The 288358-nt window shown below is 42.1% G+C and overlaps 3 protein-coding genes across 3 annotated transcripts in view; 2 read left to right on the top strand and 1 right to left on the bottom strand.

Moving 5' to 3' along the window:
- The window catches only part of p2ry8 (P2Y receptor family member 8), a 6583-nt gene extending 3326 nt beyond the window's left edge, over positions 1-3257 (bottom strand). The window contains exon 1 of the mRNA XM_035750356.1: positions 3193-3257. The gene's annotated coding sequence lies outside the window, so the exon portion shown is untranslated. The remainder of the gene's footprint in view (positions 1-3192) is intronic.
- Positions 3258-26886: 23629 nt separating this feature from the next.
- LOC118367203 (fas apoptotic inhibitory molecule 1-like) lies at positions 26887-39670 on the top strand. The gene is made up of 5 exons (XM_035750354.2): positions 26887-27099; positions 27410-27559; positions 27959-28187; positions 33050-33099; positions 37115-39670. Exons 2-5 carry the CDS (start codon positions 27446-27448, stop codon positions 37262-37264), a joined length of 543 nt encoding a protein of 180 aa, XP_035606247.1. The 5' UTR covers positions 26887-27099; positions 27410-27445; the 3' UTR covers positions 37265-39670.
- A 6496-nt stretch (positions 39671-46166) lies between these two features.
- On the top strand, positions 46167-284603 carry LOC118367563 (dynein axonemal heavy chain 7-like). Its single transcript, XM_052493948.1, is given in 68 exon segments — positions 46167-46519; positions 57262-57333; positions 57574-57676; positions 58119-58299; positions 58445-58535; positions 58650-58830; positions 59007-59079; positions 59392-59517; positions 59689-59808; positions 61808-61991; positions 62143-62322; positions 62520-62792; positions 63290-63417; positions 65894-65972; positions 73443-73667; positions 74945-75091; positions 75454-75774; positions 80807-81174; positions 91215-91401; positions 109809-110002; positions 119053-119251; positions 120708-120848; positions 121312-121524; positions 121667-121776; positions 122072-122240; positions 125413-125515; positions 126054-126181; positions 126444-126656; positions 128023-128121; positions 128460-128708; positions 138830-138979; positions 140586-140768; positions 145768-145944; positions 150327-150458; positions 154056-154277; positions 155264-155461; positions 158493-158648; positions 158851-159019; positions 159356-159482; positions 163377-163596; positions 166973-167431; positions 167518-167685; positions 168028-168273; positions 180124-180353; positions 180701-181031; positions 181523-181869; positions 182077-182257; positions 188167-188352; positions 189251-189414; positions 193020-193054; positions 193057-193173; positions 195026-195216; positions 203809-203942; positions 204331-204666; positions 224738-224864; positions 226952-227146; positions 228319-228411; positions 228556-228732; positions 229622-229783; positions 238173-238373; positions 238541-238702; positions 247406-247588; positions 254214-254351; positions 256940-257170; positions 264327-264479; positions 272180-272357; positions 273082-273185; positions 283566-284603. Coding segments are annotated over 68 exon segments (12039 nt in total). The 5' UTR covers positions 46167-46507; the 3' UTR covers positions 283773-284603.
- Positions 284604-288358: the final 3755 nt, after the last annotated feature.

Below are 288358 nucleotides of genomic sequence, written 5' to 3'. Positions count from 1 at the left end.
GGTGTAACTGAGTCAGGTTTGTAGGCTTCCGTGCTCGCCCACACTTTTTCAGTTCTGCCCTCAACATTTCTATATGATTTAGGTCAGGGCTTTGTGATGGCCACTCCAATACCTTGACTTTGTTGTCCTTAAGTAATTTTGCCACAGCTTTGGAAGTATGCTTGGGGTAATTGTCCATTTGGAAGAACCATTTGCGACCAAGCTTTAACTTCCTGACTGATGTCTTGAGATGTTGCTTCAATGTAGCCACATAATTTTATTCCCTCATGATGCCATCTATTTTGTGAAGTGCACCAGTCCCTCCTGCAGCAAAGCACCCCCACAACATGATGCTGCCACCCCCGTGCTTCACGGTTGGGATGGTGTTCTTCTGCTTGCAAGCCTCCCCCTTTTTCCTCCAAACATAACGATGGTCTTTATGGCCAAACTGTTCTATTTTTGTTTCATCAGACCTGAGGACATTTCTCCAAAAAGTATGACCTTTGTCCCATGTGCAGTTGCAAACCATAGTCTGGCTTTTTTATGGCGGGAGTAGTGGCTTCTTCCTTGCTGAGCGGCCTTTCAGGTTATGTCGATATAGGACTCGTTTTACTGTGGATATAGATACTTTTGTACCTTTTTCCTCCAGCATCTTCACAAGGTTCTGGGATTGATTTTCACTTTTCACACCAAAGTACGTTCATCTCTAGGAGAAAGAACGCGTCTCTTTCCTGAGCAGGATGATGGCTGCCTGGTCCCATGGTGTTTATACTTGCGTACTATTGTTTGTACAGATGAACTTGGTACCTTCAGGCGTTAGGAAATTGCTCCCAAGGATGAATCAGACTTGTGGAGGGCTACACTTTTTTGTCTGTTTGTGGGATAACCACAAACAAAATCGGTGAATGCAGATTCTTCTGAAGCTGAGAAAAATGTGTGGGCATGCGGAAAGACTCTGACTTTCTGTAAATGGCAGTCAAAGAGAAGAACGATAAATGTTGTCCACCAAACGCTTATTTAGGCCAGGGTTTCCCAAACTCTGTCCTGTGCACCCCCCCAACACAGCTGATTCAAATAATAAAAGCTTGATGATGAGTTCGTTATTTGAATCAGCTGTGTAATGCCAGTGCTAAAACCAAAATGTGCACACAAGGGGTGCCCCAGGACAGAGTTTGGCAAACTCTGATTTAGACCCAATCACGATCTCTTCAGAGCAAGTTATTACATATAGTCCCATTTTAACATTCTCTATGAAATGAGCTTTTTTAAGTTATGTATGATTACATGCAGTAAGCTTTAAAATTATAGACGAATGTCCGTTTGAATGTGGTAAAAAGTCATAAAATTTTGATGATGGCAGTATGATAAACAAAAGAAAATATACATTTACAACTAATTGTTGAAATGTTTATGTTTGCTTTTTTAAAGTATTATTATTACATTTGCAATATGTAACTTTTTTGGTGACCTGACCAAATTCACATAAAAATGTGAGTTATAGAACTGTCATTCTTATTGAAAGCAAGTCTAAGAAGTGGTAGATCTGTTCTATGTGCTCTATTTTTATGCTTCCAGTTCTTATTTTTTAATTTTGTGTCTTTTACTTTCAGTTTTGTACAACCAGTTTCAAACCTTTAAAAATACAATATTTTTATGTATATAAAATATATTTCACAGTGGTTTAGATGGTACAGTGATTCTCTACTCCATCTATTGCTTATTTTATCACATAAACTGAAATAAGGCAAACCTTTCAAATGATAGCAACCAGGAAATGGGGGAGCGATTTCTGCATATTGCACCTTTAAAGGACCAAAATAACCCAAAGTCTCTAAATGTATAAGTAGTTGCAAACATGCAAATTAAGCCTAAAATGGAATGAATGTATGTATGTATGTATGTATGTATGTATGTATGTATGTATGTATGTATGTATGTATGTATGTATGTATGTATGTATGTATGTATGTGTGTGTGTGTGTGTGTGTGTATGTATGTATGTATGTATGTATGTAATGTATGCATGTGACTGCATACAGTTTGTTTCTTCATTGAAGTGCATTACTATTTAAACTTCTCTTACTGAAAGCCAATATTAGGCTATACCATCGATAAGTTGAAATATCATCACATCTAGAACAGCCTTCCACCCGAAAGTCAATTCTGAATGAAAAAAAGTATTAAAGGGGACAGTTAAAAACTAAGCCTGTGCTAATAGTCCTCTGGAACCACATTAATTCTGGGAAATAACATAACTGAGAATCTCTTGTAATACCAGTCCTGTGCAAATAGGGCTTTAGGCAACAACAACTATTGTGTATGATGAACTGTACCATGTATTATAGGTGTTAGTATAAAAATATTGTCTATAAAATCAGTTTTTTTTGCAGTGTGATATTTTTCTATTCTTGTGGTGACAATAATGTGTTTTTGGCTCTGGACTGAACTTCCCATTGTAAAATATTACAACACTAGCACACACCACAAGGACTAAATACACTTTCACCCAAACATATTGAGGGTGTTAATAACCACATACCAAATGTGACTGTGTCTGCTGGCGCTTTCTATATACTATAGAACACATTTCCAGTGTTGTACAAAATATGAAATTCCAGAAGTGCATGAAATTCCAACAGTGTATCTTGGCTCTTGTACAGTAAATTCCCCTCCATGTGCAAGTGAAGTGGCACACTAACCTTATATTATTTAACCAAAACACAAGCTTTGCCAAAAGTAAATAGCACAGGTACTGTATGCATCTAAACAGAATTCCTTCATTCTAACTTCAAATATAGAACGTAATATATCTGAACATTATCCCCCTTTCTGAGACAAGGTACTCTGAATTGAAACAAAGAACAATGACATATTTTAGGCTAAATCTTTATCAATCTCGAATTCAGATTTTGGACATTAACAGTTCAAATTGAAGTATCTTTGTATTAAGGGCTCCCAGGTGGCGCAGCGGTCTAAGGCACTGCATCTCAGTGTTAGAGGCGTCACTACAGACATGAATCCAGGCTGTATCACAACCGGTCGTGAATGGGAGTCCCATAGGGCGACACACAGTTGGCCCAGCGTCGTCCGGGTTTGGCCAGTGTAGGCCGTCATTTCAAATAAGAATTTGTTCTTAACTGACTTGCCTAGTTAAATAAAGGTTACAATTAAAAATGTAAAAAGTATAAAGCAAAGAGACAGAGCAGTACTTACCTCTGTGAATACACAGACTTGATTCAGAGAGGGGCGGTTGGGGGATGGATGCATTGTACTGTAGCAGGTCAGGAAACGGGTGCACGTTACTGTCGAATAAGGGAAGTGCGTCATGTCTTCATATCCAACTGCCATAGGCAGGCAAAACTAGTAAACAAGGTGTAATAATGTATGTGCACTCTGTTTCTGTTTGGTATTTGCTTTCCTTTTACTAGGTAAGTTGATTCAGGATACATTCTCATTTACAACAACTACCTGGAAAAAAAGTGTGCGTGTGCAATAATTAAATTCGCTCTTGCACGCCTTGTATACAATGCCATTTATTTTTTATAGGACTCATTTTAATGCCAAAAGGTTACGTCCACAACACTTAGTGCACTGTGTTCATAACAGATTGTAGTTTTGGGAACAGAAAACTGTATTGAGATCAGGCTTATCTCTATGAGAAAATCAGAATGTCGGCCCAGTTCCATATCCAGACGCCTCACAAGTCCTCAAATGGCAGCTTCATTAAATAGTACCCGCAAAACACCAGTCTCAACGTCAACATTGAAGAGGTGACTCGGGGATGCTGGCCTTCTAGGCAGAGTTCCTCTGTCCAGTGTCTGTGTTCTTTTGCCCATCTTCATTTTTATTTTTATTAGCCAGTCTGAGATATGGATTTTTCCTTACTCTGCCTAGAAAGCCAGCATCCCGGAGTCGCCTCTTCACTGTTAATGTTGAGACTGGTGTTTTGCGGGTACTATTTAATGAAGCTGCCAGTTGGGGACTTGTGAAGTGTCTGTTTCTCAAACTAGACACTCATGTACTTGTCCTCTAGCTCAGTTGTGCACCGGAGCCTCCCACTCCTGTTTCTATTCTGGTTAGAGACAGTTTGCGCTGTTCTGTGAAGGGAGTAGTAAATTGCGTTGTATTTTATCTTCAGTTTCTTTGCAATTTCTCCCATGGAATAGCCTTCATTTCTCAGAACAAGAATAGACTGATGAGTTTCAGAAGAAAGCTCTTTTGAGCCTGTAATCGAACCCATAAATGTTGATGCTCCAGATACTCAACTAGTCTAAGTAAGGCCAGTTTTATTGCTTCTTTAATCAGAACAACAGTTTTCTGCTGTGGTAACATAATTGCAAAATGGTTTTCTAATAAATTAGCCTTTTAAAATGATAAACTTGGATTAGCTAACACAACGTGCCATTAGAACACAGGAGTGATGATAATGGGCCTCTGTACCCCTATGTAGATATTCCTTAAAAATACCTGCCATTTCCATCTACAATAGTCATTTACAACTTTAACACAGTCTACACTGTATTTCTGATCAATTTGATGTTATTTTAAAGGTACAAAAATGAGCTTTTCTTTCACAAACAAGGACATTTCTAAGTGACTCCAAACTTTTGAATGGTAGAGTATGTGTGTAGAGTTTGTGTTTGCGAATGCTGTGTATGTGTGTCTCTTCACAGTCCACGCTGTTCCATAAGGTGCAGTTTTAGCAGTTTTTTAAAATAAATTCTGATTTTACTGCTTGACTGAGTTACATGATGTGGAATAGCGTTCCATGTAGTCATGGCTCTATGTCATACTGTGTGTTTCCTGTAGTCTGTTCTGAACTGTGAAGAGACCTTTGGTGGCATGTCTTGTGGTGTAGGTATGGGTGTCTGAGCTGTGCGGTAGTTGCTTAAACAGGCACCTCTGTGATTTCAACATGTCAATAACTCTCACAAAGACAAGCAGTGATGCAATCTATCAATTGGGTGGAGGCCGGCCTGTGGTGACTGTTTAACAGTCTCGTGGCCTGGAGATAGAATCTATTTATCAGTCTCATGTGTCCAAGCGTTGACACAACTGTACTGTCACCGCCTTCTAGATGGTAGCGGGGTGAACACACCTCCAGCCTGTCAATGATTTAACCCAGCAATAGACCAGTGAGCAACAAACCCATCCTCACAACATCAATGCTAGCCAAGATATTTAGAAATAATGTCACTATATATTTTACAAACAATTATATTTACAGTATATAAAATAATAATATAATAACAAGTAGTACAAATAATACGTAATAATGTAATAAACATTATTACAATATAGAGTTAAAAAGTAAGGTTGCTCTCATTCTAAAGATGCCGATATTTTGCAGAGTTAAATTAACTATGTATGAGTAGACAGCTGCACACATGTACTTTCCCAGTTACAGTGAGGTATGTAATTGATGACTAGCATGACTTTATACACACGGGCACAGCACACAGGTCTAAACATTGAACTGGAGGAGTGGATAAAAACACTATGAATGAAAAGAGAACCATGTAGAAATCTTAGGAGAACAGAGATTTACTTAACACATTATAAAAAATATTTACCAAACATCTTAAAGTTGTAATGAAAGGTCACTCTTCTTGTGTTGTCACAATAACCCCATGATTATAGGATACAGTAAAAGCTGAACTCTTGCTATCAACAGGAAGACAGCCCATGCCTGCCCATGAGCAGGCATCTCGTGAATCTGGTGAACAACAATGAAGAAAGCACACTGTTCTCTGTTCCCACTTCAGTCTCATAACATCACATTTCACAGTCGTAAGCAGTTAGCTAGATCTTGCTCGCCAACTCTCCACACACAGATTACATATCTGACACGTCTGTGAAGAAGGTCATTCCACAAAAAGAGTGCCTTTTGTGTATGTCTAAGATTGTGTGTGCATTTTGATAAAACACTGATGAAACACTCAAAGCACTGTTCTTAGATTGTGTGTGCATTTTGTTGAAACACTGATGAAACACTCAAAGCACTGTTTTCTTAAAAAATATATATATATAAAATTCTCTGAAAATGTCAAACTTCTGGGAAATGTTTTATCCATTGAACCACAAGATTTTCACAATAAAAAATAAAAAAGTCAAATCATAAAATGTATAGTCAAATCATAGAGTAAAAGCAGGTAAGCTGGTAAGCTACTCTTTCGGACATTTTCTATTTCCTCTCCCTGTGGCACACAACAAGCTTCAATGGTTGATTTAAGATGAAACTGTCAACCCTTTCACAGTCCACACTCACTCACTTTTATATACATTTCTCTTAATTTTAACTCTTGAGATGGGATGTTTGTTATGAAGTTGAACATGTGTTCTTTATGAAACAATGTTACAATTCATTAAATAAATTGTTATTTTGGGCAAAATTACACTACCCAAAAGGCACACTATTCGCAGAATGACCCAGGAGCAACGTATCACCAAATGGATATGGCCCAAATATAGCAAAAGAGACAGAGCAGTACTTAAGTCTGAGAATACACATACTCGATTCAGAGAAGGGCGGTTGGGGGATGGATGCATTGGTACTGTAGAGGGTCAGAAATAGTTGCAATTTACTGTAGAAAATGGGAGGTGCGTAATATCTTCATATCCAACTATTTTGCCACCATAACACTAATAAACAAGGTGTACATAGTGCAATCTGTTTGTGTTTGGTATTTGCATTTCCTTTATTAGGTAAATTGATTGAGTACACGTTCTCCTTTATAATAACGACCTAGAAAAAATGGCGGACGACAACATTGCAAATCCCTAACATTTGGGCAGCTATTGTCTAAATATTTCTTATTATATGTGTATATACAGTAAAACACTTCCCCAAAGTGTAGTTAAATATGCTGAGTTAGGACTTCTCCATTAACAAACAAATATTAATGACAAGCTAGCTTGAAGTCTAACTTCTTCCCAGAGAGGTAGATAGAGCCCTGCATTTGAGCCCTTATGGCGACAAAGACAGAGAAAGAAGAATCTACAGATCTCATTGGGTTGGACAAAGTTGAAATTGGGAGATCCACACATGTGCACATCAATACATGAACATGCATATTCACATACAGTTGAAGTCGGACATTTACATACACCTTGGCCAACTACATTTAAACTCAGTTTTTCACAATTCCTGACATTTAATCCGAGTAAAAATTCCCTGTTTTAGGTCAGTTAGGATCACCACTTTATTTTAAGAATGTGAAATGTCAGAATAATAGTAGAGATAATTATTTATTTCAGCCTTTATTTCTTTCATCACATTCCCAGTGGGTCAGGAGTTTACATACACTCAATTAGTATTTGGTAGCTTTGCCTTTAAATTGTTTGACTTTAAATAGTTTGACAAATGTTTTGGGTAGTCTTCCACAAGCTTCCCACAATAAGTTGGGTGAATTTTGGCCCATTCCTCCTGACAGAGCTGGTGTAAATGGGTCAGGTTTGTAGGCCTCCGTGCACGCCCACATTTTTTCAGTTCTGCCCACAAAATGTCTATAGGATTGAGGTCAGGGCTTGGTGATGGCCACTCCAATACCTTGACTTTGTTGTCCTTAAGCCATTTTGCCACAACTTTGGAAGTATGCTTGGGGTGACTGTCCATTTGGAAGACCCATTTGCGACCAAGCTGTAACTTCCTGACTGATGTCTTGAGATGTTGCTTCAATATATCCACATAATTTTCCTACCTCATGATGCCATCTATTTTGTGAAGTGCACCAGCCCCTCCTGCAGCAAAGCACCCCCACAACATGATAATGCCACCCCTGTGCTTCATGGTTGTGATGGTGTTCTTCGGCTTGCAAGCCTCCCCCTTTTCCTCCAAACATAGCGATGGTCATTATGGCCAATCAGTTCTATTTTTGTTTCATCAGACCAGAGGACAGTTCTCCAAAAAGTACGATCTTTGTCCCCATGTGCAGTTGCAAACTGTAGTCTGGCTTTTTTTATGGCAGTTTTGGAGCAGTGGCTTCTTCCTGGCTGAGCGACCTTTAAGGTTATGTCTATACAGGACTCGTTTTATTGTGGATATAGATAATTTTGTACCTGTTTCTTCCAGCATCTTCACAAGGTCCTTTGCTGTTCTTCTGGGATTGATTTGCACTTTTCGCATCAAAGTACGTTCATCTCTAGGAGACAGAATGCGTCTCCTTCCTGAGCGGTATGACGGCTGTGTGGTCCCCAGGTGTTTACAACTTGCGTACTATTGTTTTGTACAGATGAACATGGTACCTTCAGGCGTTTGGAAATTGCTCCCAAGGTTGAACCAGACTTTTGGAGGTCTACAATTTATTTTCTGAGGTCTTGGCTAATTTCTTTTCATTTTCACATTTTCCCACTGAGTTTGAAGGTAGGCCTTGAAATACATCCACAGGTACACCTCCAATTGACACAAATTAGAAGCTTCTAAAGCCATGACATAATTTTCTGGAATTTTCCAAGCTGTTTAAAGGCACAGTCAATTTAGTGAAATAATCTGTCTGTAAACAATTGTTGGAAAAATTACTTGTGTCATGCACAAAGTAGATGTCCTAACCGACTTGCCAAAAGTATAGTTTCATAACAAGACATTTGTGGAGTGGTTGAAAAACAGGTTTTAATGACTCCAACCTAAGTGTATGTAAACTTCCGACTTCAACTGTACGTCCTACCATGCAGCTTTCACCTTTCTCACCACATCCTTTCACACCAGCAGCTTGTGAGTTCTTTAACCAAGCAACACCCCAGTGAGCAACAAACCCATCCTCACAACATCAACATCAGACACAATGCTAGACAAATGATTTAGAATTGTCACAATATATTATAACAAACAATCATATGTACAATGTGTAAAATAATAATGCAACAATAAGTAATATTAAAAAGTAATAATGTAATTATTATTACAATATACTGTAGATCCACACACTAAGGTTGCTCTCACTCTAAAGATGCCAGTATTTTGCAGAGTTAAATTAATTATGTATACATAGACAGCTGTGTACATGTACTTTCATAGTTACAGCGAGGCAAGTCATTAATGGCTAGCATGACTTTATAAACATGGCACACCTCACAGCTCTAAACATTAAACTGGAGGAGAGCAGAGATACGCTTAAGATAAACATTTTAAAAAATGTCAAGTTGTCATGAAAGGGCACGCCTCCTGTGTCATCACAATAACCCAATGATTAAAGGATACGGTAAAAGCTGAACACTTGCTAGTAACAGGAAGACAGCCCATGCCTGCTCATGACCAGACATCTCGTGAATCTGCTGAACAACAATGAAGAAGGCACACTGTTCTCTGTTCCCACTTCAGTCTCATAACATCACATTTCACAATTGTAAGCAGTTAGGTAAATCTTGCTCGCTGACTCTCCACACACAGATTACAGACCTGACTCACATCTGTGAAGAGGGTCATTCCACAAATAGAGTACCTTTTGTGTACCTCTGAGATGGGGTGTACATTTAGATGAAACAACTCAAAATTACAATAACACTGATTTCTTAAAAATAATTTGTTTTCTCTGAAAAAAATGGCACTTTTCGCACCAAAGTACTTTCATTCATAGGAGACGGAACGCGTCTCCTTCCTGAGCAGGATGACGGCTTCGTGGTCCCATGGTGTTTACTACTTGCAAAATATTGTTTGTACAGATGAATGTGGTACCTTCAGGCATTTGGAAATTGCTCCAGAGAATGAACCAGACTTGTGGAGGTCTACAATTATTTTTTTATGAGGTATTGGCTATTTGTTTGGATTTTCCCATGATGTTAAGCAAAGAGGCACTAAGTTTGAAGGTAGGCCTTGAAATACATCCACAGATACACCTCCAATTGACTCAAAGTATGTCAATTAGCCTATCAGAAGCTTCTAAAGCCATGACATCATTTTCTCGAATTATCCAAGCTGTTTAAAGGCACAGTCAACATAGTGTATGTAAACTTCTGACCAACTGGAATTGTTGGAACAATTACTTGTGTCATGCACAAAGTAGATGTCCCAACTGACATGCTAAAACTATAGTTTCTTAACAAGAAATGTGTGGAGTGGTTGAAAAATGAGTTTTAATGACTCCAACCTAAGTGTATGTTAACTTTCGACAACTGTAGATAAAGAACTGCAATTGAGCCCTTATGTTGATAAAGACAGATAATCTACAGATCTCATTGTATTGGATAACATTGAAATTAGGAGATAGGCACATACACACGTGTACGTCAATACATGAGCACGCATGAGTTCTTTATTCCTGTCTGCACAATGTACTGAGAACCCAGATAGCTGAATAGACGGAGAAAGAATATCCAGAGGCAGCCATGTTTCCATGAAACAGAGTATGTTTACAATCCCTTTTGTCTCTCTGGAAGGAGATCCTCGCCTTGAGCACGTCTACTTTATTATCTAGAGATTGAACATTACCTAGTGATATACTCGGAAGCGGTGGATGGAACACTGGAGTGATTACGTTACGAGAGAGAGACTTTACATTACAAGAGAGAGATGTCATCAGAGAGCACAACAGGACACTGCTTCACTCGGTATGTTTACATTAAAACATTTTTATTAAATCGATTTTAATCCCAACTAAAGTTTTGTTACTAAGGATTCCACAACGCGGTTAGCCTTTACGGCTGAGACTACAAGTTTGTGTTCCTTTTTCTTTTGGCGTCAATTCTGCGAGTGCTAGCTGGCAGTACTACAGACACCCGTCGTCGTCGTGGGAAAGACTCATTGTTATCTTCTCGTAAAACAACTGGTTGCAGTATAGAGCCAATCTGGATACCAATCAGATCCTGAGGGAAATAGACATACCAACAGCTTTAAGCTATGTATGGAGGAACAACATACTCCTTCGTGGAAAGATCTGACCACCTCACAAAATAACTTTAACCTGACAAAAAAAGAATAACAGATTAATCTACAGACACGGACGATTTACTTACCATTGAGGTAGATGCTAGTGCTCTGGCTGGAATCCATGCAACAGTGGAAAAGTTGTGTGAGGAGGTAGCAGGACTTGAGGGGGAGTTTGGAGTTCAGCCAGAGTGAAATTCTCAAGCTCCAAAGAGAAAACAAGGCACTCACAGCCAAGGTAAAAATACACGATTCCAACATGGATTGTCTACTCAGGGAAAACAGGGTGATGAAGGAGACGCTACTAGACATACAAAGTCATAGCATGCGTGAAAATATAATTTTTTCCCTGGTATTCCTGAGGATGCATCCAATAATCAAGAGGGCGCGATCAGAGAATTCATGAAATCCGCATTGAAACTTCCTATAGAGACTGTAAACAGGGTGGCTTTCCACCGAGTACACAGGCTTGGAGCTCGGAGAGACATGACCAAGGGTCCCCGACCGATCATCACCAAATTTGAACACTACCAACAAAAGAAGCTGATCAAAAGCAGAGGAAGGGAGCTTAAAAGGACCAAATTCGGTCTCAATAAACAATTTCCAAAGGAGATGAATGAACGTCTAAAGAGACTGTATAAGGTACAAAGACAACAAAGGATGGATGGTAGGCGTGCCTTTATCATAGATAGACAGCTTTTCTGAGACAGTTCCATAACACCGTGTCTGTACTAAATTCTACAGGGACTTCAGGTTACAAAAAAATAAGGTATGGGAACTGTTTAAAATATCTGAACATTATGGAGTGAATATGAACACAAACGTACTCAATTACATGCTTGCTTACACATACGGACTTATACACACACCTGATCTCGCTCTCTTTTCTCACTCTCTTTTCTCTCCCTATGTCGAGAACTGTTTTATAATTTAACGTGTTTATTGTTTGTCGCTTTTTAATGTATTTGTCTACAAGTTTATATATGTTTACAACAAGCAAGGGGAAGATATCAAAATATGGGCATTGGGGAATAATAACACATTGTACGGAATACATTTGTACTGTAGTGAAGCCGTCTCTAGAGTAATGCAAGGTCTCTCATGATCATGTGAAACGTCAATTGCTATGGAAATGCTGGGATGTGTTTTTCAATTAATGTTAAAGGTAATACGATATGGATTACAATTATGAGTATTAAGGCTATTCGCACACATAGACACTCAAACATGCAATTTGGCAGTTATTATCTATTTGGACATCACACACTATAGTCTTACTCTCATACAGACATCATACACACTCATTATATCATATCCAATATCATACACATCAACCTAGATTTGTTACACACATAATTTGTCTCAATTTTCTAACATCTGTGGCATTGGCTCACAGGCAAACAGGCAAGGGAATAAAAACAAATATTGCTAGAACCTATTTCTTGAATTCTAAATATCAGACATTTGAAAGCTCTAGTTTTGACCTTCATAATACTTCTGATGGCAGTAACTTTACAAGCACTAATTATGGTCAATTTAGACTGAGAATAGTATCTCGTTATAGTAAGGGGTGAAATAAGTACAGCTAGTTATAATTGTGACGGTCTGGCGGATTATAAAAAAAGATCCGTCTTTACATGGCTAAAAGAAAATGAATATAACATACTTGTCACGTTCTGACCTTTATTTCCTGTGTTTTGTATTTAGTTAGTATGGTCAGGGCGTGAGTTGGGTGGGCAGTCTATGTTTGTTTTTCTATGTTTTGGTTATTTCTATGTTTCGGCCTAGTATGGTTCTCAATCAGAGGCAGGTGTCATTAGTTGTCTCTGATTGAGAATCATACTTAGGTGGCCTGGGTTTCACTGTGTGTTTGTGGGTGATTGTTCCTGTCTCAGTGTGTGCACCAGATAGGACTGTTTTTGAGTTTTCACATTTCTTGTTTTTGTTAGTTTGTTCATGTGTACCTTAATGTATTAAAAAGTACCATGGACAATTACCACGCCGCGTATTGGTCCTCTGATCCGTTTCGCCTCTCCTCTTCGGAAGAAGAGGAGGAAAACCATTACAATACTGTTTACAGGAAACTCACTACATCCTTAGATGAAGTTGCGTGGGAAAAGGAATGGGGTGGTGAAATTATTTCCTGTCATGGACAAAGGAACTCAAAGGGTGTAATGATATTAATTAACAAAAATGTTGATCTGAAGGTGCAAATAATCAGGAATGATTCGCAAGGAAGGTGGATCCTTTTGAATATGAAAGTGGACGAAAGAGATTTGTCTCATTAATCAATATGGTCCAAATCTGGATGATCCACACTTCTTTGAAAACATTTATACCAATTTGTTAAACTTACAGGCAACAAATGATCTAATCATCTAACACAGTCTTAAGGAAATCACAAATATTAAGGACACATTAGAAATAGTGGATATTTGGAGTCTAAAAAACTCAGAAACAGTGAGATATACATGGAGGAGACATAATCAAGCTAGTCGTCTTGACTATTTTCTTGTCTCTTTCTCTCTTGCATCAAAAGGTCCAAAAAGTTTTAATAGGAGACAGAATGCGATCGGATCATCATCAAATTGGCATTCACATAACTCTTATAGATTTTCCATGTGGACAGGGATATTGGACATTTAATCCAAGTTTACTGGAGGACAACATATGTTTAACTTGTAAGTCGCTCTGGATAAGAGCGTCTGCTAAATGACTTAAATGTAAATGTTAAATGTAAACTAAGACAAAATAATTTATAACTGAATTTTTCCAGTATAATATAGGTTCATCAAATCCCCTTATTGTTTGGGATACATTTAAATGTACCTTCAGGGGTCATTCAATTCAATATTCATCAATAATAAAAAAGCAGTTTCTGGCTAAAGAAAATAAGTTAGAGGAAAAATAAAAAGAACTCGAGGAACTTATTCAAGAACGGTCTAATGTAATCTATTACAAAAATAAAGAAAACTGGATGGAATATGGAGAAAAATGCACAAAATTCTTCCTGAATCTCCAATACAGGAACGCTAACAAAAATAATTTGCAGAAACTCGTTACTGAAGATGGAGTCATCTATGATTCTCCGAATAATATTTTAATAGAGGAAACTAATTATTTTAGGCAGATGTTCTCTTATCCGTCTCATCCTCTCCCACTGAATGAAGATTACGGTAAGGCATTCTTTCCAAACAATATAAAAAAATTGAAAATTAACAAATGTACAGAAAGATCAGTGCGAAGGCCAAATTACAGAGGAGGAACTTTGAGGCTATTAACTCCTTTCAGTCTGGAAAAAAACCCAGGGCTTGATGGCATACCGGTAGAGGTATATCAAGTATTTTTTGATAAAATCTCCATTGTTAGATTGTTTTAACTACTCCCATAGAAATGGTAGTCTGTCAGGTACTCAGCAGGAAGGTCTGATTTCTCTATTATTAAAACAAGACTCAGATGGCAAATATAAAGACCTGGTCTATCTAAAAAACGTAAGTAAACTTCAATAATGTGATGCAAAAATACTAGCAAAATGCATAGCACTCAGAATTAAAATGGTTTTACGAGGTATTGTTCATCTTGATCAAACAGGTTTTTCATATGCACAATACATTGGAGATAATATACGACAACTACTAGAAATAATAGAACATAATGAAACACATAAGAAGCCAGGAATGGTATTTATAGCGGATTTTGAAAAGGCATTTGATAAAGTCAGACTGAATTTCGGTCATTCTCTTATAAAATGGGTAAAAATAAATGTATAGCAACCCCAGGTGTAAAATAGTAAATAACGGCTACTTCTCAGAGAGTTTTGAATTGTCAAGAGGAGTTAAACAAGGGTGTCTGCTGTCACCATATCTATTCGTTATGGCCATCAAAATGCTAACTATTAAAATCAGATCCAATAACAACGTCAGAGGATTAGAAATCCAAGGCTTAAAAACAAAGATGTCCATGTATGCCGATGACTCAAGTTTTATGTTAAGTCCGCAAGCTAGATCCCTGTAATGTCTCATTAAAGATCTAGATAACTTTTCTGTACTCTCTGGACTAAAACATAATTATGATAACTGTACAATATTACATATCGGATCCTTAAAAAATAGAACTTTTACATTACCTTGCAGCTTACCTATAAAATGGGCTGATGGTGAAGTAGACATACTCGGTATTCATATCACAAAAGATATAAATAACCTCTCCACAATGAATTTCAATAGAAAACTTGTAAAAGAGACAAGATCCTGCAACCACGGAGAGCTAAATACCTGTCTATTTATGGAAAAATTGCCCTTAGCCATATCTCAGTTTACTCACTTACTTATGGCACTGCCTACATTTTTCAAATCATATGAGCAAAAAATATTTTGCTTTATCTGGGATGCTAAACCAGACAAAATAAAACATGCCTATCTATAAAATGAATATGAATTGGGTGGGTTGAGATTATTAAATATAAAAAGCACTAAACCTCCCTCTAAAAGCTTCACTCATTCAACAGTTTTATTTCAACCCTAAATGGTTCTCAAGTAGATTAATAAGAAAAGCTCATCCATTGTTAAAAAATTGCCTTTTTGCAGATTGCCATGTCTCATTTCCGATTAATTGAAAATGATACTTTGAAAACAAGCATTACAGAGCTGGCTACAATTTCAATTTCATCCCACTGAAAAGATAGAACAAATATTACAACAAATATAATGGCTGAACTCAAATGACATAGCAGGGGTTGATAAAATACCTGTAGTTATGGGAAAGATGTTTGAAAATGGTATTTTGTTCTTAAATGATATTGTAAATTGCTATGGTAGAGTTATGTCCTTCATGGAGTTATCCGAATTGTACGGGAAGGTCTGCTCAATCCAAGAGTACAACCAATTGATTACAGCATTGCCCCAAAAATGGAGGAGGCGGGCGGCAGCGGGAGGAGGTAGGGAACTGGTCTGTCTGCCCAATTAAAGGATCAAAACTGGAGGATGAATAAAAATAGCATAAATAGGATGGTATACCAGTTTCATTTGAGGACCAGGATGTCGATAACTGTGCCATACAGATTGCAAAATAGTTGGAAAGAGATTTTTGATGTACCGAGTCCATGGTATAGGGTGTATGAGTTGATGTATAAAACAACGCAAGATTCAAGACTTCGTGCTTTTCAGCTAAAATTATTATATAGAATTCTTGCCACCAACAAAATGTTGATTATTTGGGGCATAAAATCATCGAAGCTATGCAGATTTTGTTGTGAGGATACAGAATCAATAGACCATTTATTTTGGTATTGTTCTCAGGTAGCATGTTTCTGGTCTCAGGTTCAGGAATGGCTGAAAATGCATAGCATTGATCTAAAATTGACCCTAGAAATATTACTGTTAGGAGATCTGGAGAGACCGGGTCAGTCAATTACTAATTAGTAAAAGTATTTATCTTCAACACGCAATCTGTAGATTAGATAGATTTAAATTGTACGTTAAACATCATAGCATAGTTGAAAGATATGTGTTGCTTAGAAACGCAAAGTGAGTGGCCAGCAGAGATAGATGGGATGGGCTGAGGGAAGCTGAGGGTTGGTATGTGGAATTGGAGACAAGTGGGAGTGGAGTTGCTGTGTGAGAGAGAGAATGATGGTCAAAAGATAAAGGGAAAAAAAATCTAAATAAAACATAATAAAAGTACATTTGAATGACACTAAGTGGCAGTGTTTTTACAACTAATGCTGGTTTGCCTGAGGCTGATGCCGTGCAGGTGTTTTTACACATGCATATACACACACTCTTCATTCAAATAAACATTGGGGAACTGTGGGGGGGATATTGGAGGGTTCGGGCTTCACAAGATTGTGATCATGAAAAAGGGAAACTATGACATTTTATATCACTATCACGCACCTTCACACATAAGGATGGCTCTGTTGCGGAAAGAAGGATACATGTTTGATAGTGACTTGATGCTGTATTGTTTGTCGTTCATGTTCTAATGTTACCCTTTCCTTGTGTTTTTTGTAATAAATAATTGTATATATATATACACAGGTATATACACACACACACACACGGAAGAGGTGGATGGTGTGCACACCTCCTTAGTCGGAGTAGAAGTCCACTCCGAATACCTCTTGCCAAAACTATAGTTTGTTAACAAGAAATTTGTGGAGTGGTTGAAAAAAACAAGTTTTAATGACTCTAACCTAAGTGTATGTAAACTTCCGACTTAAACTGTATATTATTTTTTTCAATGTTTTTTTTAATGATTATACAAATAAGACAGAACAGGTAGAGGGCAGCACACGGATCCCCTACCAAATCAAACCCACTCCAACCCCCCAATGCTCTAACAGAACCCCACCCCGAAACCAGACTTAAAGCAAGCATGAAATACAATGAGTAATATAATATATATATTTTTTAAATACAAAGTTATAAAACAAAAAGTTAAGAGTCAAAATAATGATACCAATTCTAAATTTGGGTTGGTTTACGGAGTTGTGAAATTAGCTGGGTCCATGTCTTCTACAAAGGATAGGAAAGGTTGCCAGGTATTATACAATGTAATTGCATATCTCCTAAATGAGTAGTGTATTTCTCTAGCTTGAGATGTTGCATATCTTCCTTTATCCAATGCTTAAAAGTAGGAGGAAACAGATCCTTCCACTCACATAGTATAAGACGTTGTGCTAGAAGAGTAGTAAATGCCAGCATGTTGCCCATAGAACTGTTTAGAGGGGCCTCCTGTGGTGCACTCTGAATAATGCCCAAAGAATATGGCTGCCTAAATATGGTTCCCAATCAGAGACAACGATAAACACCTGCCTCTGATTGAGAACCACTCTAGGCAACCATAGACTTACCTAGACAACTAAACTGAACACAACCCCATTAATCTAATAAACCCCTAGACAAGACAAAACACATAAATCACCCATATCACACCCTGGCCTAACCAAAATAATAAAGAAAACAAAGTTAACCAAGGCCAGGGCGTGACAGAAGCTTACTCTGCCAAGTTTCATCTGAAAGTTGTTCACCTAAATCCTCTTCCCATTGATTCTTTAGAGAGTTCTGGGAATCCAGATTGTGCAAGTTTAATAATGTATAGATCAAGCTTATGCCCCCTTTGATATAACAGTACACTTATATATAAAACATAGAATCTAGAAGGGATGTAGGTGGATGTGATGGTAAGTGGCTAGAGTATGCAGATACAAAACTACCCAATTGCTGGTATCTAAAGTAATGGGATCTAGGAATATTAAACTTTTTTATTAACTGTTCAAAATATGCAAAATCCATATCAATGTACAAGTCGTTCAGTGAAGAAATTCCTTTTCCGGACCAGATATGAAACGCCCGGACTAATAATGGAGAGAATGTACAGTATGGTTCTTTAATAATAATGGGGCAGAAGTTGAACATTCACTGAGCCCAAACGATCGCCTGAACAGTTTCCAGATATTTTGAGAATGTTTCACAATAAGGTTTTTAGTGTATTTGGAAACAGGCTCAACAGAGTAAGGCAGCTAAGGAGGTGGAGCCACACCATGGGGTCTCCAAGGTCAACCATTTTGGCCGTGTAATCTGGGATTTCTGTCAATATTGCATGATAGCATGATTCTTATATTAGCTGCCCAGTAATAATATTGAAAGTACATAAGTGCTAGACCACCCTGGGGACGAGATCTCTGCAATACGCTCTTACGTATCAGAGGGTTTTTCTTGTTCAAGATAAAAGCAGATATTAGTTTATCTATGGAGATTAAAAAAAAGGATTTTGTTAGAAAGATGGGAATACATTGAAATGAGTACAAAATTGAGTGGTCATGTGATAAGGAACTAGAATGTATCGGCCTGAACGTTACACTGTCTCCCCAAATGTCTTTTACCCTCATTGGAATGTATAGGCCACCTTCCACCAAAACTGTGTTTTTTGATCAGTTTAATACCATGCTTAGGGAATGTGATTTTGGGAAAGAGGTCATCTTAATGGGAGATTTTAACATTAATTATGAAGACAAGTGTTGTAGGAAAACCCTCAAACGGATCACTAATACCTTTGACCTTACACAACTAGTTAAAGGGCCAACCAGGGTGACTTGTTGCTCTAAAACACAGATTGATTTGGTGTTCAGTAATAAACCAGAGAGAGTGACTAAATCATTCAATATGGTTACTGGGCTGTCTGATACTGGGCTGTCTGACACTTATAGCCAGAAAGCTGTCTAAGAGCAGGTTTAACCTCTCTACTGTTAGAAAGCCGGATCAACTCAGAATACCTAAGAGTGAATTAAACTATTTTGAAAAAGCAATTAAGGGAATAAACTGGAATGATCTCTTGTCCTATACAGACGTGGAAGCTGATAGTCAGGTTTTTCTATCCACAATCCAGACTACAATAAATGGCTTCCTAAAGAAAATCAAATCCAAACCTGGCCAAAAGAGCACTCTTCCTTGGCTAAATGGAGAAATCTGGAAATTGATGAAAGAACGAGATTATGCTCTAAAAACAGCCTTAAAATCTAAATTAGAGCATGACAGACGTAGGTTTACCATGTTGAGAAATAAGGTGATAAAAGAAATCAGACAGGCCAAGGCAAACTTTTTTATTAACATAATTGGTGAAGCAAAGGGAAATTATAAATTGATATGGGAGAATCTAAAAAAGTTAACAGGGAAAGACCATAGTAACACTGCAAAAAGACTAGAAATCATGGTGAATAACACTCTAACACAGGATGCAGTTGAAATAGCAACAGCCTTCAATTCGTACTTTATTGACTCTGTCAGGTTACTGACACAGAACCCCTCCACTGATTTCTTGGGCTCAGTGCTAGTGAATGACACTCAACCTGTCTTCATCATAAGGGAGGTGTCTGAGTCAAAGGTGAACAAGGTGATTAGCTCACTAAAGAACTCTAAAGCCAAAGATGTGTTTGGGATGGACTCTACCTTTCTTAAAAACTACAAAGAGTCACTCATTGGCCCCATTACTAAGGTCACCAACACATCTATTGGTCTCGGTGTGTTTCCAAGGGTATGGAAGTCGGCCATAATAACGGCCATCTTTAAATCAGGCGACCCTGCTGACATGAGTAACTACAGGCCCATTAGTATACTACCTGTGGTGTCAAAGGTTGTTGAAAAGTGTGTAGCAGAACAACTGATTGCCCACCTCAACAACAGCCCCTTCACATTACACTCCATGCAGTTTGGCTTCAGAGCGAAACACTCCACAGAAACGGCCAACTGCTTTCTTCTGGAAAATGTGAAGTCCAAGATGGACAAAGGGGTGCTGTTGGGGCTGTGTTTCTGGACCTAAGGAAGGCTTTTGATACTGTTAACCATGAGATTCTCATCACAAAATTGTCCAAGTTCAACTTTTCCCCTGATGCCTTGAGATGGATGAAATCATACCTTGAAGGCAGAACTCAGTGTGTCAGAGTGAGCAATGAGCTGTCGCCCACTCGTAGCTATGATGTGGGCGTGCCCCAAGGGTCAATACTGGGGCCCCTCCTGTTCAGCCTGTACATTAATGATCTGCCTTCTGTCTGTACTGGGTCTGAAGTTCAAATGTATGCAGATGATACAGTGATACATGTGCATGCAAAGAGCAAACAACAAGCTGCACAAGAACTCACTATTGTAATGGTCCAGGTTACAAAGTGGCTCAGTGACTCGTGTTTGCATCTCAATGTGAAAAAAACTGTTTGCATGTTCTTCACAAAGAGGGCAACAGATGCTACTGAGCCAGATGTCTATGTGTCAGGGGAGAAGCTCCAGGTGGTATCCGATTTTAAGTACCTTGGCATCATACTTGATTCCAACCTCTCTTTTAAAAAGCATGTGAAAAAGGTAATTCAAATAACTAAATTCAATCTAGCTAATTTCCGATTTATACGAAATTGTTTGACTACAGAGGTAGCAAAACTGTACTTCAAATCTATTATACTCCCCCACTTAACATACTGCTTGACGAGTTGGGCCCAAGCTTGCTGTACAACATTAAAACCTATTCAGTCTGTCTACAAACAGGCTCTCAAAGTGCTTGATAGGAAGCCCAATAGCCATCATCATTGTCACATCCTTAGAAAACATGAGCTCTTGAGTTGGGAAAATCTTGTGCAATACACCGACGCATGTCTTGTATTCAAGATCCTTAATGGCCTGGCTCCCCCTCCACTCAATATTTTTGTTAAACAGAAAACCCAGACATATGGCAGCAGATCCACAAGGTCTGCCATGAGAGGTGACTGTATAGTTCCCCTAAGGAAAAGCACCTTTAGTAAATCTGCATTCTCTGTGAGAGCTTCCCATGTCTGGAATACACTGCCATCAGACACACATAACTGCACCACATATCACACTTTCACAAAATGCTTGAAGACATGGCTAAAGGTCAATCAGATTTGTGAACATGGTCCCTAGCTGTGTGTTGCCGCTTTCCATGTTGTCTGTTGTCTGTAGCTTGTGAGGTGTGGAAACACTTTGTTGCGTTTATGAATTTTGTCTTGCTGCTTTTTGTTCTATGTTGCTCTGTCTGTATGCTATGTCTTGCTTGTCCTATGTTGCTATGTTGCTATGTCTATGGTGCTATTGTCTATATTGTAATTGTTTTTAATAACCTGCCCAGGGACTGCGGTTGACAATTAGCTGGCTAAAACCGGCACTTTTACTGAAACGTTGATTAATGTGCACTGTCCCTGTAAAAATAAAATAAAATAAAATAAAATAAAATAAAAAAAATAAAAACTGCTGTGAGTCAGATCTGTACCAGACGGTGTATCTGTGTGTAGAGTACGTGAACAGGGAGTACAGGAGGGGACAAAGCACGCACCCCTGAGGGGGCGCAGCGTTGATGATCAGCGTGGCAGATTAATTGTTGCCCAACCTTACCACCTGGGGGCGGCCCATCAAGAAGTCCAGGATTCAGTTGCAGAGGGAGGTTTTTAGTCCCAGGGACCTTAGCTTAGTGATGAGCTTTGTGTGCACTATGGTGTTGAAAGCTGAGCTGTAGTCAATGAACAGCATTCTCACATAGGTGTTCCTTTTGTCCAGGTGGGAAAAGGCAGTGTGGAGTGCGATTGAGATTGTGTCATCTGTGGATCTGTTGGGGAAGAGTAAAGCGATTTGGAGTGGGTTTAGGGTTTCCGGGAATATGGTTTTGATGTGAGCCATGACCAGCCTTTCAAAGCACTTCATGGCTACCGATATGAGTGATACGGGGCGGTAGTCATTTAGGCAGATTACCTTTGCATTCTTGGGCTCAAGGACAATGGTGGTCTGCTTGAAACATGTGGGTATTACAGACTTGGTCGGGGAGAGGTTGAAAATGTCAGTGAAGACACTTACCAGTTGGTCCACGCATGCTCTGAGTACACGTCCTAGTAATCCGCTAGGCCCCGCCGCCTTGTGAATGTTGACCTGTTTAAAGGCCTTGCTCACGTCATCTACGAAGATCGTGAACACACAGTCGTCCGGAACAGCTGGTGTCTCATGCATGCTTCAGTGTTGCTTGCAACGAAACAAGCATAAAATAAATTTAGCTCATCTGGTAGGCTTTATCATGACTTTGAAAACTTTCTACTTATCATTAAACATATTCTAACTTACATGTACACAGTTGGAAACAGGCCATTTTATGCAAAGACAGTAACCTACATATGATTCAATTTTAATAGCCAGGCCTTACTTCCTGGCTACTATGACACATCTGGCAGTTCCTTCTCTTCCTAGCCTGTCACGTGGCATGGTTGCCATTGTAATATATCAGTTTTGGTTGCCAATATACATGCACATAGTACTTCAAATCACCCCAACTATCTCATACCCCAGTACACTGACAAGGTACTGGTAGGCCTTGTATATTGCCTCGTTATTGTTATTTCATTGTTATTTAATTGTGTTACTATTTTACCTATTTGCACATTTAACTGCATGGAAAAGGGATCATAAGTAAGCATTTTACGGTATGTTGATTTGATTTTGAAATGCACATCAAATAAAGTTTAATTTGATATTGGATCTTTAATTGATGATTGTATTAATATATAATAACCTCAGTCTATAAATCCTATTCCCCCTCAGGAGACTGAAACGATTTGGCATGGTTCCTCAGATCCTCAAAAGGTTCTACAGCTGCACTATTAAGAGCAGCTGTAGCAGCTGACTGGTTACATCACTGCCTAGTATGGCAACTGCTCGGCTTCCAACCGCAAAGCACGACAGAGGTTAGTGCAAACGGCCCAGTACATCACTGGGGCCAAGCTTCCTGCCATCCAGGACCTCTATACCAGGCGGTGTCAGAGGAAGACCCTAAAAATGGTTAAAGACTCCAGCCACCCTAGTCATAGAATGTTCTCTGTGCTACCGCACGGCAAGCGGTACCGGAGCGCCAAGTCGAGGTCCAAGAGTCTTCTAAAGAGCTTCTACCCCAAGCCATAAGACTCCTGAACACCTAATCAAATGGCTACCCAGACTATTTGCATTGTCCACCCCCCCCCCTCTCTTTTACACCGCTGCTACTCTCTGTTGTTATCATCTATGCATTGTCACTTTAATAACTCTCCCTACACGTACATATTACCTCAAATAACCGGTGTCACCGCACATTGACTCTGTACCGGTAACCCATCTGTATATAGTCCCGCTATTTTTTAATTACTTGTTACATTTATTTTTTTATCCTTATCCATATTTTTTTCAAATGTCACACTATCCAGGTCTATGCCCAAACAGTTTGAGCTTACTTTTAAAAATCCATCTCTCCAGAAATAAGTCCTTCACTCTTGCCGCTTGTTATAGACCCCACTCAGCTCCCAGCTGTACCCTGGACACCATATGTGAATTGATTGCCCCCCATCTATCGTCAGAGTTTGTACTGTTAGGTGACCTAAACTGGGATATGCTTAACATCCCAGCCATCCTACAATCTAAGCTAGATGCCCTCAATCTTACATAAATTATCAATGAACCTACCAGGTACAACCCCAAATCCATAAACATGGGCACCCTCATAGATATCATCCTGACCAACTTGCCCTCTAAATACACCTCTGCTATTTTCAACCGGGATCTCAGCGATCACTGCCTCATTACCTGCGTCCGTTATAGGTCCACGGTCAAACGACCACCCCTCAGCCCTGTCAAACGCTCCCTAAAACACTTCTGCGAGCAGGCCTTTCTAATCGACCTGGCCCGGGTATCCTAGAACGGTATTGACCTCATCCAGTCAGTAGAGGATGCCTGGTTGTTCTCTAAAAGTGCATTCCTCACCATCTTAAATAAGCATGTCCCTTTCAAAAATGTAGAACTAAGAACAGAAATAGCCCTTGGTTCACTCCAGACTTGACTGCACATGACAAGCAAAAAAACATCCTGTGGCGTACTGCACTAGCATCGAATAGTCCCCATGATATTAAACTTGTCAGGGAAGTCAGGAACCAATATACACAGTCACTTAGGAAAGCAAAGGCTAGCTTTTTCAAAACAGAGGCTAGCTTTTTCCAAACTCCCCAAATTTTAGGGACGCTGTAAAGTTCATGGAGAATAAGAGCACCTCCTCCCAGCTGCCCACTGAATTGAGGATGGGAAACACTGTCACCACCGATAAATCCACGATAATCAAGAATTTCAATAACCATTTCTCTATGGCTGGCCATTCTTTCCACCTGGCTACCCCAACCCCGGCCAACAGCTCTGCACCGCCCACAGTAACTGGCCCAAGCCCCCCCGCTTCTCCTTCACCATAATCCAGACAGCTGATGTTCTGATAGAGCTGCAAAATCTGGATCCCTACAAATCAGCTGGGCTAGACAATCTGGACTCTCTCTTTCTAAAATGATCTGCCGCCATTGTTGGACCCCTATTTACTAGTCTGTTCAACCTCTTTCGTATCGTCTGAGATTCCTAAAGATTGGAAAGAGGCCGCGGTCATCCCCCTATTCAAAGGGGGAGACACTCTAGACCCAAACTGTTACGGACCTGTATCTATCCTGCTTTGCCTTTATAAAGTCTTTGAAAGCCAAGTGAACAAACAGATCACCGACCATTTAGAATCCCACCGTAAAAACCATACAGACATTTTCCAGCCAAGGAGAGGTGTCACAAAAGTCAGAAATAGCGTTAAAATTAATCAGATCATCTTCATCTGGTGCCACTCCCAGGACTCAGTGTTACACAATAAATGTTTGTTTTGTTCGATAAAGTTCATCTTTATGTCCAAAAACCTCCTTTTTGTTTACGCGCTTTAGTTCAGTAATCCATATGCACAAAGCGTGGGCACAACATCCAGATGAAAAGTCAAAAAAGTTCAATTAAAGTTCGTAGAAACATGTCAACCAATGTTTCTAATCAATCCTTAGGGTGATTTAGTCATAAAGTTTCAATAATGTTTCAACCGGACAATACCGTTTTCATTAGAAAGGAAAGGGAACGAACGTCGCACTCATGGCCACGTGAGATAAACAACTCATGTTTTTCAGCTGAGCCACTTACTCTGAGTGCTCTTATTCTCCACCCTTGAACAATAGAAGCCTGAAACAACTTCTAAAGACTGTTGACATCTACTGGAAGCCTTAGGAAGTGCAATCTGACCCCACAGACACTGGATATTCGATAGGCATTCACTTGAAAACGACAAACCTCAGAATTCCCACTCCCTGGTTAGATTTTTCTCAGGTTTTCGCCTGCCATATGAGTTCCGCTATACTCACAGACATTATTTTAACAGTTTTGGAAACTTTAGAGTGTTTTCTATCCAAATATACGAATTATGCATATGCATATTCTAGCTTCTGGGCCTGAGTAACAGGCAGTTTACTTTGGGCACGCTTCTCATCCAAACTTCCCAATGCTGCCCCCTATCTTAAGCATATCCAATCCAAAATTAAATCTAGAATAGGCTTCCTATTTAGCAACAAATCCTTCTTCACTCATGCTGCCAAACATACCCTCATAAAACTGACTATCCTACTGATCCTTGACTTCGGCGATGTCATTTACAAAATAGCCTCCAACACTCTACTCAGCAAATTGGATACAGTCTATCACAGTGCCATCTGTTTTGTCACCAAAGCCCCATATACTACCCACCACTGCGACCTGTATGCTCTCATTGGCTGGTCCTCGCTTCATATTCCTCGCCAAACCCACTGGCTCCAGGTCATCTTTTAGTCTTTGCTAGTTAAAGCCCCGCCTTATCTCAGCTCACTGGTCACCATAGCAACACCCACCCGTAGCACACGCTACTCGCTAGCCAACACCTACTTTGGCCGCCTTTCCTTACAGTTCTCTGCTGCCAATAACTGGAACGAATTGCAAAAATAACTCAAGTTGGACACATATCTCCCTCACTAACTTTAAGCATCAGCTGACAGAGCAGCTTACCGATCTCTGCAGCTGTACACAGCCCATCTGTAAATAGCCCATCCAACCAACCATCTACCTACCTCATCCCATATGTTTTCCTGCTCTTTTGCACACCAGTATTTCTACTTGCACTTCCTCATCTGCACATCTATCACTCCAGTGTTAATTGTTAAATTGTAATTAAGTCGCCACTATGGCCTATTTATTGCCTTACCTCCTTACTTCATTTGCACACACTGTATACATATTTTCTATTGTGTTATTGACTGTACGTTAGTTTATCCCATGTGTAACTCTGTGCTGTTGGTTTTGTCGCACAGCTTTGCTTTATCTTGGCCAGGTCGCAGTTGTAAATGAGAACTTGTTCTCAACTGGCCTACCTGGTTAAATAAAGGTGAACTGAAAATAAAAACATTGTTGGTTTGGGGCTCTTAAGTAAGCTTTTCACTGTTGTATTGCATGTGACTAATACAATTTGATTTGAAATGTATTAACTAGGTTGGAGGCTGACTGGTCAAGCTCTGTTTGTATCATTAAACATATTCTGATTTACATGTACACAGTCGGAAATAGGCAATTTTATGCAGCGAGTAGCCTACATATAATTCCATTTTAAATTTGGCTCCCCAGTGCGGGCTTACATCCTGGCTATTTTGACGCATCTGGCAGTTTCTTCTCTTCCTAGCCTGTCACGTGGCATGGTTTCCATAGTAACGTATCAGTTTTGGTTGTTTTGATGCGTTGCTGGACTGAAGCGAACTGATGTCCTAGCGACAAACAAGCACTTTACGTGTAGATATAGCTAGCGAACTAGCTAAACTATTGTTATATGTTTACAGTAGGAAGCTTTCTAGCTAGTAAACCGTTCCTGAAACGTAGCTAGCAAGGTACTTAAAGGTAAGCCTAACGTTAGCTAGCGAGCTAGCTTTGGCTATCAGTGTCATGGTTAAGTTAGCTACGTTAGCTAACTAGCTAGCAAGCAGGCTCCTTAATAACTAATTTGTAACTAACAGTAACGTTAATCTAACTAAAGTTAGCTAGCTAAATTATATAATATGCTAAATGATCTCCAGGCTAACGTCACTGTGGTTACTCAAATTAACTAGCTAACGTAGCTAGGTCCTTCTCATAGATTTATTTCGGTCTGGCACCATGCTATGTCGTGACCCCTTTGAAAAGTTTAGTTAATCTTGTTTCAATGTTCTAGAGTTGGTGGCCAAAGCGGGCCAGCAAGGAGGTCAGAATGTCGGGCGACCTGGTAGGAGTGTGGGAAGTGGCCCTGAGCGATGGAGTCCATCGGATTGAGTTTGAACATGGCACAACCACGGGGAAAAGGATCATCTACATAGACGGAAAGGTAAAACTTGATAAATAATAGTTACGTTACACTTAACCCTATTTATTAGACAAGCAGACAAAACGTCAAGCATCAACAAACTCGGAGAATCTCTCCCACTCACTAAACTCACTCCCTCTCTCTGTTTGAGATTGAGTGGTAGCTTCTCTTGATCTCCCTCAATGGCAGTCACATTCAGAGAACCATTTAACATGTCAGTCTTTGCCATGTCGTGTGTGTGTGTGTGTATATATATATATATATATATATATATATATATTATATTTGCTTACAATTACTACTCGGGTACTGTCAAGTAAATGTAGGCATTTTGAATATAGGTCTAATATTATAACAGTATGACAGTAACATAGAATCACACTGAATTATTGGACCTCTTGCATTTGTCCCTTTGCCCAGGAAATTGTAAGAAGAGACTGGATGTTCAAGCTGGTGGGAAAGGAGACCTTCAATGTAGGAAGTGCGGCCACCAAAGCGACCATTAACATTGACGCAGTGAGCGGCTTTGCTTACGAATACACCCTGGAGATCAATGGAAAGAGCCTGAAAACGTACATGGAGAACCGCTCCAAAGTCACCAACACTTGGCTGCTGAACCTGGACGGCATCGACTGCAGGGTCGTCCTGGGTAAGATATGTGCCCTATGTGTCCATTTCCTCTCCCCAGCTTTTAATGTAAACATACAGTGTGTCAACCACTATAAGGGGAAACTGATATTGAACACTGCCTGTCTTTTTGAGCCATTGAGATTTATTTACAAAGTGCCAAAGATTGCTGTGGCAATATTTGTATTTTGTGGATGTTTGCAAAGCACCTCCCATAAAATATAAATTACATCAAATTACTCAAGTCTGAATGCTGATAGGCTATGTCAGCCACTCTGGAACTTCAAAGTGAAATAGATGGGTTCAAAATAAACTTCACTGTTTATAAAATGCCCCATGGTAATGTTAGGTCTGACTTGTCCTAACACAATGACAGGCAATGGTGCAAAAAAATTACATTTACATTTAAGTCATTTAGCAGACGCTCTTATCCAGAGCGACTTACAAATTGGTGCATTCACCTTATGACATCCAGTGGAACAGCCACTTTACAATAGTGCATCTAAATCTTTTAAGGGGGGGGGGGGTGAGAAGGATTACTTTATCCTATCCTAGGTATTCCTTAAAGAGGTGGGGTTTCAGGTGTCTCCGGAAGGTGGTGATTGACTCCGCTGTCCTGGCGTCGTGAGGGAGTTTGTTCCACCATTGGGGAGCCAGAGCAGCGAACAGTTTTGACTGGGCTGAGCGGGAACTGTACTTCCTCAGTGGTAGGGAGGCGAGCAGGCCAGAGGTGGATGAACGCAGTCAATGACCTTTTCACAAACCCATGTGTTCGGTTATTGGTTGTTGCATTTGTTAGTTTGAGGATATGGAACTGACAAATTACCATTGCATTAGCTAGGCTATAGTACCTTTGATGGTTCACTATTGAACAGAGTGGGCATGACTGTAAAAATATTCACTCCTAGTGTGGTTAGTATAGTGTTAGCCTATTTCTTTATGCTACGGCCCTTAAAACTTGCACACCTCGGCAATCAAAACAAAGACCACCAGAATACCAACACTTATCATCCACTGGTGGTATGTCATGGATGAGGCTGTTATTTTTATAGCCTCTAAACTCCACACCACCATCCTAGGGCTTATGGAAAACAGTAGGCCTTGTAACTGTTCCAGGCTGGGAAAGACAGGTAGCCCAGAGGTTAAAGAGATGGGCCAGTAACCAGAGGGTTTCCAGTTCCAATCCTAAGTCTGAGGGGGAAACCAAGAGCTGGCAAATGGAGATGCCATCACCTGCTGTTGTGCCCTTGAGCAAGGCACCTCTCACCTAAAACTCTGCGCTTCCGAGTGGCACAGCAGTCTAAGGCACTGCATCTCAGTGCTAGAGGCGTCAAAAAACAGACTCTGGTTCGATCCCGGGCTGTATCACAACTGGCTGTGATCGGGAGTCACATAGGGCGGCACACAATTGGCCCAGCGTCGTCCGGGTTAGGGGAGGGTTTGGCCGAGATAGGCCGTCATTGTAAAAAAAAAAAAAAGAAATGCTCCAGGTGCTCATTTCTAAGGCCAAATCCTTATTCTTCTTCTTCATTTGGCACTTTGCCACCTGCCCTCTACACCACTGCTCAGATAAGTTCAGATATCAGGTGATACTGTCCCCTTTTCTAAGAAATGGCTCAGATGGGTTGGCCGGTCTAGCAGTAATAACGCAGCCTCTGGCACGTCTACAGTGTCAGCATAGGTTCGAATCCGGCCTACTTTCCCCAATGTTATACTCTCACCATCTGTTTTAATAGAGTCTGAAAACACCTTTAAAAATACATCTATTTTACCATTGCGTGTAAAAATGTAAAAAACTGAAGACACCACGTCATTTTTGGACACATTTTATTGACACGGTAGCGCCACGGATACGGCAGCGTCACGCTCGCTTGCAAAATAGTGTAGAAGCAATTGCCTGACTGTAAACCATTTTAAGTGGCTAGCTAATCATCTTGGTAAACTGTGGGGGGAAACAATTCACTTATTTATCATTAATTAACCACTGCACATGCATTTGGTAACAAACACGACGCTGTCTCCAAAGTCAAGGTTTCTCCAGCAATATTTACTTGACGTTCTTTGACGTCTCCACTTTACAAGCTCAGGATCCACTTGTGTTGGTAGGCAGTTAATTGTATGTGTTCCTTGATTGTATTTGGCAACCCTGTCCCTGTATTCATAGAGAGAAGCAACTGGTTGGTGTGAAAATGGACGCGGTCGTTGACGCGGCTGATTTGTAGAGGCCCCCATCTTAGCGGTGTAGATCATTTTTATAATTTTTAGGCCAATTTCCTGCAATTTTACATATTTCTCCATGGAGCGGATATTTTTTTTCTGTTTTAAAATACATTTTTCTACAATTGTACACATTTTGACAGGCAGCTCAGAGAAACTTTCCTGCAATTCTATGCATTTTGTTATGGATAATTCTGTGTTCTTTTGCTCAAACAAAATAAATAATGCTAAATTTTATAATATTATTTTGGGAATTTTCTATTCTCCCTGACTGTCTAGCTTTTATATTGGTGATTGTAAGTTCTCAAAGACTATATTATAAAACATATATATATACAGTTGAAGTCGGAAGTTTATATACACTTAGGTTGGAGTCATTAAAACTCGTTTTTCAACCACTCCACAATTTCTTGTCAACAAACTATAGTTTTGGCAAGTCAGTTAGGACATCTACTTTGTGCATGTAATTTTTCAAACAATTGTTTACAGACAGATTATTTCACATATTATTCACTGTATCACAATTCCAGTGGGTCAGAAGTTTACATACACTAAGTTGACTGTGCCTTTTAAACAGCTTGGAGAATCCCAGAAAATAATGTAATGGCTTTAGAAGCTTCTGATAGGCTACTTGACATAATTTGAGTCAATTGGAGGTGTACCTGTGGAAGTATTTCAAGGCCTACCTTCAAACTCAGTGGCACTTTGCTTGACATCGTGGGAAAATCAAAAGTAATCTGCCAAGACCTTGTAGACCTCCACAAGTCTCGTTCATCATTGGGAGAAATTTCCAAATGCCTGAAGGTACCACGTTCATCTGTACAAACAATAGTAACCAATTATAAACACCATGGGACCACACAGCTGTCATACCGCTCAGGAAGGAGACGCTTTCTGTCTCCTAGAGATTAACGTATTTTGGTGCGAAAAGTGCAAATCAATCCCAGAACAACAGCAAAGGACCTTGTGAAGATGCTGGAGGAAACAGGTACAAAGCTACAGTAAAACGAGTCCTATAGCGACATAGCCTGAAAGGCTGCTCAGCAAGGAAGAAGCCACTGCTCCAAAACCGCCACAAAAAAGCCAGACTACAGTTTGCAACTGCACATGGGGACAAAGATCATACTATTTGGAGAAATGTCCTCTGGTCTGATGAAACAAAAATAGAACTGTTTGGCCATAATGACCATCGTTATGTTTGGAGGGAAAAGGGGGAGGCTTGCAAGCCGAAGGACACCATCCCAACCATAAAGCACGGGGTGGCAGGATCATGTCGTGGGGGTGCTTTGCTGCAGGAGGGACTGGTGCACTTTACAAAATAGATGGCATCATGAAGTTAAGCTTGGTCGCAAATGGGTCTTCCAAATGGACAATGACCCAAAGCATACTTCCAAAGTTGTGGCAAAATGGCTTAAGGACAACAATGTCAAGGTATTGGAGTGACCATCACAAAGCCCTGACCTCAATCCCATTGAAAATTTGTGGGCAGAACTGAAAAAGTGCGTGCGAGCAAGGAGGCCTACAAACCTGACTCGTTTACCCCAGCTCTTTTATTTATTTTTATTTTACCAGGCAAGTCAGTTAAGAATAAATTCTTATTTTCAATGACGGCCTAGGAACAGTGGGTTAACTGCCTGTTCAACCTTGTCAGCTCAGGGGTTTGAACTTGCAACCTTGCGGTTACTAGTCCAACGCTCTAACCACTAGGCTACCCTGCCGCCTCTGTCAGGAGGAATGGGCCAAAATTCACCCAACTTATTGTGGAAAGCTTGTGGAAGGCTGCCCGAAACATTTGACCCAAGTTTAACCATTTAAATGGCAATACTGCCAAATACTAATTGAGTGTATGTACATTTCTGACCCACTGGGAATGTGATGAAAGAAATTAAAGCATAAATAAATCATTCTCTCTACTATTATTCTGACATTTCACATTATCATAATAAAGTGGTGATTTAAGACAGGGAATTATTACTAGGATTAAATGTCAGGAATTATAAAAAACTGAGTTTAAATGTATTTGGCTAAGGTGTATGTTAACTTCTGACTTCAACTGTAGGTCATTATCTTTTCTACATACTTTATATCTGGTTTTAGTTGTTTCAGTTTACACTGAAAGGGCCCGCCCCACTGTTTGGATTTCGGTGACCCGAAAAAAACACTTAGGTGGACCAGCTACGAATTTCACTGGCATGAAAAGTCCATCACCCTTGCTCTCAGAAACAATTGAAGTGTTACGCACACTACCCTTAAGTCACATCTACTTTAAATGAACAGTTTAATTGAATGTGCTCTCTAAATAATTACATGAAAAATAACACTGAAGGAAAACACAAATTAATTTAGTTAGGCCTACTACCATAACCAACACAATGCCATCTCGATAAAGGATAGCAGGAGAGCATTTGAAAGAGACTGGAGAAGTCCAGGTTAATTTTCAGTCTATTGGTAATTTTGACTCACGCTCCTTTGAAATCACTCAAAAGCTTATCTGAACATAGCCTAAGAAAAATGCTTTACTTTGGCAGAAGCCAAGTCACAGCTATCTTAAAGGCATGTTCTCACGGTGATCATCAATCAGGAGTACAATATGTGCTGCTTACATTCTGTGTATCCTGAAGTATTTTATTGATGTTTGCCTAATATGTGTTATTTCTCTTTCCACAGAGAAAGACACTATGGATATTTGGTGTAATGGACAAAAAATGGAGACAGCGGTAAGCATCTTCCCTCCAATCATGCTGAGAATCACTTAGCAAAAAGATGAATAGTAAAACGCGGATGCCCCGTCTACCGGGCAATCTGTTTATTTCCTGTGTTTGAGGGGTGCAAAATCGACTTGTCACTTAAATCTTGCTGGATTGATTGCTTTTATTATAATCAAATTATATTTGTCACATGCGCCGGATACAACAGGTGTAGTAGACCTTACAGTGAAATGCTTACTTACAAGACCTTAACCAACAATGCAGTTGAGAAAATACGTTTTTTAATAAGTAAGAAATAATAACAAATAATTAAAGAGCAGCAGTAAATTAAAATAGCGGGGCTATATTACAGGGGGTACCGGTACAGAGTCAATGTGCGGGGGCATTGGTGTCGAGGTAACTGAGGTAATATGTACATGTATGAAGAGTTATTAAAGTGACTAAGCATAGATAATAACATAGAGTAGCAGCAGTGTAGAGGGAGGAGGGGTGGGCAGTGCAAATACACTGCGTGCACAATTTAGGCAAATTGTGTTCCTCAGGATTCATTTTATTGTTGAACAAACACAATGCTCTCAGTCAATCCAAAATGTTATTGAACCTCAAACCAGAATGTGTAACAAAGGAGAGGTGATTTTTGTCTTTCTCGGGGAATATATAAGTGTGCACAATTATTAGGCAACTATTAGTGTGCAGAATTAGGCAACTAAATTACAAAAATAATTTCTCCCAACTCATGTGTTTATTCAACATTTCAGTAAGTGTAACAAATAAGTAACACAAAATGGCAATTAAATAAAAATGTTGGCCCTTCAAAAATATTCAGTGACCTTCTTTTCAATAACTGCCATGAGCCTTCCAGTTTCTTGATCTGTTCACGATCAACTTTCGCTGAAGCAGCAACTACAGCCTCCCAAATGCTGTTCAAAGAGGTGTATTGTCTTCCCTCACTGTAAATCTCACATTTGAGAAGGGCCCACAAGTTCTCAATAGAATTTAAGTCAGGTGAGGAAGGGGGCCAGGCATCTTTGAGGCCCTTGCTGGCTAGCCAAGCAGTGGATACTTGGATGCATGTGATGGAGCATTGTCCTACATAAAGATCATGGCCTTCTTGAATGCTGAGGACTTATTCCTATACCACTGCTTGAAGAAGGTATCTTCCAGAAACTGGCAGTAAGTTTGGGAGTTGAGTTTCAGTCCATCTTCAACCCGAAAACGTCCAACTACCTCATCCTTAATGATAGCAGCCCATACCAGTACCCCTCCTTCACCTTGCTGGCGCCTGACTTGAAGTGGTGCCCTGTGTCCATTACTGATCCAGCCACGGGCCCATCCATCTGGTCCATCAAGAGTCACTCTCATTTCATCTGTCCATAAAACCTTTGAAAAATTGCCCAATCTTGATGCTTCAACTTGTGAATCTTATTCAGTGGTGGTCGTGTTTCTGCCATCTTGACCTTGGCCATGTCTCTGAGCACTTGACACCTTGTACTTCTGGAATATGGTGGCACTGGAGGATAATGGGTTCCTGGTGGCTTTGCATTTTTTGTGCCACAGCTGACGATTCGCAACAAAACTTTTGATTGTCCGGTGGTCACGCCTCAATAGTTTAGCTATTTAAAGAGTGCTTCATCTGCCCGAAAGGCATTTTAAAATGTTTGACTTTTCAGTGTCAATTAAATGAAGCTGCCTAATAATTATGCACAGCTTAATGTAAATGTTATCCAATTTCGCCACACAATCCCTCATTACACAAATACATATCACCTAAAAATAATTCCATTCAATAAGCATTCAAGTTTGTATAGTTTGGAGTTGGAAAATGTGCATAGAAATAAGAAATAAGATCACAATACTCATTTGATTAGCTTGGGGGAAGAAGCTGTTTAGAAGCCTCTTGGACCTAGACTTGGCGCTCTGGTACCGCTTGCCATGCGGTAGCAGAGAGGACAGTCTATGACTACTAGGGTGGCTGGAGTCTTTGACCATTTTTAGGGCCTTCCTCTGACACCGCCTGGTATAGATGTCCTGGATGGCAGGATGCTTGGCCCCGGTGATGTATTGGGCCGTACTCACTACCCTTTGTAGTGCCTTGCGGTTGGAGGCCGAGCAGTTGCCATACCAGGCAGTGATGCAACCCGTCAGGATGCTCTCGATGGTGCAGCTGTAAAACCGTTTGAGGATCTGAGGACCCACGCCAAATCTTTTCAGTCTCCTGAGGGGGAATAGGTTTTGTCATGTCCTCTTCACGACTGTCTTGGTGTGCTTGGACCCTGTTAGTTTGTTGGTGATGTGGACGCCAAGGAACTTGAAGCTCTCAACCTACAGGCCCGTCGATCAGAATGGGGGAGTGCTCGATCCTCCTTTTCCTGTAGTCCACAATCATCTCCTTTGTCTTGATCACGTTCAGGGAGAGGTTATTGTCCTTGCATCACATGGTCAGGTCTCTGACCTCCTCCCTATAGGCTATCTCATTGTCGTCAGTGATCAGGCCTACCACTGTTGTGTCAAACTTAATGATGGTGTTGGAGTCGTGCCTGGCTGTGCAGTCATGAGTGAACAGGGAGTACAGGAGGGAACTGAGCATGCACCCCTGAGGGGCCCCCGTGTTGAGGACCAGCGTGGCGGATATGTTGTTACCTACCCTTACCACCTGGGGGCGGCCCGGAAGTCCAGGATCCAGGAAGTCCAGGATCCAGTTGCAGAGGGAGGTGTTTAGTCCCAGGGTCCTTAGCTTAGTGATGAGCTTTGAGGGCACTATGGTGTTGAACGCTGAGCTGTAGTCAATGAACAGCATTCTCACATGGGTGTTCCTTTTGTCCAGGTGTGAAAGGGCAGTGTGGAGTGCAATAGAGATTGCATCATCTGTGGATCTGTTGGTGCGATATGCAAATTGGGTTGGGTCTAGGGTTTCTAGGATAATGGTGTTGATTATAACCATGACCAGCCTTTCAAAGCATTTCATGGTTACAGACGTGAGTGCTACGGGTCGGTAGTCATTTAGGCAGGTTACATTAGTGTTCTTGGGTACAGGGACTATGGTGGTCTGCTTGAAACATGTTGGTATTACAGACTCAGACAGGGAGAGGTTGAAAATGTCAGTGAAGACACTTGCCAGTTGGTCAAATGGCAGCTGCGACTCTTTCATACTCTTGTTCGTGCCTTTAGTATTTTCCCCATTAACGTTACAACCGCAGACATTTTTGTAATGTCCTGTCAAGCACATCCTGTCAAGGGCTCAATGGAATGCGTTGTTTTTCTGTTGCATCGATAAGAATGTTTAAGCTTTGTTGTAAATTTAACTCATCATCTCAACACTTACATCACAAGAAAAGAAAAAAGTTACCTTTTTTGATGGGTGTTCATTTTTTTGGAATTTAATTAAGTAATAATTTAATATAGTTGAAATGTTTACAAATTAATCTGCTGTTATGAAAGCAACTTCTGAAAATTAACACTTGGATTATAGTGATATTATGGCTGATCTCGCAAACAATGTAATGTATGTATCGATGTTATCTAAAGCCAAGTGTGTTGACTTTTAATCCAAGGGTATATTGATACATTTGTTGAATTATGTAACAGAAGGTGACAACAATGGTAATTAATGAGTCAGTCTAGACAGCACTGGTATATGCAGGTAATTTAGGCCTAGACAGTCATTTTTGGTGGTTGCAGCCCTGTTCCACACCTTTATGTTAATGTATTAATATATTAAATACACCCAGTGTATTAATGCAAATGAGGCACATATCATTTTGATTATTTTAACACAAAATATTTTTTTCAACACCTGATACCATTAGAAAATGTATGAGAGGATTCTAGGAAAAAAATTGAGGTTAACATTATTTGATTTTATAAAGAAGACGCAATAAAACAGGGAAATGCACCACTCCTAACCTCCTAGCCCACTTAAAATCAAACTGGCCCTCTATATCCCTCCATACACTCTTAATTTATGTATAATATTTACATTACATTAAACTTTACTGAAATCTGTTAATCTCTATCTCGTTCACAGGGGGAGTTTGTGGAAGACGGTACTGAGACACACTTCACTCTAAGCGACCATGACTGTTGCATTAAGGCCGTGAGCAGTGGAAAGAGGCGAGATGGCATTATCCACACTTTGCTTGTGGATGGCACAGAGATAGCTGAAACCACAGAGTGATTGTCTGTATAGGTGTTTTGAGCACTTTGTTGGAGTGAAGAAAGCCTTTTTCAAATCAGGGACAAAATAATAAACTGAACATTGGTGCTGTGTGATATTTCACTGTCAAGCTGGAGTCCATGAGGCACCTCTGCACAATGTCCATGATCTTAGATGGTTAACCACCAAAGATCATGGGCATCGTGCAGAGGTACCTCATGGGCTCCAGTTCTGTAGACATACAGTATTTTATATAATTTTATCTGGTAAATTGACATTATCACCAGTGAGTGAAAGGCAGGTTGCACAGTTGTGTCAAGAGGAGTAGTAATGTCAATTAAGTGTTTTTCCTAAATGGGAAAACATTTCTTCATTTTTAAGTTGATATTCCAGTCACTTTCCAGAAAGTGCACTGTGTATGAGGAATCATCCTTGTACTTGTAATTTACAAAACACACATCTGCTTCCCAAATGGCACCCTATTCCCATATGGGCCCTGGTCAAAAGTAGTGCACTATAAAAGGAATAAGGTGCCATTTGGGACACAGAACCTGTCCATGGGCCATGTAGCTCACTTATAATGCATTAATGTGCCAGTAATTTGCTTTTTTGTGTAGGCTGCAACATTCTAAAACAAATTAATTGTAATAACTGGAGTATAAAGTTTATAAACAGATCTGTCCCGTGCATAGTTGGTAACATCAATGGTATGTTTATGTTAATGATTATTTGATGTCAGCCCTTACAATTAATTAATTAATTGAGTTTAGGCAAGTTTGGTAGGTGATAAGTGTATGTAAATACAGTATATGAACTTGTTGGCCCAAATTCTAACAGTTGCAGATAAAGGAAAACCACACTGGGGTTCACTCAGAATTTTGATGCTGTATTGGAGGTGTTAACTGTTAAGAATGATTCATCTCAGTTAACCCAGAACTATAGTCTCGCATAATTGGTCAGATACTTGATTATGTTCTGGGTGTTTAGAGAATGAGGATCAAAACCGGAACGAAGAGCTTCACAATCTCACTTTGCAAGTTACGGGCAAGTCTATGGGCAAAATGTCCACTTTGCAAGTTACGGGAAAAAAAGTGCTAACATCTGCGAAATTGTGATTTGTCCAAAGCACCAGAACTAATGCTGCTCGTTATCCCATGCATCCCTTTGCATTTTGACAGATCTACGCTACCATGTATATTTATGTGGTCTGTCCAGGAGAGATGAAAAACTGACACTTGCCATTGGATATTGATGTGAAAATACACCTGTCCAAAGTATAACGTAAACCTGTCCATGTACCAGTTTTCCTATATCTGTGATTGATTGATTGATTTGGGGTCAATTCAATGGAACGGGACTTCTTTTGCTAGATTCTAGCCAGTGTCTGACATGAACAGAATAAACTGTGCTGTTACTCTCAGATTCTATTTATTTTATATCAAAAGAGCACTATATGTATTCAGGTATAGTTACTGCATTGTTTGTATTATGTACACTGCATGACCAAAAGTATGTGGACAGACACCTGCTTGTCAAACATCTCATTCCAGAATCATGGGCACATTAAGTTGGTCACCCCTTTGCTGCTATAACAGCCTCCTCTCTTCTGGGAAGGCTTTCCACTAGATGTTGGAACATTGCTGTGGGGACTTGCTTCCATTCAGCCACAAGAGCGTTAGTGAGGTCGGGCACTGATTAGGCCTGGCTTGCAGTCTTCGTTCCAATTCATCCCAAACGTGTTCGATGTGGTTGAGGTCAGGGCACTGTGCAGCCTAGTCAAGTTCTTCCACACCGATCTCGACAAACCATTTCTGTATGGACCTCCTTTTGTGCACGGGGGCATGGTGATCTTAGGCTTGTGTGTGGATGCTTGGCTATGGAAACACATTTCATGAAGCTCCCGACGAATAGGTCTTGTGCCGATGTTGCTTCGAGAGGCAGTTTAGAACTTGGTAGTGAGTGTTGCAACCGAGGACAGAATATTTTATGCGCTACACACTTTAGCACTCAGAGGTCCCGTTCTGTGAGCTTGTGTGGCCTGCTACTTTTCGGCTGAGCCTAGACTTTCCACTTCACAATAGCAGGGCAGAAATTTTAAAAACTGACTTGTTGGAAAGGTGCCATCCTATGACAGTCCCATGTTGAAAGTCAATGAGCTCTTCAGTAAGGCCATTCTACTGTCAATGTTTGTCTATGGAGAATGTTTGTCTATGGAGATTGCATGGCGGTGTCCTCGATTTTATATAGCTGTCAGCAAGGGATGTGGCTGAAATAGCCGAATCCACTCATTTGAAAGGGTGTCCATATACTTTTGTATATATAGTGTATATTTTGTTTTGTGTGTCAGGTGTTTCAACATGTTTATAATGTTTATATTTTGTTGAACTTGTCAGACATGACTTATTTGATTAAATCCATGTAATATCACTCAAAGTTGACCCTTATTGTCTTTGTCTAGAATGTTAAAACACCTTTCAGAATCAGTGTGACCTTGCCAACCTGTGTCACATGCTGTAGTCAACTGTGGTGGAACATGTAGCCAAGGCCTAGTTACCTAGATTAGACCCTGCAGAAAATGGATAGGTCTCTTGAAATGGTACATTATTACGTTATTTGTGAAGTGAAAGGTAAGAGATATATTTTTAATGAGAAGCCATTCTCTGGCAAGGTGTAAGGTTAGCAACCTAGGTAAAATGTTTTTTATATTGGATATTTTGTTGTTATTCAGTATTCTCTCATCAATAGCTATTGAACCAAGCCATTACTATGAAAATGATATATTCTGAATCAGGTAGGATGGAGAAACAGTCAAATTAATTTCTTTATTATGTTTTTTTGACCCAGATTTTAATCTTCAATGGCTCTTAAAACCTGTTATGACTAGATGTTCCGCTCGACAACATCCGGTGAAATTGCAGAGCGCGAAATTCAAATTAAATTATTACAAATATTTAACTTTCATAAAATCACAAGTCCAATACACCAAAATAAAGCTTAACATCTTGTTAATCCAGCCACCGTGTCAGATTTCAAAAAGGCTTTACGGCGAAAGCGAACCATGTGATTATCTGAGGACAGCACCCCATCATACTAACACATAAAATCATATTTCAACCAAGCAGGTGCGACACGAAAGTCAGAAATAACGATATAATTCATGCCTTACCTTTGAAGATCTTCTGTTGACACTCTAATATGTCCCAGAAACATCACAAATGGTAATTTTGTTCAATAAATTCCTTCTTTACATCCCCAAAATGTCCATTTATTTGGTGCATTTGATTCAGAAATACACTGCTTCCAACTCGCCCAACATGACTACAAATGGTCTAATAAGTTACCTGTAAACTTGGTCCAAACATTTCAAACAACTTTCCTAATCCAACTTTAGGTATTCTAAAACGTAAATAATCCCTCAAATTTAAGACGGAATATACTGTGTTCAATAGGGGATAAAATCAAAGTGGAGCGAGCTCTATGTCGTGCGCACCAAACAAAAGAGTCCACTTGGCTTGACACTTAGAAAGTACAGCTGTACTTCTTCATTTCTCAAAGGAAAAACATCAACCAATTTCTAAAGACTGTTGACATCTAGTGGAAGCCATAGGAACTGCAACCAGATGCCTCATAAATCTAGTTACCAATAGAAACCACAGTGACCTCAAAAAGAACATTTCCTGGATGGTTTGTCCTCGGGGTTTCGCCTGCCAAATAAGTTCTGCTATACTCACAGACATTATTTTAACAGTTTTAGAGTGTTTTCTATCCAAATATACCAATTATATGCATATCCTGTATGCTTCTGGGCCTGAGTAGCAGGCAGTTTACTTTGGGCACGCTTTTCATCCGGACGTGAAAATGCTGCCCCCTATCCCAAAGAGTTTTAAAGCGTCCATGACTATGAATACGCTATTTTCTGAATCAGGGGAGGACAACATTTTTGTTGTTGAAATGTGATTGTTCCTTATCTCTTTCTTTCTAGAAACAACACATGATCATGAACTCGCTGCTAGTTTCTAATTGTTACAAAGAATGAATGTATTGGCTACATTTATGAGAATAACATGCATTTGCTTACCTTTTCAAGCTTGAAGATGATACACTTATTTATCACTCAAAAAAAAGTGTGAATAGTGTGTGCACCACAAACATCTTTTCAGGGTGTTGAGGTATCCTCTTCCCAATGCAGCCTCTTCAAACACCATGGGTAGGGGAAGGGTATCCATCTGCAAAAGTGAAGTTTTGCTTTGAAGTCAAGTCATATTGTTTCTACCTTAGCTGTTGTGCTTACTAACAGTGACGCTACTATATTGCCCTACACATTGGTATTAAAAGACACGCAATGTCATCACCAAAAAAATAACTGTTTAAAATATTCAGCAATAATTTGTTTGCTATCACAAAACTTGGGATAAAATATGATAGCTAAGAGATAGCGATTAGCTAGCTAGCAAGTTAGACAGTCAGTGGCACTGACAGATTGAAATTGATATACATATACAAAAATAAACAAAACACGCAACATTTTTACTGAGTTACAATTCATATAAGGAAATCAGTCAATTGAAATAGATTCATTAGGCCTAAATCTATTGATTTCATATGACTGAATACAGATATGCATCTGTTGGTCACAGACTATACGTACATACCCCAACCAGAAGGATTACAGGCAACATTCGCACTGAGCTAAAGAGTAGAGCTGTGGCTCAAGAAGCGAGACTCTAACCTGGAAGCTTATAAGAAATCCAGCTTGACTGAATCGTACTACACTGGCTCCGATGCTCGTCGGATGTGGCAGGGCTTGCAAACTATTACAGACTACAAAGGTAAGCAAAGTCGAGAGCTGTCCAGTGACACGAGCCTACCAGACGAGCTAAATAACGTATATGCTCTCTTCGAGGCAAGTAACGGACGACTGTGTGATCACGCCCCCCGCCGCCAAAATGAGAAAATACCTTTAAACAGGTCAACATTCACAAGGCCGCAGGGCCAGACGGATTACCAGGACATGTACTCCGAGCAACTGGCAAGTGTCTTCACTGACATTTTTTTAACCTCTCCCTGTCTGAGTGTAATACCAACAAGCAGACCACCATAGTCACTGTGCACAAGAACACTAAGGTAACCTGCCTAAATGACTACCAACCCGTAGCACTCACGTCTGTAGCCATGAAATGCTTTGAAACGCTGGTCAGGGCTCACGACACCATTATCACAGAAACCCTAGACCCACTCCAATTTGCATACCGCACCAACAGATCCACAGATGATGCAATCTCTATTGCACTCCACACCTGGACTAAAGGAACACCTATGTGAGAATACTATTCATTGGCTACAGCTCAGCGTACAACACCGTAGTGCCCTCAAAGTTCTTCACTAAGCTAAGGACCCTGGAACTAAACACCTCCCTCTGCAACTGGATCCTGGACTTCTTGACGAGCCACCCCCCAAGTGGTAAGGGTAGGGAACAACATCCGCCACACTGATCCTTAACACGGGGGCCCCTCAGGGGAGTCATGTGAAATCCATAGATTAGGGCCTAATTTATTTCAATTGAACGATTTCCCCTACTGTAACTCAGTAGACATCTTTGAAATTGTTACGTGTTGCGTTTATATTTTTATTCAGTATCTTTATACAATACCTTTCATGGTATCGAGCGAGATTGGGTCTAAGCTTCGGGTATCGTTATGGGAATAGCTATTTAGGGTTGTTGCTGTTTTATCTCACACGCATTCATTCACTCACTCACTCACTCAGGGCAAACCTTTCCCTACAGCTGGCAGTAGCTAGCTGTAACGTCTTGCGAGTTCCATTTGGCCAACAAACGTACTTCAAAATGCTGATTTAATACATTTAATGACAAACCATGTAATTACTTAGGTAAACATATAAATGACGTCTTAACCAAGGTTCTGGGGAGTTGTTTGTAACTGGCTAGTTGGCGTGTAGTGGTGACGTCAGACCATCTGTTTAAGTAGCCAATAGAAAAAAAATCCTGTCTATCATGTTCATTGATTGGGTTAAGTTGAACCGTCACTCCAAAACTAGTGGACCAATGGAGACTCATTGTCTACACCTCCTTCTAAACCCCACCCTTCACTGAAAAAAGCAAAGACATGAATGGATTCAATATAACTGATTTTTGGGAAAGTTGAATTGAAAATTATTTTTGCGTAAAATTATTTGCTTGCAAGTTTTGGGGTTTTGCTTTTTATATGATTGTTTTTGTTTACAATTCTATACATTTAGCTTTCAATTGTTTGGTTTTTGACTTAAACATCCATTCTTTCCCCCTTCCTCGAAAATATCATGTTTACATTTTCAACTTTATATTTAATGTTTACAATTTATTTTATTTTAAATGTAATACATATGGTGTAAAATTGGCCACATATATATCGCTCCTGGATGCTCCGGCTCAAGTCAAGCGCCCTAGACCCGCAAACGTATTAAGCTAAACACACTGCTCAAAAAAATAAAGGGAACACTTAAACAACACAATGTATCTCCAAGTCAATCACACTTCTGTGAAATCAAACTGTCCACTTAGGAAGCAACACTGATTGACAATAAATGTCACATGCTGTTGTGCAAATGGAATAGACAACAGGTGTAAATTATAGGCAATTAGCAAGACACCCCCAATAAATGAGTGGTTCTGCAGGTGGGGACCACAGACCACTTCTCAGTTCCTATGCTTCCTGGCTGATGTTTTGGTCACTTTTGAATGCTGGTGGTGCTTTCACTCTAGTGGTAGCATAAGACGGAGTCTACAACCCACACAAGTGGCTCAGGTAGTGCAGCTCATCCAGGATGGCACATCAATGCGAACTGTGGCAAGAAGGTTTGCTGTGTCTGTCAGCGTAGTGTCCAGAGCATGGAGGCGCTACCAGGAGACAGGCCAGTACATCAGGAGATGTGGAGGAGGCCGTAGGAGGGCAATAACCTAGCAACAGGACCGCTACCTCCACCTTTGTGCAAGGAGGAGCACTGCCAGAGCCCTGCAAAATGACCTCCAGCAGGCCACAAATGTACATGTGTCTGCTCAAACGGTCAATAACAGACTCCATGAGGGTGTTATAAGGGCCCGATGTCCACAGGTGGGGGTTGTGCTTACAGCCCAACACCGTGCAGGACGTTTGGCATTTGCCAGAGAACACCAAGATTGGCAAATTCCACACTGGCGCCCTGTGCTCTTCACAGATGAAAGCAGGTTCACACTGAGCCCGTGACAGAGTCTGGAGACGCCGTGGAGAACGTTCTGCTGCCTGCAACATCCTCCAGCATGACCGGTTTGGCGGTGGGTCAGTCATGGTGTGGGGTGGCATTTCTTTGGGGGGCCGCACAGCCCTCCATGTGCTCGCCAAAGGTAGCCTGACTGCCATTAGGTACCGAGATGAGATCCTCAGACCCCTTGTGAGACCATATGCTGGTGCGGTTGGCCTTGGGTTCCTCCTAATGCAAGACAATGCTAGACCTCATGTGGCTGGACTGTGTCAGCAGTTCCTGCAAGAGGAAGGCATTGATGCAATGGACTGGCCCGTCCGTTCCCGCAGACCTGAATCCAATTGAGCACATCTGGGACATCATGTCTCGCTCCATCCACCATCTGTTGCACCACAGACTGTCCAGGAGTTGGCGGATGCTTTAGTCCAGGTCTGGGAGGAGATCCCTCATGAGACCATCCGCCACCTCATCAGGAGCATGCCCAGGCGTTGTAGGGAGGTCATACAGGCACGTGGAGGCCACACACACTACTTAGCCTCATTTTGACTTGTTTTAAGGACATTACATCAAAGTTGGATCAGCCTGTGGTGTGGTTTTCCACTTTAATTTTGAGTGTGACTCCAAATCCAGACCTCCATGGGTTGATGCATTTGATTTCCATTGATACATTTTGTGTGATTTTGTCGTCAGCACATTCAACTATGTAAAGAAAAAAGTATCTAATAAGAATATTTCATTCATTCATATCTAGGATGTGTTATTTTAGTTTTTTTTTTAGCATTGTATATACTTTTTTTGCTGGCGTTCGATAAGAACTCCCCCTTGTTCTGCCAACAACTTGAGCGCATCGCTCTCTTGCGGCAATGTTTGTAAACACAGAAAGGAGTCTATTGTTAGCTCTCCAAGAATAGGCTTGGAGAGCCTGTACTAGAAGCACTCAGGCTAAGGTTACACAAAGCAACTTTAACGCAATTTTAGTTGGTGACATCCTCTCAAGCAACTTTGTTGTTACATGAAGCAACTCAAACGCCATTAAAATGGCATGCAACTGGCAAACAAATTGAAGCTGCGTGTTTGAGGGTTCCAAACTCGCCCCATGTCATCTGTTGCATTACGTCGTGGTTTCACAAATTATTTGTTTATCCAACCGTTTGGTTATTGTAACAGAGATTTGTGTTCTCCTCGAAATTACATGTATTGACTGTTAAACCATGTACACAAATTTGCATACATCTTGTTTTTATTGGCTGTTGCTGCAACTAGTTGCACAGAGTTGAAAAGTTTCAATTGAATGCAACAAAGTTGCAGATGAGTTACTTATTAGTTGCAAGAGGGTGTTGGTGTTTCATGAAGCAATCAAGAAGCAACTAAAATAGAATGCAAGTTGCGTCCTGTATTGGCAGCCATACAATCAACCTCATTGGTTTAATTGGAATGGGCTGGCAGTCTACACTGTTCTTCAAGGAAATGCAATTTTCGGAAATTGTTAAAAGTAGTCCTTGTGCATAGAGTTGTATGGGTTGTGTAAATAAACAGTCATTCGTTTATGTTTTACATACATTTTAAAGTGAAACATCTGAGTCTCGCGTAATTCCGTTACTATGGAATTGCACTGAAGCCTTCTGTACAGGCATGGGCGTGGTTGAGAGGATGAGGCATGTCGCGTCGCTTCCTTAGCAACCAAAATGGCAAGTGGCAACAGCTCGCCGTCGAGAAATATACTTACTGGCTGATTTTAGCTATTAAAGAAACCAGATAACGCCACATTTGATGGGCAAACAATTGCTAGATACTTGTTAAAAAAATTGTTATTAGCAAGCTTTGTAAAGAAGGGACATGCAGGTTTCTTAGTTGTAGCGTTTTGCGAAAGTTGTGGTGACATTATTTTATGTGCTGCTGACGTTGCTACGTTACCTCCTCTAACGTTAGCTGACTTCGACCAGTTCTTGAAACGTTTACAAAGTTACATTTGTTTAAATAGCGCAGTAACTAGTATGTAGAGGTAAACATTTCTTTACATTCTTCAACATGGAAACTCAGGTAAGTTTGCTCTAACATGACCCACATAATGTTAGCTAAGTTACTAAAGTTGGTTGAGATGGAACCTGAACAGAAAAAGTTGTTTGAGACGGAAATCTAACATATCAATTATTCATTTATAGACAAACTGGAATTAAAGCCAGACTAAGTCAGTGGCACAGATGGAACTGTCCAAGTAGACACATCCAACTCCTTCAAATGTTGATATTTGTTTGTGTTGACAACCAAACATAATTAAAATTCACTAAGTATCTTTACATTTTAAATCAACCTGTGCTTGAAACCACGATGCCGTTTGTTTTGGGGGGTTGAATCCTGTGTTAAATTGAAACACTGAAATTGAAACACACATTGAAATAGCTTTTGATGACTTTGTAAATAGCATCAGGGTTGGGCCTGGTTATTAATTTGCTGCTCATGACTCAACAATCATCACATTGGTAATAGTCATTGGAAAATATCATAGCTAAGCAGGGCTGGGCTGGGCTTGGTTAAAACCATGTATGGGAGACCAAAAGGTAGCTTTAGATAGACACATTCTCCAGTTAGAAGTGCCTCCCAGCCTATTGTTTTTTTTTCTCTGATAGTTGAAGATCTGACGTTGTCTTAAAGGTATAAATTAAACATATTTTATACAAGGTTTGACTATGTTAAAATTTGGTTACCATGATGACATAATCCTGTGGTTGAAATTGAATCCTGAAAACAATTGACGTCTTCTGGCTAGGGGAGTTTAGTTAAGTGCACTAACATGCATCTCTTGCGGTACCGTTTTGGAGATATAAGGTCAGAACGTATCTTTCATATCAGCGAGAAATAGTTTTTGAAAATAAAAGGTCAAATTTACCTTTATAGAATTAGGGTTTCCACGGTCATATTTCAGAGTCGACTACCTATCCTAATGACATATCTGCAACTCTGAACAGCTGTGTGGAACCAGAAGACTTGTTGTCACTGAAAAATTCTGTCAGCGGCAACTGTGTTAAAACAGTTAAAACAGTGTAAGTGTATATTCTGCATTGTGAAATTATTTTCATGTGATGTCAAAGTAGAGACCTTTATATTTTTAGAACCGTACCGCATTATTCAATTCATTTTTAGATGTAAACTCAGCAAACAAAGAAACGTCCTCTCACTGTCAACTGCGTTTATTTTCAGCAAACTTAACATTTTTTACATTTATTTTATTTCACCTTTATTTAACCAGGTAGGCTAGTTGAGAACAAGTTCTCATTTGCAACTGCGACCTGGCCAAGATAAAGCATAGCAGTGTGAACAGACAACACAGAGTTACACATGGAGTAAACAATTAACAAGTCAATAACACAGTAGAAAAAAAAGGGGAGTCTATATACAATGTGTGCAAAGGGCATGAGGAGGTAGGCGATTAATTACAATTTTGCAGATTAACACTGGAGTGATAAATGATCAGATGATCATGTACGGGTAGAGATAGTGGTGTGCAAAAGAGCAGAAAAGTAAATAAATAAAAACTGTGGGGATGAGGTAGGTGAAAATGGGTGGGCTATTTACCAATAGACTATGTACAGCTGCAGCGATCGGTTAGCTGCTCAGATAGCTGATGTTTGAAGTTGGTGAGGGAGATAAAAGTCTCCAACTTCAGCGATTTTTGCAATTCGTTCCCGTCACAGGCAGCAGAGTAATGGAACGAAAGGCGTCCGAATGAGGTGTTGGCTTTAGGGATGATCAGTGAGATACACCTGCTGGAGCGCGTGCTACGGATGAGTGTTGCCATTGTGACCAGTGAACTGAGATAAGGCGGAGCTTTACCTAGCATGGCCTTGTAGATGACCTGGAGCCAGTGGGTCTGGCGACGAATATGTAGCGAGGGCCAGCCGACTAGAGCATACAAGTCGCAGTGGTGGGTGGTATAAGGTGCTTTAGTGACAAAACGGATGGCACTGTGATAAACTGCATCCAGTTTGCTGAGTAGAGTGTTGGAAGCAATTTTGTAGATGACATCGTCGAGGATCGGTAGGATAGTCAGTTTTACTAGGGTAAGCTTGGCAGCGTGAGTGAAGGAGGCTTTGTTGCGGAATAGAAAGCCGACTCTTGATTTGATTTTCGATTGGAGATGTTTGATATGAGTCTGGAAGGAGAGTTTGCAGTCTCGCCAGACACCTAGGTACTTATAGATGTCCACATATTCAAGGTCAGAACCATCCAGGGTGGTGATGCTAGTCGGGCATGCAGGTGCAGGCAGCGATCGGTTGAAAAGCATGCATTTGGTTTTACTAGCGTTTAAGAGCAGTTGGAGGCCACGGAAGGAGTGTTGTATGGCATTGAAGCTCGTTTGGAGGTTAGAGAGCACAGTGTCCAATGACGGGCCGAAAGTATATAGAATGGTGTCGTCTGCGTAGAGGTGGATCAGGGAATCGCCCGCAGCAAGAGCAACATCATTGATATATACAGAGAAAAGTGTCGGCCCGAGAATTGAACCCTGTGGCACCCCCATAGATACTGCCAGAGGACCGGACAGCATGCCCTCCGATTTGACACACTGAACTCTGTCTGCAAAGTAATTGGTGAACCAGGCAAGGCAGTCATTCGAAAAACCGAGGCTACTGAGTCTGCCGATAAGAATATGGTGATTGACAGAGTCGAAAGCCTTGGCAAGGTCGATGAAGACGGCTGCACAGTACTGTCTTTTATCGATGGCGGTTATGATATCGTTTAGTACCTTGAGTGTGGCTGAGGTGCACCCGTGACCGGCTCGGAAACCAGATTGCACAGCGGAGAAGGTACGGTGGGATTCAAGATGGTCAGTGACCTGTTTGTTGACTTGGCTTTCGAAGACCTTAGATAGGCAGGGCAGAATGGATATAGGTCTGTAACAGTTTGGGTCCAGGGTGTCTCCCCTTTGAAGAGGGGGATGACTGCGGCAGCTTTCAATCCTTGGGGATCTCAGACGATATGAAAGAGAGGTTGAACAGGCTGGTAATAGGGGTTGCGACAATGGCGGCGGATAGTTTCAGAAATAGAGGGTCCAGATTGTCAAGTCCAGCTGATTTATACGGGTCCAGGTTTTGCAGCTCTTTCAGAACATCTGCTATCTGGATTTGGGTAAAGGAGAACCCAGAGATGCTTGGGCGAGGAGCTGCGGGGGGCTGTTGGCCGAGGTAGGAGTAGCCAGGAGGAAGGCATGGCCAGCCGTTGAGAAATGCTTGTTGAAGTTTTCGATAATCATGGTGGTGACCTTGTTACCTAGCCTCAGTGCAGTGGGCAGCTGGGAGGAGGTGCTCTTGTTCTCCATGGACTTCAGTGTCCCAGAACTTTTTGGAGTTGGAGCTACAGGATGCAAACTTCTGCCTGAAGAAGCTGGCCTTAGCTTTCCTGACTGACTGTGCGTATTGGTTCCTGACTTCCCTGAACAGTTGCATATCGCGGGGACTATTCGATGCTATTGCAGTCCGCCACAGGATGTTTTTTGTGCTGGTCGAGGGCAGTCAGGTCTGGAGTGAACCAAGGGCTGTATCTGTTCTTAGTTCTGCATTTTTTGAATGGAGCATGCTTATCTAAAATGGTGAGGAAGTTACTTTTAAAGAATGACCAGGCATCCTCAACTGACGGGATGAGGTCAATGTCCTTCCAGGATACCCGGGCCAGGTCGATTAGAAAGGCATGTGTAAATATTTGTATGAACATAACAAGATTCAACAACTGAGACATAAACTGAACATGTTCCACAGACATGTGGCTAACATAAATAGAATAATGTGTCCCTGAACAAAGGGGGGGTCAAAATCAAAAGTAACAGTTAGTATCTGGTGTGGCCACCAGCTGTATTAAGTACTGCAGTGCATCTCCTCCTCATGGTCTGCATCATATTTGCCAGTTCTTGCTGTGAGATGTTACCCCACTCTTCCACCAAGGCACCTGCAAGTTCCCAGACATTTCAGAGGGGAATGGCACTAGCCTTCACCCTCCGATCCAACAGGTCCCAGACGTGCTCAATGGGAATGAGACCCGGGCTCATCGCTGGCCAAGGCAGAACACTGACATTCCTGTCTTGCATGAAAACACGCACAGAACGAGCAGTATGGCTGGTGGCATTGTCATGCGGGAGGGTCATGTCAGGATGAGCCTGTAGGAAGGGTACCACATGAGGGAGGAGGATGTCTTCCCTGTAACGCACAGCGTTGAGATCGCCTGCAATGACAACAAGCTCAATACGATGATGTAATGACACACCGCCCCAGACCATGACGGACCCTCCACCTCCAAATCGATCCCGTTCCAGAGTACATTGCGGAGAATCTGAGCACTGATGGAGGGATTGTGCATTCCTGGTGTATCGCAGGCAGTTGTTGTTGCCATCCTGTACCTGTCCCTCAGGTGTTATGTTTGGATGTACCGATCCTGTGCAGGTGTTGTTACACGTGGTTTGCCCCTGCGAGGACGATCAGCTGTCCATCCTGTCTCCCTGTAGCGCTGTTTTGGGCGTCTCACAGTATGGACATTGCAATTTATTGCCCTGGCCACATCTGCAGTCATCATACCTCCTTGCAGCATGCCTAAGGCACGTTCACGCAGTTGAGCAGGGACCCTGGGCATCTTTCTTTTGGTGTTTTTCAGAGTCAGTAGAAAGGTCTCTTTAGTTGTTCTAAGTTTTCATAACTGTTACTGTAATTGCCTACCGTCTGTAAGCTGACAGTGTCTTAACGACCGTTCCACAGGTGCCTGTTCATTAATTCTTTATGGTTCATTGAACAAGCATGGGAAACAGTGTTTCAATTGTTGAAACCCTTTACAATGAAGATCTGTGAAGTTATTTAGATTTTTACAAATTATCTCTGAAAGACAGGGTCCTGAAAAAGGGACGTGTCTTTTTTTGCTGAGTTTAGTATTTGGTTGTTTTGGCAGCCATAGCCAATTAGCCTCTAAACAGAACATGTATGGATGGTCCTTGGACTATAAGGAGTAACGTTAGGCTCTCTTTGTCCATTTCCAGCTAAGGAACAGCAGGACAGACTGTGGCTTAAAATACATTTTGAAGCTACATTATTTGTTTACAAAGATTGAAATTACAACAAAAACAAACATTTCGCATAATATTGTTATGTACCTTGGTACCTAGGCTGTAATTACATTCTTCAGCAATCAATGGATATACAGTCATTTGAAAAAGTAAATACACCCCCTGGAAAGTAATTATTATTTGTTTTTAACATATTTGGACACATGGATATTTGAGCTAAATTCCAAACACATTCATCGATAAAGGTAACCCAATTTAACAAATCACAAAAACAACAAAAAAATGTTGAAAATGTTATGCAATTAAAATAAACAAAAATGCAATTTCCTTATGTGGAAAAATGTAATAGACCCCTACCTTTACCATCACATAAAATGGCTAAAATTAGAATCAGGTGCACCAAAACAGGTGCAAATTATTAGGAAATCATTAGAGTAACTTAGTCTGGTTGGTTTTAACCATATGGGTATGTGATAACACATCATGCCACTATCAAAATACCTATCCGAGGCCCTTAGATTATTCATGCCCACGAGTCTGAGAGGAATTACAAATCCAGTTCCAAGTATTTCGAAGTACATCATTCCACTGTCCGATTGATCATCTACAAATGGAGAAAATTCCAGACCACTGGCAATCTACCTAGGACAGGTCGTCCCACCAAATTCAGCCTAATAGCTGACCGAAAGATGCTCATAGAAGTCTTAAAGAACCCCAGGGTAACATCAAGGGATCTACAGGCCTCTCTTGCCACAATCAATGTCGAAGTGCATGAGTCAACTGTCAGAAAGAGACTGAACAAACTTGGCCTACATGCGAGGTCAGGAAGGAAGAAGCCCCTGCTCTCAAAAAATAATATTAAGACACAACTGACATCTCCAGACAACACCTGGGTAAAGACCAAACTACTGGAACAATGTGATCTGGACAGGCGAAAACAAAACACTGCCTTTGAACAGAAGAACCTCATACCAACAGTAAAGTGTGGAGGCGGTGGCATTATGGTTTGGGGCTGCTTTGCTGCCTCAGAGCCTGGCCAACTTGCCATCATTTAGTCAACCATGAATTCCATATTGTACCAGAGAATTATTCAGGAGAATGTGAGGCCATCTGTCAAAAAGCTGAAGCTGAACCGTACGTGGATCTTGCAACAGGACAATGATCCAAAACACACAGCAAAACTAAAACAGAATGTCTCAAAGAGAAGAAATGTGGGGTTATGGAATGGCCGAGTCAAAGCCCAGATCTCAATCCTGTCAAAATGCTGTGGGTGGACTTGAAGCGGGCCGTGCATGCAAGAAAGCCCTCAAACATGACCCAATTGAATCAGTACTGTAAAGAAGAATGGGCAAAAATTCCTCCCAGTCGATGTAAAAGATTGATACAGTTACTAGAAACGGCTACATTAAGTTATTTCAGCCAAAGTGGGCAACACCAGCTATTGAAACTAGCAATGTACTTATTTTTTCTGCATTTCTTTTGATTTTCGTTTAATAAAGTATAATCTTTCATATATTCAGTGGTGCGAACAAGTATTTGATACACTGCCGATTTTGCAGGTCTGTAATTTTTTACCATAGGTACACTTCAACTGTGAGAGACGGAATCTAAAACAAAAATCCAGAAAATCACGTTGTATTATTTTAAAGTAATTAATTTGCATTTTATTGCATGACATACGTATTGGATCACCTACCAACCAGTAAGAATTCCGGCTCTCACAGACCTGCCAGTTTTTCTTTAAGAAGCCCTCCTGTTCTCCAATCATTAACCTGTATTAACTGCACCCGTTTGAACTCGTTACCTGTATAAAAGACACCTGTCCACACACTCAATCAAACTGACTCCAACCTCTCCACAATGGCCAAGACCAGAGAGCTGTGTAAGGACATCAGGGATAAAATTGTAGACCTGCACAAGGCTCGGATGGGCTACAGGACAATAGGCAAGCAGCTTGGTGAGAAGGCAACAACTGTTGCCGCAATTATTAGAAAATGGAAGAAGTTCAAGATGACGGTCAATCACGCTCTGTCTGGGGCTCCATGCAAGATCTCACCTCGTGGGGCATCAATGATCATGAGGAAGGTGAGGGATCAGCCCAGAACTACACGGCAGGACCTGGTCAATGACCTGAAGAGAGCTGGGACCAGTCTCAAAGAAAACCATTAGTAACACACTACGCCATCATGGATTAAAATTTTGCAGCGCATGCAAGGTCCCCCTGATCAAATCAGCGCATGTACAGGCCCATCTGAAGTTTGGGGATGCTTTTCTGCAAAGGGGACAGGACGACTGCACCATATTGAGGGGAGGATGGATGGGGCCATGTATCGCGAGATCTTGGCCAACAACCTCCTTCCCTCAGTAAGAGCATTGAAGATGGGTCGTGGCTGGGTCTTCCAGCATGACAACGACCCGAAACACACAGCCAGGGCAACTATAAGGAGTGGCTCCATAAGAAGCATCTCAAGGTCCTGGAGTGGCCTAGCCAGTCTCCAGACTTGAACCCAATAGAAAATCTTTGGAGGGAGCTCAAAGTCCGCATTGCCCAGCGACAACCCCGAAACCTGAAGGATCTGGAGAAGGTCTGTATGGAGGAGTGGGTCAAAAACCCTTCTGCAGTGTGTGCAAACCTGGTCAAGAACTACAGGAAACGTTTGATCTCTGTAATTGCAAACAAATGTTTCTGTACCAAATATTAAGGTCTGCTTTTCTGATGTATCAAATACTTATGTCATGCAATAAAATGAATGCAAATGAATTACTTATTAAAAATCATACAATGTGATTTTCTGGATTTTTGTTTTAGATTACGTTTCTCACATTTGAAGTGTACCTATGATAAAAATTACAGACCTCTACAAATCAAACCAAATCAAATTTTATTTGTCACATACACATGGTTTGTAAGTAGGAAACACTGCCGATTTAGCATATTATCAAATACTTGTTCTCCCTACTGTGCTAGTCAAACGTTTGGACACATCCAGGGTTTTTCTATATTTCTACTATTTAATACATTTTAGAATAATAGTGAAGACATCAACTATGGAATCATGTAGTAACCAAAAAAAGTGACACAACTAAATATATTTTAAATTCTTCAAAGCAGCCACCCTTTGCCTTGATTAGAGCTTTGCACACTCTCAACCAGCTTCAACTGGAATGCTTTTCCAACAGTCTTGAAGGAGTTCCCACATAATATGCTGAACACTTGTTGGCTGCTTTTCCTTTACTCTGCGGTCCAACTCATCCCAAACCATCTCAATTGGTTTGAGGTCGGGTGATTGTGTAGACCAGGTCATCTGATGCAGCACTCCAACACTCTCCTTCTTGGTCAAATAGCCCTTACACAGCCTGGGGGTGGGTTGGGTCATTGTCCTGTTGAAAAACAAATGATAGTCCCACTAAGCGCAAACCAAATGGGATGGCGTATCGCTGTAGAATGCTGTGGTAGCCATGCTGGTTAAGTGTGCCTTTAATTCTAAATAAATCACTGACAGCATCACCAGCAAAGCACCCCCACACCATCACACCTTCTCCATGCTTCACGGTGGGATCCACACCTGCGGAAATCATCCATTCACCTTCTCTGCATCTCACAAAGACACTGCGGTTGGAACCAAAAATCTAAAATTTGACAGATTTTCAGCTGTCTAAAGTGCATTACTCGTGTTTCTTGGCCCAAGCAAGTCTCTTCTTATTATTGGTGTCCTTTCATAGTGGTTTCTTTGCAGCAATTCGAGCATGAAGCATTCACGCAGTCTCCTCTGAACAGTTGATGTTGAGATGTATCTGTTACTTGAACTCTGTGAAGCATTTATTTTGGCTGCAATTTCTGAGGCTGGCAATGCTAATGAACTTATCCTCTGGAGCATAGGTACCTCTGGGTCTTCCTTTCCTGTGGTGGTCCTCATGAGAGCCAGTTTCATCATAGCGCCTAATGGTTTTTGTCACTGCACTTAAAGAAATGTTCAAAGTTCTTGAAATTTTCTGTATTGACTGACCTTAATTTCTTAAAGTAGTGATGGACTGTCATTTCTCTTCACTTATTTGAACTGTTCTTGCCATAATATGGACTTGGTCTTTTACCAAATAGGTTTATTTGGTAAAACAACACAACTGATTGGCTCAAACGCATTAAGAAGGAAAGAAATTCCACAAATGGACTTTTAACTGTTCAGACCTGTTAATTGAAATGCATTCTAGGTGACTAACTTATGAAGCTGGTTGAGAGATTGCCAAGAGTGTGCAAAGCTTTTTTGGTTACTACATGATTCTATATGTGTTATTTCGTAGTTTTGATGACTTCATTATTATTCTACAATGTCAAAAAAATCTTCCCATAAGGTCAAGCAAAGAGGCACTGAGTTTGAAGGTAGGCTGTGAACTACATCCACAGGTACACCTCCAATTGACTCAAATAATGTCAATTAGCCTACCAGAAGCTTCTAAAGCCATGACATCATTTTCTGGAATATTCCAAGCTGTTTAAAAGCACAGTCAATTTAGTGTATGTAAACTTCTGACCCACTGGAATTGTGATGCAGTGAATTACAAGTGAAATAATCTGTCTGTAAACAATTGTTGTAAAAATTACATGCACAAAGTAGATGTCCTCACCGACTTGCCAAAACTATAGTTTGCTAACAAGACACTTGTGGATTGGTTGATAAACAAATGTTAATGACTCCAACCTAAGTGTACGTAAACTCTCGACTTCAGCTGTGTATATATAGTGCTTTTGGAAAGTATTCAGACTCCTTGACTTTGTCCACATTTTGTTACATTACAGCCTTATTCTAAAATGTGTTAAAACAATTGTTAACATTTCATCAATCTATGCACTATACCCCATTATGACAAAGCAAAAACAGGTTTCAGACCCTTTCCTCAGTACTTTGTTGAAGAAACTTTGGCAGAGATTACAGTCTTTAGTCTTCTTGGGTATGACACTACAAGCTTCGCACGCCTGTATTTGGGAAGTCTCTCCCATTTTTCTCTGCAGATCCTCTCAAGCTTTGTCAGGTTGGATTGGGAGCGTCGCTGTACAGCTATTTTCAGGTCTGTCCAGAGATATTTGATCGGGTTCAAGTCCGGGCTATGGTTGGTACTCTCAAGGACATTCCGAGACATGTCCTGAAGCCACTCCTGCATTGTCTTAGCTGTGTGCTTAGGGTCGTTGTCCTGTTGGAAGGTGAACCTTCGCCCCCAGTCTGAGGTCCTGAGCACTCTGGAGCAGGTTTTCCTCAATGATCTCTCTCTACTTTTCTCTGTTCATCTAGCCCTCGATCCTGACTAGGCTCCCAGTCCCTGCCTCTGAAAAACATCCCCACAGTATGATGCTTCCCCCACCATGCTTCACCGTAGGGATGGTGCAAGGTTTCCTCCAGACGTGACGCTTTGCATTCAGGAAACCGAGTTCAATCTTGGTTTCATCAGACCAGAGAATCTTGTTTCTCATGGTCTGAGAGTCCTGTGCTCAATTTCAAGTCTCATAGCAAAGGGTCTGTATACTTATGTAAATAAGGGATTTCTGTTTCTATTTTTGAAGAACATGTTTTCACTTTGTCATTCTGGGCTATTGTGTATAGATTGATAGGGGAACATTTAATTTAATCAATTTTAGAAAAAGGATCTAACAAAATGTGGAAAAAGTCAAGGGGTCTGAATAATTTCCGATTGTTACTCAGTGACATTTGTCATGTTCAACGTTGTTCAATGTTCAACGTTCTCTTCACAGAAGTGTTTGCATAATAAGAAGCTGCCCAAGATCCCTGACAGTCCAAACCGCCTCCTACCACAACTTCCACAGGTACGCTGCCTAACATCAGTCTCCCAGGCTTTGGCAATTGCTAACCAGTAAGCCTATCTAACAGACGAGTTTGTCCAATATAGGCTAAGCATAATGTCTTGGTTTTGCTTCATAGAAAGTGTGGGTGGTGTAACTCAAATAACTAACCATCTAATTGTTACATTTCCAATTATTTTTGATTTATTAGTCCCATACTCTCTCGTTTTGCACTAAACTATTAATTTATATCTGTCTTCAAAGATCCGCTCCAAACCCCAGTGGCAGGAGACAGCTCCTGCCTTTGTCCTGCAGCCGCCAGTCAGAGGAGAGTCCCATGGCTTTGGGGCGGCAGTTAGACTGTCCAGTAAGTTATGTCCTCACTGATATAGGCTAGTAGCAAATAGGACATAGTTTCAACTTCGTTATAGTTTTTAAAACATAATTAACCAAAGGTGACTCAAATGGGGAACAGCATATATGTTGCAATCAATGAGTAGACATAGCTTCTTACAAAAACAACTATACTTGTTGAACATACACACACCCTCCACAAACTGTAAATTGAGTGGTAAAAAAATTATGGATTTTGTAACTGACTTCCCTCACCATGTTTTTTTCTTAGCCTCACATACTGTAACTGCGTGGAATATAATCCCTTCATCCCAATGCCCCATATGTTTCTTTGTGACCAATATGATAAAGTCCATCCACTGTATCTGTGTGGATAAGGCAATAATATGCTTTATAATCCCCCCTATAAGTGTCTTATGTGACCTATAATGACGTGTCTCCACTGTCCACTGTAGGAGATGTGCTGGGTGGAGGGTCGGGAACCAGGCGTTACCAGAGCCTGAGCAGAGGCCTGGAGGACTCCCAGAGCAGAGAGGCCGGCCTGTCATCAGAGTCCTCCAAACATCGCAGCAGTAGCCACACTCAGCCCAAAAAAGACCGGGAGCAGTTCCGCAGTGCCCTGGTCAGCATAATCCTGTGAGTCCAATCAAATAATCAATCAATCCATATATTGCCTATTCATCCCCTTCCATCCAAGCATCCACATACCGACTCACCCGACATTCGTTAGCACTTTTCAACATACAACATTCTCCTTTCACTAAATTACCCCCTGTTTCAGGCAGCATGAATCTGCCAGTGGCAAAACCATTTTGGAGGACAGTCAGCCCCCTACCTGTGGGTCCCCCACAGCTACAGAGAAGGATATCCTGGTAAGGGAAGGTGACATTTTGGTATATATTGTTAATTAATAGGTCAAAAAATGTATGTAGCAACTGTGGATTAGCTCTTTAATGTGTCTTATCTTTTTATGTCCACCTTGTCAGAGATATTACTATTACATTCGCAATGGGATCGACACAGAGCATGTGGCAGCCATGGAGGACTCCTGGCTGGAGAATGTTCTGGACCTGGTGCCCACTCACCTGAAGAGGCTGACTAGGACCATAGAGCTGCTATCAGACGAGATGAAGGAGGACTACCTGCTCAGTGTGAAGAAAGCCATCGGTACCTAACCCAACACAAATCCATCTGTGTTCTTTAAGTTATCATTAAGACATATCTGTCTGTAGACTGAGATTTTTCTCTAGATTCTGTTCTAAATGTGCATATCTATTATTAGTCTTTTGCTGCACAGTCTTGCTTTTTAATTAGTCATGTTGTTTTGTTGCCGCTGTTTGCAGTGGATTTCGTACTTCGGGACCCGAGGGAAAACGATGAAGACAAGGTCAAAGATGTTCCTCCTCACAGAGTTGAGTAAGTCCCATAAAATGGAGAGAATGTGACAATGTGTGCAGTACTTTGAAATACACTTGGTCCTATTACATGGACAGAAACCACATGGGCTCAGATTAATTGGCTATAGAAAAAAAGGAATGTTTCCTTAGTGTTTTGTTGCTCCCGAACTATTGTTTAATAAAGCAACATTTTGACCGTCATGGTCTTCAGTTACTTGACGAAGACCATGTTGGTTGAAATGTTCTAAGTAGCCTTTTTTGTCAAATTGTATTCCTCTTAAAAATATTAAACTTCTTCTTATCCTCTTTTCCTTGCTGTACATCATTTAAGAATGGAGGTGGTCCCTAAACCATGGAACAAATCATTCCTTCATGCCCAAAAGAGGATGAGAGATAAGTTGCATTCCATCAACCCCACTATGCTGTCAGTGCTGGACCTGTGGCATGTGTCTTTCAAGTGAGAACACTTCTATCATATCCTTCTATCCTATTCTTATAGTCTTATTTCTTTCTATAATTTTCTTCTCTTTCATGGTCCCAAGCCTTTATATTCAGTATTGCCATCTTTTCTGCTCTATGTCTGCCTCTCTTTTTCTTTAATCTCTCACCCCCTGCGTTCTCCTTGTAGGAAGATGCGTCTCATCGATGTTGAGGAGTTCCAGAACAGGCAGGAGTCTATGGAGCTCTCCATCTTCCAGCATCTAGTCACCAGACACATTGAGTGTGCCAAGGACATCCTCCTCAAAAAGTACGAGTACATGTAATAGAGTAGGTCCCCACTGGGCTAGAACCAGTGACCTGCATACTAACACTTTACACTTACATTTCCTGTCGCCCCACAAAAGCCATGTCCCTTGCTGAAAAAGGAAACAACTACTTCAGGTCTCAGGAGGATTGATGTCACTTGCAGGATGAATACTACTACTAGCAAGCGATTCCACATGGACTTTTGTTAGTTTCTGACAAACAATGAAAAACTAACAGACAAGTAGTCAAAGCTCAAACCATGTTTATTCACCCACTGGGTCAAAAGGCTGCAAAGACATGTTTACTCAAGCACATATATTTATACCCTCCTAGGCGGAGTCCACTCCTTGCAACTCTAGACAGCCAATGCATCTCTTTTGCTAGGCAAGACCTTAAGTGGTGACTGTTCCTTCTCACTTCATCTGACCTGACCTCGGCCCAAATCCTCACAACTTCTTAAATCATGGCTGTCCTACCTTATCTTTTACTGAAACCAGACGGTTACCATTTTCCTCTCCCTATAGGATCCTTGAGATTTAACAATAACATGTTCTAACAGAATGGAAACTCTCTGCACTCCTCCTTCCTCACTCAGTAACTTTCCATACACCTAGTTGTTATCCCTCCATTGACCTCAACATATACATTCATTATACAGCAAACAAATAAGTTCTAATTTTTAATATGGTAACATGAAAAAGCATATTTCATGCTATAATCCAACACTTGATACCAGTGGAGGCTGCTGAGGGAAGGACAGCTCATTATAATGGCTGGAACAGAGCAAATGGAATGGCATCATGGAAACCTTAGGTGTTTCTCAAAATGCATACTACCGTGCTCTGAGCACGCAAATTGGGGCATGGCAGGGTCAGAGTAACAATCAAGGTATGTGAAATGGAGCACGCATTCGAGAAGCGTACTTCGTTTGTAAACATTTTGAAGCATGCATCGATGCAAGCTTCAACGGAAAGTATGCAAAGAAATATGACGCAGCAAAGTAAAAAATGACGCACGATTTCTTTAAATCAATGGCGGACATTATATGAGCTGAAGCGATAATGAAATGCTGACTATTCACATGTCATATGTTGCCTGACCACACTATTTTATCTTGATACATGCTGTGTTAGTTTTGGCATGTTTACCTGCCTACGTACTATAGATCGCAAGGCCATGAGTCAATAGGGCTAACTGTCTAGTCCTTCTGTAGCTCAGTTGGTAGAGCATGGCGCTTGTAACGCCAGGGTAGTGGGTTCGATTCCCGGGACCACCCATACGTAGAATGTATGCACACATGACTGTAAGTCGCTTTGGATAAAAGCGTCTGCTAAATGGCATATATTATTATTATTATTACTGTTAGCTAGCTAGAAAGCCACAAAGAATTGTTAGGTAGCTACCCAAGAAGAATTGACATCTATCTTGCATAATATTTGTTTTTTTGTTCATTTTTACTTGTTAAACAACCTGACTAGATAGATTTTTATGATTCACATATAGCTAGCTGATAGTTTTGAAGTAAAACGGTTGCTTTGTGTATATCTTGTTTGGTCTATTGTTGCCATTGTCCTGGCTGGAAGAAGGTTCAGTGAATGGGGAGGTGAAACGTGAGGTAATACAGTAGGGGGAGTGCTTCTGAAATGTAATGTTTTATGCATTCTCCACACTCACATCCTCACAAGAACTTACACAAGAGAGCAACGTCGGAGATTACACTTGGAGCATGAGAGTGTGGAGCACAGTAGAATGCATATTGAGAAACACCCCATGTGTTTGATGTATTTGATACCATTCCACTTATTCCGCTCCAACCATTACCATGAGCCTGTCTTCCCCAATTAAGGTGCCACCAACCTCCTGTGCTTGATACAACCGAACACCTAAAAATAACTGTAGCAGGCTTCCGTGGTGGCATGTCAGTGAAAAGTAGCATCTTAGTCGGGCTGTTTCTTGTCTTCCATTTCTAACCTATACCCTAACTTTGTGCTTATGAACAGGTGGTTTCCCGAAGTTCAGCACATTTACTACCAGGGGAACAAACGCAAGCTGGTCCCCAGCAACACCAACGCAGCCAAACTGCAGTCCTTCTTCAACTGTGTGGCTGCCCTGATGGCCTCACAGCTCCAGAGTCTAGCACTGGAGTCCATCCAGGATTACACACACCTCATTTCCCAGGACCCGGTAACTACAATACACACACACACACACACACACACACACGCACACGCACACGCACACGCACACGCACACACACACACACACACACACACACACACACACACGCACGCTCAGTGTATGCCAGTCATTTTGATTTTGGGGTCCTATCTCCCAGTACTCGGTGAGGGCCTATGAGCACCCTGGCTTTGTCCTGCGTCTGATCCTGGATCAGAATGACATCAAGTTTGAGCCTGACTTCAAAGACTTTGAGGTCATCCTTCTCAACGTCTACGACATCATGCTGAAATCTATCAGCTTGGTGCCGCGCGTGGAGACCAAGCTCTACTCAGAATGGGTAATATATACGTGTGTGTGTGTGTGTGTTGGGATGACAGTGCCACTGTGTATCTCTTTGGCTTGAATTTGAGAAGTAGACATCCTACTGTGTTTGTGTGTCTGTCACTTACCCTCACAATTTACTGCACGAGTGTAAGACTTTAACACCCACCATATCACCTCATCCACCTTCCATCCTACAACACTCTTCCCAAGCCGGGCTGCCAGAGCGGGGGCACACTCAAGCCCATCATCCTCCCAGAGATCATGCAGGCCCAGCAGGAGGAGGTGAGGAGGGTAATCTGGGAGGAGAGCGCCGGGCCTCTGGACCATGTGCGACTCTACGACAAGTACGCTCCCCTGGTGTCCCAGCAGGCCCAGGATGACGTGGAGCAGTTCCTCCGCGAGCAGCATTCCTTCCCAGAGATCATGATAGAGGTCACCCGTTACCAACAGCTGGCAGATGAGATCCAGTACAGCTCCAGCAAGGTGTGGATCTAGTTTATACCGAATGCTACATTTTAGTCCATTTTAAAGATACCCCATGGAAGTTGAATTGCTCATTTTGGCCTCCCCCATCCCACCATACGCCTCTTTATTAACAGAGTTACGTAAAATAAGTACACCTACATTCAAAAGTAAATTAAACTAAGGAAGGTGAAACACATTTTATCTTTATTGAGGACATTTAGGCCTGGGAGATGATAAATATACAAAATGGGGATATACTCGATAGATACTGGGTGCCTGAGGGTATGGACTGTTTGGATTTGTTTGGAGGATATGCTTCACTGCAGTCATTTTGAGCAGTGATAGGCTATTGCAACCACTGTTGGTATTGCGCTTGATAAAGTGTTGCTAGGATTTAGGGATTACAACACTAGTTTCAAGCAGCATTGTTAACAAGCTTTGGCCATTCAAACATTGTTTGCAATAGAGATTTTTTTTTCATTGTCTTCTCTTCCCTGCCATATTGTGCACAACAGGTGGTGCGCCTGGGTATGTTTGAAGTGCACTGCCATGAACTGGTCCGTGCCCTGGTGAAGCGTGCCGAGGGACTGCGGCAACATCTGGTCACACATATGTTGGAAAACCACCAGGAAATGAACAAGAAGTGAGTCACTTTTCTACCATTCTCTCAGAATGAACCTTAGGTCTAAACAAAGCACACACAAAAATCATCCCTGTTGCCATTGCAGAAAGTGCTCTGTCAGAGTGAAGGTTCTCCTCAAGAAATACCTTGGGCATAAAAATACGTTCTGCAATCAAACTTCTCACTTTTGACTAGGGATGGGCGATATATCGGTGAACATATCGGAATCGGACAATATTAGCTAAAAATGCCATCATCGGTATCGGCCGATGTCTAGTTTAGCGCCTGATGTGAAAAACCGATGTCAAAGCTGATGTTCATACCTATATAACGAAGGTACGTGACGTAATGACGCCACGTAAAATGTTGCGCTATACGTGCAACACAGCATTCCTAACTAGCCCACAATGTCTGCTGTGAGGATCAAGCAGTCATTTGAAAGAGTAACAACATTTTAATGAGACAACTCAAAGGCGAAATCCATTATAGCCAAGATAATGGAATTCATTGCCCTTGACAATCAACCGTTCTCTGTTGTAGGTGATATTATTTCTTTCCGACTTGTCGAGCACCAGTTAACACTACCAAGTGCGCTATTATTCCGATGTTGTCCTACCGGAGTTACACAGTAATAGCGTCACAACATACATACTATGGAATGCCGTTTGGATCTTTGCGTGTCAAAAAAGATACAGTAGCACTGTCAAAGCTGTACAAAAAAGTCAGCAAACAAGCAAACTTCGGCCACGAATGATGTGTTTACAATACCGCGTTGGTGATAAAGCATAATGTGTTCGACCACAACTCCTGGGGTAGCTAGCTTTAGCTTGGTACCTAGCTAGCACCAATACAACCAGTCTGAAAACAATGACCAGTAAAAACTTGCAGTCATTTTCATTATTCTTAGCAATGATTTTGGAATCCTTGTGAGTAAGTATTAGCTGGGTTGCCACTTGTTGTTCGCCTATTGAAATTGAACTTCAGGTCATGAAAATAAATAGCTAGCCAGCTACTTAACCCTGTTGCCCAAAGCTAACGTTATAAGCAGCCAGCTAGCTTCATCTGGCTAGTGAGGCTTGACCAGACCGGGTTACGTGTTCGTAAGCTAGCCACAATAAGAATTAGGCACAATAGTAGAATTTTCGGTTTGCCTTCAAAATAAAAGTATGTCATTGACAGTGTTGCAAATGAATACAAATAGTAGAATTATGCCATACTTTTATGAAGGCTAACCGCAAAGTCCACTATTGTGGCTAATCCTTATTGTGGCTAGCTTCACATTAATCAAATAAGAATTGTATTATAAATTAGGGTTATTTTAGATGATGACACCTAGCTATATAGTCAACTGGTTAACTATAGCTACTGAAACAGATTATTTCGTTTTGCTATGTTTTTGAGGAAGAACATTGTTTGCATCCATGAGCTAGCTAGCTTTTTTTTAATGAGCAGCACTGTAGGTCCGCGAGACAACTTTAACAGCATCATAGCATACGTTTCGATGAATCGTTGTGACATATGAAATACGAGTGATAGTGTAATAACTACGTAAAAAATGTATGAATGCTTTAAATTATTATGTGACGTGCAGTCATATTCAGGTCCTGATTGGTCAACAAGCTTATTTGACACATCAAATAGTGTTAAATAGTATGTTAATTGACACGCAAAGACCCTAACTACGTTCCATAGAAATCCTGGTTGAGAATGAAATGACTGAACAAATGAACTAAGGAATCATCACAGCAAGTGAAATAAATAGGTTTTGATTATGTTTTACTGGTAATGGCGACATACCTAAATGCCAACAAAATAACTTTTTGGTGTGTGTGTGTGTGTGTAAACTTTATTTAACTAGGCAAGTCACTTAATAACAAATTCGTATTTACAATGACAGCCTACCCCCCGGCCAAACCGGGCGATGCTCGGCCAATTGTGGGCCGCCCTGTGGGACTCCCAATCACGGCCGGATGTGATACAGCCTGGATTCGAACTAGGGACTTTAGTGACGCCTCTCGCACTGAGATGCAGTGCCTTAGACCGCTGCGTCCATGTGTTTGTGTTAAAGCTTAAAAGGCCGCAAAAAATGTAAATTTTGTTTATCTGTATTTTTCTTTGGCAATGAAAATATCGGATATCGGTATCGGGCCAAAATGTCATATCAGTGCATCACTACTTTTGACCAATACCAAATAGAGCGCATGACCTTAGCTGACCCCACTTCGTGAACATGTTTTTTTTTTTTTTTTTTTTTTTTTTTTACAAAAACAAGTGTTATAGAGCTACATTATTGACCTTCAAATCCCAATACCATTCATAGCTCCCTGTAAAGTGCTATCATTCACTAGTCAGACTTTCATGCTCTGGCCTGGCTGTGCTGCCATGACTCTGAGTTCGCTCTAATATGGTCTGACTGCAGGCTCTGTAATGAATTACCAGATCGCATGTCTGTGTGTGTGTGTGTGTCCTGTGTGTGCCTGTGTGTGTGTGACTGCAGGCTCTGTGATGAATTTGAGAAGATCGCAGATAATGCACTGAGCACCCCTCCCAACACACAGGAACTGATGGAGCTCAAGGTAAGGTCCCCCGTTACACTCACTGCTGTAGTGTGTATCAAGAGTGATTCGAAACCCAGACATAAAATACCATGATTTGGGGCATTTCCAGACTGTAAACTATAGAACAGTCCTTTGGAGGAATGATTGTTGACAGATTTGACATTTGTATATTTTTTATTTATTTATTTTATTTCACCTTTATTTAACCAGGTAGGCAAGTTGAGAACAAGTTCTCATTTACAATTGCGACCTGGCAATCTAAAATAATAATCTAAAAATAATAATACCAAAATTACTGGAATCTTGAGTAATTTTGGTAATTAACAGAATATCTATAGCAATAGTTGCGGTAGATCGAACTCGACCAAAACAATGGAATTGCCATGGAAACACGTGGGGGAAAGGGTCGTGGGGGAAAGATCCTGAATCTCCTCATTGCCCCCCAGAAAAAGTAGCCTACATTTAGGCTATTGTTTATATGTGAATTTCACAGAGTAAAATGATTGTATGGATGTCAACCCCAACGCATGTTCATGTTCATGTCATCGTCACCAATCAACTGCATTATGGTTAAAAACGACTTTGACTACCACCAACGATTTCTGTATGCTAGCTATGCTAACCAGCTTATTGACAGGTTGATTGTTTAGCAATAAAAACAATGTGCACACAACCATGGGACACAACAGATGAGGTTGGCTTAGATTGTTGACAACAGGTAAGCTATATTTCATCTCCAATGTTTATTGAAAAGACAAATACATTTGCAGAATGACCACTCGTTGTTTCTCAAATACTTTGTTAGTTGTTGGTTAGCTAGCGAATTTTAGGCATATTAGCATTGACATGAAATCAGTCAAAACACCTCAAAACAAGACATGATCTCAATCGTGGACTACAGGAAAAGGAGGGTCGAACACGCCCCCATTCACATGGATGGGGTTGTAGTGGGGCGGGTCGAGAGTTTCAAGTTCCTTGGTGTCCACATCACCAACAAACTATCATGGTCTAAGGTTGTGAACAAGGCACGACAACATATTTTCTCCCTCAGGAGACTGAAAAGTTTTGGCATGGGTCTCCAGATCCTCAAAATGCACTATCAAGATAATCCTGACCCGTTGCATCACCGCCTGGTATGGCAACAGCTCGGCATCCAACCGTAAGGCGCTACACAGGGTAGTGTGTACGGCCCAGTACACCACTGGTGCCAAGCTTCCTGCCATCTAGGACCTATATATTAGGCGGTGTCAGAGGAAGGCCCAAAAAATGGTCAAAGACTCCAGTAACTCCAAGTCCTAGACTGTTCTCTCTGCTACTGCACGGCAAGCGGTACCGTAGCGCCAATTCTAGGTCCAAGAGGCTCCTGAACAGCTTCTATTCCCAAGACGTAAGAGTGCTGAACAATTATTCTAATGGCCACCCCCCACTATTTCCATTAATTTTTGTTTTTACACTGCTGCTACTCTCTGTTTATTAACTATGCTAAGGGATTGTAAAAGTAAGCATTTCACCTGTTGTATTCGGCGCATGTGACATAAAATGTGATTTGACTTGATTTGATTTAAAGATGACGCAAGCCACTTACGATTCCCCACATTACAGTTTCTTGTCATTCTTGCTAGGAATCTGGCCATACAGAATCACAACAACAGGCAGACTTCTGCCCCATGGAATGCGCACATTGTTTTCGTCACGTTGTCAGCCAACCCATTTATAGGAATGTTAGTTAGCATTTAGCAGACACTTCTTCTAAACCTGAAAAGGGACAACATCTAAATGTTTTGCACCGAAAACAGTCAAATACATACATCTTGAAGGATTTGACGAATATCCTCTTTGTTATATCAAATTGTTTGAATGTGCACCAATATGCTCAATGGGATGATCTGCGCTCCATTGACTCCTTTACTGCATCTACAGTTGAATTCGGAAATTTACATACACCTTTTCCAAATACATTTAAACTCAGTTTTTCACAATTCCTGACATTTAATCCTGGTAAGAATTCCCTGTTTTAGGTCAGTTAGGATCACCACTTTATTTTAAGAATGTGAAATAGTAGAGAGAATTATTTATTTCAGATTTTATTTCTTTCCTCACATTCCCAGTGGGTCAGAAGTTTACATACACTCAATTAGTATCTGGTAGCATTGTCTTCAAAATGTTTAACTTGGATGAAACGTTTCGGGTAGACTTCCACAAGCTTCCCAGCTCCTGACAGAGCTGGTGTAAGTGAGTCAGGTTTGTAGGCCTCCATGCTCGCACATGCTTTTTCAGTTCTGCACACACATTTTCTATGGGATTGAGGTCAGGGCTTTGTGATGGCCACTCCAATACCTTGACTTTGTTGTCCTTAAGTATGCTTGGGGTCATTGTCCATTTGGAAGACCCATTTACGACCAAGCTTTTAACTTGATGTCTTGAGATGTTGCTTCAATATATCCACATCATTTTCTTTCCTCATGATGCCATCTATTTTGTGAAGTGCACCAGTCCCTCCTGCAGCCAAGCACCCCCACAACATGATGCTGCCACCCCTGTGCTTCACGGTTGGGAGGGTATTCTTCGGCTTGCAAGCATCCCCCTTTTTCCTCCAAACATAACAATGTTCATTATGGCCAAACAGTTCTATATTTGTTTCATCAGACAGAAGACATTTCTCCAAAAAGTATGATCTTTGTCCCCATGTGCAGTTGCAAACCCTAGTCTGGCTTTTTTTGTGGCGGTTTTGGAGCAGTGGCTTCTTCTTTGCTGTGCAGCCTTTCAGGTTCAGGTTTTGAATGTTGATATAGGACTCGTTTTACTGTGGATATAGATACTTTTGTACCTATTTCCTCCAGCATCTTCACAAGGTTCTTTGCTGTTGTCCTGTGATTGATTTACACTTTTTGCACCAACGTACGTTCATCTCTAGGAGACAGAATGCGTTTCCTTCCTGAGGGATATGACGGCTGCGTGGTCCCATGGTGTTTATGCTTGCTTACTATTGTTTGTACAGATGAACATGGTATCTTCAGGCGTTTGGAAATTGCTCCCATGGATGAACCAGACTTGTGGAGGTCTACAATCTTTTTTCTGAGGTCTTGGCTGATTTCTTTTGATTTTCCTATGATGTCAAGCAAAGAGGCACTGAGTTTGAAGGTTGGCCTTGAAATACATCCACAGGTACACCTCCAATTGACTCAAATTATGTCAATTAGCCTATCAGAAGCTTCTAAAGCCATGACATAATTTTCTGGAATTTTCCAAGGCACAGTCAACTTAGTGTATGTAAACCTCTGACCCACTGGAATTGTGATACAGTGAATTATAATTGAAATAATCTGTGTAAACATTCTTTGGAAAAATGACTTGTGATATAATCACTCACACCTAACCGACTTGCCAAAACTATTGTTTGTTAACAAGAAATGTGTGGAGTTGTTGAAAAACGAGTTTTAATGTCTCTAACCTAAGTGTATGTAAACTTCCGACTTCAACTGCTTGTATCATATCTTTGGTAATTTATGATTGTATATACAGTCGTGGCCAAAAGTTTTTGACACATTAATTACTACAATGTTTTCTGCTTCAGTGTCTTTAGATATTTTTGTCAGATGTTATTGTGGAATACTGAAGTATAATTACAAGCATTTCATAAGTGTCAAAGGCTGCTATTGACAATTTCTTGAAGTTGATGCAAAGAGTCAATATTTGTATTGTTGACCCTTCTTTTTCAAGACCTCTGCAATCTGCCCTGGCATGCTGTCAATTAACTTCTGGGCCACATCCTGACTGACGGCAGCCCCTTCTTGCATAATCAATGCTTGGAGTTTTTCAGAATTTGTTGGTTTTTGTTTGTCCATCCTCCTTTTGAGGATTGACCACAAGATTTCAATGGGATTAAGGTCTGGGGAGTTTCCTGGCCATGGACCCAAAATATTGATGTTTTGTTCCCCGAGCCACTTAGTTATCACTTTTGCCTTATGGCAAGGTGCTCCATCATGCTGGAAAAGCCATTGTTCGTCACCAAACTGTTCCTGGATGGTTGGGAGAAGTTGCTCTCGGAGAATGTGTTGGTACCATTCTTTATTCATGGCTGTGTTCTTAGGCAAAATTGTGAGTGAGGCCACTCCCTTGGCTGAGAAGCAACCCCACAAATGAATGGTCTCAGGATGCTTTACTATTGGCATGACAGAGGACTGATGGTAGCGCTCACCTTGTCTTCTCTAGACAAGCTTTTTTTCCGGATGCTCCAAACAATCGGAAAGGGGATTTTTCAGAGAAAATGACAGTCCTCAGCAGTCCAATCCCTGTACCTTTTTCAGAATATCAGTCTGTCCCTGATGTTTTTCCTGGAGAGAAGTGGCTTCTTTGCAGCCCTTCTTGACACCAGGCCATCCTCCAAAAGTCTTCGCCTAACTGTGCGTGCAGATGTACTCATGCTGCCATTCCTGAGCAAGTTCTGTACTGGTGGTGCCCCGATCCCGCAGCTGAATGAACTTTAGGAGACGGTCCTGGTGCTTGCTGGACTTTCTTGGGCACCCTGAAGCCTTCTTCACAATAATTGAACCGCTCTCCTTGAAGTTTTTGATGATTCGATAATTGGTTGATTTAGGTGCAATCTTACTGGCAGCAATATCCTTGCCTGTGAAGCCCTTTTTGCACAAAGCAATGATGACGGCATGTGTTTCCTTGCAGGTAACCATGGTTTACAGAGGAAGAAAAATGATTCTAAGCACTACCCTCCTCTTGAAGCTTCCAGTCTGTTATTCAAACTCAATCAGCATGACAGTGTGATCTCCAGCCTTGTCCTCGTCAACACTCACACCTGTGTTAACGAGAGAATCACTGACATGATGTGTGGCAGGGCTGAAGTGCAGTGGAAATGTTTGTTGGGGATTCAGTTTATTTGCATGGCAAAGAGGGACTTTGCAATTGATCTGATCACTCTTCATAACATTCTGGAGTATATGCAAATTGCCATCATACAAACTGAGGCAGCAGACTTTGTTAAAATTAATATTTGTGTCATTCTCAAAACCTTTGGCCACGACTGTACGTATAATATGTATTTTCAATTGTAGTATGCATTGTTTATATATGTCTCCATATTGTTCATGAGTGTCTAGTAGAAGAGAGAGAAAATATCCTAATTGATGAAAAAAACATCTAATTAACAATGGCATAACCTCTGCGCCTCGTCCAACCTTTTACTTTTTTCACAACTGCCACTAGTTTGACACCAAAACATTGACAACAAATACATACTGACATAGTAAAACAAATGTGTAAAACAATGTGAACGATTTAAGCAACAAAATATTATGACCCCATCACTGAAAGAAAGGATAACAAGGTCCATAAGCATTATTTGAACAGAGTGCAGAATTCCAGGCACTAAATCAGACTGGTGGAATAAGAACATCAGTCATGATGTTCTCTTCTACACAGAAAGTCATACAAAATTATTGCCTGATGATTTTCAGAACTTCCTAATACCTTTCTGATGGATTTTAGTCATTTCAAACTAATCTTCCTTCATATTGAAATACGGCCAAAAGTACTGTCAGACTGATTTGTTAATAGACAATCATTGTCCCAATTAATAAAGTAAACATTGGCTGTTGATTACATCCCTTTTTTTACATGGTGTTTTATATTGAAATGGGGTCGCGGGACAAAAAGGTTTGGTAGCTCCTGCTCTACGGGGGCGTATCAAAGTTCCAGAGTTGGATCTCTGCTGATTTTAGAGTTAGGATCCAATTTGTTAACATTACCAACAGAGTAAATGGTTTCTCCACTAAAAAAATGAGAGAGGTGGTTCGCCACATTGTGGACTGGTTGTGCCACTATGTAAGAAAAAGAAGAGAAAAAAATACAATTTTTGTTGTCATCATATTTATTTGTTATCATACAAGGCAACATGTTTCTTTAGATTGCTAGAAATGGCAGTTACTGGTGTTCAAAAAAATATTGAGTCCAAAGGGGCACTGCCCACCTCCGGGCCTACCCCCGGCCATACTTAGCAGCACCACCTTCTTAAAAAATCACCCGCTGCTGGTGATTTGCAGGGTGTCCAGTGATACAAGTAAAAGGAGGGCTGTAATTGGTTTTATTGCCTTCTATGCCAATTTCTCCATATAAAATGGGCCATAACTTTAAAACTTGCTGATATCCCACTCTGAAACTTTGATATGCCAGTAGAGTTTATTTTGTTCAACAATATATTGAAAAATGTGCCAAATCAATAGACAAATATTTTCAATAATAGGGATGTTTACGTTTAACCGTTAATTGTTTAGACAGCAAAAATACATTTGACCGGTGATGCTTATCAGTATAGGTTAATTTGCATAATTTTGTGGAATTTTATTTTTCACACGCGCACAGCATACAGTCTAGTTTGAGGAGCGGAATAGCCTACCACCTGTCAGACAGTGAAAGTATCTCCTCAAAAAGCCTGTAGGCTATTGGAGTGAAACCTGGTGGCCACGATTAAAAATGAGCTATTTTTATTCAGAAATCTCTTCTCGTAAAGCACGCCTCCCATTCTCCTTTCGGATGCATAGGCTATAGCCTTCCTACCGTTGACTATCTGTTAGTCATCCAACAGTGCAGTGTTTAATTTGAACAGGATCCGGCACCTCTCAAATTTGACTTTGTTTGTTCCTGCACCCATTTGCCCAGATCCGGTACCTTTCGCAGCATGATTTATTAATTATTTCGCTATTCGCACTGTAGACATTCTAATAATAGCGATCAGCATTAAATAAAGTTGCCTCCTCGTTATTTCTCCCAACCACCAGAAAGACCATCATGTAAAAGCGTGGTGATCCTTCTATGTAATCATCCTATCCTGCCACACTGATTCCAGACCTACTCTCTTATTTGTACATAGAGGTTATGGGAAGTGCCAGTGGGGTAAGTAACTGATCTTGACACAGATCTTGGTAGTGGTGGTCAGCTAGTGAAGAGGTCCCTACGTAATCATGTCACGTAGCCTAGTCTAGTCGTCTCCCTAATGAATTTGAATCGTGGGAAAGCCAAGTCTAAAAATCCAGAGAAAGATGGTGAATCCAGAAGGCTACTTAACAGCTTCTACCCCCAAGCCATAAGACTGCTGAACAGTCTTTTTTTACACTGTTGCCACTCGCTGTTTTTTTACTGTGCATAGCATAGTCACTTTACCCCTACTTACATGTACAGTACCAGTGAAAAGTTTGGACACACCTTCTCATTCCAGGGTTTTTCTTTATTTTTTTCAAATTTTCTACCTTGTAGAATAAAAGTAAAGACATCAAAACTATAAAATAAAACATTTGGAATCATGTAGTAACCAAAAAAGTGTTGAACAAATCAACATTTATTTTATATTAGAGATTCTTCAAAGTAGCCACCCTTTGCCAGCCACATGCCAGCAAACACATCTGTAAATAAAGTAAGCATCACTATGACCTTCTAGTTTCCTATTCCCAGAATTTACCACATTCTATCCCACTTTACCAGGCGTTTGTGGACAAGGTGGAGGCCACGGAGATGCCCCTCCTGGAGACCAAGCTGTCAGAGTCCAAGACCCGTCTGTGTTTCCTAGTGGACTATGTCACCTTCTCCCCTCTGGACATGCGCCTCAACCGGCAGACCTTCCAGTGGCACACACGAATGCCCTCCATCTTCGAGGAGCACCGGCAGATCACCAGGGAGAAGACAGAGCAGTACCAGGGTGGCCTTAAGGTCAGTTTGACAGCAGAGGGAGGGAGAGTGAAAGTTAAAAAAACAAAAACATATTGGGTGTATTCATTAGTGCTCATTGTCGTAAAACACTGCAACTGAAAACAAAAATTAGTGTTTATTATTGGACCAGGTCTAGGTAGTCCCTCCCTGTTTCATTCTGTTTTCGTCAGTTTAGTGCCTGATGAACATGACCCTGATAATCTGTCTAAGCCACTCTTGAAAGTTAACAGTACACCAAAACCCTCACAATAACCTAAAACAACCAATTATCCTCCACCTCACATCAATGACATACAGTACTTTCTATTAAAATGACCTTGCAACAAAACTCCAGCATAAATCACTACAGATCACCATTAATTTAAAAAGTTGTCATGTCCAGACCATTTATTAACTCTATTTATTCAGGGTAGCCCAATTGAGACCACAGTCTCATTCCCAATGGTGCCCTGAGTACAAACATTGTCTCACAAACAGGAAGAAAAATGTACCTTACAAATAAAACCAGAAGAATATTAATAACCACAAGGCACAACCTCAACACCACAATGTCAACAAATAAACCACTACCATCAATCGAAACAACTGCAATCCTCTATTCATTCAACACCTGAGTCCTAAACTCCCCAAGTGGCACCAGGGAACAAGATGCAAGGAATTGAGTAGGTTATTCCAACAATGTCGGCACTAAAACTAAAGGAGGATTTACCTAAATTGGTCAAGACCCGAGGGACCTCAAGAGTTAACCAATCCTGCGAGCGGATTTGGTAGCTCATTCTTGTATCCGTTAGCAACGCAATAAGTAAATTGGAAGCTTGTGTAGAAGAGCTTTGTAAACAAAAAAATTATAATTAAGTGATCTTTGGGACTTTAATGAGGACCAGCAAACCTTTTGATACAGGATGCAGTGGTTAGTATTAAAACTGTAACCTGTGATAAAGCGAAGGGCACTACCGTAGACAGCATCCAAAGTTTTAAGAGTAGTGGCTGCTGCAAACTGGTAAATGGTGTCACCATAGTCAAGAACTGTCAGGAAAGTTGACTGTACAATCTGCTTCCTGCTATTTAGGGTGAGGCAAGATCTATGTAAGAAAAAAAAAGAAGACTTTAAATCTTTGCTTTTCAACTTGGTCAGTCATATATATTATGTTTAAACATTAAGTCTGTCAATCCATGCCCAGATATTTATAGGTGGGAACCCGATCGATGGGAGAACCATCCAATTAATAAACAATTATCTCCAAATGTGTATCTCTCCCACTGTATTTCCTCTTTAGCTGCGGTGTGAGAGGTTTGTGGAGGAGCTAGAGAGCTATGCCAAGCAGGCGGAGGAGTTTGTCACCTTCGGGGACCTGTCCGAGCTCAGCAAGTACCTGAAAAAGGCACAGACCCTTAACTCCAAACTGGACACCGCCATGGAGAAGGTGAGGAGGCTTGGGAACCTCAGCTTTTCGCCAGGGCTCTATGCAATTAGCATGCTTGCTGAAAGGGGTTGATCTGAAAATAACAGTGGACAATAAAATATTATTGTTCTTCTCTGAAATTACTGTAGAGGGCAGCAGAGACAGTGTAATAAAGTGATGATGTGTGTTTGTGTTTACATATGGTGTGCAGGTTCAGTATCTCCAATAACACACACCCTCATGTATTTAAAAAAAACTGTTTCACACTGAGTAATTTCTTTGACAATTAATTAATGATGGCTTTCTTATGTTACCACTGTAAATTGCCCATGGCCGTCCACTTTGCCTTGACAGCTCTGTCTCCACCTCCCTTCCCCCTACAGATCGAAGGCTTCAACCAGGAGGAAGAGGCCTTCAACTGGCCCGTGTCCCAGTACCCACAGCGCAAGAAGGTCCAGGACCGCCTGCTCCCCTTCCTCCGCCTCTACGAGACGGCTGCAGAGTTCCAGAACCAGCACCATAAATGGGTTCACGGGCCACTGTCCGCGGTCAACCCAGACAAGGTGGAGGGCGATGTGGGCAACTATTGGCGTGCCCTTTACAAGCTGGAAAAGGGTTTCGGGGATACGCCCAAGGCTCTGCACATTGCTAGCCGTGTTAAGGCTGAGGTGGAGGCCTTTAAGGAGCACATCCCCCTCGTACAGGTATGTAGCAATTGATTGAAAATCTTTGCACTTGAAAACTTAATCTAACACCTGCCTCAGACCACTCATAGAACAGCTAAGTGTGTTGTTAATGCTTTTTTTGCCCACCAGCGGCACTTAAACACAGAAGATCTCCTCTAAACTTATCCGTCTCACTGTGACCGCCGATAACTTCTGAACAAAGTTGACTACGATTACAAAGTTGCCAATGTCTTTGCAATTGATACAAACAAGCAATGTATAAAATTATGATTCAAATGAAAACCAAGGTGAGTGCATTCAAATATACACTGTGTACAAAATATTAGGAACACCGTTGAGCGTGAAAAACCCAGTAACGTTACAGTTCTTGAAAAACTCAAACCAGTGCACCTGGCACCTACTACCATACCCCGTTCAAAGGCAGCTCTGTTTATAAGCAACTTTACAGTATTTTTTTTTTGTATTGTTATTTCTTTCATCATTAGTGCCCCAGCACGTTTTTTGTGTGTTATGTGTTATTACATACAACTTGAAAGATCCTTTATTCATACCCCCAAGGCAATTGAACTTGTCCCAGAGGCTGCTCCAAGACGCCACCGGCGGAGAAGAGGTATTCAGAGTGAACTTCTAGTCTGACTCAAGAGGAATGCACACCATCCACCGCTTCCGAGTATATTACTCGCTAAGGTTCAATCTCTTAGCAATAAAGTATACCAGCTCAGGGTGAGGATCTCCTTCCATAGAGACATCAGGGACTGTAACATGCTCTTTTTCACGGAATCATGGCTCTCTCAGGATATACTGTCCCCGTCCATATAGCCAGCTGTGTTCTCAGCACATGCTGGCTATATCATGCAGATAAGAATGAACTCTCCAGGAAGAAGAAAGGTGGAGATCTATGTTTCATAATTAACTACTCATGGTGTGATTGTGGTAACGTACAGGAACTCAAGTCGTTTTGTTCACCCATCCTAGAATATCTCACAATCGAATGCTGACTGTATTACCTCTCAACTGAATTCTCTTCGGTTATCGTCACATCCATGTATATTCCTCCTCAAGCGGATACCACGATGGCCCTCAAGGAACTACACTTGACTTTGTGCAAACTGGAAACCGCATAACCTGAGGCTGCATTTATTGTAGCTGGGAACTTTAACAAATTAAATCTGAGGTAAACGCTGACGAGGTTCTATCAACACATTGCTTGTAGTACTCGCGCATCAACAACTCGACCAGTGTTACTCTCCCTTCCAGGGAGGCTACAAGGACCTCCTCCGTCATCTCTTCGGCAAATCAGATAACGACTCCATTCTCCCTTCCTATAGACAGAAACTCAAACAGGATGTTCCTGTGCTAAGGTCTATTCAATGCTGGTCTGACCAATCGTAATCCATGCTTCAAGATCGTTTTGCGTTTGCAAACGACACAACAGTAGTAGAACTGATTACCATCAATGACAAGACAGCCTACAGGGAGGTGAGGGCCCTGGCTGTGACATGGTGAGGTGCAGAGAAGAGACCAGACGAGGAATTAGTGGTTAAGGATAAACATAATACTTTACTGAGAAATGGTAACGGAAGGCTCACGGTAACACTGGGAAAACAACAAACACCAATTCTCAAACTCACTCAGGAGACCAACGCACACGGCACACAATTCAAGCTTAAGCAAAAATCAACAGAAAACACACCTCTTTTAGGGAAATCATATTGAGTAAATAGGACACACCTGACTGTCATTAATGTCTCTAGGATGGTCTCTGCTGCCCTCTGGTGACAGGTGGAGCCATGACACTGACGGAGTGGTGCCAGGTATATTATCTCTCCCTCAACATTAACAAAATTAAGGAGCTGATTGTGGACTTCAGGAGACAGCAGAGAGAGTACGCCCCAATCCATGCTTCAAGATTGTTTTGATCATGTGGACCGAGATATGTTCCGGGTTGCCTATGAGAATAACATTGACGTATACACTGACACACAGACTGAGTTCATCAGGAAGTGTATAGGGGATGTTGTTCCCACTGTGACTATTATAACCTACCCAAAACAAAAAACATGGATCGATGGCAGCATTCGTGGAAAACTCAAAGCACGAATAACTGAATTTAACCACGGCAAGGTGACTGGGAATATGGTTGAATACAAACACTGCAGTTATGCCCTCCATAAGGCAATCAAACAAGTACAGAGACAAAGTGGAGTTGCATATCAATGGCTCAGACACAAGACGTATATGACAGGGAGTCTAGAAAATCACAGATTACAAAGGGAAAACCAGCTACCAGCTAAAACCAGGACACTGACGTCTTGCTCCCTGACAAGCTAAACACCTTCTTCGCCTGCTTTGAGGATAACACAGTGCCATCGACGCGGGCTGCTCTCAAGGACTGTGGGCTCTCGTTCTCCGTTGTCAACATGAGTACGTCATTTAAGCATGTTATCCCTTGCAAGTTTTCTGACCCAGACAGCATCCTTAGCCGCGTCCTCAGAGCAGGTGCAGACTAGCTGGGTGGAGTGTTTACAGACATATTCAATCTCTCCCTATCCCAGTCTGTTGTGCCCACTTGCTTTAAGATGTCCACCATTACTCCTGTACCCACGAAAGCAAAGGTAACTGAACTAAATGACGAGCACCCCGTTGCACCCACTTCTATCTTCATTAATTGCTTTGCGAGGCTAGTTAAGAATCATATCACCTCAACCTTATCTAACACCTAGACCCACTTCAATTTGCATATCGTCTCAATAGATCCACTGATGAAGCAATTGCCTTCGTACTCCTCTATCCCATCTGGACAAGAGGACTAACCCTGCACCTTCGAGGCTGCTGCCCTATGTACATAGACATGGAATCACTTTAATAATAGAACACTGGTCACTTTAATACAGTTTACATAGCGTTATACTCATTTCATATGTATATACAGGGTTCTAGTCAATGCCACTCTATTAAACTACTGCTGTATATATACTATTCTATCCTACGTATTCTACAGATATACTAAACATTATATCCGCACACCGTCCATAATGTCTATACATCCCATCACACGCACATAGTGTCTTCAGAAAGTATTTCAGACCCTTTGACTTTTTCCACATTTTGTTATATTACAGCCTTATTCTAAAATGGACTTTAAAAAATCATCAGCAATCTACAAACAATACCCCATAATGACAAAGCAAAAACTGGTTTTTAGACATTTTTGCAAATGTATTTAACAAAAATAACTGATACTTTATTTACATTAGCATTCAGACCCTTTGCTATGAGACTCGAAATTGAGCTCCGGTGCATCCTGTTTCCATTGATCATCCTTTCTACAACTCGATTGGAGTCCACCTTTGGTAAATTCAATTGATTGGACATGATTTGGAAAGGCACACACCTGCCTATTTAAGGTCCCACAGTTACCAGTGCATGTAAGAGCAAAAACCAAGTCATGAGATCGAAAGAATTGTCCATAGAGCACCGAGACAGGATTGTGTCGAGCCACAGACCTGGGGAAGGGTACCAAAAGATGTCTGAAGCATTGAAGGTCCCGAAGAACACAGTGGCCTCCTTCATTCTTAAATGGAATGAGTTTGGAACCACCAATACTCTTACCAGTGTTGGCCGCCTGGCCAAACTGACCATCGGGGGAGAAGGGCCACCTTGACAGAGCTCTAGAGTTCCTTTTAGGAGATGGGAGAGTCTTCCAGAAGGACAACCATCTCCAAATTTGAGAGAGTGAACAGATGATCTCTGCATGTGTAGTTCCCACTGTGAAGCATGGAGAAGATGTGACCGTTGTGGGGTTCCTTTGCTGGTGACACTGACAGTGATTTATTTAGATTTCAAGGCACACTTAACCAGCATCTATACCACAGCATTCTGCAGTGATACGCCATCTCATCTGGTTTGCGCTTAGTGGGACTATCATTTGTTTTTCAACAGGACAATGACCCAACACACCTCCAGGCTGTTTAAGGGCTTATTTGACCAAGAAAGAGAATGATGGAGTGCTGCATCAGATGACATGTCCTCCACAATCACCCAACCTCAACCCAATTGAGATGGTTTGGGATGAGTTGAAAAAGCAGCCAACAAGTGCTCAGCATAACTCCTTCAAGACTGTTGGAAAAGCATTCCAGGTGAAGCTGGTTGAGAGAATTTCAAGAGTGTGCAAAACTGTCATCAAGGCAAAGCGTGGCTACTTTGAAGAATCTAAAATTTTAAATATATTTTGATTTGTTTAACACTTTTTAGGTTACAACATGATTCCAACATGATTCCATATGTGTTATTTCATAGTTTTGATCTCTACTATTATTTTACAATGTAGAAAAGTCCAAACTTTTGACTGTGTTTGTATATTTATTTTATTTAACCTTTATTTAACTAGGCAATTCAGTTATGAACACATTACCTGTCAAAGGGCAAAGGCCTCCTGCGGGGACGGGGGCTGGGATTAAAAAATAAATATATATAGGACAAAACACACATCATGATATATACACTCCGGACTCCGACATTGCTCATCCTAATATTTATATATTTTTTAAATATTTTACTTTTAGCCTAAGTTCCATCGCCATCGGGAAACAGGGCCCTTTCACATCACACCGACCCTCATGATTTATGCACTGATTTACTATTATTCTGTCTATTACTGACACTGGATTAATTGATTGTATTCATGTAGCACTTTCCACTAGATCTCAAACAACTTTTACCTTGTATTGCAGCGACCAACTCATGTCACCCACACTAGTCTTTTACAGCTAGTTCAAGAGTATAAGAATTACCATCATACATTTCCCAGTAATATGAGGATACAGTACACAATACAACAACCTGTTGCTGTGTAACCCTAGGTGCTGTGTAACCCAAGGCTCATTGACCCCACACTTAGCCAAGACACTGCATACTGGATGCTTCCCAAATGGCAACCTATTCCCTATGTAGTGCACTACTACTGTAGCTATGGGCTCTGGTCAATTCGGATGTAGGCACAATATATGACACAAGAGACTAACAATAAACCAAATCCCCTCCAACTAAGGTGCTGTGTAACCCGGGGCTACGTGACCGCCACTGGAACACCATGTCGGAGGTGGTGGGCTTCCCGCTGCGTCCAGCCGAGGAAGGTGCCTGCGTGGCCCGCTTCATTCCACTGCGCCTGGAGGCCCACCTTGCCAGCTTCGAGGGCGTCAGCGAAGCAGCCAGCAAGGAGCACTCGCTGGAAAAGGCCATGGAGAAGATGGCCCTGGAGTGGGGCGACATGGACTTTGCCCTGCTGCCCTACCGCGAGACTGGCACGTCCATCCTGTCATCGGTGGACGAAGTGCAGATGCTGCTGGACGACCACATTGTCAAGACGCAGACCATGCGGGGCTCGCCCTTCATCAAGCCCTTTGAGGCTGAGATCAGGTGAGAAGGGGCACGGTATAAAATTAGGTGAGCAGGTGAGGAGTTTAAATTACAGTTAAAAAATACTGTGCATTTTGTACAATATTCTCCAATTGAATCGTACACATATGGCAGTACACAGTACTTGTCTGGGTCATATTCATTTGGCACTAAACGGTAGAACATTTACTGAAACCGGAAATTTCAATAAGAAGTGCTTGTTTTTGTTTTCTGTATAATTGTTTATTTTTGGGGGGGATACTGTGTGCACACTGAATATTCTCCCAATTACCACCTTTATTGACAACGATGGAGAAATTAATACATTTGATTTTTAATATGAATAAAGGCCCTTCATAAACCCTGTGTCTTCTAGGAATATTTCAACCCACCCTCTTAGGTCGACCCGGGACACATGCGTCCCATCTAGACATCTGGAAATGCAAATGCGCTACGCTAAATGCTAATAGTACTCGTTAAAACTCAAACGTTCATTAAAACACACATGCAGGGTACTGAATTAAAGCTACACTCGTTGTGAATCCAGCCAACAAGTCAGATTTTTAAAATGCTTTTCGGCGAAAGCATGAGAAGCTATTATCTGATAGCATGCAACACCCCAAAAGACCCGCAGGGGACAAAATAATTAGCATAGTCGGCGCTACACAAAACGCAGAAATAAAACATAAAACATTCATTACCTTTGACGATCTTCTTTGTTGGCACTCCTAGATGTCCCATAAACATCACTATTGGGTCTTTTTTTTAATTAAATCGGTCCATATATAGCCTAGATATCGATCTATGAAGACTGTGTGATCAAGGAAAAAACAGCATTTTATAACGCAACGTCATTTTTTTAAATGAAAAAAGTCGACGATAAACTTTCACAAAACACTTCGAAATACTTTTGTAATGCAACTTTAGGTATTAGTAAACGTTAATAATCTATCAAATTGATCATGGGGCGATGTACATTCAATAGCTCCACGTTTTGAAATCATGTTCAGAAATTTCTACTCCAAAACATCCTGTCGGAGACCGGAAGAAATGGGCTGTCTCTTGTTCGTTTGACCAAGAAACAAAGCCCAGGCAATTGACAAGACTGGTGACATCGTGTGGAAGCTGTAGGAATTGCAATCTCGGCTCCAGGTAATTTGGTTTCCATTCAACAATACATGCAAGTGGCGCATTGATACTTTTTTCCAGTTTTCAGTGATCAGTTTTTCTTGCGCTTTTCGATGAAACACAGGCTCTGTTATAGTCACAGCCGTGATTTAACCAGTTTTAGAAACGTCAGAGTGTTTTCTGTCCACACATACTAATCATATGCATATACTATATTCCTGGCATGAGTAGTAGGACGCTGAAATGTTGAGCGATTTTTAACAGAATGTTCTAAAAAGTAGGGGGTAGGATTAACAGGTTAATCCCAACATTACTTCCAAGTTTCACCATCATTGTAAAGGCCTCGTTATTTTGCTGCTTTGGCAAAGTCATTTCTGAAGATTATTATTTATATTCATGTGATTAGTGATGTATTTACGTTTGTCCCTCATTTTAAGGCCAACCCCGTTAAGCAAACAATATACCCCTTTAAAATAATGGACCATTCCACCAAGTTAAATTATTCACACCAGGAGACATTGTTTGGGGCCTCTGAATAGCATAGAAGTCTTCTCTCTCTTTTTGGTCTGTTAATAATTGTTTTATCATCTTTGACTGAGATGCTCGAGCTCAACACGTCAAGCCTGTTCGCTCAATTCACTTTAGGAAACCTGGAATTTGATTAAACTTTCATTATGTGTGGAACATATGCATAATTACTAATTTCATGAATACCTTGTAGTCCCATGCTCTTCACCATATGAGGAGTAATGGCCGATTTTCACCTAAAACCTCAACCCTGTAAATCGTCAACCTTGTTAGAGGCCCAATGTTAACTTTATTAGTTTGATATTAAATGTGAGTTTATTTGTACAAGGGATACTTGATCAATGAGAACATTTTGGATTTATCTCAAACATGCTTTTAAATAATAGTTAGGTAGTTAGCTACATAAGTGTCCGTAACAGGGTTGACAGACAGTGTGGTACAAGTGCAGATAAAATGCTCTTAGTGTTTTTCCATAGGCTAAATATATCCTTCATGCAACTGAATGTTGAAAGAACAAATATTTGACAGTTAACTTCTTAAAAGTTTACATGCCCAAAATGCACCCATTTCGTGGAACAACCCAACTGTTGTCAAGGTCCTAACATACGCCATGACTTTTTGCACATTTTGTTATGTTAGTCTAAATTTTGATTTTGTGTCACTGGCCTACACACAGTACCCCATAATGTCAACGTGGAATTATGTTTTTAGAAAGGTTTACAAATTAAACTAAATGAAAAGCTTAAATGTTATGGCAAGCCTAAATAAGTTCAGGAGTAAACATTTGTTTAACAAGTCACATAATGGACTCAATAATAATGTTTAACATAATTTTTGAAAGACGTCCTCATCTCTGTACCCCACACATACAATTAGCTTTAAGGTCACTTAGTCGAGCAGTGCATTTCTAACACATATTCAACCACAAAGACCAGGGAGCTTTTCCAATGCCTAGCAAAGAAGGACATCTATTGGTAGATGGGTAAAAAAATAAAATAAAATCTTCCCAACTCAGTTGCAGGAGAGGAAGGAATCCACTCATGTATTTCACAATGAGGCCAATGGTGACATTAAAACAGTTACAGAGGTTAATGGCTGTGATAGGAGAGAACTGAGGATGGATCAATAACATTGTAGTTATTCTAACCTAAGTGACAAAGTGAAAAGAAGGAAGCTTGTACAGAATACAAATATTTCAAAACATGCATCCTGTTTGCAAAAGGAACTAAAGTTAAACTGCAAAAAGTGTGGTAAAGAAATTAACTTTATGCCCTGAATACAAAGTGTTATGTTTGGGGCAAATCCAACACCTCACTGAGTACCACACTTCATAATTTCCAGCATGGTAGTGGCTCCATCATGTTATGGGTATGCTTGTCATCAGCAAGGACCAGGAAGTTTTTTTAGGATAACAAGACGAGGAATAAGCACAGGCAAAATCCTAGAGGAAAACCTGGTTCTGTCTGCTTTCCAAAAGACACTGGGAGATAAATTCATCTTTCAGCAGGACAATAGCCTAAAACATAAGGCCAAATATACACTGGAGTTGCTTACCAAGACAACATTGAATGTTCCTGAGTGGCCTAGTTACAGTTTTGACTTAAATTGACTTACATCTATGGCATGACTGGAAAATGACTGTGTTGCAATGGTCAACAACCAACTTGACAGAGCTTGAAGAATTTTAAAATGAATAATGTGCAAATATTGTACAATCCAGGTGTACAAAGCTCTTAGAGACTTGCCTAGAAAGACTCGCTGTAATCGCTCCAAAAGGTGATTCTAACATATATTGTCTCATGGGTGTGAATACTTATGTAAGTTAGATATTTCTATATTTCACTTTCAATAAATGTGTTAACATGTTTTCACTTTGTCATTATGGGGTGTTGGTGCATGATGCGACTCGATTGATTATTTGAAAAAAAGTTGCATGAAAGGCATGAGCTCTTCTTTGTTTCTTGAACAGGCTGCACACACTTCATCAGTCTCTCATTCACAATTTGACAAGCACTTGATAATGCCTCTAATATCCCGGCAGCATCCCCCTAATGTGTCCGTAATGGTCCCTAAACAAATCCATGCCTTTAGTGGCCGTTGTACTCTTGGGCTGAATTTAATAATCAGAATTCCCTTCTCCCGGCTGCATGTTCCGAAGCACCTCTCACTCACATGGCTCTCTGAGATATATCTCAATTCTTATTAGCCAATGCCCGTCATTTGATCGGGTTCTTCTCACAGGCATCTATTTCAGCTCTGAAGTAGGCTACAAGTGAACACAGACACATCGGTGTCTGTCTTTCCGAGGCGCATATTGAAGATGCTAGAAGAACTGTCTACTTTTACTTTTTATCATCCAAAAAGACGAGTAGGCCTAATGAACAGCAAAAGCACTAGCCAAGTCAATCTACCATCCCCCATAGTACAATAATTGAACTATTCTATTCTGTGCGATAAATCAATATTCTAAACATTGTCTGGAACAGTTGTGGGTTGCGATAGATCCCAAATGAAGACAACCACTCTCATCAATTTTTTTTTTAAAGGAATGAGGCTTATGCAATAGATCAGAACATTTAGCTTAAAATGTTGATAAACTATTAGGCTATTTTTCACATTGTAAGCGCAGCAATGCCCACACGGGAGTAGACTATAAGCGGGAATGTTCCGAAATGCAATCAATTAACGGGAAAACACCATTCTCAAAAGTGACCACAAATGCGATTATGGATGTAATGCTTTATTATAAAGGTGCATTTTTATGCTGAAAATGATCTTCTTCAAGCTTGAAATTCACGCGCTGCCTGTGTATGCCAGTTAGGCAGGCTTTACAGCGGCTGTAAAGCAGATTAATGTGCTTAATTTTAATAAGTTATTTGGCCACTTGAGTTGTAATACAAACCTTATCAAAACATATAGGCCAATGGGCTAGGCTACATGAGGGGGTTTGAAAATGCTGCAAAAAAAGGCATGCACTGTTTCTTTGCTTACTGTGATAATATATAATTCAATATAATTCACAAATGATAGGCTAATATTGTCACTCATCAAACTATTCTTGATTTTATCTTGTCTTTACATATACTAAATAAATATGTATGAAATTAGTTTTGATTTAGAATGGACCATTATCATGCACCGGTCTCAGAACAGGGGGAAAAACTTGGAAGATTATTAGTTACCATGACTAAACGGTCACATAGAATTTGACTGCAGTCATGACTCATGACTGCTGGTGTGGCGGTAATACGGTCACTGTAACAGCACTAGGTATGAATACTTTACTGACTTTATTGTCCGTATGGGGACATTTTGTGGTAGTGTCATGTACACGTTTAAAGTGGCGTTTAAATACAGTAGAAACCAAATTGACAGTATAACAGTTATAGTACATACTAATAAAAAGAGGCTAGCCTGCTGGCCTTACTGAGTCAATAGAAACATTAGCCTGAGCTGTTTAGGAGGGATATCACACCTAGCACAAATTATTGTGTAGTTCCTGTGTTTCCTGCTGGGGGGTGCCCTATAGCTGCACCCAGAGGGGAGTAGCTCAAAGTCCGGGTACAGGGGGTGGCTTGTGTCTCAAATAATTTTGTGAGCTTTGCTGGGGGGCCCTGACCTTAAAGGTCTGTTTGACTCCCAATACCTTACTTGCTGTGATGATAATCCTTCTCAGCATATTTTTCTGACTGACAGTGGAATTGCCAAACCAACAAACAATTCAAAAAGTTAAAATACTCTCAATGAAAGATTTGTAAAACAGAGTCGGTATAGTAAAGTCAACATTAAAATATCCCAACTATTAGTATACAAGATGTACAGGAGTGGGCATAAAACACATCCGTGTGGGGAGCCTATGTTGGTAGTGCGTATGTCCGAGACGTGGGGACCCACCTTGACCTGCTGTGACCTCTGCCTCAGGAAGTCTAACAGCCACAAAACCAGCCCCCCCATCTACGAAGTCCCTTACATGCTGACTAGACCAGGCACGTGCATGCGCAATCGCACGCAAGTTGATTTTGTCCATTCACAACAGGACTGGTGGAATTATGTCACACGTGCAGCTAACAGACATATAGAAATGTCTGCTCTACCCAAAATTACAACCAACTAATTGCAGAATTACCACAAAAATGGAAGAGGCAATTGGAAGGGGGAACAAGTAAGGAACATGTCTGTCGGCCCTGCATTAAAGACCAAAAATGGTTAAGGAAAAATGTGATAAATAAAAATATATACAATTTTCATTTAAAGACCAAAACATGTACAGCTGTGTCATATAAATTGCAAAACAGTTGGGAAGAGATTTTCGATGGTTTATGAATTGACACGCAAAACGACACAGGATACAAAACTTCAAATTTTCCATTTAAAATTATTATAAAAATTCTTGCAACCAATAGAATGTAATGTATATAGGGGATACAATCTTCCCAGCTCTGCGTATTGTTTTGTGAGGAGGAAAGTCATTAGATCATTTATTTTGATACTGTCCATACTTAGCATGTTTTTGGTCACAGGTTCCAGGAATGCCTGAAGTCGGAAGTTTGCATACAGATAGGTTGGAGTCATTAAACTAGTTTTTCAACCACTCCACAAATGTCTTGTAAACGAACTAAAGTTTTGGCAAGTCGGTTAGGACATCTACTTCGAGCATGACACAAGTCATTTTTTCAACAATTGTTTACAGACAGATTATTTCACTTATAATTCACTGTATCAGAATTCCAGGGGGTCAGAAGTTTACATACACTAAGTTGACTGTGCCTTTAAACAGCTTAGAATATTCCAGAAAATGTCACGGCTTTAGAAGCTTATGATAAATTATGTCAATTAGCCTGAGTCAATTGGAGGTGTACCTGTGGATGTATTTCAAAGCCTACACTCAAACTCAGTACCTCTTTGCTTGACATCATGGGGAAATGAAAAGAAATTAGCCAAGACCTCAGATTTTTTTTTTGTCCTCCACAAGTCTGGTTCATCCTTGGGAACAATTTCCAAAAGCCTGAATGTACCACGTTCATCTGTACAAACAATAGTACGCAATTATTAACACCATGGGACCACGCAGCCGTCATACCGCTCAGGAAGGAGACGCGTTCTGTTTCCTAGAGATGAACGTACTTTGGTGCGAAAAATGCAAATCAATCCCAGAACAGCAGCAAAGGACCTTGTGAAGATGCTGGAGGAAACAGGTTCAAAGTTTCTATATCCACAGTAAAACGAGTCCTCTATCGACATAACCTGAAAGGCCGCTCAGCAAGGAAGAAGCCACTGCTCCAAAACCGCCACTAAAAAGCCAGACTACAGTTTGCAACTCCACATAGGGAAAAAGATCGTACTTTTTGGAGAAATGTCCTCTGGTCTGATGAAACAAAAATAGAACTGTTTGGCCATAATGACCATCGTTATGTTTGGAGGAAAAAGGGGGAGGCTTGCAAGCCAAAGAACCGTGAAGCATCATGTTGTTGGGGTACTTTGCTGCAGGAGGGACTGGTGCACTTCACAAAATAGATGGCATCATGAGGAAAATGGCTTAAGGACAACAAAGTCAAGGTATTGGAGTGGCCATCACAAAGCCCTGACCTCAATCCCATAGAAAATGTGTGTGCAGAACTGAAAAAGCGTGTGCGAGCATGGAGGCCTACAAACCTGACTCACTTACACCAGCTCTGTCAGGAGGAATGTGCCACAATTCACCAACTTATTGTGGGAAGCTTGTTGAAGGCTACCCAAAACATTTGACCCAAGTTAAACAATTTAAAGGCAATGCTACCAAATACTAAACTTCTGTCCCACTGGGAATGTGATGAAATAAATAAAAGTTGAAATTGAAATCATAAATCAAATTTTAGTTGGATTAAATGTCAGGACTTGTTGAAAACTGCATTTAAATGTATTTGACTTCAACTGTAAATGTCACAAGTCCTCAACTGGCAGCTTAATTAACTAGTACCCGCAAAACACCAGTCTCGACGTCAACAGTGAAGAGGCGACCCCGGGATACTGGCCTTCTAGAGTTGGGAAGAAAAAGCTATATCTCAGACTGGCCAATAAAAAGAAAAGATTAAGATGGGCAAAAGTACACAGACACTGGACAGAGATATTACTTTTTCTTTTCAACTCTGCCTAGAAGGCCAGCATCCCGGATTCGCCTATTCACTGTTGACGTTGAGACTGGTGTTTTGCGGGTACTATTTAATTAAGCTGCCAGTTGGGTACTGGTGAGGCGTCTGTTTCTCAAACTAGACACTCTAATGTACTTGTCCTCTTGCTCAGTTGTGCACCGGGTCCTCCCACTCCTCTTTCTATTCTGGTTAGAAACAGTGTGCTCTGTTCTGTGAAGGAAGTAGTACACAGCGTTGTACGAGATCTTCAGTTTCTTGGCAATTTCTCTCATTGAATAGCCTTGATTTCTCAGAACAAGAATAGACTGATGAGTTTCAGAAGAAAGGTATTTGTTTCTGGCCATTTTGAGCCTGTAATTGTACCCACAAATGCTGATGCTCCAGATACTCAACTAGTCTAAAGATGGCCAGTTTTATTGCTTCTTTAATCAGAACAAGTTTTCAGCTGTGCTAACATAATTGAAAAAGTGATTTCTAATGATCAATTAGCCTTTTAAAATAGTAAACTTGGATTAGCTAACACCTGGTGCCATTGGAACACAGGAGTGATGGTTGCCTATAATGGACCTCTTTATGCCTATATAGATATTCCATAAAACATCTGCCATTTCCATTTCCAGCTACAATAGTCATTTACAACATTAACAATGTCTGCACGGTATTTCTGATCAATTTGATGTTATTTTAATGGTCAAAAAAATTGCTTTTCTTTCACAAACAAGTACATTTCTGAACGACCCCAAACTTTTGAACGATAGTGTAAATGTATATTGGTATGTGTATGTATATGCATATATTTATCCCCAAAATATATGGGGGATTAGAAATTATGCAGACAATTACATTGATGGGAGCAACAATCTAACCGCAATATTAAAGCTGATCTACCCTCTTAAAAAAAAAGAACAGAGCTGCTGTCCTCAAATACCTCCCACATAGTACAGTCAAAACACCCTTGGAGATGAGTGATACTATTGTCGTTCCAGATCTGGACAGTTTTAACTGTAGGTTTCTCCCTCTCCAGGAGCTGACAGTAGGTTGGCTGGAGGTAGACAACATTGTGGTCTGATGTTTCTAGGAAGGTCTGGTGGTGGCAGGGAAATCATTTGGTATTGTGTCATTGCACAAATCAAGAGTCTTATTTTTCGTAGCGTGACATTTCACATACAGGTGGTACGTGCGCGGGACCTTGTGCAAAGTGCAGTTAAAATACCCTAAAATAAATTTGGGTGCGTCGGGGAAAATGGATTCCAGTGTTTTGTGACGGATTATAGATAATATTTGATGCCTTTGTTATATTAGCTTTTCGTTAAATATACACAACGGTAACAAACAATTGGGGGAACTCATGGGGCAGATAGTAGGGTTGCAGTGACTTAAAAGCAGTTCAATGTCAGAGGTACAGAGTCTCTCTCTTACCAGGATCGATTTACACCACTGGTCCCTGACAAGCAGGCAGGCGCCCCCTCCGTGATGTTTCCCTGTGATGGTCAGATCACGGTCCGCTCTGACCAGTGTGAACCCGGCCGGCCTCACTTCCCTGTCCAGGACTCTGTCATCCAGCCAAGTCTCAGTAAACACCAGCAAACAGGCCTCCCGGTATCCATGTTGCTGCTGACAGCGCATCCTCTTTCCACCTCAGTGACTGGGCATTGATCAGCAAGGTGGTGTGTAAGGGAAGTTTGTTCTTCATTTTTTAAAGTCTATGTCTGATTCCCCCGCGTTTTCTGCTTTTGCATTTGGGTTTGTAATCCACTCGCAGACAATAGGAGATTAGATGGGCCATTGGGATATCCATTGCATTTGTGTGTGAGTTGCATTGTTGTATGATCTCTTTACCGTGTTGGATTCCGCTGTGAGCAGTGTTTTCAAAACGTAATCCGTTTGTAGAGGGTATGTACACGATCAACAAGATCAGTCTAACACCCCGTCACTGTAAAGCACTCATTGACAGATGGTTTACAAACAAAGTGTAAAAACAACAAAGAACACCACACCAAACGTCACACACACTGCTGGATGCAACAGCCGTGCCCCCAGAGCCTTGACACAATGTACTTATGACACCTTCAAATGGACTAGATACATAACGTGCTTTAATTTCTAAACGGTAAAACAGATATGAAAATTACCCTCAAATAAAAGGTAACCTTCTGTACTTTCACCAAATATAAAACATTGGATCTCAAATCCCAAATAATTATTTGATACGGTGTGCCCTAATCAATATGACTCTGATGTATTCTTTAATTAATTCATCCATCCATCCATCCCCAGGGACTGGGAAGGCAAGCTTCTGCTTCTGCAGGAGATCCTGGACGAGTGGCTGAAGGTGCAGTCCACCTGGCTCTACCTAGAGCCCATATTCAGCTCCCCAGACATCATGGCCCAAATGCCAGAGGAGGGACGCCGCTTCACTGCCGTCGACAAGACCTGGAGGGACACCATGAAGCATGTCTCTCTGGTAAGTAGTAACAAACACACACTCATACATCAGTTATTAAAGGATTGAATTTATAGTGTTTTTCCAGTTGGCACATAATGTAAGGCGGGTAACTCAATGTAGACTACAGACATATGAATTCAGGGCCCTTGGTACCCTGATCTGTGCCTACATGGGTGTGGGTTTACCTGCTTTGGACTTTTGACTGTCTAAAGAACTAGAGCTATGTGATGGTGGCCTCGGATACAGCGTGTTTGTATATCAATTTGCCCAGGCAAAATATATGGACATTTCTGTGCATGTGCAGGATTTGACTTTTTAATTAGCTGAGTGCCGACTCCGCTGCCTGCGTAGCTGCTGTGCTGAGTGTTCCACTGCTGCTCCCCCTTCCTTTATCGCCTTTGTCTAGTCACTGGTGTAGCCTAAAAACTTCATGTTGTACACAAAACTGTTTAATAAACTATTGCATTCCCTCAATAGGCTATTATGCATAAGCACAATTTCCTACAAACTTCATGTTGTACACAAAACAGTTCTATTGCATTCCATGCTTCAGTAAGCATAAGCACAATTTCATGTTATTTTTCATTTAAAAAAGGAGGGGAGTAGGCTACTCGCAGTTATTTACATGTTGTACACAAAATACATTATCAACATGTTTGTACAAACGTTGTTGTCAGTATTGCGTTTGCAATAAGCATGACACAAACAGGCAGTCTAGCAATTTCATGTTCTTCTTAGCTGCTTAATTACGTACAGCTATGATATCGGCATATCGTGCCTTCAGAAATTATTCCAATCCCTCTACTTTTTCCACATTGTTTGTGTAACAAAGTGGGATTAAAATATATTTAATTTTCATTTTTTAACAGCAATCTACACAAAATACTTTGTCAAAGTGGAAGAAAAATGTGATTTTGATTTAGATTAGTATTCAACCCCCCTGAGTCAATACATGTTGTAATCGCTGTCAAAGGTGATTCTAACTGTAAATCCAGGTTTGCAAAGTTTAAGAGTTTTGCAAACCTGGATTGTACAATATTATTATTTTTACAATTCTTCAAGCTCTGTGAAGTTGGTTGTTGATCATTGCCTGACAGACATTTTCAAATCTTGCCATAGATTTTCATGCCGATTTAAGTCAAAACTGTGTCTGCGTTTAGCTCTATTCCTTTTAATATTATCCTAAAATCTCCAGTGTATATTTGGCCTTGTGTTTTAGGCGATTGTCCTGCTGAAAAGTGAATTTGTCTCCCATTGTGTGTTGGAAAGCAGACTGAACCAGGGTTTCCTCTACGATTTTGCCTGTGCTTAGCTCTATTCCTTTTCTTTTTATCCCAAAAAACTGCCTAGTCCTTACTAATGACAAGCATGCCCATAACATGATGCAGTCACCATCATGCTTGTATTCAAGACATGAAGTTCATTTATTTGCCACATTTTTTTATTTTTTACTTTTGTGCCTTAATGCAAACAGGATGCATGTTTTCAAATATGTTTTATTCTGTACAGGCTTCCTTCTTTTCACTCATTTAACTCAGTATTGTGGAGTAACTACAGTGTAATTCGTCCATCAGTTTTCTCCACAGCCATTTAACTCTAACTGGTTTAAAATCACCATTGGCCTAATTGTGAAATCCCTGAGTGGTTTCCTTCCTCTCCATCAACTGTGTTAGAAGGACGCCTGTATCTTTTTAGTGACTGGGTGTATTGATACACCATCCAAAGTGTAAGTAATTAATAGCTCATAAGGATATTCAGTTTTTGCTTTTTTTAATGTTTAGCCATCTACCAATAGGTGCCCTTCTTTGCTAGTCATTGGAAAACCTCCCTGGTCTTTGTCGTTGAATCTGTGCTTGAAATTCACTGCTCGACTCAGGGACCTTACAGATAATTGTATGTGTGTGGGAAAGAGATGGCGTAGTCATTCAAAATCATGTTAAACACCATTATTGCAGAGAATCCATGTAAATAGGGCTGTTGTGCTGACCATATTACCTCCACACCGGCGATCAACGCTCATGAAGGCAGTCAAATTCCACGTGACCGTTTAGTCATGGTAATTAGACTTCTCCAAGCTCTGATGCTGCTGATGGTCATTAGTAGCCTACCAAACTTGCTAACTGCCTGGTATAGGCTATGCAATTGCTCAAGAAAACAGAGTGATGGCCTCTACTAAAAAGTGGAGAATCAGCTTTCTATTGGCTAGACCTACTATATTTATTTTCAAATGTCCTAATATTAAGCACATTGCTTATCTTTACAACTGGAGTACAGCCTACCTGGCTGGCAAGACAATAAACCATGGGGAAATCATCCTTCATTCACTATTTAAGTGCATAGATTACATGTATTTTTCCCGCTGCCCCTGTTTTGCTACAGGTGCCTGATAATGGTCCATTCTAAATCAAAACACATTTCACACACATTATTTAGTATATGTAAAGACAATATTAAATCAAGAATAGTCTCACTTGTGAATGATATATTATCACTTGTGAATGATGCCTAGCATAAGAAACAATGCCTTTTTTCCCCAACTTTTTCAAATCATAGTCCCACACCTCATCTAGTCTAGCCCATAGACATAAATGTCTAGGTTTATATATGTCTAGGTTTGTATTACAACTAAAGTGACCAAATAGCTTCTTAACATTAAGCAAATTAATACACTTTACAATGGGTGTTGAGTCTAACTGGCATACATAAGCAGCGTGTGAGTTTCAAGTTTGGGGAAGATAATTTTCACCATAAAAACGTACCTTTATAATAAAAGCGTTACATGCATAATTGCAGCTCCGTTCACTTTTGATAATGGGGTTTTCTTCTATTGGAACATTTGCGCTTATAGCTTACTACCATGTGCGCTTATAATGTGAATAAACATCTTAAGAGAAACATTCTGATCTGTTCCGTCAGCCACATTGCGTAAAAAAGTTTTTTTTAATGCTAGTGGTTTTATTAATTTGGGATCTATCACATCCCACAACTGTCCCAGACTATGTTTTGAATACGTATTTCTCGCACAGAAAATAATAGGTCAAACTTTGTACCATGGAGGATAGTAGATTGACATAGGCTAGTGCTTTTGCTGTTTGTTAGACCTACTCATCTTGTTGGCTGACGAAAAGTAAAGGTGGACAGTTCTTCCAATATCTTCAATATGCACCTCGGAATTGGATACGGATGTGGGGAGTTGCTTCTCCAATGTGTCTGTCTTCATTTGTAGCCTGTGAGTAAGACCGGATCACTTGATGGAGTGCGCTGGCCCACACAAAGGAGATGCCGCTGTGAAATTCTAGGCATTAGAGTTGCATCATGCAGCCTTACAATGTATTAATAATCAAAACATAAAGCCCAATGTAGAACAACTGAAGTTACATTAAGAACTCTAAATTAAGCATATAGGAGTACCTTTTTCTTTGTTAACCGCCCATCACAGAATAGCTGCATGTGCACACTACCTCATTGTTTAGAGAAAATATCCCTATTTTATTAAGCTTTGTTAAATTGTATTCTTCATACTACAAAATAACGCCACAGAATTCTAAGCAAATCTTGTCAGCTAAATTAACTAGTGTAGCACACAGCCATTTGGCATAGACAGATCAGGGCAGATCAGGACAACTCAGAGTATGCTATTTTATTCATCTGAAATAGACTACATTTTCTTCATTTCATGCTTCTTTAGACTTGTCTAAAATAAATAAGGCATTTATTGTGAAGGTGTAGGCTATATTACATTTATTAGACTTTTTCAAATGTAGACGTGCCAAAGGTCAGCATCATTGGCTTGTAGGCTATGTGTGGATGCCAGGAGATGCTAAATGTGTTTATGTTAATTTTTATTTTATTTTTTATTTATTTCACCTTTATTTAACCAGGTAGGCTAGTTGAGAACACGTTCTCATTTACAACTGTGACCTGGCCAAGATAAAGCATAGCAGTGTGAACAGACAATACAGAGTTACACATGGAGTAAACAATTAACAAGTCAATAACACAGTAGAAAAAAAAGTAAAAAAAAGAGAGTCTAAATACATTGTGTGCAAAAGGCATGAGGCGAATAATTACAATTTTGCAGATTAACACTGGAGTGATAAATGATCAGATGGTCATGTACAGGTAGAGATACTGGTGTGCAAAAGAGCAGAAAAGTAAATAAATATAAACAGTATGGGGATGAGGTAGGTAAAATTGGGTGGGCTATTTACCGATAGACTATGTACAGCTGCAGCGATTGGTTAGCTGCTCAGATTAATGTGTGATCGACAGTTATTTGCTTGACAATCACCGGCTGATGAAGTTTCGTGGCATTCTCTCAACCAGCTTCACCTGGAATGCTTTTCCAACTATCTTGAAGGAGTTCCCACAAATGCTAAGCACTTGTTGGCTGCTTTTCCTCTGCGGTCCAACTCATCCCAAACCATCTCAATTGGGTTGAGGTCGGGTGATTGTGTAGACCAGGTCATCTGATGCAGCACTCCAACACTCTCCTTCTTGGTCAAATAGCCCTTACACAGCCTGGGGTGGGTTGGGTCATTGTCCTGTTGAAAAACAAATGATAGTCCCACTAAGCGCAAACCAGATGGGATGGCGTATCGCTGCAGTATGCTGTGGTAGCCATGCTGGTTAAGTGTGCCTTGAATTCTAAGTAAATCACCGACAGTGTCACCATTAAAGCACCCCCACACCACCTCCCCCATGCTCACGGTGGTAACTACCCATGTGGAGATCATCCGCTTACCTACTCTGCGTCTCACAAAGACACAGTGGTTGGACAGATGTCCATTGCTCGTGTATTTTGGTAATTTTTATTGGCCCAAGAAAGTCTCCTCTTCTTATTGGTGTCCTTTAGTAGTGGTTATTTTGCAGCAATTTGACCACGAAGGCCTGATTCATGCAGTCTCATCTGAACAGTTGATGTTGAGATATGTCTGTTACTTAAACTCTTCAAAGTATTTATTTGGGCTGCAATTTGAGGCTGGTAACTCTAATGAACTTATCCTCTGCAGCAGAAGTAACTCTGGGTCTTCCTTTCCTGTGGCGGTCTTCATGGGAGCCAGTTTCATAGCGCTTGATGGTTTTTGCGACTGCACTTTAAGGAACTTTCAGTGTGTCCTAAAGTAATGATTTACTGTCATTTCTCTTTGCTTATTTGAGCTGTTCTTGCCATAATTTGGACTTGGTCTTTTACCAAATAGGGTTATCTTGTGTATAACACATTAAGAAAGGAAAGAAATACACAAATGAACTTTTAACAAGGCACACCTGTTAATTGAAATGCATTCCAGGCTACCTCATGAAGCTGGTTGAGAGAATTCCAATAGTGTGCAAAGTTGTCATCAAGGCAAAGGGTGGCTACTATGAAGAATGTCAAATATGAAATATATTTTGTTTTGTTTAACACTTTTTTTTGGTTACTATATGATTCCATATGTGTTATTTCATAGTTTTGATGTCTTCACTATTATTCTACAAAGTAGAAAATAGTAGAAATAAAGAACAACCCTGGAATTTGTAGGTGTGTCCAAACTTTATACTGTATATGTAGGTAGGCGTATAATGACTATGCATAGATAATAAACAGCGATTAGCTGCAGCTTAAAAAAAGGGGGGGGGTTGTCAATGCAAATTATCCGGGTTGTAACGATTTTCTGGTGTCGAAGGAGAGGAGGACCAAAATACAGCGTGGTTATTTGTATAGATGAAAGATGAAAACACGAACAGTATACAAAAACAATAAACCTGAAAAAACCTAAACAGCCTATCTGGTGCAAACAGAGACAGGAACAATCACCCACAAACCCCAACACCAAACAGGCTACCTAAATATGGTTCCCAATCAGAGACAATGACTAACACCTGCCTCTGATTGAGAACCATATCAGGCCAAACACAGAAACAGACAAACTGGACACACAACATAGAATGCCCACTCAGATCACACCCTGACCAAATAAAACATAGAAACATACAAAGCAAACTATGGTCAGGGTATGACACGGGTAGCCATTTGATTAGCTGATTATTTGTAACCCTAACCTTAATTTTAAACCCAACCCCTAAGCTTTGTGCTCATGTGGACATGGTAAATGTCCATGCGAGGGATCATTTTCCTTATTTTACTAGCCATGCAGACTTTTGGTCCCCACATGGATAGAAGAACCAACACACACACACACACACACACACACACACACACACACACACACACACACACACACACACACACACACACACACACACACGGTCACACACAAACACGTACACCAGTAGCCCTTTCCTAGAGACTCTCGAAAGGGTAATTGGTGTCCCCAGCAGACCCGAAATGAGACACATCAATATCAGCCCAGCGTCCTCCAGAAACTCGGCTGGCTGCGCCATCAAATAGAAATTATGGATTTTGTCTGGAAAGAGCGGGCCAGGTGGAGTCTCATAGAAAATGAGGTTGCAAAGGGACAGAGGGCCTATAGTCTGTCTTAATGTATTTTTTTGTGGGATGTGTGGGTCCATGTGGTGTGATGTTATGTGTAGGCCTACTAGCAACTGTAAGATTAAGTAAGTAAGATTTCAAACCTTATTGTAAAAAAAATCCACCAAATATTGACTGAATTAGGCTGAAGCACATAAACAAACAAAACACTGACACAACATTCATTTTGGTAGGAATTTCTGTATTCAATTTGGTAGGAATGTATGTATTCAATTGAATTCTGTTCAATATTCATGTAATTTTCTGCTTTGAAACAACACATGCCAACATTTGAAATCCATGGCCTATTTTTGTGTTTTGTTGCTTGGATAAATGTTTTAGATTGAAAACGTTTGGCCCATTTGCATATACACAGGTGCTACCTTTTGTTGTTGTTTTTGCATGGTATTTACTCTATCCAACCTGCATCTTTCTAAGGTACCACCCCATTACAATCTCACGTTCTACTGTACCTGATCATGATGAATTTCACTCATATTCATGATTGTTTTTGTCAAATTCTCTGGGCATATAACATTATGTCAAGAATATGTTTATAAAACAGGTGGGTATACTTTTCCTAATATTAACACCCTTCTATAGAATATTCCAACACACAAATAGTTTACAATGTGTGCAAGATCAAAACCCTTATCTACGACATTTTGTTGTTCATTTTTGGAAGCTACTTGAGGTACTTGGTAAACATTTCAAATGAATGTATTAAACTGTATTAAGAAAAATCAACACACACTTGTGCAATGATCGCATTCTCCTCTGTCTCTTAAATCATCCCAGAATATTGTGTACACGGAAGTGAAGTAGGAAATTAACACCAGCCACTAGCCAAATGCTGGTACTGTAGATTTTGGCATTGGCTGGTAGAATGTCTATTCTTCACAGCCACATTGGCGGGTGGTCACACAAAGCATTTAGGAGCATTTTTACTTCAATAAATTCTAATTCCCAGATTTGAGTCTGTGTGTGTGCGCGTGTGTGCGTTTTATGTGATTTATTTGTATCTTCAACCACAGGGGTGCGCTCCAGATCCATGAAGCTCACACTAGCCTCATCCCGCAAGTCATTATTTACTCTCCACTTTAATGTGTCAATTAATGTGTCAGCTTGTCCTCAGATGCAGATGGGAGTGAAAATTGTTCATGTTTTCTTTCTTATGTTTTTTCACAGTCAGTATTTCTCCCAGTTAGGGGCGGGGGTGGGGTCATGTCCTGAACTAAAACAAGTCATGATTGAGCTGTCAGGTATGCCAAGCAGAGAGAAAGAGTGTGTCTGTGTCTGTCTGTGAAGTCCCTTCCTTCCGCCCCCCTCCTTCTCCTTCCTTCCTTCTCAAGGTAAAATGCTTTGACACCACACACTTGTAATGAGAGCATTACAACGGAGATGTGCATGGAGGAATGGAGGTGTAAATTGAGGAGGTTGATGAAGAGGTGGAGGAGAGGGGTGGGGTACTGTGTGCCTGTGTGTGTGTGGGGGACAAGGTTATAAATGACAATGTTTTTAGTTAAGGTACTGCATTACCACTCTTACTATACTATACTGTACTATAACTCTTGGTCGTGTCAATTCAACTCCCATGCTGAAGGATTTAATCTGTCTGGCCAATAAAGTCTACAATGACACATTAAACATACATTATGGCAATGTCATCCATAAATATTACCTTGGTGCGTTTAATCCCTGTCCAAGCGTTGCCTTTGAAATAGATGCAAATCAAAAACCACGTTCCATTGTTGACATTTTGAAGGGGACTTGCATGTCACACGTTCTTAACAGACGTTTGAGGGAAAAACGCATAAGAAAATGCGCTTTGTACAAGCAACAGTTTGAGTGTGCGTTGCTTTTCATAAATAGATCCAGTGACAATTACTGTATGTGGCAGCTTAAGTTAATTTCCACCCCACAAAAACATGGAAATAACGACTGGAAAGGGAAGATTCCTGAGGTGGGTGGGGCATGCGCATTGCTATGTGTACAGAGAGAAGGGGGATTTTCAGAGAAACGAACGTAGATAAAAAAAAAAAGTGCTTACACTCAGGAGAGGACCTATTCAGTGTCTCACTCCTCACAAAGCCTTTCTGTTCACAGACTAAATAGAAATGTCCCTTTCATTATCTTGTATTATACCAAGATATGTGCAAGAAAACTGAGTCTGATGTGAGAGCTGCCATTTTTCTGAATCCTACAATGGCTAAATCATCTGTCCTGAATAAGGAGCGAACAATTTAGCACAATCACCCAATTCAAACTCATCAAATCAGCTTTTTATTTCACTGTTTGCTTGCCAAATGAGGTTGATGATTTGATTTAGCCTGTTATCGTGAGTTGGTTACAGTAGCCGGAATGTCGCTAATAATGTAATCTCGAGAAGGGAGACTATCACCCGTAAAATCCAACAAAAAAGGGATTTAATCTTAGAAAATGCAGTCTCCCCTTTCTCGCATTAGGATCATCAAATGACAAATTTTCACGGTTACAAAAGGTGATTTAAAGAAGGCTTCGTGAGATGGGGTGCTTATTACCACTTCTTTATTACATGCTTTTAGAGTCAGTCTTCAGAAAAAGTTTATTTTGGAATGAGAGACATCATTAAAGTAAAATTTCCAGCCACTGCCTCAAATAAATCAATAGCAATCAGAGTAAGAGAAGAAAGGCAATTATTATCTCTTACTAGATGCTGTGTGGGTTCTATACTTTGTGGGAGGGCAGAAAGAGAGGATAAAATAATAAAAGCATGTTTTTAAATCCCCCCCATCCTCCATTATAACTCCCCTCCTTACTTCAAGAACTTAGACTTTTCCCGTGCAACCCTTAGAACAATGTGCGATACTAGATCAAATACATCACGTACTCTTCTATGCCTATTTTTTTCCATTTACATGGATAGGAATTGCCATGGATTTACATTTAGAACTCAATTAATAGTATCTCTGTGGGAATTGCTCTGTACTGTACAACTACTGTGTACATTACAAAAAGGCAAGACTAGAGTAATCTCTAAAGCCTTCAGCCGATAATGTGAATAATGTAGAATTCAAGTTCCATTAGGACTCCCTGTACTGTATTAACTTTGCTCTCTCATTTCATGAAGAAGGGGAGACTGCAGCTAGTTGGTCTACGGTATGTGGTTTAGTTGTAATTTAGTACACACAGAGATAGATATCCATTTTGGTGTTACGTGTTTGTTTAGAACTTTTATTAACACAGTTGATCATAGCAACAACAAAATGGTTTAGTCTCTCTTATCAGTAAAATGGATACATTTAAAACTTTTCCTTGTCGTTAAGAAGACACTTTATAACTCCAAGTTTAGTTATGAGTTATGTTTCTCTGCATTATCTCTGTCTGTGCTCTTCATATTATATCAGCACGGTAGTATCCCTCAGAGCCGTGATCATGCATTCCCCATCTAACCTTGGAAGATTAGATATACTTTAGGCCTTCCAGGGATGTCTAGAGCCAACATGTTAAATTAGTTGACAGCTGAGATCAGATCAGACCTGAATTGTACTGTGGGCCTCAAGACTTTTTAAAATCCTAGTTTTATGTTTGGCTGGAGGCTTGAATGAGGATATTGTAGTAAACTCAGAGCATGGATGCTATAAATATGGATGGAGACAAATTGCAGAATAACAACTTAACCTCTTAGGTCGACCCGACACGCAGGCGTCCCATCTAGACATCTGGAAATGCAAATGCGCTACGCTAAATGCTAATAGCACTCGTTAAAACTCAAACGTTCATTAAAACACACATGCAGGGTACTGAATTAAAGCTACACTCGTTGTGAATCCAGCCAACAAGTCAGATTTTTAAAATGCCTTTCGGGGAAAGCATGAGAAGCTATTATCTGATAGCATGCAACACCCCAAAAGACCCGCAGGGGACGTAAACAAAATAATTAGCATAGTCGGCGCTACACAAAACGCAGAAATAAAACATAAAACATTCATTACCTTTGGCCATCTTCTTTGTTGGCACTCCTAGATGTCCCATAAACATCACTATTGGGTATTTTTTTTCTCGATTAAATCGGTCCATATATATAGCCTAGATATCGATCTATGAAGACTGTGTGAGCAAGAAAAAAACAGCGTTTTATAACGCAACGTCATTTTTTATAATTAAAAAAGTTGACGATAAACTTTCACAAAACACTTCGAAATACTTTTGTAATGCAACTTTAGGTATTAGTAAACGTTAATAATCTATCAAATTGATCACGGGGCGATGTATATTCAATAGCTTCACGTCTTCAAATCATGTTCAGAAATTTCTACTCCAAAACAACCGGTCGGAGACCGGAAGAAATGGGCTGTCTCTTCTTCGTTTGACCAAGAAACAAAGCCTAGGCAATTGACAAGACTGGTGACATCGTGTGGAAGCTGTAGGAATTGCAATCTCGGCTCCAGGTAATGTGGTTTCCATTCAACAATACATTCAAGTGGCGCATTGATATATTTTCCCATTTTCAGTGATCAGATTTTCCTGCGCTTTTCGATGAAACGCACGTTCTGTTATAGTCACAGCCGTGATTTAACCAGTTTTAGAAACGTCTGAGTATTTTCTATCCACACATACTAATCATATGCATATACTATATTCCTGGCATGGTAGCAGGGCGCTGAAATGTTGCGCGATTTTTAACAGAATGTTCGAAAATGTAGGGGGTAGGATCAACAGGTTTTAAGACACACTGTGACTTTTGTGCAGGTCAATGCTAGATTTGCACTAAAGTTTACATTTCACAAGCATATCATAAGTAATGATTCGTCTCTAAGTGAATATGATACCGTAGAAGTGTGGCAAATAGAATAAGAATGACTCTATCACAGTCAGGGCCATATTCTGACATAAGACACCATGTAGCTGGGTAACTCAAATTGTTTACACACATCAGTGCCTGTATTCAAAAAGCGTCTTACTAGAAGTGCTGATCTACGATCAGGTCCCCCCTGTCATTATAATCCTTATTATGATCTAAAAGGCAAAACTGATCCTATATCAGCACTCCTATTCGGAGACTCTTAAAGCGGCAATCAGCAGTTGAAACAATGACAAAGCATTATCACCACCCCTGTTTATGTAAAAAGGGATGGGGCAGGAGAAATGTAACCACTCTCAAATGTATAGACATAGCTATGGATGCAAGGACTGACCATCCATCTCATCAAAATTATAGATAGTGAGAGATCCAACTGGTGTCTCTAAGTGGCCACACACGTCTCCAACTGTGCACAGTTATTAAGTAATTTCAATGCACTTTCATGACTTAATGAAAGCGTTTTCAACTATAAGGTGATATTTTGACCTCTCATAGATTTGCCATTGAGGAACTGAAGCAAGCACACTTGTAGTGTTTTGTTTGGAACATCCCCACCATCACACAATTACTGTTGTTGTTGTTGTTTACGCTATCCCAAAATGTTCAATTATAAATCACAATCTGGGTCAGATGGGCATCATTTGAAAGCTTATTCTATTGCCAACATGACTAGCTAAGTAATACATACAATCTTAGGATGTTTAGGCTTTCAAAAGTCACTTCAGACATGCAAATTGTAATTTTGGTATAGAAAAAATAGAATGGATTCATGAGTGCATTCATGCGCGTGTTCCGATGTTAATTTTCTTCACAATACAACAAACAGGCTCATTCTGTTCAGGACAACCCAGGGTATAACACGCCATCCTTGTAAATGTGGATGAAACAAAGCGATCATAAATGTTGATACTGTAAATGATGAGTTTTCACATATGGAAATGTGAGGTGCACATTTGAACTCAGGTGTGTGGTTTGTTTGTATGATATCAAAGCATGTATGATATCCTCTCGATTTACAGCATTTCCCTCACTCTGACAATTTTTTAAAAAAGTATCCCAAGTAATGAGAGGGATGGGTCATCTTCTTGATATGCGTGGTGCTCAAGTTTATAACGGCTGCAGTCAATACCCATACAGAGCTGTGAAGCAGGGAACCAGAGCTCTGACGTCATGTATACAGGAGCATGTTAATGTACATCCACTACGTTCCAATTTAGGTGCTTTTCAATTACAAAATCTGCCATTTTCAACCCATATCTGTGAGTGGAAAGGGGTACTACTATTCACATAACCATATTTGCAAGAGATCCCAATGCATTTCAGTGGCCATATACTTAAATGGGAGAAATTCAGGTCGCTACTTATTTTCAAGGGTGTAAGATAGAAACTTTAAAACTGCTGACCGGTCTGGAATAGGTTGCTTGTATACAGCTTTTTGATACCATCTATACTTTCTGAACAATGTTTTAAATGGGTATACTTGAAAAGAAAAAAGTCACATACACCAGATGAGTGGAGTGAAATGTGTTGTTTTACAGAGTCGGCCATAGAAGTACTGCGCCTCTGGAGCGAATTAGGGTTAGGTGCCTCAGTCAAGGGCGCATCAACAGATTTTTCACCTTGTCGGCTCGAGTATTCAAACCAGTGACCATTCAGTTACTGGCCCAACGCCCTAGCCGCTAGTCTACCTACCGCCTCAATCCCATTTGCATTCGCAACTGCTCTTGAACAGTTAAAGATACCAACACCAAAACAACTTTAACATGTGCAGACTGTCACTGGTACTGTTGCTCGAAAACACATTTTTGATGCTACTTGTACTATTCACACTACAACCATAGTTGCATGAATCCCAATGCATTTCGGGGATAGACTTGAATGGGACGAATTCTGTTTGCTACTAATGTGCAACCATTTAAGATAGAAACACCATTCAAACTAAGAAAATGTGCAGACTGGTCTCGATTGGTTTTTGAAACCATTTATACTTTTTGAACTATAACCATTTTTAAATGTGTATAAAAGCTCCATATGCTTCAATGGTACATTTTTTGGATTCACCACTGCTCTTGAACCATTTATGCTACAAACATGAAACCAACTTTGAAATGCTAAGACTGACTAAAATTAGATTGCTTGTCAAAAGCCTCTTGATACTATATATAATTTTGCAACTATAACTCCATAGACTTCAAAGGCAACATTTGGATACACACTGCTCTAGATCTGTTTCAGCTAAAAACACCACCCAAATGTTGACATGTGCAAACTGACTCGACTTAGATGGCTTCAACACAGCTTTTTACTACTATTCATACTTCATAAACTATAAAGCTGGTTGAATCCACATTCATTTCAATGGTGGAATGCAGGCTTCAACATTCTAAACTGAAATCCACTGGCACAAAACTTTCAATGTTTAAACGAGAGGATTTTTAGAACTTAAAAGCACATGATATGGCTTTTGATGATATAGTGATCTCTCTAGCCTAATATACTAGGCCACTATAATTCACTATAATAACTCCACACCTACAAACCACCATCAATTGACTTTTTGGTCCAGCCACTGACAGTTGGATACAAAAAATCAGATTTTCTACCAGCCAAAATATATTATTTTGCCATAATTACACCAAAAACAAAAACAGATGTGTGCTTTCTATTTTTCTAAAACAGGAAATATATTACTAGTAAGAAGTAATGGGGTATATTGCTTAATTTCATTTCATTTTTGTGACCTGTGTCTGGGTCTCCCAAGTGGCGCAGCGGTCTAAGGCGGCATTGCAGTGCTTGAGGTGTCACTACAGACCCGGGTTCGATCCCAGGCTGCGTCTGGCGCACAATTGGCCCAGCTTCGTCCAGGTTAGGGGAGAATTTGGCCGGGGGGCCAAATTCTAGCGACTCCTTGTGGAGGGCAGAGCACCTGCATGCCACGGCAGACAAAACAGTCTGACACATTGGTGCGGCTGGTTTCTCGTGTTAAAGTGGTCGGGTGTTAAGGAGCGCAACTTGGCGGGTCATGTTTCGGGGGACGTATAACTCGACCTTTGTCTCTCCCGAGCCTGTTGAGGAGTTGCATCGATAAGACAAGATTGTAATTGGATATGACAAAATTGGGGATTTTTTTTAACGTTTAGATACAAACAAACAACAAACATCAAGAATCAACAAAGTGCCACAAAAGATAGTGATATGGCATATTCATTATTACAGTTCACGGCTCTATTTTTTACAAGGACTAAATGATGTGCTCATTTAGAAGAACACAAATGTAGAAGAACACAAATAAATCTAGGACAGTGGTCCTCTTTTCTGAGTCACGGTCACTTTTTGAGTCAAAATGCAAGTCTACGACTCAGATTCTTTATTAAACATGACTTAACAAACGTAAGCAACATTAACCAATTAAAGACATTAACATTAACCAATTAAAGAGTTCTTTAGCAATGATGTTTGTGCAATAGGGTATGTCCTTGTTTTTTAAAAACATTTTTTTTGTCCCTTAAAATAACATAAAATTGATCAAAAATACAGTGTAGACATTAATAATATTGTAAATGACTATTGTAGGTGGAAACGGCAGATTTTTTTAATGGAATACAGTGGGGCAAAAAAGTATTTAGTCAGCCACAAATGTGCAAGTTCTCCCACTTAAAAAGATGAGAGAGGCCTGTAATTTTCATCACTTCAACTATGACAGACAAAATGAACAAAAAAATCCAGAAAATCACATTGTAGGATTTTGAATTAATTTATTTGCAAATTACGGTGGAAAATAAGTATTTGGTCAATAACAAAAGTTTATCTCAATACTTATATACCCTTTCTTGGCAATGACAGAGGTCAAACGTTTTCTGTAAGTCTTCACAAGGTTTTCACACAGTTGCTGGTATTTTGGCCCATTCCTCTATGCAGATCTCCTCTAGAGCAGTGATGTTTTGGGGCTGTTGCTAGGCAACACGGACTTTCAACTCCCTCCAAAGATTTTCTATGGGGTTGAGATTTGGAGACTGGCTAGGCCACTCCAGGACCTTGAAATGCTTCTTACGAAGCCACTCCTTCGTTGACCGGGCGCTGTGTTTGGGATCATTGTCATGCTGAAAGACCCAGCTACGTTTCATCTTCAATGCCCTTGCTGATGGAAGGAGGTTTTCACTCAAAATCTCACGATACATGGCCCCATTCATTCTTTCCTTTACACGGATCAGTCGTCCTGGTCCCTTTGCAGAAAAACAGCCCCAAAGCATGATGTTTCCACCCCCATGCTTCACAGTAGGTATGGTGTTCTTTGGATGCAACTCAGCATTCTTTGTCCTCCAAACACGACGAGTTGAGTTTTTACCAAAAAGTTATATTTTGGTTTCATCTGACCATATGACATTCTCCCAATCTTCTTCTGGATCATCCAAATGCTCTCTATAGCAAACTTCAGACGGGCCTGGACATTTCCTGGCTTAAGCAGGGGGACACGTCTGGCACTGCAGGATTTGAGTCCCTGGCGGCATAGTGTGTTACTGATGGTAGGCTTTGTTACTTTGGTCCCAGCTCTCTGCAGGTCAGTCAATAGATCTTGTGTGGAGCCCCAGATCGAGGGAGATTATCAGTGGTCATGTATGTCTTCCATTTCCTAATAATTGCTCCCACAGGTGATTTCTTCAAACCAAGCTGCTTACCTATTGCAGATTCAGTCTTCCCAGCCTGGTGCAGGTCTACAATTTAGTTTCTGGTGTCCTTTGACAGCTCTTTGGTCTTGGCCATAGTGGAGTTTGGAGTGTGTCTGTTTGAGGTTGTGGACAGGTGTCTTTTATACTGATAACAAGTTCAAACAGGTGCCATTAATACAGGTAACGGAGGAGGACAGAGGAGCCTCTTAAAGAAGAAGTTACAGGTCTGTGAGAGCCAGAAATCTTGCTTGTTTGTAGGTGACCAAATACTTATTTTCCACCATAATTTGCAAATAAATTAATTAAAAATCCTACAATGTCATTTTGTCTGTTATAGTTGAAGTGTACCTATGATGAAAATTACAGGCCTCTCATCTTTTTTAAGTGGGAGAACTTGCACAATTGGTGGCTAACTAGATACTTTTTTGCCCCACTGTATCTACATAGGCGTACAGAGACCCATTTTCAGCACCCATCACTCCTGTGTTCCAATAGCACATTGTGTTAGCTAATCTAAGTTTATAATTTTAAAAGGATAATTGATCATTAGAAAAACATTTTGCAATCATGTTAGTGCTGATTAAAGAAGCAATAAACCTGGCCTTCTTTAGACGAGTTGGGTATCTGGAGCATCAGCATTTATGGGTTCGTTTACAGGCTCAAAATGGCGAGACAGAGAGCTAGTAAGATTTCATTATTTATTTTTCAATTTTAATTTTCACCTACTTAGTTTAGCCTACTCAAACATCCGGCTCAAACAGAGATGCTATGTTACCTAGCTGGCTATTGCTATCCAACACTGTAACTCTTCCAAGTCAAGGTAAGCATGGTTTTATTAATTTATTGCCACCAGAACCAGCAGGTTTAACTGCTAAACTGCTTGCTAACTGTACACTGTACTGCATGATTGAAGCGGTGACATGGCTGTGTGTAGCGATTAGCGTTTATAATATGAAGGTATGGCGCTTCGAAAGTTTTTTTTGTCTGGTCATAGACAGCTGATGTGTTGTGCACTGAAGTGTACAAGCGAAGGGAAACGGTGAGAGGAGGAGAGCGCATAGATGTGAGAAGGAATTATACCACGATCTGGCTGCTATGAAAGTGAACTGTGTTTGTGTGTGATCAGGGGTGAATTCATTCCTCCGATTCTGTAGAAAACGTTTCTTAAACGGAACAAAACTGTTTGTTTGCAACTGTTGGACTAATAGATCAGATAGATGCAGGCAAGATTGTGGAAGATAGTATTGAATGTGTCAATGTCATTACACCTTGATTGCTCAAATGTATCTTGACCTGTGCACCTGCGTTGTAAACTTTCATTCATACGCTAATTTGTAGCAACCTCATGATGGGTATATGGAAATTATGAGTATCATGTAGTCGCCTAAACCTATCAGTGTTAGCATTGAGCTGTAATAGAAATTAGGCCATGCTCATAAAAATAAATTATCATCCTCCCTCATCTTAAATGGCACCGATCGCCACTGATCTCATAGTATCAACGTTGCTGTGCGTTTGAGGTTTCTTTTTGCAGTCTATGGTTCGAGGAAACTGCAGACACGGTGATCTGAGCTATCGGATTGGCCAGCGGTAGGTCCTATAAGTGAACTTGACTTGCTTTTCACATTAAATGGGAACACTTTGCCTTCCCGGCGCTAGGGCTGCTGAATAAAGTTCACTAACCACCAACAGCGGGAAAAACATTAAAGAAATAGGAACGCAAAGCTTTATCATTAGATTGCGATCGACTGGTTGGTGACCACTGATATAGGAGAACAATGAAAGTATAATGAGTGTTTTAATGATAGGAAATTACCAATATTTCATGAATATACATTTTTAGGAGTGATCCATGCTCAATTAAGCACAATCAATAGGTGAGATAAAAATGTTCAGCTGCCCCTTTAAGGGACGTGCCGTTACCGTGGTAAGTTGGACACTTGCTTGTCTGTGATGGAAAAAAACTCAGACGGCGATGTCTTCGTAGCAGCAGACAGTTGGAGCAAACAACTTAGTGTGTGAAGAAAACAATGTCTTGCCAAGAAACAGAATGACAAAGTCACACTTGTGGCCTGTTCCCAAATGCTCTGTGTGACCACCCGCCAACGTGCCTGGTGAAATAGATATTCTTACCCACCACGCCAAATTCTACCCACATTTGGTGGGTGGCGGGTGTTAATTTCCGACCCTGCAAACCACCCCGAAATGGGTCACTATAACTAACACAGCCTATGAAAACCGTATTACTACCATTAATACTACTATTTCACAACCATAAATACTTCAAGACTAGCAAGCACACCAAATTTACTTCAGTACATGTCCTTTTCTAGTTATTACTAATTTAAGTCCAAAAATTGATGTTGCAACTGCAGATTGCTCCTTTAAATACAGGTCAGACCCAGATGATTGGAAATATTCAATTTCCCTCTATTCCTGACAGGACAAGCACGTGCTGGCCGTGGTGGCCATCGACCAGATGCTGGAGAAGCTGAAGAAGTCAAATGAGTTCCTGGAGTTGATCCTGAAGGGCCTCAATGAATACTTGGAGAAGAAGCGCCTCTATTTTCCACGATTCTTCTTCCTGTCCAACGACGAGCTGCTGGAGATCCTGTCTGAAACCAAAGACCCCACAAGGTAAGAGCACTGGCATTAACCTTATACCCGTTCAGACCTGGGTTCAAATACTATTTGAAATAATTTTAAATACTTATTTGGGCTTGAATGAACTTGCCTAGCACAATGGAACCAATGGAATAGCCTTAAAATGGAAAACTCTGTCCATCTGGCACTCCAGGCAGGGTAAAGCAAATGCTAAAATGACTGTTACAGTCCTATCCGTGTGGGATTAACCCTGTTTCACGAGTGCGTTACACTGTAAATTATGCGTTGTATTGTAGCATTGATAGGTGGGTAAATGGAAGTAAACAGTATGATTTGTATTCCCTCCCGACTATGAGAAGTGCCCAAGCTTTGTAGCAATGTAAACTCTTTGTAAATCTATCCCTTTATGCCGTAAAAGTGGGTTATTTTTGTGGATAAAGTGTTTCTTGCCCAAGGTCCTAGAGTGTAACTCAACCGAGGCAGGCAATCACTAGCTTGATTGTGACACTGCTGAAATTAAATTGATTGCTCTTGAAAAAGCACAGCTCAAGCCTTTACTGTAAGACTTCAGGGACACACTAACCACTTGTTAGGAAGAAAATATAAACGCAACATGTAAACTGTTGGTCCCATGTTTTGTGAGCTAAAATTAAAGATCCTAGAAATGTTCCATATGCATAAAAAGCTAATTTCTTTCTAATGTTGTGCACAAATTTGTTTACATCCCTGTTAGTGAGCATTTCCTCTGCCAACATAATCCTCACATGACATGTGTGGCATATCAAGAAGCTGATTAAACAGCATGATCATTAAACAGGTGCACCTTGTGCTGGGAAAAATTAAAGGCTATTCTAAAGTGTGCAATTTTGTCACACAACACAATGCCACAGATGTTTGAGGGAAAGTTCAATTGGCATGCTGACTGCATTAATGTCCACCAGAGCTGTTACCAGAAAATGTCATGTTAATTTCTCCACCGTAAGCCGCCTCCAACATCCTTTTAGAGAATTTGGTAGTTTGTCCAACTGGCCTCACAACCGCAGACCGTGTTTAACCACGCCAGCCCAGGACCCCCACATCCGGCTTCACCTGTGGGAAAGTCTGAGACCAGCCACCCAGATAGCTGATGAAAGTGTGGGTTTGCACAATCTAAGATTTTCTCCACGTAACCGACTTCAGTGGGCAAATGCTCACATTTGACAGCCACTGGCATGCTGGAGAAGTAATCCCTGTTTCAACTGGACCGGGCAGATGGCAGATGGATTGTTTGGCGTCGTGTGGGCGAGCGGTTTGCTGATGTCAACGTTGTGAAGTAGGGCTGGGCAGTATACTGTATTTTACTATATACTGGTATTGATGCACATACCGGTTTGTGTTTTTACTTTACCTTCTATAACAGTATTTGATTGTTTGGTTTGTTGACTCCGCTACTTGAGTCATCCCTCTCTGCTCTCTCTCTCTCTCCATGCTGCTTTCCTCACAGACCTATTCCCACCCCCAGTCACTCAAGGAGCGGGTTTGTTGTTGCTTGACCACTAGACGCTTTCGTTCAGTTTCCATGGTCAATGCAGCACATGCAACAATGTTGATGACAACGATGTTGTTTCCACTTTGATCTTAATATAAATCCACAAGCATTTTATAATTGCAATATTAGTTTGTGTTTCTTACATCTGCAAACAGCTAGTTTGTATTTTCTTTGCAAGTTATGCTAACTCGTGTTAGCCCCTAATGCTAATCACTAGTTAACTGGCTAAAAGTACTGAGGCCTAAATCAGCATGTTGTTTGTGCAACAGTATCTTCTAAATCAAAGAGGAACAGGCGAAGCATGAATATGTTGGCTATATGAATAAAGTTTTAATGTAGCTAAAGATTATAGGGTCCCATAGGAAACACGGAACATCACTTTGGTTCCTAACCTGTCACAATAACTCCATTGCATTTTCATTTGTTGTCATGTCAAACAACACTGTATTCAAAGTGCCCACTTACTTATATTCTAACTATATAATTATAATAAACATTATATTTCCATGATTCCAAAAGTTTACCCAAGTGTTTTTTTAATCTAAATCACAATTGCAACATTTGGTTAAAATTAAGGCCTAGTATTTTTTGCCCATATCGTGGCAGTGTGAAAATGATCTCAAATGAGTGCAGGAAATGCAGAAATTGGTGGAAATGCAGGAAATTATTTTCGGTTGAAGTTGAATCGAACAGTATAAAACAATCCGAATGGTGAAAGACCCATTTAAATAATTTTGAATATATGTGTTGCCACCCTAGGGTCACGCACTACTCATAAAGAAAATGTAGAACTTTTATTAATCAAAAACATAAAATACCGCCAAATACCGTCATACCGTCCAAAATTAGAAAAATACCATGATATGACATTTTGGCCATATCGCCCAGCCCTATTGTGAAACATGTGCCACATGGTGAAGGTGGGGTGATGATATGGGTAAGCATAAGCTATGGACAACGAACACAATTGCATTTTATCTATGGAAATTTGAATGCACAGAGATACTGTGACCAGATCCTGAGATCCATTGTTGTGCCATTCATCCACCGCCATCACATGTTTGCATGATAATGCACGACCCCATGTCGCACGGATCTGTACACAATTCCTGGAAGCTGAAAATGTCCCAGGGTCTTTTATGGCCTGCATACTCACAAGTCATGTCAACCATTGATTATGTTTGGGATGCTTTAGATCGACGTGTATGACAGCGTGTTCCAGACCCGCCAATATCCAGCAACTTCACATAGCCATTAAAGAGGAGTGGGACAACATTCCACAGGCCATAATCAACAGCCTGATCAACTCCATGTGAAGGAGGCCAATGGTGGTCAGAACCGATACTGAATGGTTTTCTGATCTACACCCCTACCGTTTTTTTTTAAGGTTTCTGTGACCAATAGAAACATCTGTATTCCCTGTCATGTGAAATCCATAGATTAGGGCCTAATGAATTTATTTAATTTGACTGATTTCCTTATATGAACTGTAACTCAGTAAAATCTTTGAAATTGTTGCATGTTTGGTATATTCTTTAGTTCAGTGTATATTTCAGTATTTGTGTGGGTATGATCTTAGCTATATCAGTCATGGTATAGCTATCTGTCAGTTAGTTAGGTTAAGTGTAGGACATCACCTTTGGTTGCATTGTATATGTGATATCTTTCCATTTTTATTTCTCACAAGTGCTTTATAATGCTTAACTTGAAAGCACAACATTGCAGTAGTATTGAATATCAAAATAGTTTAACTAATAAAAAACATGAGAAATAAGAAACAAGACTGGAAGCTATGCTACAGGAAGCTATATCTCATTCCAAAATCCTGGGCATTAATATGGAGTTGGTCCCCCCTTTGCTGATATAACAGCCTCCACTCTTCCGGGAAGGCTTTCCTCTAGACGTTGGAACAAAAGCATTGGTGAGACTGGGCACTGATGTTGAGCGATTAGGCCTGGCTCACAATCGGCGTTCCAATTCATCAGTGTTCAGTGTTCGATGGGGTTGAGGTCAGGGCTCTGTGCAAGCCAGTCAAGTTCTTCCACACCGATCTCTACAAAACATTTCTGTTTCGACCTCGCTTTGTGCCCGGGGGCATTGTCATGCTGAAACAGGAAAGGGCCTTCCCCAAACTGTTGCCGCAAAGTTGGAAGCAAAGAATTGTCTAGAATGTCATTCTATGCTGTAGCATTAAGATTTCCCTTCAATGGAACTAAGGGGCCTAGCCCAAACCATGAAAAACAGCCTTTCCTCCTCCACCAAACTTTACAGTTGGCACTTTGCATTGGGACAGGTAGCGTTCTTCTGGTATCTGCCAAACCAAGATTCATCCGTCGGACTGACAGATGGTGAAGCGTGATTCATTACTCCAGAGAATGCGTTTCCACTGCTCCAGAGTCCAATGGCGGCGAGCTTTCCACCACTCCAGCCGACGCTTGGCATTGCGCATTGGTGAGCTTAGGCTTGTGTGTGGCTGCTCGGCCATGGAAACCCATTTCATGAAGCTCCCGACGAACAGTTATTATGCCGACGTTGCTTCCAGAGGCAGTTTGGAACTTGGTAGTGAGTGTTGCAACCAAGGACAGGCTATTTTTTACGCTTTACACGCTTCAGCATTCGGCGGTCTTGTTCTGTGAGCTTGTGTGGCCTACCACTTCGCGGCTGAGCCATTGTTGCTCCTAGATGTTTCCACTTCACAATAACAGCACTTACAGTTCACTGGGGCAGGTCTAGCAGGGCAGACATTTGACGAACTGACTTCTTGGAAAGGTGGCATGCTATGACTGTGCCACTTTGAAAGTCACTGAGCTCTTCAGTAAGGCTGTTCTGCTGTCCATGTTTGTCTATGGAGATTGCATGGCTGTGTGCTCAATTGTATACACCTTTCAGCAACGGTTGTGGCTGTAATAGCCGAATCCACTAATTTGAAGGGGTGGCTACACACTTTTGTTCATGTATTGTATATACAGGTTTTCCTCTAGGATTTTGCTTGTGCTTTGCTCTATTCTGTTTATTTTCATCCTAAAAAAAACTCCCTGGTCCTTGCCGATGACAAGCATACCCATAACATGATGCATCCACCACCATGCTTAAAAATATGAAGAGTGGTCCTCAGTGATGTGTTGAGTTGGATTTGCCCAAAACATAACGCATTTTATATTCTGAACATACATTTTTTTGCCACATTTTTGGCAGATTTACTTTAGTGCCTTATTGCAAACAGGATGCATGTTTTGGAATATTTGTATTCTATACAGGCTTCCTTCTTTTCACTCTGTCGTTTAGGTTAGTACAGCTTCTACCCCCGATAAGACTCCTGAACAGCTAATCAAATGCCCCCCACCCCACACCCCCTCTTTTAAGCTGCTGTTGCTGCTCTCTGTTTATTATGTTTCCATAGTCACTTGAATTTTACCTACATGTACATATTACCTCAATTACCTCAACTAACCTGTGCCCCCGCACATTGACTCTGTATCGGTAACCCCTGTATATAGCCTTGCTACTGTTATTTTACTGCTGCTAATGAAAGGCCTAATTAATTAATTATTAATTTATTATACTTATCTATTTTTTACTCAACACTTATTTTTATTATAGCTGCATTGTTAGTTAAGTAAGCATTTTACTGTAAGGTCTTTCTTTACCTGTTGTATTCGGCACATGTGACAAATTTGATTTGATTTATTGTGGAGTAAGTACAATGTTGTTGATCCATCCTCAGTTTTCTCCTATCACAGCCATTACTCTCTAACTGTTTTAATGTCAATATTGGCCTCATTGTGACACAAAATGACACAAAATATAAATGTAATCCATTTCAAATTTAGGCTGTAACACAACAAAATGTGCAACAAGTCATGGAGTATGAATACCTTCGGAAGACGCTGTATATGGAGTCAGGAATAACAACACTTTGTATTTTCTTAAATAAACAAAAATGAACTCCACTAACTGTTGGCATTTCAGTTTCCCTCTGAACTGAAACCGAACCGTGCCATGACCCCAAAACCGCAATACCTGCTGAATCGTAACACCCTAGCCATCGGGGGTATCTTGTCAGAAAGCCATGTTTCAGAAAAACAGAATATTGCATTTACAAGAGTCTCTTTGAGGGAAGTGGTGGCCGGTTTTATCCTCTCCTTAGTCTTACCAGGACGCCTTTTTTTCGAATGCGTTTCCTCTTTTGTAGCCCAAAGATTTGGTCAGAGGAGATGAATCGAAGCCCAGGCAGATGAATCGAAGTTGATGCCGGAATTTTGTTTATTAACTGCCGATGTCCAAAAGTTTTTGTTAATCATAGGAAATAATAGCAGGCACATTTCGAGCAAAAAAAGTAAAGATAAATGCCAAAAGAATCACAAAATAGCAAAGTCGAGTTGGAGCACGCAAAAGACGGCAGACATACAGTACGGTGCCATGTCTCTTATTGTGTATCAGATGTTAGGGTTATTTATACAATAGATAGATGCATTGTCGCGGTTGGTCATACAGAGGCTTTAAAGTAATGATGGCATTTGAGTTCTTTCCGTAGTGATGTATATGGGCATATTTACATGGTGTTTCTCACAACTCCTGTTCAGAGAATATATATATAATAATATACCAAAGTATAATATGATCAGAACACACAAACTTGGCCACTACATACACTTCATTCAACAAAAAAGAAATGCTCCGAACCACCTCATCAAGACGGCTCAAAAGAGATGGGAATAAGGAGAAGAAGAGAAAAAGTTGAGGCTTCGAAAATGAAAATCCTGTACTTACTGTGGGAATTTAATTATATAATGTCTTCTCCTCACGACACTCTGCCCTACTTACTCCACTGTGGCTCCCTGAGTAGGCGAAAGGCTGATAAGCATGCCTTGTCTTATTTCACCAAAGGTACTGTATGTGGTTTATAATGAATGTGATTTCAGACAAAGGAGGCTCAGCCCTTTACTCTTCTGTTTCTTTTTTCCCCTTCTCATCCACTACTGCCATGAATTTCATTAGCCTCATGTCGCCTCGTGCAGTCACTGACTTTTCTGAAAAGACAGAATTTTCCAAACACCTACGGTAGTTTGATTTTGGCAAAGCGATTAATCTGTTGCGAGGCTGAATAGGACCTAGTGTGCCGTCTTAATGCCCTTTTGAGCAAGGATGTGACATTCTCCCATCTGTAGAGCTTTACCGCAGTTCTTTCTGTATCGAAGTTTCGCCAGACCAACCCAGTCAACCCACACAACCATTTCATGCAGCCACACATTTTCTCCAACGCTGCTTTTTTTCAGAACTGTTTTTATTTTATCTTTAGTGTTCGACTTCAATCCAACACAAAATAATGTATTGCAAAGTAATTTGTCACAGAAAGCATAACAAAACGCTTAAGCGTGGTGCGTGTGTCGTATTTGAGATTTGATTAGTCTCTTTTGTGTTCCCCGACTGGTGGTTAGAGGACAATCAATAGCTGATTATCATCAAGATTAGGCCAGATGCAATAGTTTTGCGTGCGGTGTGAATAACAAACATTTTGTTGATTTTCCAGGCAAACCCTTGCATGCAATATAATAATCACAAGCAGTAGGCCTAAACGAGATGCTCCTACTGTGGCAGTGTTATACAGATAGGGAAGGACATCTAATTGTGGTAAGTTATGCATGGAAAGCAATGACTTTGCCACCCAGGAGGGCCAAGATAAATAGGCTACCTGCTCACATTTGGATTACGCCTTCTATGATTATTCCTAAAATCTCAAGTTTGTTAGTTTTGTGGCCTAGGATAATCAAGCAGTGTAAGCAGCTGTGCCCAAAAAACATATACCGCTGCATGGGTTTGTTTACATCCCACTGCTATTTTAGCACATTCTCTCCTCTATCTTTCCTCTGTATCTATCCTATCCAATCAACATCAAAAAAACATGTTTGGCAGTTTTGATACATAAAAAGTGTATCAAGGGGTCTGAAATCAGTGTCCATGTTTCATGCAATATGTGTTGTGCGTCTGGCTGTAGGTCTACAGTACATTCGGAAAGTATTCAGACCCCTTGACTTTTTCCACATTTTGTTACATTAGTCTTATTCTAAAATTTATTTAATTGGTTTTTCCCCTCATCAATACCCCATAATAACAATGCAAAACAGGTGGATTAGACATTTTTGCTAATTTATTACAAATAAAAAACTGAAATTTCACATTTACATATTCATATTTAGTATTTGGGGAGTTTCTCCCATTCTTCTCTGCAGATCCTCTCTAGCTCTGTCAGGTTGGATGGGGAGCGTCACTGCACAGCTATTTTCAGGTCTCTCGAGATGTTGGATCATTGCCCTGTTGGTAGTTGAACCTTCGCCCCAGTCTGAGGTCCTAAGCACTCTAGAGCAGGTTCTTGTCAAGGATCTCTCTACTTTTCTCCGTTCATCTTTCCCTCAATCCTAATTAGTCCTCCAGTCCTTGCCGCTGAAAAACATCCCACAGTATTTTGCTGCCACCACCATGCTTCAACCGTAGGGATGGTGCCAGGTTTCCTCCAGACATGACATTTGACATTCAGGCCAAAAAGTTCAATCTTGGTTTCATCAGACCAGAGAATCTTGTTTCTCATGGTCTGAGAGTATTTGGGCAAACTCCAAGCGAGCTGTCATGTGCCTTTTACTGAGAAGTGGTTTCCATCTGGCCACTCTACCATAAAGTTCTAATTTGTGGAGTGCTGCAGAGATGGTTGTCCTTCTGGAAGGTTCTCCCATCTCCACAGAGGAACTCTGGTGCCCTGTCAGACTGACCGTCAGGTTTATGGTCACCTCCCTGAACAAGGCCCTTCTCCCCCGATTGCTCAGTTTGGCCGGGCGGCCAGCTCTAGGAAGAGTCATTGTGGTTCCAAACGTCCTCAATTTTTGAGAATGATGGAGGCCACTGTGTTCTTGGGGACCTTCAATGCTGCACACATTTTTTGGTACCCTTCCCCAGATCTGTGCCTCGACACAATCCTGTCTCGAAGATATACGGACAATTCCTTTGACATCATGGCTTGGTTTTGCTCTGACATGTACTGTTAACTGTGGAACCTTATATAGACAGGTGTGTGCCTTCCCAAATCACGTCTATTCAAATGAATTTACCAGAGGTGGACTCTAAGTTGTAGAGACATTTCAAGGATGATCAATGGAAACAGGATGCACCTGAACTCAATTTCGAGTCTCTTCGCAAAGGGTCTGAATACTTATGTAAATAAGGTTTTTCTGTGTTTAATTTTTAATCATTTTGTTTTCGCTTTGTCATTATGGGCTATTATGTGTAGATTGAGGAAAAACATGTATTTAATCAATTTTAGAATAAGGCTGTAACGCAACAAAATGTAGAAAAAGTCAAGGGGTCTGAATACTTTCCAAATGCACCGTATGTGCTCCTGACAAACTTTGTTTTTGGGGTGAACTAGGCCCATATTTTTTTACTACTTTGTGTCCCAAAAAGGTGTTACAAATGTGTGCTTGTAATGTGAGAAGAGTTACCGACACACATCCCAGTGAAAAACGCTGCATAAATGCAATCCATTATTTTCCCCTTCTTTCTTTAGGGTTCAGCCTCATCTGAAGAAGTGTTTCGAGGGCATCAACGACGTGGTGTTCACAGAAGTGCTGGACATTACCCACATGAAGAGCAGCGAGGGAGAGGTGGTGGAGCTCCTAGATATAATCTCCACTTCCAAGGCCCGCGGCCAGGTGGAGAAATGGCTCCTAGAGCTAGAGATGGGTATGATCAGCTCCCTGCATAAGGTACAGTTACAGTACTTATGGCAACTCGTCAAACAATAGATCTAATATCAGTGTCTAAGGTCTGCTTAAAAATATGATTTATTAGCTAAATTGGATATCTGACCCTGGACAAGTATTTTGAGAGATATCATCAACACCCACAATACAGTGTACCATGGACTGGCTAGGCAATCAGTTGGATGAGATGGAATCTACGGAGACAGAATTTTCTTAAGCCGTCAGAAATTATTAGAAGTAAAAAATACTTGGGGAATTACTCTAGATCAAATTAAACCTGAAGATTTAACTATTTTTGCCATATAAAGGATTCAGCTCTAAGTGGATTTTGGTGCAAATTATTTGAAGATACTTATTTTTCAAGAACAATTTTCTCCCATTTTTTTTGTAAAAAGAAAATAATTTGAAAAATATTTTACACAACTCAGTGGCCTTGTAGTTAGTGTCCACCCTGAGTTTGGAATGTTGGGAGTTCGATCCCAGCCTGAGTCATACCAAAGATTGTAAAAAGTAGGACCCGATGGGCCTCTTCTTGGCACTCAGCATTAAGGAGATAGATTGGGGGTAAGGCCCTGTGATAGGATCCTCTCCTGAGGTTGTACTTGGACATAACATTTGCCTCACACTACAGAAACGGGATATAGGCTTCTTACCTAGGCCATACAAACTTTATTTACTCTTTAATGGATTACATTTTTGGAAAAGTGAGGCGAGCGAGAGAATACAAATGAAACACAATTTTTTTTAAATACAAGTATTTGCCTATTTAAGATTTCTCTGTTTATCGTACGATGTACCCAATGACTAATGAAAACTTGCTATGTCCTCATTGTGATTTTACAATGGTGTTTCATACGTCTTATTTATACACTTTTGTAATATTTATGAAATGCATATTGATATATTTGGAAGCACTTGTGTTTTTCCCTTTGCCTTCAACCCCATTCGATGTGTAGAACAGATGTGGGAGGGGCTAGGTCTACATCAGGGTGCAAATTTAAAATAATTCACAAAAGCTCTGACGAAGGCCATGAGGCCGATATGTAAGCTTATTAAATATCAGTAATACTATCAAGAGCAGTGTGCAGCCACATAATCCAAAAGGAAGGCTACAGCTAATATTCATATGGATCGTTAAAATGTATTTATTTTATTTTTGAGAAATGTTATGCAGGGCATCCGTTAAACAGAAAATCTACTTTGAATAGCCTTTACTCGTGGCAATACGAGGGGTGGCAGGTAGCCTAGTGGTTAGAGCGTTGGACTAGTAACCAAATGGTTACAAGATCAAATCCCGAGCTGCCCCTGAACTAGACTGTTCCTAGGCCGTCATTGAAAATAATAATTTGTTCTTAACTGACTTGCCTAGTTAAATAAAGGTAAAATAAAATACACATTCTCTCCTAATTACAGTGTTGTTTTGATAATTATTTTCACATCCAATGGTTGTGTGCCCCAGGTGATTGGGGAGGCCATTGAGGCATACCCCAAGGACCTGAGGATCAACTGGGTGCGTACCTGGCCCGGCCAGACGGTGCTGTGCGTTTCCCAGGTGTACTGGACCAAAGACATTCACGCGGCCATCGTCTCAGGGCAGAAGGTACAAGGCCGAACTACATTGGAAAGAGTTTACCTTATATTATATAATGTAATATCTGCAGATGAAAACTAGCCAGCTGGCTTAATCTGGCACATTTTATTGATGTGCATTATCACTGTCAAATAAATACAGAAATATGGAAATATAGGCTGCTGTCATGCTGCAGAACAGATTAAGTGCTATCTCACACCTAACTGAGGAAGAACCACTTGACGAGCACTGGACCATGTTAAGAAAAACCTGTGTGTGTGTGTGTGTGTGTGTGTGTGTGTGTGTGTGTGTGTGTGTGTGTGTGTGTGTGTGTGTGTGTGTGTGTGTGTGTGTGTGTGTGTGTGTGTGTGTGTGTGTGTGTGTGTGTGTAAAAGCCCGCACAGATTACTGAGAGTGCATGGGTCATCATATGACCCTATGATTGACATATATTTCCCTGTCAAACCAGTGATGTCTCCCTTTTGTTTTGCAGGCCCTGGATGTCTACCTGCAGCAGAACAACAGTCAGATCGATGACATTGTGATGCTGGTGCGCGGGAAACTGTCCAAGCAGAACCGGGTCACCCTGGGTGCTCTGGTGGTACAGGACGTCCATGCCCGAGATGTGCTAGCCACACTGGTCCAGAAAGGCATCAGAGACGAAACTGACTTTGAGTGGCTCAGTCAGCTACGCTACTACTGGGTGGTAAGTGTATGTGTGTGTGCATGTGTTTTTTTGGGTGTGTATGTGTGCATGCATGCATGTTTTGTGTCTTATGTATTTTACCTTTGGCTCCATTAAGTACTAACTGAACAGGTTTGTGTTGACTTGACCTCTATATATACAGGAAGACCGTCTCCAGACTAAGATGATCAACGCCGGCCTTGCTTATGGTTACGAGTATCTGGGGAACACACCACGCCTGGTCATCACTCCACTTACTGACCGCTGCTACAGGTATGGACCACTAATACTCACCGCACTCATTGGCAAGTCAGGACCCTCGACATGCTGATGTGCTGCGACTATAATGCAATGCCCTCAAATCAGACCTAAGTACTATGTGAAATCTATATGAAATCTTTCACGCGACTTGGTCTAGAAGGATTAGAGTGCCAAGGGTGCGGGGTTTGCACTTCTTGTGACAATTCTATCGGTTCCATTGTGCCAGGCAAGCACAATCATGCATAGATAAAGTATCTTAAATGATTTCAAATAGCATTTGAACACAGGTCTGCCGCTTCTCCTACAGAACACTGTTTGGGGCCCTGCACTTATACTTGGGAGGGGCCCCTGAAGGTCCCGCAGGTACAGGGAAGACGGAGACCACCAAGGATCTGGCCAAGGCTGTGGCCAAGCAATGTGTTGTCTTCAACTGCTCCGACGGCTTGGATTACATCGCCCTGGGGAAGTTCTTCAAGGTGGGCATATCCCTCTAGCGTGGTAAAACCTGAGTGAACCAGACACTCACCATTGATAAGTGAAGTGAAACAATGGTGTGTGCAGCGTTCAGTCATGTTTATCCAGGCTAAGATCCCTCACACCCACTCTTACTGTAGGGCTCAGCTTCTAGTTGGCATGGCTCTATTGATGAATGGCCTATGCTCATCAATACAGTTTTTAAATGATGATAAACATTTCAGTTTTAAAATCTTGTATTGTAGAACAGCTGATTAAAGATATGAGATGCAGGGCTGAGACCGTTTCCATGGTAACAGTGACACTTTTTGGAATGGTGTGATGAAACTTTGCAGCAAACCAGTATCTTGAAATACATGCACCACAAACAGGACACATGTGTAACGGCTAGCTAGCTAGCTGCTTGGCTAAATACAGAACATCAGCACACTGTTCTTTGATTGGCTAAACAAATCTGTCTCTTTTGACATGTTACAACTTGGAAACTCCAGCAGCTGACATGAGACTTTCTGAAACTACATCGTTTAGATCAAGCAAACTTCATAAAACCATCTTGTCTTGGCTGTTAGATCTGTACCGGGCTTTATAGGCATTCCGTGAGGCAGTTATTTACTCAAATATGATGATAACATTTTATAAAAACTGCTTAACAGAATTGTATACTTTTCTTTGACCCAATGCAGGACATTGTGATTCAGGCCACTTATATAAGAGCTTAGATGATTTTTAAGAGGGTCCTTTCGGTTTTTCCTCTTTTAATTTAATTCAAGTTTTAACTCAACACTTCTCTGCCCACATGAATTTGGCCCGACAAATTCTTAATATCCACACTTGACACATTGTTCTAACAATACTGATGGAGCCATGCAGTACAATACAGATATTGTGTTTTGGGTGGCATGCACATTGAGACTTTTAGCCTTGAGTTAAGGATTTTGGGGAAACATTTAACTGATAGCTAACATCCCCAAGGTTGAGTGCTCTCCTGTTGTCCATGATGGGTACTAAGACATAGGCTACTACTGAACCTCCTAAAGCACTTGTGCGGAAGCAAGATGGATATCACAACGATGCCTTGGCAACCGCAAGTGGTCCAAGTTACGCTGTGTGTATGTGTCTGTTTCAGCTGTTTCAATTTGAAGCTGGTGGACAAAACCGAAAGCAAAAGACTCAAACACTAAACTTGAGGGAAGGGGGGACAGTTGTTTGAATTGATGCTGTGTTGTTGCAAATTGCCTAGTTTCCACAAGGGGGCTTCATTTTACATATAACTACTTTAAATTACAAATGCCAAGGTATTTATATGAGTGGAGTCACTTAATTTGTGCTCCATTCAAAGTGCAAATATGTACGTCTGTGATGCCAGTGCTGTGGGCTTTAGAAAAAAACATATATTTAGTTTTATCTGCATTCAGTACCTGTTTCAGGTCAATAAGTGAGTTTTGTATGACATTTAAAAGCAGTTTGTAGATCAGCACAGTGTCATCAGCATAAAGGTATACAGTTCTTTACTTAGGAACCAATATCGTTAATATACAATGTGAGTAGTACTGGCCCTAGAATAGACCCCTGAGGTACTCATTTTGTGACCTTGAGGAATCATTTCAGCAACTATACATTGAGATCTATCAGTTAGGTCATTATTGAACCAGTTGCAGGCATTTTGATAAAGTCCGACAGAGGACAACCAAGGCAACAACAGTGAGTGATCCAAAGTATCAAAGGCTTTAGATCTTTAACCTGTCTAGGACTGGGAACCCAGTTCCGCTAGCGGAACCCCTCGCCAACAGCCAATGAAATTGTAGGGCGCCAAATACAAATCAATAGAAATGTCATAAATCTAATTTCTCAAACATACAAGTATTAGGCACCATTTTAAAGATAAAGTTCTCATTCATCCATCCAGCCACAGTGTCTGATTTAAAAAATGCTTTACAGCGAAAGCTCCACAAACAATTATGTTAGGTCACCACCAACTCACAGAAAAACCCAGCCATTTTTCCAGCCAAAGAGAGGAGTCACAAAAAGTACAAATAGAGATAAAATGAATCACGAACCTTTGATGATCTTCATCAGATGACACTCATAGGACTTCATGTTACACAATACATGTATGTTTAGTTCGGTAAAGTTCATATTTATATCCAAAAATCTTATTTTACATTGGAGTGTTATGGTCAGTAGTTCCAAAACATGCAGTGATATTGCAGAGAGCCACATGAATTCACAGAAATACTCATTATAAACATTGATGAAAATTCAAGTGTTATGCATGGAACTTTAGATACACTTCTCCTTAATCCAACCGCTGTGTCAGATTTACGGAAAAAGCATAATCTGAGAACGGCGCTCAGAGCCCAAACTAGAAAAAATAAATATCCGCCATCTTGCGCAGTCAACATTAGTCATAAATAGCATTATAAATATTCACTTACATTTGATGATCTTCATCAGAATGCACTCCCAGGAATCACAGTTCCACAATAAATGTTTGTTTTGTTCGATAATGTCCATCATTTATGTCCATTTATGTCCAAATAGCTTCTTTTTTTAGGGCGTTTGGTAAACAAATCCAAAAGCGCGTTGAGGTCCAGTCGGATGAAAGGTTCAAAAAGTTATATTACAGGTCAAAGAAACTTGTCAAACTAAGTATAGAATCAATCTTTTGGATGTTTTTATCATAAATGTTCAATAATGTTCCAGCCGGAGAATTCCATTGTCTGTAGAAAAGCAATGGAACGAGAGATACCTCTCATGTGAAATGCGCATGACTGAGATAGAGGCTGCGGGCAGACCCCTTAGTCAAACAGCTCCCATCCAGTGTTTTATATCCAATACCAATAATAATATGCATATATTAGCATCTGGGACTGAGTAGGAGGCAGTTCACTCTGGGCATGCTATTCATCCAAAAGTGAAAATGCTGCCCCCTATCCCAAAGAAGTTAAACGTTGCTTTTTAGAGAGCATACAATAACATTGACTAAGGGATGCAGCTGAGATGCTACTATGTCCCTGTCTAAATCCTGATTGACATGTGTTTAGTATACATTTCCTAGATGTGCATAAATGAGTTTACTAAAATAATTAAATTTTACTTACTCGTTTCAAATGTAATTCTCTATTTGAGGTGGATGTGCTTGCTTCTCTAGTCATATCTCTTGTTGCTTGGCAGGGATTGCTGTCTTGTGGAGCCTGGGCCTGCTTCGACGAGTTCAACCGCATTGACCTGGAGGTTCTATCAGTGGTAGCCCAGCAGATTCTCACCATACAGAGAGGTGTGTGTGTGTGTGTGTGTGTGTGTGTGTGTGTGTGTGTGTGTGTGTGTGTGTGTGTGTGTGTGTGTGTGTGTGTGTGTGTGTGTGTGTGTGTGTGTGTGTGTGTGTGTGTGTGTGTGTGTGTGTGTGTGTGTGTGTGTGTGTGTGTGTGTGTGTGTGTGTGAGAGAGAGAGAAATTCCCCAGAATTTACACATTCTCACACCATACAGCTGTGTGTGTCCATTAAAGACAGATTCTCAACATACAGAGAGTTGTGTGTGTGTGAGACGCCATAATACGCATTCTCACACCATACAAAGAGGTGTTTAGGTGTATCGTTCAACTGTTAGTACTTCAACTATAGCGCATTTTGCCACATGTTCTTACTTGTCGCTAGCATGGTCAGTCAATGGCACTGATCAAATGTAGTCCCGGTCTCTGTAATATAATAATAATGATATATGCCATTTAGCAGGCACTTTTATCCAAAGTGACTGGCAGTCAAGCGTGCATACATTACAATCCATTACGTTACAATGCATACATTGTCTCTCTTAGGTATTACTTCCCATGCTGAAATGCTGCTGTTTGAGGGTACGGAGCTAAAGCTAAACCCCTCCTGTGCTGTGTTCATCACCATGAACCCAGGATACGCCGGTCGCTCTGAACTGCCAGACAACCTAAAGGTACCCGTGCTAAATGTATTAGTATTATTATCTGAGATCACATTAGCACAAGCCTCAGTGACTGTACCCAAGAGCCATCTGGTTGTACGGGATCACATGATGGCACACATGACATAGGTTAAATCCCAAATGTCACCCTATTCCCTACATAATGTACTACTTTTGTTTGACCAGAGCCCATAGGGTTGTAATGCACTATGTACGGAGTAAGGTATCATTTGGGAAGCAGGCACAATTTTGGTGGGTTGTTTCCTTTCTCTAGGCTCTCTTCAGGACGGTGGCCATGATGGTCCCGGACTACGCCATGATATCTGAGATTGTGCTCTACTCTTGTGGGTTTGTGACTGCCCGGCCACTGTCGGTGAAGATCGTAGCTACCTACAGGCTGTGTTCAGAACAGCTGTCCATGCAGCACCACTACGACTACGGCATGAGGGCCGTCAAGTCTGTCCTGACGGCCGCCGGGAACCTGAAGGTACCTGTCACAAGTCATCACATTGACTCTTTGCCCATGTCATTCAGGTCCCTACAGTGTACCCACAATAAGTGTTTACCTCTGGCCTCTAAGTTCCCACAATGTTCACCTCCGGCAGTGTTTCTTAATCCTGTTCCTGTGAACCCAAAAGACTACACAACTGCTTCCACTAATCAACTCATCATTAAACCTTTAATATGTGGAATCAGGTGTGTAGTGCTAGGGCAAAACAAAAAACGTACATACCTACAGGCCCCACAATGTCCCCACATTTATCCTTTGCTCCTTTCCTTTCACAAATGTGATGTTTTTTTTATATTGCTAGATCAATTAGACAAAAGGGGACATTATTAATAACACTTGTTGTTAGTAATGGGACAATTTGTCCTCTCAAACCAGGTTGTCATTGTCTGAAGTTGAATATGAAGTTGAACATTACTCTTTGCAGCCACATTAGATTGAAATAGTTTCTTTTGACATTGTGATGACAATGAGAAAATGGGGCGTTCGTTCCTAACACGCAATGACATAGCAGAGTACAATGAAGACAGAACCTGGAAGATCGACTTTCAAAGATAAAGATCTGAACCCAGAACCAGGTTCCCCATATAAATAGAACATATTCTTTCCCAGGCTCTAAGTGTTGTTTTCGGTGCGCCGCAATGCATTAATGTAATTTTTACATCAATTTCAGCACTGCCGCCTCCAGGACTTTACCCTGTCGCCTCTTTCAAAATTACTTTTGGAAAATAGTGGCTTGCATTTAGCCCCTGAGCTAAAGCGGCAAATACCACTGAAGACTCCCTCGTCTGAAAGAGAACGCATGTCAGTGCACTCAAAGGCTCCTGAATGATGCCTTTCCCCACAAGGCCCAAATGTGTCTCCCTCTCATTATGTATCTACCTCTTCACACCATTATCTCTCTCTCTCTCTCTCTCTCTCTCTCTCTCTCTCTCTCTCTCTCTCTCTCTCTCTCTCTCTCTCTCTCTCTCTCTCTCTCCTCTCTCTCTCTCTCTCTCTCTCTCTCTCTCTCTCTCTCTCTCTCTCTCTCTCTCTCTCTCTCTCTCTCTCTCTCTCTCTCTCTCTCTCTCTCTCTCTCTCTCTCTCTCTCTCTCTCTCTCTCTCTCTCTCTCTCTCTCTCTCTCTCTCTCTCTCTCTCTCTCTCTCTCTCTCTCTCTCTCTCTCTCTCTCTCTCTCTCTCTCTCTCTCTCTCTCTCTCTCTCTCTCTCTCTCTCTCTCTCTCTCTCTCTCTCTCTCTCTCTCTCTCTCTCTCTCTCTCTCTCTCTCTCTCTCTCTCTCTCTCTCTCTCTCTCTCTCTCTCTCTCTCTCTCTCTCTCTCTCTCTCTCTCTCTCTCACCTGTCACAGCTGAAGTATCCTGATGAAAATGAAGACATCCTGTTGCTTAGGTCCATCATTGACGTCAACCTGCCCAAGTTCCTGGCTCATGATCTACCGCTCTTTGGGGTGAGATAGTTTGCAAAGTCTCTTCCTGACAATATAAACTCAGCAAAAAAACAATCATCCTCTCACTGTCAACTGCGTTTATTTTCAGCAAACTTAACATGTGTTAATACTTGAACATAACAAGATTCAACAACTGAGACATAAACTGAATGGGACGAACAGAAATGTAATAATGTGTCCCTGAACAAAGGGCGGGGGTTAAAATCAAAAGTAACAGTCTGGTGTGGCCACCAGCTGCATTAAGTACTGTAATGCATCACCTCCTCATGGACTGCACCAGATTTGTTAGTTCTTGCTGTGAGATGTTAACCCACCCCTATATGTGTGCATCTTCCCAGGGCATCACCTCTGATCTGTTCCCCGGGGTCAAACTCCCCAAACCGGACTATCGTCTCCTGCTGGAGGCCATCAAAGAGAACAGCGATAAGATGAACCTGCAGGTGACAGACTTCTTCGCAGAGAAGATCCTGCAGATCTTTGAGATGATGATCGTGCGCCACGGCTTTATGCTGGTGGGGGAGCCCTTTGGTGGGAAGACGTGCGCCTACCGGGTGCTGGCAGCAGCCCTACAAGACATCTGTGAGAAGGTAACTTTCACTTCTTACATACAGATGCCATATCTTCTTTTGATCATCCTGCTGCTGCAGGATAATTTTCCTGCTGTGTGAAACTGGATCAAATTAAGATATGGCATTTTAGTTCAATTCTGTGTCTAAAACCCCTTTAAAGGCCTTTGGCTGGGGGACAGTATTGAGTAGCTTGGATGAATAAGGTGCCCAGAGTAACCTGCCTGCTCCTCAGTCCCAGTTGCTAATATATGCATATTATTAGTATATTTGCATAGAAACTCTGAAGTTTCTAAAACTGTTTGAATGATGTCTGTGAGTATAACAGAACTCATATGGCAGGTAAAAACCTGAGAAAAAATCCAACCAGGAAGTGAGAAATCTGAGGTTGGTCGATTTTCAACTCAGCCCCTATAGAAGATAGTAGGATATTGGTAATCTTGCACTTCCTAAGGCTTCCACTAGATGTCAACCATCTTTGATGCTTCTACTATGAAGGGGGGCTGAATGAGAGGGGAATGAGTCCGAGGTCTGCCAGCAGTCACGCACATTTCACATGTGAGGTATCTCCCGTTCCTTTGCTTTTCTGAAGACAAAGGAATTCTCCGGTTGGAATATTATTGTTAAAACCTCTTGATACTAGCCATCCCGGATCCGGGATCGTGAATACAGCCTCAAGCTCATTACCATAACGCAACGTTAACTATTCATGAAAATCGCAAATGAAATGAAATTAATATGCTAGCTCTCAAGCTTAGACTTTTGTTAACAACGCTGTCATCTCAGATTTTCAAAAATATGCTTCTCAACCATAGCAAAACAAGCATTTGTGTAACAGTATTGATAGCTAGCGTAGCATTTAGTGTTAGCATCAGCAGGCAACATTTTCACAAAAACCAGAAAAACATTCAAATAAATAATTTACCTTTGAAGAACTTTGGATGTTTTCAATGAGGAGACTCTCAGTTAGATAGCAAATGTTCAGTTTTTCCTGAAAGATTATTTTTTTTAGGAGAAATCGCTCCGTTTGGTGCGTCACGTTTGGCTACCAAAAAAAACGAAAATTCAGTTATCAAAACGCCAAACTTTTTTCCAAATCAACTCCTGTCTCCAGTTGAAGATTACGCACCAATTTAGACAAAGGACACCGGGCGGACCCCTGGCAAATGTAGTCTCTTATGGCCAATCTTCCAATGATATGCCTACAAATACGTCAAAATGCTGCAGACACATTGGACAAACGGCAGAGAGCTTAGGCTCGTTCATGGCACATTCACAGCCATATAAGGAGACAATGGAAAACAGAGCCTCAAAAATTCTGCTCATTTTCTGTTTGAGGTTTCATCTTGGTTTCGCCTGTAGCATGAGTTCTGTGGCACTCACAGATAATATCTGTGCAGTTTTGGAAACGTCAGAGTGTTTTCTTTCCAAAGCTGCCAATTATATGCATAGTCGAGCATCTTTTCGTGTCAAAATATTGTGCTTAAAACGGGCACGTTTTTTAATCCAATAATGAAATACTGCCCCTAAAGTCTCATCCTAAAGATTGTTTCCATACATCATTTGACAAGTTTCTACGGACTGTCACGGAACTTTTTGACATTTCGTCTGCAACTAGTGAACGTGCTTTGTGAGTTTTGATTTGTTACCAAACGCGCTAACAAAAGTAGCTATTTGGACATAAATGATGGACATTATTGAAATCAAACATTTATTGTGGAACTGGGATACCTGGGAGTGCATTCTGATGAAGATCATCAAAGGTAAGTGAATATTTATAATGTTATTTCTGACTTCTGTTGACTCCAACATGGCGGATATATGTATTTGTTGTCTGAGAGCTGTACTAAGATTATTTGCTTTTTCCGTAAAGCTTTTTTGAAATCTGACACAGCGGTTGCATTAAGGAGAAGTGTATCTAAAGTTCAACGCATAGAACTTGTATTTTCATCAACATTTATAATGAGTATTTCTGTAAATTGATGTGGCTCTCTACAAAATCACTGGATGTTTTTGGAACTACTGAACATAACGCGCCAATGTATACTGAGATTTTTTTTATCTAAATATGAACTTTATCAAACAAAACATACATGTATTGTGTAACATGAAGTCCTATGAGTGTCATCTGATGAAGATCATCAGAGGTTAGTGATTCATTTAATCTCTTTTTCTGCTTCCTGTGACTCCTCTCTTTTGCTGAAAAAATGGCTGTGTTTTTCTGTGGCTTGGCTCTGACCTAACATAATTGTTTGTGGTGCTTTCGCTGTAAAGCCTATTTGAAATCGAACACTGTGGTGGGATTAACAACAAGATTACATTTAAAATGTAAAATGGTATAAGTATGTTTGAGGAATTTAAATTATGAGATTTCTGTTTTGAATTTGGCGCCCTGCACTTTCACTGGCTGTTGTCATATCGATCCCATTAACAGGATTTCAGCCCTAAGTTATTAAAGGCCCACTTTTTTTTCAGCTGAAAGATGATGCCAATAGCTTACCTATGAAGTTGCACAATGATTTAAGTCATTAAGTTATATTCTTAGTCAAAGTATGATATATTTGGGCTTGAAGTGGGAAAGCCCAACTGGTAACTTCGATATTTTCTGTGTCAATTGCATGTGTTTCCTCTGTGATAACGTGCTAATATTTTTTAGTCTACATTTCTTTTCAGGCCTGGGATTCATTTGAATGTTACCATCCACCAGCATGGCATTGTTTATTAATCAGAAACACCTGTAAAGTTCTTCCTCTCCGCGAGTTGCGACAGCTGAACCAAACAGCTTTTTGCCATAGCCTGCTTTGTCATTATGGGGTATTGTGTATACATTGATGAGGGGGGAAAAACAATTGAATCAATTTTAGAATAATGTTGTAACCTAACAAAATGTGGAGAAAGTTAACGTGTCTAAATCCTTCCCTTGATGGATGTGCAATTTTGCCATATGAGTGTACAAAACATTAGGCATACCTGTCCTAATATTCAGTTGCATCCCATTTTGCCCTCAGAACAGCCTCAATTCGTGGACTGTACAAGGCTTGGAAAGCATTCCACAGTGATGCTGGCCGATGTTGACTACAATGCTTCCCACAGTTGTGTAAAGTTGGCTGGATGTCCTTTGGGTGGTGGACCATTCTTGATACACACAGGAAACAGTTGAGTGTGAAAAACCCAGCAGTGTTGCAGTTCTTGACACACTCAAAACGGTGCGTCTGTCACATATACTATATACATATACTCCGACCTCTAGGTCATCAGGTAGCTGATTATTCCGCACACCTGTCACCATCGTCAATGGCACCAGCACCTCATGACACTCACCTGGATTTCATCACCTCCTTGATTATCTTCCCTATATCTGTCACTCCCCTTGGTTCTTTCCTCAGGTGTTATTGACTCTGTTTTCATGTCGGTGCATTGTTTGTGTTACGTGTTTGTTTCATTTATTTATTAAAACATTCACTCCCTGAACTTTCTTCTCAACTCTTAGCGTTGTCGTTACAGAATAGCACCTCATCAAAAAGAAGCATCAGGGAGTGTTTTTTGTTTGTTTTTGTGTCAGTGTAAATTTGTCTGGGAGCTGCTACAGGCTCTCATGCCTCAGGCAGATCGCCAGGCTCTCATACCTCAGCCGGCTTGTCTGGCTTTCATGCCTCAGCCGGATCGCCAGGCTCACCTGCTTCCACCGGCTCATCAGGCTCGCATGCCTCAGCCGGATCGCCAGGCTCCCCTGCCTCAGCCGGTCTGTCAGGTTTCCGCTCCGTGCCGGCTCGACAGGTTCCCGCGCCTCAGCAGGGGTGACCGGTCCACTCCGTATACACGTGTTCGGGTACGCTCCGTATCCACGTGTTCGACCCCTTTATCGGCGTCCTGTGGCTGGAGCCGCACGTCAGGGAGGGGGTGTGGTCACATTTAGTCCCTCTCCGGCCTCTAGGTTATCAGGCTGCTGATTATCCTGCACACCTGTCACCATCGTCAAGCTCACCAGCGCGTCATGACACTCACCTGGACTCCATCACCTTCTTGATTATCTTCCCTATATCTGTCACTCCTCTTGGTACTTTCCTCAGGTGTTTTTGACCCTGTTTTCATGTCGGTGTGTTGTTTGTGTTACGTGTTTATTGTTTCATTTATTTATTACAACACTAACTCCCTAAACTTGCTCCCCGACCCCCCGAGCGCACACGTTACAGCGTCTGGCACCTACTACCATACCGCGTACAAAGACTTAAATATTTTGTCTTGCCCATTCACCCTATGAATTGTGCACACATACACAATCCATGTCTCAATTGTCTCAAGGCTTACAAATCCTTCTTTAACATGCCTCTTTCCCTTCAACGTCAATGAAATTAAGTGGATTTAACTAGTGAATCAATACGTGATCATAACTTTCATCTGGATTCACCTGGTCAACCTATGTTTTGTACGGTCAGTGTATCTAAATGTAGAGAGATTAACAGAGTGTGGTGCAGTTATTTTGTGTACAGTTCAGCGATGGCTTGATGTGGTGTGCAACATAAGGTGCATAGTCCTTTAGTCTCTATGGTCCAGATGGCCGGTTGGTGAGGGCCGCAGCACTGGGAAAGAAACTGTTCAGTTGGCGGTTGGTTTTGGTCATGATTGACCTGAACCAGTCTGCCAGAGGATCATTTTTGAAAGAGGGGGTGACCAGGTGGGAGGAGTTTGCAATGATCTTTAATCCAAGATGGCGTAGCAGTCAGACGTCGTGTCGTGTCGTGTCCCTTGTATATATTCGTTTTTTTTAAACATTTTTCTTCGCATAACATTTTTATAAACCTCAACATCTAAATACTCTCCTGCAACCCGCCTCACCCAATGTAGCGTGGATCTGCTTTTTTTCCTAAAGTATTTATATTTACTTCGGATCCGGAACCCCTCAACTGAAGCTAGCCAGCTAACTACCAGCTATCAGTCAGCAAACCATTGCTAGCGGTCATCAGCTAACCTTTAGCTCGGAAAGCTCTCGCCAGTTCGAACAACGCGACTCTAACCAGAGCATAACGGACCTATTATTTTTATCCCGGGTTCCCACCGCAAACGGAACTTTTTCATCTGGATCTTCACAACTAGCTAACTAGCTAACCGTAACCCCAGATGACTACTCCTGGCTAGCGTTCCCATCCACTTAGCTTGAAGCTAGCCCGGACAGAGCTCCTGTGCAACCACCGAAGCATACTCCTGGGCTACAATATCCGGACCCATGACCGGTCTATCGATGTCACCGCATGAAGAGGCATAAACAGACTTAACCCCCATCGCGACGTCCCCCAAAGGCTAACTTTCTAGCCCTTGCTATCTGCTTGCTTGCTAATTTGGCCTGCTAACTGCTAGCTTGTTTAGCCCCGGCCTACTAACTGTTAGCTTGTTAGCACAGGCCTGCTAACTGTCTGAATCGCTGCTTCCCCAGCCAGCCCATCCACTCACTACCATGCCCAGAAATCTGCTCCTTTTATTCTTTGTCCCCAACGCTCTAGGCGACCAGTTTTGATAGCCTTTAGCCGCACCCTCATACTACTCCTCCTCTGTTCCGCGGGTGATGTGGAGGTAAACCCAGGCCCTGCATGTCCCCAGGCACCCTCATTTGTTGACTTCTGTGATCGAAAAAGCCTTGGTTTCATGCATGTCAACATCAGAAGCCTCCTCCCTAAGTTTGTTTTACTCACTGCTTTAGCACACTCTGCTAACCCTGATGTCCTTGCCGTGTCTGAATCCTGGCTCAGGAAGGCCACCAAAAATTCAGAGATTTCCATACCCAACTATAACATTTTCCGTCAAGATAGAACTGCCAAAGGGGGAGCAGTTGCAGTCTACTGCAGAGTTAACCTGCAAAGTAATGTCATACTTTCCAGGTCCATACCCAAACAGTTCGAACTACTAATTAAAAAAATTACTCTCTCCAGAAATAAGTATCTCACTGTTGCCGCCTGCTACTGACCCCCCTCAGCTCCCAACTGTGCCCTGGACACCATTTGTGAATTGATTACCCCCCATCTAGCTTCAGAGTTTGTTCTGTTAGGTGACCTAAACTGGGATATGCCTAACACCCCGGCAGTCCTACAATCTAAGCTAGATGCCCTCAATCTCACACAAATCATCAAGGAACCCACCAGGTACAACCCTAAATCTGTAAACAAGGGCACCCTCATAGATGTCATCCTGACCAACTGGCCCTCCAAATACACCTCCGCTGTCTTCAATCAGGATCTCAGCGATCACTGGCTCATTGCCTGCATCCGCTACGGATCCGCAGTCAAACGACCACCCCTCATCACTGTCAAGGCAGTCCTACAATCTAAGCTAGATGCCCTCAATCTCACACAAATCATCAAGGAACCCACCAGGTACAACCCTAAATCTGTAAACAAGGGCACCCTCATAGATGTCATCCTGACCAACTGGCCCTCCAAATACACCTCTGCTGTCTTCAACCAGGATCTCAGCGATCACTGCCTCATTGCCTGCATCCGCTACGGATCCGCAGTCAAACGACCACCCCTCATCACTGTCAAACGCTCCCTAAAACACTTCTGTGAGCAGGCCTTTCTCATCGACCTGGCCCGGGTATCCTGGAAGGACATTGACCTCATCCCATCAGTTGAGGATGCCTGGTCATTCTTTAAAAGTAACTTCCTCACCATTTTAGATAAGCATGCTCCGTTCAAAAAATGCAGAACTAAGAACAGATATAGCCCTTGGTTCACTCCAGACCTGACTGCCCTCGACCAGCACAAAAACATCCTGTGGCGGACTGCAATAGCATCGAATAGTCCCCGCGATATGCAACTGTTCAGGGAAGTTAGGAACCAATACACGCAGTCAGTCAGGAAAGCAAAGGCCAGCTTCTTCAGGCAGAAATTTGCATCCTGTAGCTCCAACTCCAAAAAGTTCTGGGACACTGTAAAGTCCATGGAGAACAAGAGCACCTCCTCCCAGCTGCCCACTGCACTGAGGCTGGGTAACACGCTCACCACCGATAAATCCATGATTATCGAAAACTTCAACAAGAATTTCTCAACGGCTGGCCATGCCTTCCTCCTGGCTATTCCAACCTCGGCCAACAGCTCCCCCCCCCCCAGCTACTCGCTCAAGCCTCTCCAGGTTCTCCTTTACCCAAATCCAGATAGCAGATGTTCTGAAAGAGCTGCAAAACCTGGACCTGTACAAATCAGCTAGGCTTGACAATCTGGACCCTCTATTTCTGAAACTCTCCGCCGCCATTGTCGCAACTCCTATTACCAGCCTGTTCAACCTCTCTTTCATATCATCTGAGATCCCCAAGGATTGGAAAGCTGCCGCAGTCATCCCCCTCTTCAAAGGGGGAGACACCCTGGACCCAAACTGTCACAGACCTATATCCATCCTGCCCTGCCTATCTAAGGTCTTCGAAAGCCAAGTCAACAAACAGGTCACTGACCATCTCGAATCCCACCGTACCTTCTCCGCTGTGCAATCTGGTTTCCGAGCGGTCACGGGTGCATCTCAGCCACGCTCAAGGTAGTAAACGATATCATAACCGCCATCGATAAAAGACAGTACTGTGCAGCCGTCTTCATCGACCTTGCCAAGGCTTTCGACTCTGTCAATCACCATATTCTTATCGGCAGACTCAGGAGCCTCGGTTTTTTTGATGACTGCCTTGCCTGGTTCACCAACTACTTTGCAGACAGAGTTAGACAGTGTGTCAAATCGGAGGGCATGCTGTCTGGTCCTCTGGCAGTCTCTATGGGGGTGCCACAGGGTTCAATTCTCGGGCCGACACTTTTCTCTGTATATATCAATGATGTTGCTCTTGCTGCGGGCAATTCCCTGATCCACCTCTACGCAGACGAGACCATTCTGTATACTTCCGGCCCGTCCTTGGACACTGTGCTATCTAACCTCCAAACGAGCTTCAGTGCCATACAACACTCCTTCCGTGGCCTCCAACTGCTCTTCAACGCTAGTAAAACCAAATGCATGCTTTTCAACCGTTCGCTGCCTGCACCCGCACGCCCGACTAGCATCACCACCCTGGATGGTTCCGACCTAGAATATGTGGACATATATAAGTACCTAGGTGTCTGGCTAGACTGTAAACTCTCCTTCCAGACTCATATCAAACATCTCCAATCTAAAATCAAATCTAGAGTCTGCTTTCTATTCCGCAACAAAGGCTCCTTCACTCACGCCGCCAAACTTACCCTAGTAAAACTGACTATCATACCGACCCTCGACTTTGGCGATGTCATCTACAAAATAGCTTCCAACACTCTACTCAGCAAACTGGATGCAGTTTATCACAGTGCCATCCATTTTGTTACTAAAGCACCTCTCTCAGAATGACCTTCTTGATCCAAATCAGTCAGGTTTCAAGACTAGTCATTCAACTGAGACTGCTCTTCTCTGTATTACGGAGGCGCTCCGCACTGCTAAAGCTAACTCTCTCTCTCTCCAGTGTTAATCTGCAAAATTGTAATTATTCGCCTACCACCTCATGCCTTTTGCACACAATGTATATAGACTCTCTTTTTTTTACTTTTTTTTCTACTGTGTTATTGACTTGTTAATTGTTTACTCCATGTGTAACTCTGTGTTGTTGTCTGTTCACACTGCTATGCTTTATCTTGGCCAGGTCGCAGTTGCAAATGAGAACTTGTTCACAACTAGTCTACCTGGTTAAATAAAGGTGAAATAAAAAAATACAAAATAAATAGGTGGCAGCTGATGACCTTCTCTGCAGACCGGACAATGTGTTGCAGCCTGCCCTTGGATCAGGCAGATGCAGACCCAAACCAGAGAGTGTTGGAGGATGTGAGGAAAGGACTCAATGATTGATTCTTTAAAGGGGGTGGCAGGTAGCCTAGTGGTTAGAGCATTGGACTAGTAACTGAAAGGTTGCAAGATTGAATCCCTGAGCTGACAAGGTAAAATAAATCTGTCGTTCTGCCCCTGAACAAGGCAGTTAACCTAGGCCATCATTGAAAATAGGAATTTGTTCTTAACGGACTTGCCTAGTTAAATAAAGGTAAAAATAAATAAATAAAAATGATCAGGAATGACTGGGGGATTTTGAGTTTTTCAGCTGAGTTTAGTACATCTGCTGGTGTGCCTTCTTGGTGACCACTATGGTGGTATCCTCCCACTTGAGGTTGTGGGAGATGATAGTCCCCAGGAATTTGAATGATTCAGCCATGCTAACAGCTGAGCCACCAATCTCGAAGGGGATAGATGGTGGAGGCGTTTTCTAAAGTCAACCTTCCATCTCCAGACAAAACGTCTGTGCTAAGTTCCAGGTTCTTGTGACTGCACCTGATTTAGCGGCCTTTGTGAGTCAAATCTGCAGTAAATATGGTTAGTTTATTCGGCATTGAGGGGTTGTCTGCCGTCGAGGACACGGGAGATTTTGGTTTGTAGTTTTAGTCCTTTCCAGACATACGGACAGTCGTTGTTGGAGAACTACTGCTCGAGACTGACTTTATGCTGCAATTTGGCTACCTTAATTTCTGAGTCTGAACTTTTTCTTGGTCTTGCTGGTTTTGCTCCTCTGGTCTTCTTCTTTGGCAGAACTTTGTCTAGTTAGTACATCCTTTCCCTGTAGTTGGTCCGCTTCTGCACTGTTTACTAGACATCACTGTTTCCCAGACAAGCACAGCACAGCAGTTTGGTGTTTACATGCCTGAGAGGCCTTCTAGCGTTCCCTGGGAGGAGACAGAATGGCAAATGATGGAATGCTGAATGATGTCGAATTTATCATCGTCCCCGGCAACTCTAGACGGCCCGTCATGTCCATCCTCCTCTCATTTCCGCAAGCTTCCGCTTCCTTTTTAACACCGTCTGACAGCTCCACTCAGAAATGCCACTCGCTGTGGTTTTGGCTCTCCTTTGTTTGGAGAAGCTTTTTATCATGGAGACATTGATCTCTGAGGCGATTTATGCCTTGGCAGAGGAAGTGTGGTCAAATGAGGTGCTCGCCTAATCTACATTGTGTTCTAGCTGTCTTTGTTTTTTTTTCTGGTGCTTTCAGATGGGCTTGGATCTGTTATCTATTATAAGTAACTGGTTTCTATTGTCCACAGATAATGTTGCTAATCAGCTAATGTTGTGTGTGTGTGTCTGTGTGTGTGGTCTATGTACTGTAGGGTTTAATGGATGAAAACCGGGTCCAAATCACGGTTATAAATCCCAAGTCCATCACCATGGGCCAGCTGTACGGTCAGTTTGACCCAGTCTCTCACGAGTGGTCGGACGGCATCCTGGCGGTCAGCTACAGAGCCTTCGCCTGCTCTCAGGTAAAATGGTCATCCACGGTCAACTCCAAAAACAGAAAAAAACTGGAGAAAGTGGCACTCAGAACATTCCGACAGAAACCGAAATGACAAAACGAATTATAAACTGTGTGGTTTGAGCCATGAATTCTGATTGGTATATCAGACCGTATACCACAGGTATGACACTATTTAATTGTACTGCTCTAATTACGTTGGTAACCAGTTTATAATAGCAATAAGGCTACTCTGGGGTTTGTGATATATGTCCGATATACAACGGCTAAGGGCTGTGTCCAGGCACTCCGCATTGTGTGGAGCTTAAGAACAGCCCTTAGCCGTGGTATATTAGCCATATACCACACCTCCTCTGGCCTTAATTATATGGTTCTGCTGCCATGTACTGTTTCCATGGAAACAGGGATTTTAGTGACAATCTGTGGATTATAACCTTTTAAAATGAGATTAAGATGTTCACAGAGGTCAATAACTCAAGGGAATTAACTTGGTGTCACTGCAGTGGGTCAAATGCTGTGAGACCTTCGTCTAGGAGGCTGTTAGAAATGACAGAATGAGAATAAAATATCTTAATTTCCCTATTAAACTATTTATTTCTCAGTCAACAATTGTAATTGACAGAAACAACGGGTATCTTTGACACCTTTTGATTATACTTCTCTTCAGGAGCATGTTGTTTTTTCCCAAAATATTTCACTTATCAACATGAGGTATTGAAGTACATAGATATTTTCGATATGTTTTGACAGTTTATGTATTAAAGCATTAAAGTGCGTACCATCGAACGATGCCTGGCTTCACTAGGCTAGAATACTTTAATTCCTGCTTGTTATTTAACACACTAAATCCAGTAAATTCTTGGCACTTTAATTTGAAATCATTAGCTTTGACACAGGAAGCATCTGCATACTTTGTGATTCACCCCCCTCCGCCCCGGTTCAGGGAGATCTTTTTAAGTAATGTTTTCTGTCAGATGATTACATTATGCTTTCTCGAGCACCAGATGGCCCAAGCCGATCGCATCTCGAGTTGTTTATATTATAACAAATCAATTTAACCAGAACTCCTGCCAGCTTTCACATTGGAGAATTGATGCTTGATGTCAACCTCCATTATGCATGTGTATGTGTTAATTTACATCAGTTCTGGAACGCTACATTTGTATTTGGCCTGTAATGACCTTCAAAGTTGGACTTGAGGTGAATAGTGTCAGGGAAAGTATGAATATGTGCATATGATTATTGGTTAATCTATATGGGCCATCTTTAAATCAACTTTGATTTACCTAAGAATTTCTTAAAATGTACTTTTAAGCCTTTCAGAAACTTGGAGCTCCACTAATGTCTCCCCAATCTTTCAAAAAACTTTGAGCACTGCAGGATCTCCCTTTGCTGTAGTTTTCCTATTACATTAGCTATTTTATTTAAGACTGAAACTGGCATGACCATAACCTGTGGTGACAGCAAAGATTGAGAGAGTGGGAGGCTTCACTTGTTAGCACCCACACAGCCACATAATCATCTGGGTGCACATGGGTCCACTCCTCTTTTGTGCTACTTGAAAACTGATAGTGTGTGATTGTTAGAAAGTACATACCTCTTTCCATCCTTAGAGTCCGGACAGGAAGTGGCTGATCTTTGACGGGCCGGTGGATGCTGTGTGGATCGAGAACATGAACACGGTGCTGGACGACAATAAGAAGCTGTGCCTGATGAGCGGAGAGATCATTCAGATGTCCCCGCAGATGAGCCTCATATTCGAGCCCATGGACCTGGAGGTGGCCTCCCCAGCCACGGTGAGACTGGGAGTTGTAGTTCTATTGAGGCAATTTTTAGTTCTCAAATACATACAGCACTGATAATGGTGGGAGAATAAGTTATGTAAGGGCTAATTGAAGTATTATCAGCAAGCAATATCATTATATTCTTCACATCTTGATGCATAACTCATGGCCTCATTCAATCCCGACTATTACAGATCACAAATCTTTCAACCAACTTAAAGTCACTATCAATTATGCATTTATTATCTGCACTGTGTTATGTCAGGAAACATCAGGGGGATTTCATGAGATTTAATGGCCCAAAAAAAACAAGCATCAGGTAAACATTCTCTCTGATGTCTTAGAGAAAGAAGTCAGATATGCAGTAGCATAACTGGGGCAGACTTCTTGTACAGTATTGTGTAACGGCATCAGCCTCCACACTTTCACAATGCGGGTCACTAAAGGGAGAGACCAATCCTCTTAGCGCATAATTACAGTCACAATTACAGACAAATTGAAACCAGAAGGACCAATGGCACTCTATGTATGTGTCACAGAGTTTGTGCATGTTGGTAATTATATAATACAGTCCACTTGGATTTTCTGTGAACACATTAAGTATGACAAGGACTGTTTCATTGATGCAGTAGTCCTGTGCACAAAGTTCATCATATGTAGTGTCCAGCGTTTTCTCTTACCACATAACCTGACTAAGAAAAACTTGGGGCTCTTATAGGGGTAGGGCTAAAACTGTACAAATAACGTATCTTAATTTGATCATCCTGTTGTTGCAGGAATTTTCATGCACAGCAGGAAATGCAAACTTTTGTATTCAAGGTTTAAAAAGGCTTCTAAAGTTGTACTTTCCACTTTAAAATGTCAGACTTGATTTGCCCTAACGAAAAGTGTTCCCATGAATTATAATCCACATAATACTACTCTACTTTTTTTAATACTTACTTTCTTATCGGCAGACTCAACAGCCTCGGTTTTTCGGATGACTGCCTTGCCTGGTTCACCAATTACTTTGCAGACAGAGTTCAGTGTGTCAAATCGGAGGGCATGCTGTCCGGTCCTCTGGCAGTCTCTATGGGGGTGCCACAGGGTTCAATTCTCGGGCCGACTCTTTTCTCTGTATATATCAATGATGTTGCTCTTGCTGCGGGCGATTCCCTGATCCACCTCTACGCAGACGACACCATTCTATATACTTTCGGCCCGTCATTGGACACTGTGCTATCAAACCTCCAAACAAGCTTCAATGCCATACAGCACTCCTTCCGTGGCCTCCAACTGCTCTTAAACGCGAGTAAAACCAAATGCATGCTTTTCAACCGATCGCTGCCTGCACCCGCATGCCCGACTAGCATCACCACCCTGGATGGTTCCGACCTTGAATATGTGGACATCTATAAGTACCTAGGTGTCTGGCTAGACTGCAAACTCTCCTTCCAGACTCACATCAAACATCTCCAATCAAAAATCAAATCAAGAGTCGGCTTTCTATTCCGCAACAAAGCCTCCTTCACTCACGCTGCCAAGCTTACCCTAGTAAAACTGACTATCCTACCGATCCTCGACTTCGGCGATGTCATCTACAAAATGGCTTCCAACACTCTACTCAGCAAACTGGATGCAGTCTATCACAGTGCCATCCGTTTTGTCACTAAAGCACCTTACACCACCCACCACTGCGACTTGTATGCTCTAGTCGGCTGGCCCTCACTACATATTCGTCGCCAGACCCACTGGCTCAGGTCATCTACAAGTCCATGCTATGCTTCTCTGTATCACGGAGGCGCTCCGCACTGCTAAAGCTAACTCTCTCTCCTCTGCTCTCATCCTTCTAGACCTATCGGCTGCCTTCGATACTGTGAACCATCAGATCCTCCTCTCCACCCTCTCCGAGTTGGGCATCTCCGGCGCGGCCCACGCTTGGATTGCGTCCTACCTGACAGGTCGCTCCTACCAGGTGGCGTGGCGAGAATCTGTCTCCTCACCACGCGCTCTCACCACTGGTGTCCCCCAGGGCTCTGTTCTAGGCCCTCTCTTATTCTCGCTATACACCAAGTCACTTGGCTCTGTCATAACCTCACATGGTCTCTCCTATCATTGCTATGCAGACGACACACAATTAATCTTCTCCTTTCCCCCTTCTGATGACCAGGTGGCAATCGCATCTCTGCATGTCTGGCAGACATATCAGTGTGGATGACGGATCACCACCTCAAGCTGAACCTCAGCAAGACGGAGCTCCTCTTCCTCCCGGGGGAAGGACTGCCCGTTCCATGATCTCGCCATCACGGTTGACAACTCCATTGTGTCCTCCTCCCAGAGCGCTAAGAACCTTGGCGTGATCCTGGACAACACCCTGACGTTCTCAACTAACATCAAGGCGGTGTCCCGTTCCTGTAGGTTCATGCTCTACAACATCCGCAGAGTGCACGACCCTGCCTCACACAGGAAGCGGCGCAGGTCCTAATCCAGGCACTTGTCATCTCCCGTCTTGATTACTGCAACTCGCTGTTGGCTGGGCTCCCTGCCTGTGCCATTAAACCCCTACAACTCATCCAGAACGCCGCAGCCCGTCTGGTGTTCAACCTTCCCAAGTTCTCTCACGTCACCCCGCTCCTCCGCTCTCTCCACTGGCTTCCAGTTGAAGCTCGCATCCGCTACAAGACCATGGTGCTCGCCTACGGAGCTGTGAGGGGAACGGCACCTCAGTACCTCCAGGCTCTGAAACAGGCCCTACACCCAAACAAGGGCACTGCGTTCATCCACCTCTGGCCTGCTCGCCTCCCTACCACTGAGGAAGTACAGTTCCCGCTCAGCCCAGTCAAAACTGTTCGCTGCTCTGGCCCCCAATGGTGGAACAAACTCCCTCACGACGCCAGGACAGCGGAGTCAATCACCACCTTCCGGAGACACCTGAAACCCCACCTCTTCAAGGAATACCTAGGATAGGGTAAGTAAGGGTAAGTAATCCTTCTCACCCCCCTTCTCACCCCCCCAACAAGATTTAGATGCAAGTGGCTGTTCCACTGGTTGTCATAAGGTGTATGCACCAATTTGTAAGTCGCTCTGGATAAGAGCGTCTGCTAAATGACTTAAATGTAATGTAAATGTATCTCAGTTCACTGGTCACGATGGCAACACCCATCCGTAGCACGCGCTCCAGCAGGTGTATCTCACTGATCATCCCTAAAGCCAACACCTCATTTGGCCGCCTTTCGTTCCAGTACTCTGCTGCCTGTGACTGGAACGAATTGCAAAAATCGCTGAAGTTGGAGACTTTTATCTCCCTCACCAACTTCAAACATCAGCTAACCGATCGCTGCAGCTGTACATAGTCTATAGGTAAATAGCTCACCCTTTTTCACCTACCTCATTCCCATACTGTTTTTATACTGTTTTTATTTATTTACTTTTCTGCTCTTTTGCACACCAATATCTCTACCTGTACATGCCCATCTGATCATTTATCACTCCAGTGTTAATCTGCAAAATTGTATTATTCGCCTACCTCCTCATGCCTTTTGCACACATTGTATATAGACTCCCCTTTTTTTCTACTGTGTTATTGACTTGCTAATTGTTTACTCCATGTGTAACTCTGTGTTGTCTGTTCACACTGCTATGCTTTATCTTGGCCAGTTCGCATTTGCAAATGAGAACTTGTTCTCAACTAGCCTACCTGGTTAAATAAAGGTGAAATAAAATAAAAATAAAAATAAAAAAAGGTCATGTTATGGTCAGGAATTAACTTAATGTCCTGAATACAAAGTATTATTTTGGGGGGAAATCCAACACAACACATCACTGAGTACCACTCATCATATTTTCAAGCATGGTGGTGGCCACGTTATGTTATGGGTAAGCTTGTCATCGGCAAGGACAAGGGGGTTTTCATCGTAAAGAAAATGGAATAGAGCTAAGCACAGGCAGAATCCTAGAGGAAAACCTGGTTCATTCTGCTTTCCAACAGACACTGGGAGACAAATTCACCTTTTATCAGGACAATTACCTAAAACAGGCCAAATATACAGTGGAGTTGCTTACTAAGACGACAATGAATGTTCCTGAGTGGCCGAGTTACTTTTTTGACTTAAATTGGCTTGAAAATCAATGGCAATACATTTTTAAGTCTGTAGCAATGATCAACAACCAACTTGAAGCTTGAATTATTATTATTAGTATTTTTTAAAGAATAATGTGCATACATTGCACAATTCAGTTGTCCAAAGCTCTCGGGAAGACTTACCCAGAAAGACTCACAGCTGTAATAGCTGCCAAAGGTGATTCTAACATGTATTTACTCAGAGGTGTGAATACTTATGTAAAATATATTTTTGTATTTCAAAAATGTCTAAAAACATGGTTTCACTTTGTCATTATGGGGTATTGTGTGTAGATGTGTAAAACATATACAGTATATTTAATCAATTTTGAATTCAGGCTGTAACCCAACAACACATGGAATAAGTCAAGGGGTATGAATACTTTAATGGCCTTGGACAGCTTTGATAGCTTTCTACTACTTTAATTGATTTTAATAAAAGCAATGTTTCTTGCCAATGAGGAAGCTATTTAGCACAATTATTGACCTCACAATAAGCCAGATTCGAGTAACTTACATTGTGGTGCTGAAATTTGAAGCAGCAGCCGCGGCACAATCAGTCGGAAATAGTTTCAACCTTCATTTTAATTTAACTATACTAACAACAAGAGGGCTTTGTGTTGGAGTATATTTCTTCCTATTTAATAAATAAGAGGTAGGTCTACCTGTTTGGCAGACCAAACTAGGCTATAGGCTGCTATCCATAGATTTGATGGCCAATTCCTCCACCCACCATGCACTATGACAGATCTGATGAATATAAAGTGATCTATAACGGTGCTTCGGTCCACAATGTTCTTTGCTCTAAACAAGCTGTAAGGATATCTTTTGGTTCATTTCTATGACATTCAGTGGCTGAGCTACAACCTTCTATAGCCGAAAATACCAACTTGTTTGTGTTTTTTTTAACAGGTGTCTCGCTGTGGCATGATCTACATGGAGCCTCACATGCTGGGCTGGCGGCCCCTCATGTTGTCCTGGCTCAACACACTGCCCACCACAGTCAACGCCATGCACAAGGACCTCATCACTGGTCTCTTTGACCGGATGCTGCCGGCCTGCCTCCAGCTGATACGCAAGGCTACCCAGGTACAATTCAAAGATGTAGTCATTCTATATTGGACATTCCCATAAATATATTTATATTAAACATCATGCACACCATGTTATCCAATGGTTTCTCAACTCCAGTCCTCCAGGACTACTGTCTCTTCCGTTTTTCATTCAAATTAGTGACTAGTGTATTTACAGTTGTATACGTTTTTTGACCTGGCAATCATTGAAGTTGTATAGTGAATTCAGAATAGGCTAGGATATATGGATATCAGAACAGCGATTACTCACCTTGAACTGGACAAATATGTTTTCTTTAATGAGTCAGGCGCAAAGGATATAATGCTGCTCCCAGGCAAGTCCCAAAACCATAATTATGTTTCACCAAGTCGTGGCTGAACGACGACACGGATAATACACAGTTGGCTGGATTTCCCGTGCATCGGCAAGACAGAACAGCTACGTCTGGTAAGACGAGGGGTGGGGGTCTGTATTATTGTCAATAACAGCTGGTGAGCGATGTCTAATATTGAGGAAGTGTCAAGGTTTTTCGTAGCTGTCTATTTACCGCAAACCGACGCTGGCACTAAGACCGCACTCAACGAGCTGTATAAGGCCATAAACAAACAAGAAAATGATCATCCAGAAGCGGCACTCCTAGCTGCAAACTTAAATCCGTTTTACCTAATTTCTACCAGAATGTCAACATGTGCAACCGGAGGGGAAAAACATCTCTAGACCACCTTTACTCCACACACAGAGACGTGTACAAAGCTCGCCCTCGCCCATTTGGTAAATCGGAACATAATTCTATCCTCCTGATTCTTGCTCACAAGTAAAAACAACCAGTGACACACTCAATACGGAAGTGGTCAGAAGACGTGGATGCTACGCTACAGGACTGTTTTGCTATCACAGACTGGAATATGTTCCAGAATCATCCAATGGCAGTGAGCAGTGTACCACCTCAGTCACCGGCTTCATCAATAAGTACATTCACGACGTCGTCCCCACTGTGACCTTAACGTACATAGCCCAACCAGAAGCCATGGATTACAGGCAACGTCTGCACCGAGTTTAAGGCTAGAGCTGCCGCTTTCAAGGAGTGGTACACAAAGCTCATCACGAAGCTCAGGACGCTGGGACTAAACACCTACCTCTGCAACTGGATCATGGACTTCCTGACGGGCCGCCCCCAGGTGGTAAGGGTAGACAACACATCTGCCACGCTGGTCCTCAACATGGGGGCCCCTCAAGGTTGCGCGTTTAGTCCCCTCCTGTACTCCCTGTTCACCCACGACTTTGTGGCCAAGCACGACTCCCAAACCATCATTAAGTTCGCTGACGACACAACAGTGTTAGCCCTGATCACTGACAACGATGAGTCAGCCTATAGGGAGGAGGTCAGAGACCTGGCAGTGTGGTCAGAGACCTGGTAACCTCTCATTTAATGTGTGCAAGACAAAGAAGATGATCGTGGACTACAGGAAAAGGAGGGCCGAACAGGCTGGGGCTGATGTGGAGTTGGTTGAAAGTTTTAAGTTCCTTGGTGTCCACATCACCAACACACTGTCATAATCCTAACACACCAACAAAGTCGTGAAGAAGGCACAACACCTTTTCCCCCTCTGGAGACTGAAAAGATTTGGCATGGGTCCCCAGATCATCAAAAAGTTCTACAGCTGCACCATTGAGAGCATCCTGACTGGTATGGCAACTGCTCGGCATCCGACCGTAAGGTGCTACAGAGAGTAGTGCGTACAGCCCAGGACATCACTGGGGCCAAGCTTGCGGGTGGCAGAGAGAACGGTCACTATATCACTATATACTAGGCAGTGTCAGAGGAAGGCCCAAAAAATTGTCAAAGACTCCAGTCACCCAGGTCATAGACTGTTCTCTCTGCTACTACACGGCAAGCAGTACCGGAGTGCCAAGTATAAGTCCAAAGGCTCCCTAACAGCTACTACCCTCAAGCCATAAGACTGCTGAACAATTAATCAACTGGCCACCTGGACTACTTGCATTCTGCTACTCACTGTTTATTATATATGCATAGTCACTTTACCCCTACCTAGTGTACACATTACCTCGACTAACCTGTAGCCCTGCCCATATATACACACACACACACACACACACACACACACACACACACACACACGCACTTTTTAAAATTAGTTTATTTCGTAAACTCTATTCTTAAAACTGAATTTCATGGTAACCTGTTGTATTCGGGGCATGTGAGAAATACGATTTGATTTGATTAGAATTACAGTGGGAAGAAAAAGTATGCGAACCCTTTGCAATTGAAATCATTGGTCAATTCCTTTGACAATATATAAACTAGTCACCCCGCAGTGTTTGTCATTATACCCTGATGAAGACAGCTTATCTGTCAAAATGTTGTTTATCAATTTATTGCATCTGAGCTCCTAAAGTGCGGCTCTCCCTTAATTTTAGGTGTTCTACGCTGCTAGTCAGCACCTCGCCTAAATAGGTGTGCGTTTCTTTCGCCTCTAGATTAACCCTTTGGAATTACCTGGATTTCTGCATAAGTTGGTCATCAAATTTGATCTGATCTTCATCTAAGTCACAACAGACAAACAGTTTAAATACACTATAACACAAATTATTGTATTTTTTCTTGTCTGTTGAATACATAATGTAAACATTCACAGTGTAGGTTGGAAAAAGTATGTGAACCACTAGGCAAATGACTTCTCCAAAAGCTAATTGTAGTCAGGAGTCAGCTAACCTGGAGAGGTTGGTTGGAGCTGCCTTGCCCTATAAAAAACACTCACACAAATGTGAGTTTGCTATTCACAGTTTTCCTGATGTGAACAATGCCTCATACAAAATAGATCTCAGAAGACCCAAGATTAAGAATGGTTGACTTGCATAAAGCTGGAAAGAGTTACAAAAGTATTTCTTAAGAGCCGTGATGTTCATCAGTCCACGGTAAGACAAATTGTCTATAAAGGGAGAAAGTTCAGCTCTGTTGCTATTCTCCCTAGGAGTGGCCGTCCTGCAAAGATGACTGCAAGAGCACAACGCAGAATGCTTAATGAGGTTAAGAAGAATCCTAGAGTGTCAGCTAAAGACTTACAGAAATCTCTGGAACATGCGAACATCGCTATTGACCAGTCTATGATACGTAAAACACTAAACAAGAATCGTGTTCATGGGAGGACACCACGGAAGAAGCCACTGCTATCCAAAAAAACCCATTGCAGCACATCTGAAGTTTGCAAAAGTGCAGCTGGGTGTTCCACAGCGCTATTGGAAAAATATTCTGTGGACAGGTGAAACTACAGTTGAGTTGTTTGGAACACACAACATGTGGAGAAAAAAAATGCACAGCACACCAACATCAAAAACCCATCCCAACTGTAAAGCCTCAGGGCTTGGACAGCTTGCTATCGTCGACAGAAAAATTAATTCCCAAGTTTATCCAGACGTTTTGCAGGAGAATGTTAGGCTATCTGTCCGCCATTTGAAGCTCAACAGAAGTTGGGTGATGCAACAGGACAATGACCCAAAACACAGAATGGCTTCAACAGAAGAAAATACACCTTCTGGAATTGCCCAGTCAGAGTCCTGGCTTCAACCCGAATGAGATGCTGTGGCATAACCTCAAGAGAGCAGTTCACACCAGACATCCCTATTAAGGTGAGACCCAAATGGAGCCACAGGAGGCAGATGGTTGGAGTCTTAAAATGTTTATTAATCCAAAGGGATAGGCAAAAAGGTCAAAACCAGATCAGAGTCCAGGAGGTACAGAGTGGCACACAGGCTCGTGGTCAAGGCAGGCAGAATGGTACAAAGTCCAGAAACAGGTAAGGGTCAAAACTAGGAGGACTAGAAAAAGGAGAATGCAAAAGGCAGGAGAACGGGGAAAAACGCTGGTTGACTTAGAAACATACAGACGAACTGGCACAGAGAGACAGGAAACACAAGGATAAATACGCTGAGGAAAACAAGCGACACCTGGAGGGGGTGGAGACAATAACGAGGACAGGTGAAACTGATCAGGGTGTGACAATCCCAATAATATTGCAGAATTGAAACAGTTTTGTAGGAAGAGGAATGGTCAAATTCCTCCTGACTGTTGTGCAGGTCTGATCCGCAACTACAGAAAACGTTTGGTTGAGGTTATTGCTGTCAAAGGAGGGTCAAACAGTTATTAAATCCAAGGGTTCACATACTTTTCCCACCCTGCTTTGTGAATGTTCAATAAAGATATAAAAACGTATATTTGTTTGTGTGTTATTAGCTTAAGCAGACTGTGTTTGTATATTGTTGTGACCTAGATGAAGATCAGATTACATTTATGACGAATTTATGCAGAAATTCAGGTATTTCGAAAGGGTTCACATACTTTTTCCTGAAGCTGTTTATTGGTTGTGTACCTGTTCCAGGAGCTCTCCCCGACATCAGACACAAACCTGGTGAACTCGCTGATGAACTTGATGGATTGCATGATGGACGAGTACAGCGAGGAGGTCAAGATGAAGGGCATGAATGAGAGGGACATCTGCTCCTGGCTAGAGGTGAGGGGTGGGAGAGGCCCTGTGGCGAGGGTCGTGTTCATTAGGGCATGGAATGGAAAACATTTTAAACGCTCTGCTATGTAAACTGAACATGAATGTTTCTTATTGGACAAGTATGAGAGGTTCCTGTTTTATTCTGTTCTGTGCCTAATAAACGTTACCCAGATGAAGCACTCTGTCACACACACCGTGCACAATGTAACCGTAACATTTTAAGTAGACAATTTAATAGTTGACCATTTTGAATCAATTAATAGGTCCTTCTTTCTAAATGAGTTTGAAAACACTAAATACTGTTAACTTTAAGTTCAGAGAAGTAGTTGCCACCTTCTCATGAACATGATTAAAAGAGGGTTATCTCTCTGAATGTATCCCTGATTGATATCCACTTGTTTGGTAAAATAAATGTAAAAGCTGAGACCCAAAATGTTTTAGTTGATGAGCCAGTTCCTTTTGATGTTTCTGTGCTGAATGAATCATATATTGTGAAAGCAGTGGTATTATCACAGATAGAACAATGAGACAGATATTTCCCCGTATGTATAAATGTGAAGCATCCACTTGGCATTTCCACTCACTACCAAATATGTTTGTAAGAGGAAGCCCAGTGGCTGGCAGTGGGAAAATATGGATTTTGTCGTGTCTTTGGCTATGCCGGATTAAGTGATAAGACATGCTATTCTATAAAATAATTTCTTAATTAACCACAAAATAACGTTTATAGAGCTGTTATCTTCTGAATAAATAAATAGACCTAGTAATATTTTACATCAACAGCGGTCAATTTTTAATCGTCACCTTGTTTAGTCTCATCTGAAAGTGATAAATTATTGGTTATCTTCACGAACCCTGGCTAACAAGTTGAATCAGCAATAGAACATTTGGTTTAATTATTTATTTACTAAATACCTAAATAATCACACAGAATGGATCATACATTGATTAGAAATGATGTCATAAAGAAAACATCCCTGGTGGACGGAACAGATACGACAGCTGGTTACACAAAGAGAGGGGGTTGGGTTTGAGTGAAAGAGCGGGAAGACTGAGTAACAACGGGAGAAGCTATGCTATCGTAAATACAAACTCTTATGCATTTGAAATAACCGGCCATTTGGAAAAGGAGAATGCAATAAATATTTACTCTGAGCTGCGCTTTGATAGATTGTTCGTCGATGGAAGGCCGGTTTGCCCTTTGTGGATCTCTGGTCCTCTGAAGAATGTCTAGTGGTGAACTGGAGCGTGGTCGATTGGATACTCTGTCCGTCCTCTTCTAGCCCACGTTTCGCGACTGCTGCTAACTCAACGGCTAGGAGGTATCACTTCTGGAGTGAATAAGAGTTCAAAGTTCATACCAAGTTGCCATACTTTTAAGCTTGTGCTATATTCTGGCTGGTTTAGTCGAAATTCATCCTTCTGGCTTGTAGGTCGTCACCTAATTTCGTTAGATTCTTGCTGAGGTTGGCTTAGTTCTGTAGGTGGTCTTTGTCCTTTCAACGTGGGGACCTCAAGTCCACACGTCCTTGGAACAGCTTATTATCTGAGCCCTTTTAACGTGGGACTGTCGCCTTAACGTCCTCGGAACAGAAAGTTACATTTTCGTCAAGGGCTTCTATATAATATAGAAGGGGAGAGGAGGGCGTGTTTCATAGTTTATAACCAATGTCTGTTCACATGGGCAGGGCCTCTGAGTTGAGCATAGTTCACTCATGAAAATCCAATTCTCTCATTTGGAAGCTAAAATTACATGTAATCTTTTCACAAATAGTTTAATATTTAAACATTTAAATTGCACAACAATTCCATGTGAATCTGATAACTATAATGTGTAGACTTTCCAAAATACAGTTTGTCATCCTATCATTAGTGATAATGTCTCAGATGACAACTGATCTGTCATCATATTCTTTAAGTACCAACGCATACTTTCAGCTGGTTGGATTACCGAAATGTGGTTCCTTTCCCAACACCTTTTGATGTTCCCAGACTCTCTATGTTTAACAAAGGCTTTTCAAGAGTCCTTCTGTAGATTCAAGAGAGAGGAAAGGGATAAAGGTATTTATGGGGAGGTCATAAACCTCACCCACAGTCCAACCCACAGTTTTCTCATTGATGAATCATTTTGATCTCAATAGTTTTTTGTTGTCAAAACTAGAATCTGCTTTGAACAGAGTAGACTAAGTTTTGTAGACTTTACCCCTTGCCAAAGTTGTAAAAAAGCTGTGCAAAGGCAAATGTAGTTATTACACACGCACACTTCACCAAGTAAGTGTTCTCTAATGGAAATATGCAGATGCGGGCTAGAATGGGCCAATAGGATCTGGCTAGCTCGTGCTTGGCTCTGCCCACCTCCTTGCCTGCTCTGCCCACTATGACTAATTTGTTTCTATTGGAAACGACCGGCTGTGGTCTATCTTGGTTTAGTTATAAAACATATTTGGTATTATTCTTCCTGTGGCATACTATACTGATGATATCATCTTTGCTTTCAGCTAGTTTCAGCTCGTCTTCTTATCAAAGCATTGAATTAATAACCATTTTTGCTGTATGGTTTATTTTTGTTGTAGGGTTTATCGTAGGCCAGCCATTCTCAATAGGCAGACCGTGGTCTGGATCTGGACCCAGAACGGCGTCAATACGACCGCGGGTACAATTGCAGGAAATTATCTTTAAAAATACATAATGTTCTCACTGCCAACAAGAGAGGTGCGAACAGTTTGTGTCAAGGACAGTGCTTGTATGTGTGTCAGGGCTCGACATTCAGGCCTTCCCGCTTACCCGGCAACATCTGCATTTGTATTTAATCTTCCACAATCTTCTGACACCTCACACTTATCAACCAGCATTCGGTTTCCTAGCGGAGGCAAAAATGTCAAAGCCTTCCCTCTCCGTCTTGAGTGAGCCTCGCCTCAGTAGGCCAAGTCCTGAATACTCACGCCAAACCCACCTCCGTGGGAAATTCCCTAGAAAACACGTCACTTCGATACAGCTATGACTTTTTTGTAGCAGGTTAGGAGAATTAGGTTAAGGTTAGCTAAAATGCTCTCATAACCTGCTACGAAAATGCACTTATATCAAAGTGAAATGTTTTTACGTCGTCCCTGTCTGTGGAGATGGGAAGCCAATCAATTCAAAGTTTAACATCAGCACACGCATTCCACAATCACAGAATAAAAGTCCACCTGCTTTTCAGTCTTTTTTCATATCAGACATCCTACACAGCATTGTCATTATTAGCAAATAAAGGTTTACTGAGGCCTACGCTATGGAGCTGCTTGCTAATCAAGACATAAATATTATTTACACAAATCACTTGTTGGTTAAATAAATAAAAAAATATGAATATTGTCAAAAATTATATTCTGTTCTACCTTATTGCGCTTTACTGAGTTTGTGGCGGTCTCTTGGAACTGCTACAGAAAGAATACCTCTACGTTGATTTATACTCCCTGCTTTCCTGACATTGTCAGTCATGCTCGAGTGATAAAAATACAAATCTGTGTAATGGAATCCTTCCTGCATTCCATTTGTATTTTATCACCTGATAAATCTTTATTGTGAGCATTTTGTGAGATTCTGACTATCTTGGCACCACAGGGCATCTTCATCTTCTGCCTGGTGTGGTCGGTGGGTGCCAGCTGTACGGAGTCCGGACGGGTGAAGTTTGACAGCCTGGTTCGGGAGATGATGGAGGGTGCCTTGAGCGAAGAGACACGGGCACGCCATGGCATTCTAGAGCATGTGGAGTCTCCTGCCAAGCAGCTGACTGTGCCTCTGCCCACGGAGGGCACACTCTATGAGTATCGCTTCATTAAAGAGGTGAGATTGGTCAGGACCAGGTAAGGCCTACAATAAGCTCCACAGAGTGAGTCTCATGTTTATGTTGATTGTTGAAGAGCCAACTGTGAGTTTGACTGTAAATAAGACTCAATAGCGCAATGAAGCCAAATTAAGTCGGTTAAGACAGCGTCTCATGGAGACATCATTTGCACAGTTTGAGCTTCTCAAGGAAGTGACTCAAATTGAAGGCCGACCGCTTTGTGCAGTTTGCCATTAGCAATTAAATTATCCTAATAACTTTTTCTGTGTGTGATTTTAAAATAATTTGATCAAGGACATACATCTGGTGTATTAGAAGCAATTATTGGTCCCATGATTGTCTTCGATTTCTGTATTTTATTTACACGAAGATTGACCATGAAGATTTTAATTTTTCTATTCACTATAATGGGGGATCCTGTTTTCTGCTAACAATGCCTTCAGTACTGTAGTGACTTGGCTCTTATTACTTATTTATATATTAAGAAAGACTCTGAATACAAGGAATTAAAAGTGGAGCTTCACATTTACTAAAACGAGTTAGTACCAGAATATTATAGAACAACACTACGCATGACCAAGGGTTCTCCATTTTTAAAGGGGACATCAGTAATTAACAGAACATAACAAGTACCGTGGTCGTCCTTGAACTTCCATGGTTTCAATGAGAGGGGCAGTAGTTCTCTGGTTTGTACGGTAGCCCTAAGATGCAAAGTAGCACCTTATCTGCAGGGGTCAACTGTAAGTCTTAAGGAGTGAGTACTGCGCCCAGTAATAAAATACTGTGCCTCTTGCCAACATCCATTTGCTGTATCGCTATCACAGTAAGGCAACTTCCAATGAGCTTAATTGAATTGTGTTTCCAGTGAGTGGATATCGAGTTGCTCTCAGACATGACATGAGTAAGCGATCACTATAAAGCCTAAATAAATTAACAGTTTGTGGTAATTTCTTTTTTAAAAATAAAATAATGTATTCTTCTACAGGGCCCAGGGAGGTGGGAGTTGTGGACAGACGAGTTGAAGATGGCGCCCCCTATCCCCAAGGATGTGCATTTCAACCAGATCATTGTTCCCACGGAGAACACAGTGCGCTACACAGCTCTAATGGAGCTGCTTATCACCCACCAGAAGCCCACCATCTTCATCGGCCCCACAGGCACTGGCAAAAGTGTCTACATCATTGTGAGTGGCCTCTTATCTCAGTCAACCGATCAGAACATTATTTATCAATTATCTCAATCAGCCACTCAGCTGTGTCTCATTTTACACCAATTATTTCAATCAACCAATCAGTGTCTGATTTTACACCAGTCTCAACAATGGGTTTCAATAATGGCCTTGGAAGTTCTTACTTGGCTTGGTTTTAATGTTCCTTGTAAAAGCCTTTTCCATCCTCCCATTGATCCTCCAGTCCAGCTAATCGATCGATCAGATTTTCTGTACTGATTTTCTGACCCTATATGTCTATGTGCATTTAAGTGATGAGCCTGTAATAATTGCCTCAATGTTTGAGGTCACTTGCCTTAAACACATTACCTTCACAGTATGTATATAAGCACTCTTACTCTACCACCAACGGCATAATCAAACATATTGAATCAACCAGACACCACTAAAAGTGGCAGGTAGAAGTTAGCCTCCCCTTACGCAACCCTAGCAGCCCCATAGCACCTTAGGTACATCACCTGTCTGCCTGGTCTTCCTGTAGAAACATTATCTTGTCGATCAGATACCAGCTACTCTAATACTGCTCACTGGGGCTTCCTCTCCCCATCTAGCCCAGCTGTGCTCTGTCTGACAGAGCAGAACCGACTGCCCGTAACCATGCCTGGCAGAGCAGGGCATCTCCGGCGTGCCAGGGGTGATAAACGAGCACCCGGCCTGGGCTCGACAGTGGGCACGCCCTGCCGACAGATACATTGTACATGCTGCCGTCACTGCCAAGCTCTCACGCCAGCTGCGCTTCCTATTTTCGGCTCTGAGGAGGAGAGAGGTGTGACAGCGCAGGCCTCCCGATCCATCATGTTAACAGCCTCCATCCATTCTCTAGCTCGTTACACACCAACGTTCTACAAATGCTGCACTGGAATTATTATATAAAAAAAAATTCTGGGTGGGGCACTGTGTAGGGGGTCTCAGATGGTTGAGGGGCAGCTCTTGGGGAACTGGGGAGGGGGGATCTTGGAGGGCTGGTGGCCTGGGGGTTGGGAGCTTGGGCTGGATGCTGATGGATCGCTGGTTTGGGTCCCCGTTTTTGACCTTGTGGGAGATCTGTCGACAAGCCCTTGACCGGGGCTTTGACCATGGGTCGCTCTGGATGGGAGTCTGTTAGATGACTGAATGTGATGTGGATGTTGAGCGGCTTTACTGCAAGTCTGTTTAAAAAATATATGGATTTCATTCTTGTTTCCTGACCGATTCCGCGTTGGGGGGGTTCCACTAAGCATAAGACGTTTTTGTCGCGCAATTTCACATCTAATGTGTGACACATGGATTTCCCAAACTCCGTTTTAGACTAAACTGAGTTCATGAGCAAAATTATCGTATTTACACTTTGTAGTCTACTTTACACTAGCAAAACTGTTTCTGACTAATATCGATGCAGCATTGGCCGTTTTCAAAGGGTTGCGTTGCTTTTTAAAGGCAGTCGCTTTTTAAGCATCAAATATGTTGTTTCAGTAATGTTTATGAATGAATCGTGAATAATGATGAGTGAGAACGTTACAGTCTCATATCATACCCCTCCAAAAATGCTAACGTCCCCTGTTATTGTAATGGTGAGAGTTTAGCATGTCTTGGGGGTATGATATTTGTGCGTCTATAACTTTCTCACTCATCATTATTCTCTATTCATTCAGGATTATTCATAATCTTGGAAGCATCCACATTAATTTAGAAGTGATAAGAAACATATTATATTCTTATTTACAATACAAGTTACTGTAAGGGTTGCGGAACTGGTGGAAGTGAAGTCAGACTCAGGAGAACAGAAATAGGTAATAGCCAGAGCAGTTTATTTCAAAAGCAAAGGCAATAAAAAACTAAAAATCTACATGGTACAAAACCCGACCCGCACCAGTATCATAGTGCACAAGCACGTACAAACATACAATTCCACACAAGGACATGGGGGGAACAGAGGGTTAAATACACAACACTTAATGAGGGAAATGGAAACCAGGTGTGTGGGAAAACAAGACATAACAAATGGAAAATTAAAAGTGGATCGACGATGGCTAGAAGACTGGTGACGCCGACCGCCGAACACCGCCCGAACAAGGGGAGGAAACGACTTCGGTGGAAGTCCTGACAGTTACTCCAAAATGACACAATACATTATTTACCATAAATTCCTATTGGGCACAAATTAATCTGTAGTACAACCAAAACAAATATCAAATGCATCTAAAAAATGTGTAGAGTCACAACCTTGATGAGTCATAGCGTGTTTTGAATATTGGACCAAATACTTAACTTTTTTAAATACTTTAATGCACATATAAGTACGTTTGTCCTAAAATGGGAGGGACTATGTACAAAAAGTGCTGTAATTTCGAAATGGTTCACCCGATATGGATAAAATACCCTAAAATTAAAGCTGACAGTCAGAACTGTAACCTCATTGTCATGGTATTATTTCCAATACAAAATGCTGGAGTACAGAGCTGAAAGAACAACAGAAAAATCGCATTGTAAAAGCATCATTTTTTAAAATCCAATCCTAGAACACTTACAAGATGGACTCAAAATACCAGCTTGAGACGAGCAAAACAGAAGAGTGTTGCGTAATAAGTGTTCTTATTTTCCAGTTAAGATTCATAATATCCGAAATCTTCTGTGATCATACAATCAAAATAATAGTAATAAGTCAACTCACAATGTATGGCTAGGCTATTTGATTACATTACCACAAACTCATATTTAGAGACTGTAGTTTAGACCATCCCCTCAACCCCCCACTTAAAACTGTCTGTAAGGAATTGGTGCAAAGGACCATGATTCTCAAAGAACCATCTGAAACAGCTGTTATAGTCACAAAGGAAAAACACTTTTTACACTACAGTGCCAATACGAACCGATCGGTGCTGGCTCATATATTTTCTTTTCAACTTTTCAACAGTCCTCTGCAGGACGGTTCAAGCTACTATGATGAATGTTTAACCAACAGCTCAGTAGTGTGAAACAACCCTAACTTCCCACAAACTCTCTGCAGGACTTTCTGTTGAACCGTCTGAATAAGGATGTATATAGCCCCCTGATGATTAACTTCTCAGCACAGACCACAGCCGCCCAGACACAGAACATCATCATGTCAAAGCTGGATAAGCGCCGCAAAGGGGTGTACGGCCCGCCCATGGGCAAGAGGACGGTAGGTTTGCCAGGCTGTGTGTGTGTGCACATGGATGCGTGCGTGCATGCGTGACTGACATTGTCATGCGTGTATGTGTTTAATTCTTGAATAATAATAATGGTGTTGATAAGCCCTCAATGTAGTGTTGTGCTGACATTGAAAAGTAGTATTGCAGCAGAGTGAAAGACATTGTAGTTTAATAAGTTCTTTATTTGTCCAGGTGGTGTTTGTGGACGATGTGAACATGCCGGCCAGGGAGACGTACGGGGCCCAGCCCCCCGTGGAGCTGCTGCGTCAGTGGCTGGACCACTGGAACTGGTACGACATGAAGGACTGCTCCATGATCAAGCTGGTGGACATCCAGATCATGTGTGCCATGGGACCGCCCGGTGAGTCTAGCACGTACAGATCAGCTGTCCCTTTACTGAGTTTATTTGCTCACACTTTTTTTCACAACACTATTCAACAGTTGCTGTTTATTTAAAGACCCATTTTTATTCAATGTATTATTATTCATCTTTCTTAGGGGGGCATTGAAAGATGCGTTTAAAAGGTTTACATGCTATCACAGTCATTTGTCCCAAGTGCGCTTTCTACGTTTTCTAACTCTGTGCCCCTATGGAAACTGATTTGAGGATTTGGGGAGGGTGAGCTGGTCTTAGATCTGAGCCTAAGGGCACCTTCTACTGAAAGCCATTTTCAAAGCATTGGATTTCTGCCCTCAGGTGGTGGGAGAAACCCAATCACAGCTCGCTACCTACGCCACTTAAACACGGTCACCATCAACGACTTTGACGAGAAGACCATGTACACAATTTTCTCCAGAATCATGGACTGGCACCTCACTATCAGGTAACAATATAGTGTTGCTGAGAAGTTAGCCCTCTTTTCAGCAACATAGATAGATAGTTCAGCCTAGATATACAGTACATATTTAGGCCTAGACCTAACCTCCTTGATAAATAAACCCTTTCGGGTCGTTCCACCTCAAATAGCACAAGAAAGAGAATTTCAATATCCACCATTTCAGATTGTTCTGAAATCGTTTCTGTAGTTTAGTTCCGGGAACATTTGCATACCTGCAATTATTTTATTGAAATATAATATGATCTCTGAGATCAAATAGGCCGTTGTAATTAATAGGATTCATATAATATTCAATAAACATAGTACCTAACATCCGATTTGGAAAAAACTTCTAACAATGAGGAATTCAAATAAAATGTCCAAAAGCCACACACGGACCCCCCACACCACTGCTGAAAAAAATCTTAGGGGAAACACTGTATTGTCACAGAACAGTTGGTGCCATATGGAGGATAGTTAGCCCAACCCTGTACCTATGAGAGGTTATAACATGGCATATACCCACAGTTTTTATGAAGTGGTATGTATTTTGCAATGTTCTGTGCTTTGTCAAGTACACTCCTTGTCACGTTCGTCATAAGGAGTAGACCAAGATGCAGCGTGGTGTGTTCCCATCCTTTATTTTGGAATACAAAACTTCAAAGAACAAAACAACAAAGCGAACAAACGAAACGTGAAGCTATAATAATGCTCACAGGCAACTATACAAAGACAAGATCCCACAAAGCACAATGGGGAAATGGCTACCTAAATATGATCCCCAATCAGAGACAATGATAAACAGCTGCCTCTGATTGGGAACCATAACAGGCCAACATAGATATACAATTCCCATAGATAACGCACCCTTACTCACAACCCGACCTAACCAACATAGAGAAATAAACAGTTCTCTATGGTCAGGGTGAGACACTCCTATATTCTCATATTCACATATTAACATTACTCCCATCTTTCAACACGCATGTTTTAACGAGTAAATTGTCAGGTAAATTGTTAAAACAAACCTGCATGATTGAAGGTAATGAGGATCAAAGCCTGGCTACATCTTCTCAAATTACTATATGACACTTTTATTTCCAGGTTTTGCCAAAGGATTCTGTTGATAGTATTGACAGACAGCTGTAAGAATATTAAAAAATAAATATACAATGCAGAGAACTAAAGATCAATGGAACTAATTGTTTTTCTTTAATGGGGAACTGAAGATTAATGGGTCAGGGACTTTGGTTGTTTTTCAGCTCAACAACTGTTTAGAATCTGTGTAGGGGTTCCAGTCCGGGACTCATACCGTTAAAAATCAAATCAAATGTATTTATAAAGCCCTTCTTACATCAGCTGATATCTCAAAGTGCTGTACAGAAATCCAGCCTAAAACCCCAAACAGCAAGCAATGCAGGTGTAGAAGCACGATGGCTAGGAAAAACTCCCATGAAAAGCCAGAACCTAGAAAGAAACCTAGAGAGGAACCAGGCTATGAGGGGTGGCCAGTCCTCTTCTGGCTGTGCCGGTTGGAGATTTTAACAGAGCATGGCCAAGATGTTCAAATGTTCATAGATGACCAGCAGGGTCAAATAATAATAATCACAGTGGTTGTCGAGGGTGCAACAGGTCAGCACCTCAGGAGTAAATGTCAGTTGGCTTTTCATAGCCGATCATTCAGAGTATCTCTACCACTCCTGCTGTCTCAAGAGAGTTGAAAACAGCAGGTCTGGGACAGGTAGCACGTCCGGTGAACAGGTCAGGGTTCCATAGTCGCAGGCAGAACAGTTGAAACTGGAGCAGCAGCACGGCCAGGAGGACTGGGGACAGCAAGGAGTCATCAGGCCAGGTAGTCCTGAGGCATGGTCCTAGGGCTCAGGTCCTCTGATAGAGAAAAATATAGAAAGAGAGAGGGAAAGAAAGAAAGAAAGAGAGAATTAGTGAGAGCATACTTAAATTTACACATTACACCGGATAAGACAGGAGAAACCCAACCCAGACAAACCTAGGTCCAGAGTATGACTGTGGTAGTGAGTAGGTCCGGAGACATGTTGTACAAAACCCACTGAGTCGATGATGGCTCCGAAAGCCTTTTGGAGTGGGTCTGTGGACTTTTCCATGGGAATATTAAAGTCACCAAAAATGTGAATATTATCTGCCATGACTACAAGGTCTGGTAGGAATTCAGGGAACTCAGTGAGGAACGCTATATATGGCCCAGGAGGCCTGTAAAACAGTAGCTATACATAGTGATTGAGTAGGCTGCATGGACTTTATGACTAAAAGCTCAAATTGAAATGTCCTATCATACATGTTAGCAACACCTTCGCCTTTGCGGGATGCAAAATTCCCTGGTTTTGGTCAGTTCAGATCACCACTTTGTTGTAATTAAGAATGTGAAATGTCAGAATAATAGTAGAGAGAATGATTTATTTCAGCTTTTATTTCTTTCATCACATTCTCAGTGGGTCAAAAGTTTACATACCCTCAATTAGTATTTGGTAACATTGCCTTTAAATTGTTTAACTTGGGTCAAACGTTTTGGGTAGCCTTCCACAAGCTTCCCACAGTAAATTGGGTTGAATTTTGGCCCATTCCACCTGACAGAGCTAGTGTAACTGAGTCAGGTTTGACGGCTGCCTTGCTCGTACACGCTTTTTCAGTTCTGCCCACAAATGTTCTATAGGATTGAGGTCATGGATTTGTGATTATTTTGTACCTGTTTCCTCAAACATCTTCACAAGGTCCTTTGCTGCAGTTCTGGGATTGATTTGCACTTTTCGCACCAAAGTACGTTCATCTCTAGGAGACAGAACATGTCTCCTTCCTGAGCGGTATGATGGCTGCGTGGTCCTATGGTGTTTATACTTGCATACTATTATTTGTACAGATGAACCTTCAGGTATTTGGAAGTTGCTCCCAAGGATGAACCAGAACTACAATTTTTATTCTGAGGGCTGATTTATTTAGATTTTCCCATGATGTCAAGTAAAGAGGCACTGAGTTTGAAAATAGGCCTTGAAATACATCCACAGGTACACCTCCAATTGTCCTAAATGCCTATCAGAAGCTTCTAAAGCCATGACATAATTTTCTGGAATTTTCCAAGCTGTTTAAAGGCACATTCAACTTAGTGTATGTAAACTTCTGACCCACTGGAATTGTGATACAGTGAATTATAAGTGAAATAATCTGTCTGTAACAATTGTTGGAAAAATTACTTGTTTCATGCGCAAAGTATATGTCCTTACCGACTTGCCAAAACTATAGTTTGATAACAAGAAATTTGTGTAGTGGTTGAAACACGAGTCTTAATGACTCCAACCTAAGTTTATTTAAACTTACGACTTCAACTGTAGCTATATGTGGCAAGTTGTCATTGGTCCAAATGATCTACACATTGAAGCTGACGTGATACTTTGTATTTTCACCATTGGCCCAATTTTGCTGCAATGAATTCTAATTGGTCAACCACAGTTTAGATTTTTGTTTAAACTACATCCTGTCTCTTTGTTCTTTGTTCAGTGGAGAAACAATGAGAACAGAGAAGAATGAAGATCAACCATCCACTTTCCAGCATAACAACTATGAGTTGTTCTCTTTTAATAAATATATTTCTCTCCCTTGATTTGCTTTAGGGTCTGTGTTGTTGAAGAATATCATAAATTGCTAACACGGCTGAGGCTATAGTGTGTGTGTGTGTGTGTGTGTGTGTGTGTGTGTGTGTGTGTGTGTGTGTGTGTGTGTGTGTGTGTGTGTGTGTGTGTGTGTGTGTGTGTGTGTGTGTGTGTGTGTGTGTGTGTGTGTGTGTGTGTGTGTGTGTGTGTGTGTGCGTATGTGGAACGTTGGCACAATTGTTAATGTGTATGTATAATATCATTTATGACTCCTCACCAGGTTTGCTTTCCCCAAGCCATTTGCAACGCTGACCGCTCAGATCATAAATGGCACAATGTCTGTGTACCAGGAGGCCACCAAGAACCTGCTGCCAACCCCGGCCAAGTCCCACTACCTTTTTAACCTGCGAGACTTCTCCCGCGTCATCCAGGGCATCTGTCTGTCCCGACCTGAAACAGCTGAGAACCCCAGCGCCATCAAGCGCCTCTGGGTGCATGAGGTATGTATACAGGGCTCAGTATTCACGCTTGCCCGGGACAGGTAAAAAAAATATAATTCAGACAAGCAGAACATAGATGAAAAGTCACAAAAATCACAATATCAAATATTTTATCCTATCACAATTGGATCAAAGTGTCCTCCGGATGCGATGTGTTGCGGACTTTCATCTCCCAAACTCTGCACTTGCATTACCGTGGTGTTATCTATCCATTTGGGAAGTACAAATATTGGGACAAATTCATTAAGTTGAGTGGCAAATTAATTGTAATTGTATTAACATTAATGCAACAAAACAAATCTAACTTTGCAAGACCGGTGTTAATCTTGTGTTAGGCACAGCGCATCGGAGTAGAAACCATTGAAAGGCACAAACGGTCTTTCGATCACATGTTGTTGTGATGGAAGACTGATTGCTTCCAACAAGAGTACACAACTTGCACATTTCCAGCTATCTTTGAAAAGTTTTTTATGTCTTAAAGGGGCAGTGTTGTTCACTACCTAACCAAAAGTGTGCACACCTTCTCCTCAAACATCTCATTCCAAAATTATGGGCATTAAGATGGAGTTGGTCCTCCCCTTTTCTGCTATAGCCTCCACTCTTCTGGGATGGCTTTCCACTAGATGCTGGAACATTGCTGTAGGGACTTGCTTCCATTCAGGGACAAGACCATTAGTGAGGTCGGGCTCTGATGTTGGGCGATTTGGCCTGGCTCGCAGTCAGCATTCCATTTTTTCCCAAAGGTGTTTGATGGGGTTGAGGTCAGGGCTCTGTGCAGGCCAGTTAAGTTCTTCCACACCGATCTCTACAAATCATTTCTGTATGGACCTCGCTTTGTGCACTGGGGCATTGTCATGCTGGAACAGAAAATGTCCTTTTCCCAAATAGTTGCCACAAATTTGGAAGCACAGATTCGTGTAGAATGTTGTAGGGTTAAGATTTTCCTTCACTGGAACTAAGGGCCTAGCCCAAACCATGAATAACGGTCCCAGACCATTATTCCTTCTCCACAAAACTTTATAGTTGGCACTATGCATTTTGGCAGGTTGTATTCTCCTGGCATCCGCCAAACCCGGATTCGTCTGTCAGACTGCCAGATGGTGAAGCGTAATTCTTCACTCCAGAGAATGTGTTTCCACTGCTCCAGAGCCCAATAGCGGCGAGCTTTACACCACTTCAACCGACGCTTGGCAATGCCCCTTGTGCTCTTAGGCTTGTGTGTAATAATAATAATGCATTTTATTTCGTGAAATGGTTCGTTGCATCATACAACACCAAAACAAATTTCGTCACCTTTTTAGCCCATGGTGATAGACATGTATTTCTGTTTTTGGACAAGTGACTTGAGCTTTAGGTATGAAGTCAAAAATCTATCCTACTTGTCCGAAGATCAAGTGGCGTTAAAAAGGTTATTGTCAAGCCCTTATGAATCTACACTCACCGGCCAGTTTATTAGGTACACCCAGTACCGGGTCGGACCCCCCATTTGCCTCCAGAACAGCCTGAATTATTTGTGGCATTTTACAAGGTGTCGGAAACTTTCCACCGGGATGTTTGTCTAAGCTGATGCGGTGGCATCATGTAGTTGCTGCAGATTGGACGGCGGGAACATTCATGCTGCGAATAGCCCGTTCCATCTCATCCCAAATACTGTATGCTCTATTGGATTGAGGTCTGGGGACTGTGCAGGCCTCTCAAGTAAACTGAACTCGCTGTTGTATTCCAGGCAATGCTTTTCACTCCACAATTGTCCAGTGTTGTTGATCGCGTGCTCACTGGAGCCACTTCTTCTTGTTTTTAGCTGATGGGAGTGGAACCCGGGATGGTCATCTTCTGCAGTCATCCATCGGTGACCACGATCGAAGAGTTGTCCGCTGACTGGATGGTTTTTTGTTTGTCGCACCATCTTCGGTGAACCCTAGACAATGTCGTGGGTGAAAATCCCAGGGCGGTGGCGATTTCTGAGTTACTGGATCTGGCCCGCCTGGCACCGACGATCATAGTACGATCAAAGACGCTTAGGTCACTTTGTTTTGCCCATTCTGACGTTCAATCGAACAGTAACTTAATAAACTGTCCCATGAGTCTATTTTCTCAAGGTTCTAACAAATCATGACGTGTAAATTGTAATAATATTCAGGGGCCTGTTGCACCAGTTGGTCTTAAGTGGGTTGTAACTCTATTTCCAGCGTAAAATGTGCTCTTCTCCGGGCCAAAAATGATACCTGTTGCTCCCACCTGGGTGTTAGCCCTTCTATGAGCTACGCGTGGACGTAGATTCTATGCCTACTAGGGAGCAGGTTTAATTGGGACTGTCTTTTTCATGATATGCACAGAAAATAATAGAATATAGATATTTTTTCAGGATGTGAGTCTACATTTCACAACCTCTTTTTGAGTTGCCTATGCGTGAGTCAATAGCAACATAATACACTTGATTTATATGCTACATTATAGCATGCTAAATATGTCTGATCAGATATTAGCAAACTAATAGATGAGCTGCCACCTCCACCTATTTGCCCAGCCAGAGCTTAATTAACCAAATATACAGATACAAGTCAAGGGCTTTAAGTCAGGATATAGCCTAGCCTACTACGTGACTGAAGAGCAAAATAATCCACCTGTTATACTTGGCTTGTGTAGGCTACATAATATGTTAAAAAAATGTTCTGATTACACTGTTAGATGAGAAAACTAGACTAAATATTACCATCATGAACACTCACTTCAATTTGGCTAACATTTTCCCAGCCTAATTGTAACCAAATATCCAAATGGGGATTCTGTGAAATAAAAAATCTGACGCTTATCTCAAAGCAGTGCAATAACGCTGTCCCAATCATAACGGTACTGAAATTATAGTGACCACACACTGATTAAACGGTTGGATGACTTTGGGAGTTTCAGTAAGCAACAATATGGTAAATGCCTTCAATGGCATTAGCCTACTTAATTACAATATTTTTGTAAGATAGTGATATACATTTCCACAGTAATTATTGATTGATCCAGCCAGTTGTGGTTAAGAAAACGTGCATGCATAGTGGCGGGCTTTGCGAAGTGCTGGGACATGCCTCGCAAAGTTTCGAACTGCCACTAGGATGGTAACAGCCTTGTAATGTGCGGTGCCTAGCAACCATCATTATGAAGCATCAAATCTCATGACATAGCTATGCCAGCATTGCATTCTTCAAACTTAGCTATGACTAGTCATATTTTTGGTTGGTGCAACAGGTGTAAATTATGATCCCAAAGTCAGACATAGCTATGCCCGACCAAGCATTTAAGTAACTTTTTTATGCCCAACTGGTGCAACCGGCCCTAGGTGTTCAATTCTCATGCTGACAAATTGCTACTTCATTCTCTCTCACAGGTCCAGAGGGTGTACTACGACCGTCTAGTGCACGACTCAGACCGGGCCTGGATGGTGGGCTACCTCCAGGAGGTGTCCCAGTCCTTCCTCAAAGAGGACTTCCACCAGCTCTTCCAGCACCTAGACCAGGACCAGGACGGGTGCGTGACGGAGGATGACCTCCGCAGCCTCATGTTCTGCGACTTCCACGACCCCAAGGGCGAGGACCGCAACTACCGCGAGGTGAACAACCTGGACCAGCTGCGGCAGGTGGTTGAGTCGCACCTGGATGAGTACAACAACGTCAGCAAGGCGCCCATGAACCTGGTGCTCTTCCGCTTCGCCATCGAGCATGTGTGCCGTATCTCGCGCGTGCTCAAGCAGCCGCGCGGCCATGCCTTGCTGGTAGGGGTGGGCGGGAGTGGGAGACAGTCTGTTACCAGGTTGGCCGCCCACATGGCAGAGGCTGAGCTCTTCCAGGTGGAGAAACTTTTTTTTCATTAACAATTGTATTTTGTATAAAATTACAAACTCTCAATAACAATCACAATATACTTTTTGAACAGGTGGAGATTGCAAAGAGCTACGGCATGACAGAGTGGCGTGACGACCTCAAGCTGATCATGCGCAAGTCCACGCAGGGCGACACGCATGGTGTCTTCCTCTTCACTGACACACAGATCAAGATGGAGTCCTTCCTGGAGGACGTCAGCAACCTGCTCAACACTGGAGAGGTGTTGGATGGATGGACAGACACAGACACTTTCCCTTATCCCCTATATAGAAATTCAGGGTCACAGACACAACAACAGAGACAAAGACACAGACTAGTCGTATATATTTTGTGATTTCTGTAATTTGCCTTTCTTGAACCTTTGTTAAATCATGTTAATATTGCATGAATTAATTAATGGTTTGCATGAACATTCGAGATACACACCCATATCTCAATTTACGAAATACATAAATGCAAACATTTAGGTGGTTTAAAATGTTTTATAATAATCCCCCAAAAAATGGCTACAGTGTCATGAAAAAATCCTCATTCCCTTCCTTTTCCCCCTTCCTCACGCCAGGTACCCAACCTGTTTGCGACTGACGAGAAAGCAGAGATCTGCGAGCGCATGCGTGTGCTTGATCGTCAAAGGGAGCGCGACAAGCAGACGGATGGCAGCCCACTATCGCTCTTCAACATGTTCCTGGAGCGCTGCCGCTCGCAGCTGCACGTGGTGCTGGCCATGAGCCCTATTGGAGACACCTTCCGGAGCCGCCTGAGACGCTTCCCTGCCCTCATCAACTGTTGCACCATCGACTGGTTCCAGGTAATATACACTACATGACCAAAAGTATGTTGTTACCTGCTCATCGAACATCTCATTACAAAATCATGGGCATTAATATGGAGTTGGTCCACCATTTGCTGCTATTCTTCTGGGAATGCTTTCTTCTGAGAAGGCTTTCCAATAGATGTTGGAACATTGCTGCAGGGACTTGCTTCCATTCAGCCTCAAGACCATTAGTGAGGTCGGCACTGATATTGGGCGATGAGGCCTGGCTCTCAGTCAGTGTTCCAATTTATCCCAAAGGTGTTCAATGGGGCTGAGGTCAGGGCTCTGTGCAGCCCAGTCAAGTTCTTCCACACCTTTCTCGACAAATCATTTCTGTATGGACCTTTGTGCACAGGGGCATTGTCATACTGAAACAGGAAAGGTCCTTCCCCAAATAGTTGCCACAAATTTGGAAGCACATAATCGTCTAGAATGTAATTGTATGCTGTATATTTAAGATTTCCTGGATCGTGGAGGAGTTAAACCGGGTGAACCCCCCAGGGTTCGGCTGGGAAGCGGCGTGACAGAGCATCCGGCTTGATATTCTTGGATCCCAATCAGTAGGAGAGGGAGAAGTTAAACCGGGTGAAAATCCACTCCTCCAAGGCCATCTTCACCGCGAGAAGCTGACTATTCCCCACATCGTAATTCCTCTCCGTGGCATTGAGGCGATGGGAGAAAAAGGCGCAGGGATGTAACTTGAGGTCCAGGGTGGAACGCTGGTACAGGACAGCCCCCACTCCGACATCCGAAGCATTGGCCTCCACCAAAAACTGATGGGATGGGTCAGGATGAATCAATATGGGAGCAGTGGTGAGGCGGTGCTTGAGGTGCCGGAAGCAGCTGGTGACTACGTGAATGGAATCTTGGGAGAGCTGAGTGCAGACGGTGGAAGCCAGGATGCTTTAACCTCAGATAAAGCGGCAATAAAAGTAGGCAAATCCCAGGAAACTTTGCAGCTGCACTCTGGACGTAGGCTGGGGCCATTTCACCACCGAACGAAGACGAACCGGTTCAACATGTTGCCAGGGCCTGGAACGCAGCTGGGGCGTTGGTAAGGCCAACTGGCATGGCCAGGTATTCGTTGTGACCGCTGGCCGTGTTAAAGGCAGTATTCCACTCGTCCCCTTCTTGCATCAGCACCAGGTGGTAGGTGTTCCGCAGGCCCAACTTGGAGAAAATGGTGCCCCCCCCGGAGCGTCTCGAAGGCTGAGGCGGTAGCGGGTAGCAGTCATTGAGGCCCTGGTAGTTGATGCACGGGCGCAGGGGAGGCAGAAGGACAGATACACCCTGCAGCTAGGGAGTCCTCGATGTAGGCCTCCATAGCCTTGGTCCCCAGACCTGACAGAGAGTACTGTCGTCCCCGGGGTGGTGTGGTGCCTGGGAGAAGATCCAGCAGTCATAGGGTCGGTGTGGAGGAAGTGGCCCAGGCCTTACTGAAAACATCCCGGAGGTCCTGATACTCCTCGGGAATGGCGAAGAGGTCCGGGGCAACTTCTGAGCCCACAGGAAGATGACCCGGGGCAGGTTGCGCTGACTTCTGACAATGGCCGTGGCAGAACGGGCTGCAGCTCATGATGGCACCAGCAGTTCAGTCTATGATTGGATTGTGTCGCTGGAGCCAAGAATATTCCAGTACCATGGGAACCTGAGGAGATTGGATTGCCTGGCTGTGGTTCCCTGACACTCGTAGGCTGATTGGAGTGGTATTTGGGTGACCCAGGCTATAGAGCGGCCGTTCAGCACTCTCTAACGTCCATGGGAATGGAAAGGGAATGAGTGGGGATGCCCAGCTCAGACGACAGGGTAATGTCCAAAAAACTGTCATCGGTCCCAGAGTCGATGAGTATCCAGAGAGATTTTGATGGGTTCCCCCACAGCAGGATGGTATGGAAAGGGGTATGAGAATAGGGGGGAGGAAAAGTTCTCGCCCCTACCAGTGAGCCTGGTCTTTTAGTGGACAGGAGGACACGAAATGACCAGTAGTCCTGCAATACAGACAACTCTTCATGTGAAGCCGGTGTAGACGTTCGGCTGGGGACAGCCTAGCTCTGCCTAGTTGCATCGGCTTGGGAAGAGGTGAATCGGCAGACTTCTGAGACTTTCGGGGGAACTCTGGTAGCCTCGGATCCTCTCGGCCATGGAAACATCGGGGACTTCCGGGATGCATAGGAGGCGAGGTGGAATCTTTCCTACGTTTCTGTAGCCTCCAGTTGATCCGGATGGTCAAGGCAATGAGCGAGTTGAGATCCGTTGGTAGTTCCCGGGCTGCTAGCTTGTCCTTCACTTCCTCCGGTAATCCGTGCAAGAACTTTCGCACAGCGATTCCGAGTTCCAGGCAAGCTCAGCTGCCAACGTGTGGAAATCCACCACAAAGTCTGCCACACTGCGGGAGTTTGCCAAAGCTGGAGTATCTTCCGGGCAGTCTCTCTCCCGGACAGTGGAGAATCAAAAATCTTCTTCACCTCCGTGTGGGAACAACAGTTGGCCGTATGCTTCAGTCTGGAGGAGTTCGCACATGGCTGTAGTGCAGGGGAGAGCCCTCCCGGGCATCAGCGTGATCAGGTACGCTATCTTTGAGTGGTCCGAGGGGAAGGAGGAGGGCTGCAGCTCGATGATGAGAGAACACTGCGCGAGAAACGCCTGACAGGTTCCCGACTCTCCAGCAAAGTGTTCCAGGGGAGGTAAGTGGGGTTCTCGGGAAACCGGTTTGACCGGGGAGGCCGCACTGCTAACAGCCAGGTTACTGAGGGGCTGGGAGGTTACCGACATGGTAGTCTGCCTGATAGACAACCCACAGAATTGCTCCAGAAATGTGTTCAAAGCGTGGTCATGCCGTTCGGCCATGGTCTAGAACCCTTCGATAAGACCATGTAGCAACTCCTCGTGCCTTCCAATGGTGGCTTCGGAGGAGGAGACTCGTTGCGGAGCTGGCCAGAGTCTGCTGGGTGCGTCATGGCCAGTTCGTACTGTCAAGGTTCAGGAGAAGTCCCAGACAGTATCGAAGTAACAAAAGCTTATTACAAAAACAGGGGTAGGCAAACCACAGGCAGAGATCAGTACTACAGAGCAGAGTCTGAAAGGTACAGAGGGCAGGCAGGGTCAGGATCAGGGCAGGCAGAATAGTCAAAACCGGGAAAACTAGAAAACAGGAAGTAGAGAAAGACAGAAGCACGGGAAAACCGCTGTTAGGCTTGACGAAACAAAACAAACTGGCAACAGAAAAACAGACCGTTATAAATACACTGGGGATAATGGGGAAGATAGGCAACTCATGGAGGGGACTGTAGACAAGCACAAAGCCAGGTGAAACAGATCAGTGTGTGACAGCTTGATGGTTTTTGCGACCGCACTTGAATAAACTTTGAAAGCTCTTGAAATATTCCTGATTGACTGACCTTCATGTCTTAAAGTAATGATGGACGTTTCGCTTTGCTTATTTGAGCTGTTCTTGCCATAAAATGGACTATCGTAATTTTGCTTTTTATTTTGTGAAGTTATTAAAAACTGTAGGAACCAAATACTGTAACTTTGGAAGGAAGGCGAGAGTGACATGTCTTAAATGGTTGAAATGTTTCATCTCAACATGAGGTGAAGAAGATAAATTCACTGACCAGATGGACTCAACCTGCAGCGTAGGTCTCCATTGGTTACGACCCTGATAATCAACACGAGGTGAAGACGACAAAGTAGCCTCTCTAACAATCATGTTACGGCTCAGTAGCTGTTCTATGTATTGTAACTAAGTGAATTTAAGTGGGACCATCCTGTTACTCTCATCAAACCATCATCGACTACACTGCTCTCGCCACCCAACTGGGGATCATCGACACGGCTGATTAGTTGTATTCACAGAAGACCACTCTTCTAGAACAGGTGAAAGTAAAACACCTTCCTGTTATTTCTGTTTAACTTCTTGCGTCGAGCAATCCCGTATCCGGGAGTGTAATCATAGCCTCAAGCTCATTACCATAACGCAACGTTAACTATTCATGAAAATCGCAAATGAAATGAAAGAAATATATTCACTCACAAGCTTAGCCTTTTGTTAACAACACTGTCATCTCAGATTTTCAAAATATGCTTTTCAACCATAGCTACACAAGCATTTGTGTAAGAGTATTGATAGCTAGCATAGTATTAAGCCTAGCATTCAGCAGGCAACATTTTCACAAAAACAAGAAAAGCATTCAAATAAAATCATTTACCTTTGAAGAACTTTGGATGTTTTCAATGAGGAGACTCTCAGTTAGATAGCAAATGTTCAGTTTTTCCAAATATATTATTTGTGTAAGAGAAATCGCTCCGTTTTGTTAATCACGTTTGGCTAAGAAAAAAACGAAAATTCAGTCATTACAACGCCAAACCTTTTTCCAAATTAACTCCATAATATCGACAGAAACATGACAAACGTTTAGAATCATCCTCAAGGTGTTTTTCACATATCTATTCGATGATAAATCATTCGTGGCAGTTGGGTTTCTCCCCGGAAGCAAATGGAAAAATACACGCAGCTGGAGATTACTCAATAATTGCGATGGAGGACACCAAGCGAGCACCTGGTAGATGTAGTGTAAAATGGTCAATCTTCCAATGATATGCCTACAAATATGTCACAATGCTGCAGACACCTTGGGGCAACGACAGAAAGTGTAAGCTCATTCCTGGCGCATTCACAGCCATATAAGGAGACATTGGAACACAGCGCCTTCAAAATCTGGGGCATTTCCTGTTTGAAATTTCATCTTGGTTTCGCCTGTAGCATCAGGTCTGTGGCACTCACAGATAATATCTTTGCAGTTTTGGAAACGTCAGTGTTTTCTTTCCAAAGCTGTCAATTATATGATAGAATATACCAAGAGACGGCAGTGTCTTCCGGGTTGGAGCGAGCGGTCGCATCTGCATCTGCACTTCGGTCCGCAGGTAGTATAACTTTTCATTACATTTCATTATAGTACAACGGTTTGATTGGTCTAATCTTAGCAATTTCTTCTTAGCTAGCTACATAGCCGTCTTTGTATCAAAGATAATTGCGTAATTATCGTATTTCGTATTTCGTCGTCCTAACGTAGTCTACACTGCTATCTGCCCAGCAGCTAGCCAGCTAGCAAACGTCCACCGTCTACCGAATAGCAGCACTGTAGAAACTATTACACTCAACTGAACGACTTGATTAGTGTAGTGTTAGCTAGCTACATAGTTGTCTTTGCTGTCTTCGTATCCAAGATAATTGTGTAGTTTAGAGTGTGTAGTCTTAGAGTGATTATCTTAATTTACCGAGGTTAGCTAGCCAGCTATTTGTCGTCCTTAACGTAGGAGACACTGCTAGCTAGCCAACAGCTAGCCAACGTCTACCGAATAGAACTTCAACAACCCGGTCGCATTCCGCTTCGCTCCACAGGTAGTATCACATTTTCATTTAATTTCATTACAGCACAACGGTTTGATTTGTTTGATCGTAGCTAGCTACATAGCTAGCTACATAGCCGTCTATTGTCGTTCTTTTAACGCAACGTAACGTAATCAACACTGCTAGCTAGCCAGCTAGCCCCCGAATAGCAGCACTGTAGAAACTATTACACTCAACGGAACGACTTGATTAGTGTAGTGTCAACAACGCAGCCACTGCCAGCTAGCCTACAAAGTCAACAACGCAGCCACTGCCAGCTAGCCTACTTCAGCAGTACTGTATCATTTTAATCATTTTAGTCAATAAGATTCTTGCTACGTAAGCTTAACTTTCTGAACATTCGAGACGTGTAGTCCACTTGTCATTCAATCTCCTTGCATTAGCGTAGCCTCTTCTGTAGCCTGTCAACTATGTGTCTGTCTATCCCTGTTCTCTCCTCTCTGCACAGACCATACAAACGCTCCACACCGCGTGGCCACGGCCACCCTATTCTGGTGGTCCCAGCGCGCACGACCCACGTGGAGTTCCAGGTCTCCGGTAGCCTCTGGAACTGCCGGTCTGCGGCCAACAAGGCAGAGTTCATCTCAGCCTATGCCTCCCTCCAGTCCCTCGACTTCTTGGCACTGACGGAAACATGGATCACCACAGATAACACTGCTACTCCTACTGATCTCTCTTCGTCCGCCCACGTGTTCTCGCACACCCCGAGAGCTTCTGGTCAGCGGGGTGGTGGCACCGGGACCCTCATCTCTCCCAAGTGGTCATTCTCTCTTTCTCCCTCCCCTTATCCATCTGTCTATCGCCTCCTTTGAATTCCATGCTGTCACAGTTACCAGCCCTTTCAAGCTTAACATCCTTATCATTTATCGCCCTCCAGGTTCCCTCGGAGAGTTCATCAATGAGCTTGATGCCTTGATAAGCTCCTTTCCTGAGGACGGCTCACCTCTCACAGTTCTGGGCGACTTTAACCTCCCCACGTCTACCTTTGACTCATTCCTCTCTGCCTCCTTCTTTCCACTCCTCTCCTCTTTTGACCTCACCCTCTCACCTTCCCCCTACTCACAAGGCAGGCAATACGCTCGACCTCATCTTTACTAGATGCTGTTCTTCCACTAACCTCATTGCAACTCCCTCCAAGTCTCCGACCACTACCTTGTATCCTTTTCCCTCTCGCTCTCATCCAACACTTCCCACACTGCCCCTACTCGGATGGTATCGCGCCGTCCCAACCTTCGCTCTCTCTCCCCCGCTACTCTCTCCTCTTCCATCCTATCATCTCTTCCCTCTGCTCAAATCTTCTCAACCTATCTCCTGATTCTGCCTCCTCAACCCTCCTCTCCTCCCTTTCTGCATCCTTTGACTCTCTATGTCCCCTATCCTCCAGGCCGGCTCGGTCCTCCCCTCCCGCTCCGTGGCTCGACGACTCATTGCGAGCTCACAGAACAGGGCTCCGGGCAGCCGAGCGGAAATGGAGGAAAACTCGCCTCCCTGCGGACCTGGCATCCTTTCACTCCCTCCTCTCTACATTTTCCTCCTCTGCCTCTGCTGCTAAAGCCACTTTCTACCACTCTAAATTCCAAGCATCTGCCTCTAACCTAGGAAGCTCTTTGCCACCTTCTCCTCCCTCCTGAATCCTCCTCCCCCTCCCCCCCCCCCCTCCTCCCTCTCTGCAGATGACTTCGTCAACCATTTTGAAAAGAAGGTCGACGACATCCGATCCTCGTTTGCTAAGTCAAACGACACCGCTGGTTCTGCTCACACTGCCCTACCCTGTGCTCTGACCTCTTTCTCCCCTCTCTCTCCAGATGAAATCTCGCGTCTTGTGACGACCGGCCGCCCAACAACCTGCCCGCTTGACCCTATCCCCTCCTCTCTTCTCCAGACCATTTCCGGAGACCTTCTCCCTTACCTCACCTCGCTCATCAACTCATCCCTGACCGCTGGCTACGTCCCTTCCGTCTTCAAGAGAGCGAGAGTTGCACCCCTTCTGAAAAAACCTACACTCGATCCCTCCGATGTCAACAACTACAGACCAGTATCCCTTCTTTCTTTTCTCTCCAAAACTCTTGAACGTGTCGTCCTTGGCCAGCTCTCCCGCTATCTCTCTCAGAATGACCTTCTTGATCCAAATCAGTCAGGTTTCAAGACGAGTCATTCAACTGAGACTGCTCTTCTCTGTATCACGGAGGCGCTCCGCACTGCTAAAGCTAACTCTCTCTCCCTCTGCTCTCATCCTTCTAGACCTATCGGCTGCCTTCGATACTGTGAACCATCAGATCCTCCTCTCCACCCTCTCCGAGTTGGGCATCTCCGGCGCGGCCCACGCTTGGATTGCGTCCTACCTGACAGGTCGCTCCTACCAGGTGGCGTGGCGAGAATCTGTCTCCTCACCACGCGCTCTCACCACTGGTGTCCCCCAGGGCTCTGTTCTAGGCCCTCTCCTATTCTCGCTATACACCAAGTCACTTGGCTCTGTCATAACCTCACATGGTCTCTCCTATCATTGCTATGCAGACGACACACAATTAATCTTCTCCTTTCCCCCTTCTGATGACCAGGTGGCGAATCGCATCTCTGCATGTCTGGCAGACATATCAGTGTGGATGACGGATCACCACCTCAAGCTGAACCTCGGCAAGACGGAGCTGCTCTTCCTCCCGGGGAAGGACCGCCCGTTTCTATGATCTCGCCATCACGGTTGACAACTCCATTGTGTCCTCCTCCCAGAGCGCTAAGAACCTCGGCGTGATCCTGGACAACACCCTGTCGTTCTCAACTAACATCAAGGCGGTGGCCCGTTCCTGTAGGTTCATGCTCTACAACATCCGCAGAGTACGACCCTGCCTCACACAGGAAGCGGCGCAGGTCCTAATCCAGGCACTTGTCATCTCCCGTCTGGATTACTGCAACTCGCTGTTGGCTGGGCTCCCTGCCTGTGCCATTAAACCCTACAACTCATCCAGAACGCCGCAGCCCATCTGGTGTTCAACCTTCCCAAGTTCTCTCACGTCACCCCGCTCCTCCGCTCTCTCCACTGGCTTCCAGTTGAAGCTCGCATCCGCTACAAGACCATGGTGCTTGCCTACGGAGCTGTGAGGGGAACGGTACCTCAGTACCTCAGGCTCTGATCAGGCCCTACACCCAAACAAGGGCACTGCGTTCATCCACCTCTGGCCTGCTCGCCTCCCTACCACTGAGGAAGTACAGTTCCCGCTCAGCCCAGTCAAAACTGTTCGCTGCTCTGGCCCCCAATGGTGGAACAAACTCCCTCACGACGCCAGGACAGCGGAGTCAATCACCACCTTCCGGAGACACCTGAAACCCCACCTCTTTAAGGAATACCTAGGATAGGATAAAGTAATCCTTCTCACCCCCTTAAAAGATTTAGATGCACTATTGTAAAGTGGCTGTTCCACTGGATGTCATAAGGTGAATGCACCAATTTGTAAGTCGCTCTGGATAAGAGCGTCTGCTAAATGACTTAAATGTAAATGTAAATATGCATAGTCAAGCATCTTTTTGTGACAAAACGTTCCCGTTTTAAACAAGATATGTTTTTATCCAAAAAATTAAAAGAGCGCCCCCTATATCGAAGAAGTTAAGGCTACAGGACAAAGCATTGAAGCCACAAACAAATAAGGACATTGTGACCTCTGGTGGACAATCAGAGCCTTACACCTAATTTGGGAGAAGGCCCAACTGAACCCTTTTCACGGAGGCCTGGGTCCAACAGAGATGTACGATGAAAGGAAGACATTCAACACATACATACATTCATTATTTCTTACCAAACGTGCAGCGGTTAGTGTGCAATGTTATCTCAAAAAAATAAATGTCCTCTCACTGTCAACTGTGTTTATTTTCAGCAAACTTAACATGTTTAAATATTTGTATGAACATAACACGATACAACAACTGAGACATAAACTGATCAAGTTCTACGGACATTTGACTAACAGAAATTGAATAATGTGTCCCTGAACAAGGAGGGGAGGGGGGGGGGTGTAACAGTCAGTATTTGGTGTGGACACCAGGTGCATTAAGTTCTGCAGTGCATCTCCACCTCATGAACTGGACCAGATTAGCTATTTCTTGCTTTAGATGTTACCCCACCCTTCCACCAAGGCACCTGCAAGTTCCCGGACATTTCTGGGGGGTATGGCCCTAGCCCTCACTTTCCGATCCAACAGGTCCCAGACGTGCTCACTGGGATTGAGATACGGGCTCTTCGCTGGCCATTGCAGAAACACTGACGTTCCTGTCTTGCAGGAAATCACGCACAGAACGAGCAGTATGTCTGGTGGCATTGTCATGCTGGAGGGTCATGTCAGGATGAGCCTGCTGGAAGGGTACAACATGAGGGAGGAGGATGTCTTCCCTGTAACGTGTTGAGATTGACTGCAATGACAACAAGATCAGTCCCATGATGCTGTGACACACCGCCCCAGACCATGACGGACCCTCCACCTCCAAATCGATCTCGTTCCAGAGTACAGGCCTCGGTTTAACGATCATTCCTTCAACGATAAATGTGAATCCGACTATGACCCCTGGTGAGTCAAATCCCCGTCTCGTCAGTGAAGAACACTTTTTGCCGGTCCTGTTTGGCCTAGCAACGGTGGTTTTGTGCCCATAGGCGACGTTGTTGCAGGTGATGTCAGAGTCAGTAGAAAGGCCTGTTTCGTGTCCTATGGTTTCATACATTTGACCTTAATTGCCAACACCTCGTTCCGCTAGCGGAACCCCTCGCCAACAGCCAATGAAATTGCAGGGCACCAAATTCAATCAACAGAAATCTCATCATTCAAATTTCTCAAACCATTATTAGACACCATTTTAAAGATAAAATTATCCTTAATCCAACCACAGTGTCCGATTTAAAAAATATATATATAAAAAATAAAAAAATTGGGGCGAAAGCAGAACATATCATTATGTTAGGTCAGCAACTAGTCACAGAAAGCATACAGCGATTTTCCAACCATTGAGAGTCACAAAAAGCAGAAATAGAGATAAACTTAATCACTAATGTTTGATATTCTTCATCATATGACACTCCCGTGGGACATGTTACACAATACATGTATGTTTTGTTCGATCAAATTCATATTTATATCCAAAAACGTCAGTTTACATTTGGCTTTGCCTCCAAAACATCCCGTGAATTTACACAAAGCCACATATATTTATAGAAATACTCATAATAAACATTGATAAAAGATACAAGTGTTATTCACAGATCACCAAAAGATATCCGCCATGTTGGAGTCAACACAAATCAGAAATAGCATTATAAATATTCACTTACCTTTGATGATCTTCATCAGAATGCACTCCCAGGAATCCCAGTTCCACAATAAATGTTTGATTTGTTCCATAAAGTCCATAATTTATGTCCAAATATCTCCTTTTGGTTCGCGCGTTCAGTACACAATCTAAACTCATGACGCACGGGCAAGTCCAGGCAAAAGTTGAGACGAAAAGTCATAATACAGTCCGTAGAAACATATTCAAACGAAGTATAGAATCAATCTTTAGGATGTTTTTAATTGTTTATAGTTCATTGAACAAGCATGGGAAACCGTGTTTAAAGCCTTTACAATGAAGATCTGTGAAGTTGTTTGGATTTTTACTATCTTTGAAAGACAGGGTCCTGAAAAAGGGACGTTTCTTTTTTTGCTGGGTTTATATGATTAATGTGAAGACAGTCCTAGAATATATCCACGATAAATGTCTCTGTTTTCCCCATCCCCTTCTCCGTCTCTGTGTAATAAGCCGTCATAGCTTGTCAGTCCACTGGAGACTTTTGTCTCATGTAAGTGTTTATGTGTATACTCTGTTATTATTTAGTTACTTATTAAATAAACACTAAGTCAATAAATAATTAAATCAATTTGTGTGCTACTGAATGATTAGCAAAGGTTGGGGTTCTTGCAGATCCAAGAGGGTTACAACTGTTCAGATTGAGACTGATATGAGGTAATGATTAATAAGTGACTGTTATTGATATGTAACTTATCTTACAGAGTTTAATTTGGGAGATGGTAACTCGTTAAACATTTTCTTCCGTGGTGCCCAAATTACTAATGAGTTAATTGTTACATTATTATTTTAATTGGGTAACAAATTAAACATAGTTATTTTGATTTGTTTAACACTTTTTTGCTTACTACATGATTCCATATGTGTTATTTCATAGTTTTGTTGTCTTCACTATTATTTTACAATGTAAAAAATAAAGAAAAACCCTGGATTGAGTAGGTGTGTCCAAACTCTTGACTGGTACTGTATATAATTATAGAACTCAGTCAGGCTTTTCATTTACTCTGATCTAGGACCAGCTTCCCCTCCCCAATCCTAACCTTGCAAAACTAATGCAAGATCAGCTTCTCTGGGGGCAACTTCACCCTATACCCTCTCTTCTCTCCTCCCAGAGCTGGCCGGAGGACGCGCTGCAGGCGGTGGCCTCACGGTTCCTGGAGGACATCGAGATGACAGACGAGTCACGGATGGGCTGCATTAACATGTGCAAGAGCTTCCACACATCCACCATCGAGCTGTCGGCCTGTTTCCTGTCCGAGCTGCAGCGCCATAACTATGTCACGCCCACCTCCTACCTGGAGCTCATCTCCACCTTCAAGGCCCTGTTGGAGAAGAAGAGAGCGTAAGAAACAGTCAAAACAAGAAGGCTGTTTCTCAATCCACAAGGACGCTTCCCTTTGAGGCAGGTAGCCAACAGGCAGCTGCCTTTGGATTGAGAAACAGTCGACATCTTTACCCCCAAAATATGTGGCTTTTACATTCATTTATAGCCTGGTCCCTGATCTATTTGGGTTGTGTAGCCAACACCTGTGGTTGTTGGCAAGAGAGCACTTAACAGATCTGAGTCAATGTTAGTAATTTTTAATATAGATGCAAGAGATTTTGATATTATGCCAGTGGTTATGAATATATTACTACCCATTAAACTGACATTATTAAGCTGAAACACCCAACACTCTGCATCCACAGAGAAGTAATGAAGCTGAAGCGCCGCTATGAAGTGGGCTTGGAGAAGCTGGAGTCTGCAGCCGCCCAGGTAGCCACCATGCAGGTGGAACTGGAGGCCCTGCAGCCGCAGCTGCGTGTGGCCAGCAAGGAGGTGGATGAGATGATGGTGGTGATTGAGCACGAGTCGGTGGAGGTTGCCAAGACGGAGAAGGTGGTGAAGGTGGATGAGGCGGTGGCCAACGAACAGGCCATGGCGGCCAAGGCCATCAAAGACGAGTGCGACGCCGACCTGGCCATCGCCATGCCCATCCTGGAGTCAGCCCTGTCCGCTCTGGACACACTAACCAACCAGGTTTGAAAACGATTGGGCGATTGGACTATAAAGTCAATGTAAAGCAATCTCCAATGGACTTGTCTTCTGCTTTATCCCAACCCCTCTCAGAATTCAGCCTTTGCCCACCCCCCTTCCAAAATAATGCAGGATATTTTTCCAATTGCCATTTAACTATATTCAGTATATTTCTTCTTCGTTGTATATAAATGTTAGTCCCAATCAATGATAGCCTGTCTCCAGATAAGTTTGTGGTTCAGCCAATTTATCTCTGTTGTATTCATTCTTTGTCAAGCCAGTCAGAAGAGTTTGCTATAGCATATAGAGATCTGGGATGCAGCTAAGTCAATGTATAACTTTATATAAAGATGATGCTGAATGGACCAAATCCTAACTTGAGAATCATGTGCATAGCCTAAATCTCTCATAAACATTAAAAGCACCCAAAAATGTGCACATGCACAAACAAAGTTCAGCCCTAGGTGACTGTGATTGTTTGCCCCTTTATCTAGGACATCACAGTGGTCAAGTCCATGAAGAGCCCTCCACCGGCGGTCAAGCTGGTGATGGAGGCCATCTGCATCTTGAAGGGCCTGAAGCCGGACCGCATCCCTGACCCCTCGGGCTCCGGCAAGAAGGTGGAGGACTTCTGGGGCCCGGCCAAGAAGCTCCTTGGAGACATGAAGTTTCTTCAGAGCCTTCATGAGTATGACAAGGAAAACATCCCACCCCACCTCATCGCCATTATCCGCAAACAGTACATCACCAACCCAGACTTTGTCCCAGAGAAGATCCGTACCGCCTCCACGGCCGCCGAGGGGCTGTGCAAGTGGGTGCGCGCCATGGAATCCTACGACAAGTGAGTAATGTGTAGAGCTGTGTAAGAAGAATTGTGATCACATTGAAGAGTACAGTACAATATAGTCTATTCTTGAATCTCACAAAGATACTGAGTTGTTTTATTGAAGTACATTGAAATAAGCCTTGGTGGTTATTATTAGAAAATGTTAAGTTACATTTCCTGAATGGAACCCCAACCTATATATTCTCTCCTCCTCTCGCTCAGAGTGGCCAAAGTGGTGGCCCCTAAGAAGGAGAAGCTATCTCAGGCCGAGGGGGAGCTGAAGGTGGCCATGGAGAGCCTGCGTAAAAAACAGGCTGCCCTCAAAGAGGTCCAGGACAAACTGGCAAAGCTGCAGCAGACACTGGAGGCCAACAAGAACAAGAAGGCTGAACTAGAGAATCAGGTCAGTGGGGTTAGGTGCAAATTACAGAGGTGAACCATCATCTCCTTCAATAAACCAGCCAGCTCTGGTTAGCAGCTATCCACTTCCTTTCAAATATGTACATAATGGTTTAAGACCAAAATACAAATGTATCAGTATTTGTTTTAGTATTACATCCATTAATCTAATGGAATATATAGTTAAAGTCGGAGGTTTACATACACTTAGGTTGGAGTCATTAAAACTCCTTTTTCAACAACTCCACAAATTTCTTGTAAACAAACTATAGTTTTGGCAAGTCGGTTAGGACATCTATCCAGCAATTGCTTACAGACAGATTATTTCAGTTATAATTCACTATATCACATTTCCAGTGGATCAGACACTAAGTTGACTGTGCCTTTAAACAGCTTGGAAAATTCCAGAAAATGATGTCATGGCTTTAGAAGCTTCTGATAGGCTTATTGACATCATTTGAGTCCTGTGGATGTATTTCAAGGCCTACCTTCAAACTCAGTGCCTCTTTGCTTGATATCATGGGAAAATCTAAAGAAATCAGCCAAGACCTCAGAAAAAAAATTGTAGACCTCCGCAAGTCTGGTTCATCTTCGCGAGCAATTTCCAAACACCTGAAGGTACCACGTTCATCTGTACAAACAATAGTACGTAAGTACGCCTCCAACTCAATCATCAAGTTTGCGGACGACACAACAGTGGTAGGCTTGATTACCAACAACGACGAGACGGCCTACAGGGAGGAGGTGAGGGCCCTCGGAGTGTGGTGTCAGGAAAATAACCTCACACTCAACGTCAACAAAACTAAGGAGATGATTGTGGACTTCAGGAACCAGCAGAGGGAACACTCCCCTATCCACATCGATGGAACAGTAGTGGAGAGGGTAGTAAGTTTTAAGTTCACATCACAGAGAAACTGAATTGGTCCACCCACACAGACAGCATCGTGAAGAAGGCGCAGCAGCGCCTCTTCAACCTCAGGAGGCTGAAGAAATTCGGCTTGTCACCAAAAGCACTCACAAACTTCTACAGATGCACAATCGAGAGCATCCTGTCAGGCTGTATCACCGCCTGGTACGGCAACTGCTCCGCCCACAACCGTAAGGCTGTCCAGAGGGTAGTGAAGTCTGCACAACGCATCACCGGGGGCAAACTACCTGCCCTCCAGGACACCTATACCACCCGATGTCACAGGAAGGCCATAAAGATCATCAAGGACAACAACCACCCGAGCCACTGCCTGTTCACCCCGCTATCATCCAGAAGGCGAGGTCAGTACAGGTGCATCAAAGCTGGGACCGAGAGACTGAAAAACAGCTTCTATCTCAAGGCCATCAGACTGTTAAACAGCCACCACTAACATTGAGTGGCTGCTGCCAACACACTGACTCAACTCCAGCCACTTTAATAATGGGAATTGATGGGAAATGATGTAAAATATATCACTAGCCACTTTAAACAATGCTACCTAATATAATGTTTACATACCCTACATTATTCATCTAATAGGTATACGTATATACTGTACTCTATATCATCTACTGCATCCTTATGTAATACATATATCACTAGCCACTTTAACTATGCCACTTTGTTTACATACTCATCTCATATGTATATACTGCACTCAATACCATCTACTGTATCTTGCCTATGCCGCTCTGTACCATCACTCATTCATATATATTTATGTACATATTCTTTATCAAATTACACTTGTGTCTATAAGGTAGTAGTTTTGGAATTGTTAGCTAGATTACTTGTTGGTTATTACTGCATTGTCGGAACTAGAAGCACAAGCATTTTAGCGCTCGGGAGGAGGACACAATGGAGTTGTCACTGATGGCGCACTAACATCTGCTAACCATGTGTATGTGACAAATAAGATTTGATTTGATATACACCATGGGACCACGAGCCCTGGGGGACACCAGTGGTGAGAGCGTCATTCTGCTCAGGAAGGGTAGGACGCGCGTTCTGTCTCCAGTATCGAAGGCAGCCGATAGAGATGAACAGAGGAGAGAGTTAGCTTTAGCAGTGCGGAGTGTGAAAGAGCAGTCAAATCAATCCCAGAAAAACAGCATAGGACCTTGTGAAGATGCTGGAGGAAACGGGTACAAAAAAGTGCTATATCCACTGTAAAACAAGTCCTATATCAACATAACCCGAAAGGCCTCTCAGCCACTGCTCCAAAACCTACATAAAATAGCCAAACTACGGTTTGCAACTCCACATGGGGACAAAGATCATACTTTTTGGAGAAATATCCTCTGGTCTAATAAAATAAAAATAGAACTGTTTGGCCATAATAACCATCGTTATATTTGGAGGAAAAAGGGGGAGGCTTGCAAGCCGAAGAACACCATCCCAACCATGAAGCACGGGGGTGGCAGCATCATGTTGTGGGGGTTCTTTGCTGCAGAAGGGACTGGTGCACTTCACAAAATAAATGGCATCATGAGTAAGGAAAATTATGTGGATATATTGAAGCAACATCTCAAGGCATCAGTCTGGAAGTTAAAAATGGGTCTTCCAAATGGACAAAGACCCCAAGCCTATTTCCAAAGTTGTTGCAAAATGGCTTAAGGACAACAAAGTCAATGTTTTGGAGTGGCCATCACAAATCCCTGACCTCAATCCTATCGAACATTTGTGGGCAGAACTGAAAAAGCATGTGCGAGCAAGGAGGCCTACAAACCTGACTCAGTCATTCCAGGATTTTTCTTTATTTTTAATATTTTTTTACATTGGACATTCTACATCTAGAGTGAAATAACCAAAAAAGTGTTAAACAAAATAAAAATATGTTTTATAATAGCCACCCTTGAGGTAGGCACCTCATATTGTTAGATTACTTGTTAGATATTACTGCACGGTCAGAACTAGAAGCACAAGCATTTCAGTACATTTGCATTAACATCTGCTAACCATGTGTATGTGACCAATAACATTTAATTTGATTTCATTTAATTTGAGTCACCTTGGAGATATTTAGTAAAATACCAAGTCCATTTTTTGGCAAGAACAGCTCAAATAAGCAAAGAGAAACAACAGTCCATCATTACTTTAAGACATGAAGGCCAGTCAATGCAGAACATTTCAGGAACTTTGAAAGTTTGTTCAAGTTCAGTTGCAAAAACCATCAAGCGCAATGATGAAACTGGCTCTCATGAGGACCGCCAAAGGAAAGGAAGACCCAGAGTTACCTCTGCTGCAGAGGATACGTTCATTAGAGTTACCAGCCTCAGCAATTGCAGCCCAAATAAATGCTTCACAGAGTTCAAGTAACACATAGCTCAACATCAACCATTCAGAGGAGACTGCATGAATCAGGCCTTCATGGTCGAATTGTTGCAACAACAAAAAAACACTACTAAAGCACACCATTGAGAAGAAGACACTTGCTTGGGTCAAGAAACATGAGAAATGGATATTAGACCGGTGGAAATCTGTCCTTTGGTCTGCTGAGTCCAAATGTAAGATTTTTGGTTCCAACCACCGTGTCTTTGTGAGACGCAGAATAGGTGAATGTATGATCTCTGCATATGTGGTTCCCACCGTGAAGCATGGAGTAGGTGGTGTGATGGTGCTTTGCTGGTGACACTGCCGGTGATACACCATCCCATCTGGTTTGTGCCTAGTGGGACTATCATTTGTTTTTCAAAAGGACAATTACCCAACACACCTCAGGGCTGTGTAGGGGCTATTTGACCAAGAAGAACAGGACAGCGGAGTCAATCACCACCTTCCGGAGACACCTGAAACCCCACCTCTTTAAGGAATGCCTAGGATAGGATAAAGTAATCCTTCTCACCCCCCCCTTAAAAGATTTAGATGCACTATTGTAAAGTGGCTGTTCCACTGGATGTCATAAGGTGAATGCACCAATTTGTAAGTCGCTCTGGATAAGAGCGTCTGCTAAATGACTTAAATGTAAATGTAAGAAGAGCGATGGAGTGCTGCAACAGATGACCTGGCCTCCACAATCACCCAACCTCAACCCAAATGTGATGGTTTGGGATGAGTTGGACCGCAGTGTGAAGGAAAAACAGCCAACTAGTGCTCAGCATATGTGGGAACTCTTTCAAGACTTTTGTGAAACCATTCCAGTTGAAGCTGGTTGGAGAATGCCAAGAGTGTGCAAAGCTGTCATCAAGGCAAAGGATGGCTACTTTGAAGAATCTAAAATATATTTTGTTTTGTTTAACACCTTTTTTGGTTGCTACATGATTCCATATGTACAATGTAGAAAATAGTAAAAAGAAGTAACTTGTAACTAGTAATATTTTTTTACACCTTTTCCTCCCCAATTTTGTGGTATCCAATTGGTTCAACAGTCTTGTCTCCTCAAAGCAACTTCCGTATGGACTCAGGAGAGGCGATCGTCAAGAGCCGTGCCTCCTCCGAAACACAACCTCACTGCTTCTTGACACAATGTCTACTTAACCCGGAAGCCAACCGTACCACTGTGTCGGAGGAAACACCGTACACATGGCGATGTTGTCAGTGTGCACTACGCCAAGCCCGCCACAGGAGTCGCTAGTGCGCGATGGAACAAGGACATCACTGCCGGCCAAACCCTCCCCTAACCCGGATGATGCTTGGCCAATTGTGAGCGCTGCCCCATGGGTCTCCCTGTCAGGCCGGCCTGGACAGAGCCTGGACTCGAACCCAGAATCTCTCGTGGCACAGCTAGCACTGCGATGCAGTGCCTTAGACCACCACGCCACTCGGCAGGCCCGTATCCCAACTTTTGACTGGTACTGTATATATCTATATAATATTTTGGTAGTTTATTACCCCTTTTTCGTTATATCCAGTTGGTAGTTACAGTCTTGTCCCATCCCTGCAACTCCCATACGGACTCGGGAGAAGTGAAGGGCGAAGGCGAATTCTTCCCGATTTTAACATTTGCTTTAAGAGCTTATACAGTGCATTTGGAAAGTATTCAGATCCCTTGGCTTTTTCCACATTTTGTTGCTTACAGCCTTATTTCAATATGGATTCAATTAAAGCAATTCCTCATCCATCTACACACAATTCCCCATAATGACAAAGCGAAAAAACGGTTTATATTTTTTGTATTTTTGTAATTACATAAGTATTTAGACCCTTTGCTATGAGTCTCTAAATGTAGCTCAAGTGCATCCTGTTTCCATTGATCATCCTTCATATGTTATTACATCTTGGTTGGAGTCCACCTGTGGTAAATTCAATTGACTGGACATGATTTGGAAAGGTGCACACACACCTGTCTATATAAGGTCCCACAGTTAACAGTGCATGTCAGAGCAGAAACCAAGCCATGAAGTCAAAGGAATTGTCCGTAGAGCTACGAGACAGGATTGTGTCTAGGCACAGATTTGGGGAAAGGTACCTCTTGAACACCAAAAGACCAACAATCATATAGGGGCTATCCCAGGCGATCGGAGTAGATGCAAGTACTCTAATATAGTTTTATCTATTTTCATTTAAACTTTCTCAACATGAAAAGTAAACATACTAAGCTAAAACGGTAGAATTCAATAGCCATCAATCGACAATAATTTCTGTTCTATTTAAGATTGAACTGTTATTTTTCAAATCTCTTCCAAAAGTAATTCCTATGAACAAATGTTTGGAATGATACTGAGTGTCATTGTTGAGTGTCCTTATTAAGTAAATTATTGGTAAAGCCTGCCTGCCTTCAATCATTCAATCAAAACAAGATGATAATTGTATTTTTATGGTGTAGTAGCCTCTGCTTTAAACAGGGCCATGTTCATGTTCAGTACAGATGAAACGAGCCGTTTTGAAACAGTGAAGGTTCTACCCAAACTATTTCAAAACGTTTTCCCATTTAGTGACTACTGAACGCGACACGGAAGGGTAATTTTACAAATCCTCAGCCCTGTCCTTGCCTTCTCGACCTCTAGGTGAAATTGTGCAGCAAGAAGCTGGAGAGAGCTGAGCAGCTGATTGGTGGGCTGGGTGGTGAGAAGACTCGCTGGAGCGAGACAGCCTTTAACCTTGGGGACCTCTACACCAACCTGACAGGGGACATCCTCATTTCGTCAGCCATCGTAGCTTACCTGGGGGCATTCACCTCCAGCTATAGACAGGTAGGTACACAGTGGTGGTACACAGATGCATCATGAAAGACTGGTCCATACTGTAGGTACACACACAAATATACTGGCTCAGAATATACATACTGGTTAAAGTAGGTAAATACAAGGTAGAGACATACAAAGGATATCCTCTTTCATGACATTATCCAGTCAATACAGGAATTGAAAATCATTCCTGGAGAGAAATGCCATGTTCTTTTCAACTGCCAGGATATTAAATAGAATTGACTCCAACAATGAAATACAATAATGTAAAGGGTGATATTGGATCCCCGGTGCCATTGTGCAACAGGTCGTACTTGGACATAGAGTTACAGTGACATACAGGTAAAAACTCAGACATAAATGGATATAAAGGTGCGTATTTGAACATGCTGCCACATAGAGGGACATAAAGAAATACAGTATACAGCAGAGGTAGATACTGTACGAATTAAAAAAGGTACATACAGGGACATAGAATCAGTTTGCATGTCAGTGAGCACTTGAGAGTGTTTATGTCTATGTGCATGTTTGCCTGTGTGTGTTTTGATGCAGTTGGCCTCAGTCAACACTAAGAGCTTTGATGTGACAAAGACGAGAGGACGCCAGATAGTTTCAATATTTAACTTGTATGCTTTTCTATGATGCTCAAAAGGAACTGCATTAAAGAGTCTCCCTCAAAATGCGTTATTATTGCTACCCCCGCATCCTCTCACGCAAGTATTTTTAACAACAAACACGAGCCGTCATGAAAAATGGATGGCACTGATCAAAAGATTGTTGCGATTGTGGGAAATGTTTGTGATTAAAATATTTTTTTCCATGAGCAGAAGATATGAAATGATTACTTTTTGATCTATGCTCGTGGAATGGTGTGCTCCCATGTCTATTTGTATGTGCATTCCAGGCTCAGACCGAGGAGTGGATGGAGCTGTGTAAGAGCAGAGACATCCCGTGCTCCAGCAATATGTCCCTGATGAACTCGCTGGGGGAGCCAGTCAAGATCCGCAGTTGGACCATCGCCGGGCTGCCATCGGACAGCTTTTCTGTAGACAATGGCATCATCATCTCGTAAGTCCACAACCTAAACGAACATATTACCTCAGCCACCACTTAGAGTACTTTTAGCAACCCCCTCTGGTGATACATGGCAGCCATTGTATGCCAACAGCCTTGCTCAATAGCACATTGACAGATTTTTCACCTAGTTGGCTCGGGGATTCGAACCAGCAACCTTTCAGTTACTGGCCCAACGCTCTTAACCACTAGGTTACGTTTAGGTTACGTTTCAATCCCACTCACCATGTTCTGTTACCTAATGCAAGAAGGAAGTCTCTCCTGCTGACTGCCTAGGTAGAGCCACACTCGGGCTCGCAACTAACTTTTTTCCTCGGATGAACGGATGAGCGTGCTTTGTAATGTTTCTATAACTATAAATCTATTACTAGTAAAATGTAATGTGGTTTATTGTTTCATTTCATTTTTTGTGACCGGAGTCTTTTAACCAAAATATTACAGATGAGACAGACATTTTCACCTTCCCCTTTAAGGGTGGGAGGTTACCGTGGTAATGCGACTTCAGTCATGTTTGTGCCTGTGAGATTGAGAGTCTGACTAGTATCGTAGTATCGTAGTATTGTTTCTCTTCCCTAGCAGTTGGAAGTCAAACACTGACAAATAACCTAGCTTGTGAACAAAAATATGTAAATAGCTAAGGAACACAAGGACAAAGTCTCAGTTCCGTTGCCTTCCGTTTCAGATCTTCATGCGGCAGGGTAGCCTAGTGGTTAGAGTGTTGGACTAGTAACCGGAAGGTTGCAAGTTCAAACCCCCGAGCTGACATGGTACAAATCTGTCGTTCTGCCCCTGAACAGGCAGTTAACCCACTGTTCCTAGGCCGTCATTGAAAATAAGAATTTATTCTTAACTGACTTGCCTAGTTAAATAAAGGTAAAATAAAAAATAAATGTGAGCACGCACAGCCCCAAGCCAAGCAGTGTTGCAGCGCGAGGCAGAAATACTTTGCACGTTTTACAGTATGCATTTGGTGCAGGTCAGGGAGACAACCATATTATCTTGAATACCATAGTAGCTAGCCATAGCCTACAGATAATGCAAATGCCACAGCAACTCCCGACACACGAAAACTCAATTCCTGGCCGGCAGACCGCAGACAGGCTGGGAGAGAGTAAAATGTGCATTCTAATAGGCCTATTTGCCCAACATTGGAATGATATTCTGATATTATACATTTCCATAACCTAAATAATTACATATGCAATGCCTAGCCAGCAATATCATTGTTTGAAACCTGGACATTTTACATAGCCTCTCTTACCTTGCTTTTAATAGCCTACAGCCAAAATCCGACCATAGACAAGAAGCTAAGATTTCCTGGTACTGTATGCCACTGAAACCAGCATTTAATCTGTCCAAAGGCAGCAAGGCAAAATCCTATTGTTGCATCTTCAGATATTCCTTCTTTCTAAGTCTATACCATTAGGCTGAACATCAGTCTCTGTCGTATTATAAGAAACGCTGGCATCAGATGTGCGTTTGAGAATGGTGTTCTCCAGTAATAGCATTTTGGAACATTCACGCATATGGCCGAGACGAGTGAAAACATTGCTGCGCTTGTAATGTGAATTATTCATAGTTTATCAACTTTTAAGCTACAGTTGAAGTCGGAAGTTTACATACACCTTAGCCAAATACGTTTAAACTCAGTTTTTCACAATTACAGAAATTTATTCTAGTAAAAAATCCCTGTCTTAGGCCAGTTAGGGTGAACACTTTATTTTAAGAATGTGAAATGTCAGAATAATCGTAGAGAATTATTTATTTCAGCTTTTATATCTTTCATCAAGTTCCCAGTGGGTCAGAAGTTTACATACACTCAATTAGTATTTGGTACCATTCCCTTTAAATTGTTTAAATTGGGTCAAATGTTTTGGGTAGCCTTCCACAAGCTTCCCACAATAAGTTGGGTGAATTTTGGCCCATTCCTCCTGACAGAGCTGCTGTAACTGAGTCAGGTTTGTAGGCCTCCTTGCTCTCACACACTTTTTCAGTTATGCCCACATTGTCTATAGGATTTAGGTCAGGACTTTGTGATGGCTACTCCAAAACCTTGACTTTGTTGTCCTTAAGCCATTTTGTCACAACTTTAGAAGTTTGCTTGGGGGCAATGTCCATTTGGAAAACCCATTTGCGACCAAGCTTTAACTTCCTGACTGATGTCTTGAAATATTGCTTCAATATATCCTCATACTTTTCCTTCCTCATGATTTTGTGAAGTGCACCAGTCTCTCCTGCAACAAAGCACCCCCACAACATGATGCTGCCACCCCCGTGCTTCAAGGTTGGGATGGTGTTCTTTGGCTTGCAAGCGTCCCCCTTTTTTTCTCCAAACATAACAATGGTCATTATGGCCAATCAGTTCTATTTTTGTTTCATCAGACCAGAGGATATTTCTCCAAAAAGTACGATCTTTGTCCCCATGTGCAGTTGCAAACCGTAGTCTTTTCAAACTGTAGCTTTTTTATGGCGGTTTTGGAGCAGTGGCTTTTGCCTTGCTGAGCGGCCATTCAGGTTATGTCGATATAGGACAGGTTTTACTGTGGATATAGATACTTCTGTACCTGTTTCCTCCAGCATCTTCACAAGGTCTTTTGCTGTTGTTCTTGGATTGATTGCACTTGCACTTTTCACACCAAAGTATGTTCATCTCTAGGAGAGAGAACTTGCGTACTATTGTTTGTACAGATGAACGTGGTACCTTCAGGCATTTGGAAACTGCTCCCAAGGATGAACCAGACTTGTGGAGTTTTACAATTTTTCTTCTGAGGTCTTGGCTGATTTCTTTAGATTTTCCCATGATGTCAAGCAAAGAGCCACTGAGTTTGAAGGTAGGCCTTGAAATAAATCGACAGGTACACCTCCAATTGACTCAAATGATGTCAATTAGCCTATCAGAAGCTTCTAAAACCATGACATAATTTCTGGAATTTTCCATGCTGTTTAAGGCATAGTCAACTTAGTGTATGTAAACGTCTGACCCACTGGAATTGTGATACAGTCAATTATATATGAAATAATCTGTCTGTAAACAATTGTTGGAAATATGACTTGTGTCATGCACAAGTAGATGTCCTAACCGACTTGCCAAACTATACTTTGTTATAGTTTGTTAACAAGAAATTTGTGGAGTGGTTGGAAAATTTGTTTTAATAACTTCAACCTAAGTGTATGTAAACTTCTGACTTCAACTGTAAATGTTGTGATCTGTTTCAACCTTGTCTTTGTGTTTAAACATTTTAGTATCGAACCACTGTTATATATTTTTCTGGTTTATCGTCCCTCATCTGTCCCATCTGTCTGTTTTGAACCATCACAGGCATAATTTTTATCGTCCCCAGAATGACGGGACTCCTTTAATTTTGAGCCCTGGCCACACTGTCCTCCCAGTGTGAGTGTGTGTGTGCCTGCCGTGTGTGTCATGTATCAATTGTGCCTTACTGTTTTCTCTGTGTGTGTGTGTGTGTGTGTGTGTGTGTGTGTGTGTGTGTGTGTGTGTGTGTGTGTGTGTGTGTGTGTGTGTGTGTGTGTGTGTGTGTGTGTGTGTGTGTGTGTGTGTGTGTGTGTGTGTGTGTGTGTGTGTGTGTGTGTGTGTGCAGCAATGCCCGAAGGTGGCCCCTGATGATCGACCCCAGGGCCAGGCAAACAAGTGGGTAAAGAACATGGAGAAGGCCAACTGTCTGCACATCATCAAACTGAGCGACGGAGACTTTGTGCGCACCCTGGAGAACTGCATCCAGTTTGGCACACCAGGTGAACTCCCATAGCCTAGAATCCAAACTATATTGTGAAGTGGAACTATGGTTAAACTGAGCACATGAGTTTGGATGCCAGACTAAAACTACTAGCCTCTGGTTGGTGCAGTACTTCTGGTCACCTGAAGGAGTCTCCCTTCACCACAATAACAGATACAGATGTGAATCTGTATTCAGGATCAGAGAACACAGAAATGTGATGTCAAATACACATGGTTAGCAGATGTTAATGCGAGTGTAGCGAAATGCTTGTGCTTCTAGTTCCGACAATGCAGTAATAACCAACGAGTAATCTATTCTATTTTTCTATTCTTAAGGGCGAGAGTTTTAATGATACTTACAGTTTTAGATACATTTACATCTACACCCCCAGGACCCTTGGGATGGAGTAAACACAGTCTACTGCATAGAAATAGATTACATTTATATGCGCTACTGTACATAACAAATTAGATGTGTGTTCAACTAACTGTGTTGGTTGAACCCTTGGTTAAATCCATGTCTCTTTGTGGGAAGAGGGAAGCTGACTATCATCTTTGTGGGTAGATGGATGCAATCTTTATTAGGGTGGTTGTTTGTGTTGTTCTCTCTAAGAGGTCCCTTAAGGACCTTTAGTTTTTGCATTGCCTCAATTTCCACCGCCATCGTATAGACTTGACTGTTGTGCCCTCAGTATTTATTAGTTTTACAAAACTGCGTAGAAAATGTAACCCTTGCAACGAAGAACCATATGTGCTTTTAAAAAAAATGCTAATATTGTTAAATATTGTTTTTTAAATTGGGGTGGATGTGTATACCACATCAAATGTAATTTTGTCCTCGTACCTTTTATAATGATTCATGTGTTTTTTAATCTGTTTGATTCAATTGTTCACAATAAAAAACAAACAAGCTTTTACCAATCCAGTAGCTCTTGTAGCGGCATAGGCTGTGAGAGCGATACAAAGCATAAATATAAAAACAAAGCCCAACTCGGGTTATCTGTCAGGTCAATATGTACTTGCAGACAACAGGAACAGCATTTACAAGTGCTGTGTCCTTGTATTTGGTATTGATATTTTTTGGTATTTTATTTGGATCCCCATTAGCTGTTGCAAAAGCAGCAGCTACTCGTCCTGGGGTCCACACAAAACATGAAACATGACATAATACAGAACTTTAATAGACAAGAATGGCTCGAGGACAAAACTACATAAATTTAAAAAACACGCGTGGCCTACATATCAATTCAAAGGGTACAAATAGAACAAATAGTCTAGAGAGAAACAGAACTGTGTGTTATGTTCGCCTCCTGTTTGCTCCCCCGATATATTGCTTTTCATATATGTATTTCACTGTAAATGCCCATTCTATATCTCTCTATTCAACTCATTATTATGAGAAAATGCATTTGGATTCTTAATCACATCCACGATAGCCTATCCAAAGGCAAAGTGCAGAAAACAAATAGGCATCCCCAGTGGAATGATGAAGACATAGTAACAAAAGTTTCTGTTTGACATAACTAATGACTAGTAATTGTCTGCTTGGAAGCGTAGTACCATGGTCCTTGAGGGTCCTATAATGGAGTGTCACAGAGCTAACCAGAGGATGTTGGAAGGGGGGTCAAAGTTGCCTATTCTTATTATGTTATTTCAGGGGTATCAGCTCAAAGCAGATGTATTAAAGAGTGGTCTATAATTTGCCAAGTGTGGTCTAACCTGGAAATAAACCGTTTTACAACTAAATGTTGCAAACACAACACTCTTCCCAGAAGGTAAAATTGGTATGTTTTTACATATTTTGTTCTAATAAGTTTTGCACTCATTTATCTGCTCAGTATTTTTTAACAAAGCCCTGCTGTTTCTCAGTGCTCCTGGAGAACATTGGTGAGGAGCTGGATGCCATTCTGGAGCCCCTGCTGCTGAAGCAGACCTTCAAGCAGGGCGGTGCCATCTGCATCCGCCTGGGAGACTCCACTATCGAGTATGCCCCGGACTTCCGTTTCTACATCACCACCAAGCTCCGCAACCCCCACTACCTGCCTGAAACTTCTGTTAAGGTTAGACCACCATAGAACACACACACACACACATACGCGCAACACACACAGGACACACACAGAGAGGAGGGAGGAACATATGCACACTCACACACACGCAAACACTCACTCACACACACACAAACTGATTTGTAACATGCCTCCGTTATACTTTATTGTTGAAGTTTGATGCATTGCAAAATAATTCTTAATTACAGATGCTGTCAAATATACAGTATTGGCACCCAAGCACAATTCAGTATTTCTTACAAAATAAGTTAATATAATAAGAAATGTTTGGTGTTCACACGTATTTGTTTGATTTTCAACTGCACAGGACCCCAAAAAAACATTAAAAACTGAAATGTATATGTTTTCATTCAACATTTTTTTAAAAGAGGAAACAGATCATTCTGCTCTCCATTGTAAAATGCAACTTTATTTGATAATATTTGTAATTAGGATAATTCATCCCTTTTTTAATACAATGAAATACAACACAACAGTTGCAAGGCTTCAACAACACAACTTGCAAGGCTTCATTTCAAAGCGAGGCCTCGCTAACACTTCTACCTCCTTAGAACGACGACACCTTTTGCAGCACAATACTTCTGCATAGACTCTGTTCTTCCCCATATGTGACTTTACAGTATGTGTGTTGCTATCCATAGCCGAGCAGCATATGTGCCTGAGGCAGGTGTAAGTTTCTTCTAATGAGCCTTTACTGCTCATTCACGCTTCCCGGAGCTCACTGGCATGCAGATGCACAATCTTTTGCTGTCTGTGCTAAGTGAAGTGAAAATGATACAATGCAGAATTATAGGGGAGTCTGGCTATACCTTTCTCCTCCCCATGTAGTCTTTAGAAACTGTATCTGCTCCATACAAAATGGCTGAGCATCGTTGTAGCATTGGAGCATAGTCTATGATTATAATAGGCCTCTTATTTTAAAATGAAAATTGTAACATTCAGACTTTGAAATGATGTTCTACACATCAAATATGGTACTGCTCTTAGAACAAAACTGTGCACCAGATCCACTCTACTTAATAATTGCAGTGCTTTTCAGACAGAGTTTCAGACAGCTGCTGCGAAAGTATGATATCTCTCAAAGAGGGAAGGGAGTGAAGATTACAGCGAGTTACGCACTGCAGTTTCAGGGTCACAGCACTTGAGCAAAGATGCATTTACCCCCCAAAACACATCAGCCAATCACTCAATATTGTCCCATTTAACAAAGCAACACCAATACAAGCAAGTGAGTGTGTGTGTCCTCGGGCAGGCCCCCAGAAAAAGCAATTTTCAGAAAATGCACATATAAAGTGAATTGCATTAGGGAGAAAAAAAGGCATTACCAAGGTTCGCATTTCAAGCATCTATTTGCAGGGCCACCCGCCTGTTTTTTATAGGCCCCCATTAAATAGATTCAGCTCGTTTTTTACGAGCAGACTTTTTCCTGACAGCCTACAGTACACTCTCATGATAGGCTCTCATTCTTCCCATCAAGCCATATCTGAAGCACAATACCTCCAATCGGAGCAGGCCCAGCTCCGGTGCCAGAACTGATCAGTTCGATGGGCCTTTGTTTAGTTTCTCAAAATCAAAATAACAAAACAACAAAAAAATGCTTAATCATAAAAATCTGAAGTAAAACGATACAATGCTAAAAGTAAAAATGCAACTATGGCGAGAGCACTAGCCTCTGCCATTTGGACACATTGATACACGATTATCCATTGGCAGCTAAAGAAACGAGCGCATAGAACTCAGTGATAGCCTATAGGCAAATGCAGGAGTAACGCTATAACTTAATCATCAACTAAAATACATAGGCCTACAGCCGACAAGTACAAACAGTAGAAAATATTTCACAATCATCTCTCTACTCCGCCTGTCTGCCTCCCTTTCTTTCTGTCTTGACTTGAGCTATTGCTAGTGAAGCACAACATTGTATCAAATCATCCACTGTTTCGGCCTGAAGCTGTAGCCAGCAAACTTGCAACATTGTATCAAATAGCCTATTCGCGCACCAGTGAGCTAGGGACAAACAGCAGTTTTTTATGATGTTTTCACTGGAAATAGGGAGATCAGATCATGATGTTTTGCTCTTTCACACCAAGGCTTGATAAAGAAGAAGATGGCACCGAAGAACATGGCTGACATTTTACATTCTCCCAAACAACTGTGCTATTTTGTTAATTTTTTTGTGAAATTATTTTTTCACTTATTGTGTACATCTCTTCTGACCAAAAATAACTTCTGGATATCAGAACAGCGATTACTCACTGCGGACTGAAATAAACCTTTTCCTTTAATGAGTCCAACAAGAAGGATATCCTGCTTTCATTGGACCAGGCCCAGATCCACGCCTTTTGCGTGAAGAAAAGATGCAGGAAAAGGGGCCACAGATCAGGCTGCCTGATCAGGCTGCCAGAGCGAGTAAACTCCCACTGCCATCTATTATTTTTGATAACGTGCAATCATTGGAAAATGAAATTGATGACCTACAATTAAGATTGTTCAACCAACGGGACCTCAAAAACTGTAGCATCTTATGTTTCACCGAGACGTGGCTGAACAACGATGCGGACAATATAGAGCTAGCGGGGTTTTCCGTGCACTGGCGGAACAGAAATGCTTACCGCAAGTTAAGACAAGGGGTGTGTGTATATTTGTCAGTAACAGCTGGTGCGCGCTGTCTGATATTAAAGAAGTCTCAAGGTATTGCTCGCCTGAGTTAGAGTACCTTATGATAAGCTGTAGACCACACTACCAAGAGAGTTCTCATCTATATTATTTGTAGCCGTCTATTTACCACCACAGAACGAAGCTGGCACTAAGACCACTCTCAAAAAACTCTATAAGGCCATAAGCAAAGAAGAAAATGCTCACCCAGAAGCGGCGCTCCTAGTCCCGGGGGCTTTAATGCAGGCAAACGTAAATCATTTTTACCACATATTTACCAGCATGTCACATGTGCAACCAGAGAAAAATAAATACTAGACCACCTTTACTCCACACACAGAGATGCATACAAAGCTCTCTCCCGCCCTCTATTTGGCAAATCTGACCATAATTATATCCTCCTTATTCCTGCTTACAAGCAAAAAACTAAAACAGGAAGTACCAGTGACTCGCTCAATATGGAAGTGGTCAGATGACGCAGATGACACCACCTCAGTCATCGGCTTCATCAATAAGTGCACTGACGACGTCGTCCCCACAGTGACTGTACGTACATATCCCAACCAGAAGCCATGGATTACAGGCAACATCCGTATCGAGCTAAAGGCAAGAGCGATGAAACGGCTTATAGGGAGGAGGTCAGAGAACTGGAAGTGTGGTGCCAGGACAACAACCTGTCCCTCAACGTGAGCAAGACAAAGGAGCTGATAGTGGACTACAGGAAAAGGCAGGCCGAATATGCCCCCATTAACATCGAAGGGGCTGTAGTAGACCAGGTCGACAGTTTCAAGTTCCTTGGTGTCCACATTACTAACAAACTATCATGGTCCAAACATATCAAGACAGTCGTGAAGAATGCACAACAAAACTTTTCCCCCTCAGGAGACCCTGATCCTCAAAAGGTTATACAGCTGCACCATGGAGAGCATCCTGACGGGTTGCATCACCCCCTATGGCAACTGCTCAGCATCTGACCCTAAGGCGCTACAGAGTGTTGTGTGTACGGCCCAGTACATCACTGGGGCCAAGCTTCCTGCCATCAAGGACCTATACAATAGGCAGTGTCAGATGAAAGCCCATAAAATTGTCAGACTCCAGTCACCCAAGTTATAGACGGTTTTCTCTGCTACCGGAAGGCAAGAGGTACCGGAGCGCCAAGTCTAGGATCAAAAGGCTCCTCAACAGCTTCTACCCCTTAGCCATAAGACTTCTGAACAATTAATAAAATCGCCACTGGACAATTTACATTGAACCTCCCTCCCTTTTGTACACTGCTGCAACTCGCTTTTTATTATCTCTGCATAGTCACTTCACCTCTAGCTACATGGCGCCGACAGAGATGGGTGCCTCGCTTTGCGTTCTAAGGAAACTATGCAGTATTTTGTTTTTATTTCTTACACTGTTAACCCAGGAAATACTAAGTCTTATTACATACAACCGGGAAGAACTGTTGGATTTAATAGCAACGTCAATATTACGACCAGGAATATGATTTTCCCGAAGCGGATCCTCTGTTTGGACTCAGTAGGCCACCCAAAACACCGGAGCCGGAGAAGGGGCAGACGCAGCGGTCTTCTGGTCAGGGTACGTAGACGGGCACATCGCTCACTTTTCCCGAGTATACTTCTCGCCAATGACCAGTCTCTTGACAACAAGGTATACGAAATTCGAGCAAGGGTTGCCTTCCAGAGATACATCAGAGATTGTAACATGCTGTTGTTCATGAGTTGTTTCGATGTTGGAAAGAGCTTTCAAATTCTGAGGAACTAACATTCCCAATGGCTGTTAAAAAAACAGACGTTGTTGACTTACTGTGTGAGGTGAAGAAAAAATGACTGAGAAGCTCAGCTTATTAGTGGTGGACATTGTGAGTTATGCCATCAGAATTCGAACATTGCCAAATGAGCACTTTCCTACTTTTGCACGCAGAAGAACAGGTAGGTCTACTGTTGTGTGCTCCCTCAACATTATTAGGAAAAAGAAACCAGACACATGCTCATTGCTCTCATGGAGTACTCCAAACAAAAGACAATGAAAAAAATGTCAGAAACTCGTAATGGTTATGAAATGAACCAAAACTTGTTTCTCGCAAGTGTGGCATGTTGTGATCTCCACAAACAATGTTTCCAATCCGAGAATGAGAATGGTAAATCACTGTAATTAACCTTTCTGGCGCAGGTGTTCCGCTAGCGACCCACCTCGACAACATCCGGTGAAATTGCAGAGCGCCAAATTCAAAATACAGAAATAGTCATAATGAACATTCATAAAAAATACAAGTGTTATACATTAGCTTAAAGATGAACTTCTTATTAATCCAGCCGCTTTGTCAGATTTCAAAAGGCTTTACGGCAAAAGCATACCATGCGATTATCTGAGGACACTGTTCCGCTTACAAAAGCATACAAACATTTTACAACCAAGTAAAGGAATTACAAAAGTTAGAAATAGTGATAAAAATAATCACTTACCTTTGAAGATCTTCATATGGTTACAGTCACAAGAGTCCCAGCTACACAATAAATGTGTGTTTTGTTCAATAAAGTCCCTCTTTATATCCGAAAAACTCTGTTTTGTTGGCGTGTTTTGTTCAGTAATCCACTGGCTCCAAGGCGGTCAATTCACGCAGTAGAATATATCCTAATAAAGTATAGTTCGCCGAAACATGTCAAACGATGTTTATAATTAATAATTCCTCAGGTTGTCAATTGTCTAAATAATCGACTATTTAAACCAGACAATAGCGCATTCAATAGAAAGGAAAAACAACGAAGGGCGTGCATTCGGTCATGCGTGCAAACCAGCTCTGCGTTCTTCCTCAGTCCACTGAGAGAAAGGTCTCATTCTTCTACCTTTTTCAGAAAACAAGCCTGACAAAATGTCTAAAGACTGTTGACATCTAGTGGAAGCCATAGGAACTGCAATCTGGGTCCTAACCCAATAGATACTCTATAGGCATTCAATTGAAAATACCCAAATCAAAAAAATCCTACTTCCTGGATGGATTTTCCTCAGGTTTTTGCCTGCCATATCAGTTCTATTATACTCAGACATAATTTAACCGTTTCGAAAACTTTAGAGTGTTTCTTATCCAAATCTACCAATTATATGCATATCCTAGCTTCTGGGCCTGAGTAACAGGCAGTTTACTTTGGGCATGCTTCTCATCTAGATGTCGAAATACTGCCCCCAAGCCATAAGACGTTTTAATACATGCATTAACAGAAATTAATGTAACCAAACGACTGGTGATTAACAGTATATGTACTAGGCCTACTGGTGACCTAGGTAATGGAGAATTGATTAAAAAAAAATAAACAACCAAAGGGCAAACAATTCACACAATGAAACAATGAATACACAATAATTAGGTCTGCCTACTTGGTTGGATAATAATCGCAGTTGAAAAAAAAAATCATTATAAACTCATTTAGGTCTACTGGAACATGACAGCCAGTCAAAGGTAGGCTACCTCTTTTTGAACTACTTCATTGATTTATTGAAATGACCTTAGCATTTCTGTTGTCAATACTGCGACCACAATACAGTAGCCTAGTAGTAGCTAAATGTGGAGACGAGGGCCTTGTTAGTGCGCTGTACTGCCCCTCCAATAATTGCTTGAATAATTGGCTAGCTAGTCCAAGGAGTTTTCTAGGCACAGACCATGGCATGTTTTCTAAGATGAGACCATGGCAGCTAGCATTCGGGAAGTATCCAGACCTCTTGACGTTTTCCACATTTTTGCTACATTACGGCCTTATTCTAAAATGAAGAATTTTGGAACCACCAAGACTCTTCCTATAGAGCTCTCCCCAGTCAAACTGAGCAATCGGGGGAGAAGGGCCTTGGTCAGGGAGGTGACAAGGAACCTGATGGTCACTCTGACAGGGCTCTAGAGTTGGTTGTCCTTCTGGAAAGTTATCCCATCTATGCAGCACTCCACCAATCAGGCCTTTTATGGTAGAGTGGCCAGACGGAAACCACTCTTCAGTAAAAGGTACAAGATTCTCTGGTTTGATGAAACAAAGATTGAATACTTTGGCCTGAATGCCAAGCATCAGTCTGGTGAAACCTGGCACCATCCCTACAGTGAAGCATGGTGGTGGCAGCATCATGCTGTGGGGATATTTTTCAGTGGCAGAGACTGGGAGACTAATCAGGATCGAGGCAAAGATGTACAGAGAGATCCTTGATGAAAACCTGCTCCAGAGCACCCAGGACCTCAGACTGGGAGAAGTTTCACCTTCCAACAGGGCAATGACCCTAACCACGCAGACAAAACAATGCAGGAGTGGCTTCGGGACAAGTCTCTGAATGACCTTGAGTGGACCAGCCAGAAACCAGACTTGAACCCAATCGAACATCTCTGGAGAGACCTGAAAATAGCTGTGCAGCAACGCTCCCCATCCAACCTGACAGACCTTGAGAGGATCTGCAGAGAAGAATGGCATAAACTCCTCAAATACAGGTGTGCCAAGCTTGTAGCGTCATACCCAAGAAGTCTTGAAGCTGTAATCATGGCCAAGGGTTCTTCAACAAAGTACTGAGTAAATGGTCTGAATACTTATGATACTTGTGGTAAATGTGATATTTCTGTTTTTTATTTTCTATAAATTAGCAAACATTAAAAAAAACATTTTGTTTTCTCATTATGGGGTATTGTGTGTAGATTAATGAGGGAAAAAAACAACAGTTTAATACATTTTAGAATAAGACTGTAATGGTAACAAAATGTGGAAAAAGTCTAGGGGTCTGAATACTTTCCGAATGTTCCCAGTCAGTAGTCTTTTGGATGTATGGGTAGTCTACTCCCGTGGATAGGCATTGAGTTGGACAGATAACAGTTTTTTTATTGAATGAATATCCCCTGATCAATCCATCCCTATGTTTTTTTATTTTTTGTTGTAAAATTACTGTGTTATTATGATTTTACAGCTGTTGTGATCGGCACATCTCAGTGATGAATAGGCTTTGCAAATCACCTTGTCACCTATTCATCTCTATTGACATGGACTGTGGATCTGTAAATGATTTATCCAAAACATTGTCACATCTAATTTGTGTGCTGGTATATTGTGTCAGAATTTTTTAAATAAAAATTGTGTCAGAACATTTTGTTGCAAAATCATTTCATAGGATAGCTACATGTGCACAATGTTTGCAGTGCCAGTGCGCACTCAGTGGTTCCCCCAGTGATGTCTCTTCAAATGCACATAAAAAGTAGTTTTAGGGGTGAAATTAGATTACTATTTGTTGTGAATAGGCTACTGGGTGGTTGTTGAGTTGTTTTGTAACAGTTGTTTGCCCTGCTAAAATGTTTCATATACACCTTTTAAGCCAGGCCAAAGGAACTGCAGGGAGCACAGATTTGAAAATGATTTGAAAATGGCAGCTCTGGGATTTATACAGGCTTTGAGAGTCTTTACCACCAGCTGAGCAGGCCTTAGCATTAATATAAATTTAATTAGATGCCTGGAGAAGTGCACTCATTTATTAGAGTGGGGAGTAGATACCAGATATAGGCTTTTAACCTCTAGGATAGTAGGCCCTAAGGACTGGATGTGTGGGTTGAGATGTGCTCACTTCTCTCACTTGTGATAGAGGAAAAAGGCTATTCCTGTAGCTTTAAAAAAAGGCTATTACAGTAGCTTAAGGTAAAAGTTACCACTGTGGGATTGGATAGTAGTGAAGTGAGAACCATTAAATGAGCACACCTAAAGGAGATATTTTTTTCTCACTCTCACTCTCATTTTAGCAGACGCTCTTATCCGCATGAGCAATTAGGGTTGTTCACCTTGTCGGCTCGGGGATTTGAACCAGCGGCCTCTTAACTGTTAGGCTAACTGCCACCCCACACACTACTGTAAACTCTATAGTGGATGTTTGTCATTTGTGAAGGTTGATGTATTGTGTTTGTTTGCACTGTAGGTGACCCTGCTGAACTTTATGATCACCCCCGAGGGCATGCAGGACCAGCTGCTGGGCATCGTGGTGGCCAGGGAGAGGCCTGACCTGGAGGAGGAGAAACAGGCCCTCATATTGCAGGGGGCCGAGAACAAGAGGTAATGGCTTAGTGCAGGGTTGTCAAGCTTATTCCATGGAGGGCCTAGTGTCTGTTGGTTTTGAGTTTTTCTTTCAATTAAGACCTAGACAACCAGGTGAGGGGAGTTCCTTACTAACATATGTCTTAGAGAGAGAGAGCGAGCACATGTAAAGATTTGTTTTTGTTTGATAGAAATCTGCATTGCCAAAAGTTAATGTCATAGGCTACGTCACATGATCACCAGAGACGTTTGATTTAAGCAATACCAATAAATAAATACATTTTAAAAAGGAAATCATGATCAACAAATGGGGGAGTTCCAATCATTCAGTCTGTTCAAACAAAGGAACAGGTAGCACAATAGACTCTGGTACTAATCACATGACCTTTTCACCCCCTCCCCCCAGGCAGCTGCAGGAGATCGAGGACAAGATCCTGGAGGTGCTGTCCTCTTCAGAGGGCAACATCCTGGAGGATGAGACGGCCGTCAAGATCCTCTCCTCGTCTAAGGTTCTGGCCAACGAGATCTCGGAGAAGCAGGCCATCGCCGAGGTGACGGAGGTGAAGATCGACGAGACACGCATGGGTTACACTCCCATTGCTGTGCACTCTGCCATCCTCTTCTTCTCCATCGCAGACTTGGCCAACATCGAGCCCATGTACCAGTACTCGCTCACCTGGTTCATCAACCTCTTCATCGCTTCCATCGACAACTCGGACAAGAGTGACATCCTGGACCAGAGGTAGCTAGCTAATTAGCAAATTGTGATGAAAATATTTTTTGCAGAATACAAATATTGCAGATAGTGTGTTTTTGATTTCCACACATTTTTAGCGTGTCATGTGGATGCTGAAAGTTAGTAAGCGGAAGTGTTCCATTGAAGTCAATTGACATTTTTAACATTGTCTAGCATAGGACAAATAAGCTTGAATGTCAGTGCATTCATATACCCTGCATAAATATGGCCCCAAAGAGTGGTGAAAAAGGAAATAAAAAGTAGATAAACTACTCATTCAAGTGAGTGAGCTCCCCACCCCTTCCTATCCTTACGGTAAATAATTGGTTGTCTGTTGTCACAGACAAAGACATTGCTGGTTACATAGCTGTAGCTTATTGACACATTACTGTCCGGCCTGGCAGTGTGTGTATGTGACAGCCTTTAAAAGTTGTGAATACTGCTTGCTCCTTTAACCTAATCCAAAATGGACGCCTAATGCATTGACAGACACATCAAAACACACTAGCTCGAAGCAGACTGCAGAACAGGCTACAGTCCTAGAGTCTTGGCAGCCCTAATCAACAAGTATGTTTGATTTAATGCAGTGGCATCACTGACATTTAATGGCCACTTCATAAGATAAATACAGTAGGGGGAGGGGGTTCCATCATAACCCACTAAATATATTCTCTGCATAATGAGTAGAAGTCATGGCAGATGAGAATAACTGTCAATGCAGCATGTAGCCTAACTAATAAATTACTTGTTGCATGTCTGCTGTCAGAGTTTGCACTCCATAATTTGCATGGGCAATGTTTTAGCTCTTGCCAAATGATGGGTTTTTGGTACTGTAGCCACTTTGAATGATTGACAAAGCATTGACCAAGCTATATCATTGGCTACTGTTAAACCTATCAAATATGTTTTTTTTTTAGTAGGGACAGATACAAGTAGGCTACATTGACATATTGTAACGAACCGTCAGAAGTGTTGAACCATAGCAGACCTTTGCAGAACATAGTTGTATCTTGTAGTCTATTTTAAAATACCAACTTTTCGAATACTGGAGGTGAGTCAACTATTGGCAACGTTTTCCTTCGATATTCAAATACAGGTCTCAGAAAAACAAATAATATTTTAAAGTATTTGAATATATGCAAGTTATTTGAAAGCAAAACAAATATTTATCTGATGGCTGCCAAATATTTTATGAAGAACCAAAATACAGTTAGTTGAATCAGTCTAAATATATTATAAGCATATGGTTTGGAGGGCTCTTGAATATTAATATAGCCTAGCTAGAATTAAATACATGATGGACGTGAATAACCTCAACATTAGAGTAGACCACTTGCATCTTCAAAATGACTAACACATACATTTTCATTATGAGTGAGACATAAGGTAACACTTCACATGAAGTCCCTATACATATGTAGTAACTTTGCTTAATGCAATAGCAACATTGTTGTTATATAGGACTTAGGAAATTGATTTAATTGCATAATAACAGAGTTATTACATTATTACAGTGGAATAAGGAACAGTGACTATTCCTTCTGTGTACAGTATTATGTAACAACATGCTCATAAAATGTTGCTCAAAAAGTATATACAGTTTTATTACACATGCATAGCAACAGTTTAATGTTGTGTTACTGAGAATGCTAACAGTAACAAAATATTGCTATTAGGAAACAAAATATCCAGAAACTGCCTTATTGAATCAACTACAACCATGGTAGGTGTAAAATCATGTTAACGTGTATTCTGAGTAAACTATCCCTTTAAAGATGGTATAGTGTTTGAAACAAGAGCACAGCCTTAGATGAGGTTCAAAGTAGTTTTTGCTATCTATCCAACTTGCTGTTTGCAAATGGCTTTGAATTACTCTGCAGTATTTTCAGGCATCATACAATTAATTGCAACTTTCGACCTTTTCAGTGGCATGTTAGAAGAGTCATACAGTAGTTGAGCGTCACAACTTATTCAAACTTTCAAAATATAATTGGTTAATTGGTTTGAGTTGATTATGTTAACATAAATACATTTAGCATCCTAGGCCTCCAAGCATACAAGTGTCATGATGTTGGCCTGTTTGGGAGGTTTATGACCCCCATAAATACCTTTCCCCTTTTCTCTCTCTCTCCTCTATAGAGTTGAATTTTGTAAAGCCTTTGTAACATAGCGAGTCTGGTAACATCGAAAGGTGGGAAACAGAACCATATTTCGGTAATCCAACCAGTTGAAAATACGTGTTGGTACTTAATGAATATGATCTCAGATCAGTTGTTGTCTGAGACATTACTACTAATGACAGGATGACATAAACTGTATCTTGGAAAGTCGACACATTCTAGTTATCAGATTCACATGGAATTGTTGTCCAATTTAAATGTTTAAATATGAAACTATTTGTGAAAAGATTAAATGTAATTTTAGCTTCTTAAATGAGAGAATGGTTTGTCATAGAAAAACTCTGATCACTCGGAGGCCCCGCCCAAGTGAACAGACTTTGGTTGTAAACAATGAAACACGCCCTCCTTTCACCACTATATAAACCCGTTGATGAAAATTCTACTTTCTGTTCCGAGGATGTGAGGACGACGGTCCTACGTTAAAAGGGCTCAGATAATAACCTAACGAAATTAGCATCTTGTTCAATGTGAAGGTGGCTATTGACATGCCGAAAAGGAATTTCGACTAAACCCGCCAGAATATAGCACGAGCTTAAAAGTATGGCAACTTGGTATGAACTTTGAACTCTTACCTCCTAGCCGTTTGTTGAGTTAGCAGCAGCAGCTGTAAACGTGGGCTAGGAAAGAACGGACGACGTACCCAGTCTAACACACACAACGACACTACAATGTATCAAGTTTACCACCAGAGACATTCTTCAGAGGACAAGATATCCCTGCTGGGCAACCCAACCTTCCATCTACGACCAACCTATTAAAGCACAGCTCAGAGTAAATATTCCTTGCACTTTCCTTTTCCAAATGGGCGGTTATTTAGAATGCATAAGATACTGTATTCACGATAGCATAGCTGCCTACGGCCCGATAGACACACAAAATATTTTTTGTTCCTCAGTCTTCCTGCTCTTTCTTAAAAAAGTCCTACCCTCTTTCTTTGTGTAACCAGCCATCATATCTGTTCCGTCCGCAAGGGACGTTTTCCTTTATGACATAATTTGTAATCAATGTATGGTCCATTCTGTACAGATGTAATTCTGTCTGATTATTTCGGTATTTAGTAAATTAATAATTAAACCAAATGTTGATTTGCTGATTCAATATGTTCGCCAGGGTTCGTGAAGATAACCAAGAATTTACAACCTTCAGATGTGACTGAATAAAGTGAGGTCTTTAAGAGTTTATTCGGAAAATAACAGCTCGATAAACATTATTTCGTGGTGCCCCGACTTTCTAGTTAATTACATTGACCTGATTTAGCTTTATCAGGTAATATTAATTATAGAGAAATTATTTTATAGAATAGCATGTCATATCACTTAATCCGGCAAAGCCAAAGATACGACACAAGCTACATACAAGCCGCTCTCTACATTTAAAAAAGTCTAATAAATAAATGTAATATACACCATCATAATAAATCCAATATTTATTTTAGGAAGGTCTAAATAAACATGATACAGCATGAAGAAAACGTATTTCAGAAGAACAGAATATGAATTGGTCAACTGTATGTTATCTAGTTATGCACCATGCCATAGGCTGTAGGCTTGTTCATTTAGCTGTCAAGATATGCTAAGAAGTCCCGTGCCATTATTTTATATTATGAAGAATATAATTGTACTTAGCTCAATAAAACAGAAAGGATATTTTTCCCATTCCTGAAGCGAGTGTGAATATTGTCTTTAATAATAGCTAAAATTGGTTTTGATTTAGAATGGCCCATTATTCAATGGGCAGGAACAATAGCAGGGGAAGAAATACATGTCATCTGCATGCACTCGAATAGCAAATGGATGCTCCGCACTTTCTCGCCAATCCGTTTTTCAATGATGCCGGGTAGGCTACTTCGTTTTTTTATAGCAGAGCATGTGCTTAATATGACCAGCTGAGAAATAAACTCAGCAAAAAAAGAAACATCCTCTCACTGCCAACTGCGTTCATTTTCAGCAAACTAAACATGTGTAAACAGTTGTATGGACAAGACTCAACAACTGAGACATAAACTGAACAAGTTCCACAGACATGCAACGAACAGAAATTGAATAATGTGTCCCTGAACAAAGTGTGTGGGGGGGGGGTGAAAATCAGAAGTAACAGTCAGTATCGGGTGTGGCCACCAGCTGCATTAAGTACTGCAGTGCATCTCCTCCTCATGGACTGCGCCAGATTTGACAGTTCTTGCTGTGAGATGTTACCCCACTCTTCCACCGGACATTTCTGGGGGGGATGGCCCTAGCCCTCACCCTCCGATCCAACAGGTCCCAGACGTGCTCAATGGAATTGAGATCCGGGCTCTTCGCTGGCCAAGGCAGAATACTGACATTCCTGTCTTGCAGGAAATCACGCATAGAACGAGCAGTATGGCTGGTGGCATTGTCATGCTGGACGGTCATGTCAGGATGAGCCTGCAGGAAGGCTACCACATGAGGGAGTAGGATGTCTTCCCTGTAACGCACAGCGTTGAGATTGTCTGCAATGACAACAAGCTGAGTCCGATGATGCAGTGACACACCGCCCCAGATCATGACAGACCCTCCACCTCCACTGTCCATCCTGTCTCCCTGAAGCGCTATCTTACGCATCTCACGGTACGGACATTGCAATTTATTGCCCTGGCCACATCTGCAGGTGGCCAGGGCAATCTGCAGGTCTGCAGGTGGCCATGCCTCCTTGCAGAATGCCTAATGCACGTACACGCAGGTGAGCAGGGACCCTGGGCATCTTTCTTTTGGTGTTTGTCAGAGTCAGTAGAAAGGCCTCTTTAATGTCCTAAGTTTTCATAACTATGACCTTGCCTACCGTCTGTAAGCTGTTAGTGTCTTAAGGACCGTTCCACAGGTGCATGTTCATTAATTGTTTATGGTTCATTGAACAAGCAATGTAAAGAGTATTTGTATGTATGCCATGGGCTCTACAACCCTGTTCCTGTAGCTACCCAGTGCTTTTTTTTGGAAACCAAGTGAAATCTGTTCGGGAACATCGATAGTAACACATTTGCGCAACGAAACATACAGTGGCTTCGGAAAGTATTCCGACCCCTTGACTTTTTCCACAATTTGTTACGTTATAGCCTTATTCTAAAATATATTAAATCGTTTTTTTGTTCATCAATCTACACACAATGACAAATCAAAAATTGTTTTTTTTTTATGTTTGCAAGTGTATTAAAAATAAAAAAAACTTCTCTTCAGATCCTCTCAATCTCTGTCAGCGAGGATGGGGAGCGTTGCTGCACAGCTATTTTCAGGTCTCTCCAGAAATGTTCGATCAGGTTCAAGTCCGGGCTCTGGCTGGGCTACTCAAGGACATTCAGAGACTTGTCCCGAAGCCACTCCTGCATTGTCTTTGCTGTGTGCTTAGGTTTGGAGTCCTGTTGGAAGGTGAACCTTCACCCCAGTCTGAGGCCCACAGCATGATGTTGCCACCACCATGCTTCACCGTAGAGATGGTGCCAGGTTTCCTCCAGACATGACTCTTGGCATTCAGGCCAAAGAGCTCAATCTTGGTTTCATCAGACCAGAGAATCTTGTTTCTCATGGTCTGAGAGTCTTTAGGTGCCTTTTGGCAAACTCCAAGTGGTTTGTAATATGCATTTTACTGAGTGGCTTCTGTCTGTCCACTCCACCATAAAGGCCTGAGGAAGAGTCTTGGTGGTTCCATACGTCTTCCTTTTAAGAATGATGGAGGCCACGGTGTTCTTGGGGACCTTCAATGCTGCAGACATCTGTACCTCGACACAATCCTGTCTCTGCGGCTATATCGACCTCATGGCTTGGTTTTTGTTCTGATATGCACTGTACGCTGTGGGACCTTATATAGACAGGTGTGTGCCTTTCCAAATCATGTCCAATCAATTTCATTTAAAATATTATTCAGTATAGCTAAAGGTAATACTGTATGTCACCCAATTAACTATGAAAATATAAACAATTCCCTATTACTAGGCTATTGAAAATCAAATACAATTTCACTATAATTGTAGGCGAACTGTAAACCGCCCTGCACAATCAATGAACCAACAGCATCGCCTAGTGGAAAAAGGAGCATTGATGACATGGCAGGTGGCAGTGTGGTAGGCACGCTTGTCCCATGAATTATTCATAAAAATGCAGGATTAGCTGACTGAGAAATAAACATTCTGGATAATATAGAGAATATGGAACTATTTATTGATTCGCATTTTGATATGCTTGACAAACAAACAGATACATCGAAGTGAACATGAGAAGACCTTTCGTCGAGTTCTGCAAGTGAAACGGAAGGGAAGCCAAGCCGCCTTCTAAAATTCAAAATGCAACATTGGAGGGCGATGTTTTTAAAAATATGTCTCCAGAATATAGAACATTGCTTACAAGCATGAGTGAGTAGTTGAAAAAAGCTGGATCTATTGCCTGGGCTACTGTGGGTGGCTGAGGCCTTAAAAACAGTAATGGATTATAGTAATACATTGATGGAAGAAATACGAGGGGAAAATAAGATATTGACAACTACCATGGACTCCCTAAAAGGCACTACAGAGAGGCTACGTTGTGATATTAAAACAATGAAGGCCAAATTACTTGCTCTAAAGTGCAGAAGTATGAAAAAAAATGTGAATAAAGGAGAATATAAATGAAAAGTATCAGTCAACGGAGGACAAGTCAAGGTGTTCATGATTAATTATCAGGTATCAAGGTAATACCCAGATGCAGACTGTGTCAAAGTAAGAATGATTATTACAGCAACAGGGGCAAAGGTAGAGAACATCAGGCATGCTCAGGGTCAGGTCAGACAGAGGTCCAGATCCAGAGGTGGGGCAAAGGAATAGGACGGGCAAAGGTACAGGACGGCAGGCAGGCTCAGGGGCAGGCAGAGTGGTCAGGCGGGTGGGTACAGTGTCAGAGCAGGCAAGCATCAAAAACCAGGAGGACCAGAACAGAGAGACTGGGAAAAAGCAGGAGCTGACAAAAACGCTGGTTGGCTTGACAAACAAGACGATCTGGCAAAAGACAAAACGAGAACACAGGTATAAATACACAGGGGATAATGGGGAAGATGGGCGACACCTGGAGGGGGGTGAAGATAATCTCAAAGACAGGTGAAACAGATCAGGGTGTGACAGTAATCTTAAAATGACGGACGAACAGGTGGAAACTATTGATTTTCAAAGGGCTCACCGTTTCGGTGGCAGAGCAGAGGGAAGACCCCGTCTGATCGTTGCTATGCTAAGCCACTGCAAAATGAAAGTTGCCTTGTTAAAACAGGGTTGGGAATTGAAGAACACCCCATTCTCTATTCATGAACAATTTCCCCATTAAATAGTGGAGAGATGACTTTCAAAAGGCTCTGAGCAGGGAAGCAGAATGGTCTTGTGGTCGATAAATTATATGTAAACAACTAAATGTTCAAGGACTCAAAGATTACAACATGGCTGTGAGTGATAGCTACCTCCAGTTGAAGTAGTTCCCGATACATATTTGCACCGCATTACGCAGTACAAATATGGATTAATTTGTTTTTTACAAAAACATTTTTTTTGGCATAGTGGACTTTTTTATTATATATTTGTTTACTGCAGTAAGGAACCGTAGACTATGTGAACTTAAAATAAGGTTGGATTTATGGTAATGCATGATCGGTATGATAAACTTATCCTGTTTCTATTCAAGCAATATGGAACTTTGGACTATATGGACTTAAATAATATCACATTTTTATTTAGGGGAAGGAGAAGATGGGTGACCTTTTTACTTTATGAATGTTTATTTATTTAATTTCAAGATTGTACATTATAAATACCAAGGTTGTTTTTAGTTTAGGATAAAGGATTATATAATTAACAACCTGCCTAGGTTCTCTATTGGAATAGGCCTATATATCCTAAAATAATTGGTGTCATTACCCTTTTACATTTAAAAAATAAATCTCAATATAAAAATGTAAACAATGATTATTTTTCTGAAACACACCGGCAAATTAATTAGGTTTTGTCAACACTGGGATAGACTGATTAAAGTTAACGGTAGAACCAACACAATAACTGACTTCTGGAAGCACTTCTCTATGCGAGAGAGAGGTATGTTATATATTTCTATATAAGCTATTTATGCTGCCTTTTATATTCTTGATCTTAATGATATAGGCCAAGGTGTAAAACAGCCAAGGTGATAGAGCAACGACCCTGGGTGGAGAGAGGGTTGGTTTTATAGGTTTACTTGCTCTGGATTGTCAGTACTGCATGTATTCTTGGCCATCTTTCCATGGCTATGTCAGAGTCGATTGTAAGTTGTATTCCTTTATGGACAGTGTGATGCCTAAGACTAATGACTGCAAGTAAAAATTTGAGGCCGTTCGAATCTATGTTCCTTTTTCCTTCTTCCGTTTTTTGCCGGAATACAACAGGATATAGTAAGGACTACATTAAATATGTCTAGCATGTAATGGACATAAAACAGGAATGGTCTTGTGATATATTTAGGTTGTTTTCTCTTCATTTTTTCAAAAATGTTCCAACAATTGAATCAAATGAAGTGAGCATGCTGGGCTGACTTGCTTACAGTCTTGCTAGGCCTTTCTAAATATGAGCATGCTGTGCTGTGCATGTGCTGTCGTTATTTCTATTAATATTTTCTGTTATTGTTACTATTATATTTTTTTCTGACTGTCTTCCATGTTATTTGGTTAGTTCTCTTAAAAAGTACCCGCATAGATATTTATGTTATCATGGGACTGTCCATATTTCCCTCTGGCCAACGCCAATTGGCGGCCAAGGGTTTGCCTTTGGACGCAAAAGTGCATCGTGAGTCAGGAAGATTGTCTGATGGTCTTACATGCTGACCAGACCAGACACGTCGCTTGCGCGAGCGTCTCAAATTAAATTTAGAAATCCATGTTATTCAACTATTGCACCCACACTGCTGCGCACATGCGCCATTGTGCGCTATCGTGCATAAATATATTTCCCCCCCACACCAAACGCGATCACGACATGCAGGTTAAAATATAAAACAAACTCTGAACCAATGACATTAATTTGGGGACAAGTCGAAAATCATTAAACATGTATGGCAATTTAGCTAGTTAGCTTGCACTTGCTAGCTAACGTTAATTTGTCCTATTTAGCTGGCTTGCTGTTGTTAGCTAAGTTGTCCTGGGATATAATCATTGAGTTGTTATTTTACCTGAAATGCACAAGGACCATGCACTACTCCGACAATTAATCTAAACATAAAATGACCAACCGAATCGTTTCTAGTCATCTCTCCTCCTTCAAGGCTTTTTCATCGTTTAACTTATATGGTGATCGCATCTAAACTTTCATTGTACTTTCACAACTACCGGCAAAACAGTTTGTCTTTCAGTCACCCTCGTGGGTATAACCAATTAGGAGATGGCACGCGGGTACCTACTTCTATAAACCAATGAGGAGATGGGGGAGGCAGGACTTTCAGCGCGATCTGCGTCAGAAATAGGAATGAGTTCTATTTTAGTCCTTGGTGTCGCAGACACTCATTGGCGCGCACGAGCAGTGGGTGCAATAATTGAATAACATGGATTTCTAAATTTAATTTGCAACGTTCGCGCACGCGACGTGTCCTGTCTGGTCAGCATGTTAGTGAATAAGGGTTCAAAGTTCATACCAAGTTGCCATGCTATATGCTCATGCTATATTCTGGCTGGTATAGTCGAAATTCATCCTTCCGGAGTGTAGGTCGTCACCTTCACGTTGAAATTCGATGCTGGGCGGGGTTTGAGTGAAAGAGTGGGAATACATTATATTATGCATTCTAAATTACCGCCCATTTCGAAAAGGAAAATGCAATAAATATTTATTCTGAGCTGCGCTTCAGTAGGTTGGTGGTAGATGGAAGGCCGTGTTGCCAAACCAAGTTCTCTGTCGTTTGAAGAATGTAATGTAGAATCTGGTGGTCACTTGGATAAGTTGTAGTAACGTCGTTGTGTGGTAGATGGGATACTCTGTCTTTTCCTTCCTAACCTGCGTTTGCAGTTGCGGTCGCTAACTCAACGGCTATGAGGTATCACTTCTGTCGTGAATAAGAGTTCAAAGTTCATACCATTCGCAACCAAAGCTCATAATTTACAGAAACTCGTTACAAATGATGGAGTCATCCATGGTTCCATGTTGTGATGCGAAAACCTGCCAAAATGCGTAGAACATAGAATAAAAAAGGTTTTACCAGATATTGTTCATCCTGATCAGACAGGTTTCTTACTTTGATATATTGAAGATAACATACGACAGTTACTTAAAACAATTGAACATTATGAAACATCAAAGATACCAGGCCTGATCTTCACAGCAGATTTTTAAAAGGCTTTTGATAAAGTATGACTAGAATTGATATATAAATGCCTGGATTACTTTCATTTTGGTGAGTCATACAATGGGTTAAAGTTATGTACAGCAACCCCAGATGTAAAACAATAAATAATCGTTAATTCTCAGAAAGTATTTAGCTTTTGTGAGGAGTAAAACAAAGCTGTCCGTTGTTTCCATGTCTATGTATTATGGCCATTGAAATGCTAGCTATTATAATTCGATCCAACGAGACCATCAATGTGATAGAAATCCAGGGGATAAAAACAAAAAAACAAAAATGTCAATGTATGCCGATGACTCTATTTTTTGACTCTAAGTCCGCAATCTGGATCGCTGCACATTCTCATTAAAGATCTTGATCACTTCTAGCCTCTGGATTAAAACCTAATTATGACAAGTGTACCATACTACGTATTGGATCGTAAAAAAATAGTGTTTACACTACCTTTTAGCTTACCAATTAAATGGGTGGAAGGTGAAGTAGACATACTTGGTATTCACATCTCCAAAAATATAAATTAACTTACCACAATCAATTTCAATAGAAAGCTAGCAAACATAGACAAGATTTTGCGACCATGGAGAGGTACATTTTTATGTAAAAATCACATTGATGAACTCTTTGGTCCTATCACAGTTTACTAACTTACTCATGGCACTGCCTTCTCTAGATGACTCATTTTTTTAAATCATATGAGCAAAAAATGTTACATTTTATTTGGAATGCTAAGCCAGAGAAATTAAGCATGCCTATGTATATAATGAATATGAGTTTGGGGGGCCTAAAATTATTAAATATTAGTGTTAAACCTCATACATAAATTATACTTAAACCCAAAATGGTTCTCCAGTAGATTATTAAGGCTCATCATTTCTTCAAAAATTGCGTTTTTGCCTTTATACCAATTACAACCTAATTTCTGACTAATTGAAGATGAAATTTTGTTTAATTAAAGTATTGCCCTTAAGCAATCCATACAAAGCTAGTTAAAATGTCAGTTTTATCCTCCAGAAAATACTGTTAATCCTACCCCCTACTTTTTTGAACATTCTGTTAAAAATCACGCAACATTTCAGCGTCCTGCTACTCATGCCAGGAATATAGTATATGCATATGATTAGTATGTGTGGATAGAAAACACTCTGACGTTTCTAAAACTGGTTAAATCATGGCTGTGACTATAACATAACGTGTGTTTCATCGAAAAGCGGAAGAAAAACTGATCACCAAAATCTGGAAAATGTATCAATGCGCCACTTGCATGTATTGTTTATGGGAAGACAAATTACATGGGGCTGAGATTGCAAGTCCTACAGCTTCCACAGGATGTCGCCAGTCTTGTCAATTGCCTGGCCTTTGTTTCTTGGTCAAACGAGTGAGAGAGAGAGCCCATTCCTTCCGGTCTCCGACAGGATGTTTTGGAGTAGAAATTTCTGAACATGATTTCAAGACGTGGCGCTATTGAATACACATCGCCCCGTGATCAATTTGATAGATTATTAACGTTTACTAATACCTAAAGTTGGATTACAAAAGTATTTCGAAGTGTTTTGTGAAAGTTTATCGTCAACTTTTTTAATTTAAAAAAATGACGTTGCGTTTAAAAACGCAGTTTTTTCCTGGATCACACACTATTCATAGATCGATATTTAGGGTATATATGGACCGATTTAATAAAAAAAAAAGTCCCAATAGTGATGTTTATGGGACATCTAGGAGTGCCAACAAAGAAGATCCTCAAAGGTAATGAATTTTATATTTTATTTCTGCGTTTTGTGTAGCGCCGGCTATGCTAATTATTTTGTTTACGTCCCCTTCGGGTATTTCGGGGTGTTGCATGCTATCAGATAATAGCTTCTCATACTTTCGCCGAAAAGCATTTTAAAAGTCTGACTTGTTGGCTGGATTCACAACGAGTGTAGCTTTAATTCAGTACCCTGCATGTGTGTTTTAATGAACGTTTGAGTTTTAACGAGTGCTATTAGCATTTAGCGTAGCGCATTTGCATTTCCAGATGGCTAGATGGGACGCATGCGTGTCGGGTCGACGTAAGAGGTTAAACTCAAATATACTGATTAATAAAAAAATTATGGAAAAAATATATTTTTTAAAATTATATTTATTAATGATATGAATATAAACGGAGGAGTTATGTTGCTATTAAAATATATGGGAATGTCTACTCAATCCAAATTTACAACCAACTGATTGCGGCAGGCAAGTAGAAAAGGGAGACGGTAGGGGACTTGTTTGCCTGACATATATTAAAGATACAAATTGGCTGAAAGGAACAGGCATAAAAAGACAAATCAGTTTAATTTGAGGAGAAATATGTTGACAGCTGTGCCATACAGGTTGCAAAATAAATGAGAAGAGATTTGATTTACCAATTCCATGGCACATGGTTTATGAACTGGTACACAAAAACTACACTTGATTCAACACTTTATATAAAATTATTGCCACTAACAGAATGCTATATATATGGGGTATACAACCACCTCAGTTCTGTAGATTTTGCTGTGAAGAGACAGAAACAATAGGGGCAATACCAGAATAAATGATCTATGTAGCTTGTTTCTGGTCACAGGTTCAGGAATGTTATTTTAATTTTATTTTTTTAAGTAAAAAATCCACAACATGCACTTAAAATTACCCTTACAAATAGCAGTGTTGGGCGATTTGGAAAGCCATAGTCAGTCAATAAATAATATAATCATACTCCTAGGAAAGGTGTTCATCTTTAGCTCACAATCTGTGAATACTATGAGATTAGAAAGGTTAAAAATGTATGTAAAACATCACGGCACAATTGAAAAAAATATATGGCACATGGAAACCAAACGAGTGTGTTCTGTGGTGATAGGTGGGATGGGCTGAGAGTGACTTAGGGTTGGGAATAAAGAGCTTTGTTTTGTGACTCCTTTATATAAAAGTATCATGTATGTAAAAATGTGTATGCAAATTGTATGTATTGTAGTAAGATCAAGGGTGTGGGGTTTCCACATCACCAAGTTCAATAAAACAGGCACCAGTAGCACAAATAGAATGCAAAGGGGAAGTTTATTATGGATTTTCGTACACATGGAAAGAAGGGGGAATTCACCAATCACCTCACATTCCACAAGCCGCTCTCTTTGTCCGTTCCGTTTTCCAGGGGTTAATCTTCACACTCCGGTCATCCAACAGTCCAGGTCACAATGGGCAATCACACAGTTTTAGCCCTCATTTCTCTCACTCTTCATACCTCTCGTCTCAACCTCTGCCTTTTTGTGCAGGCTGCTTCCTCCTTTATCCCCATGCACAGCCTTTCCTTGTTGAGGCAGGAAGTCCATATAAGGCTTGGGGGTGGAGCCAGCGATCTGCAAGATATCTTTCCTCAATTACCACTCCCTCACCTCTCTCTACCGTCTGCCACATTATACGTAGCTGGAAAGCTGTAAAACAAATATAGTTTTCCTCTGAAGAGGGGGAGGGGTTAAAACATATATTTTTTTAAACGCATCACCTATATGTTCTCCCCCAGACTCATGGGTAGAAATGTTGGAGGGTAGCATGAGTTAACCAGTCCATCCAGTATGCATAATAATATAATTCACACTCAAAGGCGATTACTTGAATTTGCTTCTAGTGATATCTCCTCCTTCAGTCTTCTTCTTCTGTGGACTTTATATGGCGGTTGGCAATCAACTTCAAGGTGCATTACCAGCACCAATTGGACTGGAGTGAGGACCTCGGTTCAGCTTTCAATCATCTACGTGGGTATATACTCTTAAAAAACAATGAGGAGATGGGAGAGTCGGAACTTGCAGCACGTCAAGCATCAATCAATAATAGAACCAAGTTCTATTTTAGTGCCTGGCTTGTTGACGGCAGTTTGAATGAAATTATTGAATGACATGTATGTGTACATGTACATAGTGAAAACAACAGTGGTCTTAAAATGGAACCTTGAGGAACACCGAAATTGACAGTTGATTTTTCAGAGGCCAAACCATCCACAGAGACAAACTGATATCTTTCCGACAGATAAGATCTAAACCAGGCCAGAACTTGTCCATGTAGACCAATTTGGGTTTCCAATCTCTCCAAAAGAATGTGGTGATCGATGGTATCAAAAGCAGCACTAAGGTCTAGGAGAATGAGGACAGATGCAGAGCCTCGGTCTGACGCCATTAAAAGGTAATGTACCACCTTCACATGTGCAGTCTCAGTGCTATGATGGGGTCTAAAACCAAACTGAAGCGTTTTGTATACATTGTTTGTCTTCAGGAAGGCAGCTTTTTCAAAGAAAATTGAGAGGAATGGGAAGATTCGACATAGGCCGATTAGTTTTTTTATATTTTCTGGGTCAAGGTTTGTCTTTTTCAAGATAGGCTTTATTACTGCCACCTTTAGTGAGTTTGGTAAACATCCGGTGGATAGAGAGCCCTTTATTATGTTCAACATAGGAGGGCCAAGTACAGGAAGCAGCTCTTTCAGTGGTTTAGTTGGAATACTTCCGGCGCCGACAGAGATGGCCGCCTCGCTTCGCGTTCCTAGGAAACTATGCAGTTTTTGTTTTTTTATGTGTTATTTCTTACATTAGTACCCCAGGTCATCTTAGGTTTCATTACATACAGTCGAGAAGAACTACTGAATATAAGATCAGCGTCAACTCACCATCAGTACGACCAAGAATATGATTTTCGCGACGCGGATCCTGTGTTCTGCCTTTCAACCAGGACAACGGAATGGATCCCAGCCGGCGACCCAAAAAAACGACTCTGTAAAAGAGGGAAACGAGGCGGTCTTCTGGTCAGACCCCGGAGTCGGGCACTTCGTGCACCACTACCTAGCATTCTTCTCGCCAATGTCCAGTCTCTTGACAACAAGGTTGATGAAATCCGAGCAAGGGTAGCATTCCAGAGGGACATCAGAGACTGTAACGTTCTTTGCTTCACGGAAACATGGCTCACTGGAGAGACGCTATCGGAGGCGGTGCAGCCAGCGGGTTTCTCCACGCATCGCGCCGACAGAAACAAACATCTTTCTGGTAAGAAGAGGGGCGGGGGCGTATGCCTTATGGCTAACGAGACGTGGTGATCAAAGAAACATACAGGAACTCAAATCCTTCTGTTCACCTAATTTAGAATTCCTCACAATCAAATGTCGACCGCATTATCTACCAAGAGAATTCTCTTCGATTATAATCACAGCCGTATATATTCCCCCCCAAGCAGACACATCGATGGCTCTGAACAAACTTTATTTGACTCTTTGCAAACTGGAATCCATACATCCTGAGGCTGCATTCATTGTAGCTGGGGATTTTAACAAGGCTCATCTGAAAACAAGACTCCCTAAATTGTATCAGCATATCGATTGCGCAACCAGGGCTGGAAAAACCTTGGATCGTTGCTATTCTAATATCCGCGATGCATATAAGGCCCTGCCCCTCCCTCCTTTCGGAAAAGTTTACCACGACTCCATTTTGTTGATCCCTGCCTACAGACAGAAACTAAAACGATAAGCTCCCACGCTGAGGTCTGTCCAACGCTGGTCCGACCAAGCTGATTCCACACTCCAAGACTGCTTCCATCACGTGGATTGGGATATGTTTCGAATTGCGTCAGATAACAACATTGACGAATACGCTGATTCGGTGTGCGAGTTCATTAGAACGTGCGTTGAAGATGTCGTTCCCATAGCAACGATTAAAACATTCCCTAACCAGAAACCGTGGATTGATGGCAGCATTCGCGTGAAACTGAAAGCGCGAACCACTGCTTTTAATCAGGGCAAGGTGACTGGTAACATGACCGAATACAAACAGTGCAGCTATTCCCTCCGCAAGGCTATCAAACAAGCTAAGCGTCAGTATAGAGACAAAGTAGAATCTCAATTCAACGGCTCAGACACGAGGAATGTGGCAGGGTCTACAGTCAATCACGGACTACAAGAAGAAAATCAGCCCAGTCACGGACCAGGATGTCTTGTTCCCAGGCAGACTAAATAACTTTTTTGCCCGCTTTGAGGACAATACAGTGCCACTGACACGGCCTGCAACGAAAACATGCGGACTCTCCTTCACTGCAGCCGAGGTGAGTAAGACATTTAAACGTGTTAACCCTCGCAAGGCTGCAGGCCCAGACGGCATCCCCAGCCGCGCCCTCAGAGCATGCGCAGACCAGCTGGCCGGTGTGTTTACAGACATATTCAATCAATCCCTATACCAGTCTGCTGTTCCCACATGCTTCAAGAGGGCCACCATTGTTCCTGTTCCCAAGAAAGCTAAGGTATCTGAGCTAAATGACTACCGCCCCGTAGCACTCCCTTCCGTCATCATGAAGTGCTTTAAGAGACTAGTCAAGGACCATATCACCTCCACCCTACCTGACACCCTAGACCCACTCCAATTTGCTTACCGCCCAAATAGGTCCACAAACAATGCAACCTCAACCACACTGCACACTGCCCTAACCCATCTGGACAAGAGGAATAACTATGTGAGAATGCTGTTCATCGACTACAGCTTGGCATTCAACACCATAGTACCCTCCAAGCTCGTCATCAAGCTCGAGACCCTGGGTCTCGACCCCGCCCTGTGCAACTGGGCACTGGACTTCCTGACGGGCCGCCCCCAGGTGGTGAGGGTAGGCAACAACATCTCCACCCCGCTGATCCTCAACACTGGGTCCCCACAAGGGTGCGTTCTGAGCCCTCTCCTGTACTCCCTGTTCACCCACGACTGCGTGGCCACGCACGCCTCAAACTCAATCATCAAGTTTGCCGACGACACAACAGTGGTAGGCTTGATTACCAACAACGACGAGACGGCCTACAGGGAGGACGTGAGGGCCCTCGGAGTGTGGTGTCAGGTAAATAACCTCACACTCAACGTTCACAAAACTAAGGAGATGATTGTGGACTTCAGGAAACAGCAGAGGGAACACTCCCCTATCCACATCGATGGAACAGTAGTGGAGAGGGTAGTAAGTTTTAAGTTCCTCGGCATACACATCACAGACAAACTGAATTGGTCCACTCACACAGACAGCATCGTGAAGAAGGCGCAGCAGCGCCTCTTCAACCTCAGGAGACTGAAGAAATTTGGCTTGTCACCAAAAGCACTCACAAACTTCTACAGATGCACAATCGAGAGCATTCTGGCAGGCTGTATCACCGCCTACAGCAACTGCTCCACCCACAACCGTAAGGCTCTCCAGAGGGTAGTGAGGTCTGCACAACGCATCACCGGGGGCAAACTACCTGCCCTCCAGGACACCTACACCACCCGATGTTACAGGAAAGCCATAAAGATCATCAAGGACAACAACCACCCGAGCCACTGCCTGTTCACCCCGCTATCATCCAGAAGGCGAGGTCAGTACAGGTGCATCAAAGCTGGGACCGAGAGACTGAAAAACAGCTTATATCTCAAGGCCATCAGACTGTTAAACAGCCACCACTAACATTGAGTGGCTGCTGCCAACACACTGACTCAACTCCAGCCACTTTAATAATGGGAATTGATGGGAAATTATGTAAAATATATCACTAGCCACTTTAAACAATGCTACCTTATATAATGTTACATACCCTACATTATTCATCTCATATGTATACGTATATACTGTACTCTATATCATCTACTGCATCCTTATGTAATACATGTATCACTAGCCACTTTAACTATGCCACTTTGTTTACATACTCATCTCATATGTATATACTGTACTCGATACCATCTACTGTATCTTGCCTATGCTGCTCTGTACCATCACTCATTCATATATCTTTATGTACATATTCTTTATCCCCTTACACTGTGAATAAGACAGTAGTTTTGGAATTGTTAGTTAGATTACTTGTTGGTTATTACTGCATTGTCGGAACTAGAAGCACAAGCATTTCGCTACACTCGCATTAACATCTGCTAACCATGTGTATGTGACAAATACATTTGATTTGATTTGATTTGAATAGGGTCCAGTATGCCGCTTGAAGGTTTAGAGGCCATGATTATTTTCATCATTGTGTCAAGAGATATAGTAATAAAACACTTGAGTGGCTCCCTTGATCCTAGGTCCTGTGCAGACTCAGGACAACTGAGTTTTGGAGGAATACGCAGATTTAAAGAGGAGTCCATACTTTTCTTTCTAATTATCATGATCTTTTCCTGAAAGAAGTTCATGAATTTATCACTGCTGATGTAACGGCTCTCGTCGGTGGAAGGAAGAGTGTACCAAAGTGCAGCGTGGAAAGTGTTCATGATATTTATTTTCAAGAAACACTCAAACAAAAATAACAAATAAAAAAAACAAAAACAAACAGTTACGTCAAGCACAGACACTAAACAGAAAATAACACCCCACAAAACCCATACGGAAAATCACAACTTATATATGATCCCCAATCAGAGACAACGATAGACTGATCGACAAAACAACAAAAATTTGAAAACAGATTTTCCCACCTGAGTCACACCCTGACCTAACCAAACATAGAGAATAAATAAGGATCTCTAAGGTCAGGGTGTGACAGCTGAAGTGAAAGCCATCCTCTCTTGGGGAATGCTGCTTTTTAGTTTGCTTTGTGACCTTATCAAAAATACAGTTTGGATTGTTCTTAATGTTCTCAATTAAGTTGGAAAAATAGGATGATCGAGCAGCTGTGAGGGCTCTTCGATACTGCAGTGTTCCAAGCTAGTCGGAAGACTTCCAGTTTGGTATGGTGCCATTTCTGTTCCAATTAATAATACTCTTAGCAAAAAATCTTTAGTTTACAATCTGTAGAATCTATGAGAATATAAATATTCCGAACTTTTATGAAACATCACAGCACAGTTGAAAAATATACTTGATGATTTTCAGTGATAGATGGTAGGGGTTGAGGGTAGCTGAGGGGGGGGGGACAAAAAATATATAATTAATGTAAATAGTATATATAAACTGGAAGTAGAAGTCTAAGTATTGTTGTCCATTAGTTTAAACCAATTACGGGAGGGTTGTCAGGGTTAGGGGAAGTGAATAAAGAAGAAAAATATATCTTTAAAAATATATTTAAACTAGTTGTTCAACCGGAAAATGTGTTACTGTTAAAACTATAGTTATTCTAGGTCTGCACCATAGTGCATATAGATGGCAAGATGTCCTGAAGAAGAGCTCCTGGCCTATCTGTCAGACTGACTTTCTCCCTGCCAAACCATCGATTCCTCTCTCTCCGCTCAATCCAAAGCAGAGACATGCCTTTCTAAACTGCTTCTACCTCAAGCTGACTAGACACCATTCGCTTTCCATTTTTTTATAAGTTGTTGTGCCTGTTTTTGGGGGGTTTGCAAGCGGTTCTAGATTCTAGGTAGTAATGAAATGCTCTATAGGCTACATCACTTATTATCTTTAGCCTGTAGTTTATGCTACTGTCCCATAATGTATTACCAAAGTGACTAGATCAAAATGAATGACATTTTACTTCTCAAGCTTTATTTTACATTTTGCAACACATTTAAGAAAATCAACACTGTCAATAAAAGTTTAGTCGACAAAGACCAAAACCTAGGCATTAATCAAATCTTTGTTATTGTTTTTACCCCAGGTTGCAGATTCTGAGGGACCATTTCACCTACTCTCTCTACGTCAATGTGTGCCGCTCGCTATTTGAGAAAGACAAGCTGCTCTTCTCCTTCTGCCTCAACGTCAACCTGCTCATGCACGACAAGCTGGTGGGTTAGCTTTACAACAACGTTCTCAAAATATTGTCAGAACCATAGACATGAACACAGAACCGCTGTGTATGAATTGGTTTATGTTTGATGTATTGTACAGTGGGGCAAAAAAGTATTTAGTCAGCCACCAATTGTGCAAGTTCCCCCACTTAAAAAGATGAGAGAGGCCTGTCATTTTCATCATAGGTACACTTCAACTATGACAGACAAAATGAGGGGAAAAAAATCCAGAAAATCACATTGTAGAATTTTTTATGAATTTATTTGCAAATTATGGTGGAAAATAAGTATTTGGTCACCTACAAACAAGCAAGATTTCTGCCTCTCACAGACCTGTAACTTCTTCTTTAAGAGGCTCCTCTGTCCTCCACTCATTACCTGTATTAATGGCACCTGTTTGAACTTCTTATCAGTATAAAAGACACCTGTCCACAACCTCAAACAGTCACACTCCAAACTCCACTATGGCCAAGAGCTGTCAAAGGACACCAGAAACAAAATTGTAGACCTGCACCAGGCTGGGAAGAGTTAATCTGCAATAGGTAAGCAGCTTGGTTTGAAGACATCAACTGTGGGAGCAATTATTAGGAAATGGAAGACATACAAGACCACTGATAATCTCCCTCGATCTGGGGCTCCACGCAAGATCTCACCCTGTGGGGTCAAAATGATCACAAGAACAGTGAGCAAAAATCCCAGAACCACACGGGGGGACCTAGTGAATGATCTGCAGAGAGCTGGGACCAAAGTAACAAAGCCTACCATCAGTAACACTATGCCGCCAGGGACTCAACTCCTGCAGTGCCAGACGTGTCCCCCTGCTTAAGCCAGTACATGGCCAGGCCCATCTGAAGTTTGCTAGAGAGCATTTGGATGATCCAGAAGAAGATTGGGCGAATGTCATATGGTCAGATGAAACCAAAATATAACTTTTTGGTAAAAACTCAACTCGTCGTGTTTGGAGGACAAAGAATGCTGAGTTGCATCCGAAGAACACCATACCTACTGTGAAGCATGGGGGTGGAAACATCATGCTTTGGGGCTGTTTTTCTGCAAAGGGACCAGGACGACTGATCCGTGTAAAGGAAAGAATGAATGGGGCCATGTATCGTGAGATTTTGAGCGAAAACCTCCTTCCATCAGCAAGGGCATTGAAGATGAAACGTGGCTGGGTCTTTCAGCATGACAATGATCCCACACACACCGCCCGGGCAACGAAAGAGTGGCTTCGTAAGATGCATGTCAAGGTCCTGGAGTGGCTTAGCCAGTCTCCAGATCTCAACCCCATAGAAAATCTAGGGATGGAGTTGAAAGTCCATGTTGCCCAACAACAGCCCCAAAACATCACTGCTCTAGAGGAGATCTGCATGGAGGAATGGGCCAAAATACTAGCAACAGTGTGTGAAAACCTTGTGAAGACTTACAGAAAACGTTTGACCTCTGTCATTGCCAACAAAGGGTCTATAACAAAGTACTGAGAATCTTTTGTTATTGACCAAATAATTATTTTCCACCATAATTTGCAAATAAATTCATTAAAAATCCTACACTTTTTTTTCTATCATTTTGTCTGTCATAGTTGAAGTGTACCTATGATGAAAATTACAGGCCTCTCTCATCTTTTTAAGTGGGAGAACTTGCACAATTGGTGGCTGACTAAATACTTTTTTGCCCCACTGTATATGGCCACAGCTTTCCCATAGCATTATCACACCGTCACTGCAATGTATTATTAATGCATAACCACATATCTCTTTCTCCATCAACAACTTTTCTTGACTAATATCATCAATACTCACACACACACACACACACACACACACACACACACACACACACACACACACACACACACACACACACACACACACACACACACATGGCAAGGTCACAGTTGTAAATGAGAACTTGTTCTCAACTGGCCGACCTGGTTAAATAAAGGTGAAATAAAAAAATATATATATATTTCCAGTCAGGACCATATGGGTCTTAGCTCTCCCAGGATCCCAAAGCCTCACATTCCCAGCAATGCTCCAGATTGACCCTTTGTCTTTCCCCCCTCTCCACCCAATCCTCCACACCAGGTGGATGAGAGCGAGTGGCGCTTCCTGCTAACAGGTGGCGTGGGCCTGGACAATCCCCACGCCAACCCTTGCACCTGGCTCCCCAAGAAGGCTTGGGATGAGCTCTGCCGCCTCGATGAGATGGACTGCTTCAAGGGCCTGCGCAAGGACATGTCCCGAATGAAAGACGCCTGGAAGGAGGTGTACGATAGCCCGGTGCGTTACTGTAGCATTGCAATAAAATATAATATGATTTTTATGTTTAATTATGTGGTCTGTAGATACACACACACACACACACACACACACACACACACACACACACACACACACACACACACACACACACACACACACACACACACACACACACACACACACACACACACACACACAGACACACAGACAGGTAGGCAGACAAGAGCACGCATGCACACACACGAACACAAACAAACACACACATCCAATACAATTAACTTTCCTTTAACTTTAAATAGGTTTCAGCCACAGACAGTGAATGTACCTACCTCTGTGGACAGATCCTTACTCAATATAACTCTCAGACGTCTGATGTAAAATTTGTTCAAAAGTATCTGGGGATTATCCCTCCTCACTCACACCATCTCTCTCCCTACCCGGCGCAGCAGTTCCACGCATTAACCAAATACATCGGTTGGCCCCGCTGCACATCCCAGATTGCTTCTCTTACCACTTAATTACATTTGATTAATCTCGCTACAGGTCAATAAAGAACTCCCAACACACACACACACACACACACACAAACATACACCCACGTACTTAAAACAAATGTGATGCCAAAGCGTCTCCATTATACTTGGGGATAACCTGATTATGGGCACCGCGTAAATGCAATCCCCTCCAGATTTGCGTCTGATGAATGCAAATGTCCATGAATTCCCTCATTATTAAGGAGAGTATTAAAGCTCAAGTTTAGTTATATAAACAGCCTGTGAGGCTTGCATCGTTTGGCTACTGTGGTTTAGACATTTGGAAGGAAACACTATGCTCCCATTGAGCTCTACTCAAAAAGAAGTGCACTATGTAAGTAATAGGGTACCATTCCACTTTCAACACCCCACTTTTTTTTCGCAAAGCTGTCCCTGGACATGGGGTTTATTGGAATTCAGTTGCGTTCTAGGGAGTTCTTCCTGGTTTGTCTTAATGTTGCAAAGAAGAATTAGGCTAGTTGGTAAAAAGTGAAGAATATGAGCGTGTGAAACAAGCTTTTTAAAGTTTTTATTTCAATGCTGTAGTTTAGAGAAAAAAGGGGATTAGTTATTATTAAACCATCATTTGAATATCTTTGTATGTAGTGAGTATGTGATATTGTTAATAATAATGTGTGTGCATGTGCTCATGTGCAGACTCCCCACCACACACCTTTCCCAGCAGAGTGGCAGCAGAACCTTGGACAGTTTCAGAAGATGCTGGTTATACGCTGTCTTAGACCAGACAAGGTGAGTTACCACACACACACACACACACACACACACACACACACACACACACACACACACACACACACACACACACACACACACACACACACACACACACACACACAGAGTTAAATCCACATTCTTAACCCCCCTGCCTCCCAGGTCATTCCCATGGTGCAGGAGTTTGTATCGGACAGTCTGGGGCGTCAGTTCATCGAGGCGCCCCCCTTCAACCTGGGGAAAGCATTTGGGGACAGTCACTGCTGCGCCCCCCTCATCTTCATCCTCTCCCCCGGTTCTGACCCCATGGCCGCCTTACTCAAGTTTGGTGATGAGCAGGTATGGATAAGCCTGGGTACCAGTCTGTTTGTGCCATCATGCCACTCATTGCCACTCCATTGGCACATTTTTACCTAGGTTTAGCTTAAATTACAATTGTTGTGGAAAAACAACCACCCTGTATTGCTTGTCCCTAGCTGGTCTTGTTGATATAGATGTTTTACAGAAAAGACAAGAGTAGACACGCAGAGTAGATCGATCACAGATTGATAAAGCTTGTAGATTTCTACAAGGTTAAAATATCCTTAAATGTTTCAAGTCATGCCTCCCGGGTGGCACAGTGCCACCAGAGACTCTGGGTTCGAGCCCAGGCTCTGTCGCAGCCGGCCGTGACCGGGAGGTCCATGAGGCGACGCACAATTGGCCTAGGGAGGGCTTGGCCGGTAGGGATATCCTTGTCTCATCGCGCACGAGCGACTCCTGTGGCGGGCCGGGCGCAGGGCACGCTAACCAGGTCGCCAGGTGCACTGTGTTTCCTCCCGGGTTGAATGTGCGCTGTGTTAAGAAGCAGTGCGGCTTGGTTGGGTTGTGTTTCGGAGGACGCATGGCTTTCGACCTTCGTCTCTACCGAGCCCGTACGGGAGTTGTAGCGATGAGACAAGATATTAACTACTAACAATTTGATACCACGAAATTGGGGAGAAAGTGGGGTAAATTTTTTTAAATTAAAATGTTTCAAGTCATTATCAAAATAAAAAATATATAAATGTTTCAAGTCATTAATTGCTAGGCAATGGTTTGTCACTCAATCTTTGGGATTCACCTTTTAAAGCATCCTGTTGACACGTGCGTGCGTGCGTGCGTGCGTGCGTGTGCGTACGTGCGTGCGTGCGTGCGTGCGTGCGTCTGTACGCGTGTGTCTGTATGTGTGTGTCTGTGTGTTCCCCAGGGCTTCAGTGGAAACAAGTTGAGCTCTCTGTCTCTGGGCCAGGGCCAGGGCCCCATCGCCATGAGCTTGATTGAGACGGGTGTGAAGGAGGGCACCTGGGTGGTCCTACAGAACTGTCACCTGGCCACCTCATGGATGTCCACTATGGAGAGAGTGTGTGAGGTCAGAGGGCAGCTTGCACTGTGATGACACACCTCAAGTCTCAATATTATAATAATCATTTAGTTGGTTAGTTTGATGTGGGGATTACAGAGGCACTTAACCAGTTTTTCCCTTCAATGCTGCAGGACTGTTTTGAGAATACTGATTGGAATATGTTCAACGATTTATCCACCCAGGACTCATACATCAACATTGAGGAATATACATCGTCAGTCACAGGTTGCATTAGGAAATTTGTTGATGATGTTGTACCCACAATAACAATCCGGACATACAGTACCCCAACCAAAGACCATGGATGAAGGGAGAAATCCGTACCATGCTGAGAGACCGTACTGCAGCATTCAATGTTAGTACAATGAACCGCAATGATTTGGTGGCGTACAAGGCAAGTAGGTACAATCTCCGTGAATCCATTAGGCAAAAATAGACAGACTCAAATGTATGTCAATGAATGACAACTCAGACTCTCGACGCATGTGGCAAGGACTACAGACTATCACGGACGACAAAGGCAAATCCAGCTGTGTGGTGCCCACCGAAGCCTCCCTCCCAGACAAGCTTAACACATTATATGCTTGCTTTGAGGCAGACAATACTTAACCATCCAGGAAGTCTCTCGCAAATTTGGACGACCAGCTGCTTTCGCGACCTGAGACTGATTTGAGGAGGACTCTTCATAAAGCTTCCGGCATACATGGCACATCTGGCCACTTCCTCAGAGTCTGTGCTGACCAACTTACCGCTCTACCAGATCTACGAAAGATGCCATTTCCATCGCTATTCACTCAACCTTAACACAGCAACATTTCTCGCTAGAAAACAGTGATGGCCTCCACTAAAAAGAGGAGGAACCCATTAGCTTTTTATAGGCTAAGCCTACTATATTTATTTCTCAATTTTCCTAATATTAAGCACGTTGTTTATCTTTACACCTGGAGTATAGCCTACCTGGCTGGCATGAAAATGAACCATGGGAAAATCATCCGACATTCGCTATTGAAGTGAATAGATTAGATGTATTTTTTCCCGTTGCCTCTGTTTCGAGACAGGTGCATGATAATGGCCCATTCTAAATAAAAACACATTTCACACATATATTATTTAGTATATATAAAGACAAGGTTAAATCAAGAATAGTCTGATGGGTGACAATATTAGCCTATCATTTGTGAATTACAGTTGAAGTCGGAAGTTTACATACACTTAGGTTGGAGTCATTAACTTGTTTTTCAACCACTCCACACATTTATTGTTCACAAACTATAGTTTTGGCAAGTATGTTAGGACATCTACTTTGAGCATGACACAAGTAATTTTTTACAGAAAGATTATTTCACTTATAATTCACTGTATCACAATTCCAGTGGAACAGAAGTTTACAAACACTAAGTTGACTATGCCTTTAAACAGCTTGGAAAATTCCAGAAAAGCATGTCATAGCGTCAGAAGCTTCTGATAGGCTAATTGACATAATTTGCGTCAATTGGAGGAGTACCTGTGGATGTATTTCAAGCCCTACCTTCAAACTCAGTGCCTCTTTGCTTGACATCATAGGAAAATGAAAATAAATCAGCCAAGACCTCAGAAAAATAATTGTAGACCTCCACAAGTTTGGTTCATCCTTGGGAGCAATTTCCAAACGCCTGAAGGTACCACGTTCATCTGTACAAACAATAGTACGCAAGTATAAACACCATGGGACCACGCTGCCGTCATACTGCTCAGGAAGGAAACACGTTCTCTCCTAGAGATTTACATACTTTGGTGCGAAAAGTGAAAATCCATCCCAGAACAACAGCAAAGGACCTTGTGAATATGAATAGGAAACATGCAAAAAAGTATCTATATCCACAGTAAAACGAGTCCTCTTTCGACATAACCTGAAAGGCCGCTCAGCAAGGAAGAAGCCACTGCTCCAAAACAGCCATAAAAGAGCCTGACTACGGTTTGCAACTGCACATGGGGACAAAGATCGTACTTTTTGGAGAAATATCCTCTGGTTGGATGAAACAAAAATAGAACTGTTTGGCCATAATGACCATTTTTATGTTTGGAGGAAAAAGGGGAGGCTTGAACACCATCCCAACCATGATGCACGGGGGTGGCAGCATCATGTTGTGGGGGTGCTTTGTTGGAGGAGGGACTGGTGCACAAAATAGATGGCATCATGAGGAAAGAAAATGATGTGGCTATATTGAAGCAACATCTCAAGACATCAGTCAGAAATTAAATCTTGGTCGCAAATGGGTCTTCCAAATGGACAATGACCCCAAGCATACTCAGGTATGCTTTGAGGGACTCCGATGTGGAAGTGCAGGACATAGGTGGGGTTTAATTAATTTCTAGAAATAAAAATTACACACTACTTCTCTGAGAGGAAAATGGAGTTAAGACACCATTGACAACACATAGGTTGCTGGGGAAACTCTAGCTCAAGCACTAATGGTGAATGGTCAGAAATAACAATACTCTCATAAGTACACCTCTGAAGGTTAGGCACAAGTTTTTTGTCCAAAAATAGGTAATCAATGCAGGAGTACATTTGATGAATTAAAAAAACTGTCTATCTGGAGGGTGGAGGAAAAGTCAGGCCTCACACAGAAAATCTTGAACAAGGCACACTTAGAAGTGACTGTAGTGAGTGTTAGTCAAGAACTGGGGATATTGTACAGTTGAAATCACCCCCTAAAATCAACAAATGGCAATCTAAATTGGGTATAACAGATAAAAAGGTAGAAATGGAACTTGAATCATCTCAATTGGGAGCATAAACACTAGCCAAAACAAGAGGGATAGAAAACAGTTTAACAGTTCCTATGACGTATCGTCCCTTAGGATCAGGAATAGCCTCAGAAGCTATAAAGGGAGTAGATCTATCAACCAAAATGGCAGCACCTCTTGATTTACTATGAAATAGTTGACCAACTCACCAGTCCTCAAATGAGTCTTATGTAGAAATGCTAAATTTGCATTCAAACCCTTTAAATGTGTCAGCGCCCTCTTACATTTCACAGGGTTGTTAGCGCCTTTGATGTGCCACAAAATGTCCTTGATGGTATTATTTCGGCCACCCTGAGCATTCCCGTTATACAACGCTGTCATTAGAGCATAGAGTGGAAAAGCAATGAATACCCAAAAGACCCAGGATAACTTGTCTCAGGGTAATAATGTACTGTGTAAGAGAAACTCAGCAAAAAAATAAACGTAATCTCACTGTCAACTGCGTTTATTTTCAGCAAACTTAACATGTGTAAATAACGTAACAAGATTCAACAACTGAGACATAAACTGAAGAAGTTCCACAGACATGTGACAGACATGGAATAATGCGCCCCTGAACAAAAGGGTGGTCAAAATCAAAAGTAACAGTCAGTATCTGGTGTGGCCACCAGCTGCATTAAGTACTGCAGTGCATCTTCTCCTCATGGACTGCACCAGATTTGCCGGTTCTTGCTGTGTAATGTTACCCCACGCTTCCACCAAGGCACCTGCAAGTTCCCAGACTTTTCTGGGGGGAATGGCCCTAGTCCTCACCCGCCGATCCAACAGGTCCCAGATGTACTCAATGGGATTGAGGTCCGTACCACATGAGGGAGGAGGATGTCTTCCCTGTAACGCACAGCGTTGAGATTGCCTACAATGACAACAAGCTCATTCCGATGATGCTGTGACACACCGCCCCAGACCATGACGTACCCTCCGCCTCCAAATTGATCCCGCTCCAGAGTACAGGCCTTGGTGTAACACTCATTCCTTCGACGATAAATGCGAATCCGACCATCACCACGGGTGAGACAAAACCGCGACTCATCAGTGAAGAGCACTTTTTTGCCAGTCCTGTCTGGTCCAGCGATGGTGCTTTTGTACCCATAGGCAAACATTGTTGCCGCTGGTGTCTGGTGAGGACCTGCCTTACATCAGGCCTACAAGTCCTCAGTCCAGCCTTTCTCAGCCTATTGCGGATGTTCGGATGTACCGATCTTGTGCAGGTGTTGTTACATGTGGTCTGCCACTGCGAGGACGATCAGCTGTCCTTCCTGTCTCCCTGTAGCACTGTCCTAGACGTCTCACAGTACGGACATTGCAATTTATTGCCCTGGCCACATCTGCAGTCTTCATGCCTCCTTGCAGCATGCCTAAGGCACGTTCACGCAGATGAGCAGGGACCTTGGACATCTTTCTTTTGGTGTTTTTCAGAGTCAGTAGAAAGGTCTCTTTTAGTATCCTAAGTTTTCATAACTGTGACCTTAATTGCCTACCGTCTGTAAGCTGTTAGTGTCTTAAGGACCGTTCCACAGGTGCATGTTCATTAATTATCTATGGTTCGTTGAACAAGCATGGGAACAGTGTTTAAACCTTTTACAATGAAGATCTGTGGAGTTATTTGTATTTTTATTATCTTTTTATTTTATTATCTTTGAAAGACAGGGTCCTGAAAAAGGGACGTTTCTTTTTTTGCTGTTTACTTGGAAAACAAAAAAGAGTGACATTAGAACTCAACAATTCAATCTCCTTCCTCCCCCCACCCCAGACAATACCTTCCCAAACGAAGTACAAGCCTAAATAGAATTGTTTTAAAAGTTTTCTTCGCACAGTATATCTGTGAGATTGTGGTGTTAAACCCAAACCCACAGTCCCGCCCTTTAAAGTAGTGTTCTGTTTTGGTGAATCAAGCAGCAAAAATAAGAGGAAAAAATAAAAGTGAATCCCATGTGCAAATAAAATTAGGAAAGCACCACATGTATAAAATTATATTCCCAGTCTTATAACAGGTATTGAGAGAGAAAATGTATCAAGACGCTCAGCCAAAACCTCTCATTTGAGGTAAGCAAATCATCATGAAACGACCCAAAACAAGTTGGGCAATGTGCAGTCAAGACCACAAAACTATGTCTGTGCAACGTTGAAAGTTTGCCGTGTATAAATGACGTTAAAAACATTCAACATTGAATTGAAGACTCCCCAAAAACTCTGAACATTTACTGTTTACTGCGTCGAGACAAATGGATGTGGTAAACAAATATCCCAAAATTGTTTGGGTCATTGAGACAATATGGAAACAAACTCAATAGGTCAATGAGATAGCATTGAAACAAAGGAATGACATAAACCATTAATACAAGGAAATAAAAATGACTGTATGCTTTTAAGGCAAGCACACTGGGTGACCAAAACATTTGATCACATCAAATAAGCCTGAGTGGGTTCACCAACTCCCGAACTATACAGGAAGAGTACAGTTATAACTAAAGATAGTTATACCACAAGTGGGCTACTTACTTACAATCCACTGTTAGCAAGCAACAGTTACTGATCAATGAGCAAGTTCAAGACTTCTTGATGTGGCGTTGAATGTGAGCCATACCCTCTTCTGGAGAATCAACGGTGTAGTCTTTTCCATCATGAGAAAGTCATAGATGGGCAGGCAATCGCAGTCCATACTTCACACCTGGATGGTACCATAGTAGTCGTTTGGCCTGCACGAAAGATGCGCACTGCCTGGACACAGTGGGGGAGGAGTCCTGGTAGCTCTGTCCTTGAAAGCTCAGAGTGGTATTGCAGGCTCATTGGAGAATCTCCATCTTCTCATGGAAGAAGTGCACTCGAAGAACGAGGTCACGGTGCCTCTCACTGTCCCGGGGCTTTGGTCACAGTGACCGGTGGGCACGGTCAATCAGGGGCTTCTCATCCATGGCGAGAACATGCTTCAGCAGATGAAATCCGCGAGGCATTTCCGCTGACTCTGGAATTGATACCAGTCTCAGACTATTGCGGTAAGAAAATCCCTCTAAGCTCACACAGCTCTCCTGTACCTTTTTCAGATCCGCAGTCAGGCGTTTTACGTCAGCCTCCAGGGAGATAGTCAGGTCGGAGACACTGGTGGCGGAGGTCACCAGTGGTGCAATCTTCATCATGTGTAACTCTGTTGTTGTTTTGAGTGATGTGATGGCTGGCGCTGTCTTGTTTCGCAGGATAGTTAAATCTGCTTTTAAAGTCTCAGAAACCCCTTGTATTCAGGCCTCAATCGTAGCAACTACCTCCGTTTTCATTTAAACTATCTCAGAGCATAGTAGCTTGATGGCCTCAATAATGTTCATTTCAGCGCAACCAGGTAAAGCTGCACCTCTGGGTAAAAATGCTAGTATCCGGCCCTCAGACTCAGGAGAGGGTGGTGATAAAAATGGGTCTTGTAGGCCGGGTTTTCTCAAAGACGTGTTTTTGGTTGTTGACATGCTGTCATTGTAGTCTTGTTTATTTATGGCATTGTGGCATTGTGGCATTTCTGTGGTGCCAGGACAAAACAAATGTATTTATATAGCCTCTCCCTCAACGTCAGCTAAACAAAGGATTTGACTATTGACTCCAAGAGGGAACATTACCCGATCCACACAAACAGGACTGCAGTAAACAGAGTCGGCAGTTTTAAGTTCCTTGGTGTCCATGTCACAGAGGACTTGACATGGACCAACAACACCACACTTGGCAAGAAGGCGCAACAGCGTATCTATTTCCTAAGGCATCAAAGGAAATTCGGCATGTCACCCCCGGTCCTCGTCAAATACTACCGCTGCACCATCGAGAGTGTCCTGACCGGTTGCATCATGTTCTGGTAAGAAAATTGCTCTATCCACGACTGCAAGGCAGGGTAGATGGTGAAGACGGCTCAGTATATCACTGGGACCGTGATCCCACCCATCTAGGCAATCTACTCAAAACAGTACCTTAAGAAAGCCCTTAGCAACATCAAGGACCCCACACACCTAAGCTACGAGCTGTTCACTCCCTTACCGTTGGGCAGGCAGTATCAGAGCATGAAGTCTGATACCAACCGGCTCAGAGACCGTTTCTATCAACAAGTCATCAGACTGGTGAACACTTGAACTGGACTGACCACCTGCACTGACTCTCCGCACATTAGCTCACATGCACACACCCACACAGACATACACTCACAGGGCCTCCCGAGTGGTGCAGTGCTCGCTGTGCCACTAGAGATTCTGGATTCAAGTCCAGGCTCTGTCGCAGCCATCATCGACCAGGAGACCCATGGGGCGGTGCACAATTGGCCCAGGGTCGTCGGGGTAAAGGGGAGGGTTTGGCCGGTTAGGGGTGTCCTTTTCCCATCACGCACTAGTGACTCCTGTGGCGGGCCAGGTGCAGTGCACGCTAACACGCTAATACATTGGTGCAACTGGCTTCCGGGTTAATTAAGTGGGCATTGTGTCAAGAAGCAGTGCGGCATGGTTGGGTTGTGTTTCGGGGGACGCACGGCCTCGACCTTCGCAACGGGTGTTGCAGCGACTAGACAAGACTGTAACTACCAATTGGATACCACCAAATTAGGGAGAAAAAGGGGTAGAAAAAAAAGACATTCACTCATACACACACAAATACATTCATCCTTCAAACACATTACAACTGCTGCTACCAGACTCTTATTGTTATTGCTAAACACTGCACAATTTAAACACTTGGAATATAAATTGTGGTTTCCTGTATTATAATCATGCTTAAATGTTTATTTTATTCTACTGAGCCATTTACGTTCATATTCTTATATCTGATTTATTTTTGTTGTTGCATTGTTGTGAAGGAACCTTCAAGTGAGTATTTCGTTGGACGGTGTATACCATGTGTACCCTGTAAATACAACTAATAAAACTTGAAAAGTCCCTAGATTGTGAAATATCAAAATGGGGGATACTCACTAAATACAATGGTGTACTGCTACTGGCAACTCTGGTCCTGGAATGCCAAAACAGTTCTGGTTGTCTTTTCTACCTTTTCTAGTTTCACTCATTTGGTGTCCCAGGTCGGAATCAGTTCCTGATCATCAGTCCTGGAACAGTCACACCTCATGAGCTTTATTCAACTGTCCAACCCAGGGGTGTCAAATATACAGGTGTTCTGAGTAAAAATAAATACATGTATTTAAATGCATAGATCCTAAAGGGATACTGCGAGATTCCGTTTTCTGTTTTTCTACTTACGCAGAGTCAGATGAACTCGTGGATATCATTCTGCATGCAGTATGAAGGAAGTTGTAGAGGTAGTTTTTTTTTTTCTAAATTATAGCTTTAACCATGGTTTGAGGTTAAATAGTTTGTTTACATTTGCTTTGTTTACAAACATTGGAGTAAAACAAGCTTATATTTTGGACTTTGATGGGGTACGACTGTTGAACTAAGCTCATGAGTAATTTTCTAAGTTATATTCTTCAAGAATCAATGAGTACATACATCCAAAAATGGATGTAGCAACTGCTGATTGCCTCTTTAAGTCAGAGTCCCCAATAATAGCTTTACAGTATAAGGGGTATAATACACTGATAAACATTTGTCTGTTTAGTATACCCCAATGTCTCTACCCTGTGTGCCTCTGTTAGGAGCTGAACCCTGACACCACCCATCCAGACTTCCGTCTGTGGCTGACCAGCTACCCCTCGCCCACCTTCCCTGTGGCAGTGCTTCAGAATGGGGTGAAGATGACCAATGAGGCGCCAAAAGGCCTTCGCGCCAACATCGCCCGCTCATTCCTCATGGACCCCATCTCCGACCCCGAGTTCTTCTCCAGCAGCAGCAAGCCGGTGTGTGTCTGCCTGTGGATGTGTCTGTCTGCCTATGTGTGTGTGTGTGTATATATATATATATATATCTACAGTACATATTTGTATGTCAGATTGTCCCTCTAAATCTATAATGATGTAGAAAGATGATCTAGTGATCTAAATGTGTGTTTGTGTGTCTCTCACAGGGTGTGTTTAAGAGGCTGCTGTATGGCCTGTGCTTCTTCCACGCGTTGATCCAGGAGAGGAAGAAGTTTGGTCCCATGGGCTGGAACATTCCGTATGAGTTCAATGAAACCGACCTGAGGATCTCTGTCCAGCAGCTCCATATGTTCCTGGAGCAGTATGAGGTACATACTATACACTACATACACCACACAAACACACACACAGAGTTTCATGACTCGCAATAAAAATGCACACACATAAACATGTGTGCTATGCACACACACATACTTTTGTGTTATTGGCCCTAATTTATTATTTCTACTAATTGAATTTAGCAATACGTTTAACAACTGTCCTCTATTGTGAAAGTGCAAAAATGTATCAAGCTGACCCCCTGGCATGTATTTTTATGACTTTTTAAAATATTGGTTAGTTAGTTCCCTGTTGTAGTTCCGGATGTCCATTTTGAAAACATATTGACCCCGGCTACAGGTAACTGCTAAAATAATGGATACAAAGTATATTGGAAGCAGGTGCCTCCACACAGGTGTGGTTCCAGACTTAATTAAGCAATCAACATCCCATCATGCTTGAGGCCATTATTTTCGCTACCATGGCTATGTCCCCATAGGATGGCAGTGATCATTGAATGGTTTGATGAGCATGAAAATGATGTAAACCATATGCCATGGCCGTCTCTGTCACCAGATCTCAACCCATTTGAAGACTTGTGGGAGATTCTGATAAAATGCACAATATTTGTGGAAAAAGTAATTGTCAACCACATTAAATAGTCAGTGTCAACCTAATGTGTGGGTTGTGTTTCTTGTCTCTCTCTCTCTCTCTCTCATATACATTATTGGCTGCTTCCCAAATGGCACCCTATTCTCCAGTGTTCTAGTACTCGTGTCCAGGACTCAGACTCAAGGTCCAGTTTTCATGACTCGTTTCATGACTTGTGACTCGACTTAGACTTGAGCGTTGGTGACTTGGACTCATACTCGCCTTCTTGACCGTTGTTGACACGGACTTGGACTCGGATTCTTGGACTCGCACACACAGCCTACATCAGCTGGTGAGCTGCGGGGCAACAAGTGATGAGTGTGGGCAGACATGCAGGCAGGCTGTGCTCCGGCTCCGCCTCTGATCATACATCAAATCAAAATCAAATTTTATTTGTCACATACACATGGTTAGCAGATGTTAATGCGAGTGTAGCGAAATGCTTGTGCTTCTAGTTCCGACAATGCAGTGATAACCAACAAGTAATCTAACTAACAATTCCAAAACTACTGTCTTATACACAGTGTAAGGGGATAAAGAATATGTACATAAGGATATATGAATGAGTGATGGTACAGAGCAGCATACAGTAGATGGTATCGAGTACAGTATATACATATGAGATGAGTATGTAGACAAAGTAAACAAAGTGGCATAGTTAAAGTGGCTAGTGATACATGTATTACATAAGGATGCAGTCGATGATGTAGAGTACAGTATATACATATGCATATGAGATGAATAATGTAGGGTAAGTAACATTATATAAGGTAGCATTGTTTAAAGTGGCTAGTGATATATTTACATCATTTCTCATCAATTCCCATTATTACAGTGGCTGGAGTTGGGTCAGTGTCAATGACAGTGTGTTGGCAGCAGCCACTCAATGTTAGTGGTGGCTGTTTAACAGTCTGATGGCCTTGAGATAGAAGCTGTTTTTCAGTCTCTCGGTCCCAGCTTTGATGCACCTGTACTGACCTCGCCTTCTGGATGATAGCGGGGTGAACAGGCAGTGGTTCGGGTGGTTGATGTCCTTGATGATCTTTATGGCCTTCCTGTAACATCGGGTGGTGTAGGTGTCCTGGAGGGCAGGTAGTTTGCCCCCGGTGATGCGTTGTGCAGACCTCACTACCCTCTGGAGAGCCTTACGGTTGAGGGCGGAGCAGTTGCCGTACCAGGCGGTGATACAGCCCGCCAGGATGCTCTCGATTGTGCATCTGTAGAAGTTTGTGAGTGCTTTTGGTGACAAGCCAAATTTCTTCAGCCTCCTGAGGTTGAAGAGGCGCTGCTGCGCCTTCTTCACGACGCTGTCAGTGTGAGTGGACCAATTCAGTTTGTCTGTGATGTGTATGCCGAGGAACTTAAAACTTGCTACCCTCTCCACTACTGTTCCATCGATGTGGATAGGGGTGTTCCCTTTGCTGTTTCCTGAAGTCCACAATCATCTCCTTAGTTTTGTTGACGTTGAGTGTGAGGTTATTTTCCTGACACCACACTCCGAGGGCCCTCACCTCCTCCCTGTAGGCCGTCTCGTCGTTGTTGGTAATCAAGCCTACCACTGTTGTGTTGTCCGCAAACTTGATGATTGAGTTGGAGGCGTGCGTGGCCACGGAGTCGTGGGTGAACAGGGAGTACAGGAGAGGGCTCAGAACGCACCCTTGTGGGGCCCCCGTGTTGAGGATCAGCGGGGAGAGATGATGTTGCCTACCCTCACCACCTGGGGGCGGCCCGTCAGGAAGTCCAGTACCCAGTTGCACAGGGCGGGGTCGAGACCCAGGGTCTCGAGCTTGATGACGAGCTTGGAGGGTACTATGGTGTTGAATGTAGTCGATGAACAGCATTCTCATTCTCACATAGGTATTCCTCTTGTCCAGGTGGGTTAGGGCAGTGTGCAGTGTGGTTGAGATTGCATCGTCTGTGGACCTATTTGGGCGGTAAGCAAATTGGAGTGGGTCTAGGGTGTCAGGTAGGGTGGAGGTGATATGGTCCTTGACTAGTCTCTCAAAGCACTTCATGATGACGGAAGTGAGTGCTACGGGCGGTAGTCGTTTAGCTTAGTTACCTTAGCTTTCTTGGGAACAGGAACAATAGTGGCCCTCTTGAAGCATGTGGGAACAGCAGACTGGTATAGGGATTGATTGAATATGTCCGTAAACACACCGGCCAGCTGGTCTGCGCATGCTCTGAGGGCGCGGCTGGGGATGCCGTCTGGGCCTGCAGCCTTGCGAGGGTTAACACGTTTAAATGTCTTACTCACCTCGGCTGCAGTGAAGGAGAGACCGCATGTTTTCGTTGCAGGCCGTGTCAGTGGCACTGTATTGTCCTCAAAGCGGGCAAAAAAGTTATTTAGTCTGCCTGGGAGCAAGACATCCTGGTCCGTGACTGGGCTGGGTTTCTTCTTGTAGTCCGTGATTGACTGTAGACCCTGCCACATGCCTGTTGTGTCTGAGCCATTGAATTGAGATTCCACTTTGTCTCTGTACTGATGCTTAGCTTGTTTAATAGCCTTGCTATGTCGTGAAGGCGGCGCTTTTGTTTCCCGTAGCTAACCAGTCACCAGCCTTTAGTTTAGCTACCCTTTGCCTGGTTAAGAAACACAAGCTGCTTTACTAAATTAAAAAACAATACCATTGAGTTTACTCGTAAAACAACAGTATAGCTATGTTTGTCTCTCTTAGAAAAGTAGGTTGTCTTTAAGTACCTTGTCTTGCTCAACCCTCTCATGCATTGGCGGTCTGCATTTTACATTCATAAACCATATTGACTAAATAATTCATCTTGCCACTACACTAAATTTGACTGGGTAAATAACTACATTTTGAGTTAATGTTGACCCTGTGAATCAGACTTAAGCACTTGGACCAGGACTCGAGCACTGGGACTCGGACTTCAGCCATATCGTGACTCGACCATTGGGGACTCGGATGTTGACTCGTACAGGAGCACAGGGGGACTTGGGACTCGACACGGACTCGAGGTTGAGTGACTCGACTACGTCACTACTATTCCTTATACAGTGTCTTTGGAAACTATTCAGACCCCTTGACTTTTTCCACATTTTGTTACGTTACAGCCTATTCTAAAATGTATAAAACAAATATATAATTGCAATCTACACGCAATACCCCATAATGACAGTGAAAATAGGTTTTTAGAAATGTTTGCAAATGTATTAAAAATTAAAAACATAAATACCTTATTTAAATAAGTATTCAGACCCTTTGCTATGAGACTTGAAGTTGAGCTTAGGTGCATCCTGTTTCCATTGATCATCCTTGAGGTGTTTATAGAACTTGATTGGAGTCCACCTGTGGTAAATTCCATTTTTTTGATTGGACATGACACACACCTGTCTATATAAGGTCCCACAGTTGACAGTGCATGTCAGAGCAAAAACCAAGCCATGAGGTCGACGGAATTGTCCGTAGAGGAAGAGTGGTACCGGAGATGGCTTCCGTTTTACGGACTCCTAACCAATTCTGCTATTGTGTGAGTTTTTTTGCCTTATTTGGAATTTATTTTGTACGTAATGTTTCTGCCACCATCTCTTATGACTGAAAAGAGCTTCTGGCTATTAGAACAGTGATTGCTCATCTCGTACTGGAAGATTTTTTTATTTAATGAGTCAGATGCAAAGGATTTACTTCAGACAACAGACAAGGCTCAAATCCCTGCCATTCGTATGAAGAAGAGACGGAAATATAGGGGTTGTAGGTCAGAGTGCCTTGTTAGAATCTGACAGCGAGTGTGTGACCGCCTCTACCATCCGTCCTATTAGCCAACATGCAATCATTGAATAATTAACTGGATGAGCTCCGGTCAAGACTATCCTACCAACGGGTCATTAAAAACTTGAATATCTTATGTTTCACGAGTCGTGGCTGAATGATGACATACAACTGGCTGGGTTTTCCATGCATCAGCAAGAGGGTACAGCTGCCTCCGGGTAATACAAGGGGTCGTGGTCTGTGTATATTTGTCAGTAACGGCTGGTGCACAAAATCAAATATTAATGAGGTCTCAAGGTTCTGCTCGCCTGAGGTAGAGTGTCTCATGATAAGCTGTAGACCACACTATCAACCAAGAGATTTGACATCTATATTTTTCATAGCTGTCTATTTACCACCACAAACCGATGCTGACACCAAGACCGCACTCAACAAGCTGTATAAGGCTATAAGCAAACATGAATATGTTCATCCAGAGGTGGCGCTCCTAGTGTCCGGGGTACATGGTACATGTGCAACCAGAGCGAGAAAAAAAACTCTAGACAACCTTTACTCCACACACAGAGAGGCATACAAAGCTATCCCTCGCCCTCCATTTGGGAAATCTGACCATATCGCTATCCTCCTGATTCCTGCTTACAAGCCAAAACTAAAGCAGGAAATACCAGTGACTCACTCAATACGGAAGTGGTCAGATGATGCAGATTTTAAGCCACAGGATTGTTTTACTAGAACAGTCTTGAATATGTTCCGGGAGTTCTTCCGAGTACACCACATCAGTCACTAACTTCATCAATATGTGCATCGATGATGTCACCCCCACAGTGACCGTACATTCATACCCCAACCAGAAGCCATGGATTACAGGAAACGTCCTCACTGAGCTAAAGGGTAGAGCTACTGCTTTCAAGGAGCGGGACTCTAACCCGGACGCTTATAAGAAATGCCCTCCGATGAACCATCAAATGGACAAAGTGTCAATACAGGACTAAGATTGAATCCTACTACACTGGCTCTGACACTCGTGGGATGTGGCAGGGCTTGCAAACTACTACAGACTACATTTTTTAAAATGTTTTATTATTTTTTTTATTTCACCTTTATTTAACCAGGTAGGCTAGTTGAGAACAAGTTCTCATTTGCAACTGCGACCTGGCCAAGATAAAGCATAGCAGTAAACAATAACAAGTAAAGTAAAGTAAACGATTAACAATTATTAAGTAAACAATTAACAAGTCAATAACATAGTAGAAAAAAAGGGGAGTCTATATACAATGTGTGCAAAAGGCATGAGGTAGGCGAATAATTACAATTTTGCAGATTAGCACTGGAGTGATACATGATCAGATGGTCATGTACAGGTAGAGATATTGCTGTGCAAAAGAGCAGAAAAGTAAATAAATAAAAACAGTATAAAAACAGTATGGGAATGAGGTAGGTGAAAATGGGTGGGCTATTTACCAATAGACTATGTACAGCAGCAGCGATCGGTTAGCTGCTCAGATAGCTGATGTTTGAAGTTTGTGAGGGAGATAAAAGTCTCCAACTTCAGCGATTTTTGCAATTCGTTCCAGTCACAGGCAGCAGAGTACTGGAACGAAAGGCGGCCAAATGAGGTGTTGGCTTTAGGGATGATCAGTGAGATACACCTGCTGGAGCGCGTGCTACGGATGGGTGTTGCCATCGTGACCAGTGAACTGAGATAAGGCGGAGCTTTACCTAGCATGGACTTGTAGATGACCTGGAGCCAGTGGGTCTGGCGACGAATATGTAGCGAGAGCCAGCCGACTAGAGCATACAAGTCGCAGTGGTGGGTGGTATAAGGTGCTTTAGTGACAAAACGGATGGCACTGTGATAGACTGCATCCAGTTTGCTGAGTAGAGTGTTGGAAGCCATTTTGTAGATGACATCGCCGAAGTCGAGGATCGGTAGGATAGTCAGTTTTACTAGGGTAAGCTTGGCGGCATGAGTGAAGGAGGCTTTGTTGCGGAATAGAAAGCCGATTCTTGATTTGATTTTCGATTGGAGATGTTTGATATGAGTCTGGAAGGAGAGTTTGCAGTCGAGCCAGACACCTAGGTACTTATAGATGTCCACATATTCAAGGTCGGAACCATCCAGGGTGGTGATGCTAGTCGGGCATGCGGGTGCAGGCAGCGATCGGTTGAAAAGCATGCATTTGGTTTTACTAGCGTTTAAGAGCAGTTGGAGGCCACGGAAGGAGTGTTGTATGGCATTGAAGCTCGTTTGGAGGTTAGATAGCACAGTGTCCAATGACGGGCCGAAAGTATATAGAATGGTGTCGTCTGCGTAGAGGTGGATCAGGGAATCGCCCGCAGCAAGAGCAACATCATTGATATATACAGAGAAAAGAGTCGGCCCGAGAATTGAACCCTGTGGCACCCCCATAGAGACTGCCAGAGGACCGGACAGCATGTCCTCCGATTTGACACACTGAACTCTGTCTGCAAAGTAATTGGTGAACCAGGCAAGGCAGTCAGCCGAAAAACCGAGGCTACTGAGTCTGCCGATAAGAATATGGTGATTGACAGAGTCGAAGGCCTTGGCAAGGTCGATGAAGACGGCTGCACAGTACTGTCTTTTATCGATGGTGGTTATGATATCGTTTAATACCTTGAGTGTGGCTGAGGTGTGACCGGCTCGGAAACCAGATTGCACAGCGGAGAAATGAAGCACAGCCGTGAGCTGCCCAGTGACACGAGCCTACCAGACGAGCTAAATGACTTATATGCGTCCTCCGAGGCAAGCCTGCATGAGATCACCAGCTGTTTCGGACGACTGCGTGATCGTGCATAGTCACTTTACCTCGACCAACATGTACTTATTACCTCAATTAGCTTGACTAACCTGTGCCCCCGCACATTGACTCTGTACCGATACCCCCTTTATATAGCCTTGTTACTTTTATTTTATTGTTTCTTTTTAATTATTTTACATTTTTATATTTCCTTATTTTTATTCATTCATTGTTTACTTCAGTTTATTTAGTAAATACTTAACACTTTGTTGGTTAAGGGTTTGTAAGTAAGCATTTCACTATAAGGGTACACCTGTTGTATTCGTTGCATGTGACAAATCAAATTTTATTTGATTAGATGTTTTTATTTAGAGCTCCAAAAGAGAGTTGTGTTGAGGCAGGCACACAGCCAAGACAACGCAGGAGTGGCTTTGGGAAAAGTCTCTGAATGTCCTTGAGTGGCCCAGCCAGAGCGCAGACTTGAACCCTATCTAACATCTCTGGAGAGACCTGTAAGTGGCTGTGCAGTGATGCTCCCTATCCAACCTGACAGAGCTTGAGAGGATCTGCAGAGAATAATGGGAGAAACTCCCCAAATACATGTGTACCAAGCTTGTAGCGTCATACCCAAGAAGACTCTAAGCTGTAGTCGCTACCAAAGGTGCTTCAACAAAGTACTGAGGAAAGGGTCTGAATACTTATGTAAATATGATATTTCCTTTCTTTTCTTTTTGTCTAAATAAATCAAAAAAACTAATTTTGCTTTTCATTATGGGGTATTTTGTGTAGATTGATGAGGGGGAAAAAAATGTTTTAAGCAATTTTAGAATACGGCTCGTTCTCTCACTCGTTCCAATATGATCTATATCTACAGTAAGTGTACATGTGGGTACCAACTGACATTTACAAGTGCTTTTGCTGCACTCGAGTCTCATCAGCCCGATTCAAAACCCCCTTGACATTTAAAAACCACAGAAAGTACTCCGTTGCCCTTCTCAACCCCCTTCCAACAAAACAAGTTGTGAAGAAACTGATCAAGAGGCATCTTTGAATATGCTGACATTTTCCCTTATAACCAAAGAGCCACCTGCAACACTTGCAGGGGAAATTTTCATCCACAATGCCATGGACAGTGGTTTCCCCCTGTCAACCTTTACATTTCTCCCAAACTTTAAAGTTCTATTCGACCTCCACTGTCACTTGTGCAACTATATCACTTATTGAAAAATTGCTGTTTTGTCACCAGCTGAAAGGAGATGTTTTCATTGAGGGACTGAATTTGAATAATTCAGTGCTTCTTTAAATACCTTCAAACACACTGCATTGAGTTGACACTGACCCATATCTAAATGTCATCCCATTGGGAATGAATGTTAGCATCTGAAATGGCACCCTATTCCATATATAGAGCACAACTGTTGTCCCTATGTGGGCCTTGGCCAAAAGTAGTGCACTATGAAGGGAACAGATAGGGTGCCATTTTGGATGTAGCTCATGAATCCCTATGCCCACCCAACACAGACATATGCATCCCCTGGTCAAAAGTAGTGCACTATATAGGGGATTATGGTTAAATTTCAGACCGCTCATGACTCTCTCTGTCCACCCTACACAGGAAGTGCCCTTTGAAGCCATCCACTACATGACTGGTGAATGTAACTACGGTGGCCGCGTGACGGATGACTGGGACCGGCGGACGCTGCGCACCATCCTGACGATCTTCTACACCCCCAAGATTCAAGACCCTGACTACAAGTTTGACCCCAGCGGCCTGTATTACTCACCACCGGAGGGAGACGTAAGGAACAACTTCTCATATGGTTGAAATGTACAGTGGGGCAAAAAAGTATTTAGTCAGCCACCAATTGTGCAAGTTCTCCCACTTAAAAAGATGAGAGAGGCCTGTAATTATCATCATAGGTACACTTCAATTATGACAGACAAAATGAGAAAAATAAATCCAGAAAATCACATTGTAGGATGTTTAATGAATTTATTTGTAAATTATGGTGGAAAATAAGTATTTGGTCACCTACAAACAAGCAAGATTTCTGGCTCTCACAGACCTGTACCTTCTTCGAGATAGGGGGCGCTCTTTTAATTTTTGGATAAAAAACTCTCCCGTTTTAAACAATATATTTTGTCACGAAAAGATGATCTACTATGCATGTAATTGACAGCTTTGGAAAGAAAAAACCCCGACGTTTCCAAAACTGCAAAGATATTATCTGTGAGTGCCCCAGAACTAATGCTACAGGCGAAACCAAGATGAAATTTCATACAGGAAATGCCCCAGATTCTGAAGGCGCTGTGTTCCAATGTCTCCTTATATGGCTGTGAATGCGCCAGGAATGAGCCTGCACTTTCTGTCTTTTCCCCAAGGTGTCTGCAGCATTGTGACGTATTTGTAGGCATATCATTGGAAGATTGACCATAAGAGACTACATTTACCAGGTGTCCGCCCGGTGTCCTGCGTCGAAATTATTGCGTAATCTCCAGGTCCATGCGCGTTAGGTCCATGCGCGTTCCATTTCTTCAGAGGAGAAACCAAACTGCCACAAATGATTTATCATCAATAGATATGTGAAAAACACCTTGAGGATTGATTCTAAACAACGTTTGCCATGTTTCTGTCGATATTATGGAGTTAATTTGGAAAAAAGTTTGCGTTGTAATGACTTAATTTTCTTTTTTTTCTTTTTTTTTTCTTTTTCTTTTTCTTATTTGTCTACACAAATAATATTTTTGGAAAAACTGAACATTTGCTATCTAACTGAGAGTTTCTTCATTGAAAACATCTGAAGTTCTTCAAAGGTAAATTATTTTATTTGAATGCTTTTCTTGTTTTTGTGAAAATGTTGCATGCTGAATGCCAGGCTTAATGCTATGCTAGGCTATCAATACTCTTAAACAAATGCTTATTTAGCTATGGTTCAAAACCATATTTTGAAAATCTGAGATTACAGTGTTGTTAACAAAAGGCTAAGCTTGAGAGCTAATATATTTATTTCATTTCATTTGTGATTTTCATGAATAGTTAATGTTGCGTTATGCTAATGAGCTTGCGGAGAGGATTACACTCCTGGATACAGGTTTTTTTCGTAGCCAAACGTGATGGACAAAACGGAGCGATTTGTCCTACACAAATAATCTTTTTGGAAAAACTGAACATTTGCTATCTAACTGAGAGTCTCCTCATTGAAAACATCTGAAGTTCTTCAAAGGTAAATTATTTTATTTGAATGCTTTTCTTGTTTTCGTGAAAATGTTGCATGCTGAATTCTAGGCTTAATGCTATGCTAGGCTATCAATACTCTTACATAAATGCTTGTTTAGCTATGGTTCAAAAGCATATTTTGAAAATCTGAGATGACAGTGTTGTTAACAAAAGGCTAAGCTTGAGAGCAAATATATTTATTTCATTTCATTTGCGATTTTCATGAATAGTTAACGTTGCGTTATGGTAATGAGCTTGAGGCTATAAATAGGATCCCGGATACGGGATTGCTCGTCGCAACAGGTTAAGAGGCTCCTCTGTCCTCCACTCGTTACCTGTATTAATGGCACCTGTTTGAACATGTTATCAGTATAAAAGACACCTGTCCACAACCTCAAACAGTCACACTCCAAACTCCACTATGGCCAAGACCAAAGAGCTGTCAAAGGACACCACAATTGGTGGCTGACTAAATATTGTTTTGCCCCACTGTATTTGTGTACTTTGTGAAAGCAAGAACACAAAAAATTCCACATAGTTATTATTCCCATTATTCCAATCGCTCTAGCTCCAAAACGTTTTAAGTTTTAAACGTCACATTTTCTTTAGGAAATGTCCTTTTCTAGTTTATTCATCCAGGTGAGTCCCATTGAGATCGGAATCACTTTCTCGGGGGAGCCCTGGTCAAATGAAATGGACTGTTCGCCTAAATCGCAAAGCTGTTTATTCTATGGTTGAAACTAAAGGAATGTTGCACCCCAATATCAAAACATTTACTTGAAAGTAGAGCAGGGTTCTCCAACCCTGTTCCTGGAGAGCTACCATCCTGTAGGTTTTCCAACCGTAATCTAGTGCACCTGATTCTAATAATTAACTGGTTGATAATCTGAATCAGGTTAGTTACAACTAGGGTTGGAATGAAACCTACTGAGGGTAGCATCCAGGAATAGTGTTGGAGAGCCCTGAAGTAGAGGTGAACTGTACCTTTAAGATCTGAGAAAGATCGGATATAACTCTGGGATTAATCGACACAGGCATGATCAAATCAAATCAAATGTTATTTGTCACATACACATGGATAGCAGATGTTAATGCGAGTGTAGCGAAATGCTTGTGATTCTAGTTCCGACAATGCAGTGATAACCAACAAGTAATCTAACTAACAATTCCAAAACTACTGTCTTATACACAGTGTAAGGGGATAAAGAATATGTACATAAGGATATATGAATGAGTGATGGTACAGGGCAGCATACAGTAGATGGTATCGAGTACAGTATATACATATGAGATGAGTATGTAGACAAAGTAAACAAAGTGGCATAGTTAAAGTGGCTAGTGATACCTGTATTACATAAGGATGCAGTCGATGATATAGAGTACAGTATATACGTATGCATATGAGATGAATAATGTAGGGTAAGTAACATTATATAAGGTAGCATTGTTTAAAGTGGCTAGTGATATATTTACATAATTTCCCATCAATTCCCATTATTAAAGTGGCTGGAGTTGGGTCAATGTCAGTGTGTTTGCAGCAGCCACGCACTGTTAGTGGTGGCTGTTTAACAGTCTGATGGCCTTGAGATAGAAGCTGTTTTTCAGTCTCTCGGTCCCAGCTTTGATGCACCTGTACTGACCTCTCCTTCTGGATGAAAGCGGGGTGAACAGGCAGTGGCTCGGGAGGTTGATGTCCTTGATGATCTTTATGGCCTTCCTATAACATCGGGTGGTGTAGGTGTCCTGGAGGGCAGGTAGTTTGCCCCCGGTGATGCGTTGTGCAGACCTCACTACCCTCTGGAGAGCCTTACGGTTGAGGGCGGAGCAGTTGCCGTACCAGGCGGTGATACAGCCCGCCAGGATGCTCTCGATTGTGCATCTGTAGAAGTTTGTGAGTGCTTTTGGTGACAAGCCGAATTTCTTCAGCCTCCTGAAGTTGAAGAGGCGCTGCTGCGCCTTCTTCACGACGCTGTCAGTGTGAGTGGACCAATTCAGTTTGTCTGTGATGTGTATGCCGAGGAACTTAAAACTTGCTACCCTCTCCACTACTGTTCCATCGATGTGGATAGGGGGGTGTTCCCTCTGCTGTTTCCTGAAGTCCACAATCATCTCCTTAGTTTTGTTGACGTTGAGTGTGAGGTTATTTTCCTGACACCACACTCCGAGGGCCTTCACCTCCTCCCTCCTCTCGTCGTTGTTGGTCATTAAGCCTACCACTGTTGTGTCGTCCGCAAACTTGATGATTGAGTTGGAGGCGTGCGTGGCCACGCAGTCGTGGGTGAACAGGGAGTACAGGATAGGGCTCAGAACGCACCCTTGTGGGGCCCCCGTATTGAGGATCAGCGACTTCCGGCGCCGACAGAGATGACCGCCTCGCTTCGCGTTCCTAGTAAACTATGCAGTTTTTTGTTTGTTTTTACGTGTTATTTCTTACATTAGTACCCCAGGTCATCTTAGGTTTCATTACATACAGTCGAGAAGAACTACTGAATATAAGATCAGCGTCAACTCACCATCAGTACGACCAAGAATATGTTTTCCGCGACGCGGATCCTGTGTTCTACCTTACAAACAGGTCAACGGAATTGATTCCATGCAGCGACCCCAAAAAACGACTTCGTAAAAGAGGGAAACGTAGCGGTCTTCTGGTCAGACTCCGGACACGGGAACATCGTGCACCACTCCCTAGCATTCTTCTTGCCCTGAGCAAGGGTAGCATTCCAGAGGGACATCAGAGACTGTAACGTTCTCTGCTTCACGGAAACATGGCTCACTGGAGAAACGCTATCCGGGGCGGTGCAGCCAACGGGTTTCTCCACGCATCGCGCCGACAGAAACAAACATCTCTCTGGTAAGAAGAGTGGCGGGGGCGTATGCCTCATGACTAACGAGACATGGTGTGATGAAAGAAACATACAGGAACTCAAATCCTTCTGTTCACCTAATTTTGAATTCCTCACAATCAAATGTAGACCGCATTATCTACCAAGAGAATTCTCTTCGATTATAATCACAGCCGTATATATCCCCCCCCAAGCAGACACATCGATGGCTCTGAATGAACTTTATTTAACTCTTTGCAAACTGGAAACCATTTATCCGGAGGCTGCATTCATTGTAGCTGGGGATTTTAACAAAGCTAATCTGAAAACAAGACTCCCTAAATTTTATCAGCATATCGATTGCGCAACCAGGGGTGGTAAAACCTTGGATCATTGTTACTCTAACTTCCGCGACGCATATAAGGCCCTGCCCCGCCCCCTTTCGGAAAAGCTGACCACGACTCTATTTTGTTGATCCCTGCCTACAGACAGAAACTTAAACAAGAGGCTCCCACACTGAGGTCTGTCCAACGCTGGTCCGACCAAGCTGACTCCACACTCCAAGACTGCTTCCATCACGTGGACTGGGACATGTTTCGTATTGCGTCAGATAAAAATATTGACGAATACGCTGATTCGGTGTGCGAGTTCATTAGAACGTGCGTTGAAGATGTTGTTCCCATAGCAATGATAAAAACATTTCCTAACCAGAAATCGTGGATTGATGGCAGCATTCGCGTGAAACTGAAAGCGCGAACCACTGCTTTTAATCAGGGCAAGGTGTCTAGTAACATGACCGAATACAAACAGTGCAGCTATTCCCTCCGCAAGGCTATTAAACAAGCTAAGCGTCAGTACAGAGACAAAGTAGAATCTCAATTCAACGGCTCAGACACAAGAGGCATGTGGCAGGGTCTACAGTCAATCACGGACTACAAGAAGAAACCCAGCCCAGTCACGGACCAGGATGTCTTGCTCCCAGGCAGACAAAATAACTTTTTGCCCGCTTTGAGGACAATACAGTGCCACTGACACGGCCTGCAACGAAAACATGCGGCCTCTCCTTCACTGCAGCCGAGGTGAGTAAGACATTTAAACGTGTTAACCCTCGCAAGGCTGCAGGCCCAGACGGCATCCCCAGCCGCGCCCTCAGAGCATGCGCAGACCAGCTGGCCGGTGTGTTTACGGACATATTCAATCAATCCCTATACCAGTCTGCTGTTCCCACATGCTTCAAGAGGGCCACCATTGTTCCTGTTCCCAAGAAAGCTAAGGTAACTGAGCTAAACGACTACCGCCCAGTAGCACTCACTTCCGTCATCATGAAGTGCTTTGAGAGACTAGTCAAGGACCATATCACCTCCACCCTACCTGACACCCTAGACCCACTCCAATTTGCTTACCGCCAAAATAGGTCCACAGACGATGCAATCTCAACCACACTGCACACTGCCCTAACCCACCTGGACAAGAGGAATACCTATGTGAGAATGCTGTTCATCGACTACAGCTCGGCATTTAACACCATAGTACCCTCCAAGCTCGTCATCAAGCTCGAGACCCTGGGTCTCGACCCCGCCCTGTGCAACTGGGTACTGGACTTCCTGACGGGCCGCCCCCAGGTGGTGAGGGTAGGCAACAACATCTCCTCCCCGCTGATCCTTATTCATGCCCATCTGTGCATGAAACATGTACATTGCTTCCACTGAATATAATGCGAAGACACATTACGTATTCATTCATTTCAGTTATGATGTATTTTGTCTTCCCTTATTAAATATGATATTTGTCCATTGGGGTGGCAGGTAGCCTAATGGTTAGAGCGTTGGACTTGTAACTGAAACGTTGCAAGAGCGAATCCCCGAGTTCACAAGGTAAAAATCTGCAGTTAAAAAGGCAGTGAACCCACTGTTCCTAGGCTGTCATTGAAAATAAGAATTTGTTTTTAACTGATTTGCCTAGTTAAATAAAGGTAAAATAAATCAAAGTGATCTTTGTTAATGAGTAAAGAACAAATATTATGATGTGAGATTGAGGAACCGTCAACATGAAGGCATCAAATACTATGGAACTACACTTTAAATGGTCTAGCTCTGGCGAACTATAGACGTAAAGAGACAGAGAAGTCAAGAAAGTCAGTTGAGGTGATTTAAGTAGTACATTAACTTGTTCAAGAAAGTTCACTTTTGGAGGTACCTTTAAGTCATTAACGAGACACGGCGCCCACTGCCAGTCGTGTCATTTAATTTATTTGTGAGAACAATTATAATATATGCACAATTTTATTTGGCATTTTCCTAAACCCCATATTTTATTCATGAACTTTCATTTACATAGTCATTATTCTAAATGTCACCAATCTACCCCCCTCCTCCCTTCTGCAGTATAACAGTTACATAGACTACACCAAGGCTCTGCCTCTGAATCCGTCTCCTGAGATTTTTGGTATGAACGCCAACGCTGATATCACCAAGGACCAGTCCGAGACGCAGCTTCTCTTCGATAGCATTCTGCTCACACAGGTATGGCCAGCAAACTCACCACAATAGATCATTGTAGTGCCTTTACACACACACACTTGATTTATACTATAGGCATGCAAAGATATGGAATATCTTGGCATCCTCATGGCAGTGTTATATGCCATGCTCTCTTACAGCCATTTTCAAATGACAGTATAGGTTATATGACAGCTACTTAGAGAAAAGTGCTAGCCATATGGTCCACCTCCATACAACTGTGAACTCACTCAAGTCATATGTAGAGTGACGCTCAATAGCAGGGTGTTTTGGCTTGGGATCTAGTGAATCAGTGGCTAAAGTTAACACAGCCCTTTCTTTCCGTTGGCAGTGAATTTGGAGGTACATCATAAACCAAAGCAAAGCACACCTTCTTGTCACCTATCCCAGATGTCCCAAATCTTTGTACGTCATTTATTATCATGGCATGTTTCCAAACTCAGACCAAACCCATGTGTTTGTGTGTGTGATGCGGTGCATGTACGCATGCATATGCACACACACACACACATCTTACCTATTTTATAAGTATCTTTGCCAGACTTTAATATTTGATGACCTTCCATTAAACTGTACCATGCAATATTAATTAGGAAGAAAAGTTATTTGGACAGCGATATCTCCCTCCAAAAAAACGAAACTCCCTTTCGTGTAAATGCGATGCATTGTCTGCCTTTGACGGAGTATGATAACATGGTGTGACAATCACTGGTTTTGGAGAAACTCTGTGATCCCACTATCATGACCCAAGGCGAGGCCCAGATGCAGACACAGGAGCCATAAGATTGGAGTCTTACTATGTTTATTAATCCAAAAGGAGTAGGCAAGAGAATGGTTGTGGACAGGCAAAAGGTCAAAACCAGATCAGAGTTCAGGAGGTACAGAGTGGCAGACAGGCTCGTGGTCAAGGCAGGCAGAATGGTCAGGCAGGCGGGTACAAAGTCCAGAAACAGGCAAGGGTCAAAACTGTGAGGACTAGAAATAGGAGAAATGAAAAAAGCAGGAGAACAGGAAAACTGCTGGTTGACTTGGAAACATACAAGGTGAACTGGCACAGAGAGACTGGAAACACAGGGATAAATACACTGGGAAAAATCAGCGACACCTGGAGGGGGTGGAGACAATAACAAGGACAGGTGAAACAGATCAGGGTATGACACTCACGTCTCATACTCCATGAAAGCTCTCTTTGAGTCGGCCCAAGTTACAAGCTCGTAGAAGCTTAGCTTACATCTATCACAACCACTCACAGTAGAACTCTAAAGGAGTGAACATCAAACCCAATGGGGTGACAGAAATTGAGATATTTCTAGAATCTACAGCTGGAGTTAAAAAAATAATAATTGTTTAGCTTTGCTGAAAATTAGGCAGCCAAATGATTAGGGCTAACTGCTCAGGCATAATGGCTCACAAATAGACACACACAGACACACAAATGCACACCACACACACATATGCACACATACACTGAATATACAAAACATTAAGAACACCTGCTCTTTCTATGACCATGGACTGAGCAGGTGAACACAGGTGAAAGTTATGATCCCTTATTTATTGTTAAATCCACTTCAATCAGTGTAGATTAAGGGGAGGAGAAAGGGTAAAGAAGGAATTGTAAGCCTTGAGACAATTGAGACATGGATTGTGTATGTGTGCCATTCAGAGGGTGAATGGGCAAGACAAAATAGTTCACCACCCACAGGACATCCAGCCAACTTGGCACAACTGTGGAAAGCATTGGAGTCGACATGGGCCCGAATCCTTTCGACACCATGTATTTCTGCTGTTCTGAGGGCAAAAGTGGGAGAATGCAACTCAAATATTAGGAAAATGGTCTCAGCAAAAAAGAAAAGAATGTACAATTAGGACTCAATGAAGCCTAATCTTGATTCATACTTAACGTCTTCACTAAGATTAATAATAGTTGCAGTCAAGTGTGAACTTTATTAGCAGCGAATACTGGACCATTACTCTGAATGACCAATAAACAGGAAGATGCTCCATGTGGAATGAAGCAGCTATTTGTCATTCCTACTGTAACCCCAACTATCATCTAATGATTATCCATTACCGCTGGGTCGTGACAGCGCTACCAGTGAGTAAATATGGCAAGCGGGAAAATAACCATTCTTTAGAATGAATTACTTTGAAAAGTTGAGGGAATTGTTTTTTATTTTTTTCCCTGGCACTCCAGACTTATGCAAGAAAGGGATTTGAAATTTCATGATGACACTTGTTGGTAACCAAACCTGTGTGTGTGTGTTTGTGTTTGCAGGGAGAGTTAACAGTAAGTACCGCTGAGGCCTTGGACCTCAGTGAGCATTACAGATAAGTAAAGCACAGGGCTTAGACTCAAGGGAGAAACAAGAGTAAGTAAAGATAAATTGATGCAGTACCTGTGTGTAGTCAGAATAATCTTGAGTTGTTGAAGGTTATAGTTGGATTTTCAGGATAGGGCCTTGGAAGAGACTAACACTGGTAAAATAAAAATTTTAATGTTTTTTTTCACCTTCAACATACCACTAAGTAGCACACAATTGTATTTGTTGTCCAAACTCGCGCACACTAACTTCTCTGTCTCCTGTCAGTCACGTTCCTCAGGGGGTGACGCCAAGTCATCAGACGACATGGTGTATGATGTGGCTGCAGACGTCCTCAGCAAGCTGCCACCCGACTTTGACATTGAGGCATCCATGCGCCGCTTCCCCACCAGCTACAACCAGAGCATGAACACAGTGCTGGTGCAGGAGATGGGCCGCTTCAACAACCTGCTCAGGATCATCCGAGACTCCTGCATCAACATCCAGAAAGCCATCAAAGTAAGGAGAACATGAACCTAATGTACAGGCGTAAAATAAACACTTGAGCAGGGTCAAAATAAACCGGAAGCATCCGATTTTCAGGCTTTGCCTCTATGCTTTTCCTCTAAACCAGATGCATAGTGCGAAATCCAAACTACAGAATGATACATATTTAACTTTCGGAAAATCACAAGTGTAATACATCAAAATAAAGCGTAACTTCTTGTTAATCCAGCCGCTGTGTCAGATTTCAAAAAGGCTTTACGGCGAAAGCACACCATGCGATTATCTGAGGACAGCGCCCTGCATACAAAAGCATGAAAAACATATTTCAACCAGGCAGGTGCGCCACGAAAGACAGAAATAGCGCTATAATAAATGCCTTACCTTTGAGGATCTTCCTTTGAGGCACTCCAAAAGGTCCCAGATACATCACAAATGGTCCTTTTGTTCGATAATGTCCTCATTTATAGCCATAAAAAGTTTAGCTGGTGCGCTTCAGTCAATAATCTACCCAGTTTCCCTCCATCAAAATGCATACAAAATTAATCCCGAACGTTACTAATAAACTTTTGCAAACAAGTCAAACAACGTTTATAATCAAACCTTAGGTACCCTAATACGTAAATAAACGATAAAATGCAAGACAGATAATCGTTATTGTCTTTACAGGAGAAAAATACCAAAGAACGCGCTCGCTTCCACGTTCTTGGAAACACTACAACCAAAATTGGAGCCATCTAGAAAAACTAACATTTCTGGCTAATTTTTCCAAAAAACAGCCTGAAACTCTTTCTAAAGACTGACATCTTGTGGAATCCCTAAGAACTGCAATCTGGGAGAATTTCGCCTGATAATAAAAGTGACAGCCATTGAAATCTGTGGTAGGCTGAATTTTTTGGGAGGGGGGGGTGATTTGTCCACGGGGTTTCGCCTGCCATATCAGTTTTGTTATGCTCATAGACATACTTTTAACAGTTTTAGAAACGTTAGAGTGTTTTCTGTCCAAGTCTACCAATTATATGCATATCCTAGCTTCTGGGCCTGAGGAACAGGCAGTTTACTTTGGCCACGCTTTTCATCCGTACGTGAAAATACTGCCCCCTACCCGAGAGGTTAATGTTGTAAATGACTTGTAGCTGGAAACGGCAGATTTTTTTAATATATATTTTTTATTGATATCTATATAGGCGTACAGAGGCCCATTATCAGCAACCATCGCTCCTATGGCACGTTGTGTTAGCTACTCCAAGTTGATCATTTTAAAGGCTAATTGATCATTAGAAAATAATTTAGCAATCATGTTAGCACAGCTGAAATGTGTTGTTCTGATTAAAGAAGCAATAAAACTGTCATTTTTTAGACGAGTTGAGTATCTGGAGCATCAGCATTTGTGGGTTCGATTATAGGCTCAAAATGGCCAGAAACAAATAACTTTCTTCTGAGACTCGTCAGTCTATTCTTTTTCTGAGAAATGAAGACTATTCCATGCGAGAAATTGCCAAGAAACTGAAGATCTCGTACAACGCTGTGTACTACTCCCTTTACAGAACAGCGCAAACTGGCTCTAACAAGGATAGAAAGAGTGGGAGGCCCCGGTGCACAACTGAGCAAGAGGACAAGTACATTAGAGTGTCTACTTTGAGAAACAGACACCTCACAAGTCCTCAACTGGCAGCTTCATTAAATAGTACCCGCAAAACACGTGTCTCAACGTCAACAGTGAAGAGGCGACTCCAGGATGCTGTCCTTACTCAAGGGCACATCAACAGATGTTTATATCTAGTTGGCTCAGGGATTCAAACCAGTGACCTTTCAGTTACTGACCCAATGCTCATAACCACTAGACTACGGCTCAACACCATACTGCCCTTCATTCTCATCACTAAGCTCAAATCCCTGGGACTGAACACCTCCCTCTATAACTGGATCCTGGACGGGCCACCCCCAGGTGGTGAGGGTAGCTAACATGTCTGCCAAGCTGACCCTTAACATGGGGGCCCCTTAGGAAATGAGTGCTTAGTTCCCTCCTGTAATCCCTGTTCACCCACGACTGCATTGCCCGCACGAAATCAACACCATCATTAAGTTTTCTGATGCCTATAGGGAGGAGGTCAGTGACCTGGCAGTGTGGTGCCAGGACAACCGCCTCTCCTTCAACGTCAGCAAGACAAAGGAGTTGATCGTGGCCTACAGGAAACAGAGGGCCGAGCCCGCCCCCATCCACATCGAAGGGCCTGTACCGGAGCAGGTCGAGGGCTTCAAGTTCCTCGGTGTCCATATCACTAAGGACAACACATACCAACACAGTTGTGAAGAAGACACGACAATGCCTCTTCCCCATCAGGGGGCTGAAAAGATTTGGCACGGACCCTCAAATCCTCAAACAGAACTACAGCTGCACCATTGAGAGCATCTTGACTAGCTGCATCACCGCTTGGCATTGCAACTGCTTGCCATCATAACCTGTCGGGGGGTCCTCCCTCAGAATTTCTGGGCATCTTAAGCTCATTTCCAGCATTTCTACCCAATCTAATATTGGACACTCTTATTGTAAACACTTCTACATGAATGTGGATGTTACCATGATTATGATAATCCTGAATGAATCGTGAGTAATGATTAGTGAACACTTATATACGCACAAATATCATACCCCCCCCAAAAAATGCTCCGCTGTTAGTGTAATGGTGAGAGGTTGGCATGTCTTGGTTTGATATTCATGCGTCTAACTTTCTCACTCATAATTATTCCGAATTATTTACTATTCATTTCTATTGGGCTGAAAATAATCTGAAACACAACCAAAACAAACAGCAAATGCATCCAACAAATTTGTAGTTGGTGTAGTCATTACATGCTATGAATGTGGGACCAAATACTTTTTACTACCTAATGCACATACAGGTGAATTTTTCCCAATACTTTTGCTCCCCTAAAATGGAGGACAATGTTCAAAAAGTGCTGTAATTTCTAAACGGTTCACCTGATATGGATGAATACCCTCAACTGAAAGCTGGCAGTCTATACTTTAACTTCATAGTCATTGTTTGTTTTAAAATCCAAACTTTTGGAGTATAGAGCCAAAAGAAGAGAAAATGCTTCACTTTCCCAAAGTAATTCATATCATAGGTGTAATAGTACTGTTGACCCCTTTTTACTTGCACATAAGGTAGCTGGATCGCCCAGTCCTGCCCCTAGGGGTCCAACGTCCTGCAGCGCCCCAAACCAAAACACTGCACTCAGCTTCAGGATCTTTGTCAAGCAGTCATTATTGGTTTCAGGTGTGTTAGGCTAAGGCCAGAGTGACTGAGCAGCCCAGCAGCTAGGGATTGCCTAAATAGGTTTCTCCCCTGAAATGGCCATGTTTTCAATACAGACTCCTTTTGTTGTACAGTATTCCATATAAGGCATCCAGACCATATGACAGTTACAGTATAGCCATAATATTGTAATACATCAAATATACTTTAACTTGACATTTCTGCCATCCATTGTGACATTGTGGGAGGATAACCAACCTTCCAATTAATGGCAATGCATTTCTTAGCCCTTGTAAACGCTAGGTTACACAGTTTCTTCTGATAACAGTCTCCAATATCAACATTTTCAAGCAAACAAAAAAAGGGAGAAGGGAGTTACTGAGATCCTCTTTGCCAGAATTCAGCTAGCCTTCACAAGACCATAACATATGCAAATATATCCCTGTTTATGTTTTACACCTCCAGCAGAGGAATTACATTTCTGAGTGCATGTAATTCAGTTTCCCTGTCATATAGTACGTTGTATGGATGGTCTTAAACTGCAGTAATTTATGTCTGAGATTATATGAACATGACTGGGCATTCAAACATACGGTATCTGTATCCATTCATCGTCATCAATAGCTTCTACCAGGTCTTCCTCACATTTTGATTTTACATGTTTTGAGATATTGGGAAAAGCCTCTCTTGATACAGTTTGGAAATCAACTTGAGGTTTGTCAGGCTACCTTAAAAATAGTTTCAATCTTGAAGCATCTGGCTTGTCCAGTGTTTGCTGCACAGAGAATATATTGTTGTATCTGCAAAAAAATCACCTCAGCTTCGTCACAGAATTGTCCTTCTTGGTTGCTTGACCCTGCTGAGACCCCTGTCACCATCTAATCCTCCTAAGATGAGGCATGACAAAAAATGACCTTGGTGTTCATTTATACATTATATTATCAAAGAATAGAATTAGTGGTTCAATCATTTAAATGACCATTATTACCAGATCCCAGACTGTAGCTTTAAGACACCTGTCAACAACATATCCTGCTAAGACATGATGAGCATAATGTGTTGTGTACTGACTGTGCACCATGACAGTGAAGCCTGATTAGCTGTTTATTGCTGTGTTTGTGTGAAAAGTAGGGAATTAGCTAAGGAAGCTGACAGTTCAATAATGTTACATTGCTATATTGACTAATACAAACTCGTAATGCACGGAACCAAAAATTATATATTTTGGCTGCTGGTTTCATCATTTCATTCAGATCTAGTGTGATTGAGGAAAAAACTAAAAGCTAACTTTAGCAAACGTTTGGCCAGTTCTCTTTCTAATGGGTCATCAATTTGCGAAAGCTAGCCAGGTTAATTTACTTCTATTGAAACGGGACAAAACAAAGGCTACAAAACATTTCCATACAAACAACAGCTGTTAGATAGCGATATAAGGTGGCTATTATTACTATCTGACAGAGGCTTGAGCTGAACTGGCTGTGGTAGCTACTAGGTAGCTAATTAATTCACCTCAGTCGAGAGGGGATGGAACCGTAGCTAACGTTACATGTCAGTTATACTAGCTAATAGCTCAACACTGGGAATAAACACTAGTTTCGTTTTTTTCTGTCAAGTTAAACAGCAATTACCTTGCCAGCTACATCAGTCAACTAAAGAGTAGCCAGTTTCTGCTCTGCTTGCTTTTACAACTCAGAGAAAGAGGGCAACACACTGATTGCAGCTTCATCAGTTCAACTCTCCCGTGCTGGTTCAGCCAGCCTTACAGAAGCTTTGCCTTTCACACAGCCTGTTTGCCTGCTCTGTGGTGTCCGCATGGTCCTAAATCTGGCCCAAAACTTCAAACAGCCACCCAACCACTGAGGCATCTGCATCCTAAAGTGCACCGTTGACGCTTTTTGTATCACATTGCAATGATAAAACCGGGGGTACAAAAGTGCAATTTCAGGATGTGGGGTGACATGACCTCCCCGTCCCCAGTGATTAGTCCCCAGTTGCACCCCTGACAATAACCAAATGATTGGATAGACAAATAATTAGTGAATTAATCTAACGCAGCAGATGACAGGGTGAGTTTAGAATTCTCGAACATATGACAAAAGCAGCTTCAATTTGACTGAGATGATGTGACTTGCAACCTGACTTTTCCAAATTCTGAAAAAGATAGACTCTGATTTTGATGCACCAAGTCTGTTGCTTTTTCTCCCCCACTTTTCCGGATAATCTACATAACGTCACAAACGCTGCTGCAGCGGCCATTCTCATGCTTTCGAAGTATTCGGACGAAAAAACTGACTTGCGAGAAAGAGCTTTTAGATGTAGTATAACGTTAGCTAACTAGCTAAGAGTGAGGGGAGAGTACTGGACTTAACGTTAGTTAACTTAAGCATTTCTAGCTAATTATGTTAGCATTGCTAGCCAGTAGATTTGGCGACATCATAATGTTTCCTACTAATTATTTGTCTACTTTAGCAATGCCATCGTATTTAGACAAAACAATAATTGTGGGAGTCACGATGGCTGAGACGTCGGAATTTAGAATCTTCATAACAGTGGCAAGATGCGACTGAGTGATGGAGGTGCAACCCATGAATACGGCTTGTTCTAAGTGCGCTGGTTCAAATGGACTTGATGAGAAGTATATTTTGAATGCGAAGGGCTAGCCACTGTTTTACCCCACTGAAAAGCAGAGCTGGGCTCAAAAGCATTCGATTCCTGTCGACTAAAGTTCCTGAAATGATAAATTCACTAGATTAAAGCGACTCTCATACTCCATGATCTATACCCTCAAAGCCTAATCCAACAACATAAACGTAAACAGGAAAAATATAAACAATGGAGCCAATACATCCCATGAGAGAACACATTTAGTCTTCTTCAGTCTTCTATTCAAGCGCTGAACTCATCTCTGCCTAGATCCTACTCTGTGTGAATGCCTCAGCACTGAGGTCGGTACTCAAGAGGGCACCCTCTGTGTCTAAGTGTGCCCTAGTAATCGCTTCAGAGACAAACACTAGCTCTAGGGAGCCTCTTTAGAGTTCTGTCACTGTAGAGTTCCCACACTGAGTGTGTTACCCTTATAATCTGTTTGGTAGAGGTTTTGAACTAAGTCCCTGTCTTAGCGAGTCGACTATTCAGATGAAGCTCCAGTCCTGTGGGGTTAAAGCAGAAACGGGTCGATGAGTAGGGTTATTGGGAGATGACAGTGATTGGGTGGAGTGGAGCCTCTTGCGTAGCCTTTCTCAAGTACCCGTTATTTGGCTGTCACATCTCTGGAGAGATGTTCTAAACGGACAAGCCTGGATCTCTTCCTGGCCGCTACACTCCACAGTCTGGGACTCTCTTCTTCCTGGATCTGAGATGGGCTATAGTGTTCACTGTTCAGCATACCTACTATACATAGGACTTTAAGAAATGAGTGTTTCGCTTTGTGTATACAGTATGTATGGGTATTATGATTTATGTATAATATAGGCTAGCCCACTATAACTCCCGAGTGGCGCAGCGGTCTAAGGCAAGGCATCTCAGTGCTAGAGGGGTCACTATAGACACCCTGGTTTGAATCCAGACTGTACCACAACTGGCCGTGATTGGGAGTCCCATATGGCGGCGCACAATTAGACCAGCGACCTTCTGGGTTTGGCTGATGTAGGCTATCATTGTAAATAAGAATTTGTTCTTAACTGACTTGCCAAGTTCAATAAAAAATAAAATATCTGCAATGTATTGCTATACCTCTTGTCTTAACTGTGTGTGTGTGTGTGTGTGTGTGTGTGTGTGTGTGTGTGTGTGTGTGTGTGTGTGTGTGTGTGTGTGTGTGTGTGTGTGTGTGTGTGTGTGTGTGTGTGTGTGTGTGTGTGTGTGTGTGTGTGTGTGTGTGTGTGTGTGTGTGTGTGTGTGTGTGTGTGTGTCAGGGCCTGGTGGTGATGTCTGGTGAGCTGGAGGAGGTGGTGAACAGCATTCTGAAAGGTCGTATCCCTGGCATGTGGATAAAGAAGTCCTACCCCAGCCTCAAACCCCTGGGCAGCTACGTCAATGACTTCCTGGATAGACTGAAGTTCCTACAGGTACATGCTCCGTGTGAAGTTTCCCCTAGGTAGTGAAGAATGGCGCCGGAGGGGATGGCTGCCATTTTAACCTCTTGCTCCTACCTGGCACGCAGGCGTCCCATCTAGAGCTCTGGAAATGCAAATGCTCTACGCTAAAGGCTAATAGTATTAGTTAAAACTCAAACGTTCATTAAAATACACATGCAGGGTATTCAATTAAAGCTACACTCGTTGTGAATCCAGGCAACAAGTCAGATTTTTAAAATGCTTTTCGGCGAAAGCATGAGAAGCTATTATCTGATAGCATGTAACACCCCAAAAGACCCGCAGGGGACGTAAACAAAATAATTAGCATATTCGGCGCTACACAAACCGCACAATAAAATATAAAACATTCATTACCTTTGACCATCTTCTTTGTTGGCACTCCTAGATGTCCCATAATCACTATTGGGTCTTTTTTTCGATTAAATCGGTCCATATATAGCCTAGATATCGATCTATGAAGACTGTGTGATAAACGGAAAAAAATTGCGTTTCATAACGTAATGTCATTTTTTTTAATTCAAAAGGTCGACGATAAACTTTCACAAAACACTTCGAAATACTTTTGTAATGGAACTTTAGGTATTAGTACACCTTATTAAGCGATAAAATTCATCAGGAGGCGATGTAAATTCTATAGGTTGTCCGTCTCGAAAAAATGTCTGGAGAGCTCGACCAAAACATCCGGTCGGAGACCGGAGGGAATCGGTTCCCTTGATTCGGTTTGACCAAGAATCAAAGCTGAATCAAATGACAAGACTCTAGACATCGTGTGGAAGCTGTAGGCACTGCAACCTCGGCCTCATTTAATTCGGTTCACTTTGAACAATTCCTGGAAGTAGCGCAAGGATATTTATTTCTATTTTCAGTGATCAGGTTTTCCTGCACTTTTCGATGAAACGCACGTTCTGTTATAGTCACAGCCGTGATTTAACCAGTTTTATAAACGTCTGAGTGTTTTCTATCTACACATACTAATCATATGCATATACTATATTCCTGGCATGAGCAGCAGGGCACTGAAATGTTGCACGATTTTTAACAGAATGTTCGAAAAAGTAGGGGGTAGGAGTAACAGGTTAACATCTGCTAACCATGTGTATGTGACAAATAAAATTTGATTTTGATTTGAGTACCTCATGTTAAGCTGTAGACCACACTATCTACCAGTATATTTTTAATCTATATTTTTCATAGCCGTCTATTTACCACCACAAACCGACGCTGGCACTAAGACCGCACTCAACTAGCTGTATAAGGCCATGAGCAAACAAGAAGCGGCGCTCCTAGTGGTCGGGGACTTTAATGCAGGGAAACTTAAATCCTTTTTACCTAATTTCTACAAACTCTCTACCACCTTTACTCCTCACACAGAGACACAAAGCTCTCCCTCACGCTCCATTTGGCATATCTTACCATCATTTTATCCTCCTGATTCCTGCTTACAAGCTAAAACTAAAGCAGGAAGTACCAGTGACTTGCTCAATACAGAAGTGGTCAAATTACATGAATGCTACGCTATAGGACTGTTTTTTTTAGCACAGCCTTTGAATATGTTCCGGGATTTGTCAAATGTCATTGAGGAGTATACCACCTCAGTCACGGGCATCATCAATAAGTGCATCGACGATGCTGTCCCCACAGTGACCGTACCTACATATCTCAACCAGAAGCCATGGATTACAGGCAACATCCTCACCAAGCTGCCACTTTCAAGGAGCGGGATACGAATCCGGGCGCTTATAAGAAATCCAGCTATGCCCTCTGACAAGCTATCGAACAGGCAAAGCTCCAATACAGGAATAAGATCGAATCGTACTACAATGGCCCCTCGCTCGTCGGTTGTGGCAGGGCTTGCAAACTATTACAGACCACAAAGGGAGTCACAGCCAAGAGCTACCCAGTGACACGAGCCTACCAGATGTGCTAAGTAACTTCTATGCTCGCTTCAAGACAAGTAACACTGAAACATGCATGAGAGCGTCAGCTGTTCCAGATGACTGTGATCACGCTCTCCGCAGCCAATGTGAGTAAGACCTTTAAACCGGTCAACAGTCACAAGCCCACAAGGTCGCAAGGCTGTGTACTCTAAGCATGCGCTGACCAACAGGCAAGTGTCTTCACTGACATTTTCAACCTCTCCCTGTCTGTGTCTTTAATACCAATATGTTTCAAGCAGACTACCATAGTCCTTATGCCCAATAACACTAAGGTAACCTGCTTAAATGACTAACGACAGGCACTCACGTCTGTAGCCATGAAATGCTTTGAAAGGCTGATTATGGCTCACATCAACACCATTATCCCAGAAACCCTAGACCCACTCCAATTCGCATAACGCCCCAGCAGATCCACAGATGATGCGATCTCTATTTCACTCCACACTGCCCTTTCCCACCTGGACAAAAGGAACACCTATGTGAGAATGCTATTCATTCACTACAGTTCAGCATTCAACACCATAGTGCCCTCAAAGCTCATCACTAAGCTAAGAACCCTAGGACTAAACACCTCCCTCTGCAACTGGATGCTGGACATCCTGACGGGTCGCCCCCAGGTGGTAAGGGTAGGTAACAACACATTGGCCACACTGATCCTCAACACGGGGGCCCCTCAGGGGTGCAAGCTCAGTCCCCTCCTGTACTCCCTGTTCACTCATGACAAAAAATAATAATAAAAAGTAACTCAATAAGAATAACGAGGCTATATACAAGGGGCACCACTACTGCTACAGTGTGCGGGGGTACAAGTTAGTTGAGGTCATTTGTGCGTGTAGGTGGGGGTGAAGTGACTATGCATAGATAATAAACAACAAGTCGCAGCAGTGTACTAAAAGGGTACTAAAAGGTCAATGTAAATTGTCCAGTGGCGATTTTATTAATTGTTCAGCCGGCTTAAAGCTTGGAGGTTGGAGGTTGAGGAGCCAGAAGCTGTTGAGGAGCTTTTTGGTCCTTAACTTGGCTCTCCAGTTCTGCTTGCCGTGTGGTTGCGGAGAAAACAGTCTATAACTTGGGTGACTGGAGTCTCTGACAATTTTATGGGCTTTCCTCTGACACCGCTGTCATGTCTTTGGCTATGCCAGATTAAGTGATATGACATGCTATTCTATAAAATTATTTCTCTGTAATTAATATTACCTGATTAACCTCTTGCTCCTACCCGACACGCAGGCGTCCCATCTAGACATCTGGAAATGCAAATGCACTACGCTAAATGCTAATAGCACTCGTTAAAACTCAAACGTTCATTAAAATACACATGCAGGGTACTGAATTAAAGCTACACTCGTTGTTAATCCAGGCAACAAGTCAGATTTTTTAAATGCTTTTTGGCGAAAGCATGAGAAGCTATTATCTGATAGCATGTAACACCCCAAAAGACCCGCAGGGGACGTAAACAAAATAATTAGCATAGTCGGCGCTACACAAAACGCACAAATAAAATATAAAACATTCATTACCTTTGACCATCTTCTTTGTTGGCACCCCTAGATGTCCCATAAACATCACTATTGGGTCTTTTTTTCGATTAAATCGGTCCACATATAGCCTAGATATCGATCTATGAAGACTGTGATCAAGGAAAAAAATAGCGTTTTATAACGTAACGTCATTTTTTTTAATTAAAAAAGTCGACTATAAACTTTCACAAAACACTTCGAAATACTTTTGTAATACAACTTTAGGTATTAGTAAACGTTAATAAGCGATCAAATTGATCACGAGGCGATGTATATTCTATAGCTGTACGTCTGGAAATAATGTCCGGGTAAATCTCAACCAAAATATCCGGTCGGAGACCGGAAGAAAGGCGCTACCTTGTGTCCGTTTGACCAAGAAACAAATCTTAGGCAAATGACAAGACTGTTGACATTGTGTGGAAGCTGTAGGTATTGCAACCTCGGCCCCATTTAATGTGGTTCACATTCAACAATGGGTTCTAGTGGCGCATGGATATATTTTCGCATTTTCAGTGATCAGATTTTCCTGCGCTTTTCGATGAAACGCACGTTCTGTTATAGTCACAGCCGTGATTTAACCAGTTTTATAAACGTCTGAGTGTTTTCTATCCACACATACTAATCATATGCATATACTATATTCCTGGCATGAGTAGCAGGGCGCTGAAATGTTGTGCGATTTTTAACAGAATGTTCGAAAAAGTAGGGGGTAGGAGTAACGGGTTAAGCTAATCAGGTAAATGTAATTAACTAGAATGTCGGGGCACCACAAAATAATGTTTATAGAGCTGTTATCTTCCGAACAAACTCTTAAAGGCCTAGTAATCTTTCACATCAGTAGCAGTCAATATTTAATCGTCACTTTATTCAGTCTCATCTGAAAGTTGTAAATTCTTGGTTATCTTCACGAACCCTGGCGAACAAGTTGAATCAGCAATACAACATTTGGTTACATTTTTTATTTACTAAATACATAAATAATCACACAGAATTACATCGTACATTGATTACAAATGATGTCATAAAGGAAAATATTCCCTAGCGGACAGAACAGATATGACGGCTGGTTACACAAAGAGAGGGGGTTGGGTTTTGAATGAAAGACGGGGAAGACTGAGTAACAAAGGGAGAAGCTATGCTGTCGTAAATACAGAATCTTATGCATTCTAAATAACCGCCCATTTGGAAAAAGAAAATGCAAGGAATATTTACTCTGAGCTGCGCTTCAATAGGTTGGTTGTATCTTGACTTGTCCCTGAAGAAAGTCTCTGGTGGTAAACTGGTTTGAAAATATGCGTTGGTAGTAGATCAGTTGTTGTCTTAGACATGATTGATGACAGGATGACAAACTGTATCTTTCCAAAGTCCACATTTAGTTATCAGATTCACATGGAATTGTTGTGCAACTTAAATGTTTAAATATGAAACTATTTGTGAAAAAGATTAAATGTTCTTCTTTACATGAAGAACAGTTTGTCATAGAGAAACTTTTGCTCACTAGAGGCCCCGTTTGAACAGACTTTGGCTATGAAACATATTCTTTTACCACTATTTGAACCCGTCAAAATGCATCTTTCTGTTCGGCGTGTCGACGGTCCTACTTTGATAATAACAACGAAATGCTAATTTCGTTAAGGATGATTTTGACCAGCCAGAATATAGCACAAGCCTAAAAGGACAAACTTGGTAGGAACTTTGAACTCTTATTCACAGAAAGTGCATTTTCCGTTGAGTTAGCAGGGTGTAAATAGTGGTAAAAAGAAGGGTATGTTTAACACACACAACGTTTACCAGTTTACCAAAGTCTGTTCAGTTCAGAGGACAAGGCCTCTGGGAGCCCGAGTTTCATCTATGACAAACTCACTTCTCCACTATTCATTTATCTTACAGGAGGAGGAAAAGGGCTTGTCAACTTCTCCTAAAGACATCACTCTACTCCACTATTCATATCGTACAGGAGGAGGAAAAGGGCTTGTCATTATTTAAAGACATTTACTCCACTATTCAATTCCATGGAATCTGATAACTAGGCTTGATGACTTCTCCTAAAGACACAGTTTGTCATCCTTCATATCAATCAGGAATGTCTCTTGTCATTACAAAGACACCACTGATCTGAGATTCATATTCAGGAGGAGGAAAAGGGCTTGTCATTATTTTCAAAGACATCACTTGGCCACTATTCATATCGTACAGGAGGAGGAAAAGGGCTTTCCCACTTCTCCTAAAGACACCAGATTCTCCACTATTCATATCGTTACAAAGGCTTTAATAGTCAACTCTATAAAGTAGAGAGAAAGAAAAGGGCAAAGGTATTTATGGGGGTCATAAACGTTCCCCAACAGGCCAACGTCATGACACCGCCTATTGTATAGGTCCGGGATGGCAGGAAGCGTTGCCCCAGTGATGTACTGGGCTATTCGCACTGCCCTCTGTAGCACCTTAGGGTCAGATGTCGAGCAGTTGCCATATCAGGCGGTGAAGCAATACTCTTGATGGTGCAGCTGTAGAACCTTTTGAGGATCAAAAGGTTTTGTCGTGCCCTCTTCACGACTGTCTTGGTGTGTTTGGACCATGACAGTTCATTGGTGATGTGGACACCAAGGAACTTGAAACTCTCGACCTGCTCCACTACAGCCCCATCGATATTAATGGGGACGTGTTCGGCCCGCCTTTTCACCACCTGGTATGGCAACTGCTCAGCCTCCGACCGCAAGGCACTACAGAGGGTGGTGGGTACGACCCAGTACTTCGCTGGGGCCAAGCTTTCTGCCATCCAGGACCTCTATACCAGGCGGTGTCAGAGGAAGACCCTAAAAATTGTCAAAGACTCCAGCCACCCTAGCCATAGATTGCTCTCTCTGCTACCGCATGACAAGCGGTACTACCCCAAGCCATAAAACTCCTGAACATCTAATCAAATGACTATTTGCATGAACCCCCTCCCCCCTACGCTGCTGCTACTCTCTATTATTATCTATGCATATTCACTTTAATAACTTTTCCTACATGTACATATTACCCCAACACCGGTGCCCCTGCACATTGACGCTACCGGTATCCCCTGTATATAGCCCGGCTAATGTTATTTTTCTGCTGCTCTTATCTCTTACCAACTGCATTGTTGGTTAAGGGTGTGTAAGTAAGCATTTCACTACCGAGTTCCCAACTTCATTACAATAACTGTTCGCCGGGAGCTGTCCATGGCAGAGCAGCCGCACACAAGCCTAAGATCACCATGCACAATGTCAAGCATCCGCTGGAGTGGTTTTAAGCTCACTGCCATTGGACTCTGGAGCGTTGGAAACGCATGCTCTGGAGTGATCAATCACTCGTCACCATTTGGCAGGCTGACTGACGAATCTGGGTTTGGCGGATTCCAGGAGAATGCTACCTGTCCCAATACATACTGTAAAGTTTGGTGGAGGAGGAATAATGGTCTAGGGCTGTTTTTCATGGTTTGGGCTAGGCCCCTTAGTTCCAGTGACGGTGGTAATGTATCAGGTTTCAAGGTAAGACCCAAGTGCAAGTGTTTATTGTAACCACGGGGCAGGCAAACGACAGGTCAAGGCAGGCAGGGCTCGATAATCCAGAGCAGAGGCCAAGGTACAGGACGGCAGGCAGGGTCAGGTCAGGCAGAGGTCGGTGATCCAGAAGTGGAGCAAAGGTACAGGACTGCCGGCAGGCTCAGGTCATGCTGGCGGGTACAGAGTCAGGACAAGCAAAGGTCAAAAACCAGGAGGACGAGAAAAATTGAGATTAGGGAAAATTAGGAGCTGAGACAAAATGCTGGTAGGCTTGAACAAACAAGAATAACTAGCAACAGAGACAGAAAACACAGATATAAATACACATGGGATAATGGGGAACACCTGGAGGGGGGTGGAGACGAGCACAAGGACAGGTGAAACAGATCAGAGGGTGACAGATTGATATTTCGACGAGCACATGTCCACGTACTTTTGGTCAAGTAGTGTACTTTAAACTTTGACTATTAGCAGGGGGTGACTGTTGGATATTGTGTTGCTCCTGTTGACAAGGCTGTTTCTGACCTTCAGTCTGCCTTCATTGTTTTTTACAGAAAACCTTTACCTCATGAGGGGGTAGGTAAACTTTCATACTGCACTTGCAAAGTATCAACCTTTAATTGCCGCCGACCTTAGTTTGCCTTTGCATTAAGCCTTTGTGCTGTGCTCCATTCATCCCTCTGCAGGACTGGTATGAACACGGGACTCCGGCAGTATTCTGGATGTCAGGCTTCTTCTTCACCCAGGCCTTCCTGACTGGAGGCCAGCAGAACTATGCCCGCAAACACACCATCCCCATCGACTTGCTGGGCTTCGACTTTGAGGTGCTGGATGACAAGGAGTATCGCCAGCCCCCCGAAGACGGTGAGACAGACAGAGGGTGGAGGGATGGAAGGGTGAGAGAGGGCGGGTAGAAGTAAAAGGGTTAAGTAGAGAAAGAGATGAGGGATGTGATGTCTCCTGATTAATCAGGAAATCCTGCTTTTCTGACACACTCCTCCATTCATTGAAACTGACCTATTCCTGAGCCAAAATCCTGCTTTTCCAGTTTGTCCTGATCACATCCAGAGCAGTTTTAGAGAGGGCAAGTGGGAAGGGAGAGAGAAAGGTGATGGAGAGAGAGTCTGAAAGGTAAAGGTTAGCGCGAATGGTGGGTAGCAAGAGACTAGAGAGAGAGTATGTAAAGAAAGAGAGGAAGGTAATGATTGGAGAATAAGAGAGAAAATAAATCGATACGGAGAGAGAAAGAGGGACGCTCCCCTCTGTCCCCAGCCCTGCATCACCCTCTCAAAGGAAATTATTTAAATTCATGTGAAATAAGCCATTGAATTTGTTAGAAATGTGTTCAAAACATTTTGTATCATTTTGTACTGCAACCTCTCCATCAGTCCCCTGCTGCTCTTTCATCAATTTGCCATGATGCTACTGGCTTCAAGATTGGAGGACACAGTTACACTCGAGTACAATATTAAAATTATGCATCATGCTGAAATTGTACTCTGGTGTGTGTGTGCATGCGTGCGTCATCAGGTGGTGTGCAAGGCATCGTGCTAGGTATCATGTATCTGATTGTATGTGTGTTTCTCAGGTGTGTACATTTATGGGCTCTACCTTGACTGTGCACGTTGGGACAGAAAGACCAAGCTCTTGGCTGAGTCCTACCCCAAAGTGCTACATGACGCCATGCCTGTGGTGAGTGACTCATCACAACTTACACCTTAAGCAATACACATGCAAATTTGCAACAAACATTTATTTATTTTACCTTTATTTAACTAGGCAAGTCAGTTAAGAACAAATTCTTATTTTCAATGACTGCCTAGGAACAGTGGATTGACTGCATGTTCAGGGGCAGAACGACAGATTTGTACCTTGTCAGCTCAGGGATTTGAACTTGCAACCTTCCGGTTACTAGTCCAACACTCTAACCACTAGGCTACCCTGCCGCCAAATGACTTGTCATTCCTGCGTGAAAGATCATCTTAAACTATTTTTAGTGGTTCACAGCGAAGCAAAACCTATTGTTATTCTTAGATTTGTTTTTCTTTGACATAGTCAAATAACTCAAGAATATACTGGTAACTTTTTTTCTAATTTGGCACACAGAAACTGGAGGCCATGAGTAACTTGGTCAAAAAGTATGGTGCCGATTGACCTATAGGTTCAGTGTTATAAGCAGTCTAACGTAAACCCTCATAGAGTTGAAGTTGGAAGTTTACATACACCTTAGACAAATACATTTCAACTCCGTTTTTCACAATTCCTGACATTTAATCCTAGTAAAAATTCCCTGTCTTTGGTCAGTTAGGATCAACACTTTATTTTAAGAATGTGAAACGTCAGAATAATAGTAGAAAGAATGATTTATTTCAGCTTTTATTTCTTTCATCACATTCCCAGTGGGTCAGAAGTTTATGTACACTCAATTAGTATTTGCTGGCATTGCCTTTAAATTGTTTAACTTGGGTCAAACGTTTCGGGTAGCCTTCCACAAGCTTCCCACAATAAGTTGGGTGAATTTTGGCCCATTCCTCCTGACAGAGCTGGTGAAACTAAGTCTGGTTTGTAGGCCTCCTTGCTCACACACGCCTTTTCAGTTCTGCCAAGACATTTTCTATAAGATTGAGGTCAAGGCTTTGTGATGGCCTCTCCAATACCTTGACTTTGTTGTCCATAAGCCATTTTGCCACAACTTTGGAAGTATGCTTGGGGTCATTGTCCATTTGGAAGACCCATTTGCGACCAAGCTTTAACTTCCTGACTGATGTCTTGAGATGTTGCTTCAATATGTCCACATAATTTTCCTGCCTCATGAAGCCATCTATTGTTTGAAGTGCACCAGTCCCTCCTGCAGCAAAGCACCCCCACAACATGATGCTGCCACCCCTGTGCTTCACGTTTGGGATGGTGTTCTTCTATTTTTTGTTTCATCCGACCAGAGGACATTTCTCCAAAAAGTATGATTTTTGTACCCATGTCCAGTTGCAAACCGTAGTCTGGCTTTTTTATGGTGGTTTTGGATCAGTGGCTTCTTCCTTGCTGAGCGGCCTTTCAGGTTATGTCGATACAGGACTCGTTTTACTGTGGATGTTGATACTTTGTATCTGTTTCCTCCAACATCTTCACAAGGTCCTTTGCTGTTGTTCTAAGATTGATTTGCACTTTTTGCACCAAAGTACATTAATATCTAGGAGACAGAACATGTCTCCTTCCTGAGCGGTATGACGGCTGTGTTGTCCCATGGTGTTTATACTTGCGTACTATTGTTTGTGCAGATGAACGTGGTACCTTCAGGCGTTTGGAAATTTCTCCCAAGGATGAACCAGACTTGTGGAGGTCTACACTTTTTTTTTTAGGTCATGGCTGATTTCTTTTGATTTTCCCATGATGTCAAGCAAAGAGGTACTGAGTTTGAAGGTAGGCTTTGAAATACATCCACAGGTACACCTCCAATTGACTCGAATGATGTCAATTAGTCTATCAGAACCTTCAAAAGCCGTGACAGCTGTTTAGAAGCACAGTCAACTTAAGTGTATGTCAACTTCTGACCCACTGGAATTGTGATACAGTGAATTATAAGTGAAATAATCTGTCTGTTAACAATTGTTGGAAAAATTACTTGTGTCATGCACAAAGTAGATGTCCTAACTGACTTGCCAAAACTATAGTTTGTTAACAAGAACTTTGTGGAGTGGTTGAAAAACTAGTTTTAATGACTCCAACCTAAGTGTATGTAAACTTCCGACTTCAACTGTATCCATTGCCACGTTTCACCTATAGCAACATTGTATGTAATGTCCATTTCTTCATGCTGAGCAAATTTGCCTCAAGGATTTCAGATTTTACTTGTTCATTTAAATCCTTAAATAAATAATTCATTTATTTCACAATGGCCTATTAACTTGAAATGTTTTATGGTCATCAAAGACATTACCATGATGAACCATAATGACAAATCAAAAATCAGATTTTACCTATCCTTTTATACTAATGTAAATGCATTAGGGATGGGCACGGTTTTTCAAATATTCGAACGGACGTTAATATTCTAATTCTGGGAAGAGTATAGATTTTTTAGGAGAAGAAATCATAGGCCTATTTTAACAATTAAAAGGCTTTCTCTCAATTAAATGAATGATCTATGTGACATTGCTACACGCAGGGTGTCACAATCGTTGATGTAAAGATTGTCGGACCTAGGCGCAGCATGCGTAGAGTTCCACATGTTTATTTAAATGAAACTCACAGAAAACAATAAAGTGCTAAATGAAACATGAAGCTAATGTATTGCTCGCAGGCAAATATACATAGACAAGATCCCACAAAAACCCAGTGGGAAAAAGTTGCCTAAATATGATCCCCAATCAGAGACAACGATAGACAGTTGCCTCTGATTGGGAACCATACCAGGCCAACATAGAAATAAAAAAAACTAGAGTACCCACCCTAGTCACACCCTAACCTAACCAAAATAAAGAATAAAAAGGCTCTCTAAGGTCAGGGCGTGATGGTACCCCCCCTCCAAAGGTGCGGACTCAGGCCGCAAAACCTGACTCTATGGGGGAGGGTCCGGAAGGGCATCTAGCCTCGGCAGCGCTCCGGTTCGGGATGTCGACCCCGCTACGCTCACGGATCCCTCCGCTTATGTGGAACCGGACCGTGGATCGTCGCCGGAGGAACCGGACCGTAGATCGTCGCCGGGGACTCCGGACCGTAGATCGCCGCCGGGGAGTCCGGATTGGGAACCATCGCTGAAGACTCTGGACTGGGAACCCTCGCAGAAGGCTCTGGACTGGGAACCCATGGATCGTCGATGGAGGCTCTGGGCCATGGATCATCGCTGGCGGCTCCGGGTCATGGATCATCGCTGGAGGCTTCGGGCCATGGATCATCGCTGGCGGCTCCGGACTGGGAACCATCGCTGGAGGCTCCGGACTGGGAACCATCGCTGGAGGCTCCGGACTGGGAACCGTCGCTGGAGTCTCCGGACTGGGAACCGTCGCTGGAGGCTCCAGATCGCCGACTGTCGCTGGAGGCTCTGGACTGCAGACTGTCGCTGGAGGCTCTGGACTGCAGACTGTCGCTGGGGACCTGGAGCGTGGAGCTGGCACAGTGCGTACCGTACTGGGGAGACACACAGGAGGCCTGGAGCGTGAATCTGGCACAGGACGAACCGGGCTGGGGAGACGCACAGGAGGCCTGGTGCGTGGAGCAGGCACAGGACGTACTGGGCTGTGGAGGCGCACTGGATGTCTGGAACATAGTGCTGGCACAACAGCTCCTGGAGAGATGACAACCTTAGCACGGTAAGCGCAGGGAGCTGGCACCCTGACCTAACCAAAATAGAGAATAAAAAGTCTCTCTAAGGTCAGGGCATGACACAGGGATATGCCATGATGTTATAAATTCTTAATTTAATAAAACAACAAACTTTGAATGTAGTTTTTATAATGTGTGCCACATAAAAGACATACCGTTTTGCCTGCACATGTTTCATGCATGCCATTTGTTGTTATTGTTGACCAACAAAAGTGGTAGGCTGTTGTTTAATCTGAATGGAGTTGTTGTCGACAAGGACAGGGAACGCAGCAAAATATTTTCAACTAGGCTAGCTGGCAAACATAGCTGGCTTGATGCCGTAAAGACAGGCACTGCCAGATGGGATGATAGATAAGCATTACAAGTGTCTAACTACCACTAGTCAGTGGCTACGTTTTATATTATTTGAATGGTGAAATTATTTAAAATGACCCTTTCCCCCTTTTTGTTCCATGCTGGCTGAAGACCTGGCTGAAGACCTTGCTAACCAGTAACACCAGACACAGATTGAAGGGGAAACATAGATTAATATTGTAAACGTTTAATGATATTTGCTGACACAGTAACATTTTGTCACCAGTAGAGTAGCTATCTAGCTATATAAACTATGCCCTTTTGCAATCATGCCTTCTCTGACATTAGCAAATAAGTAAATATAATGCTACCATTGGTATATTATAATGTATGGTGATGTCACCCTATTCCTTTATTAATCCCACCTGAATCCAAGTGTTTGACATTGGAGTGGGAACCAGTAACTTTATGATAAAACTTTATCAATGTAGAAGCAACAGTTATTTTTCATACTTCGATCTGGTTTCATCCAAATATCATCATATTTCATGAAAAACATTATTTGGATTGTTATCTCAACTATCTCTGCAGCACTCCAACAATCAGACCTTTATGGTAGAGTGGCCAGACGGAAGCCTCTCTTCAGTAAAAGGTCCATGACAGCCCGCTTGGAGTTTGCCAAATGGCACCTAAAGGACTCTCAGACCATGAGAAACAAGATTCTCTGGTCGGATGAATCCAAGATTGAATTCTTTGGCCTGAATGCCAAGTGTCACATCTGGAGGAATCTTTGCACCATCCCTACAGTGAAGCATGGTGTTGGCAGCATCATGCTGTGGGGATGTTTTTCAGCGGGCGGGACTGGGAGACTAGTCAGGATCGAGGGATAGATGAACAGAATAATGTACAGCAAGATCCTTGATGAAAACCTTATACATAAGTTACATATTATATATAATTTGAAAGGTAATTTCATGAACTTTCAGAAACACTTGTCAACGTTTCAAATATATCTAGGTTTCCTTTTTAAAGTAATGTATACAGGTAATTCTGATATGCACCCAAGAGGTCAAAGGTGAATGTTCTGTTAACCTGAAAATGTCTAGAATTAAATCAAATTTTATTGGTCGCATACACATATTTAGCAGATGTTATTGTGGATGTAGTGAAATGCTTGTGTTCCTAGCTCCAGCATTGCAGTAATATCTAACAATTCACAGCAATACACACAGATCTAAAAGTAAAAGAATGGAAATTAGAAATATATACATTTTAGGACAAGCAATGTCCGGAATATATATATGTGATGGGATGTATAGACATTATGGACAGGATGCGGATAGAATATTTAGTATATCTGTATATACAGCAATAGTTGAATAGGATGGCATTGACTAGAAAACAGTATATACAAATGAAATTAGTAAAACAGTGTGTAAACATTGTTAAAGTGACCAGTGATTCAATGTCTCTGTACATAGGGCAGCAGCCTCAAAGATGCAGGGTTGAGTAACCGGGTGGTGGTCGGCTAGTGACAGTGAGTAAGTTAAGGGGAAAGGGAGATAACTAGTCAGTTGTACAACTGAATGCATTCAACTGAAATGTGTCTTCCGCATCCTCTGAATCAGAGAGGTGCAGGAGGCCGTCTTAATCGACATCCACATCATCTGCGCCTGGCGAACAGTGGGTTAACTGCCTTGCTCAGGGGGTGAACTACAGATTTTTGACTTGTCAGCTTGGGGATTCGATCCAGCAACCTTTCGGTTACTGGCCCTACGCTCCTACCTGCCAGGGTACTTGGTGGAGGCCGGCTAGTGAGGGCTATTTAACAGTCTGATGGCCTTGAGATAGAAGCTGTTTTTCAGTATCTCGGTACCAGCTTTGATGCACCTGTACTGACCTCGCGGGATGAACAGGCCGTGTCTCGGATGGTTGATGTCGTTAATTATCTTTTTGCCATTCCTGGGACATCGGGTGCTGTAGGTGTCCTGAAGGGCAGGTAGTGTGCCCCCGTTGATGCGTTGGACAGACCGCACCACCCTCTGGAGAGCCCAGCGGTTGTGGGCGGTGCAGTTGTCGTACCAGGCGGTGATATAGCCCGACAGGATGCTCTCAATGGTGCATCTGTAAAAGTTTGAGGGTCTTAGGGGCTAAGCCAAAATTCTTCAGCCTCCTGAAGTTGAAGAGGCACTGTGTGGGTGGACCATTTCAGATTGTCAGTGATGTGTACGCTGAGGAACTTAAAGCTTTTCACTTTGTCCACTGTGGCCCCATCAATATGGATGGGGGCATGCTGCCTCTGCTATCTCCTGAAGTCCACGATCAGCTCCTTCATTTTGTTGACAATGACAGGTTATTGTGGGGCCCCTGTGTTGAGGATCAGCGTAGTGGAGATCTTGTTTCCTACCGTCACCATCTGTGGGCGGCCAGTCAGGAAGTCCAGGACTCAGTTGTACAGGGCAGGGTTCAGACCCAGGGCCCCGTGATTAATGATCAGCTTGGAGGGTACAATGGTCTTAAAGGCTGATCTGTAGTAAATGAACAGCATTCTTACATAGGTATTACTCTTGTCCAGGTGGGGTAGGACAGTGTGCAGTGCTATGGCAATTGCTTCGTCTGTGGATCTATTGAGGCCGTATGCAAATTGAAGTGGGTCTAGGGGTGGTCAGGTAAGGTGCAGGTGATATGATCCTTAACTATCCTCTCAAAGCACTTCCTTGTTTACAGAATTGAGTGCTACATGGCAATTTAGTTCTCGTTCAATTTAGTGCTAGCCATCTGGGCTAGCAACCCTGCAAGGGTTAACATGCTTATTAAATGCCTTACTCACATTTGCCATGAAGAACCAGAGCCTACGGTCCTCGTGAGTGGCCTGTGTCAGTGGAACTGAGTTATCGTCAAAGCGGGCAAAGAAGGTGTTTAGCTTGTCCGGGAGCAAGACTTCTTTTTCCGCAACGTGGCTGTCTTTCCCTTTGTAATCCATGATTGTCTGGAGTCCCTGCCACATATGTCTGAGCCATTGAATTGCACTCATTTTTGTCTCTGTACTTGCGTTTTGTCTGTTTGATTGCCTTCTGGAGGGTATAACTGCACTGTTTTCAACCATATTCCCAGTCACCTTGCCATGGTAAATGCAGTGGTTTGCACTTTCAGTTTTTTGCGAATGCTGACATCTATCCACGTTTTTTGTCACAGTGGGAACAACATCCCCTACTCACTTCCTGATGAACTCAGTCACTGTGTCAGTGTATACGTAAATGTTATTCACAGAGACAACCCTGAACATATCCCAGTCCGCTTGATCAAAACCATCTTGAAGCATGGAGTACGATTGGTCGTACCAATGTTGAATAGACCTTAGCACAGGTACTTCCTGTTTGAGTTTTTGCCTAAAGGAAGTGAGGAGAAGAATGGAGTCGTGATTTTATTCCCGAAGGGAGGGCGGGGGTGGGCCCTGTAGCCATCCCAGAAGGGAGAGGAACAGTGTACGAGAGTTTTTGAAGCATGAGTACTACAGGAAATGTGTTTATAGAATTTGGGTAGCTTTGTCCTCATATTTGCTTTGTTAATGTCCCCAGATATAATAAATGCTGCCTCAGGATATGTGGTTTCCAGTTTGTACAAAGTCCAGTGTAGTTCCTTGAGGTCCATTGTGGTATCGGCTTGAGGGGGAATATACACGGCTGTGACTATAACCGAAGATAATTCCCTTGGGAGGTAATATGGTCGGCATTTGATTGTGAGGTCTTCTAGGTTGGGTGAACAAAAGGACTTGAGTTCCGGTATGTTATTACAATCACGAGTAGTTAATCATGAAACATACACCACGCCTTTCTTCTTCCCGGAGAGTTTTTTTATTCTTGTCTGCGCTGTCTCTATGGAAGGAGATCCTCTCCCTGAGCTCGTCTACTTTACTGTCCAGGGAGTGAAATTTAGTGAGTAATATATCCGGAAGCTGTAGATGGTGTGCATGCCTCCTGAGTCAAACTTAAAGTCCACTCCAAATACCTCTTCTCAGCCGGCGCCATCTTACAGTAGCCTCTGGGATAAGTTCAATTGCCTTGGGAGGTACGAACAAAGGATCCAATTCTGGAAAGTCATACTCCTGGTCAGAATGCTAGTCAGTTACTGCCGCTCTAATATCCAAAAGTTATTTTGGCCTCCCGGGTGGCGCAGTGGTCTAGGTGCTAGCTGTGCCACCAGAGACTCTGGATTTGCGCCCAGGCTCTGTCGCAGCCGGCCGTGACCTGGAGGTCCGTGGGGCGACACACAATTGGCCAAGCGTCATCCGGGTTAGGGAGGGTTTGGCAGGTAGGGGTATCCTTGTCTCATCGCGCACCAGTGATTTCTGTGGCGGGCTGGGGGCAGTGCACGCTAACCAGGTTGCCAGGTGCACGGTGTTTCCTCCGACACATTGGTGCAGCTGGCTTCCGGGTTGGATGCGCACTGTGTTAAAGAAGCAGTACGGCTTGGTTGGGTTGTGTTTCGGATGATGCATGGCTTTCGACCTTCGTCTCTCCCGAGCCTGTACGGGAGTTGTAGCGATGAGACAAGATAGTAACTACTAGCAATTGGATACCCCTCGAAAATGGGGAGAAAAGGGCGTAAAATAAAATAAAAAGTTATTTCCCAGCTATATGTAATCACACAAAAAAAACGTTCTGGGCTAATAGTGTAAGAAATAACACAAAATAATAATAAAAAATACTGCAAGGTTGCTTAGGAACTAGAGGCAGAGCTGCCATGTCTTTCGGCACCAACTTAATTCGATCTGAACATGTGTCTGATGGATAGCTGTGAATCTAAGCTTTCTAATAATATATAATAATATAATATATGCCATTTAGCAGACGCTTTTATCCAAAGCGACTTACAGTCATGTGTGCATACATTCTACGTATGGGTGGTCCCGGGAATCGAACCCACTACCCTGGCGTTACAAGCGCCATGCTCTACCAACTGAGCTACCGAAGGACCACGAATGATTTATGATTAAAGGGTATACATGAACAATAATTTGTTGAATACTGACATTGTCATAGGGTAAAATACAGTTAAAGTCGGAAGTTTACATACACCTGACCCAAATACATTTAAACTCAGTTTTTCACAATTCCTGACGTTTAATCCTAGTAACACTTCCCTGTCTTGGGTCCGTTTGGATCACCACTTTGTTTTAAGAATGTGAAATGTTAGAATAATAGTAGAGAGAATGATTTAGTTAAGCTTTTTGTGGTACAGTGCGGTGTGTTTGAATCCTGGCCTAAGTGTTAAGATCCTGATGATGTTTGTTCCAAATTATTCAGTATCTACTGGGTCTCCATCTTCCCTCGATGCATAGCGTTATACTTACATAAGCCTCACAGTGGTTTCAGAGGATAAAGATTAATGTATTCTTTTCCCATTAATTCCACCGGGCATGGAGAGAGAGGGATAATATCTTCCCACGTATCAGTGGACCCAACTGTAGTACAACTGAGCAGATTCTAGCTATATTCTGTGTCTTAACTCCTATGAGGCAGCTCTTTTTTCAGACTACAATACCCTGTAGGTGCCAAGGAGAGTACAATCAACAACAAACGGCAGAATAAAAAATTCTGCTCCGTTGTTCAACCCAGGAGATTGTTTCCAGCTTTGTGTTCAAAGCTCTATCTCAGGGCCTCACCCAGCCGCATCAATTTCAGCCCAAACATGGCAAGCGGAATAACAAAGTTTGTCCTCTCTTATCCTCCCCTAGTTTTCTAGCAAGGTTCTTAATTACAACTTGATATGGTGTATGAATAGTGTATTAAGTAAGACATTAAAATAGATTGCTAGTGGCAGATTCCTGCAAGAAGCTCCCAGACAAAGTATAACTGATTGCTTTGTACGTTTTCTCAGTTGTTTTTCCCCCCCTCTTCTTCTTTACCCTCACAATGCCGGCTGTTGAATAATGCACAAGCATTTTCTTTTTAATATTCCGACATTTCAGGGCAATCTTATTATCAAAATTTGTTTTGACAACAGCGGAACTTTATTAAAAATGTGTTTATTATTTGTGGGGGAAAACACAACACTGTCAGATTTGAAATGCAAATCTATCCAGCAGCTCCTGCTATCAAATTGGATGAGGATTTCACAAACTCACTTTTGTGAGAAGTTGAGTGTCCCAGTTTATCCCTTTTTGTTTTACCAGACCTGCTAATGTACCTGAGGGACTCATTCTCTCACTACTATTGTATCAAATGTTATGTCACCAAATTTCCAACTGTTTTAATTGTTTAATTCTCTGATGTTGTCCCAACTTTCTTCCTCACATCCATTCTCCATTCCATTTCCTAAAACCATTATCCCCCCTTGTCTTTTCTCCTCGTCATTGTCTTCTTGCCTAATCCTCATGTGGACATCATCCCCCTCTCTGCCTGTACCCTCTCTCTCCATTCTTTTCCTCCATCCATTCTTCCCTCTCCTGCCCCCCAGATGTGGCTGAAACCCATTAAAAGGCAGGACATCCCCCAGCGTATGTGCTACCTCTCCCCCGTCTACAAGACTGGCGAGCGCCGCGGCACACTCTCCACCACTGGCCACTCCACCAACTACGTAATCGCCATGGCGCTCAACTCGGACGTGCCCGCCGAGCACTGGATCAGACGAGGGGTGGCGCTGCTTTGCCAGCTCAATGCATAGACTTCCCCTATGCTCTGTTTTGCATCTACTATTTATCCAGTTTTATGTAAGAAGAGTTATGAAAAGGATGTTCTCTGGCTTGTTTTCTTTTCCCACACAGTGCTTCATGAATGTATTGCTGAGAATAATTTGTAATGATATTTTACTTTGATGGGCTACGGAAGCATATACAAAAGCACAAGTGATGAGGATGAGCCCAAAACCTCATAGATGCAGCGCCTCTATACCCACAAGCACTGGACATTGAACCTTTGCAAGTTTCCAAAGCCTTGTATTACATAATTGAACATCAGCCGTAAAATCTTAAAATTCGACACAGCTGATTGCTCAGCAGCTGAGTGTTTCAACATTTTGATTAGTCTGCCAACAATGATTCCCATTACATTTTCACAATAATTCTTAATTTCTATGATATATCTGTACATAGAGCAACATTTTAGAGCAACAAAACCTTCTTTAAACTTATCAAATTTTGTTTCAAATTCTCCAATGACAGATACAAACACAGATTGTTCTTATTCTATCTTGTTCTGAGGGCAGCGCTGCAGAATCAAATGTGATCAGAGATGGGTCATTTCACCACTAGAGTGCCTTTTTTGCTAAGGTAATTTGGTAACAAAAAAAACAGTTCAAATCCATAAAAAAAACATGTTTTCCAATCTCAAGAGTTTAAATTAAGAAAATATACTATAGTAGGTGCCAATTAAAGTAACAGGATTGAAGTAAAAAAAAATGTAAATCAACCATAACTCCCGTTGTGACAAGGGATGAAGGGAAGATTGTTGTGTGCAACAGGGATAATTTCACATTAAAAATGAAATTGTTAAAACATTTCTAGTCTATCTATTCTAATGAGAGACAAACATAAATGAATCACCAATCACGTGAAATGAGTAATAATCATAAAAAATGACTTGGCTCACATCAACATCATCATGCCCGGAAACCCTAGACCCACTCCATTTACATTTAAGTCATTTAGCAGACGCTCTTATCCAGAGCGACTTGGTGCATTCTCCTTATGACATCCAGTGGAACAGCCACTTTACAATAGTGCATCTAAATCTTTTAAGGGGGGTGAGAAGGATTACTTTATCCTATCCTAGGTATTCCTTAAAGAGGTGGGGTTTCAGGTGTCTCCGGAAGGTGGTGATTGACTCCGCTGTCCTGGCGTCGTGAGGGAGTTTGTTCCACCATTGGGGGCCAGAGCAGCGAACAGTTTTGACTGGGCTGAGCGGGAACTGTACTTCCTCAGTGGTAGGGAGGCGAGCAGGCCAGAGGTGGATGAACGCAGTGCCCTTGTTTGGGTGTAGGGCCTGATCAGAGCCTGGAGGTACTGAGGTGCCGTTCCCCTCACAGCTCCGTAGGCAAGCACCATGGTCTTGTAGCGGATGCGAGCTTCAACTGGAAGCCAGTGGAGAGAGCGGAGGAGCGGGGTGACGTGAGAGAACATGGGAAGGTTGAACACCAGACGGGCTGCGGCGTTCTGGATGAGTTGTAGGGGTTTAATGGCACAGGCAGGGAGCCCAGCCAACAGCGAGTTGCAGTAATCCAGACGGGAGATGACAAGTGCCTGGATTAGGACCTGCGCCGCTTCCTGTGTGAGGCAGGGTCGTGTGAATTGGATCACTCCAATTCGCATACCGCCCCAACAGATCCACAGATGACGCAATCTCAATCGCACTCCACACTGCCCTTTCCCACCTGGACAAAAGGAACACCAATGCTTTTCATTGACTACAGCCCAGCGTTCAACACCATAGTGCCCACAAAGCTTATCAGTAATCTAAGGACCCTGGGACTAAAAGGTTTAAAGCCGACCTCAGTATGGCAGAAGATGTTATCAGAAAATAGGATCCCCCCATTATAGTGAATGGAAAAATCTTCATGTAAATAAAATAATTTTTCAAAAACAATCATGGAACCAATAATTGCTTCGAATGCACCAGATGTACTGTATGTCCTTGAACTGATTTTTTTTTAAATCACACACAAGAGAAAGATAATGGCAGCCTGCAGTAACCCATTCGGCCTTTGACTTGAGTAACTCAATGAGAGGTGGCAGCAATTTTGCAACTAGTTTGCAACGTCACTTCCTGGTAGCTCAAACTGCCCATGTTATGTCCCTAAGGTTGCATTTATACAGGCAGCCCAATTCTGATTTTTTTCTCAGACTAATTGGTCTTTTGACCAATCACATTAGATCTTTTCACATCAGATGTTTTTCAAAGTTGATTTGATTGGTCAAACTAATATCTAACAACTCACAACAATACACACAGGTCTAAAAGTAAAATAATGGAATTAAGAAAGATATAAATATTAGGTGGACCAATGTCGGAGTCCGGAGTATAAATAATATAGTACCAGTCAAAAGTTTGGACACACCTACTCATTCAAGGGTTTTTCTTTATTCGTACAATTTTCTACATTGTAGAATAATACCGAAGACATCAAAACTATGAAATAACACATATGGAATCATATAGTAACCAACAAGGTGTTAAACAAATCTAAATATATTTGAGATTCTTCAAAGTAGCCACCCTTTGCCTTGATGGTGGTCCTTCTGTGGCTCAGTTGGTAGAGCATGGCGCTTGTAACGCCAGGGTAGTGGGTTCGATTCCCGGGACCACCCATACGTAGAATGTATGCACACATGACTGTAAGTCGCTTTGGATAAAAGCGTCAGCTAAATGGCATATATTTTGATGACAGCTTTGCACACTCTTGGCATTCTCTCAACCAGCTTCACTTGGAATGCTTTTCCAACACTCCATCACTCTCCTGCTTGTTCAAATAGACCTTACACAGCCTGGAGGTGTGTTTTGGGTCATTGTCCTGTTAAAAAACAAATGATGGTCCCACTAAACGCACACCAGATGGGAAACACCACCTCCTCCATGCTTCACGGTGGGAACCACACATGCGGAAATCCTCCGTTCACCTACTCTGCATCTCACAATGACACAGCGGTTGGAACCAAAAATCTAAAATTTGAACTCATCAGACCAAAGGACAAATTTCCACCGGTCTAATATCTACCTGTTAATTGAAATGCATTCCAGGTAACTACCTCAAAAAAAGATCAGAATTGGGCTGCCTGTGTAAATGCAACCTTAGAGACATAACTTGCTGTCCCCTCTCCTTGAGTTACTCAAGTTGAATGCCGAATGGGGTACTGCAGGCTGCCATTAGCAACAAAATTATCCTGAACTTATTCTGTGTGCAATTTTAAAGTTCAAGGACATGCAGTACATCTGTTGTATTAGAAGCAAGTATTGGCACCATAATTATTTATTTTTAAAAATGATATTTACACAAAGATTGCAATTTTATATTTACATGAAGATTGCAATTTTTCCATTCACTATAATGGGGATCCTAATTTTCTGTTAATTTTCTGCTAATAAAAATTAAGAAAAACCCTTGAATTAATAGGTGTGTCAACATTTTTGTCTGATACTGTATATATATATATATGTGTGTGTGATGGGATGTTTAGACATTATGTACAGTATGTGGATAGAGTGTTTAGTATTCAGTTGAAGTCAGAAGTTTGCACATTCCCATCATGGGAAAATCAAAAGAAATCAGCCAAGACCTCAGCAAAAAATGTGTAGACCTCCACAAGTCTGGTTCAGCAATTCCCAAATGCCTGAAGGTACCACGTTCATCTGTACAAACAATAGTTCGCAAGTATAAACACCATGGGACCACACAGCCGTCATACCGCTCAGGAAGGAGACGTGTTCTGTCTCCTAGAGATGAACGTACTTTGGTGCAAAAAATGCAAATCAATCCCAGAACAACAGCAAAGGACCTTATGAAGAGGCTGGAGAAAACAAGTACAAGAGTATCAATATCCACAGTAAAACGAGTCCTATATCGACAACCTGAAAGCCGCTCAGAAAGGAAGAAGCCACTGCTCTAAAACCTTCATGAAAAAGCCAGACTATGGTTTGTAACTACATATGGGGACAAAGATCGTACTTGTTTAAATGTCCTCTGATGAAACAAAAATGTAACTGTTTTTCCATAATAACCATCTTGATGTTTGGAGGAAAAAGGGGGAGGCTTGCAAGCCGAAGAACACCATCCCAACAATGAAGCACATGGGTGGCAGCATCATGTTGTGGGGGTGCTTTGCTGCAGGACGGGCTGGTGCACTTCACAAAATAGATGGCATCATGAGTAGGGAAAATGATGTGGATATATTGAAGCAACATCTCAAGACATCAGTCAGGAAGTTAAAGCTTGGTCGCAAATGGGTCTTCCAAATTGACAATGACCCCAAACATACTTGCAAAGTTGTTGAAAAATGGCTTAAGGACAACAAAGTCAAGGTATTGGAGTGGTCATCACAAAGCCCTGATAGCTCTGTCAGGAGGAATGGGCCAAAATTCACCCAACCTATTGTGGGACGCTTGTGGAAGGCTACCCGAAACATTTGACCCAAGTTAAACAATTTAAAGGCAATGCTAGCAAAAGTAATTGAGTCTATGTAAATTTCTGAAAGAAATTAAAGCTGAAATAAATCATTCTCTCTACTAATATTCTGACATTTCACATTCTTAAAATAAAGT

This window comes from Oncorhynchus keta, chromosome 34 (assembly GCF_023373465.1).
Source record: "Oncorhynchus keta strain PuntledgeMale-10-30-2019 chromosome 34, Oket_V2, whole genome shotgun sequence".
In the NCBI taxonomy this organism is placed as follows: domain Eukaryota; kingdom Metazoa; phylum Chordata; class Actinopteri; order Salmoniformes; family Salmonidae; genus Oncorhynchus; species Oncorhynchus keta.
Note: the sequence above shows the minus strand (reverse complement) of the source record. Positions and strands in the feature narration are given on the sequence as shown.

Coding starts and splice junctions, on each gene's coding strand:
- LOC118367203 (XM_035750354.2), top strand. CDS start 27,446: ATGTCGGGCGACCTGGTAGGAGTGTGGGAAGTGGCCCTGAGCGATGGA. Junction 27,560..27,958: donor TCATCTACATAGACGGAAAG/GTAAAACTTGAT, acceptor CCCTTTGCCCAG/GAAATTGTAAGAAGAGACTG. Junction 28,188..33,049: donor CGACTGCAGGGTCGTCCTGG/GTAAGATATGTG, acceptor CTCTTTCCACAG/AGAAAGACACTATGGATATT.